The 288,358-nt window shown below is 33.2% G+C and overlaps 17 protein-coding genes, 1 long non-coding RNA gene, 1 other non-coding gene and 5 pseudogenes across 30 annotated transcripts; 14 read left to right on the top strand and 10 right to left on the bottom strand.

The window, feature by feature from the left end:
• The first annotated feature begins 13,057 nt into the window (after positions 1 to 13,057).
• Positions 13,058 to 21,585, top strand: LOC18599476 (disease resistance protein RUN1-like). The gene is made up of 8 exons (XM_018120698.2): positions 13,058 to 13,175; positions 13,355 to 13,887; positions 15,551 to 16,691; positions 16,780 to 17,115; positions 17,204 to 18,076; positions 18,160 to 18,595; positions 20,746 to 20,876; positions 20,963 to 21,585. The coding sequence occupies exons 2-8, from the start codon at positions 13,397 to 13,399 to the stop codon at positions 21,494 to 21,496; spliced, it is 3,942 nt and encodes a 1,313-aa protein (XP_017976187.2). The 5' UTR covers positions 13,058 to 13,175; positions 13,355 to 13,396; the 3' UTR covers positions 21,497 to 21,585.
• A 37,686-nt stretch (positions 21,586 to 59,271) lies between these two features.
• LOC18599472 (uncharacterized) lies at positions 59,272 to 65,490 on the top strand (annotated as a pseudogene). Its single transcript, XR_016026333.1, has 5 exons — positions 59,272 to 59,439; positions 59,617 to 60,158; positions 63,900 to 64,054; positions 64,144 to 64,475; positions 64,561 to 65,490. The product of XR_016026333.1 is annotated as an uncharacterized LOC18599472 (transcript).
• A 19,829-nt stretch (positions 65,491 to 85,319) lies between these two features.
• Positions 85,320 to 92,738, top strand: LOC18599471 (TMV resistance protein N-like). The gene is made up of 8 exons (XM_088806471.1): positions 85,320 to 85,443; positions 85,621 to 86,159; positions 87,400 to 88,540; positions 88,634 to 88,969; positions 89,054 to 89,932; positions 90,016 to 90,457; positions 91,862 to 91,992; positions 92,077 to 92,738. Exons 2-8 carry the CDS (start codon positions 85,660 to 85,662, stop codon positions 92,617 to 92,619), a joined length of 3,972 nt encoding a protein of 1,323 aa, XP_088662597.1. The 5' UTR covers positions 85,320 to 85,443; positions 85,621 to 85,659; the 3' UTR covers positions 92,620 to 92,738.
• A 7,115-nt stretch (positions 92,739 to 99,853) lies between these two features.
• On the top strand, positions 99,854 to 99,927 carry TRNAT-AGU (transfer RNA threonine (anticodon AGU)). The gene has a single exon. It is a non-coding gene; the product is annotated as a tRNA-Thr (tRNA).
• Positions 99,928 to 100,103: 176 nt separating this feature from the next.
• Positions 100,104 to 112,932, top strand: LOC18599470 (uncharacterized). Of its 3 annotated transcripts, none has more exons than XM_088806291.1 (19): positions 100,104 to 100,568; positions 101,328 to 101,386; positions 101,462 to 101,593; positions 102,435 to 102,575; positions 103,540 to 103,596; positions 104,276 to 104,370; positions 104,834 to 104,966; positions 106,047 to 106,220; positions 107,243 to 107,433; positions 107,583 to 107,649; positions 108,140 to 108,273; positions 108,608 to 108,674; positions 109,645 to 109,707; positions 109,796 to 110,040; positions 110,123 to 110,252; positions 110,770 to 110,862; positions 111,161 to 111,181; positions 111,374 to 111,559; positions 112,435 to 112,932. In XM_088806291.1, exons 1-19 carry the CDS (start codon positions 100,250 to 100,252, stop codon positions 112,726 to 112,728), a joined length of 2,601 nt encoding a protein of 866 aa, XP_088662417.1. In that variant the 5' UTR covers positions 100,104 to 100,249; the 3' UTR covers positions 112,729 to 112,932. The 3 variants fall into 3 exon arrangements, with proteins under 3 accessions (XP_088662417.1, XP_017977385.1, XP_088662418.1); XM_088806292.1 differs by having other exon boundaries at positions 100,478 to 100,568; positions 101,458 to 101,593; XM_018121896.2 differs by lacking the exon at positions 111,161 to 111,181 and having other exon boundaries at positions 100,114 to 100,568.
• Positions 112,933 to 113,523: 591 nt separating this feature from the next.
• LOC18599469 (acetylajmalan esterase 1-like) lies at positions 113,524 to 115,503 on the bottom strand. Its single transcript, XM_007029457.3, has 5 exons — positions 115,007 to 115,503; positions 114,550 to 114,762; positions 114,290 to 114,441; positions 113,929 to 114,202; positions 113,524 to 113,841 (listed from the first exon to the last, which is right to left on the bottom strand). The coding sequence occupies exons 1-5, from the start codon at positions 115,281 to 115,283 to the stop codon at positions 113,597 to 113,599; spliced, it is 1,161 nt and encodes a 386-aa protein (XP_007029519.3). The 5' UTR covers positions 115,284 to 115,503; the 3' UTR covers positions 113,524 to 113,596.
• Positions 115,504 to 115,980: 477 nt separating this feature from the next.
• LOC18599468 (beta-amylase-like) lies at positions 115,981 to 120,741 on the bottom strand. Its single transcript, XM_018122071.2, has 7 exons — positions 120,587 to 120,741; positions 120,080 to 120,478; positions 118,383 to 118,547; positions 118,004 to 118,267; positions 117,704 to 117,916; positions 116,532 to 116,765; positions 115,981 to 116,407 (listed from the first exon to the last, which is right to left on the bottom strand). Exons 1-7 carry the CDS (start codon positions 120,659 to 120,661, stop codon positions 116,255 to 116,257), a joined length of 1,503 nt encoding a protein of 500 aa, XP_017977560.2. The 5' UTR covers positions 120,662 to 120,741; the 3' UTR covers positions 115,981 to 116,254.
• Positions 120,742 to 124,916: 4,175 nt separating this feature from the next.
• Positions 124,917 to 131,844, top strand: LOC18599467 (cleavage and polyadenylation specificity factor subunit 1-like; annotated as a pseudogene). Its single transcript, XR_016026375.1, has 14 exons — positions 124,917 to 125,165; positions 125,583 to 125,678; positions 125,809 to 125,859; positions 126,129 to 126,223; positions 126,716 to 126,912; positions 127,087 to 127,839; positions 128,273 to 128,353; positions 128,440 to 128,505; positions 128,602 to 128,679; positions 129,374 to 129,603; positions 129,977 to 130,108; positions 130,223 to 130,371; positions 130,591 to 130,810; positions 131,718 to 131,844. The product of XR_016026375.1 is annotated as a cleavage and polyadenylation specificity factor subunit 1-like (transcript).
• An 8,374-nt stretch (positions 131,845 to 140,218) lies between these two features.
• Positions 140,219 to 145,002, top strand: LOC18599466 (uncharacterized). Its single transcript, XR_016026416.1, has 5 exons — positions 140,219 to 142,308; positions 142,433 to 142,521; positions 142,636 to 142,721; positions 143,854 to 144,335; positions 144,811 to 145,002. It is a non-coding gene; the product is annotated as an uncharacterized LOC18599466 (long non-coding RNA).
• Positions 145,003 to 147,438: 2,436 nt separating this feature from the next.
• LOC18599465 (cytochrome P450 89A2 pseudogene) lies at positions 147,439 to 149,054 on the bottom strand (annotated as a pseudogene).
• Positions 149,055 to 156,393: 7,339 nt separating this feature from the next.
• On the bottom strand, positions 156,394 to 159,746 carry LOC18599464 (cleavage and polyadenylation specificity factor subunit 1-like; annotated as a pseudogene).
• A 7,135-nt stretch (positions 159,747 to 166,881) lies between these two features.
• LOC108662005 (cytochrome P450 89A2 pseudogene) lies at positions 166,882 to 168,313 on the top strand (annotated as a pseudogene).
• A 6,890-nt stretch (positions 168,314 to 175,203) lies between these two features.
• Positions 175,204 to 190,884, top strand: LOC18599463 (protein TOPLESS-RELATED PROTEIN 2-like). 2 transcript variants are annotated; one of them, XM_007029448.3, is made up of 25 exons: positions 175,204 to 176,152; positions 176,627 to 176,806; positions 177,084 to 177,197; positions 177,282 to 177,440; positions 177,761 to 177,941; positions 178,022 to 178,151; positions 178,241 to 178,350; positions 178,547 to 178,685; positions 178,798 to 178,907; positions 179,158 to 179,230; positions 179,341 to 179,414; positions 179,496 to 179,591; positions 179,672 to 179,767; positions 179,924 to 180,051; positions 180,365 to 180,599; positions 180,677 to 180,844; positions 181,647 to 181,748; positions 181,827 to 181,973; positions 184,209 to 184,319; positions 184,408 to 184,590; positions 184,691 to 184,819; positions 185,386 to 185,481; positions 188,759 to 188,944; positions 190,107 to 190,279; positions 190,386 to 190,884. In XM_007029448.3, the coding sequence occupies exons 1-25, from the start codon at positions 176,073 to 176,075 to the stop codon at positions 190,594 to 190,596; spliced, it is 3,411 nt and encodes a 1,136-aa protein (XP_007029510.3). In that variant the 5' UTR covers positions 175,204 to 176,072; the 3' UTR covers positions 190,597 to 190,884. The 2 variants fall into 2 exon arrangements, with proteins under 2 accessions (XP_007029510.3, XP_017977024.2); XM_018121535.2 differs by having other exon boundaries at positions 175,205 to 176,152; positions 190,383 to 190,884.
• Positions 190,885 to 191,309: 425 nt separating this feature from the next.
• LOC18599462 (hexokinase-1 protein) lies at positions 191,310 to 192,911 on the top strand. The gene is made up of 3 exons (XM_018121537.2): positions 191,310 to 191,550; positions 192,263 to 192,342; positions 192,666 to 192,911. The coding sequence occupies exons 1-3, from the start codon at positions 191,437 to 191,439 to the stop codon at positions 192,727 to 192,729; spliced, it is 258 nt and encodes an 85-aa protein (XP_017977026.2). The 5' UTR covers positions 191,310 to 191,436; the 3' UTR covers positions 192,730 to 192,911.
• A 3,470-nt stretch (positions 192,912 to 196,381) lies between these two features.
• Positions 196,382 to 199,700, bottom strand: LOC18599460 (uncharacterized). Its single transcript, XM_007029443.3, has 5 exons — positions 199,501 to 199,700; positions 198,422 to 198,962; positions 198,054 to 198,320; positions 196,832 to 197,925; positions 196,382 to 196,720 (listed from the first exon to the last, which is right to left on the bottom strand). Exons 1-5 carry the CDS (start codon positions 199,612 to 199,614, stop codon positions 196,640 to 196,642), a joined length of 2,097 nt encoding a protein of 698 aa, XP_007029505.3. The 5' UTR covers positions 199,615 to 199,700; the 3' UTR covers positions 196,382 to 196,639.
• Positions 199,701 to 204,343: 4,643 nt separating this feature from the next.
• Positions 204,344 to 210,141, top strand: LOC18599458 (Tudor/PWWP/MBT superfamily protein). Of its 2 annotated transcripts, none has more exons than XM_007029440.3 (4): positions 204,344 to 204,910; positions 206,681 to 207,234; positions 207,410 to 207,712; positions 208,763 to 210,141. In XM_007029440.3, exons 1-4 carry the CDS (start codon positions 204,732 to 204,734, stop codon positions 210,058 to 210,060), a joined length of 2,334 nt encoding a protein of 777 aa, XP_007029502.1. In that variant the 5' UTR covers positions 204,344 to 204,731; the 3' UTR covers positions 210,061 to 210,141. The 2 variants fall into 2 exon arrangements, with proteins under 2 accessions (XP_007029502.1, XP_007029503.3); XM_007029441.3 differs by having other exon boundaries at positions 204,344 to 204,914.
• Positions 210,142 to 211,772: 1,631 nt separating this feature from the next.
• LOC18599456 (replicase polyprotein 1ab protein) lies at positions 211,773 to 214,949 on the bottom strand. The gene is made up of 4 exons (XM_007029438.3): positions 214,521 to 214,949; positions 214,382 to 214,435; positions 213,300 to 213,425; positions 211,773 to 212,367 (listed from the first exon to the last, which is right to left on the bottom strand). The coding sequence occupies exons 1-4, from the start codon at positions 214,887 to 214,889 to the stop codon at positions 212,188 to 212,190; spliced, it is 729 nt and encodes a 242-aa protein (XP_007029500.1). The 5' UTR covers positions 214,890 to 214,949; the 3' UTR covers positions 211,773 to 212,187.
• Positions 214,950 to 215,588: 639 nt separating this feature from the next.
• On the bottom strand, positions 215,589 to 222,434 carry EMB1270 (Pentatricopeptide repeat (PPR) superfamily protein). 2 transcript variants are annotated; one of them, XM_007029437.3, is made up of 4 exons: positions 218,750 to 222,434; positions 218,450 to 218,650; positions 217,503 to 217,593; positions 215,589 to 216,385 (listed from the first exon to the last, which is right to left on the bottom strand). In XM_007029437.3, the coding sequence occupies exons 1-4, from the start codon at positions 222,313 to 222,315 to the stop codon at positions 215,867 to 215,869; spliced, it is 4,377 nt and encodes a 1,458-aa protein (XP_007029499.3). In that variant the 5' UTR covers positions 222,316 to 222,434; the 3' UTR covers positions 215,589 to 215,866. The 2 variants fall into 2 exon arrangements, 1 of the variants encoding a protein (XP_007029499.3); XR_016026293.1 differs by having other exon boundaries at positions 216,327 to 216,385; positions 217,503 to 217,606.
• A 67-nt stretch (positions 222,435 to 222,501) lies between these two features.
• On the top strand, positions 222,502 to 226,809 carry LOC18599454 (Tetratricopeptide repeat (TPR)-like superfamily protein). Of its 4 annotated transcripts, none has more exons than XM_018121675.2 (6): positions 222,503 to 222,682; positions 222,769 to 224,012; positions 224,638 to 224,790; positions 224,938 to 225,012; positions 225,107 to 225,209; positions 225,631 to 226,809. In XM_018121675.2, coding segments are annotated over exons 2-6 (1,545 nt in total). In that variant the 5' UTR covers positions 222,503 to 222,682; positions 222,769 to 222,800; the 3' UTR covers positions 225,633 to 226,809. The 4 variants fall into 4 exon arrangements, with proteins under 4 accessions (XP_007029497.2, XP_017977162.2, XP_017977164.2 ...); XM_007029433.3 differs by having other exon boundaries at positions 222,506 to 222,682; positions 224,938 to 225,009; XM_007029435.3 differs by lacking the exon at positions 224,938 to 225,012 and having other exon boundaries at positions 222,502 to 222,682.
• A 4,426-nt stretch (positions 226,810 to 231,235) lies between these two features.
• LOC18599453 (late embryogenesis abundant protein At5g17165) lies at positions 231,236 to 233,751 on the bottom strand. The gene is made up of 2 exons (XM_018122384.2): positions 233,366 to 233,751; positions 231,236 to 231,749 (listed from the first exon to the last, which is right to left on the bottom strand). Exons 1-2 carry the CDS (start codon positions 233,512 to 233,514, stop codon positions 231,491 to 231,493), a joined length of 408 nt encoding a protein of 135 aa, XP_017977873.1. The 5' UTR covers positions 233,515 to 233,751; the 3' UTR covers positions 231,236 to 231,490.
• A 2,685-nt stretch (positions 233,752 to 236,436) lies between these two features.
• Positions 236,437 to 239,992, bottom strand: RPN12A (regulatory particle non-ATPase 12A). Its single transcript, XM_007029430.3, has 6 exons — positions 239,788 to 239,992; positions 239,354 to 239,432; positions 238,805 to 238,907; positions 237,418 to 237,681; positions 236,943 to 237,054; positions 236,437 to 236,854 (listed from the first exon to the last, which is right to left on the bottom strand). Exons 1-6 carry the CDS (start codon positions 239,890 to 239,892, stop codon positions 236,714 to 236,716), a joined length of 804 nt encoding a protein of 267 aa, XP_007029492.1. The 5' UTR covers positions 239,893 to 239,992; the 3' UTR covers positions 236,437 to 236,713.
• A 2,207-nt stretch (positions 239,993 to 242,199) lies between these two features.
• Positions 242,200 to 245,904, top strand: ENH1 (rubredoxin family protein). Its single transcript, XM_018122320.2, has 6 exons — positions 242,200 to 242,439; positions 242,541 to 242,759; positions 242,876 to 243,042; positions 244,973 to 245,054; positions 245,196 to 245,264; positions 245,590 to 245,904. The coding sequence occupies exons 1-6, from the start codon at positions 242,317 to 242,319 to the stop codon at positions 245,758 to 245,760; spliced, it is 831 nt and encodes a 276-aa protein (XP_017977809.1). The 5' UTR covers positions 242,200 to 242,316; the 3' UTR covers positions 245,761 to 245,904.
• Positions 245,905 to 246,979: 1,075 nt separating this feature from the next.
• LOC18599450 (transmembrane protein, putative (DUF1218)) lies at positions 246,980 to 253,828 on the top strand. Of its 2 annotated transcripts, XM_088806293.1 has the most exons (4): positions 246,980 to 247,116; positions 249,223 to 249,365; positions 250,794 to 250,996; positions 253,227 to 253,828. In XM_088806293.1, the coding sequence occupies exons 2-4, from the start codon at positions 249,270 to 249,272 to the stop codon at positions 253,561 to 253,563; spliced, it is 636 nt and encodes a 211-aa protein (XP_088662419.1). In that variant the 5' UTR covers positions 246,980 to 247,116; positions 249,223 to 249,269; the 3' UTR covers positions 253,564 to 253,828. The 2 variants fall into 2 exon arrangements, with proteins under 2 accessions (XP_088662419.1, XP_007029490.1); XM_007029428.3 differs by lacking the exon at positions 246,980 to 247,116 and having other exon boundaries at positions 249,136 to 249,365.
• Positions 253,829 to 287,546: 33,718 nt separating this feature from the next.
• On the bottom strand, positions 287,547 to 288,288 carry LOC108662123 (major allergen Pru ar 1-like). The gene is made up of 2 exons (XM_018121273.2): positions 288,044 to 288,288; positions 287,547 to 287,842 (listed from the first exon to the last, which is right to left on the bottom strand). The coding sequence occupies exons 1-2, from the start codon at positions 288,225 to 288,227 to the stop codon at positions 287,547 to 287,549; spliced, it is 480 nt and encodes a 159-aa protein (XP_017976762.2). The 5' UTR covers positions 288,228 to 288,288.
• Between the last annotated feature and the right edge of the window lie 70 nt (positions 288,289 to 288,358).

Genomic DNA, 288,358 nt, shown 5'->3' with positions numbered 1-288,358 from the left:
TACAGTGTCAGTGTGGCCCCAAGTCTAGTTAAGTTAAGATAAGTTAAGTTAAGTTAAGTTAGGTTAGGTTGAATAGAACGCGTACATTGACATATAGAAACCTACCTACTCTTGCGATGCAAAATTGATTAAGTAATTACTACTTGATTGCATATAGGTTTTGAGGTGCACTGGTGACATACACACCATGTCTAGAAGAGGCGATAGTCCCGATACCCCTCATAGTGCTAGCGAGGAATCTCTAGATTCTACGGTTAGAAGCAAATGGCGCCCTGATCCAGGTAATTTGGAATGTGTTCCATTCCGAATTCCTAATAATAGAATTCCTCCGAACTTAGTAGAACGGGTTCATAATAAGGAAAGCTTTGAGAATAACGAGAATTTTGCAAGTGAGAGTAGCTCCAATACACTGAAAATTGAACAAGATTTCCTTTCGGAACAACTTAGAGAGCACCATAGAGAATGGACGAGGGAAGAAATTGCAAGGGGATATATTCGTTCTAGGAAGAGCATGACAGTTGTCCGACACTTTCCACCAAGCTGTGGGAGAAATGTAAGAGGACAACCAGAAAAGAATAAGGAGAAAGTAACAGTGGCAAGTAAACCCCTTAGAAAGGTGTCAGGTGTACGACATTTTCCTCCCAGTTGTGAAAGAAATGCTGCACCGATAAGTGATGAGGAACGTAGGAGAATGCAACAAGCCTGGATTGAAGAACAAAGGAGAAAATCTCAAGAGGAAGAGGATCCATTGATGTGCCTGGATCAGGACAATGAGGAACCTAAAGATGTTTAATACTTTAGTTGAAGTTGTATTGTCATAAATCTAGGCAAGTGTCGTTTAAGGGAAAATGTAGTAGTTACCTGTATAAAGAAGTTAGGAGTGGCTTTTATTTTGTATGACTCGAACGGAATGTAAAATAGCTGTTTAAATAATTGGATATATATGGGAATCTTTTAGTATAACAGAGATAAATTGGTGATATAATTGTTAAGGAAGGTTATAGAAGGAAGCAATAAGGTTATAAGTGATATTCGAAATGGGTAACGTGATTAAGTTAATGATTGTAATTTAAGCATGAAGAGGATTACTCAGTGATGCCATGATACTATGAGATAATAATTGGGCACAAATATACCCTAATGAAGTTAAATTATGGAATATGGGGAATATAAAATTTTGATTTAGTAAGGATTGCGAGAATAAAGTAAGGAGGAAGCTGGACTGTTTCCGTAGTTAATTATTTCGAAAGTCAATAAAATTATTGGAGTACAAGACAAGGAAGATAATTAGATAAGGATGACAATAAATTTGAGGAAAGTTGTAGATAGTAAGCAACTTATGTGTGGAGTGGTATATGTATCATGAATTTATTATACTGTATGAAAATGATGTTTTAAGGTGGAATTTTATGAATGTTGATAAAAGTCAAAAGATGACATGAGATGAAAGTATTAACTTGGCTTAATGTGTATGACAAGAAAATAGAAGGTACCTATACTTATGGAACTCATGATATATGTCTAGAAGGGAAACCCACTGGTTGAGAATGATTGATGTGGTGACTTTGAATACAGACAAATAGCTTTGATGAGGAAATTTCTAGTAGTCACAGCGCCGCAGCACTGACTGTCCAGCGCTGTAATGCTCCGAATACCTCACGCCTATGATGCATGAGTAAGATGGGAGTGACACGATAATGAGCTTACAAATTAAATTTTGGTTATTGGTCATTACGTTTTGTTATTTGGGAGTTTTAAATATTCTAGACCCGAATGAATTGAAAAACTTCTTTATTGCCTTGTATATGGGCATATAATTAAAAGAAAAAAAAATTGAAAGATTCTTGAGATGAATATATTGAGATAAGATACTAAATGATAAACGTGTGAATGAAGAATTACGAAACTGGTATAGAAAACCAGCTTATATAGAGTATCATTATGAGAATTTACTAATCTTGTTTTGACCTTGTTGAAAGGAAAGGATTAGTCACAACACAACAAAATTACGGGGTATGATAGAAACTTTTGGAGATAAGTTGAAGAATGCGTAGTTGAGCATGCATGTAGATATTTTGGTGAGCAAGTGCATACCTTTATGGAAATGATATACTTGGAGTATGAAAGAGCAAATAAGTGATTAGGTGTTTCAAGAATATTTAAATACCTTTGAGGAAGAATTATAAATTATACAATATGAGTATAAGATGTGTGATTTTGAAACTTGCTGAGGAGCGAAATGGCTAAGTCACGAGTTAAGTAATCATCTGTTGTGAGACATAAGTTTAAGATAGATATTCCCAAGAAAATACTCAAGAGAAGTTTTGCTCTGGATCTCGTTAAAGCAAGCACTAAGTTATGTGATTATAAAAAGGAAGCTGTAAGCTGAGAGTGATATTAGTGTTAACATAAAAAAAAATACTTGAGGAGAATCTAGTTTTAAGTTTTATAATTTCAAGTACAATTTATAAATTGGTTAAGGAAGAATGATGTTATGTTCATATGAAAGAGTGGAACAAAGGATAATAGAAGTTAACCTTAAAAATTAAGTCAGATAATGAAATTTTCCTAATACATTATGGAAATTGGAATTCGAAAATGCTTGAGGCATACATGGTTCAAATGAGTTTGAGTCTTAAGTGACAAATTAATATCGTCATGCAAGAAAGATACAAGGTAATGTAGAGGTATGAAGGATAATCAAGGAAAAAGGATGACTCTTAGGAATTGTGGTATTGCATGAGATGCAATGATCAAGTTAAGATAAATCTTTGAGGCATCAATAGGATTATAAAGCATACACGCATAATCGATTATAATTCAATGGGGATGACATTGTGATGCAATGATATATAGTACAAGGAAACTTAAGCATATGGTTGGAAAAGATATGAATGATATGAAGTTGTACGCAAGTATAATAAGAAGGTTGACATGCACTATAAGAATTATTATATTGGAACTAGGATTGGGATGTGGATGAATAAAGGGGAATGTAGTCCAAGGCATGTGAACACATGGATCTCTATACATAATGAGAGATGTTGACATTTGAAAATGCACGTACATATGTATATATGAAATTGATAATTTTACTAACTAAAGTGAAGAATGGTTCTCAGTAATTGGGAGATTTTGAAATAGTGTCCAAAGAGGTCAATGAGCTAAAGTGTTAACAGACATGCAATGAACGATTAAAGTTATGAGTGACTTTGAAGGTAAACCTTGGATTGTTTAAGTTCTTAATGGAACTCTATTAAAGGAAAGGTATGGACCAGTATAAGATGAATGAATCAAGGTTGAGAAATTTGGCATGGAGCAAATTAATAAAATGATGATTAGGTATATAAGTAAGTATGATATGTGATCGAAATCGGTATAATTGAGATGAAGTTATGGTTGAAATTTAATAAGGGTGATAAATGTATGCTTGGTGATTCGATATAAGAAATCATGATTGTGAAAGGTAGTACTGATCTGGCTTCAAAGGATGATAATTGCCATAAATAAAGCATTTAATTGAATTGAAGGTGAACGAGGTAAATAAATTGAATGTCCCTATAGAAGGAAAAAGGAATAAGATCATAGAAGGAGATTGAAAAAGCAACATCGACGTGAATTCGAGGACGAATTCTATTTAAGTGGGGGAGATTGAAATGCCCCATACTTTGATATGGTGATAAATAAAGTTGGTCAGATGCGAATTGAGGCATAATAAGGAACTTTGGGAACCAAAGAGACAAGATAAAATTTTTAGAATAAAATAATATTTTATTAATAAAATAATATTAAAATATTAATATTTAGCCGGATGTCAAAATCAAACATGAAGAAGGATCATATGTGTAAAGCCTGACTTTATAAAATACTTATCATGACATACATGTGGTGATAGCATGATTGCATGCTAGGAGAGTCCCGAAAAATTTACAAAAGTAGGTATTGTACCTAAAGATACAACAAAGTTGATTTAAGCCTCGAACTAGATTAAATAGAGAATTTGAGATGAAATTAAGGATATTAAAGTCTCAGAATGGTTTAATATGGTGATTTGGAGTTCGAGGATCAATTTGGAGTCAAACCGGAATTTTCACTATCTAGGGGCAAAATGGTCATTTGCCACTTGGGAACAAAATGGAAATTTTTAGAAAAGATTTTTTTTGCCCCATTTGACTTATTAGAGTATGATTTGAGTATTGGAGTATGATTTGAGGTTAAGAAGTGAAAAAAAAATTATAATTTCGGTATTTTTCAGAGCATAGGGGTAAAATGGTAATTTTACCACTCTAGTGGCAAAATTGTAATTTTATACCACCATGACATTTTTCAAGCTCCAGAATTTTACCTATTATTATTTTATGCTATGGATAAATATTAGAGCATTTGTGGTGGTGAGAAAAGGCTTAAAAATTAAGTTAAAACAAGTGGACCAATAAAAAGGTGACATGTGTCAAAAATTAAATATTTTTATATTGCCATTTAAAAACCAGCCCACACTCTTCCACTCAGCATTTCAAGGCCGGCCAGCACCTGCAAAAAAGAGAAGAAAAGAAAAGAAAAACCCTAGGGAGGAAAAACTAAGGAAAATTATTGAATTTTCAAGAAAATTGGTGACTAAAGGTAAGATTTTTAATCTTAAGCTTGAAATTCATCTTACCCATGCATTCTTTTCCATTTTCCATGAATTAAATTTAAGTTTTCATGAGGGGAAATATGCTGGCCAGATTTAGAGAGAGAAAGTTAGTGATGGATTTAATTGAATTTTAAGGTAACTTAGTGTTTTTAGGGGTTTAGTAACATTTAGTATGAAAATTAAGCAAGAAATCCACATGCCCATTATAGAACCTATCTTGGCTGAATTTTATGGGTAAGGATTGATGATGAATTGGTTGTTTTCATGCCATTTAGATGTATTTGGTGATTAGGAATATTGGAAATCGAAAACGGGTACCGAAAAATTTTACTCCCGTTAGTTGGCAATTTGCACCATAATGAGGGATATTTTGGTAATTGCACTTAGTATAGACTATTAGTGAAGTGTGTGGAATTTTGGAGAGTACTGGAAGTGCAATAAATTAATTGGAATCGAATTAGACGTTTAGACCGATTAAATAGTGTATAGTGCGCGATACGCTGAACACCTCCCATTTCATTGCATGCATTCATATAGAACATAGAATAGTTTTGTGACAATTTAGCATAAGTATATTAAATTTCCTATTGCACATTATGTATAGGTGGTGAGCCCTCGGATAAGGGCAAAGGTATTGCACTCGAGGATCGAGACTAGGAGTGTTGTAAATTCCCGTCAAAGTGAGTAACCACTGTTCATCTTATCTATCTAAAGTATTTTTACAATCATTTTTATGATTTTAAGAATATTGAACCTAAATGAATTTTATGTTCTATGACTAGTAATCGATTTAAGGAATAAGGTTTATGAATTATTTTACAATTCAATAATGTTTTTGAAAATGAGAGTATGTGGAGACCAACCTTTGATGTTGCCTATATATTTAAGTTTACGTACCAATGTTTGGAATTGATGATTTATGAACTGATACGTGATGACATATGTAGCTGGGTTTTTGAGTTGTGAAATATATAAACTGTTGTTTTCCTTTGACAGGCTGGGTAGTATTATGTTAGCCACGTTATGCTGTCAAAATTTTATTGATTGGTGGGTTATTTAATTAGCCACTACAGTAGGCGGGTTTTCGTGGACCAGCCTATTAGAGGGGCACGGTAAACCCCGTTATATTTACCTTAGTATGAGAGGCGCGGATGATATCTCCTAAGGTACGATAGAGTTCACTTCACGTTGAACCACCACTTGAGGATGAACTTTGCCAACGCCAAGGGACGGCTAAATTATGTTTTTATGAGTAGTTGTTAACTTAATAACCTTAGCGGACCCGATTGAATGCCTCGGTCAAGGTATCACCGAGTATGATTTTTGACACGAGCCAAGTTTTTGAGAAAATTATAAGTCGAGATGTGTATTATAATGAAATGTGTTGTTTTATATATATGATTTGAAACAAGTACAAAATGTTGTGAATTATGATATGATGAAAAGTTAACTGTCTCTATTTACTCGGCTTTAGATGTTAATGACAGACTTTGTTTACTCACTGAGTTTATGAAAACTCACCCTTTCTTTTTAACCATTTCAGGTTCAGGATAGTCTATAGACAGTCAATTTCATCAAGGATCTCTTTTGGACTTACTTCCTTGGAAATCGTAGGTCTACGTCCTTGCACACTTTTGGTTATCTCGGGGTCCATATGCCACTGTAGGATAATTTTGAATACTTGGTTTACTGTATCGCTATGTGTATGAATTTATTTTGTTCTCATGCTACAAAAATTATTTATGCATAGTTCTATAAAAATTTTTTTATCAGAAAATGGAATATATTATCGAATATTTTTATTAAGTCTAATTAGCTAATTTTTCACTCCAAATGGATGATTTAGATTACAAAAATTTATTTTTAATCAGAAATGGACATCTTTCTACCATACGTTGTATTTTTATCAGGTTTCAAAATTTTCAAGTAAAAATGACCAAAATACCCCTGTGTGGCGAAAATTTTATTTTGATTGTTTTCGATCTAAAATAGTTTATATTCTCTTAAAACTCGATATTTAGTAACTATTGCTCACAGGGGAAGTGAAAAACTGATGCAAGAGCCTTGCGAGGTTTCGGTTGACATACCGGGTAATGAATGTTTACCAAGACTTCGCGACGGTTGTCACGGGCTCGAAGGGAGTGCCGGGTCGTGACAATATGATTGATCTAAGTAGGGGAAAAGATGTCAAGCCTGACTCTATAAAATATTTGTCATGACATACATGTGATGAATAGCATGTTTGCATGCTAGGAGAGTCCTGAAAAATTTACAAAAGTCGGTATTGTACCTAGAGGTACAACAAAGTTGATTTAAGTCTCGAACTAGATCAAATAGAGAATTTAAGATGAAATTAAGAATATTAAAGTCCCAGAATGGTTCAATATGGTGATTTGGAGTTCGAGAATCAATTTGGAGTCAACTGAAATTTTCACTATTTAGGGACAAAATGGTCATTTACCACCTAGGGACAAAATAAGAATTTTTAGAAAAGATTTTTGGCCCCATTTGACTTATTGGAGTATGATTTGAGTATTGGAGTAGGATTTGAGGTTAAAAAAAGAAAAAAATTTAATATTGGTATTTTTCGGAGCATAGGGGTAAAATGGTAATTTTACCACCCCAAGGGCAAAACAGTAATTTTCCACCACCAGGACATTTGTCCAGCACATGGTCTTCCCTTATCCTCATTTTGACCATTGACTAATTGTGTGGTGGAGATAAAAAGGATTAAAATTTTTAAAGTTTTAAAAATGGACCAATGGAAACATGCCACGTGTCAAGTAAGAATATTTTATTATTTTCCATTAAAATCAGCCCATATTTATCCCATTTTCTCTTCATGTGGCCGGCCATGGTAAGACAAAGAGAGGAAAGGAAAAACAAGAAACCTAGGTGGGAAAATTAAAGGAAAATTGGTGAATTTCAAGGAATCAAGCAATCAAAGGTAAAATTTCTTGATTTTGACTTGTGATCTACCTTTCCCATGCATTTCTCCTTATTTTCCATGGTTAAATTTCATGTTTTCATGGTGAATTCATGGCTGCCCAAATGGGTATGGAGAGAGAATGAAGTTAGATTGATTTGATTTTAAGTTATGTTAGTGTTTTAAGTTAGTTTAACATATTTAGAAACAAAACAACATGAAAAGAATTCATTTTTCCCCATTACCATTATTGGCCAAATTTTGTAGGGAGGATATTGTTGTTGAAATTGATGATATTTCATGATATTTGGGTGATATTTGATGTTTGGTGAGGCTAGAAATTAAATTGGAAATTTTGGTGTGAAAATATGAATTTTTACCTAATGTATAGACATGTGTGATTATTGACTCAGGACTGATAAATTGAATCTCATTCACAGTCACTGAGGTAATTTAGGTATAATTGGAGTGTAGAAAGTGAAAGAAATTGATTTGGAGTTAAATTGGAGGTTTTAGCCAATTACACCGAGAATAGTGCGAATTAGGTCGAATACCGTATTTAAATGGCTATTCGGACATTTTTGCATTCCATATCAAGCATTAGTAGTCTAAATTAGTTTAATTTTAATTTAGTACCAATGTGGTGAATTTCTCAATTTTGCACTGTGTCAAGGTGGTGAGTACTTCGATGAAGGTAAGGGAATTGTACCCGAGGACTAGTAGTCTGAGTATTTCAAAAATCCCCACTCTAGACATTGTGAGTAACCTTACCATCATTTTTATTATCTAAAGTATGTTTTTAATCAGATTTTGTGAAATTTTATGAAAATGAGTTTAAATGGTAAATCTTGAGTTTTACAAACAAAATGTATCTACATGAATAGATTTTATAAAATGTTTTAAAATCTGAATGATGATTTTAAAAAATAGAGTAATTGGAGACCACTTGTTATGAATTAAATTTATGATTTGAATCGAATGGCTTATGACAATATTTACATGAATTGATATTTGTGTTGAAATGTATGAAATATGTATTTAGCCTTGAAAGGCTGTGAATTATAATAATTGCCATATCATGTTATTGAATTTTATTGTATGGTGAGTTTAGCTTGCTGTAGTGGGCGGATTCTGTGGAGCAGCCTATTAGAGGAGCACAGAATCTGGATATATATATGTACCTCAGTCGGAGAGGCGCGTAGGGTATCTTATGAGGTATGGACAGAGTTCACGTCACGCCGAACCACCTCGTGATGATGAACTCCGCTAACGCCAAGGAATGACTGTGTTTTTCAAACTAAAAATATGTTTTACGAGTATACAAAATTTTAATAGCCTTGACGGGTTCGAGTGTACGCCTCTGATCAAGGTGTCATCGAGTACTATTTGATGGCATGAGCCAAATGTTTATGAAAGTCATAAGCCTTAATAAGAAATTAAATGAAATACAACCGTTTGCATGTGTTGGGATGAATTTTCAAATTGTGAAATACTTAAAATGATGAGATATTTTAATTGTCTCTTTTTACTTGGCTTTAGCTGATTTAAATGGTGTTTGTTTACTCACTGGGATTTTATAATCTCACCACCCTCCTTTTCACCCATTTCAAGCTCAGGATAATCGGTAGATAGCTCATTTCATCGAGGATTACAATTGGACTGGCATCCTCAAAATATGTAGGTTTATCTCTCTAGATACTTTTGGTCGTTCGTGGGCTCACGTGTCACTGCAAATTTAATTTTATACCTTGATTATCTGTATTACAATATATATGAATTTATTTTACTTTTACGCTGTAAAAATTATTTATGCAGTGTTCTTAAAATATTGTTTTATGAGAAAAATTGAATATTTTATTCAATATTTTTATTTTATACTAATAGTCATAATTTCATTTTAAACGAATGTTTTAGACATCCAAAATTATTTTTGATTTTGAAATATGTGTTTTTCACTTGCATACTACATTTTTAACTGATTTTGATATTTTTAGGAAAAATGACCAAAATGCCCCTGTGAGACAAAATTTTTATTTTATCAGTTTTAAGTTGGAAATAGCTCAAAATCCTTTAGAACATAATATTTGGCAACGGATACTCACCGGGGAAAAGAGAAACTGATATTAAGCCTTGCGGGGTTCCGGTTGGCATTCCGGGAGATGAGTGCCCATCGAGGCACCGCGGCGGTTGTCACGAGCTCGAGAGGAGTTCCGGGTTGTGACATTAGGCCTGGTGGTAAGGATCTTGGTATACTTGCTAGATGTCCTCGGTTAAGAAAGAAGAGAGTGTCTTGGTAGTGCCAGGTCAACACCGTAACAATCAATTTTGATGGAAGCAATTCTCAAAGAGGAACTAAATTGTTGAATTTTTTTTTGAAACAGAATTGTTGAAATTTTGAATAGAATGATTAAATTGAAAAAAATGCCTAAATACGGAGACTAAGTGGTTACTTTAACCATTTGAATTTGTTTTGTTTGGGGCTTTTTAGTTGGGTTAGGAAAATTCAAAAGAATAGAGTTGTTTTAGTTGGGTTGATTTTGCATGTATTTTATTTGTGCCATTAGTGTTCTTGTTCATTATTATTTCGGTAAAAAATATTTTTATAACTGACTTAAGTGAAATTAATAAATTAATAATTATAAATTTATATAGACAATAATAAAAAGAAGGAGAAAACAATATAATTGATGAGGTAAAAATATTTTATTATTGAATTAATTTAAATCAATAAAAAATTATGAAGTTAATAATCAATAATAAAAGGAAGAAAAATAGAAAATAAATATATCACTATAATAAAAATTATAATGATGATAAGAATGAATTTAATTAATATAATACCAACGGAGAGGCAAAAAATAATTTTAGCTTGGGATTAAAATTGAAACATCAAAATAAAATATTATCAATTTAAGTTAAACAATGATGAAAAGAAGAAAAGACAAAAAATTAGAAAAGTATAGTTTGGTACAATTGGAAAAAGATAAAGAGTGGCACAAGTATGAATTCAAAAAAGTAGGCATGACGAAAAATGATTTTTTCTTAAATTTTCTTCTTCCTACGTATGAATTGGTGTGGTTTGTGGAGTGATTGACCCGCAAGTATATTTGTTGTAGAAATGCATTTGCTTGAATTGACCTTTAACCATAAATTGATTTCCAGAAATGGACAGGCAAAAACTTCAGGATTTCAACTCACTTGCAAGTTGCAAAAGAAGTCAGGAGATTGGACGAATTCAGGCCAAGAAAATGAGAGAAAGCAAATTAAGTCTTGGTCTGAGATTGGACTATTGAGAAAAAAAGGCAAAAATCTTGTTTGAGATTGGATTTTTTTTTTCCTTTGAATTCTTACTTTCGAGTTTTGTTCTTTAAAAATTATTATAAAATAAAAGTAAAGGGTTTAGAACAAAATCATACTAATTTTATATTCAAGTTATTTCACCTTTATTTTGCATTTTTAACACCAAAATTTTGTAATTATAAGATTGAATTTTATATAATATATAAGATGTGTTTGGTGTGCAAGTTGTAAGACGATGAATAAGATAGGTGAACTGTCTTAGAGAATATTATCTTATTGGCCGATGGTGGGGGGAAAAGGAAAGAGTAAAAAGAAAAAGAGGGAGAAAGAAGAAAAAAAGAGAAAAAAATTTCAAGCTAGCTAATCAAATAATGCACTTATCATTTTTAGATATAAGTTTTAAGGGTAAAATGGAACATGTACAGTAAAGCCCTCATCAAACAATTACATGGATTAAAAATAATATCTTATCAAAAGTGACAAATAAAATCATAGAATTAAATGTAATTGTCTCGTATAAAAATAAGATTATGCATGGATTTTTTATTTATAAATTTAAATTCTGAACTTCTTAATCTTTCAAAATTTTTTACTTTGGTTGTGAAATGTACTTTTTAAGTAATAGTAGCAATATAAAAGATCTTTGATGAACTATTGAAATATTTAAAGTCATAGAAACTTAAAATTTTCAATGATTCAATTTTTTAAACATCAAATAAAATATTATCAATTTAAATTAAATAATGATAAGAAGAAGAAAAGAAAAAAAAAGAAAAAATAAATATTAGAAAAGCATAGTTGATATAATTGGAAACGAGTAAAGAGTCACACTCGTATGAATTGACCAAAAGTAGATATGACGAAAAATGATTTTTTTTTCTTCTGTCGTGAGAAAAGGTGCGATCTTTGGAGTGATTGACTCGCAAATATATTTGGATTGGAAATGCATTTGCTTGAATTGACCTTTTTAAGTAATAGTAGCAATAAGAAGGTCTTTGATAAACTATTGAAAAAGTTAAAGTCATAGAAAATTAAAACTTTCAATGATTTAACATTTTAGTGTGTTTGATAACTCATTTTGGAAGCCAATTAAATAAAATATTTTCACTTAAAAATTGAAAAGTTAGTAGTTAAAAGCATTAATGTATCCAATCAAATCTTATTTAAAGAAAAGTTTATCATCTAACTACATTAATTTTATATTCTTTCTTTTTTAACTTTTATTAATGTAAAATACTTAAAATAAATAAATCATTAATTATTCATATTTTAGTAGAATACTAGAAAAGATTTGTTGTAAAAATTTATTACTTAAAAGTTTTAGAAGTATGAATTTGGTACTTAATTTTTCAATGTTGAATGTTTTAGTTTACCAAACATAGTCTTATTTTTTTAGTAAATTACAATTCACCCTCAAATAAGTATATACCACTAAAAACAATTTCTCCGGAAAGAGTGCTGATAGCGAACAAATAAACGAGTTCCATAAGATTTCAATATTAGAAAGTTCCTTAAAACTTTTATGATATTATTTATATATTTATGTATGTTTTTAAAATTTTTATTGATTAATTTTGGTGAAGTGATAACTGTAAGTCTTATTGACATATGTATTCAAAATTATATATCGAAGATATATATGTCAAAGCTCTAGTTAGTACTGACAGTTATTTTTTAGTTAATGTTATTTTTGTACCAAAAAAAAAAACTTTCCTAGTTATAGTTAACGTATATGAAAATTCTTGCATGTCTAGTGTTTTTTTTTGTAGTTAACTTTTCTCGACTCCCTCCTATGTATTTCAAATTAGAATTACTATGACCTTTCATGAAAAATATATATAATATCTCACTTACTTTTCTTAAGGTTATTTTTGTTTAAAAAAAATTCCTAGTTATGGTTAACATATATGAAAATTGTTGGCAATCTGATTGTATTTAAAAAAAAAAAAGAATTCGAACTAAATTTTCTAAATAAGAGATGTATACATTTTTGATTGAGTCATATGTACAAACAATGAACAAATAATGAATCTTGATACTTTGCCTTCAGTTCAACTCTTTTGTTCACAGGTGCGAAAAGTCAGCTCAAAATTACAACCAATAAAAATAAAGATACATCAGAAAGGGCGTTATCATGTCAACTTTTGGTATAAAAAGGGTTGTTGTGCTGGGACTTATCGTCCTTTGTTCATAAGAACACATCCTCTCTAGTATCTATATAAAAAGCAAAAGTTATCTATTTCTTGGTCGTTTCTGGTTTTACAATCCACTTTCTCTTCATAGAGAGTGCAAGTGTAACGAAAAGCTGTTAGCAAGGTTTTGTCTTGTCTAAATTCATTTACCAGCTTAATTATGATTTTTAATCCTGGTTTTTGCTTTAACTTATATAACTACTTATTTTTATTTCTTTGATCTTGGTTATATATAAGGCCTTCATTTTTTTTATTAGATTCTTTCCTTTGATGACATAATTACATTGTTCTACATAATTTTAGGTGCCTCGTCAGCCAATATAAATTCTCTTGTGTTCTTCTTCAATGGCTGTTTCAATAGTCCAAGAGTCCTCGTCGATTTCTCGATGCGGTTATGATGTATTTTTGAGTTTTAGAGGTGTAGATACGCGTAAAAATTTTACGGATCACCTTTACATGACCTTAGTGAATGTAGGGATTCACACATTTAGGGATGATGATGAAATTGAAAGAGGAGAGAAGATAAGAGACGAAATTGAAAGAGCAATATATGAGTCAAAAATATCTATCATTATCTTCTCAAAGAATTATGCTTCGTCAACATGGTGCCTTAATGAACTTGTAAAGATAATGGAACATAGGAAATTCTCCAAACACATTGTTTTGCCAATTTTCTATGACGTGAATCCATCTCAAGTGAAGGAGCAGACAGGGAGTTTTGCAGAAGCGTTTGCTAGACATGAAGAGAGCTTCAAGTCTGAGATGGACGTGGTACAAAGATGGAGGGCTGCTTTAAGAGAAGTTGCGGTTTTGGGAGGCATGTTTCTAGAAGATAGGTAAGCAAGTTTTAAACTATTTCATGACAGTTTTTTAATACTTCTTACAAATTGCAATCTTATATATTCCATAATTTGATGATAGTTTAATTTTTCACTACGTGGTTGAATATTTTTACTGTTTCTTTGACTTGATAAAGGAATATTACTCTCCCAATTGAGGATTAATTTCAAAATATAAATGTTCTCTTCCTCAGCCTCGTACAGATATAGTACAAAACATTGAATTTTAATCTTGATTTTGATTTATAAGGCTATAGGATATAAGTAAAAGCATCAATCTAGAGAAAAATAATTACTCCATCTACCTCATGACTGGCCCATTTTTTTTTAATTTCTCAAATTGTTATTTTCATATCTAAAAGTTCATCGACTTCTAAGTTCACATTCCTACTAGTATATCTCATATATATTACAACAATAAATTTCATAAGAGCAAGAAGTTATACTGACTAGGGATAAAAATGTAATTTACTGAAACCAACACACTTTTCTTAAATTCTGTACTATTAAAATAGAGGCCAAAAAGAAGAAATAGAAAAAAAATTAGAGATGGCGAAAATCGCCGTACTTGACGGCTTTGGTCTTGCCCTGACCCGGTAGGGGTGGTTTTTTGTTTGGAAATTTGGGGCTAAGGCTAGTTGGGTCGGGTTTACAATTTAAAAAAAGGGGTCAAAGTTGGGTCAAGTTTAGAGTTTCCGTCTTGAGGTATATATAGAAAATATTATATTTTATATTTATAGTTATATGTATAGTTTATTAATATATTTATATTTAATATTAATTAGAGATATCAGCATAAAAATATAAAATGTTTAAAAGTAATTAAGATGTAATTTACATTATTATTTAAAAATTTACAGGAACATTAAACTAAAATAATATAAAAAAAGACCAAGGTTGAGGCAGGACCGGTCGAACGTAGGCTATATAGTTTTCTTGGCTCGAGGTTGAATATTAAAATTGATAACCCTATGTCAAGACGAAATGGGTTTAGAATAAGAAAATATAAAGTTGAGTTGGGTTTGAAATGAGAAATTTTCTGCTACGTGTTTTGAGTGGTATCCAAAACATCAGAGAAAGGAAGAAAATACTTATTCAAAGCGGGGAAGAAAAGATGAATTTGGGGAAATTGCTTAATGTATTATTTTAGCTTGTATGCGGCTTGACTAAAATCACATCACATGCTTTGTATTTATAGCTACACGGATAACATCATTCCTTCTAAAATTAATATCTCATCCTACTTCAATGAAATCCTACACATAATTAAGTAAAACACTCTTTTATTGACACTTCACTTTTGACTTAGTCTAATCAAAAAATAAGAAATTAAATGTTGACTCAGTAAACAATAAATATTTAATGTGAAGAAAATTCCAATAAAGAAAGTAACTTTTTCTTAATGTGAAGAAAATAACTTATTAAATGAATTAAATAAAAAATTTATCAGATTTTTTGAAAAAAGTATCTCTTAATATTTAGGAATTAAGATACACTTGAGAATTTTAACACATGTACGATGAGTTAGAGATGAAATTAAAATTAAAATTATGCAAAAGACAGAAAAATATGTTAAAGATTTTTATTTAATTTCCAAGATGTCACTTGGTAAGTTATATTCTGAATATATATTATAATTTATATACTTTAAAATTTGTAGGTATGAGTGGCAGTTCATTCAAGATATTATTAAGCAGGTTCAAAACAAACTCCATCACCCCACTTTATATGTCCCTCCTTGTGTAGTTGGAATAGATTCTCTCGTGACATGCATTAATAGTTGGTTGGGAGATGGATCAAATAAGGTTGGCATAGCAACAATTTGCGGAATTGGAGGGATTGGGAAGACAACCATTGCCAAAGTTGTTTACAATCTTAACATCCAAAGATTTGAAAGGTATAGTTTCCTTGCTGATGTTAGAGAGGTTACTCAAGAACGCAATGGCTTGGTTCGTTTGCAAAGACAACTTATTTCAGATATCTTGAAGGGGAAAGTAAACAAAATTCACAATTCAGATGATGGAATCACTAAGATCAAAGAAGCTATATGCCGTAGACGTGTGCTTCTTGTGCTAGACGATGTGGATGATTCAGAAAAAATAACTGAATTAATTGGAGCACAAATTCCTTTTCATCCAGGAAGTAAAATCATCATAACTAGCAGACATCAATGTTTACTGAGTGATCCTTTTATAATACAGATGTTTGATCTTGAAGCATCATCAAGTTATGGAGACTTATGCAAGGTATTTGAGGTAAAAGAATTAGCTTTCAATGAATCTTTTCAACTTTTTAATTGGTATGCCTTCGGACAGAATGATCCAATTGATAATTATATGAAATACGCAAGGAGTGTAGTGAAACACTGTGGTGGGCTTCCATTAGCTCTTCAAATTTTGGGTTCTTCTTTATCTGGTAAAAGTATAAATGTGTGGAAAAGTGCATTAGAGAAATTGAAAGCAATCCCTGATAGCAAAATTCAGAAGATTCTAAGAATAAGCTATGATTCCCTGCAAGATGATCATGATAAAAATCTATTCCTTGACATAGCTTGTGTATTTATTGGGAAGGATAAAGATTACACAACTACAATACTAGATGGGTGTGATTACTATACAGCAATTGGTATTGAAAATCTCATAAATAGGTCTCTTCTGGTTGTTAATGAAAAAAACAAGCTAATGATGCATCAAATGATTAGAGATATGGGAAGGAACATTATTTGTCAAGAATCTCCTGACCTTGGGAAACGAAGCAGGTTGTGGCATAAGGACGCATTTGATGCATTAAGAGCAAAAATTGTAAGAAATACTTTATTTTCTTATACTTTCTTTTATGCAATTTTCTTATATCGTAGTCTTTATAACGAAGATATTATTTCCCCAACAGGGTACAAAAACAATCAAGTGCCTCACCATTGACCTACAAAGATTATTGAAAGACAAGTATGCTAAGACAGCTACAAATTATTCAAAAAATCCATTTCTTGTGTCAAATGAGGTAGATATAGAAACTGATGCATTTGCGAAGATGCAGAGACTTAAACTACTTCAATTAGATTATGTAAAACTTAAAGGAGACTATAGAGACTTTCCGAGAAGCTTAATATGGTTGTGTTGGCATGGATTTCCTCAAGAATATCTTCCTACAGCTTTAGATATTTCCAAGCTAGTTGTTCTTGAGATGCACAACAGTAGCCTCAAACGTATTTGGAATGATACAAAGGTGTGATACTATTTAATTTCTCTTTACTTTTTGCAAAGCAAAAACAAAATTATATGGCTAAGTGTTTTTTCTTTTTCCTTTGCTACAGCACTTTCTTCCAAATTTGAAGATCCTTAATCTCAGTCACTCCCATGCCCTTCTCAAAATCCTTAACTTATCAGGTCTTTATCGTCTTGAAAGGTTGATGCTGAAAGATTGCATAAAGTTGATTGAGGTTGATCAATCCATTGGTGATATAAAAACTCTTACTGTTTTAAACCTTAAAGGTTGCAAAAGTCTTAAGAAACTTCCAAAGACAATTGGTTCATTAAAATCTTTGGGAGAGCTTATTTTATCTAGTTGCTCAACACTTGGTGATGTGCCTAGGGATTTGCAAAATTTAAAATCACTGAGAGTGCTTAACTTAGATGGAACTGCTATTTGTGAATCGAATTCGTGGTTGTCTTGGTTATCACTGAAAAGAAGCAAAGAGTTGAGTTTCTTTTGGGCATCTTTGCCATGTTCTTTGGTAAAGTTGAGTCTTGAAAGTTGCAGACTATCTGATGATGTTATGCCCACTGATTTGAGTTACTTACCCTCCTTGAAATCGTTAAATTTAAGTAGAAACCCAATTCATAGCCTTCCTGAGAGCATTATCCGCCTAACAAAGCTTGATGAACTTCTGCTAACTTGTTGCAAAGAGCTCCAATGGCTTCCAAAGCTTCCAACGAGTGGCTTGCGCGTGATAATGTCTCAATCGTTGCACAAGATTTCAAGTCTGCCATGCTTATTAAATTTCAAAAGGTGTATTGTTTTTGGTTGTGATAAGCTAAGTGAGGTTGAAGGTGTGTTCAAGTTGGAACCAATTGAAAACTTTGAAGGGGAACATATCAAAAGCCTTTTTAATGTGGACTCGATCGGAAGCAATAAATTGCAAATTTATAACTATCTTACGGACACAAAAATGGTCGCAACCCCTCAGGTTTGTCTCAGTCTACTAAAACTTTTTATGTTCTTATTTTACATTATTCAATACTTTCATAAATAATGGTTTCAATGTCTCAGGTATTTCATGATAGCGGCATAACTAGCTGTTTTGCTTTCGGAAGTGAGGTTCCAATCTTGTTTGAGTATCGCTCTGAAGGGTCTAAAATTTCTTTCTCTTTGTCAAAAAATTCTAGTGAAAAAGTTAGTTGGTTAAACCTATGCATAGTCTATTCTCTTGTTAGCGATGAGATATTTGAATTTCTACCATCTGTCCATCTTGTTAATGAGACCAAGCAGTTGGTGTGGTCTTATTTCTCAAGTTTCATTGGAATTTCTGAAACCAATAGTAACACAATCTTATGGCTAATCCACTGGCCAGTAAAAGATTATCAGTTGGACAATGGCGATTTGGTGAGCTTATCAACTTCCGGTTTCAACGTAAGAGAATTTGGTGTTACTTGCGTATCAGAAACCAAGGTTATGTATGAAGATGACACTCCACAGTACTCCCAAGGTATGATTGCATCTGCTAGCGTTAATAAGAACCTTTTATCTTTTTGGCTTGAATTTATATATCAATAGTTTCTTATATCTTTCTTTATTCATGGAAATGTTTTATATTAATCTATGAATATTTGAGGAAAAAAAAACTAGGTACAAATTTTTTTAACTACCATATATACATTAGAGAATATTTAATCATGATTTCAGGTAATCAAGCAATTTTACTAGTAACCTAGCAAATTTAATTATATTTTCTAATTGATTTGATAATTCAAAATTTTAGGTACAGTTACCCATGTTGTGATTTTTTACACTTGTAAAATATAAAAAAAAATATATTTGATGATTTTGAATTAAAAAATGAAATTAAAGTGCATATATATCCTACCTTTTTAATGATAACTGTTAAGATTCATGTATTATCTCAATAGGTAATTATTGTGTCTACATAAGACTTGCCTATTTTGACTTTGACACTACCTTTATCCATGACCCAAGAAGAAAAGTTAGAAGATAGTTGTCAAGGGCTGAACTTTTCATAAAGGCTCGGTTCAATTGGGATCAGGCTTGGGTTTCAATTTTTAGTAACAAATTCAATTCGAAGAAATTATTTAATAAATTTTTTAAAATATGTTTTTTTATTTAAAATATTAGTATAAAAATATTGGTAAAATGTTAAAAAAATCTTTAAATTATTTAAGAAAATTTAAATAAATCTTTATTCCTTTATTGTGTTCAAATCAACATCTGAAATTTTATTTTGGGTCAAATAAGCTTTTATGACTAATTGTCATTAGTCAAAATATCACTTATCATTTTATATCCACATAACACTAACATGGAGTTGATATGGAAGGTGAAAATGCTATAGGGCCATATTATCATATCATATTAGTATGCCACATCATCATCAATTATGATATGTTAGCATGCCACATCATTATTAATTATAACATGTTAGTATGTCACGTTAGTGCCACATAGTATAGAATGACAAATGACATTTTGACTAAATTAATCTTTAGTTGTAAGGACTTATTTGACTCAAAATAAAAGTATAAGAACTTGATTGAACACAATAAAAGAATAATGGCTCATTTAAAATTTTTTGAATAGTTTAAAAACTTTTTAAAATATTATGTCAAAAATGTTTTTAATATTTAAATAATAAACAAGAAAATAAATAGGTCTTGTTGCCCAAGCTTAAGTTTTTGAATTGTTAATAGGGCTTGGTCTACCTTATAAACACATATAGATGCTGGCTTTAGGTCAATATAATTTATAAATTACTTTAGGTTAAGTATAACCATAAATATAATAAGAACTGATGATGTTAGGATTGTTTGACTGTACCATGTTACAAGGTATTGTTCTTTTTGAGGCCTATCCTGACGATTTTATCATTTTGAAAAAAGGCACCTTGTGAGGGAACATGCCCTTATTTATAAGGTACAATTCAATTTTTGGTTCTTAGAGATGTGGAGCCTAACTTTTCAAAAAAGAAAAAAGATGTGGAATCTTTTCCCCTCAACATTAACCCTCCAATGGCGAGTAGATTGTGTTTTCTTTGAGGGTTAGTATGGGAGTCCTACGAACAAAGCCATTTATTAATGCTAGATTTGTTGGACTACGTCCAATTACAAGATATTATCCATTTTGAGATCTACTATTGCAATTTTGTTCTTTTAAGAAAAGGTACCTTGTAGGGAAAGGGGTGTGCACTTACTTATAAGTCTTATATAATCTAGTCCTTGGTTCTTAGAAGTGTGAGACCTTTCTCCCTTAACAATGACCTCCTCACTTATAATATTGTCCATATTATTATACATATGATCTTAAGCTATATAATGAGATGTAGCACTTTCTCATCTATTCTCATCCTTTTTCCTATGAATTGAACTTGAGTTTACTAATTTAATTGGGTGTCAAATTCTCAATTGTTGGGGCATTCTTTCAATATATTAAAGTTAATTTTAAGTTGGATCCTAATTCTAAAATTTAATCATTTTTTTTCATGCATCATGGTACTATTGTATCTATAAGGGCTTCTCTTATTGTATTTCTAAATTTGATGTATTTATACATGGATACCCATGAAAACATAGTATTTGATTATTAAAATTGTACGATAATGAGATATCTATTTTTTGTATCTTTTAGAAACTGAGGATATTTGGAGAGGGATTGAGTTGAAAGTTAATGAAGAGTTACTCAAGTTGGGCTCCAGTGGAAATATCAAAGTGCAAATTTACAATGAGCTAGAGGAATCAAAAATGATTGCATCCCCTAAGGTTTCTTTGATTTCTTTTCTAATGTTTTCGGTTTATTATAATTTTTTTTCCTTTTACAACTTATAATTAATTCAATATTGTTACAGGTGTTATATGATTGTGGGATAATTAGCATATTTGATACATATGATTGTGGGTACAATCATGCTGTCGGGAACAAGGTTTCATTTGTAGTGGCTCGAAGCTCTGGTCAACATATTAGCTATCTAAACTTGGTGGTCGTTCTTCTTGCTGAAGATGATAAAATATTTGATTTTTTATCTCATATTGAGATTGTCAATGAGACCAAAGATTCTAAGTGGATCCATCATAAGCGTTTCATTGGAATTCCTAAAGCCAGGAACAATATTTATTGGTTTAGTTTATGGAGATTTATGGGTGAATTGGAAGATGGTGATCAAGTGAGCTGTACAGTGTTTTCTGATTTATGTGTAAAAGGATGTACCTTTGATCTCAAACATGAACCATATGACAACCTTCTGCATAAACACCCCTCTGATTATCAACATTTGCGAGATAAAACTATAAGTTCTTATTGGCTTTTTCCATTTTTTTTATATCACTTGTTCAGGTCCCAAAGGACACTTTATAGGATTCAGAGTTTAAACAAATTAGAGTAATTATATGTAAGATCTTGTTGGAGCAAACAGGACATTTCATCTACCTCTTGTTGTAATTAAAAGATTCATGCCCTCATATCAATGCAAGAATTGTCATTGATAGCAAAGTTCTTTTGTTTTTTAAATTTCATATCACCTCCATGCTATTATCTCTCTACCTTTGTCCTCTCTTATGGTCTTACTTATTACCATGTCTTCGAAAACCTAGTCTCATATATGACTTACCCAAATCGACAACCAAAATAAAAAGGATAATCTAAAGCAAATTGTAAATTTTAGTTTCTATTTTTATAAAAAAAATAAAACCAAATCATATTATACTAAAAATCAAATTAAATCAAACTAAAATATAATAATTTGGTTTCTTAATCTATTTTAGGATCTTCAATTAAACCCATAATTTTTTTCACACATTTAATATTTTAAATAAACTAAAATTTAAGAACTCATAATTTAGGTCACCAACTACTATTGAGCATAAAGCATCAGCAACATTACAATATTTGCTGATCTGATATTGTTTTCTTTATATATTCCTTTCTTATATCTTTGTCTTCAATTTTCTTTAAATCATATAATCTCATGCAATAATTCTATCACTTGACACAATATAAGGATACAAATCAAATGTAGCAAAAAAAAAAAAATCAAGCTCTCAATCTTGATCTTGGTGAGTGCCTAGTCATTAAATCTTCTATGCAAACAATTGTCTCCTTCTAGGTTAGGAACCTTAAACCAGGGGCAACTCAATAACTTCAAAGGCCTAAAGCAAAATATTCAAATAAGACTTTTTTTATTGAAATTAAGAAAAAAATTTTATTCTTCTAGCTTTTTTAGATGCAAAATTTCTAATTAAACATTTAAAATCAAGTTCTTCTAATATTTTTTTAATTGATAATATAGCCAATCCATTTAATCTTTTTTAAAACATTGATGATCTATTAATTTTAGTTTTGAAAAATGTCTTTCTCCTGAAATAACACTTAATGGAATTGTTACTATTATTCAAAAAGCAATATGTCCATTTGGAAAAGAATCGAGTCTTTTGATATGATTAAGTGTGTCGATTGAACTGTTATCTTCCATTTGTATAATTTCTATTAAAAAATTTTTAACTCTAAAAATAAATTTAAACCATCAATATCAGAATAGTTGTTATATTTGAAGAAACATTCAAGATTAAAGCAATATTCTTTCAAACTATTATCGTCTAATGACTTCAACTTTTTATTGCTAAATTGAAAATGAAAAATACTTTCATATATCTTAAACTATTCAAACCTACTTTGAAGTAAAAAAATTGCTTGATCTAATATATTTAAGAAGTAATTAATTTTAAATGATTTTTCAGGAGATCTTGTTATTTCATTATCAACATTCTCATCAAATTATTTTGTTCTACGAATAATACGTGTATCACAGAATTTAGGTTCTATGTTCATTTTAGATGCAATTTCTTTAGAAGAAATCATAGTAGATGCAAATCCATATTATCTTTAGTTGATTGGAAATAGGAGAAATAGTTGAAAATAAATAGTATTGTACGAATTAGAAAGTGATAGAAATTGAGATTTATTTGATACATAATTAGAAAAATGGGAGAATTTGTTATTTTATTAATTATCTTTGACATTTACCTATTTTTAATGAAAAATGAGATAAATAGTTGAGAATTAATAAAGATGTCGAAGAGACAATATATATATTTATTAAGGATAAGAGAATAAGTAAATATTATATTAATTATTTTAATTTTTATATATTTTTAATATATTTAATTCTATTATAATTATTATAAAATTATGTGGCCTCTCCAAATTTGGGCCTAAAGCCCTTGCTTGGGTGGCCTTACCCAAGGGCTGGCCTTAAACAAGGGTCGACCTTGCCGCAAACCATAAGTTTGCCAACCTGACTCTTAAGTTGGGTAAAATCCAAAAAGTCCCTTCAAAAGGACACTTTAGTCCTTTTTGTTTTAAAATGATGTTTTTGACCCCTTAACTGTTAACACTGTTAGTCAATAGTTCAAAAGATTGTTCCTAATACTACATAAATATTTAAGAACTCGAATGCCCTTTTTAAAAAAAAATTACTCATGTTTCCTTCCAAAACTTAATAAAATGTAGTTTAATATTTAATAAAATTCAATATTTAACAGAGAAGAAAACAACTTAAAACTTAATAAAATTCTAAAACAAGATTTGTGAATGTGATAGTTTGTCTCACATTAATACTTATTAAAAGTCACTTTGATATTTAATAAAATTCAATATTTAACAAAAAAGAAAAAAACTTAAAACTTAATAAAATTCTAAAATGAGATTTGTTAATGTGGTAGTTTGTCTCACTTTAATACTTAATAAAGTTCAATATTTGACAAAGAAGAAAAAAACTTAAAACTTTTAATATATAGTAATTAAGTTAAAATCTTTCTACTTCACCCTAAACCCTAGTTTCAAATAACAAATTCTAGCAAAAAAATTTTCAACAAAATTAGTAATCACGAGTAAGAAATACCTGACACCATCAAATTTAAAATATCCATCATTGAACAAAAGATTTACTTTTAATACATTCTTTTCAATGTAAAAAAAAAATCTCAAACTATTGAAGAAATAAAGAGTTTGATGAAAGTAGACTTTACCTCAAGAAAAAATATTATGGTTTTTAAGGTAGATACAACTTTAAATTTTCAGGTCTTCAAATAAAATTTTTTTAGGCTTTTTCTTCTTAATTAAGGTTTTGGAGAAAACTATGACTAGATTTTTTAAAAAACAGAATATGTTTAAATGAAAAATAATAATATAAAGGGTATATATATCTTAAACTATTTATGAGTATTAGGTTTATTTTTTTTAATTGTTTAAACTAACGGTGTTAAGATAAATGACTAAAAATATCACTTTTAAATAAGAGGAAACAAAATATTCTTTTGAAATGTTTTGAAGGTGCTTTTTGTATTTTACCCCTTTTAAGTTGGTATTTCATTTTAAGTTTGCTTAGTCAATTAAGTTAAGCATTTCCTATGCTTATATAGGTATATTGTATATTATTAGAATCAAAGAAATGAATAGATATAGATAGGATGTGTTGTAGAAGAATTGGGTGGACTAGGTGACAGTCTTTGTGAATAATCTACCCAAAGGATTGATTGGAGGTGGTAACAAAGAATTTGTGGGAAATATTGGAGGGTTTTGGATGCATTTATTCTTGAGAAGAGATCCATAACGAGATGAATTTTGGGTTTATGAGGTATGGATCTATAGTTAAAGCTAGAACAACTGCTTGGAATGGAGTGTGGCTCTTGTATCATAAAATATGAACAAATATTACTTGCCTAGAAATGCATTACAGAGAAAGAAATTAGATCCAAACAAAGTGTCTTTTAATGGAAAATGGGGAAAATGGGTACAAAGGAAAGACATGTTAGTTTAAACCCTACAAGCCAATCGATTTTGTGCTTGTAAAATACTACATTAATTTGTTATATTTCATATATTATGGATATTTTATATAATGTATTGGGTATTTCTTTATCCATGAGTTTATTTATAAAGAGTTATCAGAAACTTATGTAAATGAAGTCCTTGGAACATAATGGTCTTGCAAAGAAATTATAAAGGTTATAATTATGAGATTCTTATACATCAAAGCCTTGTTCCTAAATATATTCCTGATCATTGTATTGCCAAGAATAAAGACATTGACAATGCTCAAAGGTTGCTACATGCTAAGCCTCTTTACTTTGGAAGTAAGCAATTGATCTCATAGGTTGAAGTATGTGAGATACTTAGTGATAGTACATTGGTGCTTGTTAAGGAACAAGTTCACTGAACATGACCCACTATGAGAGTTTCATTTGGTATTTGACTCAAGTGTCTATGGAAATAAACTCATGTGTTAGTAGTGTAAGTAATCCTTAGACTTGTGATACTAGGTCATCTTGTATGTGAATTGTCATGCTTTGATTTCACCTCTACAAGTCTGGAGACAACCAGATGCCTAAATAGGGAACTTTTGGGTATGGCATGAAGCATGTGAAGATGAATGAGTAGTCCAAAGAACTTAAAAAAATTTTGTGGTTACATTCAAATATCACCATATCTTGTGGTTATGTAATCTTCATGTCTCCTTGGCCCCTTTGTCCTTCATTCTTGGAATTACAAAATTTTCTTCCTAATTTAACCCTATGAATTCTAATTACATATATATGAAGAAATCTCAAGTTACATTTGAGGGGAGTAAGATAAGAAGAGAATTTTTTTAACTCCTAAATAAAATAGAGGAAAGGCAAGGCACACACTCCCTATTAATAAAATAAATATCAAATGCATTCAACCATAACCATCCATAACACATTATAGTGGTTTAAGTTCATAATTATCCTTATACATTCATAATCATATAATGAACATATAAAACTTAAGTTTAATTCAAATTAAAGATCTTATTTGTCATTGGCAATAATAGCACTCAACCTTTGAAGATATTAATCCAAATAATTTGATGTCCTAATTCCATTATATGTCTTGTGCTAATTTAGAAGTCTTAGTCCTACTAGAAATTCAATTGAGCATAGACTTAGTAATCCTAAACCATTTAAAACTATGAATTTAAATCTGACCCTTTTTCCCAATAAGAGTCCTAATCATATTGGAAATTTAATATTCAAAAGGAATCCTAATCCAATTAGGCATTCTAATCTTATTAGAAAATTTAATCCTTGTTGTCCTCAATTTTACAATCCAAGTCCAACTAGAATTAGATCTTTATGGCCAAGAGTCCTATTTCTTTGTCAATTTAATTTTAGAATATGATTTGAGACAACCCTAAACTCTTTAGAATATATTTCACTACAATTAGGAGTCTAAATCCAAGTCATAACCGAATTAGTACAACTCCTAATTATATTAAAAATAAATTGCACAAGCTAGTGCAATTTTTTTGGGTCTGCATCACCTATGCTGTCCCAAATTCTTCAGAGCTCCATCCTCCATTGTTTGCTGTGATTTTGGCACCAATTCAGAGACATCCCATGCCCCAAACATCATGCCAAAAAGATCTCAAAATCTTAGGAAATTTGGAGTACAAACAATTATGATTTTGCAAGAGTCCTTGTCACACAAGAAGACAATTCCTGCAAACTGTTTGTGCAAAAACATCATCAGATCACCACCTAAATGAGGTGATTAAATTCTGTAAATTTTCAAAGGTTGAGATCATCCTCTTAACCTTCTATCCTCCAAAAATTACACATAAACTTCTTCTTTAAGTCCTTTAAAAAAATTTCCAAAATAGATCACGTTATGCTACTAGATTTTTCAAATTTGAATTCTTCTAGTATGTTTAGCTTGGCTTTTTTTTAGCTAAAAAGCCATTATAAAGCTCTTATGAAAAATAATAGTTTTTAAAATTAAGCTAAAACTGTTTGGCAAATTTACTTTTTATAAACTTTTTTTATAGATAAGTTGTTTGACAAAATAACTTATATAAACTCTCATTTTGATTAAAATTAGTATAAAGGATATTTAATAAATCAGGAGAAAAAAATTGAATCAAATAAAAAAAGATGAGTGTGAAAAAAATATAATTTTTCCTATAATATTATGAATTACCAAAGGATAAAAGAAGAATATAAAAAAATATTTACTTTTATTTTTTAAAAATTGGTTTGGAATTTATGACCTTTTAAAGGAAGAGAACCCGAAATGGAAGAAAATAAGCACATTAATAATGGGTCCAACTAGACGCTGATTCCATGCAAGTTTATCAAGGTCTTGATGTCCTCACCAACAAAGTTCCCTTCCATGAACAAAAGGGTTTTAGCTTTTATATTTTTTTCCCATTTTTTAGGCAAATTTGTTGATTTTCTTAATGTGTTATTTATTTTGTCGAGGGGTGCCACATCATCTGTTGGGTACTGTTAGCTCAAATGTGGAATTCATTGTTGAGAAGTTCAGGGACTCTGCAATTCTTGTTGCCAAAAGAATTAAATTCTATTTCAATTTTCTTATAGTGCCATCTATTGTTATACCTAAAAGAAAAAATTCTTCAAAATTGAGTTACCACAAACAAGTACAAATATTAACTTGTCAATTTTCATCTAATTTATCTTAACAACCGTTGAGCTATTTGACTACTTATTTCAATCATAATCAACAAATATTATATCTACAAGAAAAAAGTTAAGAACAAATAAACATCGTATAATTGCCATATCAAATAATAAACTGAAAAATATCAAACAATAAAAAGAGTTTTCAAAGCCTAAAAAAATAGATAGAAAATAAAATGAAAACAAAACAGAAACAAAAAGAAGAAATAATACCTTAATGCAGTTTTGAATTTTAGATCTTTTTGTCCCTTAATTTTGTAAGAACAAAAAAAAACCTAGAAGGATGATTTGCTGAAAATGGGAGAGGAGAGGGAGATCAACAGGGAGAGAGGGAAGGGATATTTTTTGAAGGAGGATCTTTTTGAAAAAAAAAAACTCTCCTAAGAAGCTGGCGTATTTTAAAAAAAAAAAAGAAAGAAGAGAAAGCTCCTATTTGGAGCTTTCTTTTAAGTTCTTTTTATTTAAAAATTTTGTTCTTTAAAAAAAGCAACCTTTTTTAAGAACTTCTTATAAAATACTGTATGACCCAGTTTCTATTTTAAGAAGTAGATAAGCTAAAAATAAGCCAAGCCAAACAGGCATTGAAACAAATCTATAAAATCTTTAAGGATTTATAAAATCTAGATTTTAAATCCATAAATCAAGACTTTAAAGGCCTTTTGAAACATAAATTAGATTTGAAAAATCAATTCAGAATTGTTCTAAAAAATTTTTCTAAACTTTACATCATATCGATATATAAACAAAAACAGTTTTTGTAATATTGAACAACTAAATATAAAACTAAATTAAATCAATTAAAGGAGGTTCTGATACCACTGAAGGAGATTCAAATCATGCTAAGATGATCATACGTAGCGGAATATTATTAAAATTTTAATCTCCTAAGCCATGGATCACTTTAATTGAAACTAATCTAAAAAAACCACAAGAGAAAGATTTCGACATACCTAAAAGTTTGATGTCTGCTTTCTTTGGTGGAGTCCTCTGTGGCTTTTTCTTTTTTAGTGTACCCCAACTAGAGCTTATCAAACCATAGCAACACAATTGTTTTATCTCTAATGGTGATTCACACAGTGATTTGTCGAAATCTCTTCACTAAGAGTATATGAATCCCTAAACCAAAGTTTGTGCTAGCAAACTCTCAACTTTGAGCTCCCTTGTGTTTTTCTCTCTTTGGCTGTGATCCTATCTCAACACATGAGAAAATAAAAACAAAACTCTTTTGTATGTTCAAAAGGCGGCTAAAGGATTTTTTTATAAAGTGAATTGACCTACTTTATATCCAACAAGGATTAGAAAATGTCTTGGGCCAATTGGGCCTTTATTTATTGCTCCATCAATCATATTTGATTTAGCTCAATACTTAATTGGATTGAGTTTCTATAAAATCAATTAGATCAGATCTAATTGAGCTCAAATTAATTTTGACAATTCACCTTATATGTGTGACCCATTAGGGACCAAGCATATTAGTAATAAATATAAATTAATTTAACTAAAAATTTATATTTATATTTGTAGATCAAGAGCGGCACTAGCAATATATTATGACCACCTAAATATTAAGAGACTCAATGTGGTTTTATTAACCCTTCAGTGTAAAGTATTTCAGTGTAATTCAATTCTTTCATCATATATCTTCGATAGATAGAAAGTTGGGCTCGGCATTTACTTTTTAACTAATCCATATTAGTCCTACAACTTTTATATTTACCTATCAAGATTACCTTGGTTAAAAACTTTTAATCAATATAAGCCAGGAGCAAATGAAATATATCCTTTTCAAGACAATGAGAGACCAAAGGGGAGGGCAGATTTGCATTCAAGTGGAAGCAAAAGCATTTATGGAATCAGGTGAAGCAGCAATTTCTTACCACCGATGTTTTAAAATGCTCTGGTCATGTGGAGATAGAAACTCTACACTTGTTGGAGATTAGCGTCGTGGGGGTATGTAGAGAAACTTTACTAGTTCAATTTTCAAAACATTGCTAATTCACTGCGCTCTTTTATCAAATTGGGTGAGAGGAAACAAAGAAAATGCAAACATTTAAAAGAGCTATCCTGCAAATTGTAACATATTGATGTGAGAATGAGTTCAGAGGTGGGGGAGAAATCTTACCAAATCAGGGTAAGGGACTTCCTTTTTTACACTGTTCTTGAATGACTTGACCGTTCAAAGCTGCAGGAATATTTCTCCAATTCTAGTTCAATGTCAGAAACTCATAAACAGGTCAATTCGGGGGGAAAATTACGAAGAGCAAGTTGCAAGTCATGAGGAAGAATTCAACTCTTATGACTGGACGAGGAAAATAGAGACTTCTTATAGAATTCGTTGTTTACTTCAGGATCGGTTGATTATGGAATGGATGTTGGTGAGATGGGCTTTCGTGGATTGAGTGATCGTGGGCTTCATCACGTTCTTATAAAACTTAATCTTTTAGAAGGCATAAATAATTATTGTAATATAAAAATATTAGGATTATATGATTAAAATCCTCATTAATGTATGTTTACATGTTGATAAACGGACATCTTTGTGTTGATAATCAGACACTTGATTTTAGTTTTAAACTTTCAACATATTGGACCTCGACTTGCTTACAAAAATAGATCAAATGCTGGCAAAACAGAGGAGCAGCCGCTCTGTTTTAGATGATTTTTCAAGTAATTATTTTCTCAATCCAATAATTATAATTATGCACTTGCAAACCAAGAATCCTTGGCTTTATTTCGATTAATAAAGCTTCTAATTGGGATGCAAGCAAATGTGAGTATGTGACAAAAAGGCTAAATTCTTGCACAAGAATTATTCAATTTAGTCAAGGCATATGCACAATTCATCCATGATAAATGCTAACACAAATATTTATCATTTTTACTTTTGAATTTTTGAAAATTCTATATGTTTAACCTTTTTCGTTCTTGAGTGGTTTTGTCTCTTTAACTTTTTTAAGAATCTTTTGAATCTTTGTTTTTTAAGTTGAAACACATTCATAAAATTGTTTAGGAGTATAATAAATAATTTAATAAACCAATTACACTTTAAATTTGGAGGTTTGAATATCTACCAAATTTATCAATCAAAATACTAATTGCAAATGTTAAAAGTGCACATATTAAAAATAGAAGACTTGTATCGGTGTACCTTGGCCTCATCCTAGCAGATCTTGTCACCAGTCAACACCCACTAAGTGCCCCAAGAATGGTATCTCATGGAGGGCAAAAGCATAGCTTTCCCTCTTCACAAACAAATGGGGTTAGGTAAATATGAAAAAGGATGAAATTAAGTATAAATATAGTTTTCATGCATCCTATTATTTCTTATAAAATAATCAAGCTACATATAAAGTAAATATTTCAAATGTATTATTTAATCTTTTTTTATTTTATTCAATCAGGTGTTCTGTGATACATTTGCTATTTTTATTTCTTTCTTTTTTGAAATTATAAAAATAACAATATCAAATTAATTTTTAATTAAATTATTATAAACTATTTAAATAAACATATATAAGCATACTATATTTATCATATAAAAAATAAAATAATTACTATTTTAGAAGAAAATACAAAAATTGAAGCTATCATGATTAATTAATATTAATTAGATATTTTTATTGTTTACCGTAATAATATTAATAGTTGATATTATTTTGGCAAGAGATTAAGTTGATCAATATGCTTTTTATTTAAATTTCCATATCTGACTTTATCAATAATATAACAATTAGGTATTTTAAATATGTGATTTAGTTATATATTTATTTTAATTAATTAACTATATTTTATGCCACATTTTTCTTTTCTTCCGCAGCAATAACACATTAAAACAGTTTTTTTTTCTCTTTCATACAAATTCCAAATTTGAAGATAATTAATCTCAATCACTCACATGCCTTATCAAAATCATTACTTTTGAGGACTCCCAAGTCTTGAGAAGTTGATGCTTAAAGATTGTATACGGTTGATTTAAGCTTGATCAATCAATCGGTGAGCTAAAGACACTTACTTTCTTAATCCTCAAAGATCGTGAAAAGCCTAAAGAAACTTTCAAAGAAAATTGGTTTGCTAGGTGTAAATTACACGAATGTCTTACAGGTGAAATAGGAAAAAGCCTCGAAATGTCAAAATGAGCAATCTCAAAAGGGGAATTAGAAATAAAAGTAAAAGAGATCATAGATGCCTATACATATATACATTAACAAAATTAACATACAAAAAAATCGAAATGTGGAATTGGAAATTAACCTCCACCATTGATGTCACAGGAATGAGGTCATACCTGGTTTTCTTATATATATATGTCGTCTTCTCATCAAAGATGTAATTGAAACAAAGAAAGTAGGCATGTCAAAGTGGTTAACAGAAGGTTAGTGGAGAGTAGGTGATATGCAGACCATAACTAAGCATGGGTAACTAACATTACGCTCGTAACTAACATTCTCCCACTTGGTCCATATGTTTTACTTAATGCTACCCAAAATTCACAAATCCTTCTTAAGAAAATAAACAAAATACATTAATCATGGCAACAAGTCCTCTAAGAACAAGAATTGTCTTCCATGCATCACTATGCATTCTATTTCTTTAAGGTTAGCCCATCATAACTTAATGAATAAACCTTATTCTTATTCTAGATCCAATAATGATTGTTATTCTCAAAATAAATGTGTACACAAAGATGAGAAAACACACAAATAAATAAGAGTTTCATTACAAATTATAAAAGTCCATACAACAAAAATCACATGATGGAACCAAGTCCCATTCGTGCTAAATGATCCTTAAATTTCATTGGTGGCATGCCTTTTGTTAAAGGATCAACAATCATCAATTCAATGATAATGTGCTCAATGACCACTTTGTTCTCCTTAACACGTTCTGTTATGACTAAATACTTGATGTCTATGTGTTTACTTCGACTGCCACTTTTGTTGTTTTTAGCCAAGAAAACCGTAGCTGAATTGTCACAATACATCTTCAATGGCTTAGAAATGGAATCCATAATTTTAAGCCCAAATATGAAACTATTCAACCATACACATGTGAGGTAGCCTCAAAACAAAAAACGAACTTAGCTTTCATGGTAGATGAAATACCCCATACTTTGATATGGTGATAAATAAAGTTGATCGAATGCAAATTGAGATCAATTAAAATGTTTAGAAGTGATAAAAGACTAAATGAGTAGTTTAGGATAAAATATTCCGAAAGTGAGAAAATAACAATAAAATAATAATAATTTTATCGAAGGAGAATTTGTGAGATAAAAGGCGATTCGAAAGTCAAGTGAGGCATAATAAGGTATTTTGGGTACCAAGGAGACAAGATAAAATTTTTAGAATAAAATAATATTTTATTAATGAAATAATATTAAAATATTAATATTTAGCCGGATATCGAAATCAGTCATGAAGAAGGATCATATGGTTGATCCAAGTGGGAGAGAAGATGACAAGCCCGACTCTATAAAAATATTTGTCAAGACATACATGTGATGGATAGCATGTTTGCATGCTAAGAGAGTCTCGAAAAATTTACAAAAGTCGGTATTGTACCTAGACGCACAATAAAGTTGATTTAAGCCTCAAACTAGATCAAATAGAGAATTTACGATGAAATTAAGAATTTTAAAGTCCCGGAATGGTTTAATATGGTGATTTGGAGTTCAAGGATCAATTTGGAGACAAACCGAAATTTTCGCTATCTAGGGGTAAAATGGTCATTTGCCACTTAGGGACAAAATGAAAATTTTTAGAAAAGATTTTTTTGGCTCCATTTGACTTATTGGACTATAATTTGACTTACTGGAGTAAGATTTGAGGTTTAGAAGTGAAAAATTTTAATTTCGGTATAATTTGGAGTAAAAGGGCAAAATGGTAATTTTGCCATCCGAAATCGAAAATTTAATTTTTGAAAGGATTTTGATCAAATTTAATTAGTTGGAGTGTGAAATGAGTATGAGGAGGGAAAATTATGCATTATGGCAAATTTTCAATTTTTGGGGCAAAAATGTAATTTTTGAAAAGTTTTGGGGCAAAAGTGTAATTTTGAAAATTTTGCCCCACCAAAACTTTGGAAAAATCTGAAAATTTCACTTAAGACTTGGATAAGTCAAAGGGAATGCATGGTGAAAAAAATAGGACAAGTGGATGGCTAAAAAAAATGAATTAAAAAAATATTCAAAATATGAATAAAATAATATTATTTCATTAAACTAATAAAAAGGCATAAAAAAATCAGCCCATAACCCATTCTTCTTCTTTAACATTCGGCCAAGCAAGAAACAAGAGAGAGAAAGGAGAAAATAAAACCCTAGCCAAGAAATTTAAAGGGAAAATAGGTGGAAATTCAAAAATCAAGTGAAAAAAAGGTAACATTTCTTAAATTTGTCTTGTGCTTTACCTTTCCCATGCATTTTCCATCATTTTTCATGGTTGAATCATGTGATTTGAGGATGAATTTGATTCTGAAAAATGGGTTAGGAGAGAGAAACTTGTTAGATTAATTTGATTTTAAGTTATGTTAGTGTTTTAAGTTAGTTTAGCATATTTAAAAACAAAACAACAAGAAAAGAATTTATTTTCTCCCACAACCATTAATGGCCGAATTTATGGAGAATTGGTTAAGAAATGATGAATTATGAGCCTAGAAAAATAATGAAAATTTTCGGAGCAAAAATATGAATTTTTACCCACTAGGGGTATTTTCGTAATTTGCTACCAAGACTGATCAATTGAATTTCATTCACAGTCACTAAGGTAATTTAAGTATAATTGGAGTGTAGAAAGTGAAAAGAATTGATTTGGAGTTAAATTGGAGATAATAGGTCGAATTAGGTCAGCACCGCATTTAAGCGATAGTCGAATAAGTTGTATATCATATCATGCATATATACCGAGCCTGAATTGATTTTATAATGGTCAAGTATTGATGTGGTGAATTATGTATTATACATTGTGGATAGGTGGTGAGCAAGTACACTGGTAAAAGTACAGAGATTGTGCTTGGAGACTGGGATTAGGAGTACATTGACTCCTAGAACTATGAGTGAACTTATTATCGTCTTAATTATCTAGAGTAGTTTTATACAATTGTGTGATTTTATGAAAAATGGGTTTAAATGGTAAATTGCTATGTTTTAAGAGAAATTGTGATTTTCTAAAATGATTTTATAAACTTTCTAGAAAAATCGAATGCTGATTTTGAAAATAGAGTAATTGGAGACTGCCTGCTTGTGTTGTAAATTTATGGTTTTAAATTGAATGGCTTATGACAATATATGAGCATGAATGGCTAAACTGATTTTCGTGTTAGAATTATTTGTACTGAGTATTCAGCCTTGAGAGGCTAGGTTGCGATAAATTGCCATGTCATGTTAGAATAAATTTTATTAATTGGTGGAGTATATATTAATTATTCACTGCAGAGGGGGTTCCGTGGACCAGCCTATTAGAGGGGCATGGTAAACTCTATTATATTCTTACCTCGAACGGAGAGGCACGTAGGGTATCTCCTGGGGTCAAGCTTAGGGTTCACTTCACGCTAAACCACCACGTGAAGGGGAACTCAACCAACGCCAAGGAACGGCTGTATTTTTCTCAAATTAAAAATATATTTTAAGTGTATACAAAAATTTTAATAGCCTTGGCGGACTCGGTTGGATGCCCTGCGCAAGGTATCACCGAGTATGAGTTTTGACACTAGCTAAAGTTTTAAGAAATTCATAAGCCAAGTTGATTTCTCAATTTATATGGATTGATTTTATTTGGTTGAAATGAGTTGAAAGGTAATGAAATTACAGTATGATGACTTATTTTAATTGTCTTCATTTACTCGACTTTAGATAGTTTAGATGGTATATGTTTACTCACTGGGATTTCATAATCTCACCACCCTCATTTCCTCACATTTCAGGCTCGAAAAAATTCCATAATTAGTTGACTTTGACAAGGACCTTTATTTGGACTAGAATCGGTAAAAGCTGTAGGTTTTCAGCTTCTGATGCATTTTGGATAGATATGGGCCCATGTGTCACTGTAAAGAAATTTTATGCTTTGGTTATTTGCTTTATAGTATATATGAATATACTTAACTTTTACGTTATAAGAATTATGTACCGATAGTTTTACGAAAATTATTTTACAAGAAAATAGTTTATTTTATTGAATATTTTTATTATATTCAAATGGTCAAATTTTTTACTTGAAATGAACGTTTTAGATACTTAATTTGTTTTTAAATTATTAAAAATATATTTTCTGCTTACCTACTACTTTTTTAGCAAGTTTCGAGGTTTTCGATAAAAATGACGAAAATGCCCCTATGAGCCAGAAAATAATATGTTATGTTCTGATTTGGAAATGATTTGTAATCCTTTGAATTTTGATATTTGATAACTATTGCTCACCGGGGAAGTGCGAAAGCTGGTACGAGAGCTTTGCGAGGTTTCGATCGACATTCGGGTGAAGAATGTTTGTCGAGGCCTCGCGGCGGTTGTCACGGGCTCGATGGGGAGTTCCGGGTCGTGACAGTAGAAGTAGCAATGAAGGTCTATTTTGCACTCCTTTGAGACACGTTCTACAAACAAACATAAAAACATATCCAGGTGTTGATTTTTGTGAATCAACACACCTAGTGAAGTCTGAATCCAAGTAACCAACTACCTCTAAGTTGTCAATTCGTCTATACATAAGCATGTAATCTTTAGTCCCTTTAAGGTCCCTCATCACTTTCTTTACACCTTTCCAATGGTCCATACTTGGGTTACTCTGATATCTGCCCAACATTCCAACAACAAATGCAATCTCGAGTCTTGTACAAACCTAAGCATACATTAAGCTTCCAACAGCAGAAGCATACAAATGTTTTGCATTTGTTCCCTTTCAAGCTAGTTTTTTGGGCATTGGTTCAAATTAAACCTATCACCCTTTACAATGGTGTTACACTCGGTGAACAATCCTTTATCCAAAACCTCTCTAAAAACCTTATTGATATAGGTTTTTTAAGATAAACCCAAAATGCTTTTAGATCTGTCCCTATGGATCTTAATGCCAATGACATAAGATGCCTCACCCATATCCTTCATATCAAAATTCTTAATGAGAAATTGTTTCACCTAATGTAGCAACCCCTTATCATTAGTTGCAAGTAGTATATCTTCCACATATAGAATAAGGAAATAGATTTTACTCCTATTAATCTTCTGATATATGCATTGATCCATGATGTTCTCTATAAAACCAAATGAAGAAATGACATCATAGAATTTCAAATACCATTGATGAGAGGCTTGTGTCAATCCATATATGGATTTATTGAGCTTGCACACCAAATGCTCACCATCACTAGAGGAGAATCTTTCTGGTTGTTTCATATAAACTTTTTCCTCTAGGTTCCCATTGAGGAACGCTATTTTCACATCCATTTGATGGAGTTCCAAATTGAAATGAGCAACTAATGCCATAATGACATGAAGAGAATCTATCTTAGATATAGGAGAGAAAGTCTTCATGTAATTGATTCCTTCTTTTTGAGTGAAACCTTTGGCAACAAGTATTGCTTTATATCTCTCAATGTTGCCTAATGAATCCTTTTTTGTTTTAAAAACATATTTACAACCAATAGCCTTTGCACCATTAGGCAACACAATAAGATTCTAGACTTTGTTAGATGCCATAGAATTCATCTCTTCTTTCATGGCATTGTACCACAATTCAGATTCTTTGCAACTCATGGCTTGTGAAAATGTGTTAAGATAATTTTGGCTCCAAAATTATAGTCAGCTTCCTATAGATACGCAACGTAATCACTAAAAATTGATGATTTCTTCATCCTAGTTGATCTTCTTAACGTTGTATTAACATCTTCCTGATGAGCATGTTGCACAACAATATCTAGAAATTGTTGAACAATCGAATCTAAGATCGTCATCAGCAACTTGTGGAACTTCAATAATTGGTTGTACAACACTCGCTTTAATTTGAAGAGTGTTATGTATGACAATCAATCTATCACTTGAAATGGGAGTTTGAATATCACAATGATTCTTCTTAGAAACTAAGTTCTGAGATTGATCACTCTCATTGATCAAGTCATTTCAAGAAACTTTACATTTTTGGACTCCATAATCCTAGTGCTATTAGATGGACAATAAAATTTGTACCCTTTAGACCTTTCAACATATCCAATGAAATACCCACTTATAGTCCTTGGGTCCAATTTCTTTTCTTATGGATTCTAAACTCTCAATTCACACGGGGTATCCTCAAATGCGTATATGTCATAAACTCAGTTTCCAACCTTTCCACAATTCAAATGGCATTTTAGGAACGACCTTGGTTGGAACTCAATTTAATATATACATTGCTAATTTAAGAGCTTCAGTCCACAAGGACTTAGGAGCTTGGAGCTACTAAGCATATTTTGCACCATATCCATCGATGTTCAGTTTCTTCTTTCTACTACACCATTTTGGTTTGGAGATCCAAGCATGGTGTATTTGGCCATTATCCCTTGCTCCTTAAGAAACTTAGCAAATGGACCAAGCGCTTGTCCATCCTTAGTGCATCTACCATAATATTCTCCACCTCTATCTGATCTCACGAATTTAATTTGGTTCCTGCATTGTCTCTCTACTTCAGCTTTAAATAACTTAAAGGCATCTAATGCTTCATTCTTATTCTGAAGCAAGTAAAGATACATGTATCATGAATAATTATCTATGAAAAAGATGAAGTATTTCTGCCCATACGAGTCCATATCTGGACTACAAATATCTATATGTATGATCTCTAATATGTCCGAACTCCTTTAGGCACCTTTTTTTGTCTTGTTAGTCTATTTTTCCTTTATGCAGTCTGCACAAGCACCAAAATCAGTAAAATCCAACGTACTAAGTACTCCATCATTTAGAAATCTTTTAAATATATGTCTCAGTCTTCTGTACCACAAAATAGAGAAATTTCCATTCATAACACATTGTTTGATACCAACATTATCATGAACATGCATTGCATTATAAAGGGCATTGTTTTGCAAATTAATTCAAAAAAGACCATCAAACATTGTACGATTCCCAACGAGATTAGATTTTTAAAATAAATTAAAGGATGTATTTGAAAAGTTTAAGGAATAACCAAATGGTACAAGTCTTGAAACTAAAATCAAATTTCTAGAGAAACTTGGAATATAAAATGTTCTTTCTAAATTTAAAAGAAAACCTGAATCTAAAATCAATCTGTATGGTCCAATTGCCTCCATATGTGAATGCATCTTGTTTCCTGAATAGATGCACTACTCACTACCCATTAGCTTTCTTTGGTTTAGAAAGACTTACAAGGTATTCAAAATATGGATTGTAGAACTAGAATCAATACACCAAGTGTTATGACAAACATCAACCATATTAGATTCATAACAACCAATTAAGGTTGGATTACCTTTCTTCTCAAGCCAAGCCTTAAATTTGACACAATACTTTTTCATGTGCCCTTTTTTTTTTACAAAAGAAACATTTAAATTCCTTATTTACATCAGTTTGGATAAGTATTTTACCTTTTCCCTTTTGTTTGACTTGCCATTTGTTCTTTCCTTGTGTTGCCATATGTGCATATTTGCTCGATTCCACAATCAATCTACTTTCCTCTTGAGCACACATGGTCAAAAGTTCATTAATTGACCATTTATCCTTATGTGTGTTGTAAGAGATTTTAAAAGCTCCTTATTGATGTGGAAAAAAATTTAGAATGAAGTGCTCAAGGAAAGATTCAAACATCTCAACCTTAAGAGATTATAATTGAGTCGCAATGTCCCTCATCTGTATGATGTGCTCACGCACACGTTTAACACTAGTGAGCTTCATAGATGATAACTTTGTCATTAGAGTGCTGGCTAAGGCCTTATTTGAAGACTCAAATTGTTCATGAATAGCTTTCAACAGTTCCTTGACATTATCACGCTTTCTTATTAAACCACGTATACTAGCAAAAATTTTTGTCTTTATGAACATCATACTGAGATGATTGGATCGCTCCTATTATTCATAAAAAGAAATTGCAGCTTAAGTGCTAGAATCAGTAGGTGTAAGTGGTTCATCCTTTTGAATAGTGAAATCAATGTCCATCCACCCTAATTGGAGAAAAATCCTCTCCTTCCATATTTTATAATTATCACCATTTAAATCAAGAATATCACATTTGATTAAAAATTCACAAGTTGTATAATTGCATAATATAAAAATATATACATGCTTATGTCATAGAAATTGAGGGAAATAAATATATGTCATATTTTACCAATGTAAATGTGAGACCCTGTCAAGCTCGATTAAAAGACGGTATTATACCGAGTGGTACAACTAAGTTAAATTGAGTCTTGAACTAATTCAAATAGAAATTCTAAAAGGAAATTGAAAATTTTGAAACCCACAAAATGGCTTAGAATAGTGATTCGGAGTTCAAGGTCCAGTCTGGAGTCCATCCGGAAAATTGACCGATTAGGGACAAAACGATCACTTTACCATTTGATGATAAAATGGAGGTTGTTAGCCAAGATTTGATCACATTTGACCAAGAGTAATTATATGAAATATAATTATGATTATTGGAGTATAAAATGATGTTTAGCAGTGAAAAAATTATGATTCCTAGTATTTTTGGAGCACAAGGGCAAAATGATAATTTTGCCACTAGAGGACTAAACGGAAATTTTTATAAAATGAGTTTTTTGCTCCATTTGGTTAATATTGATCAATGTTAGTGTTATTTGAGGTTGAAAAGTAGAAATAATTTGATTCCAGTACATTTCGGAGTATAGGGGTAAAATCGTAATTTTTTCACCTCGGGGGCAAATCGGTAAATTTTTTGCCCCAGCACTTGTCAAGGTCAAGGGATTTTATTCATCCTGTAAATGGATAAACATGAGAAATGTGTGGTGGAGAGAGATTGCTTAATGGCTAAGTATGACACATGGATCAATGGAATGGTGACATGTGTCAAAATCTCATCCATTCATTATTTTCTTTATAAAAGGCATAAAAATCAGCCCATTTCTCCCATAGTGATCAGCCAAACCAGAAGAGTAGAGAAACCAAGGAAGAACAAGCCCTAGGTGGGAAAAATCAAAGAGAAAGTGTTGGAATTCAAGGAAACAAGCTAGGTAAGTTCAAATTGCTTTAATTCTCCTTGATACCTAGCTTACCCATGCTTTTGTTCTTGATTTCCATGGTTGAATATTAAGTTATCATGATGAATTCAATTCTGAAAAATGGGTATGGAAGAGGAATTGTTGTTGGAATAATTTGATTTCAGACTATGTTAGTGTTTAGGGATAGTTAAGCATGGTTATGAACAAAAACACAAAAGAAATATTCAATTTCTCTAGGGTTCCTTGTTGGTCAAACCATGAGGGCTGAATATCAATGGGGGATTGTTTTTATTTCAAGGAAAATGGCTTGAAAAATGATGAATTAAGGTGAAACGGTTATGTAGAAAAATTTTCGATGCTAGTGTACCAAATGACCGAATTTTTCTATTAGAAACTGTGAGGGTTCTAATGCTGAATTTGGCTTTATTTAAATGGTATGTGGTAAATTAAGGTATTAGAGGAGAAATGGATTAATTTGGAGTGAAATTGAACGCATTGGCCAATTTATCGGATGAAAAATCGACTTAGGCCAATACCGAGTCTAGATGGCTACCCGTGCATTTTTCATTTCATATCATATACATATCGAGCCTGAAATAGCTTATGACTGTTCGACACAATTTAATTGGAATATGTGTCATGGATTATGGCTAGGTGGTGAGCCATTCGATACGGGTAAAGGATTGTACCCGCGGACTGAAAATAAGAGTAATTCTACTCCTAATACTGGTGAGTGGACTTGCATTTCAAACTTGTTTTGGGGAATATGAAAGATTCTATCCAACTTATCTTAGAAAATGTACCTTGGGAACAAACTTTTAGTAAAATGTGTTATACAATGGTTTATGTGTTATCACAATATGATAAAATGCATGATATGCATTGGATGTTTCTTTGCATGTTGATTTGGACCCGGCTATGTGCGAGTAAGAGTGCACATAAGCCGTTGCTGACCCGGCTATGTGTGAGTGGGAGTGCACATAAGCCGTTGCTGACCCGGCTATGTGCGAGTGGGAGTGCACATAAGCCGTTGTTGACCCGACTATATGTGAGTGGGAGTGCACATAAGCCGTTGCTGACCCGGCTATGTGCGAGTAGGAGTGCACATAAGCCGTTGTTGACCCAGCTATGTGCGAGTAGGAGTGCACATAAGTCGTTGCTGACCCGGTTATGTGTGAGTGGGAGTGCACATAAGTCGTTGCTGACCCGGCTATATGCGCATAAGCCGTTGCATATGAGATGATGATGATGGGATGATGTGCATGATGATGATGATGGGATGGTGTGCATGTTGATGATGGGTATATGGTTGTAAATGCAAATATGTAAGCATTTGTTTTATTGAAATTTGGAAGTTTACATGTGTTACATGTTGCTATTGTTATTTTAGCAGGATGACTTGTTTTAAGGGAAAAAGGAGACTTTTTCCTTGATGTTCTAGTTCTCGCTGCAACGAGAATGAAGTTCACTACAACGAGGAACTTTCTGTCCATTTTGCTAACTTGTGGGTTTTTGCCATATTTCCCATTTCTTTGGTACAATAGTTGAGCATGGATTTTTGTAAAGTGATTTACTCATGTGGGGTTTACATGAGGGGTTTAAAGGAGCTAAAACAATTGTATGGTTTTGAGAAAACGAATGCATCATGATTTCGATAAACATTCCTTATGGTATGCTTGTTCCCTTATTGTTCACTCACTGAGTATTGTACTCACGTTTTATAAAAAAATTCATGTTTTCAGATCAGGTGACTGTTGGACCCTAGATCGAAGAGTCCCCGTAGTGCATCTCCTGCGTATGTATCTGGCATTCGATAGTAATCCCTCTTATTGTAAATGTCTCCGCTAGAAGTCATGGGTCCTTTTGTAATGTGAATACAATCTAACAATGTGAATATGTGTATGCAATGTAAATTGCTAAATACATGACTGGTATAGTGCATGTATATTATTATCGATAATGCCATTGTGTTTTGGCTATGTTCACACCCGGGAAAAGGTGTGTGTGTATGCACGATATGATAAATTTGTTAAGCAAAGGTAAATGGATAGGCTTGCTTGGGCTTAGTGAGCTATGCTCATTGAGCTCATGCGCCGATAATGGCCCAGGAAATTAGGTCGTGACAGTAAAACATATAAATCATGCTTAAAAATATGAACCAAATAACAAATAAAAACTACATGTGGGCCAAGTTTTATTTAAACGATTCATATATGAACTTCATGATGACACTATCAAATTATATACCTTTTCTTAATTCTTGTGGGTATATTAAGAAAAATAATTTGTTATTTCATCCTAATTAATCATACAATATAGTATAAAAAATCTTGTGGGATAAAATTTATCATATTTGAGTTTGATTAATCACAATTGATGTCATTTTCTACATGTGAACCAAGTATACTTAATATATAATTTAGCATAATCAAAGATGTTGTAGCTAATCTCTAATTAATTAAAATTATATTGATCACATGACATCCAATTTTATTCATAAAATAATTAACATGCATGTATCCACATATAATAAGTAGACAATAAAAATACATACATTCATCAATTTATGCATAAATCAAGTACCAAAAATCGCCAAGAAAAAAAATCTATTTCAAAATGGCAGATTTTTTTATTGGCCTTTTATGTTTTGGGCTAAGGACTATGTAAGTCCCAAAAGAATGACTACTGGACTTTGTTAGAGTTGGCTAAAGCACTTATGGCCCAGCCTTTTACCAATGTATGGAAGAGGCCCATGCCTAAAACTTATTAAAAGAAAAGAAGCAAGCCCATGCCTAAAACTTATTAAAAGAAAAGAAACAAGCTCATGCCCAAAACTTGTTAAAAGAAAAGAAACAGTTCAATTTTTTTTTGTTCTTTTTTTTATTCATCGTCTTCTACCCCTAGAAGGGTTTACCCAATTCGAAATTGTATATGTTCATAAACTCGGTCATATCTTCATCTCTGGGACTCCATTTTCGATGTTTCAAAAGCCGTTTTGCTCAAAATTCAATTTCTTTTAGCTTTCCAACATCCTTTTATTAAAAATTTGACTAAACAATTTCAATAAAATAAAACTTTTTGCCTTTTTTGCATACAAACACAAAAACTCAAACACATCAAGATAAAGGTTGAAACGGCTATGATACCAACTAAAAGACATCATAGATGCCTATACTTATACACGTTAACAAAATTAACATACAAAAAAATTGAAATGTGGAATTGGATACTAACCTCCAGCTATTCATTCACAAGAGTGAGCTTCTTTGTATAAAGGTACTTCTAAACTCTAACAATCTCACTTAGATGGTGTGTATTTTTACAAGGCTGAGCTTGGGGACCCATATCTAGTTTTCTTCTATATATGTCATCTTTCCATCAAAGACGTAATCAAAACAAAAAAAGTGGGCATGTCAAAGTGGTTAACAGAAAGTTAGTGGAGAATGGGTGATATGCGAACCATAACTAAACAAGGGTAACTAACAAAAAGTGCTAGAGTAAAATCTTGATAAATTAATAATTTTGATTAAATAATATTTTCAATCGGTCTTGACTTGAGACTGACATGGTAAATAATTCAATAAATTTATAAGATAATACATTTTGAAAAAAACACATAAGTCTCACTTGATATATAAATTAATAATCTCCTTATACAACAAAATTATATATATACTTGACTCAATTATGAGGTCTCTATAAAATATGACTCCAATGTTACTTGTTTTTTTTTTAAACTAATGTCTCCTTAAACCTCATCTTTCACTTTTCTTAGTACATTAAAAAGCTCTAGTGTAGTGTTCTAGTATTGTAAGAGAAAATTGACATTAGCTGATAAATACTTTAATGACCTCTTGGTCGTATTTGATATTGTTGCTTGGCTCACTTGCAAGTTAAACCTTTTTGAAACCCATTGCTGCAATTGCTTTTGGGTGCAATTTGGATTTTCTATGTTGTATTCATACAATACTTTATACATTTCATCAATCATTGTTGATTTCTTTACACCTTTGAGATGAGAAGTCATTGTATTTAGTTTACTTTTATGATAATGCATGTTTTTTTTGTAGATTATTTGCTTGACTTAATGCTCATGAGTATATTAATTATATACATTGAATGCAATTTTAGTTTGTTGTAAAAATAGATATATTCAAGACTTCTATTTAAATAACTACTAATTAATTGATGTCAAGTTAAAAAAGTGAGAATGGGAGAAACGAGAAGGGATAGTGGCACCAAAGGCAGTCGAAGGTGGCTTGACAACCTTTATTCGATTTTCACCGACAATCTGAGTAAGAAGTTGGCATGGTTGGTAATCCGAGGGCTTTTGAAGAATATGGCAAAGTCATGAATGTATACATCCCAAAGAAAGCAATCTTAAACAAGAACCGAGGAGCAAATTATCATTCATTACAGGGAGAAGAAAGAAATGGAGAATGCATTAAGGTGGAGAAACCATTTGTGGATTGAAGGAAAATGTATTATAGTCAAATGAGCGGTCCTTTTCCAAAGGCAAATTACCTCTGAATATAAAGGCCTAGAGTTGCAAGTTAGAACTGGAATTGGAAACAGGGACAAATGTTCCTTTAAGGATGTGGTGGTTGGCAATACTAAGTAGTTAGAGAAAGCATTGCCCAAGGAAAGAGATACAATACCTACAGACGGAGAGAAACAAGAAATGGGAACAATGGCCTCAATAAAAGCCAACTTATCTCAAACGGAGATAATAACAAGATGGAATGAAACATAGGGAATGAGGACACGAATGAGAGATAAAATGACTACGATCAAAGCTGTTATTGAAGATGAGGATCAAAATTGGGTGAGATGTAGTGTGGTAGGTAAGCTCTACTCAATTATAATTTACGCTACCATTCAAGATAGTCTCTCCCATAATGGGATTCATGTTTAAATCCAATCCTATGAAGGCCTCTTTTTTATTGTTACTTTGGATAATTGTGATGAGATGATTACCCTTTTGGAAAATTATTGAGAGCTATTTGAGGTCTTCATTGACTATTTAATCTCGTATGATACTGCTGGTTATGATAAGGACAAGACTTTAGGTGGAAATATTGGAGATTCCCTTTTACTCGTGGCATTCTAATACCTTTAAAGCCATCGGTGAATGTTGGAGAGAGGTTTTAGATGTCGACAGAAGTACCTACATCTTGGATAAATTCGACCAAGCACACATTTTAGTCAAAGTTTGAAGCATATTCGATATTCTTAACCATGTGGTGATTGAAACATGTCGAAGAAAGTTTCAAGTCAGCATTAGTATTGTTGGTATTCAAGAACATGGATTGTTAAAGGTTAATTTAAAGAACAAAAAAATCCAATAGGAAATAAACTTGTCAATCTAAATGATGGAAACAAAGGCGGTGGTCTGCATTAACACGACAAAGGCTCGATGGTGGTACAATAGTAGAAGGAGAAGAGGATTGGTGTTAGTGGGCAACGGGACCAACATTCGAGGAAGGAAGTGGTGTCAAATTTTTTTGAATTAAAGCTGCATAGAAGAAGTGGAAGTGGCTCATCTCTAGAGACTATAACAAAGCAAATGGGACTTTGTGATAGTGTGAACCAAGAGTGGAAAGAAACAAGCAAGGAAATCTTTAATGGGGGACAAGGTATAAGTCAAATGATGGAAAAAGCAAATAGCAAAGCAAGATTGAGAGGATTTGATGAAAGCAACAAGTGTCAGCAAATTATAGCCTTGAAACAAAAAAGAAAGTCATGGGGTGGAGAAAATATTGACAAGGGTTTTGTCTTAACGAGTCAACTCAACTTACCAAGAGAGGAATTCAAAAGAGAAACATTGGGCTAAGGGATGAAAAAGGGTTGTCCAACAAAGGCTTAGACAAAACATTTCTTCATCCCTTAGCCCAATGTTTCTCTTTTGAATTCCACGTTGGGCAACTTGGTTAGGGAAGAGGCACAATTTAGTGACAACATGGACATCACTTGACAAAGTAAAGGAAGATATGGGGACCTCACGATAAAAACCAAAGGGAGGCCAATTCGAAACTTGTAGAAAGGAGAAAAAAGGTGTTAATGGTTCCTATTCAAGCAAAAAAATGATAACAGGATGCAACATATTGTGCACGAATGAGGATGAGGACTCATCGTCCTTAGTCCGTAAAAGCAAGAGAGGTAAAGATAACATAAAAAAGTACTTCTTTAAACTAAAATCAGGACAAGAAAGTTCTAAGAAAAAAAAAGTAATAAAAGATCAGGTAAAGGCTCCGTCAAAGTTAGAGTGGAAACTCTAAGAGGAAGGAACTCTAGTGGTAAAAAGAGAGGCTTAAGGCATCAGATAGAGGAAGTAAAGGCTTATTGGACTTTGGGCTTGACTTATAAGACATGGACGTTCTATTTGACTCGAATTTGAGATTAAGAGATTCGACAATTAAAGAAGATGTTATTAAGATTTGGGAATTAGCTAGAAGGCTACTATTGATATTCCAAGAGGAAGAGGAAATTGTTATTCAAAAGTTGATAGATTTAGAAAAAGTAGACCAAAAAGCTAAGAGTGCTTCAAACAAGTAAAGATCATATTCGCCCTTTGCTCCCCATATGTTGTTTTGTGTTTACAATAAAGCTAATTTCTTGAAATATTAGAGGCTTAGGAATCTTGAAAAAAAAAGTTGTGAAACAATTAATGGGGAGGGAAAATTCAGACATGATCCATTTACAAGAAACCAAATTAGAAAGAATTGAGAGTAAAACAATTAGAGTAGTGTGGGGAAGAGGTGAATTTGAATAGAAGGCAGTGTATTCTACTAGAGCCTTTGATGGGCTACTGAGTATGTGGAAGAAGGATTTCTTTAAAGTTGATAAAATGTATGAAGATAGAAATTACATCTTGATGGTGAGAGTGATCAAAAGTCTTAATCTCAAGTACTGTTTAGGTAATGTTTATGCTTCTAATTCCAAGAGTGGATACTAGTCCCTTTAAGACCAGTTAACTAGAGCGATGAACATTAAGACTATTCTGTGGTGCTTATAAGGCGATTTTAATGACATAAAGAATACAAAGCAAAGAGTTGGTAAACAGTGTAACCCAACCCCCATGGTAGCCTTTAGAAAGTTCATTGAGTTGATGGGACTCATTGACCTTCTTTTAGCAAATGGAGCTTTTACTTATAGGAACTATAAATAGGAGGAAGTGTTTAACAAGTTAGACAGATTTTTGATCATAAGGGATTTGTTAAATAGGCTTAAGGAGGTGATACAGAGAGTGTTACCAACCTCAATCTTGGACCACAACCCAGTTATCTTAGTTGAAGTTGATTTGAATTAGGGACTCAAGCCATTCAAATTTTTTAATCACTGGCTCGAGGAGCAATCTTTTGAATCTATTAGCATGGGACAAGTCAGTGAGAGAAAGAGAGAGAAATAAAGGGATTTGGGGAAATTGAGAAAAATCATAGTGATATTTAAGAATGGCAACAAAGAGTTTTGAGAGAGTCTGATAGGAAGATTGTAGAGATCGAGACTAAAAGTTTAGTGGCAAAAGAGGTTTTAGTGAAGGGTAATGAAAGAAAGGAATGGAGGAATTTTTTGAAAGTCAAGAGAGATGAGTAATGGAAAGCACTAAGAATTATGAAGAGAGAGTGGCACTAAAAATCAAAAGTTAAGTGGTTCTTGGAAGGTGATAAAAATACTAGGTTTTTTCACTCCCTAGCATCCTCAAAAAGATGATCCAACACCATTTTTGTGTTAAGAGTAGGAGGACAAGTTATTGAAAAATCTAAGGAAATAAAAGATAAGAGTAGTGGATTACTTTGAGATGGTGTATAGGGAAGAAAGACAGCGAAAGTCAAAGAAGTATGTGGGAGCTTTAAAGTGCTTGGAGAAAGAAAAGCTCTTGTAATTGAAAAAAAGTTCAAGGAAAAGAGGCATGAGAGGCTATTGATAGTTGTGATGGAAACAAGGCACCCGACCTAGATGGTTACAACTTGAATTGTTTAAGAAACAATGGGGGATCATCAAAGGAGAGTTGTTGGGTTTCATCAAAGAATTCTTCAAATCTGGCAATTTGGAAGGGTGTCTTAATGCAGCTTTCATTACCCTCGTTCCTAAGTGTAACTCTCTAAAAAACATCAAGGATTATAGGCCAATTAGTCTAATAAGTAGCATCTATAAGATTATAGCTAAGCTACTAGCTAATAGGTTGAAAGGAGTGATAGAGGATGTGATTGGCAATCAACAATTTGCTTTTATTATGGGTAGAAAATTGGTGGACTATGCTTTTATAGCCAATGAGGTGGTTGACATCATGAAGCAAGACAAGAAAGAGGGGGTGTTCTTTAAGGTGGATTTTGAAAAAGCTTATGACATTGTCAATTGGGAATTCCTCGACTTTGTACTTAATAAGATGGGGTTTAGCGCTAAATGGAAGGGCTGGCTCAAAACATACATTTCAACAGTGAGGATCTTAGTATTGGTAAATAGGGTCCCCACAAGACAGTTTAGGATGAAAAGAGGCTTAAGACAAGGGTGCCTTCTTTCACCATTTCTTTTCAATTGTGTTACAAAAGTCTTTAGTGTAATGATGAGTGAGGCAATGAAACTTGATTTGTGTCATGGAATTGACATAGGAAATAGAGGGCTCATTATCTTTCACCTTCAGTTTGCTGACGACACAGTCATTTTGCGCAGACTCGAATGGAATTTAGTGAAGAGGGTGAAAGGCATTTTGAGATGTTTCCAATTGATCTCAGGGCTGAAAATTAACTTCTAAAAAAGCTGTATGCTTGGAGTAGGAATGGAGGAGGGTTTGATCAGTAACTAGGCCTTAAGGATTGGATGCAAGAGCTTGAAAGAATACAGAGAAAGTCTCTATGGGGAGGACTCTCCAGTGAAAGAAAAGGGCATTATGTGGACTAGAATTTAATATGTAAACCCATGGAGTTAGGGGGATTGAGGTGGGTTAGTCTTCAAATGAAAAATTCTACACTACTTAACAAATGGATTTAGAGGTATGGGAATGAGAGAGATAGTCTATGGAGAAAGGTGTTGGTGGAAAAAAAATGTGGTAATTATGAGGATATAATACCAAGTCCAGATTTAAATAAAAAGCAGTCAGTTTTATGGATAAGTATAACAGGGCCACTGGATCAAGAAAGATAGGTTGGCCACTTAGTGAAAGGGAGTATAGGAGTGCTCTTAGATGACGATGAGAACATTGACTTTTGGTCATAGGAATAGATGGAAGGATGGGTGCTCAAGCAAGTTTTCTCATGAATCTTCGCCTTGGCAAAGAACAAAAAGGCCCAGTAAAAGAATTTGGAAGTTAGGTACATAATTATCAAAAATGGAAGATAGAGCTTAAACGGCCACTCTTAGATTGGGAAATTGACCAATGGAAGACAATCTTAGCTATTGTTGATGATTCGTTAGTGATGGAGGGTTATAAAGATTAGGTTATCTAGAAATAGACTCTGAGTAGTGTCTTTTTAGTTAACTGTTGTCGCAGAATGCTTATACCCAAGGACGGGGTTATGGGTGACTATTAGAGAAGACTTTGGAAAGGAGTGGCACCTCTCAAAATGGAAATATTCTACTAAAGGGTCTTAAGAGGTAAGATTGTAGGGAAAGTGAAACTCGTCTAAGAGGTCTTTTGAGAGCCAACCTAGCTAAGTGCGTTCAGTGTAAAAGGGGAAAGGAAACGATGAATCACCTCTTCTTCAAATGCATGGGGAATTTGTGAATTTGGACAAAAGTAGCTAGGTAATGGGGAGTAGAGTGGTGAGCCCAAACGATAACTATAAAGTTATTCCATGAATGGAACGATCTCATCTAGAATGGGGATGTAAGTATTTGGAGGTTGGCCTTCTTCATTGTCATTTGGACAATATGGCTAATGAGAAATGAGATTATTTCCAAGGGAAGATTTAGGACGTGTAACAATGCTTGGATCTCATCAATGCTAGAATAACATTATGGGCCAAGGTAAAGTGGCCTTACAAGTATGACAGGTTAGATGATGTCATCATGGGATCTTCAATGGCTAAGAGTGGTTTGGTGTTGAAAAGGGATAACCAATGTCCTGAGTGGAAATCGTCGAGTAATGGTTTCCTCAAATTCAATATCGATGAGGTTGTTGGCAAGGACATAGGTAGAGCAGGTATTGGTGGAGTTCTGAGGGACAAAGAACGGGTTATCAGAATAAGGTTCTCAAGAGTGGTAATGGCAGAGGATGCCAACTCGACTGAAGTTATAGCTATTAAAAAAGCTTTTAGGATTTTTACTGGTTCTAGTTAGGTAGGTACTTTAGGCCTAAAGGTGGAAAGCGATTCTGGTAATGCCATTTAGTGGGTTAGTGATCTTGAAAAGCCACCTTGGAAGTTGAGAAAGGAAATCATAAGCCTTGAGAAATGTAAAAGGTTGATCGAGAGATGGATAGCTCCTAAGATTCCTAGAAAGAGTAATGGGAAGGCGGACGAACTCGCCAAGGCAGATGGTAATAAGATTGACAATTTTTTTATGATTTCAAATCAAGGCGTAAAATATGCGGAAAAGGAGCTGTAGCCAGCTTTACTAATCCTAACGAACATCAACAAGCTTAGGGAGGTATATCTAGTTTTTTCCTTTTCTTTACTTCTTTCTTCTTGAAGGATTTTTTATTTTTCTCTTTGTGGCTACTAGAAATGGTCCCTTTCTCTTTACTTTGCATGAGGTTATGAGAGTTTTCGGATGATAAGGTATACTTTGGGGTCTTACGTAGAAAAAAAAAGAAAGGAAAAAAGAAGAAGAGAGATGATAAACAAAAGAAAAAAGAATCGAACCAAAGTAAGAAAAAAAAAAGAGAAAAGGAAAAGAGAATTTTGTGAATATGGGCAAAAGGAATCATGGAAAGAAAAAAGCAAGCCTTTGTCGATTGCTCCTCTCCCATAGGGGTGATATCTGGTTCGAGTTTTTAAAAGTCAATGTCGATATGATTTGAGTCATAGTGGGCTGAGCGAGGGGTTATCTTCCTAGTGGATTAATGGCCAGTTTCTTTCTTTCAGTAGGCTTCTTGATTTTGTTGCTTTTCTTTTGAAGGCTCTGTACAAAAATTATTTTATCTTATTCTTTTTTTAGCTTGTTTAACCCTTAGTTTGCTTTGTTTCTTCAAGAATTCCTTTCAATTGAGTCCTTTGCCTTTGGGGTGTTCTTTGGGATCGAGTGAGGTGGTGGGAGGTTTGCTGATCACTTTTATTGTTTGATGGAGTTTGCTCAACACCTTCTTCACAACTTGCTCTCCTCTAAAGGTGTCTTGTGAAGAGGAATGAAGTTCTGACCTCTCTTATGTTTTAGATGGGTTGTCAGGGTGAAAGAGTTTATTGATCGCTTGTTCTTGCCTTAGGGGTTTTGATATCTCTATTGTTTAAGGGGGGTTTATGTCTCCCCTAGGGTTGAAACGCTTCCTTGTAGTTGTTTTTGAATTTGAAACTTTGATAAAAAAAAAGATAAGATATGCAAAATATATATAATAATAACAATAAATATAAAAAAAAGAATAAAAAAGGGAAAAAAAGAAGAAAAAACAAAAAAGAAGGAAAAAGGTAAAAAACAAAAGGAAAAAATCATGATAGAGGTGGTACAAACTGTTTCTTCCATCTCTCTTTGCTGGAAAATGGCTTTTTCCAATTTTTTCTCTTTATGTTCCTAATTTTCACTTGTTCCTTGGGTTTTCTGTGGATGGTTCACTAAAGTTTTGGTGGTTTCCTTGCTTTAAGGTTTAAAGGGGAGAATGGGGATGTTAAGGGTCTTTTCGTTTTTACATTTTGTAGTGTAGTGTCGACCAAAGTAAAGGGTGGACTGACTAAAGGCAGTTTAGTTCTTTGAAAGGCTATTGGATGTTGGTTGTTGTGATGACTTTAGTTTACGTGTCACTTGATCCTTTTTTCTAGTTCTATTCCTTAGGGTTCTGACTTGGAGTGAATGAAAGAATATGTCTCAATGACACATCACTTTCATGGCAGTCGTGAAGGGAGGGGGGGAAAGGTGATAGGGAAGTGGTGAAACGATTATGCTGGTCTATTCCTTTTGAGGGAAGGAGTCTTTGTTCTCTCAAAAGAAATGATTCTTTGGACTAATGTTTTTTTGTTGGTGGAACGGTGAGACCTTGGGTAGTAAGATTGGTCTCTCCATCGAGGATTACTACTACTATGGGTTCTAAAGCTATGTCTATTGCTTTCTTGCACCACTGGCTCCTGTGATGATTCTGTGGTGACTTCTAGGCAGCCTTGCATGATAGAAGGAACTTTTTGCTTGTCAACTAAGGGCCTTGCAATTCATCCATTAGGTTCATTGTCTAATGCAAGATTTGGCTAGGAGCAATTTTTGTATTCATTTTCTGTTTTTCATCTCTTTGTTAAGGGGCTGTTCTGTGTTCTTGACAGCCAAGGTTTTGGGTTAAAAAGGATAGAGAGCTATCCTTTTGTTTTCTCGCTCAACTAGGGAAAGGGATTGCTGTTATTTTTGTAAACAATTCCCTTATGTAATTGTATATAACCATTTATGTACAAGCAAAAGATCGTATGCTAGCAAAAGTATCTAGCAACATGTTAAAGACTTCTTATGGCATAAAGGCTTTGTGCCAATAAAATCACTTTTCAAAAAAAAAAAGTCAAATTACATTCATGAACTTGTTTTGGTTAAACAAATATATAGAATAATGATAATTCGTAATTGATAATTAGGTAATATTCGTATAATCACAATATACAATACATGTATTAAGTTCAATGTTTTGAAAAAAAATAAAAAATATCTTGATAAATTAATTTTTTATTAATTAATGGATAAATTAATAAATTATTAATTTATTGATTAAAAAATTTCTTGATTAATTAATAATATTCATAATTCCAAAAGTATTAATTTATAGAGATTTTATTGTATTATTAAATGAAAAAACTAGCCATCCTAACAATCCACCAGAAAATAAAGGATGTAGTAATTACTTGATAAAGCATGACCTAGAAAAAGATGCCATTGATACAAAGAAGAACTAAATATAGTGGCAACTGGCACATGTTGCATAAGGAGGTGGAAGAAGACAAGCTCAATCAATCTTTCCACCTTGCGAGTGTCCCAAGAATTTTCCCCATCTGTTGGTCTTGTACTTAAGAACCAAAAGAAAAGAAGAAAATAGTGAAGCCTCAATCATATAATTGACTTATAGAAATAAGATTCAATATTAAAATACACAATAGGTATTTAGAAGATTAAGATTCAGAAACATGTCCAATGTGAGTGATATTCATTTTGTATCATTGACAATATGGATGAAAGGAAAATACAAAGAATATTATAGTGGATAAAATAAAAGGATTAAGAGTGATAAAATTACAACAAGCATAATCAAGAAGTGAAATGAATCACCTAGAGTAAAAGAGAGGGTAGTGTGAAAAGAAGAACTCAAAAAGATAATCTATTTTAGTGAAATCTCAATACCATTTATAGTGAGAGTAATAACGTCCGCAAATGCAGAAGTGACAATGGATGAAGATTCAGAGGTTGAAAAATCTTCCTTAGGTTTAAAGGTACCTTTCTGATTTAGGTGAACACACATGATAGTTCTCAATAATATTCGCAAGCTTATGACATCATAAGGCAATCATAAAAGTTGTGACTTTTATGCGATAATTCTCACAAGGCTTAGCTCATGATTTCTGATTTGATGGTCTGGAAGGTAGCAACAAGAGCAATATTAGTATGGGGAGATTTGTCAAGGCCAAGATGCGTCTTAAAAATGATTCCCAGATTAGTAAGATCTAGATCGAAAGGACTGCAATATAGCATTAAAACTATGATAGTTTCATGTTGTGGAAATTGCCCAAGAATCAACAAAGATAAAATCCAGAGAAAATAAGCAAACAGAAAAACACAAGAATTTATGTGGTTCGGCCCCTTGCCTATGTCCATGGAGTGAAACTGTTCTTCTATTATTGAGAATTTAAAGTACAATAAATTGACCTTTATGGTTCCCCAAAACAACCCAAGATCCCTTGCACACTCTTCCTCAATAACCTCCCAAGAACATTCACTCAAACCACTCTAGCTCCACCTAGAGCAAAAGATAGAGTTACAAGATGTTCCCTCTCTAGAGCTCTCAAAGCACTACTTTCAATTCTAAAACCTAGAAATCTACTTTTATAGTATAAAAGTCCAAAGTAGAATGTGATTAGGATTCGATGTGGAATAAGAAGTTTAAAACCATACAACTACTTAATATTGTATACAAACAAAAATCCTAATCAAATAAGATCTAGAATTCTAGTCAACCTAAAACTCAACAAATCTCCACCTTTGTCTTGAATTCAAACTCTTTAAACCTCTTCCACTAGTCGCACCTAATTGCAACTTCCTAACTCCACCTACTTTTCAACACCTTGAACAACTCTTCAAGCATAAGACTTTCTAAATCATTGGCCTTTATAATTACCACGACTACACATACCGAATCAAGCATGGTCCAACACTTAATTCCACAAAACGGCCAATGCACCTGTGTAGCCGTCAAGTCAATGGCACTAATTGACTTCGGAAAGAGACCTCGACGACCCTTTCAATTCACTACTGGCAAGATTTTTCGTCCTTTCACCATCGTCTACACCATGGGAACCTTTCATCACCTCCTCGGCAAATGAAATCTCACTTTGGTAGCTACCATCCCCTGTGCACTGTTCCCATCCTTTCGAGGCCTCACATTCTAGACGATACAAGCCATTATGCAAATTCCCCCTCATCAGGACCATGTCGCCTTGTGTGACTTTTACTACTCCATCACAAGTAGAATATCCATACCCTTTGGAGTCTAACAGGCTCAATGATATTAGATTCTTACGCATCTTTGGGACATAGGCCACACCACCCAAAGAGCGCACAACCCCATCAAACATTTTGATTTTCACCACTCTAATACTCATGACCTTCACTATTGACTTATTACCCAAAGTCAAATTCCCAGCCACCCCTTCTTGAAGTAAATCAAAACAATCATTTTGATAACATATGTGAGTAGCAGAAGTAGAATCTAAATACCAATCAGAATTTGCATCCATATTTTCTGAAATTGTAAGGACATCACAATCATCACCTTCAGCAACGAAAGCACACTCACATTTTTTCTCGTTACTTTCATCCCCTTTTGTAGGACAATCCCTTTTAATATGCCCATACCCTTTGCATTTAAAGCATTGAACATTGTTGGATCTATACTTGCCACCCTTAAATCCCTTACCAGTTGACTTCCTCCTATTAGCCTCAATTACTAATGCCAAGCCATTTGGATCTCTATCACCTTCTTTACTTTTCTTTCAGGCTTCACGAGACATTAACGTTGCTTGTGCTTGTTCTAACGTTATTGTATCCATCCCACATATAAGAGATTTCACAAATACCTCATAGGAGTTTGGAAGCGAAGCCAGGAACAATAATGCCTTTTCCTCTTCCTCCACCTTGACATCAACCTTCTTCAACTGATCAATGATTCCATCGAATTCATTCACATGCTTCATGAGGTCTCCATTCTCCTCCATCTTTAAGCGATACAACTTTCGCCTAAGCTGCAACTTGTTAAAAAGACTTTTCGCCAAGTAAATTTTCTCTAACTTTGCCCATAATCTTAAAGCAGAATCCTCATCAATAACATGATTAAACACATTATCCCCAATGCAAAGCCGAATAGTGCTCACACACCTTTGTTCCAACTCTGCCCATTCAACATCCTTCATGTCATCTGGTTGCCCTTCCTCCTTTCCTAGCAAGGGGCGCATTAAACATTACTGTACAAGGAGATCTTTCATCCTTCTCTGCCACTGCGTGAAACTAGTCTTCCCATCAAACTTCTCAATTGAAAAATTCGCAGAACTAGTAACTTTCGACATCCTTGTTGAATCTTGAATTTATCGAACCTGAAGCTCTGATACCAGTTTGTTGTGAAAATTGCCCAAGAATCAACAAAGATAAAATTCAGAGAAAATAAGCAAACAGAAAAACACAAGAATTTACGTGGTTCGGCCTCTTGCCTATGTCCACAGAGTGAAACTGTTTTTCTATTATTGAGAATTTAAAGTACAATAAATTGACCTTTATGGTTCCCCAAAACAACCCAAGATCCTTTGCACACTCTTCCTCAATAACCTCCCAAGAACATTCACTCAAACCACTCTACCTCCACCTAGAGCAAAAGATAGAGTTACAAGATGTTCCCTTTCTAGAGCTCTCAAAGCAATACTTTCAATTCTAAAGCCTAGAAATCCACTTTTATAGTATAAAAGTCCAAAGTATAATGTGATTAGGATTCGATGTGGAATAAGAAGTTTAAAACCATACAACTACTTAATATTGTATACAAACAAAAATCCTAATCAAATAAGATCTAGAATTCTCGTCAACCTAAAACTCAACACTTCACATTCTAATCAAAGAGCTAGCAGAACCTTGGTAAGATAAAGATATTCTCTTTGATTTAGTCTGAGTCGGTTGATTCTAAATAGGTTGGACTTGAGTAAAAAAATCACTTAGATTGTGAAGAGTAGTTGATAACTAGTGGAGCAGCTCCATAAGTTTTATGCTTAGTGGACAAAAAATTTGTTGAAGTAGTGCAAGGGGATTTAGGGACTGCCATTTGAGGGAGTTGGTGTTGACCTGAAACAATTTGTTCGAAGGGTGGGGGGAGGAAATTTGGTTTGTTTTGGTTTTTTGGACGAGTTTTTAAATTCGGCATATGGGCTTTTGTTTGGGTGGGTTTTTGGACTTTTATTAAATTTGGATTTAATATGTTTGGGGTTTTTGGTTGCGTAAAAAAAATTCCTAAGTGTAGAGTTATTTTAGTTGGTTTTTTTTTTTTATGGAGTGATTTAGTTGGGTTGATTTTGGATATATTTTACATGTGCCATTAGTTATTTTGTTCGTTATTATTGAAGGAAAAATATTATTATTATTAAATTAATAAATTATAAATTATAAATTTATATAAGACAATAATAAAAAGGAAAGAAAAATATAATTGTTAGGTAAAAATATAGTTTATTATTGAATTAATCTCAATCAATAGAAAATTATAAATTTAATAAACAATAATAAAAAGAAGGAAAGAAAAAAGAATTATTGAAAATAAATAAATCACTATAATAAAAACTATAATGATGATAAGCATGAATTTAACTAATATATACAAGGAGGATGAAAGAAAGAAAGAGAACGGAGGGGCAGAAAAAATAATTTTAGCATGGGATCAATTGAAACATCAAATAAAATATTAGCAATTTAAGTTAATTAAATAATAATAAAAAGAAGAAAAAACAAAAAAATTAAAAAAATAGAAAACTGTAGTTGGTATAATTGGAAAAGATAAAGAGTGGCACTAGTATGAATTGGAAAAAGTAGGCACGACGACAAATGAACTCTTTCTTTGAATTTTTTTCTTCCGACGTATGAATTATTGTGGTCTATGGAGTGATTGACCCGCAAATGTATTTGGAGTAGAAATGCATTTGCTTGAATTGACCGTTTACCATAAATTTCTTGAAAGACTATCAGGAGATTGGACTAATAGTGTTTCCAGTCATGTTTAGGCCAAGAAAATGAGAGAGAGAGCAAATTAAGTCTTGGTCTGAATTGGACTATTGAGACATAAAAAACGAAAAAAATCTTGTCTGAGATTGGATATGATAGGCTGACTAATTTCTTTAATGAATTACAATTAACCCTCAAATAAGTTATAGTAATTAAAAACAATTTCTCTTGAAATAGTGCAAATAAGGAACAAATTAATGAGTTCCACAATATTTTAATTTTAGAAAGTCCCGTGAAACTATTATGATATTATTTGTATATTCTCTAACTTGTTGTCTCATATATGTTTTTTAAATTTTTTATTAATAAATATTAAGTTTAATAAAGTGATAATTATAAGTATATATGTATTCAAAGTTATATATCCAAGATATATACATCAAAGCTCTACTTACTTAGTGATTGTTATTTTTTACTTAATGTTATTTCTTAAAAAGGAAAGGTTTAGTAGTTATGATTAACCTAAATGAAAATTGTTGCCAATCTAGTTTTTTTTTTTTTTTTCTAGTTAACTTTTCTCTTCTTAACTCCTTCATATGTATTCTAAATTATATATCCAAAATATATATGTCCGTTACAATTACAATGATCACTTCATTAAAAAATTAATATCCTACTCAACTTTTCTAAGGTTATTCTTTTACAAAAAATTTTCTTAAATATAATTAACATATATGAAAATCATTGACAACCTATTTTTTTATTTAAAGAAAAGAGAAATTTGAAATAAAATTTTCAAATAAAAAATATATACGTTTTTCATCGTGTGAAATGTTTTAGTCTTGAATAAATAATGATTTATGATATTTTCCTTAAGTTCAACTCCTTTAGTCAATGGTGTGAACAGTCAGGTGAAAATTACAACGCATAAAAACAAAGATACATTAGGAACGGCTTTATCATGTGAACTTGAAGTATAAAAAGGGTTGCAGTGCTGGTACTTGATTATAGTGTTCCTAGTTCATAAGAGCCCATACTGTCTAATATTTATATAACAAGCAAAAGTTATCTATTTCTTGATCATTATTCTGGTTTTACAATCCACTTTCTCTCCGTTGAGAGTACAAGTGCATGAGTGCAACGAAAGGCTGTTAGCAAGGTGCTGTCTTGTCTAAATTCATTTACCAGCTTAATTATTATCTTTACTATTCCTAGATCTAGCTTTAACTTATATAGCTATTTATTTTTTATTCTTTGATCTTGGTCTAAGGCCTTCAATTTTTTTTATTAAATTGTTTCTTTGATGACATAACTAAGTTGTTTTACGTTATTTTAGGTGCCTCATCAGCCAATCCAGATTCTCTTGTGTTCTTTTTCAATGGCTGTTTCAATGGTCCACCACCAGGAGTCCTCCTTACTAATTTCTTGATGCACTTATGATGTATTTTTGAGTTTTAGAGGTGTAGATACACGCAAGAATTTTGCAGATAACCTTTACATGACCTTAGTGCACGTAGGGATTCACACATTTAGAGATGATGATGAAATTGAAAGAGGAGAGAAGAGAAGAGATGAAATTGAAAGAGCAATATATGAGTCAAAAATATCTATTATTATCTTCTTAAAAAATTATACTTCATCAACATGGTCCCTTAATGAACTTGTAAAGATAATGGAACATAGGAAATTCTCCAAACACATTGTTTTGCCAATTTTCTACGACGTGAATCCATCTCAAGTGAAGGAGCAGACAGGGAGTTTTGCAGAAGCGTTTGCTAGACATGAAGAGAGCTTCAAGTCTGAGATGGACACGGTACAAAGATGGAGGGCTGCTTTAAGAGAAGTTGCGGATTTGGGAGGCATGCTTCTAGAAGATAGGTACGCAAGTTTTAAACTATTTGATCTCTTCTTAAAAATTGCAAACTTATATACGCTCATTATTTCATGATACTAGTTCTATGTATTTTAAATATGTGAGTGAACAACCTATTTTACTACTTCTACTTCAAATCGAATGTCCACTTTCAGTTATTTTTTATCATATAAAATTGACTTTGATTATTCTTTATCATATTCTCATGTGTAATTAAAATTTCCAAAAACAATTTTTGAAAAATTTTAAAATAAAAATTTTCGATTTTTTTAAGTTTTAATTCCGCAAGGTATTGCTTTAAAAATAAAGAATAAATAAACTTATGAAAAGAATAAATAAAATAATAAAAACACATATAAAAATAAAGATATATATTCTTTTTTTTTTGGTATATCTTATTAGTATATCCTATATTGCACAATAAATTTCACAAAACCAAAAAGTTATAATGGCATGTAATTTCATTGAGACCAACTTTTCTTTTTTTTCTTTATTTTTTTTGAAAGTCATTAAAAGAGATTTCATTCAAACCAGTGGATGAAACCAACTTTTCTTAAACTCGGTACCATTAAAATAGCGACCAACCAAAAGATTTAGAAAAAATTAACGATGGCAAAATAACACATAACGGGTTTTGTGTTGCCTGACCCAATAGGGGTGGGTTTTTTTGGGTTTGAAATTGAGGTAGATGTTGGTTGTGTCGGTTTTGACAATTAAAAAATATCAAAGTACCTATAGGTTCTTATATTATGTTGAGTTTTCGTCAATTTAATTCCTCTACCTCAAAACTGATTAGTTTAGTCTCTATATCTATATTTTGAAATTTTGTATAATCAAGTTTCTCCCCTAAAGCGGTTCAAACTAACCATTAATATTGCAAACGAAAGCCACCTAGATACATACAATATAGACAGACCCATAGCAAAAAGCCGTTACTTCAACAAACTCAACCATGACCCTTACTCGAACAAACTCAAGCAAGGCAGCAAACATAGATTTTCAAATCATATATATATAAGCAGAACAATGAGTGGCCAATTGATATACAGATCTAAGACCCACAAAAGGTTTAGGTTTAGTTTGTTGCCATGTCAATCAGTTCTACTTTTATTTATGATCTGGTTGACATGTCATGGCTGACATGGCTTGGCAAACTAAACCCTATATCCTTTATAAAATAAAAATTTGAGTTTGTGGGCCTTTAGTCTATATATCAATTGGATAATAATTACTTTATTTTTATTTATGATCTAGAAATCATAGTTTGTTGTCATGGTTGAATTTGTTGGAGTAAGGCTTTTTTTTGTTGTGGTTTTGTTTATATTGTGTATATCTGGATGCCTATCTTTTGTAAAAATGGATATTGTACATGGCTTATACTTTTACTTGATTTTTGTTTTGGTAGAAGTTACAAGCCTCTTGAAAGGATTAAGTGACGTATATTATGTTTTTTTTGTTATGCTAGGGTGATGTACTTTCTATTTTTTTTGGTATGCTAGTGGCTATGGTAGAACCACAAGGTCTTTTGGTTAAACTGGGGTTTTTTTATTGAAAGTACTTGGATTACTCCACTGAAATGAGAATTTTCTAGTGATTTAGGAACATTTATTAGCTCTTCAAAAAGAAAGTAGTGTAATTAGTTTGTATAATTTTGTTTGTACAAATGGAAAGTTAATGGTTTTTAATTAGTAAAGAATAACCCTTGATGTGTAAAAGTAAAATTTTAGTACAAACGTAATGCTAAACAAAAACTGGTAAAAGTACTCAATTTAGTCCCTATATGATAAATCTTTGTTTAATTTAGACCATGTATTCTATAATTTTATTTAATTTAACCTCTATAACATAGCACCAAAACAATGACGTGAGAAAAATTTCAAAAAAAAATATGCATCAAAAATTTTTTTGGGCATGCTACGTCATTGTTGCCATATCAACATGTCAATGTCACGTCAACATAGTCAGCCATGTTAACGTCACATCAGCTCTATTAACAATTAATTTGGACAATGGTAGGGAGAAGGACTCGATTGCACAAAATCTAAAAGTAAATGGACTAAATTGACCAATTTTAGGATAAGGGGACTAAATTGACGAAAACTCCATATTACAAGGACTTATTGGGTACTTTGACCCGTTAAAAAAGTCGGATCAAGGTTTCTAGTACCCTCTTTGAGGTATATAGAAACTATTATATTTTATATTATATTAATTATTAGATTTACAGATATATGTATAGTATACGAATAAATTTATTATTTATTATTGATTAGAGGTATTAACTTAATAATATAACATATTTAAAAGTAATTAAGATGTAATTTAAATTAAAAAATAAAAATTTGCTTGAAAATTAAACTAAAATAATTTAAAAGAAAAACAATTTAGAGGTAGGACAAGTCCAACGTAGGTTATATAGGTTTTTGGCTTCAAGGTTGGGTATTGAAGTTGATAATCTAGTGTCAAAATGGAGCGGGTTGCCTCCCTACTATTGAGTGTTACCTTTGAAAATACCAATAAAAGAAGTAAGCTTTTTTTAAAAAAAAGAAAGTAACCTATTAAATGAACTAAATAAAATAGTTTATCAGATTTTCTAAAAAGTCATACACTTGAGAATTTTAAGGACAAGTAAGATGAGTTAAGATGAATTTAAAATCAAATTTATGAAAGAAATAGAGAAATATGTTAAAGAATTTTTATCTAATTTCCAAGATGTCACTTGTTAAGTTATATTTTGAATATCTATTTTAAAATTTGTAGGTATGAGTCGCATTTCATTCAAGATATTATTAAATAATTCAAAATAAACTCCATCGCGCCACTTTATATGTCCCTCCCTATTTAGTTGGAATAGATTTTCTGGTGACATGCATTAATTGGTGGTTCGAAGATGGATCAAATTAGGTTGGCATAGCAACAATTTGCGGAATTGGAGGGATTGGGAAGACAACCATTGCCAAAGTTGTTTACAATCTTAACATCCAAAATTTTGAAAGTTTTAGTTTCCTTGATGATGTTCGAGAGACTACTCAAGAACGCAATGGCGTGGTTCGTTTGCAAAGACAACTTATTTCAGATATCTTGAAGGGGAAAGCAAACAAAATACACAATTCAAATGATGGAATCACTAAAATCAAAGAAGTTATACGTTGTAGACGTATGCTTATTGTCTTAGACGATGTGGATGATTCGAAAAAAATAACTAAAATATTTGGAGCGCAAATTCCTTTTCATCCAGGAAGTAAAATCATCATAACTAGCAGGCATCGATGTCTGCTAAGTGATCTTTTTATTAGGCACATGTTTGATTTTGAAGCATCATCAAGTTATGGAGACTTATGCAAAGTATTTGAGGTAAAAGAATTAGCTTTCAGTGAATCCTTTCAACTTTTTAATTGGTATGCCATCAGACAGAATGATCCAATTGATAGTTATATGGAATACGCAAGGAGTGTAGTGAAACATTGTGGTGGGCTTCCATTAGCTCTTCAAGTTTTGGGTTCTTCTTTGTCTGGTAAAAGTATAAATATGTGGAGAAGTGCAATAGAGAAATTGAAAGCAATCCCTGATAACAAAATTCAAAAGATTTTAAGAATAAGCTATGATTCCTTGCAAGATGATCATGACAAAAATCTATTCCTTGACATAACTTGTGTATTCGTCAAGAAAAATAGAGATTACACAACTATAGTTCTAAATGGTTGTAATTACTATACAGCAGTTGGTATTGAAAATCTCATAAATAGGTTTCTTCTGGTTGTGAATGAAAAAAACAAGCTAATAATGCATCAAATTATTAGAGATATGGGAAGGAACATTACCCGTCAAGAATCTCCTGATCTTGCAAAACGAAGTAGGTTGTGGCAAAAGGATGCCTTTGATGCATTGAGAGAGAAAATTGTAAGAAAGACTTCATTTTCTTCTTTTTTTTGTGCTATATATTTTCTTATGTCATACTTTTTTTAACTAAATTATTCTTTCTCCAACAAGGTACAAAAATAATCAAGTGCCTTACCATTGACCTACAAAGATTGCTGAAAGAGAAGTATGGAAAGACAATTGCAAATCAAAAAAATCCACTTCTCATGTCAAATGAGGTAGATATAGAAATTGATGCATTTGCAAATATGCAAAGGCTTAAACTAGTTCAACTGGACTATGTAAAACTTAAAAGAGACTACAAAGACTTTCCAAAAAGCTTAATATGGTTGAGTTGGTATGGTTTTGCTCAAGAATATCTTCCTACAAATTTAGATATTTCCAAGCTAGTTGTTCTTGAGATGTGCAATAGTAGCCTCAAACGTGTCTGGAATGATTCAAAGGTGTGATACTATCTAATTTCTCTTTACTTTTTTTGAAGCAAAAACAAAATTATATGACTAAGTGTTTTTTTCCTTTTTTATATAGTGCTTTCTTCCAAATTTGAAGATCTTTAATCTCAGTCACTCCCATGGCCTTCTCAAAATCCTTAACTTATCAGGTCTTCATAGTCTTGAAAGGTTGATGCTGAAACATTGCATAAAGTTGATTGAGGTTGATCAATCCATTGGTGAGATAAAGCCTCTTATTGCTTTAAACCTTAAAGGTTGCAAAAGTCTTAAGAAACTTCCAAGGACAATTAGTTTGTTAGAATCTTTGGAATAGCTTATTTTATCAGGTTGCTCAACATTTGATGATGTGCCTGGGGATTTGCAAAATATGAAATCATTGAAGGTGCTTAGCTTAGATGAAACTGCTATATATGAATCCAATTCGTGGTTGTCTTGGCTATCATTAAAAAGAAGCAAAGAGTTAGGTTTCTTTTGGGCATCTTTGCCATGTTCTTTAGTAAAGTTGAGTCTTGAAAGTTGCAGACTATCTGATGATGTTATGCCAGTTGATTTGAGCTACTTACCTTCTTCGAAATCATTAAATTTAAGTAGAAACCCAATTCATAGCCTTCCTAAGAGCATTATTCACCTCACAAAGCTCGACGGACTTCTACTGACTTGTTGCAAAGAGCTTCAATGGCTTCCAAAACTTCCAACGAGTGGCTTGCATGTGATAATGTCTCAATCGTTGCACAGAATTTCAAGTCTTCCATGCTTATTAAATTTAAAAAAGTGTATTGTCTTTGGTTGTGAAAAGCTAACTGAGGTTGAAGATGTGTTCAAGTTGGAACCAATTGAAAACTTTGAAGTGGAACAGATTGAAAGCTTATTCAATATGGACTCCATTGGAAGCATTGAATTGCAAATTTATAACTATCTTACGGACACAAAAATGGTCACTACCCCCCAAGTCTTTTCTCAATCTACTAAAACTTTTTAGTTTCTTATTTTACATTATTTAGTACTTTCATAAATAATAGTTTAAATGTTTCAGGTATTTCATGAGGGTCGCATAACTAGCTATTTTGTTTTCGAAAGTGGGGTTCCAATCTCGTTTGAGCATCGTTGTAAGGGATCTAAAATTTATTTTTCATTAGCACAAAATCCTTGTGAAAAAGTTAGTTGGTTGAACTTATGCATCGAATATTCTTTCATAAGCGATGATATATTTGAATTTCCACCATCAGTGTACATTATTAATGAGACCAAGGAGTTGATGTGGGCTTATGTATCAAATTTCATTAGAATTCCATAAACCAACAATAACACAATCTTATGGCTAATCCACTGGCCAATAAAAGACTATCAGATAGAAAATGGCAACTTGGTGAGCTGCAAGTTATTGTCTTCTGGTTTGGACATAAGAGAATTTGGTGTTACATATGTATCAGAGAAAAAGGCTATATATGAAGATGACTCCCAACTATACTATCAAGGTACGATTGCAAGTAATAGTATTTATAAGAGCCCTTTTTTACTTTACTTTATATATCAATAGTTTTATTTATAACTTGTTATCTTCATGGAAACTTTTTATATTAATCTATTAATATTTGAAAACAAAAAACTAATTTTTATATACACCGGATTATATCTAATCATGAACTTTTTATGTAATCAAGCAATTTAACTAGTAACCCAGCAAAGTTAATTATATTTTGTAATTAATTTGATAATTCAAAATTTTAGGACATAGGTACTTATGTGTGTGATTTTTTACACTTGTAAAATACATAAAAAGAATATATAAAAAAGTATATTTGATGATTTTAAATTAAAGAAAAATGAAATGAAAGTGCACCACCTTCGCTCATGACCCAAGAAGAAAAGTTAGAAGATAGTCGTCATGCTTGACGTTGCTAGTAAAATACATTCAAGCGCCAAACTTTCCATCTAGGCTTGAATGCTCTGCTCAATCAGACTGGGGCTCAAGCTCAAGCTTCAATTTTTAGGGTCAAATTCAATTCGAAGATACTATTTTAATAAAAACATATATTTATATAGTTTCTATTTTTATTTTTAAATTTATTTAAAATATTAATATAAAAATATTTTAATATTTAAAATAAAAAACAGTAAAATAAATAGGCCTTGTTGCCCAAGCTTAAGGTTTTGAATTGTTAATTAGACTTGGTCTATCCTATAACAACTATAGATGCTTGCTTTAGGTCAATATAATTTACAAATCACTTCAGGCTAAGTATAGCCATAAATATGATAAGAACGGACGATGTTAGGATTGTTGGACTACACAATATTATAAGGTATTGTTCTTTTTAGGGCCTACACTAACGATATTATCATTTTGAAAATGGCACCTTGTGAGGGAACATGCCCTTATTTATAAAGCAAAATCCAATCTTTGGCTCTTAAAGATGTGGATCCTAGCTTTTTGAAAAAAAAAAAAAAGCTGTGAAATCTGTTCCCCTCAACGCTAACCCCCAATCGAGAGTAGATTATGTTTTCTTTGAGGGGCAAAGTATGGGAGTCTCACAAACAAAGCCATTTGTTAGTGTTGGAGTTGTTGGATTGCGTTCGATTATGAGATATTATCCATTTTGAGATCCACTATTGTGATTTTGTTCTTTTAAGAAAAAACACCTCATAGGGCCCTTCCTTATAAGTCTGCCATAATCTAATCCTTGGTTCTTAAAATTATGAGATCTCTCCTCTTTAAGAATGACCTTTTCACTTATAATATTGTCCATATTCTTATACATATGATCTTAAGTTACATAAATGAGATGTAGCACTTTCTCATCTACTCTCAGCCCTTTTCCTATGATTTGAACTTGAGTCTTCTAAATTAATTAATATTAATTTTACGTTGGATGTTAATTATAAAATTTAACCATTGTTTTATGCACCGTTGTATTGTATCTATAAGGGCTTGATTTATTGTATTTCTAAATTCAATTTATTTATACAGGAATTCTCATGAAAACATAATATTTGATGATTATAATTATATAATAACGGCATATCAATTTCTCACATCTTTTAGAAAATGAAGATATTTGGAGAGAGATTGAGTTGAAAGTAAATGAAGAGTTACTCAAATTGGGCTCTAGCGGAAATATAAAAGTGCAAATTGACAATTATTTAGAGGAATCAAAAATGATTGCTTCCCCTCAGGTTTCCTTGATCTCCTTTCTAACGCTTCTGCTTATTATTCTTTTCTTTCTTTTTTAACTTATAATTAATTTAATATTGCTACAGGTGTTATATGATTGTGGGATAATTAGCATCTATGATAAATACAGCTCCCCGGAGGATAGGTGCGGCGGTAGCCATCATGTTGTCGCCATCATGTTGTCGGGAACAAGGTTTCATTTGTAGTGGCCCGAAGCTCTGGTCAACATATTGGCTATCTAAACTTGGTGGCCATTCTCTTTGCTGAAGACGATAAAATATTTGATTTTTTATCACGTATTGATATAGTCAACAAGACCAAAGATACTAAGTGGATCCATCATAAACGTTTCATCGGAATTTCTAAAGCCAAGAACAATATTTATTGGTTTAATTTATGGATATTTTTGGATGAATTTGAAGATAGTGATCAAGTTGTACAATATTTTCTGATTTATGTGTAAAAAGTTGTGGCATTAATCTCAAATATGAGCCGGATGATGACCTTCTGCATAAACGTAACTTTAGTTATCAACAATTGCCAGGTAAAACTATAAGTTCTTATCGGCTTTTTTCACTTTTTTTATATCACTTGTTCATGACCCAAAAAACTTTTTCTAAGTTAAGAGTTTAGACAAATTAGAGTAATTATATGTAGCATCTTGTGAGAGCAAACAGGACAATTCATCTACCTTTTGTTGTAATTAAAGATTCATGCCCTCATATCAATGCAAGAATTGTCATTAATAGCAACGTTCTTTTAAAAAAAAATTTCATTTCACCTCCATGTTATTATTTCTCTTTCTCTTCTCTTACCGTCTTTGAAAAATTAGTCTTATATATGACTTACACAAATCAACAAGTCAAAATAAAAAGGATAATCTAAACCAAGTCGTAAATTTTGATTTCTATTTTAAAAAAGAAAATCAAACCAAATCATATTATAGTGAAAATCAAATTAAATCAGGCTAAAATATAATAATTTAGTTTGGTTAATTTGGTTTCTTATTTTATTTTAGAATCTTACAACTAAGCCAATAATTTTTTTTACAATTTTGATATTTAAAAAAATTAAAATTTAAAAACTCATAATTTAAGTCAGCAACTACTATTGAGCATAAAGCATCAGCAACATGGCAATATTTGCTGATCTGATCTTGTTTTCTTTATCTATCTTTTCTTATATCTTTGTCTTCAATTTTTTTTTAAATCATATAATCTGGTGTAATAATTTTATCACTTTAGACAATGTGAATATGCAAATCAAGTGTTGCAAAAAATTATATATACAAATCAAGCTCTTAATCTTGATCTGGGAGGTGGCTATAAAGAATTTGTGGGAAATATTGGAGGGTTCTTGATGCAATTATCCTTAAGAAGAGATCCATAAGGGGGAAGAATTTTGGGTTTGTGAGGCATGGATCGATAGTTAAAGCTAGAACAACCACTTGGAGTGGAGTGTGGCTCTTGGATCATGAAATACGAACAAATATTATGAAATCAGGGCAAGAGAATGAGTTTAGAGGTGGGGGAGAAATCAACGAAATCAGGGTAAGAGAATGCCCTTTTTACAATGTTTTTGAATGTCTTAACGGTTCAAAGGTGCAGGAATATTTCTCCAATTCTAGTTCAATGTCAGAAACTCATAAAGAGGTCAATTCGGGGGAAAAAATACGAAGAGAAAGTTTCAAGTCATGAGGAAGAATTCAACTCTTATGACTGGACGAGGAAAATAGAGACTTCTTAGGAAGTAGAGAATTTACTTAAAATGGCTGCAATGAGGAAGAAGACAGTAGGGTGCAGAAGGAAGAAACAGAAAGCTCATGGGCCACCGTTTTGTGGGCTATCGTGCGACAATGTGAGCCTATAGGGGACCATAAGCGGAGCCCAAGTATAGACTTCATTGCTTACTTATGGGTCCGTTGATTATGGATTGGATGTTGGTGAGATGGGCTTTCGAGTAATCGTTGACTTCATCACATTAAATAAATATTAATCTTTTAAAAGTTTTTTTTTTAATTGGAAGAGAGAAGATTCGAATCCTATTCTTTAGGCAGAAAGATTATATACCAACCAATAAGACAAATATCCGAGAATAGATTTTAAAGTAGTTGCTCAGCACTAATTTCTTCTTTTTGTTTTATGAATAGGTGTGGATTATAGAGTGATAGACTTGTAAATAAATTGGAAATATGTTTACCCTTTTGTACATACGCGTAGATTGTGAAGTAACAGATGGGAAAAAATACTTGGATCCAAGCCAACCAGTCAAATCCGTTTAATTATGAATGGTCTATTTGGTCCAATAATATCATTTGAATTAAGTGAACATCGTACTCTTTTAATTAATGATCATATCAGTAAACAAAATAATGTTTTTTGTAAGTATTTACTTTATTTAATATCAAAATCATATTATAAATTATCACATTGCTCTTTAATTTGATTGATTAATTGAACCGATTATACTAGTTGAATCAAGAATCGAGAATTTTGCCGATTTAATCTCCAATCAGATTTTTAAACATTAGAAAAAGAACCTAATGATAGCCATAAGATTTGAGTTTGGTAACTCCCTGAAGAACTTTGCGTTTGATCATTATTAATATGATTTCTAGTTTTCTTACAGAGAAAAAAAAGGGAAAAAGTACATAGGTTTTACATTGGAATTTTTGTTTGATTTCTTGCTTTTGAGTTTTGTTTCCTTAAAATTATTTATTATAAAATAACAGTAAAGAGTTAAATACAAAAACATACTAATTATTATATGCTCAAGTTATTTTACATATATTGTGCATTTTTCACCAAAAATTATGTACTTCTATACAACATTTAGTTTGTAAAAATGAATTTTATAAGATCATGCATTTTTTTTATTTTTAAAGTCAAAATGTTAGCTTTTTAATTCTTTAGAGATATTCTTAATTTGATAGTGAATTGTGCTTTTTATTTGAATTTACTTTTTTAAAAAAGTATTATTAGCAATCAGACAAAGTTTTAATTTTTATTTTAAGTGTTAAAAATACTATAATGTCTTTTTGATCAAGGAACTAAAAAGGTGAAGAATATTGATATTCCATTGCATTGTTCATTTGAAATATTTTGATAGTACGAAAGAACTAATTAAGTTTTGACTATGTTGACATACTTAATATTAATTTAGGATAACTCAAATTTTTGTTATAAAAAATAAATTCAATTAGAAAAAGAATAATCATCAATAAATATTAAAAAATATTGAAAATCTTTTACAAATGAAACAAAAGAAGTTTCCAAAATTTAGAATGAACAAACTCAAAGGGGACAAGTAGACAAAAATGAAGGATGGAATTTTTGGTTGTCCTAACAACTCACAGGAAAATGAAGGATGGAATTTACCGGTTGTCTACACAAAAATGCCATTGATACAAAGAAGAACTAGACACCATGGCAGCTAACACATGTAGGTGGGAGAAGACAAGCTCGAACAATCTTTCCACCCTGTGGCGCGTCCAATGATCTTCTCCATCCGTGGATCTTATACCTGACAACCAAAAGAAGAGAAGAAAATAGAGAGGCCTCAAGCATATTATTGAGCCATAGAAATAAGATTTAATCCTAAAGTACACTATAGGTATTAGGAGATTAATTGAGATGTGAGTCAGAAATATGTTCAATATGAGTGATAGTCATTTTTGTATCATTGACAGTATGGATAAAAAGAAAAGACAAATAAGACATTTTAGTGGATAAGATAAAAGGGTTAAGAAGGTTAAGAGTCATATGTAGGGATGTCAACGGGTAGAATACTTATGAATTTTGAGGTACCCGAACCTGGACTTGATTTGTAAAAGAGATACCCAAACTCTATAATTACCCAAATATCTTTTAAATTTACTACCCGATAATTACCCGAACCCATTAAGAAACTCGATTACGTAAAAAAAATATTAAAATGCCCTTCATGAGTACTTAATTACCCGAACCCAAATTCGTACCCGTACTTATATACAATAATATTTTCATACATATTCTATATAATTCACTAATAATTAAATTTGTAAAAGCACACAAACGATAAAATTTAAATTTAAATAATCAAAAATAAATATCTCAAATATCAACTTAAATAATTAAAACCAAACATCCAAACAATAACTTAAACAACATTACAAGTTTAATTAATTATATGGGTTTGTTATTAATTACATGAAATTTAAAAAAAATAGTCAGGTTCTAAAACTATTTTAATCTCACAACTTCTTTTTAAGTATATATTTTATAAGTTTATATAAATAAAGGTACATATATTATAATTAATAGTTTTATAAGTTATAATTTTTGTAACGTTAATCCAAAATAGTAAGTAAATATGTTTATATATTTAAAGTGAGATATATATCAAACAAAAATCTAGAATATGAGATGTTTTCAAAAAATTAATTCGATCAAAAGTGGGGGAAATCAAAAGGAGTTTTGGTGAAATTTTAGGGATTTTTCGACACCGACAAGGGGTGACTGGCGATGATCGATGGCGAAGATGGCCAACAACTATTGGTGGCAATGGTGGTCGTTTTTCTTTTAGGGAGAAGGAGAGAGCTACAAATGTAGAAAGAGAAAGTAGAGAGAAAATGAGAAGAAAGAGAAAAAATAGTTTAAATAGTTAGGGTTTAAGAGAAAGAGTGTCAAAATGGTACCATCTTAAGGTGTTTTAAACAACAGAAAAATAAAGAACAAGAAAGATTTGGTGTAGTGGTGAGGGCTTTAGTGGCTTGTTGTGAAGTTTAGGGTTTAAACCCTAGAAAGTGTACTTCATTTTTGGAAAAGAAAGAAAAGAGGAGAAGGGAGAAAGTGGGCACACAACCTTTAAGGAAGAAAAGAGGAGAAAAGAGGAAGTGGGCACATAGCCCATTGAAGGAAACCCAAGGAAAGATGAGGCATGGCCCAAGAAAGATGTGGCCTAAAGAAAAAAGAAAAAAAAAAGGAGAAGAAGAGAAGCCCAGCAATGGAGAAAAAGGAAAAAAGAGATGGGAGCGTGTTAAGGCCCACGATCTGAACATAGTGAAAGCTCTATATTTGGTATTTTGCTTAGGAATTTTTTTAGCACGATTAATAGACTTATTATTTTTAAAAAATATAGTTCATGAAAGTGATGAAATCGATGCTCAATAAAATATTAAAAAATCTTATAAATTATGTTATTAAATAATGAAATAAGATGGTAATAAAATAATTAGAAATTAGAATCAATATATAGTACTTAAATTAAGTCAATGATGAAATTTTTATTTGGGATGTGAAGAGTCACAATTTTGAATTAACTTTTTAAGTGGGTAATTTAGTTAGGCTTTTCACCAAAGTGTTAGGAAAATCCTTAATTTTATATTTCAAAACTCTATTAATTCAAATAATCATTTTAAAATCCAACAAGAATAGAAGGTATTCAATTAAAGTAAAATATTAATTATATAATCACAAAGTTATAAATCAAATATTACGTTTATTAATTCATTCATTTTGCATCATCCACAATTTCGCATTGCATGTAAGTTAATTATTTTGCAAATGGGTAGAAAACCCCCGAAAATGGGACATTTTCGAAACACTTGTAAAGACAAGTTTCCTCGAAAAATTCCCTAAGTGAGGAAAAATTCTCAGATTTCACCAGAGTGTTGGGAGAATCTTGGAATACTTTTCCAATACAAGGTTTTTCTCCCATAATTTTAAAATGTAAAAATCACTTGATTCATAAATGAAAATCCCCAAAGATGGGACCTTTTCAAGAGACTTGTAGAGTCAATCTTTCTCGTGAAATTCCTTAGTTGAGAAGAAATTGCTAGACTTCACTAGAGCCTTGGGGTAGTCTAGGAAGATTTTTTTGATATTATGCATCGACAAATAAAAATAAAATAATAATAATAATAAAAAATAATAATAATAAGTACAAAATGTATAAAACTCAAGATCAAGAATCACTCTTGACAAATACCTAGCAAACTCGATGACAGAGCCTCTTTAAGGGGACAAATGTGCCCTCTCAAATACTTTTGAGGTGAAGAGGATTTTGTAAACCCCCACCAGAATGTTGGAAGGGTCTAAGAAAAATCTCCAATACCAAACAAAATAAAAAATGAAATATAATAAATAAATAATAATTAAGGAAAATGGAAATTAAATTAAGAATCAAGAATTAAGGCTAACATAAGGATAACAAATGATTAATTGGTATTGTTCCTTTAATGGGGGTTGTGGGTTGCTAATACATTCCCTGCACGTAACCTTACTCCCAAACCCAAAAACTGTTTAGGTAGATTGGAGCCTATTTTTTTTTAAATGAACTTAGGTTAAGCTTAAGGTACCATTTTAAAGGAATAGACTCAAATAAGTAACGACTCTTTAAATTTCCATGTCAAGGCATACAAGTTCCTAGACTCATACATAGCTACAGTTTGGACAAAATTACCCCACACAATTATTTTCATATTCAAAGATATTTGAATCTTGGAATAGAAATGTATCAATTCTACACTTCTTTGTTTGAACGGTGAAATATCCAAGTTTTAAACAACTCGTGATATTTGAATCCCTTGAAAATCATTTATTACTATTTGAAATGACCTTTGGTGGGTCAAATCACAATTTGATCTTTTCGAATAGATTGAAAGTTTCAATACATAAGGTCTTAGGTAACAAAAAGGTTTCACCATTCGATGGGAAAATGAGGAATCGGTGTTTCTTCCTCTAAGATCACAAATATAACACTTTTCTAAAACTTGTATTCTTTGAAAATCAAACTTTTAACAAAAAGATTCATTTCGAATCATAATCAATTTTTACACTTTTAGTCTCATTATATGTGGCATTTTGATGGATGTCAAGGCCAACTATTAGAGACTAGAGATTTTGTTAAAGTATTTTGAAAGGGAAAGGTTCAAAGTCCAATATTGATTTTTCTAGCATGTCTTAAATAATGTTGAATGGTGTTCGACATTCTTGGACATTTTGAGAGTCTTCAATGCACTCTAGCTGCTTTCAAATGACTGCTATAATGTACTTTCTCATTGCAACCTTGGTCAAAATAATGAGTGGCTTTATAAGTTCTCATCTCTGCTCTAGATTGCCTTTTCGGGTTTTCACCCTAAAGCTCCATTTTTTTCCTTTTTTTTTCTAATTTCATTTATTGTTCCATCATGCACTTGAAAAAAATTCAAACTCTACCCAAAATGGATCGATGGATTCAAATGTATAATCTTGGAAAAGAAGAGAGGCCGAGGCCTTATGGATTTTATGATGAATTTTTCTTAGAAGAAAGCTCTTTAATTTCAGCATCTACATTTGATCAAAATGGACTTTTTAAAGCACATAATATAGGTTAAGGTTAGAGATTCTGAAAGAATGGATAAAAAGGCCCAAAACATGTGTTTAAGGGTAATCAAGCCAAAGATAATTTATGATCATGTGAATATCTTTTGAGACATTCATCTTTTCGATTTTTAAAAGCATGCCCTTTCATCATTTTTCTCTTTTTCTAATTTTTCATCACTTTTTTTATCATCTTTTCTTTTCACATTTTTCATTTTGATGAGTTGAATTCAAGAAACCTTTAGAACTCAAACTATTTCGCATCTACCCTCTTAATATAGGGTGTTCATTTTCCTATCAAAATGAGACTTCCATTATTCATGCTTTTGGAAAAAATTCTCCTACATATTAATTTGCCCCTCAATATGGGAGGTGATCCTTGGTTAAGGTGCATTTTTTGAAAAAGGTTCAAGAGGCTCAAATGGGTAGCAGACAAATAATTTCTCATTTGTAAAAGAAAAATGAAACATGGTCATTTCTCATCTCAAGTATAAATGATTTTATTGAAAAGCAATTCCTAAAATAGAAAGATTTTGGAGCGCAGGTTGATTTTTCTTTGTTTTTTTTCTTTGTTGTTTTGTTTGTTTGTTTTTTTGTTTTTGGCATCATTTGAATCTCTCAAGTGCATGATGTCACTCTCAACTTTCCTCACCATTCTCTTATTTTTTTTCTTTATTTATTTTTTTTTTTTTTGGTTTCATGTCTTCACAACTTAAGCTTGAATCAAACTTTCCAATATGAAGAATTTATTAGGAATGCCCCATCTAAATCAATCACTCAAATGAAGACTTATGTAACAATTTTGAGCAACAATGCCTCATTCGAAGCATTCAAAGATCTCACTTTAAAACCTTTTATCATCAATCAATTTTTCTTAGTGTGAATTGCTCATGTTATCTTTTCCAAATGAGAGAGGAAAAAAAAGTACCTTAGGAGCCAAAGAATCTTGGAGGAATTAGGTAATCTTTTTTTTTTTTTTTTAGTCATCTTACCTTTAACTATGAGTGAAGGGTAGCTTTAGACAATGGATTGAAAGGTTCAAATTTGGTACCCAACTAAAAGAATTCGAGTGGCTATGGCATATTTGAAGCTTTAAAGCTTAGCTTAGTCTTAACACTTATCAAATTCAGCTTCTTTATAAGAGTGTTTGATTGCTTGATTTTCAAATAATACAGAAGAAAGAGTTTTGCAAATCAACTAGTTATAATATCGATCATCCCTTAGACAAAGATCATCGTTCTTTGACATCACAGATAAGGTTGATGAAAGTTTAGAACTTTTGCTTCCTTTCTAATCCAGGCTCTTGAGTGGCCTCTACTCAAGTGGTTTAGACATTGAATTCTTTTAAGATCAATTCCACAATTTATTTTAAGAAACCTTCGTGACGTTCTCTTCTTTTGTTGTATAATTTTGGAAATAAGTTATGTGGGGCCTTATTCTCAAATAATTGTTTCAAAAAAATTCAAAAATATATTTTTTACATTTCAATAAAATCAATAAAGCTTGCATTACAAATCTTGAAGTTTGTATATCTTAACAAAATCCCAAACATGTCATGCACATGTGCACAAAATAAAAGTTCAAAAACTATGATCGTTTCTTCTGGAGAAGTTGTTTGATACTTGGGGTTTTCCTTCATTACCAAAAGAGTTCAATCTATGCCAAAGTTAATTTTCACTGTTCCATAAGCTCAAGAGTAAAGTGCCATCCTTGATGAGATTTTCAATTTTCTCTCACAACTACATACACTTTTCAGTTGAGTGCCCAATTACCCCAACGTGATAGTCACATTTAGCATTTGGGTTATAATTCCTTGCCGATGGGTTTGGGATTATCTTTAGTGGCACAACACTAAGATACCGATTTTCAATTAGTAAAGGCAAATGATCATGGATTGGTCTTGACATTTGGTGAGTCTTGGATCTTGGAGATGACCGAGGTACAATTGGAGTTGTGGATACTATTGGATGAAAAGTCAGCTGCGTAACTGGTTGATAGGTATATAAGTTATGAGTAAGAGGGTTGGTGAGTGGGATAAAGAAAGTATGGGATGAAGCCCCATGGTTGTTGCCCCTTGCACATAATAGTTTGTGCCTATTTTTTTCTTTTCTTTGATACACTACCTTTTGCCTCACTAGTAACACTATCCCCTTCAATTTTGCCTTACTTAATTTCATTTTCAATTATCTTTCCTGAAATCACTAGGTTGGCAAAGTTTTTTGTGGCATTACCAATCAGCCTTTCATAGTATGGTGCTTGCAAAGTACTGAAAAACAAAACTATTGTTTTTTCTTTTTAATAAGAGATGGCTTGACTTGTGTAGCAATATCTCTTTTTCTTTAAGCGTATTTCTTAAAACTCTCAGTATCCCTTTTCTCCATGTTTTGCAAAGAGATGTTATTCATAGCCATACTTGTGATGAGCTATGAATGCTCTCGCAAGATCTTTCAATGAACAAATATGATTCCTATCCAATTGAACATACCACTTCAATATAGACCCTGTTAGGCTATCTTGGAAGCAATGAACCAAGAGTTTATCATCATTTGTATATGCAGCCATCTTTCAATGATACATAGTGATATGGGCCATCGAGCATTTGGTTCCATCAAAATCTGAGATCCTAAATTTGTATGGGATAACTACATCAAGGACCAAACACAATTCCATTGCATCAATGGAACCATAGACATCCATCCTTTCAATGGATTTAAAGCATTCATCTAAAAGATCACACTTTTACTGCATTCTCAATTCTTCTTTTGACCCTACCGAGTCCACTTTCAATTTCCCTTGCTCTTTGGGGTCACCCAAATTAGGTGTAGGAATTGGTTCAAAAAGGCCTACCACTAAAATTGGCATAGCTTGCCCTTCTTTTGTTGATTGGCTCAAACTTTACGGACTTACAAATCCTTCGATAGTCCCTTTCCCTTTATAAGCAATCATCATTGTCACTAGTTTTGCCAATTGTTCCCTTATCTCTTTTTGAGTTCTCTCCATCTTATCCATTTGATTATATTGTTCGCCTCCCATGATTCTGACTCGAGCTCGCATTTTGCACACACTATGAGTAGGTTTCCTTGGGCTTTTTTTTTATTTCACAAGATGGAAGCAAATTAGATTGAGAGACAAATTATATCCTAACAAAAATCTTTCTAGCTTCCTCATTAAACTTTCAAAAGATATCTTTTATTGTCTAGAATCAACGATACTCTTGCCTACTCCTTCCAAGAATGTAGTAAGTCAACAGATGATTAACAAAAAATGTGAATGAATGATGAATGCATGTGTATCAAATTGACAGATGAATTGGTGGATGAATGTATGATGGGATAATTAAATGTATGTATAAACGAATGAATCACTTGAAACACACAAAAAAATCATGAATAAACAATGAAACTGGGAGTATAATGAAAACAAAATTATTAACAAGTGCACAATATGATCAAATGTTAAAAAGACAAAGAGATTTTATTTATTTCCAATTTTTGTGGTTTGTTTTTTTTTTTTTGTTATTTTTTTAGTTAAAAACAAATTCTAGACTATTCAACATAATTAACTCTTAGACCAATCAAAATTTAGAAGAATTTGAACAAACCTCAAAATTTGTACGTTGAGGAAATGCATTCAAATGCATACATAATATATGCACGGATGCAAAAATGCAATGATGCTTTCATGAATGAATGAAGTGATGTAAAATGACTACTCCTAAAGTTTAAAAGAAAGTAAAACTTTATACACGTTATGTGAGTGCATTAATAAAAATCATAAAAAGCGAGATGTAGATATTTACTCGAAATTAAAATCCTTTCTCTCTTTTTATTTAGATAAAATGAACTAAAACAAAAGATTTTGCTTTTTTCTTGCTCTTTTTTCTTTATTTTTTGAAAGAACCTCTCTTTTTGTTTCTAACCTCTTTATATTTCTTGTTTTTTCTGACGAAAAAAGGAAAAGAATCCTCTTCTTTTTTTTCATATTTCCTTATTTTTTCATTTTTAAGGAAAAAAGAGAAAAAACTATTTTTTTTGAAATTTTTAAAGAAAAAGTAAAATGAAAAATCTTCTAAAACCATGGATAAATAAAATAATGAATTTTGAAACTCTTGTTCCTCTTTTTTAATAAGACAAAAAAAGAAAAGAAAATACTTTTTGTTTTTTTTAAAGGTCACTTCAACACATGTTATTTTTGTTTTATCAAAAAAGAGGTTGCTAGGATAAAATTGATCGTTTATGTGTCCTAAATTAAGGTGTACTCTTCATGGCAAGTTTAGTATGACTTTACTTATGGGATGGCTCCTCACGGCTTTCTGTATGCTGAGTTCAATTTCCCTCAAAGCTAAAAGTTCTCAAATTATTCCTCATTATTGTTCACATGGACTAGCAAGGTACCCCAATCCTCACTCATTATAGGTTTCAAATGAACTAGGTTCAATCTGAGTGGGAGTGTTTCACTAGCCAATGGGAGAGTTATCACCTCACGAGAGCGTACCTACTTAACCCTCTCTTAATGAGGACAGAGCCCAAGTAGAAGGCCCATGCATGAATGCAATGTGTCATGTGTGTGAAGGAGCATACCAAGCTTTAACCTCTTAGTACACACCCCAATTCAAAATGCCCCACAATTATTAAAAGCAATAAATAAATGATAATAAGCAAATGTAACCAAAACATAAATAATAAAATAAATAAAATAATACTATTTACTATTGTCAGTTAAAATTCGACTACGCAAGTATACATATCAATAGATAGTATATAAGCAAGCAGAGTATCGATCTAACAGAAAATTGATCTAAAATTTTACTAAGTACTAAAATTAGAATAATGTAATCTTATCCATACAATCAAAATTAATTGATAAACTAATACCAATTAACCAAAATTTAAACTAAAAAGAAAAATCAAAGTAATAATAACTTGAGTAAATAGCAAAGCAAAAAAGCCTAGGATTACAATATCCCTCACACTTCATCTAAATCTTACATCTCTTCCTTAACTTATTTCAATGGGTTGAATTGCTAACCTAGAGTCCTAAATTATTTATAAGGGTCTCCCGACTCATCTTATTAAAATATTCCTATGTGAATTGAAATTAAAACAGACTCATTAAGTTCATGCTCTAATCTAGCTACATATGACGTATAGGTATATCCCTATCCTATACACAAATCAATTAATATGATCATATGCTATTCCAATTTTAGTCTACACTAAACTCCCTTTTCCAAGTTTGTTTAGGTTCCTAAATCAATTTAATTAGTGTCCAAGCAATTAAAAACATTAAGAACAAATTGGAATAAACAATTGCAATCCTTCTGTTGGAATAAACAAATTGGAATAAATTAGAAAAAGATTAAAAATTCAAATTACATGTGAGTTCAATTGTAATCCTTGAAATATAATTTAATTCATAATATCTAATAAAAACTTCATCCAAAGAAAAGTAGCCAGTAATCAAAGTCAAAGAAAATAATGATTCTCCCTCCAATTCTCTTACTTTCTTGCTTTGTTTTTGGCTCTTTTTCTCTAGAGAAATTTCTTGTTTTCTCCTCCCAAAAACCTTTGAAAAAGACCCCTTAAATAGCCTTCAAAAGCCCTAGCTTCCAAAATCCCGTAAGCTTGTTATTTTTGGAAAATACAGTGAAGGTCGCGGCTCTCAAAGTTCTGCTCAATTTTGTTCTTCTGGTGCAATACTTTCACTTCGATAAAGATTTTGACCACCTTCTGTTCAGAATTGGCAAAGTAGTAAATACCAAAGTTTTAGCCCTGCCTCTTAGCTTTCTAATGGTTCAAATATCATGTCATTTGGACTTTTGTAGTGGGAGATATACTTGAAAAACTGAAACATATGCAAACAGAGCACCAATCCATTATGCACCTTTTTTCACCAATTGAAATTATTTTTGATCCTACTCTTACAAAAATATAAAAATAAATATAAATAACATAAAACTAACATTGTTAACTTAAAATAAACATTTAAACATAAATTAAACTAAACTAATAAAATAAATAAAAATAATTAAATCCGATCCTAATTCTAATTTAAGACTAATTAGGTATTTATCTTCCGTTAAATATATATATTTGATGCAGTCATCAACTATTAAGGGAAAGTGATTGAAATATTAATTATTTAAGGTTTAAGATAACTTATGATTAATTATTGGCTCGACCCTCGAAGTCTCTAGTAGAGTCGTCAAACTGTCACTATGCATGGGTTTGGGAAACCATTGGCCTCAACATGAAAATTTGGAAGTCGCCACCTATATTTTTTTATAAGGTGTGATTGGTCACCTATTTAAGTCTATTTCTTTAAAATGCTACTTTAAAAAAATAGGCTTCGGTTTACAGAATAGTTTTCGAGTTCAAGAGTACTGTTACGCACAAGGATGGTATTAGTACCCCGTGACTCCCGTTCAAGGAACGGTGCTAATTAATTATTTTTTATCCTTATGTTCGCCTTAATTCTTGATTCTTAATTTAATTCTCATTTTCTCTTAATTATTATTTACTTGTTATATTCCATTTCTTATTTTGTTTTGTATTGCAGATTTATCTTAGACCCCTCCAACACTCTGGTAGAGGTTTTCAAAATCCTCCTCACCTTGAGTATTCGAGAAGACAAGTTTATCCCCTTGAAAAGGCTCTATCATCGAGTTTATTAGGTATTTGTCAAGTGTGATTCTTGATCTTGAATTTTTTACATTTTTGTACTTATTATTATTTATTATTATTATTATTTTATTTTTGTTTGTCAATGCATAAATGAAATCTTTATATCAGAAAAATCTTCCTAGACTTAATAACGGGGTTAGAAATTTGTTAGGGTGACTAGATTTGATATAGTTGGCAAATTTTAGTGGTCTTTTTAGGATAAATAAGTTCAATGACCAAAATGAGAATTTTGTAAAACTCAATGATAATTTGTGTAATTTACTCAGTTTAGTAGTATCTCTTATAAAGCTTATTTTATCTGGTTAATTTAGATGAAACTACTATATATCAATTATTCTGTTGTTGCCTTGCTATCAACTATCATTGAAAAAGAAGCAAGGAATTGTGAACATGTTTACCACATTCTTTGCTAAAGCTAAGTCTTGAAAGTTAATATTCAAAATTTTATTTTATTAGAATTCTTGTTTGTGTACAACATTGAGTAATTATACAGTTTTAAATTTTTTGTTTCATGTTGAGTCCTATCGTATTCTACTTTGAACTTTTGTATTATAAAAATGGATCTTTAGACTTTAGAAGAGTGACTAGTGCTTTTGGGAACCCTAGAAAAGAAGCACCTTGCAATTTGTCTACGTGGAGCTAGAGTGAGTTTGGGTGAGTCTTCCTAGTGAGGCTATTGAGAAAGGGTGTACAATGAATCTTTGAGTTGATTTGAAAAACTATTAAGAGAAATTTTATAATACTTTAATTTCTCAATAGTAGATGAATTATTTTACTTCATGGACTAGGTAAGAGACTGAATTATGTAAATTTATATATTTTCCTATTTACTTGATTTCTCTTAATTTTATCTTTGTTATTTCTTGAGCTATTTTTGTAATAGAACATATGGTACTCTTTGAAATGAAGCAGTTGCACATCCAAAGCTTATTCACTATAAACTCCATTGGACGCAATAAAGTTTTTATAACTATCTTACACACACAAACATGGTTGCTACCATGTTTTTGCTCAGTCTTAAGGTTTTATATTTTTTTTTTCTCCTTATTCTATAGTAATCTAAACATTCATAACTAACTAACGATTTCAATGGCTTAGGTATTTGATGAATGTAGCATAAGTCGAACATTTTTTTTGAGAAGCGAGGTTAGAAGATCGTATGAGCGTCGGTTTAAGGGGTCTTAGATTACTTTTTCTTTGCCATCATATCTTTATGAGCAGATCAATTGTTTTAATCTGCACATGCATTTGCAAACAGGAATTTAGAATTGCGAAGGGGTAGACCTGATTGAACGTTTTGTGACTTTTGTCCACATGAGTTGGTTATTTAATTTGACTTTGAACACCTCCTTGACGCAAAATAGAGTCATCTCCATGCTCGGCTTTGTTTCAGTCTAATTATTCATATGACGCGGTATATAGGGTTTTGTTTGGACTTTTCTTACATTTGGTTTTTACGTGTTTGGGGCTGTTTGGTTGTCTTAGAAAAATTCAAAGATTTGAGTCATTATAGTTTGGTTGATTTTGGATGTATCTTATAGGTGACATAGGTTTTCTTCTCCATTTTTAATTATTGAAGTAATAATATTTTAATTTTTATTGTTAACTATTGAGGTAAAAAAATAATTTTACCATGTGGGATCAAAATTTAAACATCAAGTAAAATATTATCAATTTAAGTTAAACAATGATAAAGAGAAAAAAAAAAGACAAAAGAATTAGAAAAATTAAATAATAGAAAAATATAGTTGGTTTAATTGGGAAAGGAAAAAGAGTCGCCCTAGTATGAATGGGGAAAAAAGGTAGAAATCAAAAAAATTAGACACGACAAAAAATGAATATTTCTTCAACTTTCTTCATCCGAAGTATGAATTGAAAAAAGTAGAGATGATGGAAAATGAATTTTTCTTGAATTTTCTTCTTTCCGTCGTATGAGCTGGTGTGGTCTTTGGAGTGAATGACTCGTAAATATATTTGGATTGGAAATGCAATTGCTTGAATTGACCATTTCGCATAAATTGATTTCCCGAAATGGCCGGTAAAAATCTTTGGATCTTCACTCACTTGCAACTTGCAAAAGACTCAGGAGATTGGCAAATTATGTGGTCAGAGATTAAAGGCAAAACTTATTGGATCTCAACTCACTCGGATGAGTCGGCAGATTGGACTGACAGCGGGTCAGTTCTGTTCAATATTGGACTATTGAGAAAAACAAAAAAAAAAGACAAAAATCTTGGGTGAGATTGGATTGTTTTTTTCTTTGATTTCACACTTGTGAGTTTTGTTCCTTAAAGATTATTATGAGATAAAAGTACGGATTTGAAAACAAAATCATACTAATTATACTAATTTTTTCAAAAAGGAAAAAAATAATTTTATCCAAATATTTTTACTCTGTTTTCAATGATTTAATTTTTTGATGTGTTTGATAACTCACTTTGCAAACCACTTGAATAAAATATTTTCAATGAAAATGTGTTGAAAACCTTAGTAGTCAAAAGCATTAATGTATCCAATCAAACCTTATTTAAAGAAAATTTTATCATTTAATTACATTAACTTTATATTCTTTCTTTTTTTAACTTTTATTAATGTAAAATAATTAAAATAAATAAATCATTTTTTATTTTTTTGGTAGAATACTAAACAATTTTTATTGTAAAAATTCATTACTTAAATGCTTTGCAACTATAAATTTGGTAATTAATTTTTCAATGTTTTTTTTTTAGTTTATCAAACATAGTCTTATTTTTTTAATAAAGTACTATTAACCCTCAAATAAGTATATACTAATTATAAACAATTTCTTTTGAATGAGTGACCACAAGAAATAAATTAATAAGTTCCACAAGATTTCAATTTCAAATTGTCTCTTGAAACTTTTATGATATTATTTATATATGTTTTTAAATATTTTTATTGATAAATATTAATGTTGTTGAAGTGATAATTGTAATACGTGATATATATATATATAATTATATATTCAAAATATATATGCGTCAAAGCTCTGCCTATGTACTTACCATTATTTTTTACTTAATGTAATTTTCTAACAAAAAAGAATTTCCTAGTTATGAATAACGTAAATGAAAATTTTTGCCAATCTAATTTTTTTTCTTATAGTTAACTTTTCTCTTTTTAGTTCCTTCATATGTATTCCAAATTATATATGCAAAAGATATATGACAGTCACGAATTTAATTACTATAGTCACTTAATAAAAAAACTAATATTGTACTTAACTTTTTTTATGGTTATTCTTTTACAAAAAAAAAACCTAATTATGATTAACATATATGAAAATTGTTGACTGTCTAGGTTTATTTTATTTTTTAAGAGAAGAAGAATTTGAAACAAATTTTTTAAATAAGAGCTATATACACTTTTCATTGAGTGAAATGTTGGAAATTTCAATTCAGCAATCTTAGTTTTGAATAAATAACGAGTCATGATAGTTTGCCTTGAGGTCAATTCCTTTGTTCAATGGTTCAATTCCTTTGTCCAATGGTGTGAAGAGTCAGCTGAAAATGACAACACATAAGAATAAGATACAACAGGAAGGCCTTCGGCATGTGAACTTGAAGTATAAAAAGGGGTTGTAGTGCTGGTTCTTTATCATAGTATTCCCAGTTCTTAACAACCAATCCGTTCTAATATCTATATAACAAGCAAAAGTTATCTATTTCTTCATCATTATTCTGGTTTTGCAATCCACTTTCTCTTTATAGAGAATACAAGCGCAACGAAAAGCTGTTAGTAAGGTGCTGTCTGGTCTAAATTCATTTACCAGCTTCGTTATCATCTTTAATATTCCTAGCTCTAGCTTTAACTTATGTAACTACTTATTTTTAATTCTTTGATCTTGGTATAAGGCCTTCATTTTTTTTATTAAATTCTTTCTTTTGATGAGATAATTAAGTTGTTCGACATTATTTTAGGTGCCTCATCAGCCAATCCAGATTCTCTTGTGTTTTTCGATGGCTGTTTCAATGGTCCACCATCAAGAGTCCTCCTCCTTAATTTCTCGATACACTTATCATGTATTCTTGAGTTTTAGAGGTACAGATACGCGTAAGAACTTTACGGATCACCTTTACATGGCTTTGGTGCAAGCAGGAATTCACACATTTAGAGATGATGATGAAATTGAGAGAGGAGAGAACATAAGAGACAAGATTGAAAGAGCAATGCAAGAGTCAAAAATATTTATCATTGTCTTCTCAAAGAATTATGCTTCATCAACATGGTGCCTTAATGAACTTGTAAAGATACTGGAACATAGGAAATTCTCCAAACACATTGTTTTGCCAATTTTCTATGACGTGAATCCATCTCAAGTGAAGAAGCAGACAGAGAGTTTTGCAGAAGCGTTTGCTAGACATGAAGAGAGCTTCAAGTCTGAGATGGACGTGGTACAAAGATGGAGGGCAGCTTTAAGAGAAGTTGCGGATTTGGGAGGCATGCTTCTAGAAGATAGGTAAGCAAGTTTTAAACAATTCGATCCCTTCTTAGAAATTGCAATCTTATATATGCCCATAATTTCATGATAGTCTTTTCACCACGTGATTGAATATTTTAATGTTTCTTTGACTCATTGTGCTACATATGACAACTCAGACTTGATAAAGGATTATTATTCTCCCAATTGAGGTTTAAGTTCAAAGTATAAATGTTATCTTCCTTAGCCTCGTACGGACGTAGTACAAAACAATAAATTTTATTATTGATTTTGATTTATAGGGCTATCGGATATAAATAAAAGCATCAATCTTGTGACAAATAATTACTCCATCTACCTCATGGGGTCATGAAATGATATTTTTTTTAATTTCTCAAATTGTTATTTTCATATCTAAAAGTCCATTGACTTCAAAGTTGACATTCCTGTTATTATATTCTATATTACACAATAAATTTCACATGATTAAAAAGTTATAATGACTAGAGATAAAGATATAATTTTATTTTATTGAAACCAACGCACTTTTCTTGAATTCTATATTATTAAAATGGGAACCAACAAAAAGAAGTAGAAAATAATAGGGATGGCAAAATAACCCATACTTGATGTGTTTCGTCTTGCCCCAACCCGGTAGGGCCGGGTTTTTTTTTGGTTTGAAAATCGAGAGCCAAGGCTCGTTGGGTCGGGTTTTACAATTAAAAAAAAGTCCGATTGAGTTTGACATTAGGTTTAGCATGCCCGCTTCAAGGTATATTTAGAATATTTTATATTATATCTAATTTTATATGTATAGATATATATGAAGTATATTAATAAATTTATGATTTAGTATTAATTAGAGATATTAGCATAAAAATATAATATATATAAAAGTAATTAAGATGTAATTTACATTAAAAATATAAAAATTTACAAGAAAATTTAATTAAAATAATATAAAAAAACTAATTTGAGACAAGACTAGTGGAACTTATAAAGTTTTTTTGGTTTGAGGTTGGGTATTAAGTTGATAACCCCATGTCTAAGCGAAATAGTTTAGAATGTGAAAATATAGAGTTGGGTCGAGTTTGGAACAAGCAATTCTGTTGTCATCCCTAATATAGAGTGGTCCCTTTCAAAATACAAATAAAGTTTAAACAAACAAACAGGTAAAAAAATTTTACTCAATTTTTAAGATGTCACCTGCTCAATTATATTTTGTATATATGTATATTTATTTATTTATGTTATAACTTATATATTTTAAAATTTGTAGGCATGAGTCACAGTTCATTCAAGATATTATTAAACAAGTTCAAAATAAACTCCATCGGACCACTTTATATGTCCCTCCGTATTTAGTTGGAATAGATTTTCTTGTGACACGCATTAATTGGTGGTTAGGAGATGGATCAAATAAGGTTGGCATAGCAACAATTTGCGGAATTGGAGGGATTGGGAAGACAACCATTGCCAAAGTTGTTTATAATCTTAACATCCAAAGATTTGAAAGTTTTAGTTTCCTTGCTGATGTTAGAGAAACTACTCAAGAACGCAATGGCCTGGTTCATTTGCAAAGACAACTTATTTCAGATATCTTGAAGGGGAAAGCAAACAAAATATACAATTCAGATGATGGAATCATTAAGATTAAAGAAGCTATACATCGTACACGTGTGCTTCTTGTCTTGGACGATGTGGATGATTCGGAAAAAATAACTGAAATAATTGGAGCAAAAATTCCTTTTCATCCAGGAAGTAAAATCATTATAACTAGCAGGCATCGATGTCTACTAAGTGATCCTTTTATTAGGCAGATGTTTGATCTTGAAGCATCATCAAGTTATGGAGACTTATGCAAGGTATTTGAGGTAAAAGAATTAGCTTTCAATGAATCACTTCAACTTTTTGATTGGTATGCCTTTGGACAGAATGATCCAATTGACAGTTATATGGAATACGCAAAGAGTATAGTGAAACACTGTGATGGGCTTCCATTAGCTCTTCAAGTTTTAGGTTCTTCTCTAGCTGGTAAAAGTATAAATGTGTGGAAAAGTGCATTAGAGAAATTGAAAGCAATCCCTGATAGCAAAATTCAAAAGATTTTGAGAATAAGTTATGATTCCCTACAAGATGATCATGATAAAAATTTATTCCTTGACATAGCTTGTGTATTCGCTGGGAAGGACAAAGATTACACAACTACAATTCTTGATGGTTGTGATTACTATACAGCAATTGGTATTGAAAATCTCATAAATAAGTCTCTTCTATTTGTTAATGAAAAAAACAAGCTGGTGATGCATCAAATGATCAGAGATATAGGAAGGAGCATTATTCGTCAAGAATCTCCTAACCTTGGGAAACGAAGTAGGCTATGGCATAAAGACGCATTTGATGCATTGAATGAAAAAATTGTAAGAAAGATTTCATTTTCTTCTAATTTCTTTTATGCAATATATTTTCTTATGTCATACTTTTTTTTAATTAAAAAATTATTTCTCCAATAGGGTACAAAAACAATCAAGTGCCTCACCATTGACCTACAAAGATTGCTGGAAGATAAGTATGGAAAGATAGTAGCAAATCATTCAAAAAATCCATTTCTCATGTCAAATGAGGTAGATATTGAAACCAATGCATTTGCAAAGATGCAGAGACTTAAACTACTTCAGCTAGATTATGTAAAACTTAAAGGAGACTATAGAGACTTCCCAAGAAGCTTAATATGGTTGAGTTGGCATGGATTTCCACAAGAATATCTTCCTACAAATTTAGATATTTCCAAGCTAGTTGTTCTTGAGATGCGCAACAGTAGCCTCAAACGTGTTTGGAATGATACAAAGGTGCGATACTATTTAATTTCTCTTTGCTTTTTGTGAAGCAAAAACAAAATTATATGGCTAAGTGTTTTTTTTCCTTTTCTACAGTACTTTCTTCCAAATTTGAAGATCCTTAATCTCAGTCACTCCCATGACCTTCTCAAAATCCTTAACTTATCATGTCTTCATAGTCTTGAGAGGTTGATGTTGAAAGATTGCACAAAGTTGATTGAGGTCGATCAATCCATTGGTGAGATAACGACTCTTACTGTTTTAAATCTTAAAGGTTGCAAAAGTCTTAGGAAACTTCCAAAGACAATTGGTTCATTAGAATCTTTGGAAGAGCTTATTTTATCTGGTTGCTCAACACTTGATGATGTGCCTAAGAATTTGCAGAATATGAAATCATTGAGGGTGCTTAACTTAGATGGAACTGCTATTTGTGAATCAAATTCGTGGTTGTCTTGGCTATCACTAAAAAGAAGCAAAGAGTTGGGTTTCTTTTGGGCATCTTTGCCATGTTCTTTGGTAAAGTTGAGTCTTGAAAGTTGCAGACTATCTGATGATGTTATGCCCGCTGATTTGAGTTACTTACCTTCTTTGAAATCCTTAAATTTAAGTAGAAACCCAATCCGTAGCCTTCCTAAGAGTATTAGCCGGCTTGGAAAGCTTGATGAACTTTTGCTAACTTGTTGCAAAGATCTCCAATGGCTTCCAAAGCTTCCAATAAGTTTGAATGGCTTGCGCATGAAAATGTATCAATCGATGTACAGCTATGCAAGTCTATCACTCTTATTGTCTTTGAAAAGGTTTATTCTTTTTGGTTGTGAAAAGCTAACTAAGATTGAAGGTGTGTTCAAGTTTGAACCATTTGAAAACTTTGAAATGGAGGAAATCAAATGCTTATTCAATATGGACTCAATCAACAGCATTCAATTGCAAGTTTATAACTATCTTACGGACACAAAAATGATCACTACCCCACAGGTATTTTCTCAATCTAATATTAGTTTTTATTTTCTTATTTTATTTTATTTCATTGTTTCATAAATAATGTTTCAATGACTCAGGTATTTCATGAGGGTGGCATAACTAGCTGTTTTGTTTCCGAAAGTAAGGTTCCAATCTCATTTAAGCATCGCTGTAAAGGGCCTAAAATTTCTTTTTCATTGCCACAAAATCCTAGCGAAAAAGTTAGTTGGTTGAATCTATGCATCGAATATTCTCTTGTAAGTGATGAGATATTTGAATTTCTACCATCCGTGTATATTGTTAATGAGACCAAGGAGTTAGTGTGGGCTTATTTCTCAAGTTTCATTGGAATTCCTAAAACCAAAAGTGACACTGTCCTGTGGGTAATCCATTGGCCAGTAAAGGAATATCAATTGGAAAATGGCGATTTGGTGAGCTGCAAATTAATATCTTCTGGTTTAAAGATAAGAGAATTTGGTGTTACATATGTAGCAAAAAGGAAGGATATACATGAAAATGACACCCGACTTTACTATCAAGGTACGATTGCAAGTGGTAGTATTTATAACAACTTTTATTTTTTTGCTTTACTTTATATATCAATAGTTTTATTTATAACTTGTTTTCTTTATGGAAATCTTTAATATTAATCTACGAATGTTTGAGAAAAAAAAAACCTAATTCTATCTTAAATTCTCAACTAGTAACCTAGCAAATTTAATTATATTTTCTAATTGATTTGATAATTCAAAATTTTGGGTCATAGTTTCTTCTGGTGTATTTTTTATATCAATATATTACTCATAGACATGGATTGATTTTTGTTTAGCCCAAACTACTGACATAATATTATTATGTTCAAACAAGACTTGCCTATGTTGACTTTGACACATTGGTCCATGAAAAATCAAAAGATAATCCTAGTGGTCCACACAAGGCTTGCCTATTAAGCCCAAAATATTATGTACAAGGACCCTACTATCCATCTAGGCTCGAAGGCTAGGCTTGATTGGGGTTAAGCAAGGGCCTCAATTTTTAAACTCAAGCTCCATTTGAAGCTATTATTGTTTTCAAAAATAACATATATTTTGTTTGATTTTAATTTTTAATATATTTAAAATATTAATATAGAAATTTTTTTAATATTATAATAATAAATAATAAAATAAATAGCTAGGCTTGGTCACTTTAGGTTAACTATGGCCATAAATATATTATTAATGCCAGGATTGTTGAACTGCACTTGATTATAAGGTACTGTCCGTTTTGGATTTGCCCTCATGGTTTTAAAGTTCTAAGAAAAGGCACATCATAAGGGAAAAGGCTTGCCCTTACTTTTATGTAACAGTCCAATATTGCTTGGCTCTTAATGATGTTTTATCTTCCCTCTTCAACACTCAGGGGTGTACTGTGCCTTTTTTTAGACAAAGTTGTGTTTTCTCTAAGGGCCAATATAAGATCCCCATATACAGTGCCAACAATTGATGCTTAGATTCTTGAATTACGCTTGGTTATGAGTTATTGTTTGCTTTGGGATCTATCCTCATGATTTTTTTCTTTTCGAGGAAAATGATCTCATAGGAAAAGGGGCGTGCCCTTACTTATAAGCCACCTTCCGATACTTGGCTCTTAAAAATGTGGGATCTTTCCCTCTCAACAAAGACCTCTTCACTCATTCGTTCTCATCTTTTTCCCTATAATTTGAACATGAGACTTCCAACTTAATTGGGGTCTAAAATTCTTAACCATTTAGATATTCTCTTACGCCGAATGCTAATTTTAAAATTTACCAATTTTTTTCACTAATCACTGTGTTGTATGTATAAGGGCCTATTTTATTGTATTTCTAAATTTTATTTACTTATACACATATTCTCATGGAAACATAGTATTCGATGATTAAAACTATATAATAATGGCATATCTATTTCCAACATCTTTCAGGAAATGAAGATATTTGGAGAAAGATTAAGGTGAAAGTAAATGAAGAGTTACTCAATTTGGGCTCTAGTGGAAATGTTAAAGTGCAAATTTACAACTATTTAGAGGAACCAATAATAGTTGCTTCCCCTCAGGTTTCCTTAATCTACTATCTAACCTTTTTGGTTTATTATTTTTCTCTGTTTTTATAACTTATAATTAATTCAATATTGTTACAGGTGCTATACGATTGTGGGATAATTAGCATGTTTGTTCCATACGACTTTGCATGTTGGGGTAGGTACAGCCATCATGTTATCGGGAATAAGGTTTCATTTACAGTGGCTCGAAGCTCTAGTCAACAAATTTGTTGGCTAAACTTTATGGTCGCTCTTGTTGCTGAAGACGATCAAATATTTGATTTTTTATCACGTATTGAGATTGTCAATGAGACCAAATCTATTACATGGACTTATTGTAGACGTTTCATTGGAATTCCTAAAGCCAAAAATACCCTTTATTGGTTAAGTTCTTGGAGATTTATGGGTGAAGATGGTGATCGAGTGAGCTTTACAGTGTTTTCTGATTTATACGTAAAAGAATGTGTCATTGATCTCATATATGAACCAGATGACAACCTTCTGCATAAATGCAACTCTACTTATCAACATTCGCCAGGTACAAGTGCAATTTTTAGATGGCTTTTTCCAGTTTTTGTATACCTTTTGTTTATGTCTCAAAGGACTCTTTATAGGATTCGATGTTTAGACAAATGTGAGTAATTATATATAGGATTTAGTTGGAGCAAATAGGAAAATTCATCTGCCTCTTGTTTAATTAAAAGATTCATCTCCCTATATGGTTTTTGACGGATCAATGCAAGAATAGCCATTGATAACAATGTTTTTTTTTTTTTTGAAATTTTATATCACCTCCATGCTATAATTTCTCTATCTTCCTCTTATAGTCTTACCTATTATAATACCATGAAAACCTAGTCTTATATATATATATATATATATATATATGGCCTACCTAAATTGACAAGCGAAAATAAAAAAATGCGAGCATATTTTGGTTATGGTCAGTTTCAATGGTAAATCTAAACCAAATCAAAGATTTTGGTTTTTATATATTTTTTTAAATCAAACCAAATCATATTATAATGAAAATCAAATTAAATTATGGTTTCTTTCTATTTCAAGATCTTACAACTAAGCCCATTTTTTCAAAATTTAATATTTCAAATAAATTAGAAAGTAAGAACCCGTTATTTAAGTCATCAACTATTGTTGAGCATAACACCTTAGCAACATGACAATATTTCTTTATTTGATCTTGTTTTCTTTCCTATCCCTTATTATATCTTTGTCTTCAATTTTATTTTTAAATCATTTAATCTCGTGTAACAATTTTATCAATTTACGCAATATAAATATACATATCAAGCTCTCAAATTAATACCTGAAAACATCCCCATTCATTACATGTTTTATCTTGAAATATACCATTTTGACCAATTTCCTTAAAAATGTCCTCATCTTCTTCCACATCCACAACTACAACCACTTGTATCTCACTCATTGCATCTTTATCAAGTGTTCCTTTTTCCTCAAACTTCAATCATCCATTCCATATCAAGCTTTTACATGACAATCTATCTTCTTTGGAGGTCCCAAATGACTTTTATCTTGTGAAGACAAGATCTTCAAGGCTATGTCAATGGAAAAATCCCTTTCTCACCTTATTTTCACAATCAATCAAGACTAACTTGACCTCCCGTTAATAACAGAATTGTGGATGCGATAGGAGGTAGGGGTATGTATAAAAGGGTATGGGTGGAGCCTAATGGAGCATCAGGGGATCTTTTATCTTTATGGCAGGAGGATTTTATGGAGGTTGAATGTCGGGTCATTAATAGGAACTTAATATTGCTTATTGGTTCTATGAGGAAAAGAAACTAGAAAATTGGCATTGGTAATGTGCATGTACCACCTATTGAAAGGCTTAAGAGTGAATTCTGAAAAGCACTTGTGGAGAAAATGAGAGAGTTTGAGGTCCCTTAGTGTTTAAGAGGGGACTTTGATACAGTTCTTAGGCTGAATGAGAGATTGAGGGCTAATTCAGATTACAGGGCGATGGAACTTTTCCAAAATTTTGTTAATATAATGGAATTGGTGGATTTTTCTACGTGTGGCAATAAGTTCACTTGGGCTAATAGTCGGGAAAAGGTGGTTTTTAGTAGGCTCGACCATTTCCTTGTAGATGAATCTGTGTTAAAGAGGTTTGAGTTGTTGAGATAATAATGATTACCATCTTCACTTTTGGATTATAACCCGGTGGTTTTAAGAGAGAAAAATGTTCAATGGGGACCAAAACCTTTTTGATTCTTTAACCATTGGTTAAAGGACAATAGTTTCCAAGAAATGTTCTTTAAAGAATGGGAAAATAGCGGCAATAGAGTAGGAAGGGAAAGAAACATATGGCAAAGGTTAAGCCTCACCAAACTGGCTATTAAAGCTTGGCAAACGGCCAAATGGGATAGCTCATAGAAAAATAATGTTGTTCTTAAGAAGGGAATACAGAAAAAGTTGGTAGAGTGGTAAAATCGATCAGGGGATGATTCTTTTAAAGAGGACATAAAGATGATGAAATCTAAATTGTGGCTCTCTATAGAGAAAATGAGTGTTCCTGACAACTGAAATCGAGGGTGAGATGGTTTTTGGAGGGGATGGGAATACTAACTTCTTCCATGCATTAGCTTCGGTAAGGAGTAGAAGGAATTTGATTGATAGTTTAAAGGTTAATGATTATATTATTGAAAATTCTCAAGGAATAAGGGAGAAAGTGGTAAGGTTTTTTAAGAATCTCTATGGTAACCGAAAGGTTATTGAGCTCAGGGATTGAGATATGGAGGTTTTGACACCAGTTGATAGCTCCTCTATAAGTCTTTAGAGACCTTTTTAAAAAGAGGTTAAAGAGGCTATTTTCAGTGATGATAGGAATAAAGCATCGAGTTTGAATGGCTTTAACTTTAGCTTTTTGAGAGCTCAGAGGTCAACAATCAAGGATGAAGTCATGTCTTTTCTGCAAAATTTCTATGACACAGAGGTCTTCGATGAATGGATTAATGCTTTATTGTTAACCTTTATCTCGAAAAACCATAATCCAATAACTTTGAATGAGTATAGACTGATCAGTCTTATTGGTTATGTCTACAAAGTGGTTACTAAGGTTTTGGCTAATAGACTTCGAATGTTAATCGAGGAAGTGGTGGGGTCAAATCAATTTGCATTTATTAAAGGAAGATAAATTGTTGATTGTGCCCTCATTGCAAACAAGCTAGTGGACTATATACAAAAGAGTGAAGAATGAGGCATTTTCTTCAAAGTGGACTTTGAGAAGGTGTATAACAATATTAACTAGGATTTTTTGCAGTTTGTGATGAGAAAAAAATGGGTTCTCCACAATTACCAAAAATCATAAAACCAAAGTAAAAACATATCTTAGGCAAAAACACAAACATTTCATAGAGCAGCCTAGCAAAAAATTACCAAACAGAAGAAAATTTTAATTAACTACTGACTAACCTTTTCACGGAGAACAGACATTGTTGCTGTAATGTCGTTAACTTTGCTCAAAATGAAGTCAAACACTCTACTCCTTTTGGGAATGATGAATGAATCAAACTCTCTCTCTTCACATAGCCATTTACGAATGCTAAAAATAAAATAAAATGTGATGGTGTTTTAAACACCTCAACCGTTAATATGCATGCCGTGGAATTTCAAACGGTTTCCTTATTTTTTGTATTTTTTTATTTAAATTTATGTCATGTCACATATTCAAGCTATGGAATGTTAGATATTCCATCCATGGCGTGTCACATATTTCATCCATTTCGTGTCGCATATTCTCACCATGTCGTGTCACATATTCTCACCATGTTGTGTCACACTTTCCCACCATGGCGTATCATAAACTCTAAAACCTACCGTGTCACAGCGGTGTCACATATTCTCACCATGCCATCTCGCATATTCTCACCTATTCTCATCGTGGTGTGTCACATTCTCACCCTGACGTGTCACATATTCTCACCATGTCGTCTCACATATTCACTCCATAACGTGTCACATATTCTCACCCTAGCATGTCACATATTCTCACCATGCCATGTCACATATTCTCGCCATGCCGTGTCACATATTCTCACAATGCTATGTCACACATTCCCACTATGGCGTGTCACACATTCCCACCATGTCGTGTTACATATTCTCACCATGTTGTGTCACACATTCTCACTATGGCATGTCACAAACTCTAAATCCTACCGTGTCACATATTCTCACCATGCCATCTCACATATTCTCACTATGGCATGTCACATTTTCCCACCATGGCTTGTCACATTTTCACCCCGGCATGTCACATATTCCTTCCGTGGCGTGTCACATATTCCCTCCATGTTGTCTCACATATTCTCAACATGCCGTGTCACATATTCCGTCCATGTCGTCTCACATATTCTCACCATGTCGTTTCAAATATAGTTCTTAGATGCCATGCATAACAAATGACAGATGGCCTGCTATAGCACAATTAATTCATGCTTTGGTTTCACTTCCTCCTTCTTTTGATTCACCATCGTATCAGGGATTTCTAGTTTTACATAATTCTCGATACTTTGGATTCATCACAACCAGTTCCTCGTTTGGTTTAATATCAACCTTCTCTTACTATCTAAAACTTATTTTTAACAAAATACAGTAATGCACATTTAACAACAAAACACTAAACCGCATTCTCAATCAATATGGCATTCAAATCACTAAACGCACAAAAAAAATTGACATTCACTCACTAACTTACCATGTAATAATTATAAACTTGTTCAAACACTTTCTTATCCCTGACCTTGAATCAAAAGATCGTTCAATAAGCCCACCATGTAATATGCACAGCGTTTTTGTTTACGGCAATGTCCAAAATATCAGAGAAACCATCTGTTGCAACATGATTTTGGTTTGCACAAGCTTCTCAAAAAAAAAAAAATAGATGTTTTGCATAAAATTAGAGAGCACAAATTTTCTGTAGATTTATTTACGCCAATATGCGGGTGAATGAAAGTGCACGTCAATGAAAAGGTCTCATTAAAGGCATTTTTGTCTCAAAATCTGATGTCTTTACTAAAAACAATTAAAATTATCTAAAGGGCTATAGCCAAAAATACTTTATATTTCAAGGCTTAAAAAAAAAATTTTCTCTAATTCGAAGGACTTCTCGCCCAACATCAACTCAACTAGCTTTTCGATTGGCTCATTTTGTAGGTTGCTATTAGCAGCATATACATTGGCTATAGTTCCTACGATTTCCCAATCTCCTCAATATACACCGGCTCCCTCCAACAATTAGCTATGTTTTGGAATGTTTCGTAGCACCATAAGTGGGCTGGCAGTCCTCTTATTGCCACCTATTTATGGCCCAGTTCCGTGCTGAAATTCTCTGTCCAATCTTGTACTGACAGAAACCGCTTATTAAGCACTCTCATTCCTTCTGTTTAATCTCCTTGAACTGCTCGTTACTATCAAATGTGATTAAAGAATGGTATGATGCTATGTTGCTTACTGTCACCCTTTTTCCCCTTCATCTCTTAATTATTTTTCCAACATTTCCGGTTTCATCTTACATTCGGCTTTTGCAATGGCACTGCTTTGAAGTTTTTCCAATGGATTCCTGATCAATAAACCCCTTACACTTCTTCTTTTCTTTTTTCTCTTCCCCTACATCTCTTTTGCCTACACCATCACTCTTCCCTTCTTTTCTAGTTTTCCATTCATCCAAGTTTTCACTTCTTTCTTTTCCTTCTTTTTGTTCCCCAGTTTCCGTCTCCCTTCCATAGAGGTTTTCTTTCACTCTTCTGTTAGATTCCTTGCTGCTGTATTTTGCGAAGTTGGCTTCAAGCCTTCAGTCCAACAGCCACACCGCACCTAATCCGTATATACTTGATTTGGCTCCCAGCTTTCAATCTCCTTCCATATCTCCACTCTGCTCCTCTCCAATCTCTACCCCACATGATCGAAACTAGCTTCTCGTTAAGAGGAAGATGTCGCGGCCTATACCGTCCTTAGATGCTAATTGCTAAGGCTTCTTCTCTGTTTTTATATCCGTTTTTCTATTACTTTGGATATAACATTAATCATCAATATACAACACAATATATAATGTTATGTAAACGTCCAATCAATTAATCTTCGAGCAAGTGGAATAATCGAATAATAATTTGCTGATGAGATCCACTAGTTACAGAGAATTACAATAAATAATCAACAACTGCACTCAAACACTCTACTCACAAATATGAACACTCTAGCTCGTTCTCATCAAACACAAGCACTCACAGAAACATTCTTATAAATCCATATCCAAACACGAACACACACATAAGCACATTTACTCAGTCTCAACAAACCCTTAAAAATTATCAAAGATCTACACACATGAGCAGTACTCTCCCTTACCCTCGTGGGGTGTCGTCCACGTCCAATCTTGTAAACCTTACAACCCTACGTACATCCTTCTCCCATACTTCACCCTATTGATCAGACTACCCTATATTTATAATAATTAACTTGTCCACCAAGAATCCCTTTTCTCTTAGAATTATTGCCTAACAAGTCATTTTGTCCATCATGAAAACTTAGCTACCAAGTAAACTTGATTACCGAGCAATACATTTAAATCAATTAAAAAATTTATTCTAAATCATATGAGATTTACGTGATAAATTCTAACATATATATATATATATATATATACCTTCATAATTAACAAAAATTACAATGACTCGGGTATTCCATGAATTTAACATAACTAGCACTTTTGTTCTTGGAAGTGAGGTTCCAGTCTCGTTTATCACATCTTTACAAGAAGATCGATTGTTTTAACCTGTGCATTGTGATGTGATAGAATATTTGAGCTTCTAGCATTTGTTGAAATCAATAATGAGCCCAAGGAGACCAACTGGGCCTACGGATCAAATTTCACTGGAATTCTTGAAACCAATGGTAACAGGATATTGTGGTTAATCCATTGGCGAGTGATTCCTCGTCAATCGGAAGGTGGCGATCGTGTGAGCTGCCTGGCACTGCCTTCAAACCATTTGGAAATAAGAGAATATGGCATTGCATGTGGTTTTCGCAAATGATATTATTAATCAAGAAATATCTAACTTATATATCAATAGATTTCTTTCACTTACATGATAATTATGTCATGTCTACATATTTATCACATCCTTTTAGGAAATGAAGATAATGCGAGAAACATTGTGTTGGAACTGAGGGAAGGCTTGCTCAATTTGGGCCCCAGTGGAAATGTTAGAGTGCAAATTAAATTACAATGATTTAGCGGACTCAAATAGGGTTGCTTCCCCACAGATTTCCTTTCAACTTTTTAATTCTCGTCGGAATTCCTTAAGGAAAGAGCAGATTAATAGTGTGGTTAAATTCCTGGAAATTTACGGGCAAAATAGAAGGTGGTGATAATGTGAGTCTTACATCACTTCCAAATTTACGTGTACTTGAATTGGTATTGATCGATCTCGTTTATGAACCAGATCGACGACGATCTTCCGTATGATTCAACTTTTGTTTTTGGGACTTTTCTATCTGTCTTTTGTTTAACTCCCAAAGAAGCTTGTATCGGATGCAGAGTTTAGGCAGACAGTAATTACTGGTAGGATTTAATTGGAGCAAACAAAATAGCTGGGGTGCCTCTTGTTCTAATACATCCATGGCTATCGTATCTCTAAAAAACGAAACATAATATGTTTTGAGATGTCCATAATAATTTTAAAAATAGATTGTGAAGTTCTTTGGAGCTTTACTTTTCTTTGTATTGGTACATATGAATATGGTCTATTCTGTAAGTGAACTCTCCATCTCTTGAAAACAAACAAAACAAAGTATTCTCATTCGTTGTCAGATAGTAACTGAAGATGCGGATTGGCCAGCTCTCGTAGCTCAGTTGGTTAGAGCACCCGTTTAGTAAGCGGGAGGTCTTGAGTTCAACTCTCAACGAGAGCAATGGTTATTGTTTTCGATTAATTCCTTTCTGTTCATATCTATAACATACCCAAAAAAGGCTTCCTCTTTTAACCACGTGCGGGAGTTAAGAAAAAAGAGAAAAAAAAAAAACTAGAAAGAGGCCCGTGTGTAGTAACTGTAAAAACTAACTTCTAACAAAAATCACACAACCATGACTACTGACCCACTTCTCCCACCATGTCATAGGTCCCAGCCACACAAATAAAAAACAACATTAACAATCTCAAACCTACTCTCCAACGACAACAAGCAACCAACAGAATCATGTGTAACATTGTGATTTTTTTGTTTTAACTGTAACATGCCCTTTCTTTCTTCTTCTCCATGCCAATCCCAAACCCTTTCCAACAAAATGTTTCTTGCCCAGAAAACCTCCCCTCTTTTCCTCCACAAATTCTATCCCAAAACTGCTACTAAGTTCCGGTGTATTCCCAAGAAATTCACTGTTTCTGCTTCCCTTAACGCCATAGCTGCTGCTGCCTCGGGCTCTGGTGCCACTGTCCATGGGGCTGTCACTTCTGCCATCACCCAAGTGGCTGTTACTGCCTTTGCTATTGCCTCTGGGGCTTGTCTCTCCACCAAGGTGGACTTTTTATGGCCCAAAGTGGAGGAGCAGCCAGGTACCCTTTTCTTTTTGTGGGGATTTATGATTGGAATTTGTTTGCAAGTTTTTGGATTTGGAAATTTTTCTTCATTTAGTGCTTTTTGAAATTGTGGGCAATCCTCTAGAAAGGTATTTTGCTAGTGCTAGATTAGGGAAATTCTAGAGGCCTACTTTGCTCAAATTTGGAATTTAAGGAGCTTCTTATAATCTCAAGATATTTTATATTCTAGAGGCCTGGTATAGTTTTTTGGATATCCATTTCAGTCTGCAGCCACTAGTTTTCAGTTTTCTAATTCTGACATTTGTGTATACACATCAAAATCATTTATTATGTGCTTTCTTATGTTCGCTACTCCATAACTTCTCTGTGATTCAATTATTTGGTTGTTGCTTATCTCGGTCCAAATGTTGAGTGCCTTTCTTAGTAGAAGCACGCTCTCTATCAGACACGCGTATTCACATAGTTTGAGCCTAGACGGTGTTGCTTTTGCTGCCTTCCCAAAATTATGGGATAATACCTATGAATAAAGGATGTACTAGTTTTTATTGGGGAAAAACCTTGTGTTCCTGCTAATTGCGTCATTTATAAATTCTTGATGTTAGCTTCATTAGCAAGAGCATGACTGAACCATGTACTCTTAATAATGGCAACCTCGTGCTTGCTTTCTTTTTGTTACTAAATGTCTAATCATTTGATGTCTGCTCATTGAGTCATTTTTTTTTTTTGTTTTCTTCTCTCAATTATTCATATTAACAGTGTCAATCAATAGTGCAGGTTCTTTTACAGTGGAAGGAATCGATGTGACTGGCTATCCTATATTTAATGAGGCAAAGGTTTGCCATCTCTAGTTGCCTCATGACTTCCATATAGTCCTCTTCTGCCACTAAACACTGAATTTGTGAAGGCAGGTGCAAAAGGCTATTGCATTTGCGAAAAGAGCTCACAATGGGCAGTTTCGGAAAACAGGAGACCCTTATCTATCACATTGCATTCACACAGGAAGAATATTAGCCATGTTGGTTCCATCAAGTGGCCTACGGGTATGAAACTGTATAACCAAATACTATTAAGTTTATGACAATTGTTCTGTGCATTTCTACTTCCTTGTTCTTGCGAAAAACTTTCATCAGTATGCTTTTCCCTTTTCTTTGCTGTGTAAGTGCAAGAATTCTCTCTCTCTCTCTCTCTCTCTCTCTCCCTCTCTCTATATATATATATATTCCTAATCTGTTTATCTGTCTGTCGCTCTTTAAAAACAGCATGTATAATAACCAGTGGCAGCTGCTGTTTAAATTAATGTATGAAAGATCAGTTATGCATCACTCTTGTCATATGTAGTAACAAGAGATCAAAATATTACCACTTTCAATGAATCCTGTCAAGAGAAAACTGCATGTATGGTAAATTATTTTATTCCTTCAGCTATATCATGCTTTTTGACTCCTATGTCAGCCTAGTGTACAACTTTGTTGCTCTATCTCTATAGTTGTAGACCAATATGTTACGACTATTATTCTCTTTTAGGGTCCACTTTGATTGCACGCAGGTACAAGCTTCACTCTTATGTTGTAGGGGGGAAAACATCATAGAGTGAAAAAATTACCATTTTAATGTTTTAGATGGTAACTATAGCCATTTTGATTGTTTAATGTTAATGATTCACTGTTAGCTTGTTTGATAACAATAATTACAACGGTAAACAGATAATTGAACTCAATTCTTGATGTTCTAAACTTGATTCATTTTTTCATATCCTGATAATATTAAGTTAATTGTATTATTTTTTCTCATTAAAAAAACTAGTCTTTTGAAAGTGCCAGGTTGCTCAAAACACACTTTAAACAGTTGACTCCTTAACTAAGATCATAAAGTTTGCTGCAGGCTGTTGATACTGTTGTGGCTGGGATACTACATGATGTTGTTGATGATACACGTGAAAGTTTGCTCAGCATAGAAGCAGAGTTTGGTGATGATGTGGCAAGGTTGGTAGCTGGTGTGTCTAGACTAAGCTACATAAATCAGGTAAAGGCATCATTTTGATTGGTTGTGTCTGTATAGTTATTATCATTTATCTGTTTTTGTTTTTGTTTTCATCAAAATCTATAAGCAGAAAAGCTTACCAGCTTTTTTACACAGTCATTATCTCATCCCTTTAATAAGAATGTTTTATTGTTCAACCTTTTCCTATGGTGGTAGGTGCTGGCTCACGGGAAGAGCTGACCCCAGATCAGTAGTCCATTATTGTTTGGGCATGTTTTGAAAATTAAAAGAATAAACTACAGTAAAGAAGTAAAGAATAATAAGTCGCAGATTGATGGTAGTATTCTGTCATATCTTTTGTTAAATAATATGTTCTACTGACATGGAAAGTTCCAGTAACTTTGCAGTTATAGGTCATTTTGCTTTGAAGAGTGAATTGTGGAAAAATATTTTCATGTCTGGAGTTTGAGATAATATTGATGAGAACTTCCAAGGATGTGTAATTCAGCTCTTTCAACCTTAATCAAAGCCCAAAAAGAACAAATAATAAAATAAAAAGCATCATATAGCCATGTTTATCTTCCTCCAGGTTTTTGTGTTTTCAATTTGAAAATTCTGAGAAATTATCAAGAACTTATTTATGACATAGCTTTTTAAAGCTATTTCTCCATTTATTTCATTTATCCTATTACAGAAAGCAGGAAGTGGTTTACTTCCAACATCTATTTTGGTGTGTTAAGTATTAATGCAAGCATATGTCTCACTAAGTGCTGCAATGATAGGAAGCTGTAACGGTGTTGCTGCTCAAAGAAAAAGTTGAAATTACAAATTGTTGTCCTCTCTTCTAATGGTTTCTCCTGCTGACTTAGTGTCGTTCTTGACATCATTGGTGTTGTTCCCTGTGTTACCACTGCCACAATGCCCATGTATCACAATATTTTCTTAAATTTTATCCCCCCTATATATATTTGTTCTCATGTTATTTAATTAGTATACTGTTGTGCAGCTTCTACGGAGACATCGCAGGATAAATGTGAACCAGGGTACCCTTGGTCATGAAGAGGTAGAATATTACAGACTTGTTAATACAACAAATAATGAAACATGAATGATTGAATTTAGAAAATGAATTGTAAGCTTGAACCATAGGTGAAACTTCATATTTACATGATTACAAATTTCAATAAACTAAATACCAATTCAGTGTTTCCTTCTACTATAATTAAATTGTATATCTAATCTATGAGGTAATTGTTTTTCCTTGTTAGTGCTTGTTGTTGGGAGGTTGGTTTTATAAATTTTGAGTGCATTCTGTGACATGCTGTGGAGTTTCAAATCATTACTGTTTTCACAAGTAGAAATGGATTTGTCAAGAACTAATTTTAATACATAAGGGTAATAGAAAGGAAATTGTAGAGAACGGATATTGCAGGGATCCTAGTCATAGTAGGTACAACTAACTGTGATATGATATAAGGGTCTTAGTAGCAATTGCATGGATCTCTTTCCCTAAGGTAGTGTCAAGTTCAGTAGTTCAAAGCACTCTACTTGTTCTTGGGGTTATCATCAATGATTTATCTCAATGCATATGGGTGGTGAGGATGGCATCTGCTGAAAGGACTAGCTAGGTAGAAAACCTAAATGTTGGGTGATAGCTGATAGATAAGTAAAAACTAAGCATGTGAGCACTAGTTTTGAAGCTATTGATTCCCATACTCATACTCTCTTCTTCATCTTCTAAGGCAAATAATCTGCGAGTTATGCTCTTGGGAATGGTTGATGATCCACGCGTGGTACTCATCAAGCTGGCAGACCGTCTTCACAATATGAGAACCATGTAATACCTCATAACTTTTATCCATTATACAATTATCCTGAAAACAGTTTTTTTTTCTTTGAACTAATTCATTGAACAAACAGCGTGGTCTTCCCCTACTAGTTGTTACCCCTTCTTAGGAGGGTTAAGGTCAAAGTCTGAATCCCCCATCCCCTGTTGACTTCCTTATATGTATTAAAAAAGCTAATTCACTAACAGGAAAAAAATGTTTAATTCATTTCATGAATCTTTTGAATTTCAAAATTCTAAACCCTTTAGAGTCTTGCATTGTGAAAAATTGTATTTTCTTTGTCTTGAATATTTATGAAGAGAGATTGCTCCACAGTATGTGCAGGTTTTGAGAAATTCATAGATGAAATCTGTGTTGATGTAATTCTTGAAATTTATGGTTGACTTAGCTGAAGGTTGATTATTATAGTATTGTTGTATGAATTGTTCTCATAGGTGTCAGTATTCTGTACAGTTATGCCCTACCACTAGCAAAGGCTCAAGCTGTCGCTCAAGAAACCTTACATATTTGGTGTTCCCTAGCTTCCAGATTAGGTCTGTGGGCACTGAAAGCAGAGCTGGAAGATCTATGTTTTGCTGTTCTTCAGGTAAGGGAGCTCATTTTGAGTCTATGGAAGATGAAAATAACATATTATCATAATATCATTTGTAATATTAGTCGTACTTGATGATTTTATGTAGCAGATATGGTCTTTTTCTTGTACTCTATTCATGATGTTGTTTGAGCATTATTATCTCTTTTTTAGTGAGACATATATTTCATCTAGGCACTTTTCATCCATTGAGTTTGCTAATGTTATTGCTATGTGAACTATTTTATAATGGTACAGTTTAGGGTTTATTTTGGCCATTCAAGTTAGGCCTCTCCACCTAATGCCAGCATTATTTGAGATGCTTAACATGGTATTAAAGCATCTCTTGGTATGTTATCTATAATCGCCAAACCATAGCTTTCTTTTTCTTAAAAAAATGAAATCTACTGTTCTGTAAAGCAAATAATTTATCAGAAATTGGGAGACATACCATGTACATGCCCTGTTAAATTGGGACATCAATCATGAACTTTCACTTGATTTTTCAATTACAAATATATTTCTCTTTTTCAAAGTGTAGCAAAATAAAAAGGAAAAAGAACTTGTTCAGTGAATACAGATTATATGTTTTAGGCAGTTAGAGTACAGTTTGATGGATTATATGTTTATAATTGGACAGAGTATTATGGAACTGTGGCTATAAGTTTTTTGGCAGCCATCGGTCAAATAGGCTCTTTATTGCCTTTTAGATTCATGCAGGAACAGCAATATTTTTGCATTCTTCCAATTCCTATTGCTTGAAACTAGCATTCTACAAGGTGCTGGACTCCATAGCTTTGACTTTTAGGTGCATGCTGTATGCACATCTTGGATGAATGGGTCATGATCAAGATCAACTATATGGATGTTGCCTACAGCATAATGAAGATGGTCAATGATAAAGAATCAGAAAGAAAATAGCAAGTTTTGATCTGCAGGAACCTGTAGACAATAGTCTTCTGATAATTAATGTCTTGACTTAAATTCTTATCTGGCAGATATTATAGCTTCCAAACTCCTAATCTGAAGCCTTTCTGCTGCATATCAAGTTGAAGTAACCACATTTGTTTCAATTTTGTGGACACTGTGCTGCAGCCTCAAATTTTTAGGAAGCTGCGGGCTGATCTGGCTTCAATGTGGAGCACCAGCAACAAAGGAGCATATCCTAGAAGAATATCTGCAAAAGCCAGTTGGTCCTCTTTGGAGGAAAATGACTCAGCTCACGATGATGAAGCTTTCATGAATGATGAAGATATCACTAGCATAAAGGTAAAAGCATATAATATAGAACTGTGCTGCATCTATATGCGCCATATATTCTCTGTGGCTGGTTGAAAGCTTGCTTTGGTGTATTATAATTTTGCCACCTTCAACAACTACCTTCCAATAGTGAAAATTTTTAGTTACATAATGTCGAGAAATACTATCTTTCTTTCAGAAAATTGAAGAAAAAATGAAAATTTTGAGGTACAGAGGTTGTTTGGCTCTTCCTTTGATAGACTAAGTACAACCTGTTTTCCTTAAAGTGAACGTTTGAAACAAGTCAAAAAACACTTAGTATGCCTAATAATTGAGCACCTTTTACACATGGTCTTGAAAGATGTTGGAGTTACCTTCTAATTCTATATGAGTGCATACTGAGCACTCAACAGCAGAGTTGGCTTCAATTCTTTAGTAAAAGACATTTAGTTGATGAATCCATTGGAGGAGCTTTCTGCTGTTGACATGAATTGCTGTCCAAACTTGGCATGTCAAATGCAATGTAATGGTTATAATATGTAGTAACTTTCTTCTTTTTTTTTTTTGTTGCCAGATTGCTTTGTTTGTTGTTTTCTGGATATTTTGGAAGAGATCCATGCTCTTGCTCGACTATATTATTCACTTTCTTGCTTTTTCCATCATGACATTTATATAACAACCAATGAAAGAAATCCGAAGTTAAAAAGGTGGTTACAGAGGAGGAAACCTTTTATAATTGTAGCTTGGTCAGAATTTTCTTTTAAAAACAAGTACAGACAGTCTTTTTTTCCTAAGATCGGATGCTATACTTCCCATGATTGGATGCATTCATCAGCTTTATGTATGTTGTGGCTTTCTCAACGTACGTGACAATAGTTCTGGCAAAATGTGTGCACATGTATGTGAATGTCTGAATATCTGTATGCTGAAGAGAAAAAAGGTTTGGCTGTTATTGTTTGGTGGGAAGACAGTTAAAATAACAAGTCTTAGAAGTAATATAAAACAGCAAGCTTATTTTTAAGTAATTAGTTCCATTTGCTTTGTGTATGCAGGATCTTTTGGAAGCAGTGGTGCCTTTTGACATCTTATTGGATAGAAGAAAACAGACTAACTTTCTTAATAATCTTGGAAAAAGTTCAGAGGATGAGCCAAAACCGAAGGTTGTGCAGGATGCAGGAATTGCTTTGGCATCTCTTGTAGTTTGTGAGGAGGCACTTGAGAGGGAGTTGTTTATATCAATTTCGTATGCTTTTCTCTTCTTATAATCAGTTACTACTGTGTGTTTCTAATAAAAACATTTGGGTTTTATTTGTTCTGTGTGTAAGAGCAACTATTGTCAATTTGGTCATTTCTTGTGGGTGCTTTCTTATACTCTCCTCTTCTGCCTTGCAGTTATGTTCCAGGGATGGAGGTTACTTTATCCAGCCGGTTAAAAAGTTTGTATAGTATCTACAGCAAGGTATTGATAACAATCAATGTATCTTTATCAACTTTTGGATGCTTTGCTTCTGAACTGTAAATAGAATAAGTCTCTGTGTTGTTAGAGCCTAATGCAGTCAAAGCCCTTACTTTACTGCAGTTCCAAAGTCATTTTGGTCTCCAATTCCCTACATAATTATTAATATTCTTGAAGTTGTACAGCTGTGATAATTTGTAGATGTGGGTGGCAGCTACAGGTTTTATTGATGTCATAGTAGAGTTAATTTAACTAAAGGTTTGAAGAGACATCTGAGAATATACCATCAACTAAAATTTAGGTGCTATTTAACAGATATCAACATGTAGCGTTTCACTTGGCCTTTGAAAAGAAAGTATTGCCAGTCAAGCTAGAATTAATGTGATTCTAAAATTTTCGAGTCAGAAATGAGCTAGCAATCTGACACTAACTTTGGTTTGGAAGCATTTCAATCTTCTGTAGATTTGTGAAGTTCATGTTTTTCTTGCTGTAGATGAAAAGAAAAGATGTTGGCATCAATAAGATATATGATGCACGAGCATTGAGGGTTGTCGTCGGAGACAAGAATGGAACCCTACACGGACCTGCAGTTCAATGTTGCTACAGTCTTCTCAACATTGTACACAGGTATTTCAAAGTATTTCTTCTGTTTTATTTAATAGAATGTCTTTTCAATTAATAACAGTTTGTTTGGAATTACTTTTAGTTGTCTGTGTTGTATCATCTTTTTTAAGAAAAAAGCATATATAGCGCAGGAAACAAAATAGGATTTTTTTTCTTTCCTTAATGTTTTATGTATGTGGATGATTTCTTAGGCTGTGTGCCTGTGTTAGCTATAAGTAATAGCTACTTGTAATTTCTATGTTTTGCCAAAATACATAAGCTGCACTTCTCAACAGTGCAGTATTTTTTTTTTTCAGATAAAACTTTACTGAGTCACTTCTTCCTTCTTTCTCTGCAGGCTTTGGACTCCCATTGATGGTGAATTTGATGATTACATTGTTAATCCGAAGGCCAGTGGCTATCAGGTAACATTTTGCAATTCATTGATCATTGCAAAATAAATATCTCAACAGTAGTCCTTATATAGACATTAGGTCATACATGCATATGACATCCTGCATACATGATGCCCAAATAATATATGTAATAAATTTCTTGCTTTGTATCTTCCCCTCTAGTGACAACTAACCCAATTTTATTGACTAAATCTCTTAAAATGCAGCTGGTCGACTAACATAAATTTGGTACCACTAATCCAATGCACAAGTTTAACACAGATTCATAGACTGTACTATGCTGTAGTTTTTTCTGAATTTTAAGTCATGTATGAGTGTGCATTATGATACATGAAGGCTAGATTGGGCAGACACTGACTGCCATAAGGGTAAGGCTGGGGTTGGGAAGTTGAATACGAAATGTCCTTGAGCTTGATTATTGGTCCAAGGTCAATGTAAAAGTACTTCCTAAGCCTAGAACCATTAAAGTCAGGTAATCTAATATTCAACATTGATGTGCTATGTAAGTTGGAGAAATATTGCGCAAGTATCTGAGAAGGATGTTAAGATAATTACATTGATCTTCAAGACATCCTTTTAATTTTTTTTTTTTTTGAAAATTCCTTTTAAATCAAATTAAAACAGTATAAAAGTGACAATACTGCGCATGACTTTACATGTAAAGACCACAAAGTTAGATAGCTAAAAAAATTAATTTGTATTCTCATTTTCTGGTTAAGAACTTTTCAGCTGATTTATCATGCACGTTAGCAAGGAATGACTATTAAGTTCCTCTATTTATGCTTCATTAGACTGACTAGCTAACCTTTTTAAATCAATAATCATACTCTAAAGCAAAGTTACAAATACAGCTTGCTGAATATCTGTAATCAATAACTACAACCAAGTGATTTCCAAATGATCAAAGCATGAAGCAACATATATTTCCTGCTTATGTTTCGGGTCACATTTCAGACATGAACTTTCCTTTGGCTTGCAGTCTTTGCACACTGCAGTACAGGTTCCTGATGCCTCACCTTTGGAAGTTCAGATTAGAACACAGGTTCCAAGCTTCTTCCATGTTTATTTGATGCCACAATTGACTTAGGGTGAGACTAATTTAGCTACAGTACTGGTAATAATTTTCTCAGAGAATGCATGAATATGCTGAACATGGGCTTGCTGCCCACTGGCTTTATAAAGAAACTGGTAATGAATTACCCTCAGTGAGCAGCTTGGATGAATCTGAAATAGAAGAATCGTCCTATCTCCCCAAAGATCTGGATGATCAAAATTCCATGGACGATGATTTGTTTCTGAAGTATAGATCCCTGAAAGTGGGACATCCAGTCCTTCGAGTGGAAGGAAGTAACCTACTTGCTGCAGTTATAATCAAGTATGTTGTAACTCTATGCCTAATTTCATACTCTACCTGATAATGTTCATATTCACAACTGCTGCAAAAAATGCTGTTTCAGAGTAGATAAGGAGGGGACAGAGTTGCTTGTTGCTGTGAGCTTTGGATTGGCAGCTTCTGAAGCAGTAGCTGACAGAAGGTCTTCTTTCCAAATAAAGAGATGGGAAGCTTATGCAAGGTTATTCAAAAAGGTGCTTTGCTTCTGCTTCATATCTTGCTTATTGAGTCGAGTATGTCCAATGGATAGTGCTATAAGCACTACCTATAGTTACTCCCTAATCACCAGCTATATGTCACTGGATGGGCCCCATGTATCACTGTGTGGGTTCAAATGATGGATGGCTGGAGATTAATTACAAGTAAAAGGAAGTAACTTTTTGGAGTTCTTAAAGAATTATTCAATGTTATTTTTATACCCTGGAAGGCAAGGATTACTTGTGTTGAATCTAACTTTGCCATTTGCTGCCTTTGTTTAATAGAAAAACTTAAAGGTAGTTGCTTTTTGCAAAATGATGTGGGATTGAATGATAAAGCTACATTTCAGACTAAATACAAATCATCGCACTCTAGGACTCTAAATCTTCAACATGCCTGGAGCTTTAATAGGCTTACTTGTTGTGAAAGTATTACAATAATAACTGAGGTGAATTTGTTCTGTTAGCTTTAAAACTACTAACTTGCTTTGCTGATATCAACTCGGCTTTCCAGGTTTCAGATGAGTGGTGGTGTGAACCAGGACATGGGGATTGGTGTACTTGTTTGGAGAAATATACACTTTGTAGAGATGGTATATACCACAAGGTATATTGAGCATGAACTTATTGTGGAATTTAAATGTATTCAACTTTTCGGTGATACTTAGGGTGTGTTTAGATGAGGTATTTGAAAAATTCTTAGACGTTGAAATGAGGATAATTAGAAATGGAGCAATTTAGAATCCAAGAATGTAGAGATTCTGTTGATTGGGTAACCATTTAAGAAATTGAAGTACTATCATCTATTGCTCCAGAAAACAAGTCATTTTTTATTATTTGATTTCATTCTCTTATCTTCTTCTCACCCAATTCTGCTTTGCTGCCAAATTTGAACGTGTATAAAGATCAATGCAGATCCATATCTTGTGAGTATTTCGGTCTTTTAAAAAATACGCATATTTAGTAAGCTATTCAAGACTTCTGCACATCAGTGAGCTTTTGCTACTTCCAGCATTTCCCCTCTTAGCTGTTGACCCTTAAGTAATCATAATAGTTGGTAACTGTGAGAAAACTTCTTCTTTACCTCTTCTTTACCTCATTAAATTATTTCCATGCAGCAAGACCAATTCGAACGCCTTCTGCCAACTTTCATCCAAGTGATCGATTTGACAGAGCAAGAAGAATCTGAATATTGGGCTGTTATGTCTGCTGTTTTTGAAGGCAAACCAGTTGAATCTGTTGCATCTAGGCCCGACCTAAAATATGTTGCTTCAAATTCATTTGAAGCTAGCATCAACCGCAAGGTCTGGTTGCAATTATCTTATCATACCTAATGTCATTGTTAAAGTAGGCTGCATTAGTTGGGCTTGTTAGAAGTATTTTATTTTACTTGATCTTGTTAGAAGTATTTCGTTCTTCCTTCGATTCATATTTTCATTCAAACATTGCATGTTAGTACTTCCTTTTAGCTAGCACATGGCATGAGTCAAATTATTAAAATTTGTTGATTATTTAGATCGCTTCCTGTTTGTTGATGGGAAAAAGTATTTAAATTAACTAAAAAAATTTCATAAAACTATAGGAAATATGAGGTGTCCATTCTTGCTACTTGTATTATGCATGAAAGATTTGGTCATCTGAGTATAACTTTCCTAACATGCAACATGCAGAAAGCTGCTTTTCCTTGTTTCTTAAATCTATGAAACTTTGCTTTCAACTATTATTAAATTTATATTTAATCAATTCAATAAACCTGTTGCTTTGATCAAATATTCATTTCTCTATTTTGGTTAACCTTTTCCTTTACAGCATCAATAATATGGAATTGATATTGTAGATTTGTACGTGGTGTTGACAACAGTTCCTAGTTTTTTCTTTTAATTTAATTTGTGAGCTATAGGACCAAGAACGCTGTATTTTTTGGGACTTGAACCTAAGACTATTCATCTAGGTGACCTGTATTCAACTATGCATACATGTTTATTCGTTTACTACTTCAGTGTTTCCAAGGTCCTCTCTTGATTTGTATTTGCTCCCTTTTGATCCACAGAATACCTCATGTTCATTTGAATGTACATTCCTGCTTTTCACAAGAGTAGTGATTTTTTTTTTTCTTGGAACAGTTCACCTCTAATTACAATGAGATGTACTGACTGAGTTCTAACTTTAAATTACGCAGGTGCGTTTGTTGAGGACAATGCTTCAGTGGGAAGAGCAACTACGTTTGGAATCAAGTTTTGGAAGACAAGAGGGTGGTGCAAAATCTAGTGTTAACCCTGATTCTGTTGTCCTTGGGGAGGTTGTCATTATATGTTGGCCCCATGGTGACATAATGCGATTGAGAACTGGCAGCACTGCTGCAGATGCTGCAAGAAGAGCAGGACTTGAGGGAAAGCTAGTTCTAGTTAATGATCAACTAGTATTGCCTAGCACAGAGCTCAAAGATGGTGACGTCGTAGAAGTAAGATTGTAAATATACAGAACATAACTGATTTGTATATACCATAGGGTAAAATAGAATTCATTGCAATTTAATTTGTCAAATCTGAATGATCATGTGGGTGAGTGGGGTTGAAGTATGCAGGGCATGATGGTCTGTGATTGGATTCCATAGACATTCAATGTAAATACTGACAATTGTAGAGCATGAATGAATGAGAAATTTTCTCTCCTTTTATCCCCTTCTGTTAACAGTTTGGTGACATTCATGGCATCTACTTCTTTCATTGTCCACCCCTCTTCCCCCTTGTTGGTTTGAAAGTAGCCTTGCAAGGAAAACAGAGACAGCAAGACCTTTTCAACTTTGCCTTCTAAAAACCTAAACTCCATTGCTCTCTATGATGTCTTCATCATTCGAAACACATTATTTTTGTTGTATTTATAATTAAAGAAGCCAGATAGTTTTTTTTTTTTTTTTCTCTGGTTTCCGATTTGCTCTTCTCTGTAATGGAATTAAAAGTGGATCTGGATCAAATAGACAGCAATGAACTTGAATGAAACACCATGAGATGAGGAAAATTCAGTTCATGTTGCTTGAAATTTTCGAAACATCTGAACAAATGACAGATGATTCCAATGAACATAGAAATTAAAGGAAAAAAGACTGGCGTTATTACCTTCTTGGATTTAGATTAGAATTTTGAAAGCCTATAGCTTTCTGTGGTGAAGATCGATACATGAAAAAACTCAAGTCTATAGGTTTTGTACCGCATTGTAAAAAGTAATCCTAACAGGATTAGAGAAGTGAAGCAGAAAATCAAATCTTGACTGACCAAAAGAAGAATGTTTCAATAACAAAGAGTTTGAAGAATAGACTACACACCACAAGTTCTTGTCTGAAACTAGACAGCAGAACTGTACAAAACAGTGTGTTCGCATTGCAGTTTCGGATAGATGTCGCGGATGAGCCAAGCTGCCATTAATTCGTAGGCCCTTTGTGTCAAATGAACTCCATCCCAACTCAGTCGTTCATCAGGGTTTAAACAGACTGTTACTTCAGGATATTTTGCACACCATCTTGATGGGTCAAAGTTGTATATACCTCCAATCCCACAACAAGCTTTTTGTACCGACGTCGGATCAAAACCTGATGAAATTCCACAAACTCAAAACATGACTAGAACAATTCATGGTACAATCTCAAACTTATGAATGCAAAAGAAATTAGACTTACCAAGCAGATTAGCCTTGCTCAAAAGCCACTGGAATGCAGTGTAATAGTTACCATAGACAATGATCACATTGGGATGTTCTTCTTTTAGCTCCTCGATGGCTTGTTGGAGAAGATCGTTATGATAAATTGAAATATTATTCAAATACTTTAGACAATGAAGGTCATCATAAGCAGTAGTATCATTTGTTTGAAATTTAGTGAGATACACAGGAAAGCAGCCAATGGGGAAGTTTCCAGGGACAACTAGCCGAGTAGCACCATATCCTATAACTCTCTGCACAGTGAGAATTGAAACGATGAGAAACCAAGGTCACAATGAGAGAAGTGATAGGAGTCAAATGTTTCTTAAAAGGAAGCTTACTTTGACAGCATATTTTATGGCTTGAACTACCTCGGGCACCATGGCCTCAACCTCCTCTAAGGTTAAATTTCCTATCTGAAAGGCATAATTATAATCATTTCCTCCTATCTCCCCAACCATGAAAAGAGCTCTTCCATTTTTGATGAAACAATCTATCAAACATAACACACATATAAACCACTACCCAAGTGGGTGTCAATTCCATTTTTGATCAAAATATATATAATTGCTTGAATGTTGTTGTAAGGGGAGATGCTAACCTTTGTCATAGCGACAAGTTCTATTGAAATAGCTAAACATCCAATCAAGTTGATTACTCAGAGATTTGTTGGTAGGCACAGAGGAAATATTTCTCTTGGATAGAACTTCCACAGACAAGGCAGTAGCTCCGGCAACCGCGAAGTTAACTCCATGATCAAATAACCCATCTTTGTTTAAGTAGGCGTCAAGAAAAGGAATTTCAGCAGATAGTGCTGTTCGAATGTACAAAACATAGGTCAGCTTATATGGAAATAATAACACACTGGTAAAATTTAACCAAATCCGAAAAAATAATGGGATATAATCATTCATCTTCATGTTAATAATTAAGCAAATTATGAATTTCACAGCTCATAATAATGAATTCTAGTGTTATATGGCTCACTGGTGATGCCAGATAATCAATCATTGAGCACAAGAAAAAGAATAATAAGCATAGCAAAAACATCTTTTTACCTAGATAATCAATCATTAACAAGCCATTGGAGCATCTACCAGTTGCCTTCTTGAAGAAGGTTTCGCCATAGGGTAGCCTGGCATATACAGATGAAGGGTTCTCTTGAAAATAATTACCGGTATCTGAAATCGAATCCCCAACCTGATGTATGGCATCAAACTTGCAAGTGCTAAGAATATATGCATAATTGCATCGAATAACATCCAAGACAAGAACTATAGCGAAAAGATATCTTGGTGGTAGCCATTTCTTGAGAGAAAGATCCCCAGAAACCATATATGCAGAAAATTACTGGTTATTTAGCAAAATTTTTAGGGAAAAACTTTGTAACAAAATTTGGTTAATTCTTATCATTAGTACTGAGTAACAAACGGCCAGATAAATGGACCAAAGCAACAGCCAACAAGTAGAGGCAATCCAGTAAAGAAACATTTTGCAATAAAAATTAACATTAAATATTCAATACATCCAAATGGGACATCTATGTATTTATTACTTTTTAATAGGGGATGACAAAAGTTTTGTTTGTTAAAGACGACCAAGTTTCAGTAATTAACTTATAAGAGATTAGTTTCAATAAGTCATCATCTGTAACCTACCTAGCAGATGAATAAGTCATCATCCGTAACCTACTTAGCGGAAGATAAAAGAAAAAGTCAGTGTCCATGACCTAAAAAACAAAGGAAAATCGAGTCACCATCAGACTTAAAGAACTGAATTTAAAAGACAGGCTTTCTCCAATGCAATCAATTAGAAATTCGCCGAATCTATAGTCGTCATAAAGAAAAATATAGGTAAAAATTAGTAGTATTTAATTTTATTCATAATTCTTATTTTATATTAAATTATTATTAATTTGGAGCTAAATTCGTTAAAGGACTCTTTGTCATCGTCGTCGATCTAGCTAGCATGGCTCCTTGATTCATGATCATTGGCTGACAATTTTAAATGTGAAGGAGAAGAAGCCACGGGATAAGAAATAGCAACACAGAGTAGCCATTGCCTTATTAATTGCTCTCATATATAACATAGGTCCAGGACCAGGTTACATTTTCAGGATTTACAGCCAGTGCCACCATGGGTGATTAAGCTGATTACTATTATTTTATTGAAAGATACATTTGCTCCAGAAATGGCAAATGCAGATTCTTTTATTTAGATGAAAAGCTTTTTCCGAAATTTATTATTATTATTATTATTATTATTATTCAAACCACTTGAAATTTCTGGAAAACAAACTTTGTTCATCAGCCATCAACTTTCATGTCTGTTTCTTCATCCCAAGGGAAGGGCTCCAGTCGCTCGGTTGCATCAAGGAGATCATCAATCGGAATCTTTGGCTTCGAGCGTTGCAGTGGACCTAATTCCTGACCATACATTTTGGGGTCTGAACAGTACTCCTGTAATGGAAGAAATTTTGATTTGAAAGGTTATATTTTTGGGGAAAAAGGAAAACCATAATTCAGGTGCTAATGGATTTTAATTCTTATCCATAAGAATTATGTAAAATGATTGTATACTTACTTGATCAGCATGCATTTTCTTCACAAATATCTTGAATAGCTCGAAATTCTCTTCTTCAAACAAATCATCATATGAACGGAGATATGTCACCGTATGCATCTGTGGCCGTCCCTCTTCAGTCACACCATTGGGTCTGGCATTTAGTAGCATTTGATTGTAAGCATCGCTGTCGTACCTTGATAAGGCATTCTCACCTGCAACTTCAATGTGCTCTCTCCACCCTCCACTCAAAACCTGCCAACCACACATCATTATGCAAATGGATCAATGACTCTTCCATTCTGACATAATAGTGTTTGTGAAAATATTTGCTTGCAATTGCATTTTACCATTTTAATTTTTTTTTTTGTGAGATTGTACGTTTGATTTGAGTAGATTTGACATTCCATGGGTTATAGCCAAGAAGATATATGTATATATAATTGGACAAGCATAATGGAGTGCTTCCATGTTTATTTAAGGTGTCATTGTACTTCAGCGCAGACCGAGCTCAAACTTATCCACCTATAGCTCATCAAGAAATGTGACCACCTTAATACATAAATAAAATTAATTTATTATAAATGTCTAGATAATAGACAAATCCCTGTTATAAGAGTTTAATATTTTTCCCCATAAAACTATATAGTAATTATGATATTAATTTAACGTAATAATTTATATATCGTTCATATATATCTCCATTCATATACGATTTTTTTTAGTACAAGTGAAAGTATTCAGACTATTTTTTTGTCTCCTGAATCATCAAGAATTTCATTAAAGGAAGAGAGAATGCAACTCCATGGTCTTACAAAAAATAATGAATCATGGGCTATAATGAAGAATATTCTCATTAACAGGATATTCTCTCCATGGGCTGTAATGAACAGTATTCAGACTCATAACTGTGATCTCTATCCAACACCACCTAATCCTACCACTAAAGCCGTCCAAGTGGCATTTTTTGGGTGGGGGGAAGAGGATATTCTCTCTTGTTTCTGATGATCAATAATATCCGACAATTTTTGGGGTGAGAGGAACATGCTGCTTGTTATCGATTTGCAGATAGTGCAATTTACTATTATGTTCCATCTTTTTGCTGCACCGACAACTTTTTTGGATTGTGTAGCAATTAATGCAGATATATATATAAGATAACTTGTTATCGATCTTATGGCTGAATTATTCACCTGTTGAACAAGTTCCTGAGGCCCACTTTTGGCAGCTGCATCTTGCTCTGAGTCCCTCATCTCGAGACATGTGAAATTCAGAATAGCACGATCATGCCTTGAAAGCATCCTTGCAATGGGCCGATACCCATCTCTATCATTCAGATTGTAATATCCAGCAGTCAGCTCTGCAGCATGGCTATCAGACTTGTACCACCAGTGAATTCCAGAAACCTTGCATGACATTGAAACGGTCATTATTAAACTGATAACTATCAGTACTATTAAGTAGCTGAGATCTTTCTAGTTTGTGAGACATACTTTTGCCGCTAACTTGAGCTCACAGCCTAAGAAAGCTTTGTTAGCCTCATCAAGGGTATCATCCCCATGACATAGTAACATGTTGGAATACCATGTCAAGAAAAACTTCCCTTTCACAGTAAGGTATGTCCCATTTGGTCCAAAAAACTCTGTTGATTCAGGTGTGTCATTGTATTCCCCTGCATTATCTGGCAATTCCCATTCAGGATGGCCAGCTTTTGTGGCTGCCTCTTTGAAAGCTGCTTTGAGGTACTTGTCGTAGCACTGCAATAATTTTTATGAAATGTGTTACTGAACCGAAAGCCGAGCTTATTGCCAAGATCTTATATATGTTTGAAGGGATCATAGAATTAATGAAAAAGTCTAGGAGCACTGCCACCTGAAATTCTCCGATGCCTGGGAAAACCCATCCTTGGCTTTGTGGATAAGAGGGGTATCTAAGCTCCCCTGCAGCACCAAGCCCTACTTCAATATCTATAATCACTCCAGCTTCAATAAGATCTGACATTACCTCCCTGAAGCTCTTCATGTAGTCGCTATAAATCTAGATTAAATCAACAATCTTTCTTAATTAGTAGGAAAAGTAAAAGAAACGATAATCATGGAATAGTGGAACTCAAAGTCAATGGTACAAAATTTTAAATTTTTTATTTTTTTTCTCAAAAACATTAAATCAGTGACTCACAGCTTACAAACAAAGATAATAAAATTTTAAGTTCTACAATAAATAATAAGTCAAAACTAAACTGATTTTAAGGTTTTCGAAATTGTTAAATTGTCGAGTTTATCTTCAAAAAATGATGAGTCACTTAATTGGTCAAATTAGAGTGAAAACTGAAACCCATCATTTTTATGTGGATTTTTTATATATTATTTATCAATAATAATGATAATAAAATTAGATAATGGTGATTGCCTATAGCCGTTGGATTATGGTTCGAATCAGAAAAACATATTAGGGTACAAATATATAGATATGATTCTCCAAATACGTTAAACTGATTGAACTTGCAACTGATATTTGGTAAAAGTTTGCAAAGTGCTGTGGAGGTTAAATTAATTATGAGAAATGTCTTGTACATTTCAGGCAAGCAAGAGAATCAAAATTATTGAATATCAAAGACAACGATACCTACCCAGCCATCATCCTACCTGCAACCATGTGAGATTGAATAATAATGACTTAATCCAGATAAGAAAACGACCTTCTTTAAATTATTTGACTTAGCTACTCAACTTTGTCCATTTTAGTTTGGCACTATAGTCTTGAGTTGCATATACATGTTGCTATCGAGAATAATTGTCCTTGAGTTTGGTCTAGTTTTTTTAATGTGTCTGGATATTATAATTATGTGATTCAAATAAATTTTTGCAATCGAAAATTCATTTCTATTCAACTTAAATCCGTCTTATTCTTTCTATACCTTTCAAGAATGCTACAGTAATATCTATGAGTAGGGATGTACAAATGTAAATTGAACCGAAAGATCAAATCGAATAGAAGTGAGTTTGGTTTTTTTCGTTTTTCGGGTAATTAGGTTATTAGAGTTAATTCAATTCGGTTTTAGTTAGAAATTTTCTTAAATCCTAAACCCTAAACGAACAAATCAAACTTGAATAAAAGTATAATGAGGTTTTCACATGAGAAAGAAATCATAAATTATTTATTATTATTTTTATTTATATTTTTTAATTATTTATTATTTGTATGAGTATCCATCTTATTTATTCTAATTATTTATCATCATTTTAACATTTTTATAATATTGATTTATAAAAAAGTACAATATAAATAAATATATACAAACAAAAAAAATTTCTCAATTTTGATTTTCGAAAACTGAGTCAAACTATTGAATTAATTCGATTTCGATTAATTCAGTTATTTATGAAATTCAATTCGATTTTTGATCATTTTTAAATATTAGTTCAATTATTAAATATCTAAAATCGAATTAATCGAAATAACTGTTTGCTCTACCTAATATATAAGTGACATTAAATCACACTTAGACATGAACCTTCGGAAAAAGGGTTACCGGTAAAAGCATGCAATATGTAGCACATGAAACTAACCTGGATAGCAGTTCTTCCATTGAAAATAGCCTGGTGATCCACTCCAAGGGTGAGGTACTCCTTGTTTCGGTTACCAGCCCTGTTGGTGTAGAAGATATCAGGGTCTGTTTCTCCAATGTCAAGAACCCACTGCGGAATCGGGATATAGACTTCATCTCCCACATTGCCACCACATTGATGGAATGACATTATCGCTTGCAGTTTCAGTCCACATTCTTTAACTAGCTCGACCAAGCTCCTGTAAGCACTCCAATCATACTGCTTGGGACCCGGGGATTCTACAATTCCCCACCAAACATCTGACATCACCCCATCAATACCTGCCTCTTTCAGCTTCAAGAGCTGCTTTTTCAGGCCGTCCTTGTCTAAAAGAACATTGTCATTTGAAACGATTCCCAACTGATACAGTGCAAAAAAGCAATAAGACTAGTTAGTATAGGATCATAAGCATAAATATTATGCTATTTATATTGCTTACACTAAGACCGAAGATTTTCTGAGACTTACCGGGAGCATTACATAGATTGGCACATAGTTTGCTAACATTTTTTTCTTGTCTGTAACAGCGGATTGAGCCTCCATGTTTTTCTAAGCAAAGGGAATCCTAGAGTTAAAGTAAAATGGAGATTGCACTGATTAGCATTGAAATCACACCTCTTTTATAGGCAAAACGAAGCAAGAAAAATCAATAATGCATTAACTATTGGCCGGGTCCAGTCTTCTGCAGATCTTATCTTTGTGTTAAAATGCATCAAAATCTCATCAGGATTCTTGAGGGACCTGTGTTGTCGTTTTCTAAAATCAAAAAATGTGTACCTTGTGCTAGAAGTTGCAAGGTGTCAGGCTCACATTCCAACGGTTAATTAGGCCTCAGAGTTATGAATCATGCCCCTGCGCCTTTTGCAAAAGTTGGAGTAAAATCATATCGCATCATAATTCTTTAATTCAAAAAGATCATAATTCATAAAGTCGGCAACATCATTGAGAATGTGCCAGGCTAGCCAACTCACACTGCTTACTAAGCTTTCTTTCCGACAGCTGTTGAAACACTTCCGATTCCAAAACTTCCATGTATAATATTTTTATTTATCATAAAAAGAGATGGGTCGGTTGTAAATAGATTAACCACAACAAATAGCTATATCTGTTGTTAGTAAGTGAGGGTAATTATCTAATACGGTCGATCGTGTTGACATTTGCATGCTCCTAGTTCATATCTCGCAACACAGGCACTTGCATTACTATTAACAAATTAAGATAAAGAAATACAACAACCCACACTACTTGCCTGACTAGCAGAAAGCAGCAGCAACGGTGGACAAAGGTTTAAAAGAATCCCTTGAACCCCCCACCCCGCCCAAGTCCTACAAATATGGTTCTAGTATTAGAAGAAGAATAAATCTCGTACGATTATCATCATTGCTTAGACCAAAGAAAACAAGGCATGTAAAGAGTTCACAAGTGAATTCATTGTATTTTTGTTTGACGTCTTGTTTATAAATAAAAAAATGTTAATATTGAAATGAGAAATCTATTCTATATATAAAAGTACAAATTTTAAAAGCACAAATAATAAACGATATATATTTTTCATAATTTATTAAATTAACTTTTTTTCCTAAATTGATGAATTTTTTTTTAAAGTAAAACATTGACTAATAAGTGATTCTAGCAATGGATAATAGAAGTGTAGTACAAGCTATTCAAATGGAGAATAATGAATCAAAAAGTCAATTCTGATTGGATCTCAATTATTCAAAATCTTTTGGAAAAAGAATGGCAAGTGAAAATCATGCATACATATTGAGACTTCAACTGTTTAACAGATTTTCTTACAAATTTAGCCTTTCAATATTCTATAGGCACGATGCTTCTCAAATATCCTCCCATCTACTGTTCTATTTAGTGTGAAAGTTTCATTTCCATGCGCTATTTTATTTTAATTTGATTATTTTACTTCCTTTATTTTAAAAAAATAAAACAAATAATTTAACTAATTAGTTATGTTTCTTTCTTATATCAAATCTTTATCATCTACTAAACTCTTTGTTGCTTTAGAGACACAAGAATTTATCAAAATTATTAAAAGATTCTACTAACTAATTCATTCGAACAAAAACTGCTATAATTGTTATAAAGATCTCATTAAAAAGAATGTTCCTATACAATTTTCCAGATCATTCATATGTTTCCAGCAATCTAATATATTTTAAGAAACATTTCTAACAAAATTTTCATCAAATAATTGGTACTCATCAATTTTTATACGATAAAGAATTGAATAAACAATAATTGAGAGAGAGTTCAAAACATACAAATCAGAAAAAAAAAAACAAATTAATAAATCTGTGAAAGAAAATGAAATCATGAAAGCAAGGAAAACTAGAGTCAAGTAGTATTGAGGATTTCCACTGTTCCATAAATTGTCTCGTCGGCAATAAATGCAATAATAACTGAGGCGTTTGCGTCGACTCGAAAATGTATAGCAAATGTGAAGACTTTCCATCAACCAATCAAATTCAAGACATCTGCAAGGATCGAAAGCGACTGCAAATTTGTACCATACACACATTTATCAGTCTGACATGTAAGGTAGTTGTGCATTAATTTTCAGTACGCAATTTTCCGACTTTCAACAATGGAGCGAAGGTTTTCTTCTTTGTTTTCTTTTTGTAGTCTAGCTTGAGTTTGATTTAAAGCATGAAAGTTCTAAGCATCGTGCCCGATCCATTCCCCACATTCCCCATAATACAAACAAAGTGCGAAGGGGAGCAGGGATTTAATTAAATCTTAAATCATAATCTTAGATAAGTTAACAACTAATATTAGCCTAAATCTATATTGTTGGGCAAGTGATCATTTTTTGAATCACTAGAGTTGCCGAAAACTGACTCGGCCCAGAAAGCTCCATACAACTTGTTATAAACCCATGAGATTTGATGTATAAAACGTTATTCATTCAAATCTGAACATCTCAAGTCCAAAGATCAAAATGCGAACCTAAATAAATTTGTAATCAAATCTTTTTTTTTTATTAGACTTGGAAATCAAATCTAAATTAATCCAAACATGAAATGTTTGAAATTTAGTCTCCTCCTAAATTTTCATTTTAATAAAATCCACAGGATTTGACCCAATAGGTTATATCTTCTCATGTATCTAAGAAAATATAAAAAATTTTAAAAATGGGTTAAAGGATCCAAATAACTACCATTTTTTCGGGATTTTTTTTTCTACTATTGATGTTTTCTTATTCATGTATTCGTATACCAACCTAATATTTATTAAATGAAACCGCCATTGACATAGTTAAAGTTTTTTGTTATTTTCTCTTTCACTTGATTTTTTTTAACCTTAATTTCTTATTGTAAACACCAAATTAATTGTTTTGATGAACAGATTACATGCTATGATTTTGCTGACTTTTGCTGTCTCTATAATATGAATTGGATATATTTTGGAAAAATTATTATCCTCAAAAGAAAATGAGAGGTAAAAAAAATTAATAACTATGATCAACAAATAATAACCAAACAAGGAGTTCTAATTTTTTTTGCCTTACATAAGGTTTTAGACTATACACTAAGTGATAATCATCTCCCATCCTTTATGGTATATTGATTTTTAGTTTCTTTTTTGTGCCCTTTTTATCAGTACTTTAAATCAATTTAAACAGATTGTCACACTATTATTTTATTATTCTTACTATTAATTTATATATTATTATTGTTTACTATCCAAAAATACAATTGTTAGATTATGTCAATTAATTTTAATTCATAAAATCATTTAATCCATATCAAAGAAAAAAGAATCATATGATTTTTGGAATTTGTCTGTAGTTATATTATTATTAATTATTTGGAATTAAATGCTGCAATCATTAGAGATGATAACTATTCCTAATGTGTAACCCATTATTAAATTAAAATTACCCAAAATAGAAAAAGAAAAGCATTGAGCATATAATACTAATACACTTTTGGAGGTTAAAGTCATTTACGTACAGTATTAAACGTTCAAGAAAAAAATTATCCCTGGGACTGTTGAACTGTACCTTTTATCTAAGTTATTACTTCTTCTTTCTCAATTCGATTCTTTTTGTTTAATTTTTTTTTGTTTAACTAACACAATTTTAACAATTTTTTATGTGGATTTAAATTTTTTAAAAATATTTAATTTTAGTATTTTATATTAAAATTTAGAAAACATTTTGTAATATTGATGCTCAGTAGATTTTAATACCGAAAAGCAAGTAAACAATAATATTATTTAATCAAAAAATGAAAAAGATAAAAAAAAAAGGGGGGGACGGAGATATTGCTGTAAAATTTAGCGATAGACTTATATTATTGGACTCTTGTACAAATATAAATCTATTCAATGTAAATAATTCTTCCTATAGTTAACTCACAAAAAAATCAATAAAATATCCTTTTGAGGTTAATCTCATATAATAATATCCTTTAGAAGTTCATATCGGAGAAGAGCAAATTTAATAAGGATTTGCATTTTAAAAAAACAAATCTAACAAGGATTTAAAAACTTAATAAAATCTTCAGAATGAAAACATTAATGAGATACGATTATGTTTTTTCCAATTTTTCTTTGAGACAATTTCTTTTTCAGTTGGTAAAATACAAAAAAAAAAACCTCATGCATTGTAAGGGTTTTTTATTTTTTAATTTTTTTAATAAATATGAAAACTTTGTCATTTTCAATTTTCAAAAGCACGTGAAATAGCCGTTAATTGAGTATTGAGCGTTACTAGATGCTCAGGTGAAATTCAAAACCGCATCCCTACATAATTTTCCTTCAAAACCCAAGTCTCAGAACACAAAGCCAGAGTCAGAGCCATGGCTATCTCTCAAGCCCCACGCTTCCCATCTGTCTCTTGCGCGTCGCTAAGCCGAACGCTATCCTTCTCAAGGCTCCACCGCCGTTGAGCCCCCGCCGCTGCTTCAGTCGAACAACCGCCTCTGCGGTGAACACTTCTTCAATTCAACAAAATTCCTCGACAAACGCCAGCGACGAGCCGCAGAAAGCTTCTGTTCTCACATTTCAACAATCTATTCACAGACTCCAGGTTCCATGAACTACTACTGCTGCTTGCATTTCATTTTTTTTCTTTTTTTAAAAGAGGACCTACATTTCTTTTTGACTAATTTTTTACATTGTTATTGTTACTATTACACTTTATTTATTTATTTTTGCTCAGTTTGGGCTCATTAATCTTTGGTCGTCTTGTTCTCCTTTCATTGTATCTTTGGTTGATTATACGATCTCTTTTGTCTAAGTGAAATCCAATTTTTTCCAGGGAAAAAAAAAAAGAAAGGCAAAAGAGAATAAGTGAATTTAACAGTATTTTCTCTACACAACAGCTATGAAAATTTATTGGATTGACATAAATAGCGATCTCAAATAATTTTATACAAACCTGCAATTCTGCCATTGAAGAGCGAACGCTCTTATTCATAACAACATTCTTGGTCCTGTCCTGCAGTCCCTGACTCACTATATCTAAAGGGCTTCGCTGCATGAGAATTCCCATCTTCAACAAATTTGATCCTGATCTGTCGTTTGTAAACATCTCATTAAGGTGCTGCTTCTTTCAACCTATAGTTTCACAACACTTGTTTTGCTTTTGTAAGCATCATTCAACTATTACACTATTGTTTTAAATTATTTATTGGCAACGAAAATCAGTTTAATTGTTGCTAAATTTGTAGGAATATTGGGTGTCGGTTGGACGTGCAGTGATGCAATGCAGCAACACAGAGGTAATTGTTTTTACGATGTAGATTCTTTTACTTTTCTTTCTGGCAAAAATTCGCCTCTGATTTTTAGATTCTCATCAATTTCCACTTTGTTTCATTAAGGTTTTGTTTGCCATGACAGGTAGGAGCCGGGACTATGAATCCATTGACTTACTTAACAGTACTTGGTCCAGAACCCTGGAATGTTGCGTAACTTATTGAAGCAAGTTTCTGTAACTTAAAATAATTTCTTATACATTTTAGTAGACTGAAAGTGTACATAGGATGAACAGGTGCTTGAAACAGCTGATCTTTTGACAGAAGTGACTGAAAGTGTAGACTATTATGTTCAAGGAAGAATAATTGCTGCAGGAAATTTGTTCGGAAGGTGAGACCAGTTACATGGTCTGTATTTACAGGAAATTAGTTTATTGCCTTGGTTTGTTGTCAAATTTTCTAGAATAATGATGCTGTACATTTAGGTTTTTTCTTTTGGTTGATATTGTGCTTTTACTTGATTTATAGTTTATAAGGGGTGCTAGTAAATGCTGTCTGCTTTTATCCTTTCTATACCATTCTCACATTAAGTACTTTTGCATGCCCACTAAACATTTTATGGTCTAAATTAATTTTATGTTCAAACGTATAGTCTTGAGAGTTTTTAGTAACGTCAAGTGAGTTGGCATTGTTGTCTAATTTGGCTAATTACTGAATATTACCATTATTCAGTAGAGAGTTTTCTTGCTTGATAGGTTTGAACTCTGTGCTGGAACATTGCAGTCTTTCCCCTTTCTATTTCCATTTAGCCATGTAATATATTAGATATTATGCATCAAACACTACTTTTAACTTGTACTTGTCTGATTATGTTCACTTATAGGCGTCAAGTTATCCAGGTCTTCAAATGTGGTGCTTGAATTCTGGGTGGTTCTTTTATGACTCAAGAACTGAGTATTCCATTGCCAAACTCTGAATCTCGCCCCGGTTCTGAGAGTTCTACAGTGATATCTGTTTTTATTGCTGATCCTTATGTATTGCTAAGAATGACTGATGGAAGCATTCTGCTCCTTGTTGGAGGTATGTTTCATCATAGATGATTTTGAATGTGGGCGTAACTTGTAAATCTGTTTACTTGCCATGGCCTATACCCTTCATAACTTCTTGTCTTTACTGTATTACAAAGCTGTACAGCATCCTACTGCTTCCATTCTTGGATTTCTTGTTGATTTTATGCTTAACCTTGAGTTTCAGATCTTGCTACTTGCACTGTTTCTATAAACACTCCAACTACATTTGAAGGCTCAAAGAAAATGGTATCTGCCTGTACATTGTATCATGATAAAGGTCCAGAGCCATGGCTCTGCAAAGCAAGTACCAATGCATGGCTTTCCACTAGCATCAGGGAGTCCATTGACGGTGCTGATGGCAGGCCACATGATCAAGGGGATATATATTGTGTCATTTGTTATGAGAGTGATGCTCTTGAAATATTAGATGTGCCAAATTTCAATTGTGTTTTCTCTGTGGAAAAGTTTGCATCTGGAAGAACCCACCTTGTCGATGCCTATACACTGGAATCTTCTAGGGATTCTGAGAAAGTGATTAATAAAAGTTCTGAAGAATTGACTGGCCAAGGCAGAAAAAAAAATGTTCAGAACCTGAAGGTTGTTGAGTTGGCCATGCAGAGATGGTCTGTAAATCACAGTTATCATGCTTACCTATTTGAAACTTCAGAAAATGGTTCTAAAGTTGAGGATTCAGTTTTTGCACAAAATTCTGTTGGCTTAAGCAATTTTAATGCTTCTAGGCTTAGGAATTTGAGATTTATTCATGTCCCCTTTGGATGCTTACATGAGGGAGGAGATGTCAAATGGAACCTTATCACAAAGGATTACAAGTTTTAAGAATATTAGTGGTTCTCAAGGGTTCTTCCTCTCTGGTTCAAGACCAGGTTGGTTTATTGTAGTCAGAGAATGGCTTTGAGTTCATCCACAGGGCAGAAATGTAGTTTTTCATACAATGAGATATAAATAATTTAATGGTCTAAAGATAGATTCATTTTTTTCATAAAATTTTGCATAATTTTGAAATGTGATTCTTTAAATAGACTCAAATTGACTGTGGATTAAATACTTGGTAAAATTAGAATGAGTGACTTTTGGCCTGTCTGAGAATTGATGATTTTTTTTTTTTTTGCTACCTTGTCTTAATCTTCTTTCGCAAATTCATTTTTTATTAATAAAATAATAATTTAAATGCCCTTTAATATTTTGCCTAGTTTAGAAAGATGTTTGCTAGATTTTTTATCTAGGACCCTATGAATCGAATCAATATTAAAACACTGCCAACTTGTTGACAAAGTCACATCCTTAATTGTTGCTTAATGTTATGTGAGCAAGTGTGCTTCTCTCATTTACTTTGTTTTCTTTTTTTGCAGCTATGTGATGGATCTATTGTTGCTTCCACTGTTCTTCATAATGTCAGCTGTAATCATGGGTTCATAAATGTTACATCGCAGGTTAGGTACTTTCATATTTTGAAGCAACAGGCTTTTGCATACTGGCTAAAAGCGCTAACTCTTTTTTGCATTTTTTATTTTTCTAGGGTATTCTAAAGATTTTCCAAATGCCATCTGCATCAAACTATGACAACTATTGGCCAGTGCAAAAAGTGATCCCTAACCCACCTTACAAGAATAAGAAATTCACTTTTTTTCGTAAATTATTTCTGTCATTGTACTTACTAGAAACTTTATCTCTTGGTTAGATTCCACTGAGGGGCACTCCACATCAACTGACTTACTTTGCTGAGAGGAATCTTTACCCAATTATAGTTTCAGTTCCTGTAAGTGTATACACTCTTCCTCTTCTTTATTTCTTTTTGGTATGATACTACTATCTACAGTGCTTGTTATTTAAACCTTTACAAGCTAATATAGTCTACATATGGATAGAACTGGCATGCTGATTGTGTCTTTTCTGGCCTCCAACGATTTGAAAATGAACTTCCATTGTTGACAACTATTCATTCTATCAAACTTTGTGCTTTTGGAATTCTGCAACCATGCATGCATGCTATTAGCAACACGCTGTTGATTTCATAATTCCTACTCAGAATAATTGGTTAGATTTATTATACTTTTTAGCACGTATCATGACTAAAGAATGAACAGGTCATGGTTTCTCATTTTCTTCTTAAAGTTTTAGCTGCCAGTGATTGGGCATTTTATCAGAGGCTATACATGTATTTCAATTGAATTTTAACTAGGGAGTAAAATTTGCCTAAGCTTGTGCACTGTACTTCAATGAACTTTTAATTATGAAGTTGTCTTTATATTCTTTTATCAAACTTGATGCCTTTCAATGCCAGGTTGCCTCTTTTGTATAAGTGATAAAAGTAGGACAGATTTAGTGCCTCTATATATTTACTTTTTGGGTTTTCGAGAGCTCTTCATCTTTAATCCCTTTTTTTTTAAAAAAAAAGCGGGGGAGAGAGGCATTGTTTCCTGAAGTATCATGCTAATCACTGATAATTGCAGGTTCATAAGCCAGTTAATCAAATGCTGTTGTCACTGGTTCATTAAGAAGTTGGCCATCAGATGGACAATCATAACTTGAGTTCTGATGAGTTGCACTGAACATATACAGTGGATGAGTTCGAGGTTTGGATTTTGGAACCTAAAAATCTGGTGGTCCTTGGGAAAGTAAGGCAACTATACCAATGCAGAGTTCTGAAAATGCTGTAACTGTGAGAGTGGTCACTCTGTTTGTAAGTTTGGTTCTTTCCATTGTTCTGGTTGTTTTAGTCTTGGCTTTATGTGCTTCATGCTGCTGGAGGAGGGGGAGTTTAGATGAATGATGAAATGCACAATGTTGTGTTAGTCTTACAGCAAGCATCTTTTCTATCAAAGTTAGCATTTAAAAGAGACTATAATGAATGTATCACACTTCATAGCTTAATTTATTCTTCATTCTCAAAAAGATGGAACAAATTTATAAGTATTGGCTTGAAGGGCAATAGAAGAAATAGGATGAATCTGGCATGGATATTTTCTAATTGTAATTAGCAAGTCCTTTTTGGGATATCTCATTTCCCTTTTGCAGTTCAAAAGGATCTCTATTTATGCAATGCTTTATTGCAGAATACCACCACAAAAGATAATGAATCCCTTTTGGCTGTTGGGATTGCTTACATTCAAGAAGAGGATGTTGCAGCGAGAGGACATGTGATTTTGTTTTCAATTGCAAGCAACACTGATAATCCTCAGAATTTGGTACTTTTGGATTATCTGATACCTCAACTTATTTAATCCAAATCTATTCTACTTTTTGCTTTATGAAGTTTGTCATCTCCATTGAAGTTATAAATTGAATTTTAGCTTCTCTAGGTGTCAGAGGTTTATTCAAAGGAACTAAAAGGTGCTATATCTGCTTTAGCCTCCCTTCAAGGTCATCTATTGATAGCTTCTGGTCCTAAAATTATTCTGCATAATTATTTTATGATGCTCCACCATTATACGTTGAGAGCTTAAATATAGTAAGTGCTACTTAACTTCAGTATCTTTATGACATGCTCTAGGTGAAAAGCCTGGATACCAATCTGACTTTATTTGTGTCCATCTTATTTATTTTATTTTAATTTTTATAGATGCAGTTTTAAACTCTTTGCAGACTGAAAATGGTTCCTGGTAGCCTTTTGCCTTTTTTCGCTTCATTTTAATGCATTCTTTAGTTAATACGTATAAATCAACTGCAGGTCAAGAATTTTATCCTTCTTGGTGATGTTCACAACAGCTTATACTTTCTTAGTAGGAATGAACAGGGTGCTCAACTTAGCTTATTGGCCAAGGATTTGGCTCCCATGATTGTTTTCCAACAGAATTTTTAATTGACGGAGGTACATTAAGTCTCATGGTTTCAGATGAAAAAAAGAATATTCAGGTTAGTACTACCATCTTTTTTGCAATTTTTTTGTTGTAAATTTATGTGTATATTGTAGTAATTATTTTCGATATAATGAGCTTTTTACCTTGTTCAAACCCTCCCTCCCTGCCCCTTTATCTAATGCTGTTTGGCTTAGGTGTAGCTAGTGATTGGGTACAAAGAATTACAAAGAAATCATGGATGATACAACATCAGAATATGTTGTTATTCAATTAGTTTAGTGTTAAAATTCTAGGCATCTTTTAGACACTATGATTGTTGACTACCATTTCTATAGTTGAAAGGTCTTAACTTCATCTAGCTGAGGTTTACTCTGTAATTTGTCATTAGGCTTCACACTGTTTGAGGTATTTATTGAACCATTAATATGTTCATTCCTTTTTTATTCTGCTAGTTTTTTCTTTTTTTTTTTGAAAATTAAGCATTTCATTCATCAGCAAGGAATAAACAATTCCCTGTAAGAAAACAAGATCAGCTCTAGATTTTAAGTTACTATCTTAACCCATATCAACTTAAAGTCTAGGCTTTGCAAAAATAACACAAAACAAAAGTATCCCAACCTTTCCCTATACAAAAAACCCTTTCCACAAAAAAAAAAATAAGGGTTCATGACAAATCCTATACATCAGTTCAACCTACAATCAAAGATCGTGTCGCATCAATACCAAATATGATTCAATCAATATCAAAAGTGCAAACTTCAACTCATTTCAGCTGCAGCCATGAAGCTTACTCTTCAACACAAAAATTAGCCAAATCAAATATCCAATTCCAGTGAATCCCAAACCAAACCATAAACATACTTGTAGTGGAGAACCAGCACCTTGCAAAACTCACTAGGTCTCCAACACTCAAGTACATCCTGTTGGAATTCCTTGAATGATGGCAACGTCAAACACTCGTCCAAAAGAGGCTTTGGAATAATCTCAACAAAAAAAGACAAAGTTTGAAGGGACAGAAGCTTCTTTCAAGGGCTGAATTACATGTTGGTGCCCATGTGACTAAGTTCTTGCGATTCCAGATGCTTTCTACTTCATTTGAGGATAAGTTCTTGCAACCCATGTGACTAAAGAATGAATAGGTGGCATTCCTATTATACATTAAGGTATAATGGTGTCGATATGTGAATTTGAGGTGTGGGCATTATAGAAATAATAAAACTTTTAAGGTGTGGGCATATGGCATTCCTATTATACAATAAGGTATAATGGTGCCTATATGGTGTACTTTGTGCAAATTAGATATTTAAAATACTTGACATGGCATTCCTATTGTGTAATAATGGCACAATGGTGCTTATAGAAAGAAAAAACTTTTAAGTGTGTGGGCATTGGGCATTCCTATTATACACTCAGGTATAATGGTGTCAATGTGTGAATTTGAAATCTTAGTATATGGTACATTTCTATTATACGATTGAAGTTATAATAGTGCAAATTATACATTTAAACTACTTGATATGGCTTACAAATTGTGCAATTATGGTACAACGGTGCTTATAGACATAAAGAACGTTAAGGTGTGGGTATGTGGCATTCCTATTATACATTACGGTATAATGGTGCCAATATATGAATTTCAAATTTGAGCATATAGTGCATTCCTATTATTTAATCGAAGGTATAATGGTGCAAATTAGATATTTAAAATACATGACATAGCGTTCCTATTGTGTAAAAATGGCACAATGGTGCTTTTGAAAATAATAACACCCTAAAGTGTGGGCATGTGTAGCATTCCTATCCTACATTAAAGTATAATGGTGCCTATATGTGAATATGAAATCTTTACATATGGTGCATTTCTATTAATTGATCAAAGGTGCAATGATGCAAATTAGATGATTAAAGTACTAGATGTGGCATTCCTATTGTGTAATAATCGCACAATGGTGATGATAAAAATAATAAACCTTAAGACGTGTGCATGTGGCATTCCTATTATACATTAAGATATAATGGTGCTTATATGTGAGTATGAAATCTTAGTATATGATGCATTCCTACTATTTGATTGAAGGAGTAAAGGTGCAAATTAGATATATAGAGTGCTCGACGAGGCATTCCTATTGTGTAATAACGGCACAATGGTGCTTACACACTCAAAAACACTTTAAGTGTGCAAGTATATGGCATTCCTATTATACATTTAGGTATAATGGTGCCTATATTTGAATATGAAATCTTAGTATATGATGCATTCCCTATTATTTGATTGAAGGAGTGAAGGTGCAAATTAGATATTTAAAGTGCTTGAGGTGGCATTCCTATTGTGTAATAACGGCACAATGGTGCTTACAGAAACAAAAAAACTTTAAGCGTGTGAGCATGTGGCATTCTTATTATACATTAAGGTATTATGGTGCCAATTCGTGAATTTTAAATCTTAGTATATGGTGCATTTCTATTATTTGATCGAAGGTATAATGATGCAAATTTGATATTTAAAGTACTTGGCGTGGCATTCCTATTGTGCTCACAGACATAAAGGAACTTTAAGGTTTGGGTATGTGGCATTCCTATTATACATTACGGTATAATGATGTCAATATATGAATTTGAAATCTGAGCATATGGTGCGTTTCTATTACTTGATCAAAGATAAAATGGTGCAAATTAGATATTTAAAGTACTTGACCTAGCGTTCCCATTGTGCAATAATGGCACAATAGTGCTTATAGAAATAGAAAAACCTTTAAGGTGCAGGAATGTGGCGTTCCTATTATACATTAAGGTATAATGGTGCCAATATGTGAATTCGAAGTCTTACTATATGGTGCGTTCCCCTTACTTTCTATGGTGAATTTGAAGCATATATAAAAAAAATATGTAATGTTTTCTAAATTTTCTTATTTATAAAAAGATATTTTTTTGCCTTGCTTTGTTAATGTAGGTCATGTCCGGATTATGTCCTTCCATTTTTTGTTTGTTGGAATTATGAGTTAATTGTTATCATGTGTTGCCCCCATAAATTTTTTAGTCACAGCTAATCGTTACTTTCTACTTGCCATTTTCATTTTTGATATGTAGTGGAAACTTATCTTACGTTCTCCATTATACTTCAGTAGCTACTGTTGTGGTAAGTATGCAAACTTGTTTATTGTTTCTTCTAGCCTTTTCTCATTTTTTTTATGAAGTATTGGCTGATTAATTTAATTGTTGTGGCATCTATTAAATATTTTGACGAAATTAAGAAATCAGTTAGTCTTCTTCCCTATTGATTATTTGATCTAACTGATTTTGGTTTTCTGTGGTTTACAAATGCCATTAATTTGCCATAAAGCCCATAACTTAGCAATGATTCCATTTGAAGTGCTTATGGAAAACTGAAAATGCTTTGCTTTCATCCTTGGTAAGATTTTTTTTTTGTTTAGAATGCCATTTTCTTTAGATTCTTTGATTGATTATAGAGATATTGCACTAGCTAATTTTGGAATGTCTTCTCATGGTTTTTTGATTTAATCTTATTAGGTAGATGATGCTGCATCAGAAACAAATGAAGAGAGAGCTTTATGGAACACTTTCTTGGTTGTTAAGAACAAAATTCACTCCGATATATTCTCAGTTTGTTACTAGTCTCCTAGTGCTGTTGAATAAAATGATGCTTTTGTTTAAATTGTTTGATTTGCACTTTCTTAAATAACCATGAAATCTAACTTTTTTGATTATATAGGTATTGAGGTTGATGATTTCATTGAACTATCATCAGAGCTAGTACAACCTTTTGAGGATTTTTATGATGGAAGTTTATGTGATGGTGGTATGTTGTCTCCGTGTCTTACTCGATTTTTAATAATTTATGGTTCCTTAGTATGATTAATTAATTTATTAATTATCTTGTTTGACATAGTTTTATGAACTTGTTTATAAGCTTGCTTAACGAGACAAAAAGTTGAAAGAACTTTTTTTAATGACAAGCCAAAATATTGTATTAATAATTGGGGGGTTATCAAACAATAGTTAACCGAGCAACAGGGAAGAACAAATCGAAGCAATCAAAAATCAAACCACTCCGTACAATAACAACACTCAAAACCCACAAAATTTTATAAAACACCGAAATGGAAAGAACAAGTCGCTCTCACACCATTCCATTTCAACCCACAATCACCTTGACATCCAAAATGCATACCACAACTATCTAGAACACAAAAAACATCTCTCACATCAACAGAAAAACTGATAAGCTGACACAACCAAGCAAAACCTAAGTCCAACTCAGACATATCATGAGACAAATCATATTCAAATAAACCCACACTTGTGAATTTGCAATCTTAGTATATGGTGCATTCTTGTTATTTGATCAAAAGTATAATGGTGAAAATTAGATATTTCAAGTACATGACATAACATATCCATTGTTTAATAATGGCACAATAATTGTTTATAGAAATAAAATACTTTATGGTGTGTGCATTTGCCATTCCTATTATACATTAAGGTATAATGGTGCTGATATGTGAATTTGAAATTTTAGCGTACGGTGCATTCCTATTTAAGGTACTTGACATGGCATTCCTATCGTGTAATAATGCACGATGGTGCTTATAGAAATAATAAAACTTTAACGTGTGGAAATGTGGCATTCTTATTATACATTAAGATATAACGGTGCCTAAATGTGAATATGAAATCTTAGCATATGGTGTATTCTTATTAATCGATCGAAGGTGTGGTGATGCAAATTAGATATTTAAAATACTTGACGTGACATTCCTATTGTGTAATAATGGCACAATGGTGCTTATAAAAATAAAACCTTAAGGTGCGGGCATGTGGCATTCTTGTTAGATATTAAGGTATAATGGTGCCTATATGTGAGTATGAAATCTTAATATATGATGCATTCCTATTATTTGATCGAAGAAGTAAAGGTGCAAATTAGATATTTAAAGTACTTGACGTAACATTCCTATTGTGTAATAACGGCACAATGGTGCTTACAAAAACAAAAAAAATCAAGTGTGTGAGCATGTGGCATTCCTATTATACATTAAGGTATAATGGTGCCAATTCGTGAATTTTAAATCTTAGTATATGGTGCATTTCTATTATTTGATCGAAGGTATAATGGTGCAAATTTGATCTTTAAAGTGCTTGATGTGGCATTCCTATTGTGTAATTATGGCACAATGGTGCTCACAAACATAAAGAAACTTTAAGGTTTGGGTATGTGGCATTCCTATTATACATTACGGTATAATGATGTCAATATTTAAATTTGAAATCTGAGCATATGGTGCATTCCTATTACTTGATCGAAGGTAAAATGGTGCAAATTAAATATTTAAAGTACTTGACCTGGCATTTCTATTGTGCAATAATGGCACAATGGTGCTTATGGAAATAATAAACCTTTAAGGTGCGGGAATGTGGTATTACTATTATATATTAAGGTATAATAATGCCAATAAGTGAATTCGAAGTCTTACTCTATGATGCGTTCTCATTGCTCTCTATGGTGAATTGGACGCACATATAAAAGAATATGCAATGTTTTCTACATTTTCTTATTTATAAAAAGATATTCTTTTCCCCCTGCTTTGTTAATGTAGGTCATGTCCGGATTATGTCCCTCAATTCCTTTTTTGTTTGTTGAGATTATGAGGTAATAGTTGTTATGTGTTGCCCCCCTATATTTTTTAGTCACAGCTAATCGTTACTTTTTACTTGCTATTTTCATTTTCGATACGTAGTGGAAACTTATCTTACATTCTCCGTTATACTTCAGTAGCTACTGTTGTAGTAAGTATGCAAACTTGTTTATTGTTTCCTCTTACCTCTTCTTACTTTTTATGAAGTATTGGATGATTAATTTAATTATTGTGGCATCTATTTAGTATTTTGACAAAAATTATGAAATGAGTTAGTCTTCTTCCCTAATGATTATTTGATCTAATTGATTTCTTCCCTAATGATTATTTGATCTAATTGATTTTGGTTTTCTGTGGCTTACAAATGCCATTAATTTGCCATACCTAAGCAATGATTCCTTTTGAAGTGCTTATGGAAAACTGAAAATGCTGTGCTTTCATTCTTGGTAAGATTTTTTTTTCTTTGTTTCGAATGCCATTTTCTTTAGATTCTTTGATAGACTATAGAGATATTGCACTCGTTAATTCTGGAATGTCTTCTCATGGTTTTTTGATTTAATCTTATTAGGTGGATGATGTTGCATCAGAAACAAAGAAGAGAGCTTTATGGAACACTTTCTTGTTTGTTAAAAACAAAATTCACTACGGTATATTCTTAGTTTGTTACTAGTCTCCTAGTGTTGTTGAATAAAATGATGCTTTTATTTAGATTGTTTGATTAGCACTTTCTTAAATAACCCTGAAAAGAAACAAAGAAGAGAGAGCTTTATGGAACACTTTCTTGTTTGTTAAAAACAAAATTCACTCCGGTATATTCTTAGTTTGTTACTAGTCTCCTAGTGCTGTTGAATAAAATGATGCTTTTATTTAGATTGTTTGATTAGCACTTTCTTAAATAACCTTGAAATCTAACTTTTGTGATTATACAGGCATTGAGGTTGATGATTTCATTAAACTATCATCAGAGCTAATACAACCTCTTGAGGATTTTTATGATGAAGTATATATGTGATGGTGGTATGTTCTCTTCGTGTCCTACTCGTATCGTTAATAATTTATGGTTTCTTACTATGATTAATTAATTTATTAATCAGCTTGTTTGACATAGTTCCGTGAACTTGTTTATAAGCTTGCTTAACGGGACGAAAAGTTGAAAGAACTTTTTTTAATGATAAGCCAAAATATTGTATTAATAATTGGGGGGTTATCAAACAATCACTAACCCAGCAACAGGGAAGAACAAATCAAAGCAATCGAAAATCAAACCACTTCGTACAATAACAACACTTAAAACGCACCAAAAGCTATAAAACATTGAGATGGAAAGAACAAGCGGCTTTCACACCGCTCCATTTCAACCCACAATCACCTTGACATCCAAAATGCATACCATAACTATCTAGAACACAAAAACATCCTTCACATCAACAGAAAAACTGATAAGCTGACACAACCAAGCAAAATCTAAGTCCAACTCAGACAGATCATGAGACACATCATATTCAAATAAACCCACACTTGTGAATTTGCAATCTTAGTATATGGTGTATTCTTATTATTTGATCAAAAGTGTAATGGTGAAAATTAGATATTTAAAGTACATGGCATAACATATCCATTGTTTAATAATGGCACAATAGTTGTTTATAGAAATAAAATACTTTATGGTGTGTGCATTTGCCATTCCTATTATACATTAAGGTATAATGGTGCCGATATGTGAATTTGAAATTTTAGCGTACGGTGCATTCCTATTTAAGGTACTTGACATGGCATTCCTATCATGTAATATTGGCACAATGGTGCTTATAGAAATAATGAAACTTTAACGTGTGGAAATGTGGCATTCTTATTATACATTAAGGTATAATGGTGCCTAAATGTGAATATGAAATCTTAGCATATGGTGTATTCTTATTAATCGATTGAAGGTGTGGTGATGCAAATTAGATATTTAAAATACTTGACGTGGCATTCCTATTATATAATAATGGCACAATGGTGTTTATAAAACTAATAAAACCTTAAGGTGCGGGCATGTGGCATTCTTATTATACATTAAGGTATAACGGTGCCTATATGTGAATATGAAATCTTAGTATATGATGCATTCCTATTATTTGATCGAAGGCGTGAAGGTGCAAATTAGATATTTAAAGTACTTGACGTAGCATTCCTATTGTGTAATAACGGCACAATGGTGCTTACAAAAACAAAAAAACATTAAGTGTGTGAGCATGTGGCATTCCTATTATACATTAAGGTATAATGGTACCAATCCGTGAATTTTAAATCTTAGTATATGGTGTATTTCTATTATTTGATCAAAGGTATAATGGTGCAAATTTGATATTTAAAGTGCTTGACGTGGCATTCCTATTGTGTAATTATGGCACAATGGTGCTCACAGACATAAAGAAACTTTAAGGTTTGGGTATGTGGCATTCCTATTATACATTATGGTATAATGGTGTCAATATTTGAATTTGAAATCTAAGCATATGGTGCGTTCCTATTACTTGATCGAAGGGAAAATGGTGCAAATTAGATATTTAAAGTACTTGACCTGACATTCCTATTGTGCAATAATGGCACAATGGTGCTTATGGAAATAATAAACCTTTAAGGTGCGGGAATGTGGCATTACTATTATATATTAAGTATAATGATGCCAATATGTGAATTCGAAGTCTTACTCTATGGTGCGTTCTCCTTGTTCTCTATGGTGAATTGGAAGCACATATAAAAGAATATGCAATGTTTTCTACATTTTCTTATTTATAAAAAGATATTCTTTTCCCCCTACTTTGTTAATGTAGGTCATGTCCGGATGATGTCCCTCCATTCCTTTTTTGTTTGTTGGGATTATGAGGTAATAGTTGTTATGTGTTGCCCCCCTATATTTTTTAGTCACAACTAATCGTTACTTTCTACTTGCTATTTTCATTTTCGATATGTAGTGGAAACTTATCTTACGTTCTCCGTTATTCTTCAATAGCTACTGTTGTGGTAAGTATGCAAACTTGTCTATTGTTTCCTCTTGCCTCTTCTTACTTTTTATGAAGTATTGGATGATTAATTTAACTATTGTGACATTTATTTAGTATTTTGACAGATTATGAAATGAGTTAGTTTTCTTCCCTAATGATTATTTGATCTAACTGATTTTGGTTTTCTGTGGCTTACAAATGGCATTAATTTGCCATAACTAAGCAATGATTCCCTTTGAAGTGCTTATGGAAAACTGAAAATGCTGTGCTTTCATTCTTGGTAAGATTTTTTTTTCTTTGTTTAGAATGTTATTTTCTTTAGATTATTTGATAGATTATAGAAATATTGCACTTGTTAATTTTGGAATGTCTTCTCATGGTTTTTTGATTTAATCTTATTAGGTGGATGAAGCTGCATCAGAAACAAAGAAGAGAGAGATTTATGGAACACTTTCTTGTTTGTTAAAAACAAAATTCACTCCGGTACATTCTTAGTTTGTTACTAGTCTCCTAGTGCTGTTGAATAAAATGATGCTTTTATTTAAATTGTTTGATTAGCACTTTCTTAAATAACCCTGAAATCTAACTTTTGCGATTATACAGACATTGAGGTTGATGATTTCATTGAACTATCATCAGAGCTAGTACAACCTTTTAAGGATTTTTATGATGAAGTATATATGTGATGGTGGTATGTTCTCTTCGTGTCCTACTCGTATCGTTAATAATTTATGGTTCTTTAGTATGATTAATTAATTTAGTAATCAGCTTGTTTGACATAGTTCCATGAACTTGTTTATAAGCTTGCTTTACGGGACAAAAAGTTGAAAGAACTTTTTTTAATGATAAGCCAAAATATTGTATTAATAATTGGGGGGTTATCAAACAATCGCTAACCCAGCAATAGGGAAGAACAAATCGAAGCAATCGAAAATCAAACCACTCCGTACAATAACAACACTCAAAACGCACAAAATGCTATAAAACACCGAAATGGAAAGAACAAGCGGCTCTCACACTGTTCCATTTCAACCCACAATCACCTTGACATCCAAAATGCATACCACAACTATCTAGAACACAAAAAACATCCCTCACATCAACAGAAAAACTGATAAGCTGACACAACCAAGCAAAATCTAAGTCCAACTCAGACAGATCATGAGACACATCATATTCAAATAAACCCACACTTGTGAATTTGCAATCTTAGTATATGGTGCATTCCTATTATTTGATCAAAAGTGTAATGGTGAAAATTAGATATTTAAAGTACATGGCATAACATATCCATTGTTTAATAATGGCACAATAGTTGTTTATAGAAATAAAATACTTTATGGTGTGTGCATTTGCCATTCCTATTACACATTAAGGTATAATGGTGCCGATATGTGAATTTGAAATTTTAGCGTGCGGTGCATTCCTATTTAAGGTACTTGACATGGCATTCCTATCATGTAGTATTGGAATGATGGTGCTTATAGAAATAATGAAACTTTAACGTGTGGAAATGTGGCATTCTTATAATACATTAAGGTAAAATGGTGCCTAGATGTGAATATGAAATCTTAGCATATGGTGCATTCTTATTAATCGATCGAAGGTGTGGTGATGCAAATTAGATATTTAAAATACTTGACGTGGCATTCCTATTGTGTAATAATGGCACAATGGTGCTTATAAAAATAATAAAACCTTAAGGTGCGGGCATGTGGCATTCTTATTATACATTAAGGTATAATGGTGCCTAAATGTGAATATGAAATCTTAGTATATGATGCATTCTTATTATTTGATCGAAGAAGTGAAGGTGCAAATTAGATATTTAAAGTACTTGACGTAGCATTTCTATTGTGTAATAACGGCATAATGGTGCTTAAAAAAATAAAAAAACATCAAGTGTGTGAGCATGTGGCATTCCTATTATACATTAAGGTATAATGGTGCCAATCCGTGAATTTTAAATCTTAGTATATGGTGCATTTCTATTATTTGATCGAAGGTATAATGATTCAAATTCGATATTTAAAGTGCTTGATGTGGCATTCCTATTGTGTAATTATGGCACAATGGTGCTCACAGACATAAAAAAACTTTAAGGTTTTGATATGTGGCATTCCTATTATACATTACGGTATAATGGTGTCAATATTTGAATTTGAAATCTGAGCATATGTTGCGTTCCTATTATTTGATTGAAGGTAAAATGGTGCAAATTAAATGTTTAAAGTACTTGACCTGGCATTCCTATTATGCAATAATGGCACAATGGTACTTATGGAAATAATAAACTTTTAAGGTACGGGAATGTGGCATTCCTATTATACATTAGGGTATAATGGTGCCAATATGTGAATTCGAAATCTTACTATATGGTGCGTTCCCCTTGCTTTCTATGGTGAATTTGAAGCATATATAAAAAAATATGCAATGTTTTCTACATTTTGTTATTTATAAAAGGATATTCTTTTCCCCCTGCTTTGTTAATGTAGGTCATGTCCGGATTATGTCCCTCCATTCCTTTTTTGTTTGTTGGGATTATAAGGTAATTGTTATTATGTGTTGCCTCCCTATTTTTTAAGTCACAGCTAATCGTTATTCTACATGCTATTTTCATTTTTGATATGTAGTGGAAACTTATCTTACGTTCTTCGTTATACTTCAGTGGCTACTGTTATGGTATGTATGCATACTTATTTATTGTTTCCTCCAGCCTCTTCTCATTTTTTATGAAGTATTGGAAGATGAATTTAATTATTATGGTATCTATTAAGTATTTTGACAAAATTATGAAATCAGTCAGTTTTCTTCCCTATTGATTATTTGATCTAACTAATTTTGATTTTTTGTGGTTTACAAATGCCATTAATTTGCCATAACTAAGTAGTGATTCCTTTTGAAGTGCTCATGAAAAACTAAAAATGCTGAACTTTCATTCTCGGTAAGATTTTTTTTTTTTTTGGTTTAGAATGTTATTTTCTTTAGATTCTTTGATTGATTATAGAGATATTGCACACGCAAATTTTGGAATCTCTTCTGATGGTATTTTGATTTAATCTTATTAGGTGGATAAAGCTGCATCAGAAACAAATGAAGAGATGGCTTTATGGAACACTTTCTTGTTTGTTAAAAACAAAATTCACCCCGGCATATTGTTAGTTTATTACTAGACTCCTGGTGCTGTTCAATAAAATGACATTTTTATTTAAATTGTTTGATTAACAGTTTTCTTAAATAACCTTGAAACCTAACTTTTTTTATTATGCAGGTATTGAGGTTGATGATTTCATTGAAATATAATCAGAGCTTGTACAACCTCTTGAGGATTTTTATGATGAAGTATTTGTGATGGTGGTATGTTGTCCTCGTATCCTACTCGTATCGTTAATAATTTATGGTTCATTAGTATGATTAACTAATTTATTAATTAGCTTGTTTAACATAGTTCCATGAACTTGTTTATAAGCTTGTTTAATGGGACGAAAAGATGAAAGAACTTTTTTTAATGATAAGTCAAAATATTGTATTAATAATTGGGGGGTATCAAACAATCGCTAACCCAGCAACAGGGAAGAACAAATCGAAGCAATCGAAAATCAAACCACTCCGCACAATAACAAAACCCAAAACCCACAAAATGTTCACAGAATTTGGATCTCCCTTCTAGTTTACGCACCATTATATGATCCCAAAAATGTTCTCTCTTAATTAAGGGCTTGATAATGTTTATTATCGTTTAAATGAGATCCTAATAGGTCGGACATCACATAAAGACCTTAATCTAACTTATTCTTGGAATTTAATCTTGACTTCTCTTGACATTTTTGTTTTTTATGTCGCCTCAAGGTTGCAGCCATTCAGTAATCTTTGAAATAATGGTGAATATGGTAGGGTGTGATAAGTCATGAATATGGTAGAGCATGTCCAAGGTGTCTTGTCAGCATTACTTAATTCCTGTGAGAAAGGTGGAGGATTGCATTTTCTGGTGTGTCAAATTAGTGCCTTAGGCTGTACTCATTCATGTGTGAGCATGCTTGTCACTGGATTATATATGCCTCTCTGATGAATTTTGGGAAAGAGCTGTTTGACACGTGCGTATGCTTCAGCAGTTGCTTGTTGTGTTGACAACAATGACTGATCACTACATTGATTGAATAATTACCTCACATTTTCTTTATCGTGGTGGTCTATTTTCTTAAAGTATTTATTGAGACAATGGTTAAATGTGTTAGCATCTAATATTCTCGATCTCCGATGCCTTGGAGAGATGGAAATATTTCCATCTTCTTTTGTAACTATTATATAAAGTAATTGTCTCTCTTCGTTGCAATTTAATCTAGAGGACTTAGTTGTGGTTGTAATATGTCTATATGTTGATGAATCAGGTCCTAAAAATTTGCTTTTTATTCGCTTTAGCTTCTTTTGAAGTCCCCATTTGCTTTTGACCTCTCACGCTGATTTTAATTTTTTTTTTTTTTCATTTTAGTCAAGACCTTTCGAGATCAAATTTCCGCATAGAACTTGATGCTGCTAATGCAACTTGGTTACTAAATGATGTAACCTTGCTATCAACAAAGACTGGAGAACTGTTACTGTTGACCCTTCTTTATGATGGGCAGTAAGTGTTTTCATTTGGTTGTCATTTGGATTTTCACTAGTATTTTGTTGTATTTTAGTTTCCTTTTAAGCTGAAGAATAATATCTCCGTCTTTTTTGGGTTTGATATCACAATTAATTGAATTGGTAGACAATCTTTGTTTTACATGGCAGAGTTGGTCATGGTGCTTTGTAAAGAAAACACAAATTAACAAGGGTTATAGGTTTTTGTGTTGGTTGGAGATGTTGAAGGTGATGTCCCTCTGGAAAAGCGATTGCGAAGGTCATCTTCTGATGCTTTGCAAACTATGGTTGGCAATGAAGAGCTTTCTTTGTATGGTTCGGCCCCCCAATAACACTGAGTCAGCAAAGGTGGTGTACCATTCTATAAGTAATACAGGGCCTTTGGGTGATTTCTTTAAGCTTTATCCTGGGGAATAGAACAATCAAATGACTAAATCTATCTAACAATTGAGCATCTAAATTAGTATTAAAGATTCTATCTTTGCAGTCAAAGTAAAAAACTGGACAATTGCTTCATTCCTGTGGATTTTAGCTGCTGTTCTCATGATTTCTCATCTTGAGAGTTCATCTGTTAAAATTGTAGTTGTTCTGAAGTTTGTTTGTGTAATAGGTTCGAGAAATTAGTTATTGGGTTCATGATGTCTCAATATAATTTAGACTGCAGTTACCATCAAGAGATAAATGCTATTTTTGTTATTTATTACACTTGTTCAACATATCATATGCTGCATGGTTCATCATAATTATGGTTATTACTTTTTAGTCTTTTACCCTACAAATGTTTCCCTCCCTCTATGTGTGCTGAAGACTTTCTTGCTTGCAGTGAGGGACTCATTAATTAATGTTGGCCCTTTGAAGGACTTCTCATATGGCTTAAGGATTAATGCTGATGCGAATGCAACTGGCATTGCCAAACAAAGTAATTATGAGCTGGTTATTTTGTGGGTTAAAATGCTTTTCTTCAATCCTCAGTGATTAATGGACATGGAAGTGGTTCATGGAAAATGAAAAAAAAAAAAAATTGGTGTTATTGCAATTGACTGGATGTGGCTACTATCAAGCTTAGACATTGCCTTCAAGCTCTTTGTATTTGTATATTGTGCATTTTTATAGCATTTATTTCGTATTCTTCTTTGGAATTTTTTACCCCAAATGATTTGTGGGTTTATTGTGCCTGAAGTCAAGTCTTGGCTAATGTTTCGGGTGTGCTGTTCTGGCCATGGAAAGACTGGTGCCCTCTGTGTTCTAGGACAGTCAATTCGTCCAGAAATGATTACCGAGGTCTACCCATGCTCCAGCTCTGACTGAATTTTTCCTGATTAAGATTTTAATTGTTGATATCATTGATGTAAATATTTTTCTAGTTGCCATTGTTAATCTAACTAATCATTTTCAGTGGTACACGGATCACATCTTAGTGCTGGAAAACCTCATCTGTGCTTGCATCATTGCATGCACAATTTTGTCATCTGCAGGTTGAACCAACGGGTTGTAAAGGAATTTGGACTGTCTACCACAAGAGCACACGCAGTCACAGTGCTGATTTGTCTGAAGTGACTGATGATGAATATCATGCATATTTGATTATAAGTCTGGAGGCAAGGACTATGGTAGTCCCATTTTCTAACCTTCACTTTAATTCTTTACCGAAGTCAATTTAATTTTCCATTGTTTGATCAGTTAACATTTTTTTAAAAAAGCTTGAAGAGATTTTATCAGTTTGAAATCCGACTTTCTGGATTCAAATTAATGCCTTGTCATTTTACTAACAAATTAAAAAAAAAAAATTTCACTTCTCAACTTGCAATTGACATCACAGATTTGACTTTCTGGATTAACCACTTCTAGTTCCCTATGATGAACAGGTGCTTGAAGCAGCTCATCTTTTGACAGAAGTGACTGAAAGTATAGACTACTATGTTCAAGGAAGAACAATTGCTGCAGGAAATTTGTTGGAAGATGGGACCAGTTACATGGTCTGTATTTACATGGAGGTGCTTTCCACGAGGTTGGAGATAATTTTCATTCTCCAAGTAGCACTACTACTGTTGTTGGCTCATAAGATGACATTTTTGGAATCACTTTCGTCAATAAGAGGGCATGATCGAACGTATCTCTTTTACAACGCCTAAATGATCTTGTAGGACACCACCTACAACTGCCGAGCTTGGCTTCCCTGTGGCCAACCCATCCATACATTAAAGCTTCATAACTCCTTGAGGTGAGCTTGGATCCTCCAACGGTCAGTGATGAGGGGTGGTTTCCAAGACGTGCGTGAGCCATGGGTAAATTTGTAGGTCGTGTCCAAGTGTTGGGCTTGGGGAGGAGTGTGGATTAAATTTGTTGCTTTATTTAGTTTGTCACTGATTTCCTATTGAAAATAACATTTATGACATTTATGTTGAGTAATGCGTTGTTGTATTAATGAAATTTCTACTTGTATATAGAATCTCAAAAAAAAAAAAAAAGAGTTTTTATTTGTAATTTTGTTAAATGTTAATGTATTTCATTTATATAATTATGCAGAATATTTATATAATATAATATTTTAAAATATTTTTATTAACCCAATATTAATGCGAATGACTGCATTGACCCGAGATGGAGCCTTGAATGGATTATTGTCGGATCCGATTATGATAACTACGCTATCAAATGGGTGGGTATGAATATTTTTTTCCCTTTTTATCTTTTTTTACTTATGAATGTTAAATGAAAAAAAAAAAGCTAAAGAAGAAAGAAAGAAAATTAAAATCTAGAGGGGTCCTTAAACCCAAGCCATGCGTTGGCACCTAAAAGTCTTACGCTGAGGCTTTGGCTCAGCTTGTCTATTTAAACCTTCTTAAGCTATTTTTATTATTAAAATGTTAAAAAATATATATATATTCTTTTAATAAAATTTTAAAACAAAAATTAAATGAAAATATAATGATTATTAATATTATAATAATCTTGCTTTTCAAAAAAAATATTATAATAATCTTGAGCCAGGCCAGACCTGAGTCCAGAAAATCTTGCCCAAATCTCGGGCCAAACCTAGTTGAGCCAGTGGACCTATTGGGTCACTTGATCCATGTACAAATCTACTAAAATTCAAATATTTTTTTGCATGAAAAAAATTTATATAAGTTACTCCTTAAGCTTAAGGTAATGATTACCCATTAGATATATACCCATGAGCACGTATTTATTATGATTATTTTTTGTAATCAAGCATTCATTTACTACCCTTTTTTAAAAAAAGAAAAAAGAAGCTCCTACCATTTATGACCTTGTTTAAAATATTAAATAAAACTATAGATGGGTGTGCCAATCCAACTTGAGTTAATTAATGGGTGCAATTTGGGGGATAAATATTAAAAGTGTAACAGATGTGAATGAATTAGAACTTTAAAATTCAACCATTTCAAAGAGGAATAATAACCAAAACTTAAAGTCTGGAATTTGTGACATGATTTTCTTATTTATTAGCAATGGATATACAACTCTTCATATGTAGAGTAAACCACAAGGAGGAATAAACAAGACTAATTAGTTCACATGCAATCTAGGAGTAATGTGCACCTGCAGTGAATTTTGCATTACACTAGTAAATTCATGTTTTTCAGTCAAGTCCACATCATGTCCTTTCAAATTAGACCACTTGAAATGCCAAACCAAGTTTGCCACAAAGTACTCAAGGTGAAGCATTGCCAAATTATATGCTGGGCACATCCTCCTCCCTACACCAAATGGCATCATCTTGATCTCTTTTCTTCCAGTAAAATCAAAAGCTTCTCCATCATCACCGTTTAAGAATCTCTCAGGCTTGAATTCCATTGGATTTTCCCATACCTTTGGATCCCTTCCCATTTCTCCCACCGTGAGAGTTACAACACTATCCTTTGGCACCAAAAAACCATGCAACAAGACATCTTTTGTCACAGAATGTGGGACTAGAAAAAGGCTCGGGGGATGACGCCTTAAGCCTTCCAAAATAACAGCTCTAAGATATGGCATCTTTCGCAGATCATCTTCCTTTATCTCTACTTCTCCATCTCCTATAACCCCTTTAATCTCCTCGAACAACTTGTCTTGGATATGTTGGTACTTCACTAAATTTGCCATGATCCATTGCAAAGATGTGGCCGTAGTATCGGTACCCCCAGTAAAGAACTCAGAGCACAATGTCACAATTTCCTTTTCTTCAAGCTTTCTCTTCTGCTCCGGAAGGTTTAAATCAAACAATGTATCAACGTAAGGAAGGAAAGACTCCTGGAAAATATTTTTGTCTTTTAATGCCCTTCTCGCTCTTATTAAAGGAACCAGTGTTTCTTCCTGGTCTTTTCGAAGCGTGAGGAGCTCCTTCCAACTCTGATGAAAGAAAATTTTCCCAAACCTTGGAAAGAGATTTATCATTTTGGATCTGTTGAAACTTAGCAGTACACGACGCTGTACGTCCCTAATGTCTTTGATTTGCTTTCGCTCAAGCTTTTGACCAAAGCACATGTAAACTAACAAACAAAAAATGGCATGTTGGATTGGTTCCATTACTTGAATACCATTATCGACGAAATCTGACTGGGACTTTAGGTCGTCGATTAAGATTTGGATTGCCCATTTACGAGCACACGCGTAGGATTTTATTTTCGAAGAATGGAGAATATTAGAAACAAGATTACGGCGGAAGAGGAGCCATGTAGGGCCATGAAATGCCGAGGTGATATTATGCTGATCACAGCTAAATAATTTTTCACTGGCAGGTGCTGGAGGGCGGTCAGAAAAGACGGCACCCTGAACAATCAAGGCTTGATGGGCAAGGGAGTGGCTGCCAATAATGATGATTGGTTTGGAACCTACTCTGAGAGTGTAAATTGGACCATATTTTGAATGCAGGGTGGGAGCCAGGGCCATGATTTGGGGAAAAGGCTTATGTAGCCAAAACAGGTTGCCAATGAATGGAATTGCAAAGGGCCCTGGAGGAAGTTGGTGAGTTGTTTTCTTGGTAAGAAGGCTTAAGAGAGATTTAAGAAGGACGGAGATGAAGAAGGCGATCATGAGACCGATGATGATGAAACAGGTTCCCATTTCTGAAAAATAAAAATAAAAAAAAAATTGTGTCATTGGCAGTTGATCATTGGATTCAGATTTATATGTGATCGGAAGAGATGATGAAGCTTTATAGTATAATTATTTGTGTTCACGTAAACTGGTAAACACTGACAGGCAGCGCATGCTTGGGACGACAAGATAATTTCTTTATTACTTTGTACTCAAATAATCTTGTGCTGCATGCTCAAGTCACTTAAGAGGAACTTAAAAGTTTGAGCAGCTGTTAACACATTTATCCTCGTATTTTTGCTTTTGTAAAAATATTACTTGGTCATATAATTTAGATCTTTTTGCCTCTAAATCATTTAATTTAGCCCAGGAAAACGTTGGAATTGGATTAAGATTTTTTTCACCTCTATTACCTTGATATTTTATAATGTTTTAAAAGATTTGCTATGTATGTTGCCAAAAACTCGGTGTGCCAATGCTAAAGTTTATTTTGAAGGCAAGGAACCTTGCACGTGCATGGCTATTGTTTACGGTAATTGTGAAGTAGCGTCTTAAAGCAAATTTAGATTACGATGAATATTCTCGTTTCCAACTATATTTGAAATATAAAAAGAATAAACTTAAAGAACAGGGACTTGAAAGGAAAACTATATCTTAATTTTCAAATCCTTAACAAGATTTGAAAGGAAGATGTGAAACCAGTTTTCAAAGCAAGATGCCTGATGGAAGGATGATAGTTGATAGGATTACAAGGGTTGGGTTGGACTTGTAGCTGAATTTTGGGGGGCGGGGGTGTGATTCATGCCAAGGAAGGCTTCAAGTGGGAAAAACCCGAGAATGGAAGGGTAAAAGTGGATGTTGATGGAGCTTTTAGCTGCAATTAGGGTTGTGGCAAGAAATCGTCAAAGATAAAATGATAATAGGGTTTGGGAAAAAGGTCAAAGCTTTTTCAAGTCTTGCAGGTGAATATGAAGCAACGAATGAGAAACTTTTCTAAAATATGTTATGGAAACTGATTCAAAGGTCATGTGTAATAGTTTTCTTATGATTTAAAAAAAAAAAAGGAGTATTTTAAAAATAATCGTTATAGATAAGATGTTTTCAAAAATAACCTTCTTTATAATTTTAATTATTTTTAATTAAGTTGGATAAAATTATCCTTAATAAAATTACAAGTCATGATGTTACACACCATATATAAAAACATGTTACACGCCATGGTTAGATTGTTACGCGCCATGTACAAAAATATGTGACACGTCATGGTTAGGTTGTTACATGTCGTGTAAAAAAATATGTTCCACGTCATGTTTAGGTTGTTACACACCATGTACAAAAACATGTGACATGTATATGCATTACTTATTTAACCCTTTTTTGATTACTTTTCATAAATGGAGAGACCTCTATGTTATTTGTATTTTATTTATTTATTTTATTTTACATCTTTTATGTTCATTTTATTATTATTTAAGTTAAGTCCAAAGGTCAAGGTTTTGAGAACCCCAAGTTTTACATTACTGACCAATCAGGTCTAATTAAGGTGAAGTGAACTTAAAGTCAGGCCCAAGTTTGAATCAAATACTAAAACAGACCCAATGTAATTAAAACTGAGCTAAAACGGATCAAACAAGGTTAACACTAATAAACCAAGATCAGGACTAACTAAATTCAAGAACCTTCTGGAAAGAAAAATAAAAAATAAAAAATAAATGAAAAATGATGAAAAAATGGTACGGCTGGCAAGCACCACTCTCTCTGCCAGACGCGAAAAACTCGCGTCTGGCAAAGTAGTGGGAAGAGGGCATCCGGCTAGAATAGTACTCGGTTGAAAGACCGAGTATAAAAGGGGGCACTTAAGCACAGAGAGAAAGATCGACAATCAAAATCCTAGAAAATCCTAGCCACCTGCAGACCAAAAACCCTAACTTTCTAGCAGCCAAAAACCCACAATCCACAAATCAAAAAATATACCAAAAAAATACCCAAAAAAATCAAGCAAAAAATACACAATGGAAAGAGGAGAGTAGCTGTGTTTGGGGGATTTTTTGTTAAGATAGATTTTGATTTTTGGGGTTTTTGTTGTCGTCGGATAGGAAAGCTTTAGGGTGGAGCTTTTGCGCCGTCGTTGGTGGGTAGCTAGCGGTCTTGGCTGCCGCCGGTGAAGGAGGAAGGGCACAAAGGGAGAGATAGAGAAAAACCCGATTGGCTGGCACAAAGGAAGAGAGAGAGAGAAAAACCCGATCAATTGGCACAAAGGGAGAGAGAGAGAGAGAAGGCTGGTCATTTGGGATAGCTGACAAAGAGGAAGACATGGTCGGTAACGGTGAGTGGTGAGAGAGTGAAAAGGAGAGGAGATAGAGAGGAAAGGAAGTAGCCGGCCATTAAAGAGAAAAGGAAGAAAAAGTGAAGAAGCAGAAATGAGGTTCAAAGAGTCATAAAACGGCACCGTTTTGATTTTGCCAAGCCTCCCTTTCCATCGCCAAACGACGTCGTTTTTGCTGTCTAGGAGTTGTAACACCAAACCCCAAATAGTCCCACTCCGAGGTGGGTCAGGTCCGGCAATAGTTTGGGCTAACCAAGCCCGATCAGGTAAAAAGCCTTATTCTTTTTCTTGATTGGTGATGGATTGGTTGTCATGTGGGCTAGCCCACTTCTTTTTTGATTAAGCTTTATATTTAATAAATGTAAATGGCTTAAGTATGATATTTAGAATCCTTTTGACAATATTTTAGAGGATTTAAATTAACAAAAAATGTGAAACAATAATAGTAGAAGGTAATAAAAAGTTTAATTATTATTATTTTTTTAAACACCACAATAAATCCTTTGTTTTGTGACAAATATTAATAGTTTTAATAATATATTAGTTGAACCTTAAGGTACCATACTATTGACCATGGAAAGAATACAAAATCATACCGATGATGGGATGATTGGTCGGGACGCGAGGAGTAGCAATCCCGGGCTAATTTTTTCTAGGTTCGAAATTCGAATTAAGGCTCCACCAGTACGATGAGAAGGCCTCGATTTTGAGATTTCGAAATTTTTATTTTAAAGAAAATTTTACTACATAAGAATTAGTTAAAAAATAAATAATAATAATTAGTTAAAATAATAAAAACAAAATAAATAATAAAAAACAAAATAAAAATAAACTTCACAAACATAACATATATTTCTATTGCATCATGCATATCATTGCATATAGATATTTTTGCTCACGAGTTAAGTCCCGATGATGGGATTTTTCGAAGATCTTGCGGAGGTGAGTTTCACTCAAAAAGCTCCCTAAGTGAAAGGATGTCCTCGGGTCCCACCAGTATGATGGGAGGGCTCAAAAAACGTCTTTAATAAAAAGGCTTTTGCTCATAATAGGTTCATATTCACAAAAATATTATTTTTAAAGAAAAACGTACGATAACCCCAATGATGAGATTTATTCGTCGAATTTGCGAATGCGAATTTCTCGGATAATTTCCTAAGTGAGAGAACACCCCCGATCCCACTAGTATGATGGGCAGATCTGGGAGAACGTCCTCGATAAAAGGTTATTCGTCCGACATTTTTTATCTCACGCCATGCATTTCATCTTGCCTCACACTTGCATTTCATTTTATAATCAAATAAAATAATTTAATAAAATTGGAGATACAATAAGCAAGTTATAGCTAAGGAAATATGATGAACTTAAAGATTAAAGCCCAATAGGATAATCTAAAAATGGTACCGTTCATGGAACGAGCATCCCGGGGTGCTAATCCTTCCCCGGGCATAACCGTACTCCCGAACCTAGATCTAGAAAAATATAGATCAATTTAAGATTCTTTCGACGGGCTTAAAATTAATTTAAGATTTCGTCGATTAGAATCGAGTCAATAGGTGACCAATCACACCTAGAAAAAAAGATTGGTGGCGACTCCTAGTGTTTTTTCATCACGTCTATCTGTCGGGTTCTCAGACCCGCACGTTATGACAACATGCCATGATTAGGTTGGTTAGATTGTTATACGCCATGTACAAAAATATGTTACACGCTATATACAAAAACATGTGACACGCCATGGTTAGATTGTTACATACCATGTACAAAAACATGTGACATGCCATGATTAAGTTGGTTAGGTTGTTACACGCCATGTACAAAAATATGTGACATATCATGGTTAGGTTGTTACATACCATATAGAAAAAAAATATTATTATTACACGCCATATTGAAAAAATATTGTTGTTACACGCCATATTCAAAAACATTTTATTACACTTTAATACCTAAAATGTTGTTGTTACTTACGAACTAAAATTTCAAATCTTCTAAACTCTCTTCCTTTCTTTTTGTTTTTTTTGACAATTTGACTTTGATTAAAGTGTTTCTAACATATTTTCATAAATCAAAACACAAATTCTCTTATGTAAAACCCCTATTTCGACTAAAAATAAAAAAAAAATTTCTTTGAAAACTTAGATTTATAAATTTCAAAATTTTGAGTTTATTGGTGTCTAGGTCCCGAATGGATCTAATTAAAAGCTATTTTAAACATCTGTGATCATTTCTACCATTTTAGTTTTATCCAAAATACCTAAAAATCAAATTTTCCAAATGGCCATCCACCCAAGCACGTCAAAACCATCGCTTGGTGTCTTGAAAGCACAAGAAGGAGAAATCTTAAAACGCGGGAGAGAGAAACAGGGAGCATAGCAGACGAATACTGAAGAGATAAATCGATAAAATTAGAAATAGTGGGATGGTGAGAGAGAGAAATTAGAAGTATAAATGTGGAGAAATTGTGATAAATGATTTAATTTATTTAAAATAGTTTCAAATGTATTTTTATTAAGTCATGGCTAAATATAGTTAAAAACAGTTAAATTTATTTTGATGGTTATTTTTAAAATACCCTTATCAAGAAAGATTATTTTTCATAATTTTCTCTTTAAAAAAATATATTTTATTTTTACATTATTAACAATGTCATGACAAGTCTTAAGCTTGATTGACAAAAAATTTTAAAGACATAAGAAACCTGATAAGGACAAAACCTCTATGTAATTACCAAAGATCCAATGCACAAAAAGCCATTGACAGCTAAGAATCCTAACAATTCTAATGCCTATGAACCTATGAACAACAGGTCCATCAAATAAAAATAAACTCAGATTCAGCTTCAAAAGAATCCAGACATTAAAGCTTTGCTCAGAAGTTTGATTATGTAAAAGTGCAATATGTGAATAGAAAAAGCCAAATTGGCTGTTGATTGGGTTGCTACTCCATCAAACAAGGGATGTGTAGGTCTAAATTCTGTGGTTTTGTTTTCCTTTTCCATCAAATAATATCTATTGTTGTCTATTAAAATACACATAAAAATAATAATAAAAAAAGAAATCCCAAAAAATATTTTTAATTTTGGGTTTGTACTATTTTTTTCTTTTTGTGGGAATGAGCAAAAATTTTTATTTTTGAGAATATCTATTAAACTATTTATAATATATATAAAAGCAATGGATGTTGGGAAAACTTTCAATTAATGAAAATAAAACTATTTGTTTATTATATTTTTAAATTTTCATTTTAAATATTTTTATTTATAAATATAAATAAAAATTCTAATTGTATTAAATGACTTCATGAAAAAATAATTTTGTTAATTTTAATAGGATTAAATAATTTGTAGATTAATATTACCAAATTTCAATTATTTATATTTTAAATTTTATACTTTATAAACATTTGTATTTATATAATTATTATCAAAAATAAAAAAATTTACGTGTAACGCACGTAACAATAAATCTTAATTTTTTAAAAAGGAATTTGACTCTCTCAGTTTTCCTTTTTCATTTTTCAATATTACTGCTTTTTTTTTAATAAAATCCTAACTCAATAATTCCATACTTCCTTCTTTTTCTTACAATTTTATATTAAATCCATGTATTTCATATGAATTTATTTTAGTTACATATCTATAATATATATATATATATATATATATTTAAAATGTCATTGCCATTTTAAATAATTTTTAATGATATTGATAATTGTTTGATTGGGGATGTAGGTCCAGAGCCAGTTATAGTTTCTTGGTTTTATTACCAGGCTCTGATCATGAATAAATTGATTTTGATTGAGAAAAAAATTAATTTTTAATAATAATATAAATAATATTTACAGTTGTATGTAATATCACACAAGGATTGAAATTCAATTTTTATTATAAATAGATATAATATTTATCTAATTTATAAATAAGAATTGTGATTGCATCAATTGAATGAGTTTCATTAAAAAATATTTTTCTTAATTTAAATAGTATGGAATAACTTATCAATTAATATTAAAAAATGTCAATTATATATAATTTGAAACATGAATTGTTTTTTTATATATAATCCTCTGTACCTTATAATTGTTTTTTTAATTATAGACAAATTAACTTTTCTTATTAAAATATTTTCATTTTTTATAATTATTATTTAAAAATAATTAAATAAACAACAAGTATTCGAGTACAATAAATACTAATAATTTTCTTTTTTAAAAAAATGAAAAAACAAGACAACTTAGTGGACCATATATATGATGAAGGTGATGAGGAGAATAATGAAACAAGTTTCCATTGCTCAAGAGAATATGAGATTGGATAAGAAAGATGTGGTGATTCAGATTCACCATGCTTCATTCATTTACTCTGTTATCTAGCTTGATGCCTATCGCTAAATATATACTGCACGAAAATTGAAAGTTTAAGCTGCCAATCTATAACAAATTACTTCATCTTTTGCAATCTTTTTCTTAATATATAATTTTTGTTTTAATTACTTGTCCTATTTGATGTATCAATATTAACCAGATAAATTTAATATCATATCAATACATGGATAAGTCAAAAGTTTCGTAGATAAGACATTTTGTTTTCAAAGGTAATAAAATATTAATTTAATGAATAAATTATTGTCACAGGTATCAAGCTGGACAAATAGTTACGACAAAAGTATTAATAGGCAACGATATTTTATTTTTGCTTATTCTTTTTAACAACAACACGTAGTAGAATTAGATTTTCTTTTTTAGAGTTAGAAAAGGGAAAAGGATGAAGGAAAAACACTTTTGATACATGTATAGCCTCTGATAAAATGCCCAATCACTGGCAGCTATAACTTTAAGAAGAAAATGAGAAACCATGACCTATTCATTCTTTAGTCATGATACCTGCTAAAAAGTTTAATAAATCTAACCAATTATTGTGAGTAGGAATTATGAAATCAACAGCCTGGTGCTAATAGCATGCATTCATGGTTGCAGAATTCCAAAAGCACAGAGTTCGATAGAATGAATAGTTGTCAACAATGGAAGTTCATTTTCAAATCACTGGAGGCCAGAAAAGACACAATCAGCATGCCAGTTCTATTCATATGTAGGCTATATTAGCTTGCAAAGGTTTAAATAACAAGCACTGTAGATAGTAGTATCGTACCAAAAAGAAAAAAAGAAGAGGAAGAGAGCATATATTTACAGGAACTGAAACTATAATTGGGTAAAGATTCCTCTCAGCAAAGTAAGTCACTTGATGTGGAGTGCCCCTCAGTGGAATCTAACCAAGAGATAAAGTTTCTAGTAAGTACAATGACAGAAATAATTTATGAAAAAAAGTGAATTTCTTTTTCTTGTAAGGTGCGTTAGGGATCACTTTTTGCACTGGCCAATAATTGTCATCGTTTGATGCAGGTGGCATTTGGCAAATCTTTAGAATGCCCTAGAAAAATAAAAAATGCAAAAAGTTGTTAGCGCTTTTAGCCAGTATGCAAAAGCCCGTTGCTTCAAAATATGAAAGTACCTAATCTGCAATGTAACATTTATGAACCCATGATTACAGCTAGCATTATGAAGAACAGTGGAAGCAACAATAGATCCATCACATAGCTGCAAAAAAAGAAAACAGAGTAAATGAGAGAAGCACACTTGCTCACATAACATTAAGCAACAATTAAGGATGTGACTTTGTCAACAAGTAGGCAGTGTTTTAATATTGATTCCATACACAGGGTCCTAGATAAAAAATCTAGCAAACATCTTTCTAAACTAGGCAAAATATTAAATGGCATTTAAATTATTATTTTATTAATGAAAAAATGAATTTGTGAAAGAAGATTAAGACAAGATAGCAAAAAAAAATCATCAATTCTCAGACAGGCCAAAAGTCACTCGATCTAATTTTACCAAGTATTTAATCCAAAGTCCATTTGAGTCTATTTGAAGAATCACATTTCAAAATTATGCAAAATTTTATGAAAAAAATGAATCTACCTTTAGACCATTAAATTATTTATATCTTACTGTATGAAAAACTACATTTCTGACCTGTGGATGAACTCGAAGCCGTTCTCTGAATACAATAAACCAACCTGGTCTTGACTCAGAGAGGAAGAACCCTTGAGAACCACTACTATTCTTAAAAATTGTAATCCTTTGGGATAAGGTTCAATTTGACATCTCCTCCCTCATGTATGCATCCACGGGACACGAATAAATCTCAAATTCCTAAGCCTAGAAGCATTAATATTGCTTAAGCCGACAAAATTTTGTGCCAAAAACAGAATCCTCAACTTTAGAACCATTTTCTGAACCTTCAAATAGGTAGGCATTATAACAAAGAATTGTTCCATCCGTCAAGATTCCAAAAAGAAATGGACGACTGTGATATACAGACCATCTCTGCATGGCCAACTCAACAACCTTCAGGTTCTGAACATTTTCTTTCCTGCCTTGGCCAGTCAATTCTTCAGAACTTTTATTAATCACTTTCTCAGAATCTTTATTAATCACTTTCTCAGAATCCTTAGAAGATTCCAGTGTATAGGCATCGACAAGGTGTGTTCTTCCAGGTGCAAACTTTTCCACAGAGAAAACACAATTGAAATTTGGCACATCTAATATTTCAAGAGCACCACTCTCATAACAAATGTCACAATATATATCCCCTTGATCATATGGCCCGCCATCAGCACCGTCAATGGACTCCCCGATGCCAGTGGAAAGCCATGCATCGGTTCTTGCTTTGCAGAGCCATGGCTCTGGACCTTTATCATGATACAATGTACAGGCAGGTACCATTTTCTTTGAGCTTTCAAATGCAGTTGGAGTGTTTATAGACACAGTGCAAGTAGCGAGATCTGAAACTCAAGGTTAAGCATAAAATCAGCAAGAAATCCAAGAATGGAAGCAATAGGATGCTGTACAGTTTTGTAATATAGTAAAGACAAGAAGTTATGAAGGGTATAGGCCATGGCAAGTAAACAGATTGACAAGTTAAGCCCACATTTAAAATCATCTATGATGAAACATACCTCCAACAAGTAGTAGAATGCCTCCATCATTATTCTTAGCAATACAAAAGGATCAGCAATAGAAACAGATATCACTGTAGAACTCTCAGAACCAGGGCGGGATTCAGAGTTTGGCAATGGAATACTCAGTTCTTGAGTCATAAAAAAACCACCCAGAATTCAAGCACCACGTTCGAAGACCTGGATAACTCGATGCCTATAAGCGAACATAATGAGACAAGTACAAGTTAAAAGTAGTGTTTGAAGCATAATATCTAATATATTACATGGCTAAATGGAAATAGAAAGGGAAAACACTGCAATGTTCCAGCACAGAGCGCAAACCTATCAAGCAAGAAAACTCTCTAATGAATGGTAATATTCAGTAATTAGCCAAATTAGACAACCATGCCAATTCACTTGAAGTTACTAAAAACTCTCAAGACTATACATTTGAACATAAAATTAATTTAGACCATAAAATGTGTAGTGGGCATGCAAAATTACTTAATGTAAGAGTGGTATGGAAAGGATAAAAGCAGACAGCATCTACTAGCACCCCTTATAAACAATAAATCAAGTAAGAACACAATGTCAACCAAAAGAAAAAACTAAATGTACAGCATCATTATTCTAGAAAATTTGACAACAAACCATGGCAATAAACTAATTTCATGTAAATACAGATCATGTAACTGGTCTCACCTTCCAAACAAATTTCCTGCAGCAATTGTTCTTCCTTGAACATAATAGTCTACACTTTCAGTCATTTCTGTCAAAAGATCAGCTGTTTCAAGCACCTGTTCATCCTATGTACACTTTCAGTCTACTAAAATGTATAAGAAATTATTTTAACTTATCGAAACTTGCTTCAATAAGTTACGCAACATTCCACGATTCTGGACCAAGTACTCTTAAGTATGTCAATGGATTCACAGTCCCAGCTCCTACCTGTCATGGCAAACAAAACCTTACTCAAATATCAATTATATGTGGTAAAGTTTCAAGATAGCGAATTATGTCTTGACACTAAAATAGACTGCTCAAATTATTCTCTTAGCTCCTGTAATTCTAAAACTCTCAACTTTAGTCATTTGCAAAATTGTAAGTAACGGAATGAGTAGACCTCAACTCAACAGTTATAGCTACACATACTCTACTAGATCAAGCATTATGTTGAATATATCATATTAATCATTCAAGAGTATTTCATTAAATCAAGCTTTAAAAATGGTCAAATTCATTATATTCAAAGTAAATAATTTCATAAGTTCATACATTATTGATCATCAAATTTCATTCTTGAAAAATCATTCAAGCAAATCATAAATTCAAGCTTTCAAAATTATAAAGTTCATTATCTTTAGCTACGATCACTACTATAACCCGTGACATGACTGTATCAATAAATCATTCTTATAATCATTACTAACTATTATAACCCATTAGTAAAGCCTTATACTAACTACTGTAGCTCATTAACGGGTCGTATGCTAACTACTATAACTTGTTAATAGAGTCGTGTGCTAACTACTATAACCTATCAGTAAAGCCATAGAATTAGTTCTGATGTCGATTATTTCACTTCTTAAGGATCATTTTGTAGCTCTTAAAACATTCTTTAAAGATGATCAAAGATTTCATTCATTCATAAATTTCATTTCATTCATAAATCGACACTTGTCAATAAACCAAAACATTCATAAAACAATGTTTATCATATGAATAAATCAAATTATTCATAAATCAATGTTCATCATAGAAAAATTAATTGGTGTTACCATTGCCGAGTTAGTTGCTATTCCAAAGATAGACAAAATGATTCTTGAAGCTCCTTTTAAGGCAGTATAAACATTGAAAGAACATTAAGGGTAGGAAACAAATTGAGAAAGAGGAAGTAATAACTTAGATAGAAGGTACAGTTCAATCAATCCCTGGGATAATTTTTTTCTTGAACGTTTAGTACTGTATGGAAATGACTTTGACCTCCAAAAGTGTATTAGTTTTATATGCTTAATGCTTTTCCTTTTCTGTTTTGGGTAATTTTAATTTAATAATGGGTTACACATTATGGATAGTTATCATCTCTAGTGATTGCAGCATTTAATTCCAAATAATTAATAATAATATAATTACAATTAAATTCCAAAAAATCATATGATTCTTTTTTTTATATGGATCAAATGATTTTATGAATTAAAATTAATTGGCATAATCTAGCAATTGTATTTTTGAATATTAAACAATAATAATATATAAATCAATATACCATAAGGACGGGAGATGATTATCACTTATTGTGTAGTCTAAAACCTTACGGAAGGAAAAAAAAATTAGAACCCCTTGTTTGGTTATTACTTGTGTATCATAGTTATTAATTTTTTTTGCCTCTCATTTTCCTTTGAGGATAATAATTTTCCCAAAATATATCCCATTCATATTATAGAGACAGCAAAGTCAGAATATATAATTTGTTTAGCAAAACAATTAATTTGGTTAAAAAAACAAGAAGATATATATATAGGTTAAAAAAATCAAGTGGAAATAGAAAGTACCTGAGTATTTGACTTATTGATTGGTGCATGACCCCGTACCTTAAAGAGTAGGATTCGAGTCTTCCGTTCTCTAATTATAAAAAAAAAATCAAGTAAAAGAAAAAGTAATAGAAAAAGTTTAACCACGTCAATAATTAGAAAAAAAAATCCCCATAGAAGTGGCAGCTATTTGGATCCTTTAACCCCTTTTTTTAATTTTTTATACTATTTTTTTTATATACATGAGAAGACATAGTTTGTTGGATTAAACACTGTATTTTATTAAAATGAAAATTTGAGAGGAAACGTAAATTTCAAAACATTTAAAATGTTTACTAGGTCCGCCCCTGTCCGAGACCATTATGGACTTTCAGTGCCACTTGCAGTTAAGTATTTGACAACTTTAAAATACTCAATTTGTTTCCAAGTTAAGGGAAAATCTTGTTTTACAATCGTTGGGAGAAGCTTCGTTAGCTTCGACGGAATCAAGAAAATGAATTGCTGCCTTTCATAAGAGCACGGAAATATAAAAAGGACCAAAATAATGGCAATGAGCCATTCCTTCCCTACGTTGACACATTGTTTGATTGATTTACAACTTCCAGAGGAGAAAAGAAGGCTTGAAGAACCGAAAATCGTGACATTGTGCTCTGAGTTCTTTGCTGCAGGCACTGATACTTCATCCGTAGCTCTGCAATGGATCCTACCAAATTTGGTGAAGTATCCTTGTGTTCAAGAGAAGTTGTTCATGGAGATCAGGAGGGTCATAGCAGATGGAGAGCTAGAGATTAAAGAAGATGATTTGTCAAAAGTTCCATACCTAAAAATAAAGCCTTTTAGTTCTGATCCAACGACGGAACTAGCCAGGGGATATACCCCCAACTTCCCAGGGGTCCTTTACTCTATTATAACTTGGCTTTATACATGCTAAAGATTATAATTTGTCCCTCCAGAGTCAAATGCAAGCTTTGATTTTTTTTTTCTACCATTTTGTATATACTTTTAACAAAATTGATATCATCATTAGTTTCAAATGTAAATAACGGACTTGATTGATCAAGACTAATGGTAGGATAATTGAATTAATCACCGAAAAACTCAAAAGTTATAAAAAGTTTTATCTTAATGGATTTGGGTATAAAATCAGTCAATGTTTTTTTTTTTTACGATTTCTTGAAATGTTGGATTCTAATTTGAAAAATTCATAAGTGATATTTTTATTTCGCATCTTCTTTATAAATAATAAAAATTAAGATTTTTCTAAAAAATAATAATAACAATTAAGATTGAATTGTAAACACTAAAAAAAACACACGTAATAAAAGGTAAAGCAGCCTGTATTGATCACCACATGCTTCACACGTACTGAAAAGAATAACCATGCAAATGACACACCAATATTAATTTAGTTATTTGTCTCAAGATTTGATCGTAAGCGTCATTGCCTTCAAACAAATTGACCTTGAGAAGCTTTTCCTCTTTAGGTTTTCTGGCTATATAATGTTTTACACGGGGAATGTGTGTGTGGAAAATATTTAGTTATTTTTACAATCAAATAATCAATTGATGGGAATTTGTTAATATTGAAAGTATCATATCTAAACCTTGACAAATGTTAATGAAATTTGTATGATATGAGGGGGGTTATATGCAGATCAAAATCTAATTTCCAATTTCTAAATCTTGGTTTCATTTTTTAATTTTTTGAAAGATAAAGATGGATATTTATAAAAACCAAAAGAAGCTATTTTGGAATTGTACCAAATGGATAAAATTGTGATAAAAAAAAAATTCTCTTCTTTGGTTTCCATGTTTCCTCCAAACAAGGAGGACTTTTAATTTTCTATTTCATTTTCTTTTCCCCTAAAATTTCCTTAACCACGTTCATTTATCTCACACTTTCCACGAACCAAACATGTTGACCTAATTCGGCAATGTAATTATGACTGGCATTGCACTGGAAAGTATCCCAACAAAGAAATTTCTAAAGTCTAGGGGTATTTCTTTCGATCAGGAAAATTTAAAGTGTATTTGGTTTGGTGTTGTGGAGGAAGAATGCAATCACAAATTACTACAATGCAAGTTTATATTTTTCTTGGGAAGTATGGTCTTGTGTTTTCGATTGGTGGGGGTTTTAATGGGTGATTACCGTGGCAATCTCATCAATGATCATGTTATGTGAAGATCTTGTAGCCAAAGGTCTTTTACATAGGAGATGGATGTTTGTGGCAGGGGCCACATTTTTGTCTCTGTACAAGAAATGATCTTAACCTTCAACTCTTAAGAAAACGGGGGGAGGAGGAAGTTGCCTTCATGTTCAAAATACGGTCTAAATTGTGGATTAACGCCGTTGAGAATTGGTAGGAGGAGTAGAAGAGATTGGTTGGTGGTCTATGCCTAAAATGTTAACAAGGCCACAAGTTATCAAGTAGCCTAAGAGACAGGTGGCATATATCCCCCCTAATGATGATGAGCTAAAATTTAATATTGATAATTTAGCAAAAGGGAAACCATGACCAGCAGATTGTGGAGGAGTTCTTAGGGAAAGAAAGAGTAACGTAGTTGGTCTTTTCTTTGCTCTCTTAGGTGTGCTTGAGTTCAATCATGCTGAAGTTCTTGAAATTAAAAATACCCTTCATTTTTTTTTATTCCTCTTTATGCAATGGTGTAAAATCTTTAGTAATAGAATTAGATTTTTGAGTTGCTTTTTCATGGATATCAAAACCGGGCTCTGTGAAAGGTATTTTTTGAAATTGACAGATTACCGAAGTTGATTAAAGACGTGACTTATAGACAGATATAGAAGGGAGCTAACTTCTTTGCAGACTCCCTTGCAAATATGGGAGTGGATCAACCAAGCATATTCAATGCCTGCTGGTGAAAGGCAACCCATTATGTTTGCTGGACTAGAGGAATGGCTGCTTTTGTTTTCATCTCTACGAGAGTGTTGCCACTTCTTTTCTATCTTATCTCTGTTATTCTTCTTGTGCACTAAATTGTCCATGCTTGTGTATTCTTATCTGGGAAGCCTCTGCTATTTTTTGTTAGAGAGATACGTGATTATGAAACCCCATCCACATGAAAAAAATTGTTTTTTAGTTGTATTTCTTTTAACTGTCACAATAAAAAGGATTAAAAAAACCTTTCATGAAAATATTATAAGATTTAAAATGTTGGTTCTGTAAAGAAACTAAAAAAAAAAAATTGAAAAGATAGAAATTTGGTGTGCAAATTAGCCCTTGATAGTGACAAAGGAAATACAAATTAAAAGGATAATAAATTTACAACCCGCTCATCCGCCCGTTTAACACGCATAGACAGAGCACTTGTTGGTTTTTCCATTTTCAATAATTAATGAATTCAGTTGAATGCTATGGAGGTAAAATATTGATATGTCGTGCCATGCCATCCATTACAATTGAGTTGGTCTTTGTTCAAAGGAAACTGCAATTTCAATGGAGTTTCCCAGGGGCCTCCTTTAACTTGAGTGCAAAAGGGGGAAGCTGACCACAACGGGATTTAATGAATTGACTATATAGACCAAAATCAAAGGACTTGGTCAAGGGATTAATTATGGCAAAATCAAAGGGATCGGTTCTACAGTCAAAAGAGATTTAGTCACTTGGAATTTAGTCAAATATCTCTGGTTTTTAGTTGTAAGTTTGTTATCTCAATTGTCTATACCAAGATCTTTCGACTGCCAAAACAGTAACTATGCACTTAACACCCCTATTTGCCATTTCATTGGCATAAATTGATATGGGCAGACTTTTTTGTGTTTATTAATTTTGTATAAATGGCCAATTACACCTTTCTATTGCTAGCATTTGGTATAGTCTAACACGATCAATCACCAAAACATTATGTAGAGGTTCACATAAAAACATTATGTATACTTCTTATTGTTACAATTCAAATTTTTTAATTTATGACATAACATCAATACAATTTATAAATACTAACTTTTTTGCTATTTTATACTTACAAGAAATCATTATTATTGATTTTTCTTACTTTTGCCCCCTTTCTTCCCCATCATTTAAGTGTTGTTATTACTTCATTCACTAAATTATACCTACCAATTAGCCCATAAAATCATGACTACCCTGAAAATGGCAAGTGAGTAGAAAGAGGCAAAGAGCATAGTAACATCATATTGTAGTTTAGTGAATCTAGAGTTTAGAAAGTATGCACAAAGATTCATGGTCAAAGGTAAGATGTGCTTCCAGCTATTGTTTTCCATGAGTAAAACATGACAGAAGTTAACACATTGTTTTAATTGTGTTAATATCTTATATTAAAGGTTTTGGATTGAAACAATCTTAGCGAAGATTTTTTACTTTTGTGAAATTATTTTATGCGTACTTTTGGTGTTTTTTACGTAAATTACCCAATTATTGATTGTATTATTTAACCAAAAAAAGAAAGAAAGAAATTGCACATTGGTCGATTTGGGGCCCGAACAGGTTTTGTAGTTCGTATTGGGACAATACAGGAACTTTACCATGAATTGTTATTTCCTCATCAGAAAATAATGCACAAACTCAAGAAAATGTTTTTCAACAAAAAAAAAATCAAGGGCAATCCTCATCAGAAAATAATGCACAAACCCATGAAAATGTTTTTCAACAAAAAAAAAATCAAGGGCAATCCTCAGGAAAAAATTTTAAGAAAATGCTATACCTAACTAAAAACTAATTTCATAATTTTTTTCTCGGCCAAAGAAAATATACACTAATTCATTAATGAAATAAGGATGCAGAGAGAAAATTCGACCAAAAACCTCAAACACCATAACAAGTAATTACACAACACAATCAAAATTTCCAAAAAGGAAAAATACCATGATGTTATATATATTTAAAGCTAAACAGCAAGAAAGGATATGCAGGACTTCTGAATTTTTGTTTCTTCCTAGCTATTGATTTTTTCTCTGTACAGCACAAGTCTTAGGATAAAGGTAGAGAGCTTACTTTTGTTTCTTGCTCAGCTCAGGGAAGAAATTGCTCCCATTTTCGTCAGGCAGTTCTGTTGCCTTTTTGTACTTCTTTTATGCACAAGCCTCTTTATTATGCCAACAAAAGTCTTTAGCAAAGTGTTGAAGACTTAGGATTGCATGAAGAGTTGATGCTAATAAAACCACTTTTCAAAAACAAATGTTGTCTATTACCAAAATCTGTCTTTATGATTCCCTTAAGATTGACTGAGTATGACCGAGATTTATTGGATTAACATATCATTCCCTTGGGATTGATTATGATTTATGATAGGATCTTTTTGCTAGAACCCCAAGGGAAGGGAGTGAACAGTCTGACACGGGCTACAAAGTTATTCTTCATCATATGAATCAAGCACTCCTTTAATACCTTCCTTGGTTACGAATGCAAGGACTCAGCCTTAAAGGGTGGTTTAATTAAGCTCAATGATGTGAAATGAGACCACAGGCAAGATCATCTTGATGGTACTAAATATGCTAGTCCTATCACTCGAGAGCTTTATCAGCCTTACTCATTAGCAATGTATGACCAACACACCTGACCTCCTAAAGGACCAGAGACCTTGGCTGCCGAGGAAGTAAAGTAGTGATTGGAAGCTGTTTTTCTTTTTTTCAATTCTGTAACTGAGAATCTAAATACTGTTTTAAGTTTCAGTTGACTAATGTGAACATGGACACGTGACTTGTTGAATAAGGCTGTTTGTCAATGTTTTCTAGTTTACGTGAAAACAATTAGTTTTTTACACATTTACTTATCCTAAACCTCAAGATCATCACCATATTATATATATATAAATACATGAAATCCAATCCACTCCAACCACACAATTTTTCGCTTTCTGTCATATAATTCTCGTGAGAGATGTGAATTACATGTTTCACAGTTCTCAAGATCTCCCTCGTCATCTCCACCCTTCTAAAATCTCTCCACAACCACCTAACCAAAAAAGCAAAGCACCAACTCCCTCTAGGGCCCCCTAAAATTCCTTTCAGTGGCAACTTACTATGGCTCCTTAAGTCTTTTCCCCAAATCAAGGCCCTTGTTCCAACTCTCCGTCCAAAATGTGGTCCCATTTACACCCTGCATGTGGGCTCCAAACCATTTATCTTTATTGCAAGTAACTCCCTTGCTCATCAAGCCTTTATTGTTAAGGGTGCCATCTTCGCTAACCATCCTCCAGCAATTACCACAGACAAATTCCTTACTTCTGATCAACACAACATCCATTGGGCATTTTATGGCCCTACATGGCTCCTTCTCCCCCGTAACCTCACGCCTAATATCCTCCAGTCTTCTAGGATAAAATCCTATGCATGTGCACGAAAATGGGTCCTGGATATCCTCATCAACCGCCTTAAGTCTCATTCACTTTCTAATGATCACATTGAAGTGATAGAGCACATCCAACTTGCATTCTTTTGTTTGTTAGCTTTCATGTGCTTTGGGGACAAGCTTCAGGAAAAGCAAATCCAAGTCATTAAGGACGTTCAACGTCGCCTGCAATTGAGTTTTAACCATTTTAAAATACTCAATTTGTTTCCAAGTTTAGGGAAAATTTTCTTTCACAAAAGTTGCGAGAAGCTTCGTCAGCTTCGAAGGGACTAAGAAAATGTAATGGTTCCTCTCATAAGTACACGGAAGGCAATGAAAGAAGAGAAATATAAAAAAAAATCAAAGTAATTGCAATGAGCCATTCCTTCCTTACGTTGATACATTGTTGGAATTACAATTTCCAGAGGAGAAAAGTAAGCTTGAAGAAACCGAAATCGTAACATTGTGCTCTGAGTTCTTAAGTGCAGGCAGCGATATTACATCCACGGCTTTGCAATGGATCCTGGGATATTTGGTGAAGCATCCCCATATTCAAGAGAAGTTAATCATGGAGATCAAAGGGGTCGTAGGAGAAGGAAAGCTAGAGATAAAAGAAGATGACTTGCAAAACATGCCCTATCTGAAAGCCATGGTTTTGGAAGGCTTAAGGCGACATCCCCCCAGCCATTTTCTAGTCCCATATGCTGTGACGAAGGCTGCTGAGTTGGATGGCTTTTTGGTTCCAAAGAATAGCATTGTAAGTTTAAAAGTGGCCGAAATAGGAAGAGATCCAAAGGTATGGGAAAATCCAACAGAATTCAAGCCAGAGAGATTCTTAAACGGCAAAAATGGAGAAACTTTTGATATTACTGGAAGTAGAGGGATTAAGATGATGCCACTTGGAGTAGGGAGAAGAATGTGTCCAGGGTATAGTTTGGCATTGCTTCATTTGGAGTACTTCGTGGAGAACATGGTTTGGAAGTTCAAGTGGGCTGCTCGTTCGAAGGGAAACTATGTGGACTTGACTGAAAAACATGAATTCACCACAGTGATGGAAACTTCATTGAAGGTCCGAATCGTTTCTAGTAAACGTATTAGCCAAAGAAGAATGTTTTCATAATGAATCTAGTGTTGTAACAGTCATCATCCTTAAACAATTATGTAATCTATTGTAAACTAAATAAGCCATTAGTTATTATATCCAAGGACAGATCAAGAGGGCATGTGTGGCCCTCGCCCCGCCCAAAGTTCCCCCGAGGTCCTTTATTAATTTGTTATTACTTGATTTTATGTATACGTATCAAAGATATATCATAAGCTAGCTCCTGAAGTGAAATCCAAGTTTTTTTAAATATTTTAATATTTTTTACTACTTTTTATTATGTTAGAAAAGTTAAAATCACTTAAGTTTTAATTATTTTATGTGTAAACTATTTTTAACAACTTTCAACGGCATGTAGAATTAATTTATTCTCTTTAAGTAATTTTATAATGAGTTTGAACAGTTAATCTAATTTACTTGAGTAACAAAAATTAACATATTAAATTTACAAATACAAAAAAAAATTATAGGATTTATGGATACACAATTCTCTTATAAGCCTGATTGGAAAACATTTTTTTTCTAATCTAGTTACTAAAATGATAGAATTTTCAAAATTAAGAGTAAATTTCACAATTTTTTTGCTAGAAATTTCACTAATTATGATCGAAAAAACTTCTATGTCTCAATATTCATATAATGTTACTGAACCATAACTTTGCACCAATTAAGTCATCATAATTATAGGTAATGTAAATTAACCATAAAAACATTTATCCACACATTATTTATAAAAATACTTTTATATTAAATGTAGTATTTCTATTATAAAAATGTATTTAAATATTCTTTTGGCCAAAAAAGAATAAATATATTATTTTTAATAATAATCTTTACAATTATCTAAGGACACTTTTAAAAAATTCAAGAATATTTTTTAGAAAAGTATTATCGATTTGATATATGTTAAAATGATATTTTAAAAAAAGAAAAATTGAAAAGCTGATAAGTACTGCTGCAAGACATAAACAAAAACTGATAAGTACTTTACCAAGAGAAAGAAAAAATGATAACTCCAACGTACTTATCAACCACATACTTGCACAGCTATCGCACGCTACACTGACTGATTGGCAGTCTGATTGCTGGTACATACATTGTTACAATATTTAATTAATGAACAAATTTTGAAATTTGTATCAATAAACAATTATATTTTTATTTTATTTGTTGAAAAACGTGCTGGAAAATCGGGTACGAATAATTGTGACGTGGCAAAATGAGAATCAATTTTTTTATCCTACCTTAAAATAATTTTTTTCGACTTCCTGCACTGTCTTTTGCCGATTAATTTTAAATGACATTAATACCCTACCAACGGTCAACACCTACATCTACATTCTACCATCTACGATCTACAAGGTGACATTTGTTAATTCAATTACAAGGCAACATATGTGATTTTGACTTTTTACCATTACGGGGCAACTTTAATTAGATTATTTAGGACCTTGTATTATTAAAAACCAATTCATGCCTTATAATTTCTTTTAGAATAATGAACTCTTATTTCATAAATTATTTATTTAGTAAAAATTAGAATTACTTTTTCATTTTATACAGAACCAAACATAGTAATTTAAAATTATTAGTGACCAAATCATTTTCGAGATTTTATTGCTATAGTGATTAAATCACCATGATGATCATAAAAAATAAAAAAATAAAAGAAACTAATAAAAGTGAGTAAGACCCTTTCTTACAAATAAAAAAAATTCTCTTGACTAAATTGAGATATCAAATTATAGATTTATCTTTTTTCGATTACTTATTTGCTAATTACTTTTTAATATAACAATAATAATAATTATTATTATATGCACAGTAGGACCATAACTATAAATAATAGCTGAGCCTAATATATTAATGGTGATTATTAGTGTATTAAAAAAAAGCATTGAAAAGTAATGAAAAAGATATCAATCCATGAAAATTATGGTTAAAAAAGGTAAAAGTAGTAATGTTGTCCCCTCTCTTAAGGACATTTATTTATATGTTTATACGTCCATTCATGGGGTGTACTGTTCAATTGAGATTTGAAGTGCTAGTAAATTGAAGAATTATTATTTTAAACATCTAGAGACTTTAAACTTCATGCGCTAGATTAGAGTATCATCGTACGTCTATTCAATAATTATATTAATTGTTTAATTTTTAATATATAATTTAATAACAGTGATAACCATTTAATTCTGTTTATGAAATTTAAAAACTCCATCAACAATACACAAGATAATAATTCATGAATAAAATCAATTTACAAATTTTGTATCTATTTTAAATTATATATGTCATCTAGTGTCAATATAAAGGGGTAATGTAAGAACAAAATTTTCACTTGGTCTAAATGTGCAATTTAGTATTTTTTTTATATATTTTAGACAGAAAGATTCAAATTTTTTTTTTTAAAGAAAAATAATGTACCAACCAATAAGTTAAGTAATCGAGTGTAAATGTATAATTTAACATTTTAAATATAATAAATTTCTACTTTAATACTATTAGAGTTATGTAGTAATTGTTTATTCAAATTATGGGTCCAAATCCAATTTAATCTACTAAAAAACACAAAATATAAGACACAAGACAAAACCATTCACCGTTATTTTAATAAAAAACATTACCTCTTCTCTCTCTTCTGGGCCTAATATGGCCTTTTGAATACACAAGCCCCAAATTACTGAATGGAACTTGAATTTCCAATAAACTACTGTACTTGTACAGTATTTTTTTTTTTGACAATCAAAATATATTTCATGCACATGGCATAAGCAGGACAATAATTTTGGATTTTAATTATATTACTTTAGGCAATATATTTTTTATGTAATTAAAATATTTAAAAATTTAATTATTTAAACTTTTAGTTACATTTTTTATATTTAATAGCAATATCAAAAGTGTAGTATTTACTAGTATATAAAATCTCTATAGTTACAGTTTATTCAATATTGCTAAAATTTGTATAGTGCAGTCAAATCTCGAAAAATACTGTAAAAAATAAAAAAATATTATTAAAAATATTTTTAATTGCATATTTTATAAATGTGTAGTCCTAAATCAAATTTATTTTAGTATAGATAAGATTTAAATAAGATTCTTTAATTCAAGCTTATAATATATCTTGTTATATGGATTAAGTGTATGAAATTTGAAAATATTGTAATAAGTTTTGATAATTTATTTTAAATTATATAAATACTCATTTTAGAATCTAACATTTGTAAAAAAATTTATTTTAGGATTCAATCTGATTTTTTTTTTCAAATTAGGATGTAACCTTTTTAATTTTTTCCATTTAAGAAAAAATTATGATTAAAATTACTAAATTACCATAATAGAATTAAGGGATTCAAATTATAGTAGGTAAAAATTACTTTTACCTTGCAACCATTAGTCCTATTAACTTTATTTGTTAACTTTTGTCATCGATTTTCCGTAAATGGATAAAACCCAAAAACTTATATATCTTAATTTAAAATAAATATTAGATTAAATTTTTTAATGAAAAATTTAACAAACTTTAAATCATAAAATGAGCATTTAACTGTATTTTATATAGACATTTTTATTAAAATCAATATAAAATTTTCATATTAACAAAATTTGTGTTTAGATTTTTTAAAATTAAATTTTGCATATGCTTAACCTTTTTATTAAAATTTATATCAATTTATGATTTTTTATTTTTAGATTTAGTTTTTATTTAAACGGTTTCAATAAAAAATCACAAATTTGACTTAAAATTTTTTTTTCTATCCATTGAACGCATTTGGCCCAATCATAAAGTGCATTTGTCCCTATTTAGATAATTAAATTCAAATATCTTCTCTCTCAATATTCAAATCTCATCAAATATTATATATAATATTTTTTATTTAAGAAATAGGAGATTTAAACGCTACTCTTTGAACATTGAATCATACACCAATCATTAAGTTAAATATTCGAATATATATTGATATATTATTGACCATATTCTTACAATTCAAGTTCCCTAAACTTTTATATTAGTATATACGATATTGAACTACACAATATAAGGGATAGTTATTTCATCTCATTAAACTCACTCCCATTGTTTCAAAATTCCAATAAGAAATCTCTAAATTAAAATATCAAATTTTAATGGTTGGTTGTCATTCAACAAACTAACTTCATAGTCATAATAATAATACTCCATATTTCATCAATTTTGTTTTTGTTTCATCAACTTTATTATACCATTCTAAATGCAAATACAATATTGATTTAGTTAATTGATTTTAACTCACCCAGGAGTCCAAAATCAACGAGGTTGTTTTCTAAGGTCCTAGATATATGTATTTAAAACTGCCATTTAACTCCTATGTATTCATTTATTTTTACCTTAAAATTTAAGAAATAAAAGCAATAATATAAGAAATTCTTATATTTTTAATTTTCATGCTTAAAGTATATTCACCTATCCTATGTCTTTGTTTGTTTTTTTTTTTATTAATCTAATGGGATAAAACAAACAACAAATTTTACATATTTATGACTTTGGGGTATGCGATTGAGGGTGTGAAAAGGTCCACTCAAGTCTACAAATAAGTTACTTGATTTATTGAAAATTTGATTAAAATTTAACTATACTTATTTTATATAAATTCAGATTTATCGAGAGTGAAGTCATGCAATGATACATATTATATATATATATATATATATAAGATCATTTTCATGCTTAGATCTCAAACAAAAGTGGAAAAGAAATGACCTTTGATGGTTTAGCTGTTGAGATTAATTTGTCATTTCATTAGAACAAATATTGAAAAGACATGGTTTTTTCCTTGAAAAGAAAAATCTTTTCATCCTTATTATATAAGTACCCAGGACCAACTATTGCCATTTATAGTAAGGAAATTCAAGTATCTTTAACTCAGTCAACTGTCTAAGAACAACAAATTTCTTAATCAGTACCTGGCCCCATATAGTTAGGCACTTGCCCCTTATACAAGATTCATTTGGCTTAGCGGAAGAAAAAGCAAAAGACCAAACAAAAAAACAAGGGAAAATTATATATTATGATTTTTCAAGTCTGCATGACTAAAATTCCTTTAAAAGTAAGAAAATTATGATCTATGCGACGACGAGGCTTTAAAATTTTTATAGCAATCTTATAAAGCAGTCACGTGTTTATTAAATTTAAAATAAATATATGCTTAAATCTATTTAAAGAATTTATAAAACTCCGTCTTCATAATAATAGGAAATAAAAAAACCACAAGATATTATTAAATTAATTTCAATTTTTTATATTTTATTAATTAATGATTTGAAAATAAAACTTTTTAAAAAAAGATAATCAATTTCATTTGAAAAAACTTTTCATATTGCATTAATTATTGAATTTTATCTAAAATAGTAGAAAAAAATGAAAAATCTTTTATAATATATTAAAATATTACATTGAATTGAACATGTAAGTCTAGAATCTAGAGTCAGCTCAAGCCATTTTCACACTAGAAAAGGGGATGAGGACTACACTAGTACTAGCTGAATTAATCATGAATTAATAAGATAATATACATATGTTTAAGTTTTGAAGTAGTAGTACTACTAATTAATAATTACGAATTATGTGGGTTGAAATTATTTTCATGGTAAAAAGAGGGGTAGAATTGCAAAAAGAAAAAAAAATGGTCCAGCCTTCAGACGGTACTGACTGAACTGACTGCCGACCTAAAGAGACTTTTTCGTACGAGCGACTCTCTCTATTTTCCACCGTCATCTCTGCCCAATTCAGAGTTGCTCTCCTGTGATCGACCTCATGGTGAAGGGGTATTTTGGTCCTTCCATAAACTATATTAATCTTACGCGTTTCCTATTTAGGTCCAAATCTATGTTTTTAAAGAAATCTATTAGTAATTTAATAAAAGACAAATTTAGATTTTGCATCTGGAAAATAAAATATTCAATTAGGTCCTCTAATTTTTAATTTTGTTAAACAAATTGTATTTTCATTAACTTGTTGGACGTATACAAAACACCCAATCAGAATGTGTCATATGCTCACTTAGTCACGTTATTTTTTTTTAAAATTTTGGTTAATTGTTTTGTTTTTATTCTATTTTTTAAATTTTATTTTTCATAGTTTTATTTTTTTAATCCAAAAAATATTTTTTAAAAAATTATATAAAAAAATCAGGTGACTTATTTAGACATGTGACACATGCTTATTGACTATATTTCGTTCTGTCGAATCTTCCTCCTCTAATCATAAAAAAAATCATAATATATATAATTTTGTTCGACTTCAATGTAAAATATGATTTAATGTTTGTTTGAAATTTAAATATATACCAAAAAAAACTTTTGATTAGGATATTTTTGGGTTTTAAAATATATTTTCTATTTTAATTCTCCAATTTGACATTGAAGAACCTAAGCTGTTCTAACTCTTAATTCCATTTTGTTATTTTTCAAATTCTATTATTTAACTTGGCTTAAAATTTTGTCTTTGGAGTTTATTTTTCACTTAATCTTTAATATTATTAAAATTATTTTATGGTTTCAGTAAAAATATAAAATAAATACACTTGTTATTGTTATGATAAATAAATATACAGTTGCCAAGAAAGACTTAGACCTCAAACTTCCAATTTAAAAAGTAGAATACAATAAAAATAGTAATAAAAAAAGAAAAAAAGTAGAGAGAGAGAGAGAGAGAGAGGGAAAAAGTGAGAGTCACTTGAGGAAGGGACAGCCACACCATATCCTTTTCACCATTTGAAGTCTAGATCCTAGGATGGTATTATTTGAAAGAGCATCCAACTATCATACAACCCAAAATGGAGAAAATCAGGTAGAGAGAGAAATTGTTTTTATATTTACACTCCAAAGAGAGATGTAAAAAAAAGGAAGAAATGGAAAGTGAAAGCTTAAACTTCTTTAGAGAGAGAGAGAGAGAGAGAGAGAGAGAGAGAGAGTTTTTGTATTTAAGTGAGTGAGAGACAGAAACAGAAAAAAAATAAAGTCCAACAAACACGAAACAGCAACAAAACCTTTGTCCTAATCTTAGAAAAAAAAAGAACATAAAGATACAGAGAGAGAAAAAGGGAATCAAAGTTGAGGTTTTTTTTTTTTCCTCTCAGACAAAAGTTAAGGTTGTTGCAGAAGAAAAGCAAGGAGAAAAAAAAACCCTAACCCTAGAAAATGTTTTTAGTTTTTTACTCTGCTGCTCTTTGATGGTGATACAGTAAAGGCCAACACTTTACACTTTTTCTGTCTTTCTCTTTAGCTCAGAGGATTCACAAGTAAGCTTAAAGTTTCAGACTTTTTGTTGTAGGTGAAAATCAAGCTTTAGTTAACTCTCACATTTTGTTGCTTCATTTTGTTGGATCTCTTCTTTAAGGTGAAGGGAAATTAGGGTTTATGTGAAGGTGGGGTTTGCTTGAAAAAGAGGTTTTTTTGTAGGTTGTTTTGGTTTGTTATGGTTTTTTAAGAATCAGGGTTTTCGTTATTTTCGCCAAAAGAGGCTTGGTGTACTGATTCGGAGCTTTGAATGGTTTCAAGGTTGTTAGTGGAAAATGAAAGTAGAGTGTTTAATGGCTGATTTTGAAGGTTAATGTAATTGCAGAAGGGAATTGAAGGACAAACATTTTCTGGGTATTTTTTTAGAGTTTATACGAATTGTTGGGTTTTGTTGGTGTGGTGAGGTTTTTGGGAGGAAGATTTTTGGGTTAGTGGAAAAGTTAATTTCTTGGTTTAACATTTGATCTTTGCGCTGGAGCGACTAGGAGTACCCGGGACAATGTCTTCCTTAAGTAGGGAGCTGGTGTTTTTGATCTTACAGTTCCTGGATGAGGAAAAGTTCAAGGAAACTGTTCATAAGTAAGTTAATTTAACTTATTTTGTTGTACTGGCTCATATTAAGGTTCTTTTTGGCTGCTGAGTAAGCTTAGAAGGATGATGGCACAAGAGTTTTTAAGCCTATGGCTGAAAGAGGAAAAACTTATTTTAACTATGTTATGTTATCTAATAAGACCTGATAGTTAATGCTTTTCAGGTTGGAAATGATGAGCAATGACTAACGTTTTGGTTAGCATTTTAGAAATGTGCTTTATTAGTACGTCCCAGAGCTAAAATTGGATGAGTTTTACCTCTGGAAAGCAAGAAAATAACCTTTCAATGCTTTTATATAGCACATTTGTACCTTTGCTGCTTTCTGTTTTTTCTTAGCCACTTTGGCAGGCTTAAGTTAATTGACTTTGAATAGATTGGTAATCCTGCCTTTGCATGTGTTTCTCATAGCTTTCTAACGTTTGCTTTTGCATGTGGCTCTCCTATGGCTTGTGCAAATTTAAGGTTAGAGCAAGAGTCTGGCTTTTTCTTCAATATGAAACATTTTGAGGATCAAGTCCAGGCTGGTGAATGGGATGAAGTTGAGCGTTATCTATGTGGGTTCACTAAGGTTGAGGATAACCGCTACTCGATGAAGATTTTCTTTGAAATTAGGAAGCAGAAGTATTTGGAAGCCCTTGACAGGTGAGTTCTTGATGCTGTTATACTCTTGCTTGTAAATACCTAGGATTTGCGAACTATGTTCATTTTGCCTTTGTTGAGCTTAAATCCTACGTGAATGATGTCAAGAGAACACCTTATAGAATAATGGAGTTGGATTTAGCTATTCTTGATCTCATGAAGATGTTTCTGTCTGAGGCAGATTAGGCTTTCATTACTTGGTTTCTGTCATGGTGCTTTCTTAAAGTTGAATTAATCTATGCATGTCTGTTATATTTTATGCTCTGTTATCTTCTACCAGGCAGGATCGAGCAAAGGCTGTTGAAATTCTTGTCAAGGATCTGAAGGTTTTTGCATCTTTTAATGAAGAACTTTTCAAGGAGATTACCCAGTTGCTCACTCTTGATAACTTTAGGTGTGTACTCTTGCTTTCTTATTGTTCTTTTTCAGCTACATGATTGATTTACACTAAATTTTGCTGGTTGCATTCTGTCATCAGGCAAAATGAGCAGCTTTCAAAATATGGAGACACGAAATCTGCTCGAAATATCATGCTTGTAGAACTTAAGAAGCTCATTGAAGCAAATCCTTTATTTCGTGATAAGCTTACATTCCCTGCCTTTAAAAGTTCACGGCTAAGGACCTTAATAAACCAGAGGTTATTCATACTTATCCTATAATTAGTTTACTAATTTTGTCAGTATTCATTGGTTGAATCTTTTCTTCTTCTATACTATGTGAAAACAAAGGCTGGGTTTGCCAATGTCTTTCTGTTAATAACTGCATTTGGATAAGTAATAAATGGATACTTATATAAGGTGCATATAAGACAATTGCCTCAATCAAATTTAGATTGGTAGCTGAACTTAATTCCTTATAATGATATTATATATGTGTATATATATATATATATATATATATATATATATATATATATATTTATATTCTGTTAGCTCATTTCTCTGTTGAATTTTTCAGTCTAAATTGGCAGCATCAGCTTTGCAAGAATCCTCGTCCAAACCCTGACATTAAAACTCTCTTTACGGATCATTCTTGTTCTCCCAGTACTAATGGGGCTCGTCCTCCTCCTCCTACTAATAGTCCCCTTGTGGGCCCAATTCCCAAGGCTGGGGCATTCCCTCCTATTGGCGCCCATGGTGTAAGTATTTTGCATTAATCTAGCCGCTAAACAATGTATGCAGCATTCTCAAATAATTCTTGGATGGCTATGATGTGCAGCCATTTCAGCCTGTTGTTTCCCCATCTTCTGGTGCCATTGCGGGGTGGATGTCAAGTGGTAATCCTTCTTTACCTCATGCAGCAGCTGTGGCAGCTGGGCCTCCTGGTCTTGTCCAGCCTTCTAGTGCAGGTTGGTACAATGTCACTGGCATTTGGTGTCTGTTGGCATGATGTTTCAGTAAACTCACTTAATTTCACTTTTTCTTCCCGATGGTTCAGCTGCATTCCTGAAGCACCCAAGGACGCCATCAGGTATGCCGGGGATGGATTATCAGTCGGCTGATTCAGAGCAGTTGATGAAGCGTATTCGCACTGGCCAATCTGATGAGGTGCAGATAAATAGGACTACTTGTTTGTTATCTTGATTTCGCTCAGTTATTTTCTTTGCACAAGATTAGTTCTTGAACTTTGTATCTGGGACATGCTCTGCATCTTCTTGTATTGGGTCTAGGTGGTTCTGATTAATTTTTTGGATTTTTTTCTTCATGAAATGAAAGAGAAGATGCTCAGATATGGTTTCTGCAGGTATCCTTTGCTGGTATAGCACATACTCCCAATGTCGACTCACAAGATGACCTTCCAAAAACTGTCGTGCGGGCCCTTAATCAAGGAACTAATGTCATGAGCATGGACTTTCATCCTCAACATCAAACTATTCTCCTAGGTTGATATGGTTTTTTTTTTTTCCTTAATATCAATTTTCTATGAAATTTCTAGCAAAAGTTTAGCACACATTTATTGCTTAGTTATTGAAGTTTCTCATTTCTTGTTTTTAGTTGGCACGAATGTCGGTGACATCAGCCTTTGGGAAGTAGGATCTCGGGAAAGATTGGCTGATAAACCTTTCAAGGTTTGGGATATCTCGACTGCTTCTATGCCATTGCAGGTAATGTATCAACTTCCTGTAGGCATCAGCAATTCATCTTTCTTGTTGACCTTTACCAATTTGTCGTTTGTGGATGAGATAATATCTGGTTGAGAGTAATATCTCTTGCCATCATTTAAATCATGGGTAGCAATTGGCTTGGAAATTGAGTGTAAATATCCTCCTCTTGCCTATTTATACAGCACCCAAACACATAAAAATCTCTTTGGTTGAGTACTGATCTTTCTTTCTTTCTTTATTCTACTACCAGACAGCACTAGTGAATGATGCAGGGATATCAGTAAATCGATGTGTATGGTCGCCCTCTGACGGACATATGCTTGGTATGCATGTCCATATTTGTTACTCTAAACTTTAATACAGTTTGATCTCCCTGTCTTTCTCCTCCTTGAAGATGCATTATTTGTTCTTTAATTAAATTTTGCTTCTATAGGTGTTGCATTTTCAAAGCATATAGTCCAGATATATCTATACAATCCAACTGGAGAATTAAGGCAGCATTTGGAGGTAAACCAACTCACAACATATCAAATATTCTGTTAAAAATCACGATGTTGTGGGTAATTGATAACCTATTATATTTTGTAGATTGATGCCCATGTTGGAGGTGTTAATGACATAGCGTTTGCTCAACCGAACAAGCAATTATGTATTGTTACATGTGGTGATGATAAGATGATTAAGGTATAAACTTTTGGCTTGATTTTGTTTCTGTAAATTGAAGAAGGCTTGGGTTGTCTATATTGAAATTTCCTGTTTGGCAGGTATGGGACACAGTAGCTGGACGTAGGCATTATATGTTTGAAAGCCATGAAGCTCCTGTGTATTCTGTTTGCCCTCATTATAAAGAAAATATTCAGGTAAAACTCAATTAGAAATTGTTTATTAGCTTTCTATTCTGTATTCTGCTTCTAGGTGTTGAGTCATGGTTGGGATGTGGAACTTTGGTTTTTTTTCCTTTGAAAATTTTCATTTCCATTCTCATATTAATTGTCACACTCTGCCTATATGAACAGTTTATCTTTTCCACTGCCATTGATGGGAAGATAAAAGCTTGGTTATATGATTGCTTGGGATCTAGAGTGGACTATGATGCTCCTGGACAGTGGTGCACCACAATGGCATACAGTACTGATGGAACTAGGTAAAAATGCTTTTTTGGAGAGATGGCAGTTTGATTGAATATATTTTGGAACTCTTGGCATGTTTCCGCATATCATATTTACATGATTATGCATTGAAATGCTGGCATTTTAGATGCATCAAAACTCTTTTAATTAAGAAAATTGTAGATTATTTTCCCATGGTTCATGTCACCCTCAGAAATAGTCTAATTTAGATGGTCTCTGGTTTTCTTTTAAGGTTAAATTCGATGGTATTTATGTGGAAGCATGATATATACATATCTATAAGAATTCTGTACATGTATACATAAAAAGTTGGATTTATTCTGGCAGGCTTTTTTCTTGTGGAACAAGTAAAGAAGGTGAATCCCATTTAGTTGAGTGGAATGAGAGTGAAGGAGCTATCAAAAGAAGATATGCTGGTTTTAGGAAGCGTTCTTTAGGAGTTGTCCAATTTGATACAACAAGGAACAGGTTCTTAGCAGCTGGTGATGAATTCCAGATTAAGTTTTGGGACATGGATAATACTACCATGTTGACGGCTGTTGATGCAGATGGTGGTTTGCCTGTTAGTATTCCTATATTTTCTTTTCATTAGTACTTAAGTTGCAGATGTTGCAATTATCCATTCTAATCCTTTTACAGGCTAGTCCCAGACTTAGATTCAACAAGGAAGGGTCATTATTGGCAGTTACAACTAGCGATAATGGTATCAAAATCTTGGCCAACAGTGATGGTTCACGCTTGATAAGGATGTTGGAGAGCAGGGCTGTCGATAAAATTCGAGGTCCTTCTGAACCTGTCAACTCTAAGGTAGTTTTGTGCTTTGATTCTAATTATGCCTTAAGTTTGGCAGTTGGCATATCATAATAATGCCATGTAAGTTCATACCCTTGTAAGTAAACTATCGCCAGAACTGCATGCCCTGTTTGCTTGGTAATTAACTTGCTAGGAGACATTGCTTTAGAAGGGAAAAAAAGAAAAACTAGTGGGGAATGACCATAAAGGCGAATGTCAGAATATCAGTGTAGGCTGTTTTTTGAACGACTAAATGTTTGTTATGTGCTTTTGGTGGATCTGTTGTTTGCTTATTTATCAAATTTGTATAGAAAATATTCATGTTGCATTATTTTTGTGGTTTGAGTTTTGGCTTCTTGTGATCCATGCATACCTCTTTTATGCTATGATGACCTTAAACAAGGACTGTTTTCCATTCATCATTTTTAAAATGCTTTAAAATGGAGCCAATATATCCTAAATTTCAGGATGCATTATTTAATGTTACCGCTATGCTGTAGTGTATTCATGAGGAGTAACATATTGTCTTTGTTTGATTGTGCAAGACTCAGGAGTATAGCAAAATTTACTCATTGCTACCATTGTTACAGCTTCAAGGAAGGAATTCTCGATTGTTTAGATACAAATGGATATAGATTTTTCTGTAATTTTATCTTTGCAGAACCATTCAGTGTCACATTAGACAGCTGTTCCTGGATGGTTTATTTTTATTTCTCCTATCTTTTATGGCTTTCTCCGCATATCATTTATTGCATATCCTTTCTATGTTGCTAATGATGTTCTGTATTTCACTTCTTCTGGACAATCTTTTCTGCAGCCGTTGATTGTCAATGCTCTAGGTCCCATGGGGAATGCTGCCATTGCTCCAGCCCTTGAACGCCCAGACAGAGGCCCCCCTGTTGTATCTATAACCAGTCTTGTAAGTTCAGCTTTTCCAGTTTCATGTTATTTTTAGCGCTAGAGGGGCTCGTAATTTCATATTGGATGTCCATTGCAGAGTACGATGGATAGCAGCAGGCTTGTTGATGTTAAACCACGAATTTCAGATGATGCAGACAAGATTAAGGGCTGGAGAATACCTGACATTATGGATCCATCTCACCTGAAAGCCTTGCGATTACCTGATGCCATAACAGCAGGAAAGGTAGGTACTTGAAGAATGTTATTTGTTGCCTGGTTTTTGTGCATGATTGCTTTGGAAAGAAATGTTATTGCATGATAGCAATGTTGTCCTTCTTCCTTAGTGATTTAATTTCAAATTTATTTGTGGTTGATTATCCTTTTGAGTCTGGCTTGGATGAGATATTTTGCAGCAGTTGAACTTTGTACCTAATGCATTATATTAGTAATTTTTTTTCCGGTAAGCTAACTTTATTCGCTAACGTGGAATATGTATAGCACTTGCTTATTATGTGTGATCTGTGGTATAATGTTGATATTCATGCATGGTGATATAATTTTAATGAATTATAGACTACCAAAATATGTGTACACACTACCTTGGACCATAAAGCTAAATTTAGGCATCCCCAATGTTTTCACAAACTGTGCACTCCACAACTTTAATCATCACTTGAAATGCAATCACTTATTGATGATAAATTGGAAAAAAGTAATAAGCTTTAATTATCACTTGAATGCAATCACTGATTGATGATAAAGTGGAAAAAAGGAACAAAAAGTAAATGAATATATTTGCAATGGTAAAAGGGTGATCATGGGTCAAAGGATTATGTAAAGAAAAAATTGAATCATTTTCTTGGAGAAGACTTATACTACAGTGGGAGTTGTAATTAAATGTGTTTACAGAGCCGGTTTCCCTGCTTCGTGAAGGTGATTGGACAGGGTTTTGCTTGTCCTCTCTGTCGATCTTTATTGATAATAGCACCCTCATTCAGGAAATAGCCAAAAAATAAATCTTACCAAAGATCTCAAGAAAATATTATATGTTCCTGAAACAAGTGTGGCAGGTGGGGATGGAGTTGCTGGATATAATTAATATAAGGGTAAAATACCCCACACCTCTAAGTTTTAATTGAAATTCCAGGCTGGTTCATTAGTTTTCGAAATGAACATTTCGCCTCAAAAAGTGTAAATACTGTTAATGTAGATTATGTAATATAGGTTATGAAAAGACTAAAATATTTTTTTTATTAATTTAAAAAATTATTATCATTATTTTTTTAAAATAAAAAAAAGAAGCACTGATCGGTGCTCCCCAGCTCCCCAAGAATGGGGTGCACCGGTCGGTGCTCCCCAAGAGAGGGGAGGGGAGCACTGATCAGGGAGCACCAGATGACGTACTGACTATTTTTTTTTTTAAATTTATAAAAATTATATAATAGTAATTTTTAAAATTAATGAAGGGTAAAATTGTCATTTCAATATTGTCATGTCATTAAACTAACAGAAACACTAACAGTTGATTAATGGCTGAACCTATGTGTTTAGCGAAAGAATTTTTTTTGGGGTGAAATGTCCATTTTGAAAACTAATGGACCTGCTGGGAATTTCGATTAAAACTTAGGGAGGTGGGAATATTTTACCCTTAATATAATTGTCCTGATGATTGGTTTCACTTTATTTTTAGTGCAAATAGTGCAGCAAACATTTTAATATGTTCTGCTACATTTTTAATATGTATTAGCCCATCTATTGCAAAAACCAGCAAGAATTTTTTGCTTGCTTGAGAGAGCAAGGTTTTTCTACCTGATGCATGCAAAGGATCAGATTTTTTATACTAGTATTTAATAGGGAACATGTATGGATGTTAGCTATTAGTTGAAACTGTAAAACAGATGGCATGAGCAAATTTGTAAAGCATAAGAATTTCTATATCATTTTTGGAACTTGAGAAAAAATGTAAGTGATAGGAATTATAAGTTGTACTTTAGGCTGTATTTTTAGACTAGAATTATTTTTTTCTTTTCTAGATATTGAATTCTTATGAAAGGGCCTGAGGTAGGAACTTTCTCTTGTGGGAGCATAAGTAACTACTGAACATATAGATAATTTTAAAAGAAACTAGTAAATTCAATATGGCAGGAATAATGGAGTACTGCCTCATCTATTCATGGACTTTTACAAAAACACAGATGCATATGGATTGCGACATACGTATTGTAAAATTCTTTTTTATTTTTAATTTGTTTTGATATATGCATTATTTTGTGTTATACTCTGCTTAACTCAGTATTGAGAAATTAAGTCAAATTGTTATGTAGCTATCTAAGATGTGTACAATCATATTTTTGTGTGCTAGTCATAAGTTTTACATATGCATAAACTTGGTGCATGCAGAGATCTAGTTGTATATTTTTTGTTCAATTTTAAGACTTTTCTATGGCCATAATTGAGGGTTAGCAATCTCTAATTGCAGGTTGTGAGGCTGCTGTATACCAACTCTGGTCTTGCTCTTTTGGCCCTTGCTTCAAATGCTGTTCACAAGCTTTGGAAATGGCAACGTAGTGACAGGAATCCATCCGGCAAGGTTAGTCTTGTGTCTTTAAGTGAGAAAATTTGTATCACTTAATTACTAAATTATATTTTCTAATAGTTCTACATCTCTAATCCTTCAGGCTACTGCAAATGTTGCACCACAATTATGGCAGCCACCTAGTGGTACTCTTATGACAAATGATATAAATGACACTAAACCTGCTGAAGAGTCAGCTACATGCATTGCATTATCTAAAAATGATTCTTATGTTATGTCCGCATCGGGCGGGAAGGTGTCTTTGTTCAACATGATGACATTCAAGGTCTACAATTGCAATTTTCACTTGTTTCTTGAACTGTTCTCTGTTTTATTTGTGTTCTTTGTAGTTATTCACATTACTCACATGGGTAAATTCTTCACAGGTGATGACCACATTTATGTCCCCCCCTCCTGCAGCCACGTATTTGGCATTTCATCCCCAAGATAATAATATTATTGCTATTGGCATGGAAGATTCCACTATTCAAATTTACAATGTCAGAGTTGATGAGGTAAAGCATATTTTTAGCTTCAACTTTTAGTATTTAGAAACTAGTTTGTTTATATATGTGGTCAGTTAGGACTACTTTGTTGAAGTAGGAGAATGTTGATTTCTTACGTTTGTTGAACCAATTATTGTCTTAGAATTTTATTACTAAATTTCAAACCCTATTTTATTATTCTATGGCTAACTTGGTCTAAGCTTATCACCATTCGACCTTATTAAGTGTATCCATAATTTTTTACATGCATCCTGATGACCAGAATTGTGAGTGAAGTTGGAATGCTGGAATCAGTATGGCACATGTAACATAGTTGGTGGCTTCTTGTTACCTCCTTCATTGCCTATGCGAAGAAAACAAGAAAGAAAATAAAAAAAAGAGGTTTGATGAAAGGGATTTCAATCACTTGATCATTAAGCGGACAAGGGAAAGTCTTATAGTTTCCTTTTCTGGAATGAAAAGGATAACGTTGTCCATAAGAAGCTAAAACTCATTCTAGAATGCAAACCTGAAGTTTTATGCCTTTGGCATGAAATTTGGCTCTAGAAGCATACTTAGGCTTTTGTTTTTGCCAGGTGAAAACCAAACTCAAGGGCCACCAGAATCGGATAACAGGACTTGCCTTCTCCCAAACTTTGAATTCTCTGGTGTCTTCAGGGGCTGATGCACAGGTTAGTGATTGATTGAATGCATATCCTATGATGCACTTTTTGTAGATATAGTAGTAATTTTTATGTTATCCATGTATTAAATGTCTTTAACTGTTTCACTGAATCAATACAATTTTAACATAAAAAACAGTATTCTGATAGAAATACCATAAATATTGGATTGACCTGGAAATTTTGCATGCTTGACTGTATAATTAGACTATTAAAGAAGCAGTCAATTTGGTTAATAATGAACTGTACAAAAAAAATTATGGAATGCTGTGAAACTCATTAATCTTAAACTGGTGTAACTTAATCCTATATGTATGTATGTATGTAGAACTTGATCCCTTCCTATACTTTCATGCAATCACATACTGATGTGTCTTATGCTGTTTTTTTCTTGGAGATTATGTCTTATGCTGTTGACCTTGTTTCTTTGACTGAGAGCATAGTTAAATATGTAATGAAGTAGCTTAAAAAATATATCTTGACAATCAAAATTAATTATGTTTAAAAAGGGTTTAGGGTTACAGATTCTTCTATCTCTAAGTGCTCCATCTACCTACTTGACTCATTTAAGGTCATAATATGTACATAAATGCAATCCCTAATTTTTTAAAAGAAAAAGGAGTCCCGCTAATTTGAGATATCGCCAAGTTTTGTCTTTGGAAAATGCTTGTCATTGGTATTATTATCAAGCTCTTTTATGCCCTTATATGTTGGTCTGTTAGATTTGTCAAATGTACTATCTTGGGTAAATATTCACATATCTTGAAAATTACTGAAGTGGTTCCTTGATTCTTTTGTAAGTATATCATATTTTCCCATTTATGGAGCTTGCCCTTGATAAGCACAAACAGAAGATCTAATAGTTAAATAATTGGACTTGCTGTTAAATTAGTTAGACTAGGACCAGGGTCAGGGCCGATGTATATGTTTGATCCCAAATCTTTCAATATAGTAGACTAATTAATAAAATCTAAATTTTTTGCGTAAAAGTGGGGTACTTATTTCAAGTTTGGGCTTGTTCTTCCTTAAATATGGAAATGTTGCCCTAGTCTCCCCCTCCTCCCTTATCTCTTTTCTTTCTCTCCCATCTTTCTCTTCACTTAATTGCTTTCTGCTTTTGTTCGATGTGATTGTTCACCAGAAAAAGTGTTTTCTCTTTCTTTCTTTCTTTCCCTATGCCCTCTCCCTCTCTTTTCCCCTTACTGATTCCACTTCTCTCCTTCTCCATTGATTCTCAAAGCCCTGATCTCTGCACAGTTTCATTTTTCTCTCCTCTGTTTATTATCTCCTTCTGCAGTGTATCATAAAAAGTCACTGGTTTCAAACTTGGAATTGAGTTGGTATTGAGGAGCCAGGGAAAAATTTTCAGGTGTGTCAGATGCATATTCCACATCATTGCCCATGTTGCTTAATATAGATGAGTATTCTGCCTAAACCACTGAATCAGTGTAACACAGGCTACCTATTTTATCATCTGTTTTTGGTTCTGCCAATTGGAGATAACTGTTGGGAATCTATGGTTATGAACACTTGTCATGTAGGGCTTTTCTCAATTAAAAGAGAAAAAGAAAGTAGCATAACTTCTGCTATTGTTTTCTCTCTCTACTCTCTGGGGCATAACTTGTGGTTTCACTACTTCAAAAAGGATTCATTATGTTGATTTAGGTTGGTTCAATTAGTTTATTGGTGCATTTTATTGAGGGCTGTTCTCTAAGAGTAGGAATATTCCAAGGTACAAAACCAAAATTATTGTCATGAACTAATAAAGCAAAGGAGAAAGCCCCAAAGGAGGTGAAAAGTGAAAGTTGCATTTTAAATAGGATAGATTTTTCAAATGTAGGAGGATGTTTTCTGAAATCTGCTTCTCTTGATTAAGAAGATAACATTAGGCTGTCCAGTACAGCTACACTTTGGATTAAGGTGATACTCAATTTAGACCAAAGAAAATTGGCTTGGAGATGATAGAGAGTATCCTATAGTGATAATTTGAAGGTACTTTTATTTGTTTTAGTAATATTTTGGAGTATTCATCTTCAATAATTTTAATTACAATATTAATTGGGTTTCCTATAGGAATATTTTCTGTTTATATCATGTTATCATATTAGGGAAGTACCTACTTTGATATTTCTCAGGCTAAATCATATGAAATAAAGCTATAGATATTCTGAAGTTGTCTACCAGGGTTGGAACTTGGAAGGCTATATCTCTGCTAGTAAATTGAGTCATATAATTTATGCGAGCAAATGGAAAGTGGAGCTATCAATAGGAGGGTTCATCTTCTTATTTATTCCAAATATTAAGGTTGACTTTGTTGTCTATAAGCCAGTACTTCATTGTGCATTTTCTCTATAACCTGTAATCATTCTTTTTAAACCTAGTTTCATGGTTTTTTTTTCTCACCAACTTTAATACTTAAAATAGATGTTCTTTCATTGCAAACCTCGGGATTGTATCTGAAGACCCTTCATGGCTTTCTCTGATTCTATAAGCAATATCTTAAGAGGCAGTAATTTTACCACTAGTTTTGAAGTTCTAAAACTGTTGTTTGCATTGGCTCTGATTGCTTTTCAATGATTTTGAATATCTTTGTGCCTCTGGCTTAGCATACTAGTTTTAAATAGAATGCCCTCTTGAACTTGTTACCATATCGCTAAACCTCTTATTCTTGTTTCCCTAGATGCCTGCCACTTTTAGTTAAGCTTCCGAAATGAGTTTCCATAAATCAATATGTGGGTCAAAAGAGCTATCCTACTAAAGTAAAAGTTGTCCTTGAAAATTCCTGCATTATATTCTGATGATAATTGAAATTATTTCATCGTCAGAGAGCTATGCTATTCCTTTTTTTTTTTCATCCTCATAGATTTGAGTTCCACTATGGGACCTTGTGAATGTTTATATAGGTTGCCAAGAAATAAAGAAGCAAAATGATTATTGATCCCTAAGTTTTGGGTTGTGAAGAACTGTTACAGCAGATTCAAGACTGAATAATAGCACTAGATTCTGATAGTGTTCTTGATTTTGAAAGCTTATTATGTTATATTTTCACTTAAAGATTAAAAACTTATACAGTATAAATTCAGCCAATTCTTTCTGCTATAGTGGGATACATGCATTTCAAACATAACGAATGTTTTTTTTTTTTTTAATTTTTTTTATGAACACAAGGCATGGTTTAAGATGCGAGGCATGTTAACAAATGACAGAACTGGCATCTCTCATAATGTTCTGTATACATAATTTAACCACAAAATGTGTTGTTCTCTATGATATTTTTCTGTTGCAGTTATGTGTTTGGAGCATCGATGGTTGGGAGAAAAAGAAATCAAGGTTCATACAGGCACCATCTGGTCGTCAATCTCCACTATCAGGAGAAACCAAAGTCCAGTTTCACAATGATCAAACTCATCTATTGGTTGTCCATGAAAGCCAAATAGCCATCTATGATAGCAAGCTTGAATGTTTGTGCTCTGTAAGTTGTCTACCTTGCATCATTTTTCTTGTATTGTAGTTTCTCATTTTTTTTGGGAACACTTTTATGAGACACGGCTAATGTGGGAATACAGTTAAGGCAAGCAGCGGATATTATTTACTACTTTTGGAGACTATCTGGCCTGAAATTCCCAACTTGATTTGTGAAATATTGGCTATATTATATAAGCCTCTCATAGTCATGCTCGCTTTTGAGAAAGTAGGTTATTATCATCATAAAATAATTTTCTGCCTCAACAGACAATGGTTCATAATGTGATCGCTATTACTTCAGGTACCATTGACAAACAGGACCTAGTATAATTTTTCAGGAGACTTATGTCTATCTATTTTAAAATGAATATATAATAATTCGATGGCATTAGCTTAGCCAATATTGAATTTGAAAATATGCTGTTATCATAAAATTGTAGCCTGATTTTTATATGATGCAACAGATGAAGTTTTTGAACTAGGCAGCTCTGATAGTGTTAAGTGGTGTTGACCCACATCATTTAAGTAGTATTTGTAGTGTCCTTTTATTTAGGTTGGGCCTCTTTACCAACTGTTGCTCGGTTTTGGGTTGGATGCTTAGCATATAGGCTCCTTACATTATAGTTTTCTCAGTTAATTTCCTAGTATAAATGTTGTTAAGTGCTAACTACATTAACTAATTAAACATTAGTTTTATTGATATAAACTTTTCTTCAGTATCAAATTCGTTCTTGAGTTGTTGGTAGAGGATTTCTTTTGTGGTGGTGAGCTATATAAGGGTTTGGAACAATAGATAAGAAATTCCCCAATCTGAGTTAAACTTGGCCAGAGCATGACCTATTTCTCTCCTAACTTGGCTGACAGCATCGGCTATTGCTCTGTGGAAAAATCATCCTGGCATTTCGGCACATTTGCCAAGCAAATGGTTATTTGCTAGAGGAATTTTTAGTTAAATGAAGATTCTGCAGAACCTTAAAGAGATTTTGACTAAAACACCAGTGGTTACTAGATTTTAGCATTGACCATGCACTTCAAATTATTATACTTGTGTTGTGTTTAGTTTCTTTTTCTTTTGGCCGGATTGATTTTATTTTATTGAATTTCTATTCTTAAGAGTTGTTCCAATGGTATGATTTTATAATCAGTTTTGCTGATCCTCGTTCTTGCAGTGGTCTCCAAAGGATTCACTCAGTGCTCCCATTTCAAGTGCTATATATTCCTGTGATGGCTCACTGATTTATGCTGGTTTTTGTGATGGTGCTGTTGGAGTTTTTGATTCAGATAACTTGAGGCTCAGATGTCGAATAGCACCTTCTGCTTACATACCTTCTTTCTCTGTCAGGTGAGAGCATGGACATTTGATAAATGTTATCCAAAGAAGTTTGATTATTTCTAATGGTTAACTGCGGTATAACTTTAAAATCAATGACCAAAACTTTATGCAGCAGCAACAGCGCGTATGCTGTGGTGATAGCTGCTCATCCATCTGAGCCTAACCAGATCGCGCTTGGCATGAGTGATGGAGCAGTACATGTAGTGGAACCCTCTGATGTAGAACTGAAATGGGGTACAGCACCCTCTCAAGATAATGGGCCCCTTCCTTCTAGTTCATCAAATCCTTCCTTAAGCGGTCAACCAACAGAGCTACCTTCTAGGTGATAGCTGTGTAGATAAGTAGATGTTACCACAAAGTATAGAGAGAGACACTAAGCTGCTCATTTATGAGTTGTAGTGATAGGAATTATCCTCTTTTTACTTTGTAATCAATTGCATGTTATTTAACATTCATTGTAAATCATTTTCCCACTAATTTTGGCTGTTTTGCTTTATTGCCTTGTTATTTTACGTTTGCTCATTGCTAGCAACCTTGCAAGACATCTGCAGCCAAAATTAGCACTCCCCTCCCCCTGCACTCTACCCTTTGCAATTACACCTTCTCATTTGATACCTTGGTGAATGATGAGTAATCTATTTTATTATTGAATGAGGAAGCTGCATTACTTACCCGATTAAGTGAAACCTCAACATGTCAAAATGATTTATAACCCTTTTTTTTGTCTCTAACAAATTTGTGTGTTTGCTCTATTTAATTTGGATTTTTTCAATGGTGACATCCAAACATGTGGGTGGCAATCTGCATTCCAATGGCAATGAAGATATTAATACGGAAATGAATATGTTGAAAATCAAAAGTTTATCGACAAATCAAGGAAGCAATGCAAGAAAAAAAAAATTGAGTATGCTATGAACTTATTGAAAATAATGGGTTTGGGTTTGACTCATCACAATTGATGAAATTGATCAATGTTTTCTTTGATTCTTGATGTCAAACAACGTAAATACATAGGCCAGCAGAGCCCAACCCAAACCCAGTGCGAAGTGTGCTAGAATGGAAAAGGATACCTTTCCTTTGGGTTTTGGGTGGGAGAGACTGGGTCTGGGACAGAGCTGAAAACGAAAAAACAACGAGAGTTGCAGAGAGAAGAAGGAAGAAGGAAGATGAGTGAGACAAGGCCAGTTCCTAGGAGAGAGAGTCCATGGGGATTGCCAGAAGGAGAGCATCGACAGCCCAAGGCTCATCGTTGCAACGATCGAGCTGAAGATGTTATCCAAGTAAGTTTCTCACTCTTTAACTTTTCCTCCTCCTCCTGGCTCTGTGGTTGCTCTTAATTTTTTTCAATTAGAATGAGATAGTTTTCATTTTCAGCTATGTGGAAAAATGGGAAAAACTCTTGTATATTTCGTAGGTAAAGTATTTTGTGGTCGAAATGTTTACATATAGAGGGGAACTAGTAAGTTTTGACTTCTGAAGCTGTAAAGTCGGATCTGATTGAGCAAAAAAAAAATAAAAAAATCGAAAGATCTTTACCAAATTTTTTGAATGAAATTGGGTTTTTGCCAATCTTCAATTTTTGAAGAGAAAGGAAGGAACTTTTTCTATGGCTATTCTTTATTTCATTTTATTTTAATAGGCTAGAGCCATGAAGATAATGTTGTCATTATGAAGCATATTATGGAATTACATTTTTTCAAGTCCTGCAAAATTCCATGAAGTGAACAGCTTATATTTATAGACATCGAGACACTCTTTAAAAGGTTTTTTCATGGCACTTGTGTAATAACATTATGCTGACATTTTTAAGGCTCGTTTAGTTGATGCTTTTACAATTTGCTATTTGGTTTTGGTTTTCTATTCTTCTTCCTTTCTATTCCTTTTTTGTGAAAAAAGCAAAAAGCAAAGCGCATCAATCAAATGGAGCTTAACTCTGACTAGTTAGATTGGTGGATCAGAATTCTTGTTTCAATTTACTTTTGTTTGGTGCAGGCTTGTTTTGAGGGAAACCCATTTAAGACAGTTCCAGGACCTTTTAAGCTCTTTTGGCAATGCATGCGCTCTAAACCTGGGTGAGTTTGCATGAGTGAATATATCGGAATGAATTAAAAAGGTTTATGATTGTTGATTTAAATCACAGGTTAGTTTATTTTATAGATACAACTATACAAGTTATGCAATTGACTGAATGGTAGTTCTCTAAGTTGTTCTATTTGCCAAAGTCTTCAACTCTCAAGATGTTGAAAACTGGATCCTAGCTCAGTCACACCTTGCTAGCTTTTCAATTTGACACTAAATGAAGTATTTCTCATATATATTTTTGTAGGAATGCACTGCTTCCATTATGAAAATTTGTTCTTTCTGCAGCATCTGATTAATGCTTGCTGCTGTGCAGGGAGGAACCAACAGAACCATACATGTATTTGCAGCTGGATCCACCAAAGAGAGGTGACGCTTGAGTGAAGTGCCATTTAATGCATTTTCTCTCGGATTTGGATCCCTGTCTCCATAACAAATGTATAATTCTGAATGCTACTGATATAAGGTTCTTTTCTGTTTAGCAATAAGCATGACCAAGAATTTTTGGCAGTACTGTTGTGTAGACCATCGTTTATTATTTTAACGTGTTGGTTTTCTATCATGTGCATTGCACGGTTCTTTATTCTTTATTTAATGGTATTCATTTTACTACTGGAAAGCTGTACTGTTTGCTTATCATGATTTTCTGCTTGGACTTATGGTGGGGAGACACCTGCTAATTCCAAGCCCCAAAGTGAGTTGGTTATGCATGTATTATTAAATCAATCATCACGGGAGGCTCCTTGTTTGATGTTTGGAGATACTGGGCAATATTAACACCTGCTTTCTGATGATCCATTACTTATTATACCTGTTTGTAGACCATATTCAATTAAAGACTATTGAAATATACTTTTTTCTTTTTCTATGTCTACTCTTTTTTTTTTTTTTTTTCATAGTTGAATGAGTATTCAATGAGAGATTATGATAGTGAAAAGATGGCCTTGTAAAGTGTGCTAATTGGAAGGCTTCAAGTCTTTGTAGTGTTTTTCATAATATAAATTGGAGGCAAGGTCCATTTCACAAAATGTAAAACTAGCTTTTCTTATGTTGTTCAATAACTTTTTGGAGATCAATCTTTCATAAAACCTACTTATCATACTACATGACAGGTTAACTTTAATTATCTCATTTGTGTGCAATTTTAATCCATTATTCCAACTTAGGGACTTGTATTGATGGATTGTTTATATAAATCTAGTAAACTTGAATTTACCATGCTTTGATTGATAACAGAAGCCTGCAGTCAGGGTCCTGTAAATATGGCAAGTGTTATGTGTAGTGTAGGTTCAACCTGCCTTTATAAATGGAGGTAACTAGCTTGTCTAGAGGCTGTTTTGGTACTGCAAATAGTGATGTAGGGTTAGGATTGAAACTAAGCAGTTGCTTTGGTGTAGATTTAGTTAGGTTTTTGAGAGATGACTCCTCTAGGGTTTAAAGAGAATGATCAAGGACTGCTTGTAAATCTAAAACAGTGCAGAGAAGTAGAGAATAAGAAGAGGAACATAAAGACTTCACCTAGAATTCCTCGAGAGTCACACCTAAGGTTGATTGCACAAGACAACAGCCATAATTCGGGAAATTCTCTCATAATAATTCTGGAAATTCTTTTTCTCTCATATTGGCTTCTAGAATTTATAGTGGGGTATTCACTAATGAAAACCCTATGTTCTATGGTTTAGCTTTTCTACTAAGACCATTTGCTCTAGGCAGGAAAGGAAGACTTTTAATACTTCCTTATATTTGAGTTAAAGATGTAGGCTTGATCTACTCCTATCTTTGTTGATATAAGTTTTTTTATGGTATACCCTTGACAATAACCTTATTGTTCCTTGCATGGCTGCACCCATAAGTTAGATTAATTGCAAAAAGAAATCATTTGGATGAATCTGAAATGGCCATTGATCAATGCTGGGAGAGGGACGTAGTGCATAAAAAATTCAGATGAAACATTTATGGGATGGTTGGATTGAGCTCTGCAGAAGGAAAAGGCAAGGCAAAGTTGGCCTGGTAAAGGCCCTTAAATGCCCTCAGATTATGACTATAGAGTGTGAAGAGAAAAGTGTCTCTCAAATAGTGGTGGTATATTTGTAGGTTAGGCAGCTTAGTGACATTCATATATTTCTTCTTCATACTTTGGTAATGTTTGATTTACCAAACTTGTTGGCTAACATCATTAGATTCCTCATGCAGACTCATAATTTCTTCTTTCAGGATGACATCCTGTATGATACAATTTTGATGTTTTTCCTTCACCTTTGCCTTTTGAGGCACTAATTCATCAACAGAGGCTTTTTCATTAATTACCATATAATCATGCATCTTGGGCCAAGCAAGTTTTTCCCTCATTGTTCATGGAAAATCCTTCGGCATCAGCTACACACACCAATTACTTGCATGCTTTGTTGTTCATATCTGCAATTGGTAACTTCATCAGGTGTCAATGTTGTTGCTCTTACCAAATCATAATTTTTTCTATTTCCTAGCTAGCAAGCAAGCAAGCAATATTTTTTTGAACATCTTTTTAAGAAACACTAACAAAATTCTTCCTCTTTTATATTTCAAGAGAGTAATGATTTTATAGTGTAATTTTTGCTTAATTAGTCACATAAAATATATAATAGCATAATCTAATTGGCTGTAATTTATTAAATTCATTCTTTTTCTTCCATCTATATAACGTTCTTATACAAAGCAGTATCTTCAACCGCCAAACTTTAAAAACATTTGGCTTTATATCAAATAATATTATCGAAATATAAATTTCTTTGAAATTTTTGGCCTCCCAAACTGCATTAAGCTTAATTATGGTAATTGATATTTGTTAGTTAGGTAAGAATATAATGGCATGATTCATAGTTGTTTTCAATAAATTAATAATAGCCAATCATACAACTAAACTTTTATGGTAAATGGCACATTCTTCTTTGAGAAAGGCCGAATTTTAAAAGAAATTATTTGAGTTTTTAAACGAAATTATCAAAGCTTTTTCAAAAAAAATTTAGAAACCCGATTCATTAGAAACTCATCAAATTTTAAAACTGGTTCATTAAATCTTAAAATCGATTCATCAAATCCTAAACCCAACAAATCCTAAAATGAATTTACTAAACCCTGAACCAGTTCACTAAACTCTAAACTCAATTTAGAAAACCCTGAAATTAATTTATTAAATCCTAAAATCAATTCACCAAACCCTAAACCCAATTTAAAACATCTTAAAATCAATTCACAATCTAAATCGATTCACCAAACCGATTCAAAAAATCTTAACCCTAAAACTAATTTACTAAACCCTTAAAACGATTCATTAAATCTTAAACCCGATTCAAGAAACCTTAAAATCGATGCACGAAATCCTAAACCACTTCATTAAACCTCAAATCGACTCACAAACCCGAAAACCCAATTTAAAAAGCCCTAAAACCCAATTCACAACCTGAATTGATTTGTTAAACCGATTCAAGAAACCCTAAATCAATTCACCAAACTCTAGACCGATTCAAAAAATCTTAAACTTGATTCACCAAATCCTAAGTCCAATTCAAGAAACCTTAAAATCGATGCATGAAATCCTAAACCAAATTCATCAAACCCTAAAACCGATTCAAAAAATCCTAAAACACAATTGAGTTTTTTTAAAGAAACTATTTATTTAATGAGATTTTTTTTTACATTATAAAAATTATATTTTTTTCACTTTCATTTTTATTTGGTCTAATTTTTTTTCCTCTTGATTTCATTTTTCTATTTCTAATTTATTTTATTTATTTCTTTTAATTTAAAACTTATGAAATTAATGAAGTTAAATAATTTTTTTTATTTATTAAAAATAAACGAAAATATTATCAATTAATTTGTATATATCCTAATCTTAACTTCTTTTTATTATATTTCTTACAAAAGTTTCAACCGAGCCAAACAAACCCTTAATATACCATCAAATTAGATTCCTTTCCTACACATCTATCAAAATTAGACGTCTGCATACTGTACTTCCTTAATATTCCTTAATGCCTGTAGTCATTCATGTATGAACAAAACATATAATTGGGATTAAGATAATTGAAAACATTTGTCACAACTAATATGCAAAATTGGTCTATCTCACATCTTACACTCATTATTAGCAAAATAATGGACCCAAAAAAACATTATTGTAAAATCCAAACATAGCCATCAAAGTAATCTCTGGTTGCTGGGCTAGAAAAAACCAGCAAGGGAGGCAACGAACCGAGGTTTGAATCCTTTTATCAATGTAGTGTCTCATGCTTCTCTTCTATACTTGTTTCAGTTTTCCTCCTCTGCTTCTCCAGCAGGTATACAATTCTGTGACAGTATTTGCAAGGCCGGTCTGGTCTTCCCAAATGACTGCTCATAGATCAATGAGAATTTAAGTTACTAACCACTGAAGCAACGGAAAGCATTACTATTTATAATGACTTTGCAAGCAAAGATAAGGAGTAAAAAAATGGACCTCACCTTACTGTCATTCTTGTCTTCTTTGTTCTTCTTATGGTCAGCGATCTTTAGTTTGTCAAACTTCTTTGTTAGCTTCTTTAGAGTCCTTAGACTCATATCCTCCAATTTCTGCATAGTTTCCTCATCAATGATGTTCTTGTTTTTCTTCACCTTTGCCAGGCTAGGCTCCACTTCCTTCTCGCTGTTATTGTCAATGTTCTCCTTATTGTTATCTGAAACTTGCGTCATCTTTGGAATTGTTGTCTGTTTCTTGCTTGAAGATTTCCTTGGTGTGAAACGAGTTGGCTGAGAAAATTGAGCTGTCAATGGTGACAATGGTATAGAGCTTGTTATTGCACTGTTGAAGACAAGAGAAGCACAAGGACTCATTAGCTTTGCAGCCGTGGGACTTTTCTCCAGTGGAGGGACTTCCTGGGTGGTCTCTGCAAATTCCTCTGCTGCCTTTACGCAGACATCAACCAATGCTTCTGCATCACCATAATCCAGAATCTGGTCAACTGAGATATCAACCGCAACTGATTGGGGAGCATTGTAGATTGAAGTTTCTCCCACATGGATTATTTCAGCTTCAGCTACATTTACATCAATCAATGCTTCTTCATTCACCATACTACTCATTGGATCGTCAGAGCAGTAGGCGGCTGTTTCACATGGAACTTCCTCTTGTTCATCAACTAAAGTATTGTTGTCAGAACCTGAGTTATCATCAATGTCTGAATCAACAATATTTGACACAGCAACAATTTGATCTGGATCATCCTCAGATTCTTCATTTCCCAACTTTTCCAAGGAATCCATAAAGCCTTCAGGGATAGCTGAAGCATTTTGAGATGCTTTGGCATCATCATACTCTTCAGCTTCCGGAAGTTTGGCTAGATCATCATTAACTACATTAATGTCACAATCTTTGCCAACTAACTTCTGGCATTCTTCTCCAATCACAGCTTCTTTTGGCTCCACATATTCTGCAGATGAAGCATGATCCAAGACCTCAGTGTTCTCATCAGCATGAGAGCCGCCATTGTTTTCAGCTACCAATTCCTCACTTGAGTTGTCAATCTCATATGAGTCTTCAGGGACAGCATCATCATATCCTGCAATGCGACAACCATCATTTACTGAGGGAAAACATAAATGGATAGATAAACCTTTTTTAACAAATTGAACAAGGAGGTTGGCGTATTGAGACAATTCCAAAGAGGGAATAAAAGAGCTATCATACCCTTTGGATCTATGGTTCCATCAGACATATCTGCCAGCTTGTCAGCACCTTCAGCCAAATAGGCATCTGACTCATCGGTCTTCTCATCAGGGGATGCATCTTTTGTATCTAAGGCTAAGAGACAGTCCAAATTATCAGGTTTTGGAGAACCAGCCTCAGATATCACTGTGCAATCATTTTCTGCATTGTGAACATCATCTTTCAAGTCCCTTTCACCTTCAAGGGACACACTTAAATTTCGAGCCAAATTTTCGTCTGATGTAGCTCCTGTATATTCATGATCAGACTCATCAATCCTACTTCAGTAATGAGATAGTGCGTAAAAAATCTGAAAATTGAAATCTCAAATTCATTAAAACAACGAATACCAGATTGACGATTCTTGTTCTCTTCAATTTCATCCTCCACCATTTTGTCAATCTTCACAGGCTCCATTCTTCCACTTTCCTTCAAACTCAACCCTTCCATGCACTTCTCCAACAACCTTACTGACCGCCTCGTACCATAGCCCTGCTGAACTGACCCTTCGTCTTTCTGAGCCTCCACTTTCCTCCTAGTAGATCCCACTCCAGCCCTTCTCCTGTTACTCTGCAAAGCTGGAGTTTCAAGCAGATCACTCTTCTTCTGCTCCTCAACTTCAGGCTCAGTTCTTTGAGCCCTTCTCCTGGTAGTAGTAGCCACGACGGGAGTCTCAGGCACATTCACATTCTTGTTTTCTTCGTCCAATTCCATAGTTCTTCTTGTTATTCTGCGGGTTCGGGTCGTTGTTTGGCTGCTTTGTGGTTCTTCCTTGGTAGGTTTTCTCCGTGTCGACGTCCTAGTCACAGTAGAGGGGATTTCTTGGGATGATTTGTTCATGGTTTTTTCTGGGGATTGAGATTGATTCATGAACTCATCAAGTCCCTCAACCTGAAATAATGATTTTCAAAGAATGTTACTATCAGGGAATCGAGTTCTTCTACAAAATTGGGGCTTTCAAGAAAATAAGCCTTCTGTTTTCCTATGAATGTTAAAATGAATGAACTTGGTCCTTAGCAAACTGGGCTCTTGTTTTTCGCTTCAAGAAAATGAGTCTTTTCCTCTGAATATTTTATCAGGTAAATGGATTCTTAAGAAACATGGTTTTTTATTCAACAAAATTATTCTTTTTCCCCATGTTTCCTTGGCAACCAAACAGAACCATTTCAACAATTAAAAAATCTAGCAATGGGTATTGTAAATTCACTGAAAATTAAATACTTTTGAAACTTCAAAAACATAAAAGTCCAGAAATTGATTGACAGAAGAGATATTTTATATTGTCAATCACATAAATGAAACAGTTCAGACATGAACATCAACGGCAGCCAAATTTTTTGCCTTTACTTTCCTAGCAACCAATCAAAATATAAAGAGACATAAAAACTGGGTATTTAAGGATTGCAAAAAAGAGAAAAATAAAGCTTACAATCTCAAGAGCTTTGAGTGCATCAGCCATAGCAACATTGGTAATATTAGCCGGGATCTTGTTCTTCTTGCAAAGAGTCTGGAGCTCTTTCCTTGGAAGGCAATGGAAATCCATTGTTTTTTTCGATGGTCAACAAAAGAAAAGAAACGGAGAGAGTTTGCTTTTCCTGTTTGGTTACTGAGAAAGGTTTTTCTTTGTTTTGATGTAGCAGAGGCGAGGGAAGAAATGCGGCATTTAAATGAGTAAAGGAAGAAAGAGACGTTGGGGAAAACCCTAGACAATATGACCGTTGGAGCGGCTGCATTTGAAATTTGAATTTACGGTATTGTGGGTTTTTTTTATTACTATTACTATTACTATTTTTGGTCACATGACTGCCAAAATAATTCCATGTATAAAATTAAATACAAATTATTGGTTTGCCATTTTGCATAAAAAAATTCCAACAATTAGAAATTTTAATTTCATTCCTTATTATATATCTTTTTTTTCTTTTTCCAATTAAAGAAATATGTTTGATGGTATATTGCAATGATCCAAAGTCCAAACTTGGGCCAGGCTTTTATTGGGTCAATGCAGATGTCCCTTCTAAGAACACAATATATTCACACCAAAGAAAAAGTTTCTAGGTTCTATCGAGATCCAAGTATAGGTAAAAATGCACTATAACTCTATTGGACTTTCACTTTTTGTATCCTTACCCCTCTATTGTTTTATTTTATTTTTTTTGAAGAAAGATGAATATTTCATTGCTTCATCAATATCAATACACTGTGAGCGACTTTACATAATATATTATAATTACTACTCACAATATTGCATAATGCATGAAAGATGAGCCTCGTTAAAAACCTTATTATTAAAAAACTTGGTAGAATATAAATCATAGTAAAGAAAAATGAGTACCCAAGTTAATCATGCAATACAACTAACCAAATCCAAGCCCACCACACACCCTTTAATTAATTGATCAACAAGACATCTTTAATCACAAAATCTCTAAACAGATTGGTATGAGAGAAGCATCCTTCCATATAGATTGATTTATTGGCATATCCTTAGCAAACTTTGCTACCAAATGAGCCACCATGTTGCTTTTCCTAAGCACATGCTTCACAATTTGAGTTGCCATCCCTTCCAATAAAACAACACAATCCTTTAGTAATAAACACGAAGCCCCTTTGAAATTTTTACTTGAAATCCATCCAGCCATTAAGAGGTTGTTGACTTCTATCTCATCAAGCATAATATTACTTTCTAGACACATCATCACCGCCCATGTAACAGCCCTCAATTCCACCTCATAAACGCATGAGTTGTGTAACATCCTTTTTGCATCCATGAGTACCACGCCACTAGTAAAGTTTCCAACCACAAAACTCGCAACCATCATGGCTTCACCATCCCTTACGAATAAAGCAACATTTGAGTTAAACTTTAGACCATGCAGCATACTCCAAGGTCTCTCTATTGTTTTATTTGAGTCCTTGTTTTTTTTATAAGTAAATTTATTAATATAAATAAGGAATAATCCCTTTCAGCATGAAACTTACGATTATAAAACTAAAACCGTATACTTCAATCAAATATTGCATTACAAAAAATAAACACAACCTCATTAAAAAAAACTCTACCAAAGAAATTTTTAAATTTCCTTCATGTCTAGAAAAAACACCATCATCAAGATTCTTATAGGGATGACAATGGTTGCCCTATAATAGGATACTTGTGAGTACTCAACCCAATCATATAAGATTAAAGTACCCTATATTCGGGTTTGGGACATGTTAATTTCGTAATTTTACAACTAGTATCGAATCTAGGTAGGGGTCAAGTAGCACCTCTTAGTTCCCGATACTCGAACCCAATTATATATTATATCTTATATAATAGATAATTAAATATGTAAAATTTTATTGATGTTAGAAATGGAATTTTTCATTTATAGTATATTATTGTTAATCAAATTATTAATGATACGTTATTAATATATTTAAATAATAAAACTATTAAATTATTAATTATGTTTAAATAATATCACATTACAAGGAATATAATTACTATTATATATATTTTAAAATACTGATTAAATATAACAATTAGTTATACTTGTATTAAATATAATAAGTATTTACATTTCAAATTTAGAACATAAATAATATGATTACGTGTTAAAGTCATGGAATATGTAATTATAAGTTTTTAAATAGATATAAGTTATATGTTAATATTAATATATCATTAATAAATATTACACCTATAGTATATAGTATTGTGTTGCTTATGTAAACCTATATCCTACATATAAATAGGTTATGTTAATAGGTTATAAATATTAATATATTTATTTATATATAAACATTACTATCTACTATATATTTATTAACATATTAAATAGATTATATTTAATAATAATTACTATGCCTATATCCTACGTATTAATAAGTTATACGAATGAATTATAATATTAATATATTTAATTTATACATAAATATTATTATATACTTATTATGATAAAATAATTTGTTAGTTATCATTATTATATAAAAGAACTTGTTATTTACAAAAATTATAACTTGTAATGTTATTAGTGTTACATTTATGCTTATATCAATAGAATATATTAAAGTATTGCTATTAAGTGATAATAACTATTAAAAACCTTTTATTTATATGTACAAATAAGAACATAATAGAAATAATAATTAGAGCTTATAAGTTGTTTGAGATATGTGTTTTTGATTATTCAAGTTGTTGTTTGAGATATTAGTTTTTGGTTGTTTAAATTTAAATTTTATTGTTTATTTGCTTTTATAAATTTAATTATTAGTGAATTGTATGGATGTAAAATGTAATTTATTATTATATACGGATTCGGGTTTGAGTAATTGGTTAGCATAAAAAGTATAATAATTTTTTTTTACATAATTGAGTTTTTAAACAAGTTTGAATAATTACCAGATAGTGAGATGGTAATAAGTTCAAGTTTGGATAGTAAATTTTAAAAATATTTGGATAGTTGTAGAGTTCGGGTACCTTACTAATCAAATTCGAATTTGAATAGTATTTAAATATTTGTTTCATTAGTTGGCATGATCTTCCTATTTAAAGAGCAAGATTTAAATCACATTCTTTCAATTTCAAAAAAAATATTCAGATTTTAATCTTACTAGTCGAATCCTCCCTTTCTCAATTAAAAAAAAAAATTTAAATTTGAGTACTTCAAAATTAACAGGTATCTTACCGTTGACATCTCTAAAAAAATAACATCCCTAATTAAGAAGCTAACCCGCATTTAAAAGAAAACTCACAATCATCTATCACCAAAGCATAATCTCGGAAAAAACACCAGCACAAGATACAAATAAGTACTCCATCTTTTGCCAGTTGATCCAGAATCCCATTGACACTTCGCAAGGTGTGAATAATCTTTAAATTCATCCTTTTTTTTTTAAGTGCTTGATTTTGATTATCTAATTCCTATATTTCCAAGGTGCACATATATTTAAATAAATCTTATAAAAAATATTTGTTACAACATAAATATATATATTTAAATAAATTTAATAAAATAAATTAATCAAGTTATCTCAAAAAATCTTAATTCTTTGCATAAGCATTTTCTGTCCATTTTAATGAAAGTTTTTAATTAAAAGATTAAAATCGTAACAATTTAAAAAAGTTTAAAAATTTTTATAAAAAATTAAAATTAGATGTCAAATTATAATTTTATTAATGAGACAAGGACCGCCGATGCATATTACCTGTCCAAGTATCATCGGTCGATAAAGAAAAAGACTCCCGAAACATAGACTGAATTATTAAAACTTAAAATTTCAAAAAAATTCAAATTCAAATTTATCTATGAATTAAATAAAAATTTTAATTAAATAATCCAAAATCATATATTTACGATGATTGGGTCCATAGGATCAATGGATATTGATTTACGGATTTGAGTGTTTATGAGTTTTGGATTTTACATTTTTGTTAGTTTAAATTTTTTTTTTCTTATTCTTTATTTTTGGTTACTTCTATGGTTGCTCCAATGGAGAGAGAGAAGGTGAAGGTCTGAGAAAGAAGGAATGGAAGAAAGAAAGATGGGCAGGGTTTCTTAGATTTGGGGGCAATACCACAAAAATTAATATTAGAGGTGGAAATACCACAAAAAAAAAAAAATAGTTTTTGTATTAAAATAAACAAAATCACAAAATTTAACAATATTAGTAAAAAAAAAAACAATGGAATTAAGATCAAATTTGTCATTATATAAGTCAATATTAAATTTTGTTACTATACTTCAATTTAGTCGATTTTTGTCGCTATTATTCTTAATTTTTATTAATTTTTAAACATAAAATAATAAAATTGATGAAAATTTATCATTTATATTAACAAAATATTTTGTAAAATATTTTAATTTTACTATTTTGTATTCAAAAACTAATGAACTAAAAAGTAGAGTAACAAAATTAACAAAATTTGTTTGCATTAACAAAATATGTATTATGTAAAATATTGCAATTCTGTTATTAGTTTTATTTGAAAATCAATTAAAATGAAAAATATAATGATAAAATTGATCAAGTTTGAAGTACAAACACAATAAATAAAATTGAATATTGGGTCAAAATAATAATTAAAAAATTTATTTTAATTTCAAAAAAGAAATTAGGGTGGATTAAAAAAAGAAAATTACGCTTACAAAAACGGTGGTTTGTAGTTTGTTGTAGGTAGACTTGTAACCGGTTGGAGTGCCCCAACGTGTTCTCGTCTGGCTCTGGCCAAATCCTACACACGATTAGCACGCTTTTAGAATAAAAAATATTCATCAACGGAAAATTAAAAGAAACTTCTAGACACACAGAAGGGAAAAAGAGAGAGAGTCCTTTCCAAATTTCAACTGACAATTTTTTTTAAAAAAATATTTAGAAATGAACAAAAATCCCCAAATCTAATTTCTGAATGGAAACCCTAACCCTAACCCTCACCCTCACCCGAATCCCCCTTTTCGGATCCCTCGCTTTATCCCGCTTTCGGATCCTCCGTTTCTCCCTCTTCTTCGCCGGAGGCTGAAACCCCTTAATTTAATTAAATTTTTATTTTTTTTTGTTGGTTTTCCTTTCGTTTCTGTTTCTTTTTATAGGTATAGATGGGAAATCGTTAATTGTACCGAAATTAGAGAAATAGAGATAAAGATAGAGAGAGTAAGAGAGTTTAGAGAGGTAGAGATGGAGAGTGGGGCAGGATCAGATGGAGGGGGTGTCGGGTCGATCGTGTGGGTACGCAGGAGGAACGGTTCATGGTGGCCGGGAAAGATACTGGGGCCCGACGAGTTGCCGGCGTCTCATCTTACGTCTCCGAGGACCGGGACTCCGGTCAAACTTCTTGGCAGAGAGGATGCCAGCGTGTAGGTCTCTTATAATTGGCTTTCTGTTTTTTTTTTTAATAATTTGTGAATTTTATTGGCTTAATTTGTTTTAGCATGCAAAATAAAAAAAAAAAGGAGATAAATTTGGAGTTTTTATCATTAGAAGCCTAGGCTAGTAGGGATTTAGGATAGAGTTGAACTAGTGGAAGAATAGATATTTAACGTGATTTATGTCAATGTTAGGAGAGTTTAGGGCAAATTAGTTAGGATGTTCTGAGTCTTATGTACTTAATGTACGAATATGTTAAGATTTAACTGATCTTGAAGAGAAAAATCTACAAATATAAGAGGTGAAGGACAAATGAAGCATTTTAATGATTTGTTATGATATGGAACTGGGTTTGATTCGTTAATGGTTTTCTTAGAATGTTGTGATAATCAAATGATTTACTCCAGAGTCTAGTCCTTTGTACCCTGCAAAAAGTTTTGTGCAGATCTAAGTATAGGTAGTTCTAGCTCCATCTTGCATGGTTTCTAGGGCTAGAATATATATATATATATTTGTATTTCTTTATGACTTCCGATTAAAGAGAGGGAGAAGAAGAGGGAGGAAAACTTATCAGAACATTCCATTCAAACCTTTTATTCATCTATCGTTTGGACGTTGGACCTGTGAAGAAAAACTGAAAGTTATTTGTAAACCGCCGCACCACCACACACACATTTTATTTTCTTGATGGCACATTATATGCTATCTTATTCAATGAAAGGCTAACGTAATGTTTTGACATCATTAATGTCCCTAGAATGATGTTTAGACTGTTATGTAAGTCAAGGAAGGCCACAAAGGATATGATTTTCTCCCTTATGTAACATACTTCTACTTGTTGAAATTTTTTTTCCTTTTAACCATATTCTGAACAATGGAACCTAGAAATATTTGTTATTTTATTTAATTGCTTCTTTACTATCCATGTTAGGCAGGATATGCTAGATTAATATGTCATACATTTCTGTTAAAGATACAAATTAAACCTGATTTTTAGAAGTTGGGAGAAATGGTATTTATGTTGCCATTAGAAGCATATTCTACGTAATAAAAAGTTAGCAGGTGCTCTTTCCAAGTTTTAGGCCATCAAAACCAACTTTGCTTTCCACTAGCATTTAAGTTTATAAGAAGGTAGTATAGCATATAGGCTGCACCTTTGACCTCTAGTATACTAATTTGATTGTCAATTTATTTAGAATCTATTGACTGCCACTCATTTGTTTCATTAAAGTTTTCTATACTTTGTTGCAATCTTAGACTGTTTGTGATCTTAGAATAGATGCTGTTTGGTTTAGTAAATCAATGCCCTTCACTTTTTCCTGGAAAATCCTTCTGTTGTACGGAAATACTGTTAACTATTTTTCCCCTGTTCTCTTTTATACGTATACCTTCCCTATCCAGTCAAGTACTCTCCCCATTAGTCTGCAAATTTTTTAAAGTTATCTTATTCTGGTAAACTGATGTGGAAAATGTGCAAATGATTTGTAGGCTGATAACTTTATCAACTTGCATTGTTTCCATTGGTTTGCAACTATTTTTCTGTGGTAATTCTATTTATGAGAATTCATGTGACTTCCTTTTGCTTTATTGCCTCCATTTTGTGCATATTTTTTAAAGATATAGTCTTTATGATGTCATGGCTGAATTTTGGTTCAAAAGCCATTTTTTATTAGAATTTTCTTTTATTAAGTATAATCTACTGTTCCTTTTTCAATTTATTTATTCTTGTAAGAATGTTTTCATTTTTTTGGTCTTCTCAGTGATTGGTACAATTTAGAAAAGTCTAAGCGTGTGAAGGCATTTCGATGTGGGGAGTTTGATGATTGCATTGAAAGGGCAGAATCCTCACAAGGTATGCCACCCAAGAAAAGAGAGAAATATGCTCGACGGGAAGATGCTATCCTTCATGCACTTGAACTTGAAAAGGAATTGTTGAGAAAGCAAGGAAAATTGGATAGACCTTCTGATGCAAGAAGTAAATCATCTGGCTCTGCTAAAAAGGATTCTGGAGGTTCAGATATTAGTAATGGAAAACCTGGGAACTCAAAATCCAATCAATCCAGGAGTCAAGATACTTCCATCAAGGGTGAAATAGTGAGCAGCCCCAGACATTTGAAAAAAGACCAAGTTGGAAATCCTATTTGGGAAAATGATCATTCTGAAAACATACCCCGGATGAGAGGATTGCAGGACTTGGGGCTCAAGACTGCATGCGCAAAACAAAAGCCTACATCTTTTGGTGCTTTGGATGTTGACTGTACTCTATCTCCTTCCAGCAGAGTTTCTAGCATGGGAAGAACCACTCACATTAATGGTAAATCTTTTTTAGATGAAAGGAAAAGGTTACATGAGGGATTTGCCGAGGAGTTTTTGGTCAAGAGATGTGATGGGAGGCAGCCTTTTTGTTTAAGTATTGCAGATTAGGGCAAAATTAGGATTCCCTTACTTTTTGCAACCTGACTTTGCTGCTGTTTCTACTTCTATTTCAGGAGGAGAGCAGATGGGAGGTGCTTCCCGAGCAAAAAGGAGCAGATGCATGTACTTGCCAGCTGAGTCTTTTGATGCTCTAGATTATAAAGAAGTTCCTGCAAACCAGATTGAGATGTCACCTTCCCGTTTTGTGGAATGTGATTCTTATCCTTTTCCTAGTCACTTGATTGAAGATAATACTAGAGAGTTCTTGGAAGACATTGAATCTGGTTCTTCTGAATCAGCTTCCTCTGAATCTGAGTCAGAGTCTGATTCTTCTGAGACTGAACCAGATATGGATGAGGATATCACTTCACTCTCAGGTTTACTTTTTTTAGTCTTAACTCTAGTTTCATGCATTGTGTTGGAAAGATTATCTTGCATCCTGGCTAAATGTTTTGTTACCTTTAGAATAGAGCATATCCTGCAGCCATGCAATCCAGCTTTTGCTGTCTTTCGACTTATCTTGAAAAGCTTATGTTCACATGCTGTTCTCTGTACACCATTAATGGTATTTAGTTCTAAACATACTTGCCTTAACTTTGATTTCCCCCTCTCTGAAATTATTGATTCTGCGACAACTTTGGACTTGTTTGCAGTACTACAGCTATGTTCTTTGAGTCGTAGGTTGTGGTTGGGGGAAGGGAATTTATATGTTCTTAAATAAACAACCTGGATTAGGGATGCACTGTGATTCTGTTTTCTGGTCAATTACTTTGAAGGTGTATATGAGTTCTTGTTTACTTTGACATGTTTATGTTATCTGCTTCAGGAAGTAAGTTCGTAATATCAGGGTGACTTTGGGAAGGGTTCTACTAGCTTAGTGCCACCCACACATGTGGGTGGAAAAAGAATGACAAAAAGCTGAATAAACTAATGAAAGTGGGAAAGACAGAAAAGAGAGATAACGGAGAGAAACTAGGTACTGGTAATCGTTGATTGTTAAGAACTATTTGAAATTCTCTTTTATATTAATAATTTACTTACTATTACAACATTTGCTCAAGGGGTTATGGTGTAAAGTAGTCAAATTTCATAGTTGAAAACTAATGTGAGACTTAAGTAATAGCGGAGAACTAGAATGAATTTTGAATGTTGGTTTATTGGCTATATATGGAATGATAATCTCTCCTTTCTCTTTAGGATTTTAAATATCCTTTTGCAGTGGTTGAGCTAAGGTTAATTAAGTGGGGGGCTAATATAATAATATGAATGAAAATAATATAAACCGAGTATTTTAAGAGAAGATAACAATTTTGGGGGGCTAATATAATAATATGATGTTTAGTCAGGAAAGCATCATGACCTGTTGAACAATTGGTGGTAATGGATTTATCATTTTTTCTTATTATTTTCTGATTCTCTCTATTCAGGTGCTACTGTACGAATGGATACTCGATTGGGTGCCTTTCAAAGACCTGATACATTAGGCAGTGGAAGTGTGGGCCTGGAGGAGTCTGATGAGTCATCTCTTTCTGGTGAGATGCCTCACTTTTATTCTCACGATCATCTTTCTGTGCACGAAGCTGTGTCCAAGTGGCAGCTAAAAGGGAAAAGGAACATACGGAATCTGGCAAAAAGATCCATGGATGCAGCAGAGATAAGAGGTTATGATGGACCTGCCCATGGGATATATCACGAAGAAAGGGGAACTTTCAGACAAAGGTTGTTAGGTCAGAGTTCTCGTAGAAATCATGACTTCGATGATGATGTTGATGTTGCTGGTCTGAGTGCAAAAGATTTCGGGACCCAAATGGTTGGCTTTGATGGGAGAGGATATTCTCGTACAGCAAGGGATTCATCCAGAAGTAGAAATAGTTTTAACCGTAACGTCATTGATTGGGAAGGCATGCCTTGGGAGAACCATGCTGCTGTGAAAAGAGAGTGGGAGGACAAAGTGTGGCACTTTGATCCTGTATTTGCTGGCCATCGTAATTTTGGTGGGAGGAAAAGATCTATGTTGATAGATGTAGATTTGAAAGTCCAAGCAGGGTATCAAAAAGAACCTGTTCCTATTGTTTCATTGATGAGCAAGTTGGATGGGAAGGCAATTATAGGGCATCCCATTCAAATTGAAGCCCTACAGGACAGTTCAACTGAGACCCTTCTCCCCACTAATGGTTATTTCAGTAATGGAATAATTAACCATGATGGAAATACTTCACTTCCACCAGCATGGAGGACCGCCAAGAGGACCAATTTTAGGGTTCCACGTCCTCACCCACCATTTGCATTGGGTAGTTATGAAGCAGCTGAATACCATTCCTTGGATCATGAAGGAAAACCATCTTTCAAGAAATACAATGTAGGAAGTTCAGAGTATAAGGCAGGCCTGGTTAAAAAGAGCATCTCTCATGTTCCCCGCTCTCCTACCGACAGGAAGTTTCAAAGAAAGTTCCCGAAGAAAGTAAGCTTATCTTCTAGCCAGAAAACAAGAACTCTGTCATCAATTGGTATAGAGCAAAATCTCAGTTCTAAGACTACACATGATAGCGGTAACTGTCAAATGGATGGATTAATCAAACCAGAGTCATCTGGGCCCACAACAGTGGCTTGCATACCTGTCAAACTAGTATTCAGTAGGTTACTTGAAAAGATCAATAGGCCGCCATCAAAAGCGGCTAGTAAAGCGATTCTCTCCACTAGTGATGTAGTAAGAGATCCATCATAGATTACATTGTACATTGATACAACGAAACATTAAATATTGTCAGCAAAATAAGCATTGCTAATTTCATCTTTTTGACAAAAAGCATTCCCACCAACATTACATTGTCAGCATTGTCAAGGTGAGTAGGTTGCATTCTTTCCAATAATTTAGATCAATCAGGTAATCAGCATATTCATTGCTTGTAGCTTTTAAGGTTTTCACGTTTACAGGACCCTGTTTCTGAGTATTCGATTGAAGAAAAGTATTTTCAGGTCGCAAACAGGTAATGAGAAATTATACCAGAAGTAGGCAGTTGGGAATTTGCATAGATATGTATATCAGGCCAACCTATTCCATTATCTGAAAAACTACACTAAAGTTTTGGACTTTGTACTCTTGTAGGAGTTAGGAAATGGATGTCTAGTTTTATGAATGTAATTAGATTTTCGGTATAAGAGTGGACATTTTATGGGCCTTACCTATTACAGGACAGACACCCTAGAGCTGTTGGGAATATGCTATTTACTTGTGTGCTTCTTTTCACTTGTATCTGTCGTGTGCACACATGTTATCTGTATGGGAGTAGATTTCTCACAATGTGGCTTTCTGTGTCAATGTCGAAGATAAGATGGCAATGCTATACATTAAAGCAGAGATGACCCAAGATCCAATCGCAAGGTTTTGATAATTGTTTAATCCCTTCCTTTCCCTATATTTGGGTTAAAGCAGATATGTACTTTTATTGGCTTGGAACTAGGATCAGAGCTAATTAAAGATACATATTTAAAGATAAATTTATATGGTCAATGAAAGAACAGGTGTTAAGAGATAATTATTCTGGAGATGATAAATTAATGATAATCACCTTTTATCTTCAAACAAAATATACATAATCAACGTCAAATATTTGGTAACAGACTTGTTGTTAGATAAATATTGTATATACCTGGAACGTACAGAGATTAGATTAGATACCCTTTGATAAGCTAAGCTAGGATAAACCCAACTATCCAAGCCACCGGACCTAAGCTAACTAATAGTCTACTTCTTGAGCTTGGTAAAGTGCATTCTATCTCACTGAGCCACCTCTTCTTCTTCCCTAAAATCTCGGAAACCATTTTTGTTCCTTTCTTCTTCAGGACACGAAGCTGATCTTCCATCTCCCTCCATAACCCCATTTCTTTGCTGAATCTACACATTAAACAAATTTGAATGCATACATCATATTTCAGGAAATCAAGGCAATAATAAGAAAATAAGTGCATAATTATGAATCTTTTACCCCTGATTCTGGAGGCTGGCTGTTTCCTGCGGCTCCTTCACTCAGGGAACATTGGAGAACAAAAGTTGACGATGATTTTGGGTGATGCTGAAACTGATTGACATTAATATAAAGCAAAGATGGAATGAAACTTTTGATGCTGTTGGAGTTGATAATTGGATTCGGAGGCACTTCTCCACCTAGACAGAGACTTCGGCTTGGGTAGCATTTGTCTCTGTTTTGGGTTCTTCTTGTACTTCCTTCCCTTCTTCAGTGTAACAGGAAGAGTTCTGTTCTGAAAGGGGAAATGATACTGGAATGTATCTTTAAGAACAATGGTATACACACTTACAATGGAGTTTATAAACTCCAATTTAACAGTGTTTTATTATTACTGTTCATGAAAATAAAAAAAAATTATAATAATTTAATAAACACACGAGAACATTTATTCTCATAAGACAAAAAAATATGATAAAAAATTTCAATTGAAGTTAATTCAGGCATTAAGTGCTTCTGTCACTGATAGACCATTCCTCCTTATTCTCGCCACTTTCAAGCAATATAAGCAAAAATTCTTACACAAATATAAAGCATTTGTCAACATCGGTGACCTCAACGGCTTCAGACATCAAAGTTCAAACTACAAGCTAGACCCTCTGAAATGAAACAGTTTCTATGAACAAAAGATTAGCATTTTCTTTCTCTAAGTTTCCTTGTACATAAGTGACTACAACTCAGAATGATACTATACAGTACAGACACAAATGGCAACAGGAGAGTTTCAAAGAAACTAAATACCAGAAGAAATGAGCAAAAATGCCTTTTCAGTCTCGTTTGACTCCATAGAAAGTGAAATATCACTTGTATATTTTGACGACATCTTGTCATTTCTCCTCAAACTCAACATCGATAATTTCAGGTTCTGACTTTCTTGAATTCGTGCCCCTACTATCTCTACGGAAGAAGTCCCCTTCTGGTTGCCATACAATGTTTCCACAGCTTGCACAGCGTATTATTTGGTTCTTGTAACCAACAAACTGTCTCTTACAAGCTGGACAAGCACCCTGACCAATTTTAACATAGAAAGGCATAAGCCATTTTCACAACGTTTTACCACTAAAACAAAAACTGATAGAAGCTGATACATGGATTTCTGAACATAAGCCCTCAAAGTACATTGAAATACACCAAGCCACAAGCACAATGAAGAAGTTTTAAAATATATTTGGAATGAAGTTGTGAATAAATGGACCCTAGTTTGCTTCTGCAACCATATTTTTTAATCCCTTCTCAAACCATATACAAGGTCAAAAGAGGTACTCAGAAACAATTTTATGCCCCAAAAGCTCCACTTTCTACTTAAATCAATCTGATCACTGACAAACTCACCAGCATAACTTTCAAGAACTTGTCAATCTAATCCACCGACAAGAAATGAGAATGATAAAGAAAGGATGACAGGAAACAAAGTTTTATGAAGAAAACCTGATTAATAAAAGGTTTTTCTAATTGAAATCAAGCACAAATGTATGGCTAATTCTAGTTTCTACATTTTATTTTCATTTTACTCCTTACAGTGAAACCAGGTTAATAATATAAGTTATTAGAAGGACAATCTTCCTACATACTCAATGTCGTAAAGATGGTAACAGCAAGAAGGAAAAGAGATGTTAGAAGTTATGAACATTTATTGTCACCATTCTGCACCTAAACAACCATGTAAAGGCAACTTAAACTGTGGTCATCAGAAAGGAAAGTACTATTTGTTCAGATACTAATAAAGTAGAACTAAAGAATCACATGCATGACTAGACTTTGATTTTTTTCCTGTGGTTCCATATATTATGGACAGAACTTACCTAGTGTCACCTTTTACAGGGAAAAAAAAGGAACAAAAATTAAACAAAATGTTATGAAGAAAGATAAACACGTAAGTTGTGCATGTCATCACTTTTTCCGTGCATTATATGTGCCATGTTAGAGCTATAAGTTATACCTTAATAACAAGATTATTGGCAACAGCCCCAATGAGAAGAGGTCCCGCAAATGGCAGTATCCATGTGGCCAATATTAAAAATCGAAACAGCCATCCAGATAATGCAAACCAAAGGAAGAAAATTGTCTGCAAAGAGATAAAAGAAATTCTTTAAGGACACAATGTATGGATAAGAAATCTTTGAAGAAAGCTTCTGGATCCTAGCACTTCCAAAAGAAATTCATGGACTCATTTACTCTGCATTGAAGAAAAACCTTGAAAAAACTAAATTTCTAGGCCAAAGATATTGAAGAATGAGAGTCATAAGCATCCAACCTGTAACCAACTAATAATAAGTTAAGTGACCCAACTTGAATATAAGGCCGCTAAACAAACCCTTATACAACTGACATGACAAGTAAGACCACTTAATACTCTCCCTTACATGTAGGCCTAATAGACCAATTGAGAATAATAGTCCTATCACATGGACTCCCAAAATGAAGGCAACAAACAATTGGTTATCTGAAGTATTCAACCTAAAGCCACTTGGCAATAGGTGTTAAAGGTCAACTTGTAGACAAGGCAATTATAAACCCCAAAAACAACACGCTACTGAACAGAGTAAGCAGCTCATCCTCTTTAATTAGTTATAGACAACGAAAACATGATTTCAGATATTGAAAATTAAGTATAGGTCACAAGAGTTTTAATTTTAAGGAGTTTTGGACTTGACCAATCACTTAACAACCCCTACCCTGCAACAACCCACGTTCCCACCCGGTAACATCCCATGTTCACAATTTCCTTCTTTGACATGAAATCATTAAAAAAAAGAGAGAGAGAGAAGGGGGAGATGCATGCTCTATCTAATTGGTTACAAAATTAAAAATTTAAAAACATAGATACTAAAATGCATAAGTTTACTTTCAAATGAAACAACCTTTGAATTACTGTTGCATCTTATCTCAATTACGCATTTTTAATCAAACATAGTTTTGCACTTTCATTTGCTTTATGACAATATTTCCTTTTTAAAAGCAAAGCCTATAAAATTATGAAAGATAGGAAGTAAAGTTGATACTAAGCATGATGTTACTTACAGCAAAACTTCTTCCTAATGGAGTATCCAAGAAATCATTTAGCTGCTTCCTGTACTGCAACCATATCAATAAAACCCAATAACTTAAATAGTTAGTATAAAAATGAAAACTGGAGTAAGAAATGAAACACAAGACGAACCGTAGGCCAATTTCTACTAAAATCCATAGTAAAAGTCCGCCAACGGAGTCCAATCTCGAGCTCCCGATCGATCTCACGAGCACGGTCAGTGGCGGATCGGACGACGGAGGAGACTCGGCGGGAAACGGAGTACCGACGGTCTAAGCGTTCGGCGGTCTTTTTAGCTTCGAAGACAAATTGCTCGAAGCCGTCGTTGGCTGTTCGCCAGGCGTCCTTCCAGGCCTCACCGGAAGCCATGCGGCGAGCAAAGGTGTCGAAGTCGCTCCGCCTAAAGGACTGGATTAATAAGGGACGCCGCCGCAGAGGAAGCGGAGACTGCGGCTGAAGCTTTATTGTATGCCATGCCGTTGATGGCAGAGCCGTGGCCATAACCCAGAATCCCAAATGATGATATTTCTTTTGTTTTACGCACCTTCCCTCTTTATTTTCTTTTTTCCCCTTTTAACACTTGCCGTTTGCCGCTAAGCTAACCGTCTCCAATTATTTATTTATTTATTTATTATTATTATTATTAATTAGTATTATTAGAAAAAAATTTTAAAAGTTTTTTTTTGGCAAAAAATGTTAAAACAATATTAATTTTATGTTTTAAAATAAATAAGACATATAATATTTTTATTGAATGTTGGAAAGTATTTATGAAATATTATGCAATGTTTTTTTTTTTTATAAAGATATGATGTAAAACTTAAATACATCTATAAAAAATAAATTAAAAGGCAAATATATTATGGCTAGGTTAATTATTAATATTTTATTGATTATGATATCTTTTTGTATGATTGTGATTGTAATATTTATTAAATTAAAAATAAAAAATAAATGAGGCATTGCAAGAATTTCAAATTAAATTAAACAAAATTAGATTAATAAACCTCAAAATTAAAAATTATTATGATTCAATGAATAACATGAACATCTTATTTAATAAATTCATCTAGCTTACTAACATAATGCAACCTTTGAAAAAACAAATTAGCTATAAATATTAACATTTCATTTCATTGATATTTTTACTCTATGCTTTTTTTTTATTCATTTTCAATTTTTTTTAAGGGAAATAACAAGAGCAACATAAATGTACATAATTCTAATTAGTGATTTTAGAGTGAATTAATAAAAAAGAGTGACAGACAAATGGCTAGGTGGGTAGGTAAGGGCTTTGGATTTGTGCAGGCAGCAATGAATGACATGGAAGTGGCTGAAACATGATGTATTATGTTGATTGAGTAAGCCCCATACTAGAGGAGAGGTAACATTTGCTAACATACACTATGGTTATGCCATCTTATGTACAAGGAAGCTCCAATTCACGACAGGTTTTCTTCTCCATTCTCTTATGGATCTCACAAGGGTCTCCGTATAAATTTTCTCTTTCTTAGTTTCTTGATGTTCCTGGCCCCTTTGTACCCAACTTTTGTCTTCAACTTTTCCAACTTTTCTTTACCTCCCTGTATATCAGCCTGAATTGCTTTCTCTCTTCTGTCATCAGATAGCAATGCCAGTCTTGCAAATTTCTTTGGCCTCACCAATCCAAGTCTCTCCGTTATGTCCTTGAATGCAGGAACAAGACCACGTCTCATGAAACATCCTTCAACTAGTTGCATTGAGTTTAGTTCTGGGAGAGACGGCGCATCCTTCAGTTCAAGGTCCAAGCAGAACGGTGAGTCCTTCAACCACATCCTAAGGGAGTGAGCCTTGGCAACGAGGAGGCCACTCCGTGTCTTGCAAGGAAGAAAAGGAGAGCCCATCTCCCAAAGGCATCCCTTCAATGTGTAGTTAAGCGAAACCATGTTGTACTCTGCGGTCCCAGTTATCAGAACAACTGACTTTGGCGATTCTGGATACCCTTGCAGCGCAGCATCCTTTGAAATGAAAAGCATTGCTACGTTAGAGATAAAATAATCATAACCAAAAAGCTTTGTTAAGAACAGGGATGCATATTACAAGTGGGATCAAGAAAGTGCCAAGCTTGGATCCTTATCCCCCAAAACACCACACTCAAACCAAATATGAATTATAAGAAACATTTTTGAAAGGCAATCATAAGAAACTAAACAATACAAAATGCATTAAAACATGGCTCTTCTTCTTTAATTTCCAGCTTTGTTTCACATTGAGATGTCAGTCCTAAATCAATCTCCTTAAAGCCTAAACATGCCATCTATCTTCTAAAAACTCGCACCAGAACAAACCTCAAGTTTCAAACTTAGCACTAAATTTCTGTTCACTGGTACTGTTCAGAAACATAGACCAGCTCATAAATCAATCAACAAACTCTTGATTTTCTTATCCCCATTTGATACCATACTAGATGCAATTATAAAGCCTTATTTTCTCATGATTCTCCATTCCATTTGCTCTAAAAAAGGTCAAATATAATCTTCAAACCCTAATTACTTGCCTCTGTAGTCTGTACAATAGCTTCTGATTTTCCATTAATTTTGGGGGCAACCCAGTCTGCCTCCTTTCATACATGTATATCTATCTACCCAATGAGTTATAAGTACTACCTGAGTTAACAGGCTATATATAAACCAGGGTTACAGTAGCTGGTAACAGAGATAGAACTGGTAATTGGAACTTGATGGAGAATAAAGACCAAAATTCAGGTGCAAATACAAAGTAAAAGGTTTACAGAAATTAAAAGTCACAATAAAAAAAACAGTACGGTACATAAAGGCCTTCAATTTCAGCATTCAATAAAATTTTCAAGTACACAGAAATTGTGAAATATTAACAAATATTTGTGATACCCAGAAGTTAGAAAATCATATATTTACAACAGATACATTCGCATCAGTCAGACCACCACTGGAAGCAGCAATAAAATTGTGACACAAGGAAGAACAAGTTAGTTATTACATTTTATTTTATTTTATTTTGTAAATGGGTATGGTTTATATTTTATTAAGATTACACCTTGCCATTTCCAACATCAGAACAATTCAAAAGAAACAAAAGAGGGTAAAGAGAACTTGCCTGCATACGATCAAGCCACAAAGTAAGAGCAACAAGAGCAGAACCAGCTGATAACTTTCTAAAATCAGCACCCCAATCTTTATCAGCTACCCTGAATCAGAGATCTACCAGGTATAAGGGAAAGAAATACAGTATAAAAATAATCATAGTCTGATTTGCATTCAGTTCCTATCTATGATTATGCATGCATAAAACAATCTTCTTTAAAGTAATAAAAAACTGCAGAGTTCTACACATGCATCAAAGTTCCTTGCAGTTTCAGTCTTTCCTATGGCTGGTATTGCTTTGATGCACAAAGGCAACTTTTGCTTGATGCACGATCTTTCAGATCAGCACTAACGTTGAGATAAATTGGAGATTTTGAATTTTCAAGATTGAATTATGCTCACAATCTATATTGGTAAACACAAAATACAGAGTATAGGGGTATTTGGGTGCTGGAATCAAAGAAGCACTATTGTAGTATAGAGCAGCCTCAAAATCACATATAGGGTTTCCCAAGCAACTCAACTCCTAAGGAGAGGGCAATCACAGCTTAACTGCGAGCAAAATTTAATGCTAGCTGCAAGCATACCCTAACACGTAAAAGAATAGATCTCCTAATTAGGCAAGAAAGAGAACTTCATTTGACTAAAACAGCTGGAAACAAATTAAAACTACATGTTATAACATAAGAAAAATTTTGATACTACATCACATTTCCAGCTTAATCTGAAATCATCAAGCTACGCTTGAGTAAAGAAACTTAGGAAAACCTATATAAAATAAATAGCAGCAAGGTGACATAGTAACATGAAAATAGGCTCAAAACTAAAACCCTGAATTGTTCACAAAACCTTCTTTTACTTGGACTAGTTTTAAGAACTTCCTTGACATGGGAACAGAGTTCCAAAACAGTTCGGTAAAGAGGTGATGAGAAATTCAACCTACCACTACTCAGAACCTACCTGAAAACATGATGGTGATAAATGGTCTTCTTGACTGCCAATTGGAAAACCCATGAGGCGGTGGCTCGAAGTTCAAATGCCCACAACAGATCCTCCAAGGCATTGACAAAGTTGAAGGCTGCATCATCCCCTATTGGTTCAAGTTTCTCAAGACAACTTTCTACCTCTGAAAGTAGTAACTCAGATTTTTCTGTCATAAGCCTAGATGACAACAACAATTATCAATAATTATATGGATGGAAAAACTAAGAAAATTTGTCTTCAAGACCACGGTCTCACTCCTAAAGTGAAAAAAATTACCTGATAGGAAGATCAAATCCAGCATCTCGAAGTGCATTTAAGAGGATAATGGCTTCACTTGTGTGATTGGACAAACTTGCGGCCCTGATGAAGCATGTCCATATTCTGTGGTCTACTGCCAAACCCTCTTTCTTCATCTCCATGAGCTTTTGAATTCCAACATTATAATCTCCATTCCTAAGATAAGCGTTAATGACTGAACTATATGGTAGTGTAGTAAGATTTAATCCTGTTTCTTTCAAACTAGTAAGGACTTTTTCTGCTTCCTGTGGCTGTCCAGAGCTTCCATAAGAAACCATAAGCAAGTGCATGGTAGCAATAGTGGGTTCCACTCCAGCTTCTTTCATCATGCTTAACAGACTTTCAGCTTTGGAATGGTTTCCAGCATTTCTAAATATTTTCATCATTGTATGATAGAAAGAGCGGTCCAGTTTATAGCATTTTGAATGCAACTCGTTGAATAATTCCTCAGCCTGTTCCAAGAGCTGCTGCTTGCCAAATGCTGAAATCAGGCTTTTATAGGTGTCCAATTTCGGTTCTAAACCCACTTTCCTCATTTCATACATCAGAGATAACCCCTCTTCAGGTCTACGATCTCTGCAGTACATTATTATCAAAGTGTTGTAAGTGTCCTCATCTGGTTCAAGTCCGGCTTCTTTAATCTGCTGATATATTTGAGCCGTCTTTTTATAATCCTCAATTCCAGAGTATAACTTTAGCATAGAATTCCATATTGAAAGATCAGGCTTAAATCCTGCTTCTTCCATTTCAGAGACCATTGCTTCAGCATCCCTCACTCGTTTTCCCTTGCAGAACAGCCTAGTCATAATCCTGTAAAGATGCATTGTAGGATAATACCCTGCAGCTTTCATTCCACTGTATATCTTCTTCACCTCAAAGATGTTTCCAGCTTGTGCAAATGCATCAAGCATCAGAAGAATAGAACTCTTGCTCATTTTAAAACCCATATCTTGCAACTCCTGAATTACCACATAAAGCTCATTCAATCTTCCATCAACAATCAGTGCTTCCAAGAGACCATTAATGGAATCTACTGTTGGTGAAGGACCATCTCTCATCATAGTATTAAAAACAGCTCTTGCTCGTTCATAGCAACCACTTGCAGCATAAGCTTGTATTAAGGCATTCCAGACCTTCCGATCCACAGTCACATATTTTTGTCTAACATTGCCAACCACACTTTCAGCTTTCTGCCATAGCTTCAGTTTCCCATATGCTTCAATAACATCAACATAAATAAAGGAATTTTCAAGCAGAATATCTTTCATTTCAGCCTGATTAATCAAACAATGTGCCGTCTCAGGGAAGCCCATTTTGCAATATACCTTTACCATACCTTTGAAGATACATTCAGAAGGTTCAACACCAAAGAATCTCATGTCAGAAAATATCTGAGAAGCCTCAGTTAGAAGTTCATTTTCTTCACAGCACTGAATAAGGGATGCAAACATGGTAGAACTGCTAAAAAAAACAGAATCTTTAGCATTACTGTACTCTTTCAAGGCAGCATCTACCTGGCAAGCCTCACAAAGCATGACAACTAGAGCTTCCGTAATCAGTTGATTGTATCCTTCAGCATGTTCTTTCAGGAACTCAAGCAATTCACATGCTTCTTTGTGCCTGCCAGATGAACTGTATGAACTCAAAACAGACAACAAATTCTCGCCATCTAGTTCATCGCCATTACTGATGCCCAATCTCAGCATCTGTGCAGCAAGATCATAGCATTCACCCTTGACAAGAAAAGAAGAAATAGCTTGGGGATTCATACCACATAGTTCTTCCATGTCTCTAACCATCTTTTCAATATCTTCCAATTTGTTTTCCTTTCGTAGGGCCTGAAGCATTACCTCATAGAGGGTATGATCTGGTGTGAAGCCATCACGGACCATTTCCCGATACAACAACAATGCCTTTGTTGTCTTATTACATCTCAAAAGGATATCTAACATGACAGAGTATGCCAGGAAATCCAGTCTAATCCCAGACCTCCGCATGCAATTGAATGTCTCTTCAGCCTCCACTGCCATTCCAGCCTTGGCATACCCACAAATCAAAGCACTATAAGTCCGCACAGTAGGTTTAACACCTACGTCCAACATCTCTGACATCACATTAGAAGCCTCTTTTATCTTATTCGCTTTCCCCAGGGAATCAATCAAGACAGTATATGTAACCACATCCGGATTCCGCCCTGACAATTTCATGTCCCTGTAAAGCTGCAATGCCAAATCATGCTGGCCCTGCTTCCCATACATGTGTATGATTGTATTATAGGTCATCTCATCTTTACCCAACCCTATTTCAACCATTTCTTCACAAATCTCTTTTACCTTGTCCACATTTCCTTCTCTTGCAAAAGCATACAACAATGAATTATAGGTGACTGCATCTGGGAAAAATCCTTTAGACTCCAAATCTCTAAAAAGTTGCTCAGCTTTATATGCCATCCCACATCTCCCATAAACGGAAATCATAGCATTATACGTCCATATATCTGGTTGACAATTATGACCGTCCATATCATCAAAAACCTTCATTGCCTCCTCCAAATTCGATTCCCTAGAACAAGCACTGATAAGAGTATTATATGTTATTATATCTGGCCTAAGACCAGACCTCCTCACCTCATTCAAAAGCTCAACCCCTAAATCAGGCAACATAGCTCCTGCTTTCAATTTAGCATTTATTAAGGTATTGAAACTCACGAGGTCAGGCTCACACCCTCTCTCGCGCATTAAGTCAAGCAGTTCCTGCACCTTTTGAAACCTCCCATTTCGCGCATAAACACCCATCATAGCATTATAAACCTGGACTGTATTCCCGACAGCAGGCTCAGCCCTGGTAAAGATTTCAACAGCTAAAACCCCCTGATTGGCCTTCCCCAACACAGCCAAGATAGTAGCTAGCATCCTGGCATTAGGAGAATACCAATGTCTCAAATTTAACCACTCATAAACTTCCAGGGCACGTTGCCAGTTCTCCTGACCCACCAATTTCACTACAAAGCAAAAATCAGTTGGTGTCATCTGAACTTTCCTATCATCCAAAACATCAGCAACAAACTGGTCTTGTTCCAAACCCAAAATCCTGTCGGTCAAAAACTTCACTCTTTCTCTCCAATCTTTGGCCCTTTTCAAGGCCAGTTTAGTCATTTTCTTAACTCTAGTCTTACTAACTCTCCCCAACTTTTCCTGGGTCTCATCATTCACTTCCAAAGATTCAGACGTTGAGGATTCTAAAGACAATTCAACTTCTTTAACTGCATGAGTCAGTTGAGGTGGGGTAGCTGAAAAATGGGTTTGGCTTAAAGGGTAAGTTTCAGCTAGTTGAAGTTGAAGGTGAGGCCATCTCTCAGATGGGGAGGCTCTACCATAGCTAAATTTGTTGTTAGAACTGCTGTTATTAATATTACTATCATTTGCTTGTTCAGTTGGTAAAGGAGTTGAGTGACGGGAAGAAGAGCAAGAGACAGAGGTGTTTTTGCAAACCTTTGAAGAGGGAGATGCAAAGGGTACAAGTCCTCCAGTGCAGGACGTGGCCATAGCCGATGTCTTCTTGTCTTCTAAACATTTAAGTGGAACACTGGGGAAGAATAAGATAACAGATACTTCTCCATTGGTTTTGGCGGGGTGTGGACTGTGGGTGTGTACTGACTTGTTTATCAACAAGTTTTCGGTCTCTTTCTTTCTTTCTTTCTTTTTTTTAAGTAGGGTGGGAAATGGGTTTAAGTTTGGTTTTGGGTTCAGTGGCCCATCAAGAGTTTATTTGACTTCCGACCCGGGTAAATTCCATCACAACCCACATAAAAAGGAAATAGGAGGAAAACAAAAAACAAGAAGTACGACAACTTCTGGTTCTGCTTACTTCTCTTAACTAACATAAGAAAGAACAAGGAATGGTAAACTTAAGGTAAGACCTTTAACTTAATTTGATTTTCTTTTCTTCTTGTTTATTTCTTCAACTATTCCTTATCCTTTTTTCCTTTTTATTTTCAGTTACATAGTTTGAACGTGGCAGTTGAAGACATATGAAGTTTACATGGCAATGTAAGATGCATCTTACTTCATCAGTTCCTCTTTTAACTCACGGTAGCTGTTTCAGACTTGGTCTAAACCACAGCCACTTAAAATTTATATGTTGTTCCAGAATGGACAATTATAAAAGACTCAAGCAAGGTGCTTTAACAGAATTCAACAAGAAAAACCCCATTTTTAAGTACCCATTTGGGTCTAATAGTGGTGAAGAGCTTACCTCTGAGTTACACAACCAAGCAATTCAAGGGTATTGCAAAATAGGGGATGTAGATAATGCTATGAAACTCGTCGCTCATATGGAGGCTATGGGTTTTCATCCAAATTCTATTTCTTATGGTTTTCTGATTGAGAGTTTGGGAAGTGTTGGTAGGACATTGGAAGCTGATGCTTTGTTTCAAGAAATGATATGTCTTGGACTTAAGCCAAGGATAAGGTTGTTTAATGTTTTGCTTAAAGGGTTTTTGAGGAAAGGGTTGTTGAGGTTAGCAGTTAAGGTTCTGGTGGTAATGGATGAAAGGGGGGTTTGTAAAAATCAGGAAACGTATGAGATTCTTTTAGATTATTATGTTAATGCCGGACGGTTGGAAGATACATGGATGGTAGTTAATGAAATGAAGGAAAAAGGGATTCATCTGAATTCGTTTGTGTATAGTAAGATTATTTGTCTTTATAGAGACAATGGGATGTGGAGGAAGGCAATAGGCATTGTGGAGGAGATTAGGGAGAAAGGTATATCTTTAGACAGGCAGATCTATAACAGCATTATTGATACTTTTGGAAAATATGGAGAGTTAAGTGAAGCTTTAGAAGTCTTTGAGAAAATGAAACAAGAAAGTATAAGGCCTGACATTACATCATGGAATTCTTTGATTCAGTGGCACTGTAAGGCTGGAGATCTCACCAAGGCTCTTGAGTTGTTTACTGAGATGCAGGAACAAGGATTATATCCTGACCCAAAGATCTTCATGAGTCTTATTAGTAGATTGGGAGAGCTGGGGAAGTGGGATATAATAAAGAAGAACTTTGAGAACATGAAATCTAGGGGACATCAAGATGTTGGTGCCATTTATGCGATCTTAGTTGATATTTATGGACAATATGGGAGATTTCAAGATGCCGAGGTTTGCATATCTGCTCTAAAATCAGAAGGTCTCCTGCCTTCCGCTAGCATGTTTTGTGTCTTGGCTAACGCTTATGCACAGCAGGTCCACTGTCCCCTTTCTGTCTTTTCAGAATTTTCAATCTTTTAATCTTTATTTATTTGCATTTTTTTTCATGCTGTTGGCTTTGTCTTTTATGTTCATACACTTTTGCAAGAGATGATGCTTTATTGCTTTTGTATTTTAAATTCTTCACCGTACATGATCTTGAATTATATGCAACAGTTCTTACACTGAACCTGTAAAACATTTCTGTTTAACAACAAATTTAATTTTCCCCGTGACATTTACCTGCTTCAACACCTCCCAAAACAATATTCTGCTTTCATGTGAAGCCTACAATCAGAATATAGCTCTTTTTCTATAGTTGCTGATGAGGATTAACTGTAATTTTAGATAAAAAATGAACCTTGAGAGACTTTACTGGCTGTACAGTTGTCCTAATCTTAAGAGGATTTTTGGCTTCAGAGGCTAACAGAACTAGCCTTCCATTTCTTTATTTTCATTGCTAAATAAAAACTGATGATATCTTTCTGATGAAATAATATACATAGGATGGCATCTTTGTCAGTCATCACTTTCAAGTTTAAGTTGGTGAATGAAAATTTATTTGACAAAAGGATGAAATTTTGTTTTCCGTGAATGGTCTATAAACTTTTTCGTTTTGCAGGGGTTTTGTGAACAGACAGTTAAAGTTCTTCAAATCATGGAGGCAGAAGGCATTGAACCCAACATTGTGATGCTGAATGTGTTGATCAATGCCTTTGGTATTGCTGGGAGACATGAGGAGGCATTATCTATTTACCACCATATAAGAGACAGTGTGAGCCCTTTATGTTATGCATGGATATGGGTGAATTTGATAAATTTTGTCTGTGTTTTTTTAGGGTAGGCATAATAATTAGTAGTGCAGGACTCTTAATTTCCTCCATTAATTAATCTTTATTCTGATTTTCTTATTGTTTTGAAGGGTATTAGTCCCGATGTGATTACTTATAGTACACTCATGAAAGCTTTTATTCGAGCGAAGAAATTTGATAGGGTGGTAACTGTAATTGAATTCTCTTAAGTTACTTAATTAGCTGCAAATATATCACATCTGACATTTTGCTAATGCATGCTTGCCTTTTGCTGGCTAGGTTCCTGAAATATATCGGGAAATGGAATCCTCTGGATGCACTCCTGATAGAAAGGCTAGGCAAATGTTACAAACTGCCTTGATGGTACTTGAACAGAGGCATTGTAAGTATTAAACTGATCTTAGTATATAAATGATTTTGAAGTTGGTAATAGCTAACAACTAATAACCCAGATCAGCACCCGATAGTTCTCTAAACTTTTTATTGTTGTAGTATTCTAGCTTGGTGTTTGGTGACTCTGCTTGATGTTAAAAATGTAATGTCTGCTCATGTTATGTTCATTTCCCATTGCTGCGGCTTTAGCTAAGCTGCACTTGTCCTTTCATAATATTTCAGAACAAAGATGCCTAATTAGGTAAACTATATAGATTTGTCTCTGGGAATTGGAACAGCTTGCTCGAACATGGACTTAAAATGTATTAACTTTCGGAAATTGATTAAGTAGGTAACGATGCATTGGGAAGTAGGCATCCTTAGTTGGAGTGGTCTTTTTTTTCTTCTAACAGTATGTTCATAACCTGCAGGAGTTACTGCCTGACAACGAAAATTAAGGTTCTGAAAGCTATTTCCTGAATGCCCCATTGATTGCCATGTCTTCAAGGTTGAGATTTCATCAAAATTAATCCTAGCACAAACTAAGATGGTATTCTTGACGAAAAGTTGGAAACTGTGACAGAAAGAAGATGAAATGGACAAACATGGGCAAAAGATTGTTTAATGGCAGACTTTATAAACTCCTGAAGAAAATTTTGGTTGGAAGCAGGTAGAAATGTGACATGAAGGTGTTCAGTAGGATAATATATTCACTTACATAGGATACAAAATTAAATGTAAATAGTGAAGAGTTGATCCACTGTTTGGTCCCTAGTTTTTTATTGCAGATGAGTAGAGAAAACCTATACTAATATAACTACTGTCATGTAATGCCACTGGGCTTTACTAATTTTATCAGTGAGTTTCACCCGATTTAAATGAAAAGAAAGCTTTGGTTGAAACAATCTAGCTTATTGGAGAAGTGTGGGCATTTTTACACGTCGTCCTTGTAAGAGCAATTGTTGAGATTGATTTCTTCTTCTTCAATAGAAATCTGGAGTTCTCTGACAATTATATTGGATTCAGCATCTGAAACATCAGGGGGTTACCTTGTGAATCTGTAATGAGGCGGCTATCCTTTGTTAGTTGAGATCACTCTCTGTTGCTTGTTGGACAGAGAGGGATATACGAGTTCAGGCTGTGTGGAAAACCTTTTTTGGTCTGGTTAATGGTTATTGGCGCATGCTGTACTTTAGAGTGTATGATGAATAAATGGCTTTCAAAATTACTTTGGTTGGTAGAGGATCATAGTAGGAATGAAAAAATAGATTAGCCCATCTTTGTTGGTGTTGAAGGTATCGTAAAATGACTTGAAGAAATTTTGAAGAATGCTGAACTAATTTTTGTACTAGAGCCAAAGTCTACTTGGTATGTGGAGACAAGAACTGGGCCATTGCTTTAAGGTCACTATGGGAAATTATCCCATCCTGGATTGTAGCAAATGTTCTTAATTCAACTCCTTTCGCTCAAATATTATCACAGAGTAATAAGGCAGCAGAATGGAAAGACCTATGGTGTTGCTTAACTGCTCCCTTCTTTTTTCTTAATTTTTGTTTAACATCCTTGTTTTCATCACTTAATTTCTTATATCTTCACTCTTAATAGTTCAATTTTGTTTTCTCACCAGGGTGTGGGGATAATATTAAAAAGAATCTTTATATTGGGAGATGCTATGAGCAGTGAAGCCTCCTTAGGCTACCTGTCAATGTCAGCCAATGTAACTCCTCAAGACTTGCTTCACTTCACCAAAGGTGCTAGGTTGATGGTACTTGTTGCACTTGGCACTCTGGTAAAATTATAAATGGTATAGTATTAATTTTGTTATTATTAAATCGATTAATTTGTATGATAATCAGCATTTAGTGTGAAGATTGCCACAGATTGTACTACAATAGAAACAACTCCAGATTGAAAATTAAATGATGTTTTGTCGAAGAATATGATCTTTGAGAGTTGTGTTTATAGTTGATAAGACATTTCAACTGTCCAACTACTGCTGATATTTAAACCTGAGAAGTGAGTTTTAGAAGTTATGCTTCAGCTGCTACTGATGTTGCTCCTGATAATGACAGTACTGTTGACATGCTTTTTTGCACTTCTGTTCAGATGATACTTATAAGATAAGGCAGTACCTGGATTTATATGTTGATCATTCATGGCCTGTCATCTGTCAATTCATGCAGGTCCGATGCCATGTCTTATTTCATGGACGGTTAAATTTTCATAATTATAAAATAGTAATTGTATCAAACATGGTCCCTCATCACAAGTGTTATGCCAACTTGGATGGTCGATCTTATCTTACATTTACCAGGGATAGCAACGTCCAGCATATCTTCTTAGTTTTTGTCGAAGTCTTTCCTAATTGAAGGATGTCTTCAAGGATGGTTTATTTCTATATCTGGCATAAGTCATATTTCTACCCAAATTGAAGGGCTGTCTGTCTTCCAGAAGGGTTGAAAAGTGACTTCTACCCAACAAAGGAAGGCAGAGGGGGCCAGATGTTAGCATGTTGCTTGTATTGCTGATTGTCTAAACCTTCCACAGCCAAATGGGCTCCCATTTCTTCCTTACGTGGTTGGGTCGAAGCAGGACCACAGACCCTAGCAGTAGCAGGCAATACGCAAAATGGCTAAACCCTGATGTCAATTTTGTTTTACCTCTTTGTCAATTTCCTCCAACAATTTTCCTAGGTATGAGATATTTAGGCAACATGCCCCGTTAATCCCTAACCACAGATATTCCTTTCTGATGATAAGGCCGTCAGCTAGGCTGATTTCTTGTCTTAGGAAAAGAAAATAAATTTTTAATTAAAAGATAGTATTAATTTTAATTTTGTATTTGGTTGTGACATTATCCTCTTATTTGGTACTTGAAAATCTATAAATAATTTCAGGTGACGTTATCTTCCTTAAATGAATAATAGAATCCAGCAAATTGTATCCCCATAGTTTACCCAACTACTACAAAAGCATCATAGCATTTCTCCCTGAGATGGGTGTTAAAGGCTGAATAGTGTCCATTATCTGCACAGGTTGAATGCAATTACGTGATCTAATTAAAGCATCGAAATTAATTAGAGAAAGCAATCACAAAAGTTTGGTCCGACGCGTCTTTCCCATGCTATTCAAAAATCACATATTTGTCCATAGACTCGCTCCAAGGATGAGTAAATGGATAAAATAGGTGGTTTGGTCCATCATATTTAAAAACCAAATAGATCAAATTTTTAAAAAAAATCGATCAAAATTGATCAAATATAAAAGAAAATCAAACCAACTAAATATAGAATTGGTTTGATCGGTTTAGTTTTGGACTAATAAATCAAAATTTTATCACTTTTTGTACAAATTATAATATTAAAACTTATAAACTTCATCCATAATTATAAAACATATATTCAAATTATATATAAATTAAATATATATATATATGTATATATATATATATATATATAATATTACTGTATTATTATATATGTGAAATTAATGACACAACTTATATGTTCTAATGTTTTATATCAAAGTTTGTATAAATAATAATTAATTATAAATAATATGTTATAAAAACTTGAGTAATAATTAAGAAGGTTATTAAGTGTAATCATATAAATAAATATTATAAATTATAGTAATGCTTATGTATAAATTATGTATATATATAATATTTATACAATTATATATATTCATAACATTATATATTAAGAAACATTACTAAGGTGTAATAACTCTAACATATTGATATATAGGGTAAAATACCCTCACTTCTTAAGTTTTAGTTAAAATTCCAAGCAGATTTATTATTTTTCAAAATAAATACTCTGCTTCAAAAATACAAACACTATTAACAGAGATTAAGAAAAAATTAAAATGTAATTTTTTTATTAATTTTAAAAATTATTATTATATTTTTATAAAAAATTAAAAAAAGGCACCGATCGTGCTCCCAAACTCCTTAAGAAAGAGGAGCACCGACCAGTGCTCCCCAAGGGAGGGGAGCACCAATGCTCCTCTTGGGGAGCCCGATGCTCCCTTAGATTTGGTGCTCCCCAAAGAGTCTCGATTGGGCTCCTCCACTAGTGCTCTTTTAGGGAGCTTGATTATGGCTCCCCAAAAGAGCTTTGTGCTCTTTAGGGATTTTTTTTTAATTAATAAAAAAAAATAAAATTATATAATAATAATTTTATAAATTAATTAAGAGTAAAATTATCTTTTCACTTTTGTCATGTTATCAAATTGACGAAAACACTAATAATTGACTAACGGCTGGATCTGAATGTCTAGCGAAAATTTTTTTTTTTGACGGAGTATCTATTTTGAAAACTAATGAATTTAAATATAATTTCGATCAAAACTTAAAAAGTAAGGGTATTTTACCTTAATATATATGATATTTACTATCATATATTATAATATTAATATATAAGGTATATCATTTAAAACATATAACTTGTAATTTCATATTAACATAGATTTATAATTAAATATATATATATATAATTAAATTGCTATGATTATTATTTGTATAAATACATATAATAAACTAATATATTTTAAGTATATTATTAATTAAGTTTACTATTAATTCTTCTTAATATATATAAAAATATTATATATATAAATATATATAAAAAATTAGTTTGATTTTTTGGGTAAATTTGTTTAAAAATTTTAAAATAAAAAACCGATCAAAAAACCAATTGCATTAAATATTTTGGACCAATTGATCCAATGAACCAACTAGATCGAATTATTTTACTAAAATTGCATTTGATTTAGATAAATAATTAATTTGGTTTAATTTTGCTTGCCCTAAAGGCAGAGGGGAGGGGGCATTAGTGGCCCCCCCCAACAATTTCAAAGTTTTTCTAATTTACTTTTATTTTTTAAAATTTAATAATTTCTCTTTACAAAAATTTTAAAATTTTTTTAATATATTTTGATTTTTTTATAATTTTATAATTTTATCCATACAATAATTTTTTATTTAGTGAGATGTCCCATAACAATTAGTTAACAACAAATTTATAATAGGATTAAAATAAAAACTTATTACAATAGAATTATTTCTAAACTCTACTTCTCTAAAACCTCACAAAGACCCTCTATTGTTATTTTTTCCTTTTACCAAATACTATAGAAACAAAAAAAAAATTTTACACCTTTTTACTTGCTAGTATTCTCTGTAAAGAAAACCTTTAGTTAATAACTTAATTTTTATGTCATGATAATTGGTAAGTTTGATTTATTTACTTATTTTATTTTTAATATTTTCAACTTTAAATTTTTTTCTTTATTTAATAATCTTTACTTGGTGATTTTGATTTAAGATTTACCATCTTAATTAAGTACTTAATGTTAGTTATTACTTATTTATCTAGGAATTATTTGATTGCTTTCCTACAAGTTATTTGTTTTTTTTATTTGTTTATATTATTGTGAACAATTAAGTTTTTTATTCTGGATTACTTTTTCATTGTATTGTTTATTGATATTGTTTTTAATTTTAAAAAATTGTTTCCTATTGAATTATATATGGATAACCCTGAATTTTTTTTAATGAATTACTTTCCATTAAGATTTTTGTTATTATATTTGTTAATTTTTATTTGTTGTTAATTTTATTTAAAAATTAAGATTATTATTGTTATTAAATTATTTATGATTATACTAATTAATTCTTTTAAATAAATTATTAAAATTAATTTTTTGAATACTTTTTAAAATTTATTTTTATATTTTTATATAAATTTTTTTACCTAAATTATTTTATATTATCTTCAACAACCCGTCCTCCAAACACAAAATTCTGACTTCGTCGCTAACTCGCTCCTACCCCAGTTGGGTCCGACACCACTCCTTTTTAAAGACAATTTGCACATGCTATGTCTGATGGCATTTGTTCCAATAGGAACAGCAAAGCCATAACATTGCCAGGTCTGACCATCCGCATCGCCCAGTTGACCACCATTTTTCTGGTTGGCTGGCAATTCAACTGCTAAGGCAACAAAGTCGTAGCAATTAACAGCTGACACCATTCACATCATAACCAAACCTTTTATTGTAGTAAGATACCAAGCTAAAGGCATTACAAACACAGGTTCGTTTGTTACAAAGTTGATAGTAACTAGATATGCAAATTCCCATATATAACAACAATATAAAGCTAGATACCCCAACTATATAGGTATATATATGTTCCTACCAGCCAAACCATAAAAACATTAAACCAGGGTTTTTCAACTGCACTTTATTAGATTGGAAGCAAGACTGCTAAAAGCACGCCTTTTCTTTATGTATGGTGTGGCTTCTCCAAGTCCTCAATACTTGTGGGGCGGAACCAGGCCTTCTCCTCCAGGACCGAGTCCACGGCAACGTTGGCACGCTCCCCGCCGGCAGATGCTTTGAGCTCGGTAGCAGGGCCAAACACCCCAGTCTGCGGGTGTGGAGCCCAGTACTTGTCTGATTGAGGCTTAATCACATCATCAGGAACCACAGTTGGACGGACCTGATCATCCAGGTTCTTGTCATATGCCGATGCGTGTGCACCCCTGCACATAGGATAATCATCATTTGCATGAACATGGGCAACCAGACAAGCTAACTAGCCTTTTACATTAACTTGAACACTAAGTTTAAGTCATTGACAAATACAATTTGACTAAATTATACAGGTAGAAAAGAATGTGAGGGTAGGTGTGGATGTATCACGTGGAAAGGGTACGTAAAAGCATCCAGAGTCAAGAGAGTGAAGATAATACCATTCCATTCCAACACCCCAAAAATGGAGTTTGATAAGACACGTGACGCGCTTATGACTCCCATCAGATAACAACCTCCAACCGACAAATCCTTTTTCTTTTTTTTTTTTCCTCGCTCCTTCTTTTTCTTGCATTAATTTTTATTATTTACAAAACATTTCTCATTCAAGCTGACGCCTTGAAAATCTTTAATATTATTATAAATAATTACAATGATCGGCTGTGGCCAGTCCAGGTCTGGTTTTATAAAAGATCCACCCGACGTAATTTGGACGCCTACCACACAAGATGTCAATATTTCTTAAATTTTATTTATCATTAATTAAAATTAACACGTAACATAGAAGAATTAATAACCGTAATAAAGAGCGAATGAAATTCATTTTCAGAAAACTCAATGTGTTAAACATAAAACTTATATAGCCAAAGATAATTAATGTGATAATTCATATACAAATTCTCGATTATAGCCAATATTGACTATAGAATATGCTTGATATTACGCAGTACTATTTAATTTTATATAATTATTATCTTCCTCAAAAAATAATAAATATGAATTCAGTGACATAAAGTTCCCAAGAACTTAAATAATAATTTTATTTGTCAAAAAGAGAAGGAAAAAAGAAACGTAATTTTCACTAAAGTCCAAAAGGAAAAAAAAAAGGTTTAGTGCCCCGGTAAAGGACAGGTGTCCAATAGGAGACAAAAGAGCCGTGTGTCCTTATCCGGTTATCCCTTCCTTAGGCCCACCCCCACCAAGTACGGCATTTTCCCACCCTGTACGAGTTTATCGATTATTGCAATAACCAGTCCATCGCTATGATTTTAATTAAGCACCCTTTTATTTTTTTTTCCTATTTTTCTTTTTCTGGAAAAAAATGTTATACTATACACACTAACAGAATTAAAAATTAACAAATTTCGATTAAGTTAATAATAGGTGTTAAAAGCGGAAAAAATCAAAATTAATTAAATAATTAGTATAACTTAGATTAATTAAGAATTAAGTAATTCTAAAATGATGGGACAAAATAATCAAAGGAGATCCATCAAATTTAGTAATTCACCTAACCAAACCAAAATGATACTCGATTTGAATGCAATCTTCATTACAAATACATACAAGAAAATCATATAAAAAAAATCATTGGGAGCAATTTTCCCAAAAGAAAAAATACTACAAAAAACATGGTACAGAGGAAAAACAGTTTTTTTTAACAATTTTCTTAAAAAAATATACAGAAAAAAACATAGTAGAAGCAAGAAAAATGAGGGGAAAGAAGTAGTGTGTCAGGAATTCAGCAAGCACAGGCAAATCAAACCAAAACCATAGCCTTATCGAGAAAAACATTGAAAAAAAGTGTTAAGGAAATGAAGGAAGAAAAGGGCAAGCAAGATAGAACCTGATAGCAACAGCAACAGCAGCAGCAGCAGCAGGCTGAGAGGGAGTGGTGGTGGCGTTGAAGTGAGTTGGGTGGCGAGTGGAGCTGCGGTCAAGAAGTCGCTTCCCCAAGCTGGCGATCCCTCCACCACTCTTCCAATTGGCTGCCATATACCAAAAGAACAAACAACTACAAAAACGCAGAGAAAATATATAAAGAGAGGAGAAACGAAAGGAACGAAACAACGGTGATGATGGATAGATTTATTTCCCCTCGATTAGTGGTATTTATATAACAAGAGAAAAAGAGTTAAGTAGAAGCATCATGCCGATGCGAGACTCACTGCATTCTCTCCCTCTCTTTCCCTCTTTGCCCGCCTAACACCGCACCTAACCGCTAACACCCCCTACACCAACGAACCGTTTTCTTTTTCGCAACCGTTATGACGGAACTCTAGTGCTGACTTTTGGTTTTTTGTTTTTTTCTAGAAAATTTTATGTTATAAATCGAGCCTAAAATGTTTTACAAGATTATGGATCAGTTATGTCAACATTATAATTTCCTTAGCTATAATTATATTTCCGGTTGAATATGGCATATATTTAAATTTATTTATAAAATTTAAAAATTTTATTTTCAATTAATGAATAATAATTTTTAAAATAATTTGAGAATTTTCACTTTTTGAATTTTGATAATAACTTGAAACTTGTGCGCTTCATCTGAATATAATTATATCGATTTATTATTATTTTTCATTTATAACTAAATGTAAAGGAACATAGGGGAGGTATATCTACGATGTCATTGGTCGGAGTTTAAATGCTTTTTTAGTTTTAATAATTATCCTTTTTATGCGGATTTAGGATGGAATATTCTGGTGGACCGTTAGTTGTGGGGTAACGTGGTGTTAATTGACGGTGTTAGTCATTGGTTGAAGCCAAATAGTTGTTATTAAGTGACGGTTTTGTCCTTAGTGGGGTGAGAATTTTTTGTACTTGGACGGGTACGGTTTCTACGATTTGGAGGCCCAAACTGGAAATTGGGCGTCGTTGGAATATTCGTGAAAATATCGTGAAAGCAAAGGACCGATTCCGTAGAGACTTGGACAAAGGAATTTCCATCTTCCATCTACCTTCACTTTTTGGGCTTTAAGTTCTAACTATAAAGCTGCGGTAATTATTTTTCTTTTTTTTTTTTTTCATAAAAAAAGATTTATCTTAAATTAAATATTCAAAATTTAATTTAATAATAAGATGATTACATATTAATATTATAATATTTTTAAAATTATAAAAAAATAAATATTTAAAATACAAAACAAAAAAACGTAAGAGTTACCAGTGATAAAAAAAAAGGGAAAAATAAAAATATTATGTATGAGGTAGTTCATTTAAACAATATTCTATTTTTTTTTTATTTTATAAAGATGTAATAAAGCCAATACCTTACATGAGAATGAAGTCTCGTCGGTTATGAAATAAAAAAAAAATAAAGGTGGAGCAAAGAAGCATGCTTCAATCCCTTTCGATATTAGGAAAAGAAAGAAAGCACGGTCGACTGAAAAAGATGTAAAGAAAAAAAAAAAAGGGTGAATGGAATGGAATATAGAGATTTAAAAGGTAGGAGTAATAGGAATATTAGGTTAGAGCCTTTGAAAAAAACAATGTTTCTCGAAATGGGTTGTTTATTATTATTATTATTATTATTATTCCTATTTCGGGGTTTAGGAAGAATGAGAAACGCGTTCCAACCGCGTTGGCCTTGGATATCCTAACAATTTATTCATCTCGCCTTTGTCCACCACTTAAACGCAGTTGACTTGTTATATTCATGAATTTTTATATATTTTTAACCTCCTCCTTGTTCAACTATCCGAACCAAGTTCCCATTCACGTACATTTGGAAAACAATTACTTTGTTTTACATGATTATCACGAATTATATTTTGACCATTTTCTTAAAAAAATATATTATTAACAAAATTTAACATAACATTTAAATTGTGTTTACGTTCAATAAACTTGCAACTTAAAACATCAAAAAACTTGACTTCTCTGATATTAATATAGTGATAAAAGGTAAGCACTGAATTAGGGACAAAGTTGGGACTTACACGCATTTACACTCCTGTGTAGGGTGGTGTTCCTTTGTTAATTTTTCAGTACCCTTTACATCCCTACAAGGCCTAGCACATCTTTCTCACTTTCCATATAGTTGAGACTTTTTCATTGATTTGTCTAAAATTAGCCTTGAGAATTTTTTTTGCTTTACTTGTTAAATTATTCTAATTTGTCTTCAAATCCAAATACTTCGCTCTACTCTAGACTGCCACATATTGTTTTTCTTTTTTGGGGTGCAATGGTATATCCTCCTCCACTTGCTACCAAATGTATTGCAACGTACACGCAAGCTTAATGATACAACCCATAGCTTCACAAATCATGATTGATAAGATCCTAGCCTAGCCTAGCCTAGGTGTTACTAATATATAGTTTGCTAATGTTTTCATTGTTTCATACCTTAGAGAGGGATAAGGCCATTGGACAATGTTTTCGACAGAGAAGAAGAAGAAGATTGTGTCAATCTGTGGAATTGCTATTCTTAGTACTCATTATCAAGAAGCTAATAACCAATTATCTGAGGAGGAACAATAACATCTCATGATCAAACCCAACAATCACTTAACCATGCCCCTCTTTTTTCCAAATTACAATAGATTACTCAAATCTTCACACTCCCTTTCAATACTGATAATAATTCATAATTACACCCATTGGGAGTGGGTCACCTTTCAATAAACTGCTCCCACTTAGATAATAGTTAACCACCAAACCTTTTCAAAAACATAATCACGTAAGTCATGGACACTAATGTCCATTACATTATGCTTGACTCCAATACCAAAGGATCAATCGCCATCAAGTGCTTTGCAAAACACATATATCATTATCAAATGCACACACACACGTTAAGCACATGATTAGAATTTCCATATACTGACTGATCACTGACATCTAATGGCCACTGTGTTTTCCCTCTTCACCTATTGAAATTGACTGATTCATTATTTCTTCCCTAGGCTTGATTCATTTTAACATATCAATCATCAGACTGCTCTTTAAATCACAAGATGATTAAAAAGTTTACACAAAACAACCTGCCAGAAAGGAAAACAAAAGGGGAGGTCCATTCCCTGGTGTAATCCTAGCAATTTGGTGCCACTAATGTAAAGAATTTGAAAAAGGAAATCTCAACAACTTTAAGTTTCATAATGGATGTAGAAAGTAAAATCCACAATCACAGAACTAATGTCAAGTGATATGAGTGCCATAAGCAGGAGGGAAAGCAATCATTACAGCAACTTCCCTAGACAATCCGCTCCAACTCCCTTGCATAACTAAGAGTCTGGTTGATCAGTTGCAGGGATGGAATCTCCTTGCATGGCGCAGATTCTTTGGCCTTCTGGAGAAAGACAAATCCATTCTTCACTTCCCACTCAGGATGCTCCTGCAATTTAAGGGGACACGTCCAACTAAGCTTGTATGCCAAAGCCTTTGACAATATTTTTTTAATTACTCTTTACACAAATGCTTACCTCTTTGATGTATTCCAAAAGTTCTTGATCAAATGAGAACAGCAACATCTGTCGGGCATCATCAATTGAAAGATAATCATATGCCTTCTCACTGCATCCAGCTATTTCATCTCTGAAAATGACAAATTATGAATAGTTATTCTAACAAGTATTAAGCAATGCACAAGAAGAAAATGTAGAGAAGACTCTATTACTTAAAAGCAGCATATGAACATGGAAGTGCCACCAGCAAGAAACTCTCAGGTGGTCAAAACAGGCAGTACCATCAGCACTGATGTTATAAAGTCGTTAAATGAACTTAGGTTCAAAATAATTGTGGATACAACCACTATTCAAAAAAAAGAAAAAAGAATTGTGAATACAACCAAAATTTAAATAAAGTTTTGTCACGTTTCAATTTTCTTGTCCCCCTTTGTCATGTTTCAACTTTCTTGTCCCCCAAAACTATCACCATACATCAAAGATATTTGCTTACCTCACTGTTTTTGCCAAGAGATCCATGAAATAAACATAAGTTTCATGTGGTGCAGTCTGTCTGGCACTCAACACACGGTTGTAAGCCCCTTCCATAAACGATTGCTCCAGCTCCACAGCATGCTTGATGCAAGGATTTTCTAAAGCAGTGGCTGAAAGCAGTTCAAGTTCAGTATGGAACTCAGCAATCCTATTCTGGACAAGAAGTCTCAAGAGATTAAGACCTAAAATTGGGTACTCTTGAGGGGATGGTGGAAGGCGGCTACTGCTCAATCAAAAGAAAAGCATAATAATTAGCATCACTTCCATAAACTAAAGGATAGAGTCTTCGAGATAAAAAAGTAATAAGCACATACGAGAACGCACATTGTAAGAAGTGGAAGTGTACTTAATACCTTGATTATATAATATATAAATACAGAAAATTTGTCTAAATGGGACAAGTTTAACAAATCTAATGTACCAACATAATCATACAACAACCTATTTAATTTCTTCAACCATTAAAATTCTTACAAAACTGAAAAAAGGAGATATAACTAATTATATAGAGAAGTGGCACAAGATAAAACAAAAGAAGGAAATATAACAACCAAGAAATGTTTAGGAGTGGGAACAAAATGGAATTCCTCTACAGCACATCCTAGATGATCTGAAGTGTAGAAAGACATCTTTTACATATGTTTCCCCATACTTTAATAAATGTGCAAGAGTTGGAAGCATAGAATTTGGCAAGAGGACAGCAAACTTAATCAGGGTCACGCAGACGAGTTCAGAAAATAGAGGATAAGTTACACTATTATTCTTCATGACACTTGGCAGCTTTTGCCAAGCAGATTCATTGACCACCAAAATGGCCATGCTCATGGTAGTCAATGTAGATCTGATCCAGAGATACTACCTTAACATTAACATTTTAATCTACAGATTCTTATTTCTATTAAAGAAGATGCCAGCCATTAGCAATATCTTTGATAATATATACACTTTTAGGCCATTATGATAAATTTCACTCAAAAAGCATTGAACATACATATGGAAAATAATTTTCCAATATTTTTTGTCATCAACATCATCCCACAATTTAGACCTACAAGTCCTTTTGAATTATTAAACCTTCTAACTCGATGTTTCTACTGAGACAAATTGTTATCCATCTTTTATAAATCGTTATGCAGGGCTTTAGAGAATGTAATCTCTTATATATTCATCTATCCTACACACCTAGAGAGAAAGGGGAGGAAATTACATCAACAACAAGAAGAAGAAAACTAAGCATAAATAGAAAATTATACATACAGGACAATAGCTACACTAAGGTGACAAGACAAAATTCCCAAAATAGGGAGCTAAACTTTCATCATAGCTCTGAAAGGCAAGCAACTAACCCAGCATCAGTATAATAGGGCTTCAACTGGAAGAAATCCCTTTCAAAGGCATCTTGATCCTCAATCTTCACACTAAGGACAACAGCATGCTCATAAATTTCCCCTGAAAATGTCAGGGAAAAAGAAAGGAGTAAACAATTGATAAATTTATAATCTTCAAACAAGTAGAGACTTAAATTCTCATGCCTACTCAAATTCGTTAAAACCACTTTCATGTAGCAGCTGAAAGAAACTTTACTTTCCACATCTATACTCCAAAAAGGAGGCTTAACGCTCCCATAAAATAAACAAATAAACTTGCATGTTCCACATCATATCTGAGATTTAGTAAAGGTTTCATGCTAGTCATCAGCACTCACAAAGTTCTCCAGTGCCCTTTTTGTAAAACCATGTTACATTTAGTTTTTGTGCATGAAGCTTCCACTAACAAGTTATGATATATATAGCATCCTTTGAAATATGTGAAAGCTAGTGCTTCAATTAAAGATGAACCAACATACAAAATTAAAAAAAAAAAAAAAAACCCATTCAGTTAGTCAAAAGAATTACTTGCTAACAGCAATTCATTAATCGCGTTAGGTGTATTTTCGAACAACGGAGGAAGGCTCCTAAACTTTGTCAGCAACACCTGCAATAAAAAACCCAAATCACTCTGAGCAGCACTTCAATGTCAAAACTTTTACGAATTAACGAAAAATACTACCAAGCAAAAAACCAAAGAAACAATGTTTTTTTATTTACTTCCTCTAGTTGCAACGCAATCACTTTCATCGATCCCATTTTCAAGCTCAAAGATAGCTAATTCACAATTGAAACATCCAACGTAAAACCCTAAATTCCTAAACCCTAAAATAATCAAACCTCCAAAGAAACTGAAGATTTACAACACAGGCTCGATCTTTTCGAAAGGAAAGAAAGAGGAAAACCTATAATTTTTCTAAAAAAACCAACAGAGATATTAGGTTCTGAACAAGTTAAAATACCTTAAGTTGAGAAAGGAGATTGGCGCAGGAATCGTAATCATTTCTGATAAATGCCGCTTTGAATCGCTCGAATAGCTGCGACACTTCGGTTAACTGTGGATCCATTTCTCTTTTCTCTTTCTTCCCCAAGCTTTCGTGTTGCCGAAACAATGGAAATTCTCTTTCTAATTTTTCTACTTCTACTTACAGCCTACAGCTCTCTTTCTCTATATATATGTTATACACACACGTATAAAAGGAATAAGCTCTTAATTGATTATTACCAAATATGTTTTTTTTCTTAAAAAAATAAAGTAGTTTAGGAGTAATTTGATAAATTATTAAAATGAAAATATGTTGACAATTTTATTATTTAACTGCATTACTCTAAGATACTTAAAACCATTTATTTTATTATTTTTAAATTTTTATCAAATGTAAAATCTATATAAATTATGTCTATTTTTCACATAAAAAATCTAATAAATTAACTTTTATTCAATTTTCAATTTTTAATAAAATACCAAATTCTTTTTATACCCAAATTTACTATATAGTACCGATTATTCAACACTTAAATTACTATTTAATATTGAATTTTCCGTTTATCAAAATGACTCTTGATAACATTTTATTAATAAAAAAATAAAATTTTTTATATTAATATATTAATATTTTAAATATATTTTAAAATTATACTTAAATAAATATATCTTTTATTAATAAAATAATTTAAAATTTTCAGATCGAGACTGATTCGAATCAAGCCAAACCCATAGAGCTGAGCAAATAATTTGAACCCTTGCAAACCTCTAATATGATAAATTGATAATGGTCCACTAGGAATAAAGAATCAGAATTTTGTTTTGCTCAAGAAGTGCTTCTTAAACTTTGATAAATTTTCATCGAAGAATGTTAAAAAAAAGAACAAAAAAGTTCATTTAGGTCATAACTAAAATGTGTTAAAGGGTCGAGTTACTCGATTAAATTCATAAGCTATATTCGATTTGGATCAAATTTGAATATATATTTTCAAGTTTTAGCTCAACTTGACCCGATTTGGGTTGATTAAATTATTTTTTATTAATAAATATTTTATTTTTAATTTTAAAATATTTATACAATATAATATATTATTATTTTGATATCAAAATAATAAAGACACAAATAATAAAATGATAACCACTCAATAAAAGTGAGGATAAGATTGAACCGAACCAAAGTAGGATAATAAAATTGAACAATATATATTAAGCCAAAACACAATGAACATTTACCTTTGAGAAATAATAATATATCTAGAAGTAAGAAAGTAGATTAAAGAGCTTATTACAATAATGTGAGTCTGGTGTCCATGGCAAAACCCCTTCTAACATTGCATGGTGATGTTGGTTTAATCATATTAAAGGCTGGAAAAAATGTAGTCAAGAATGTTAAAATTGGAAAAGGGACATGCCCATGTGCGTTGCTTAGCAACATCTAGTGTCCATAAACATTGGGTGCATTATATCTTCAAGGTTGAAGTAGGCACCAACTGGTTTGTAAAAGTGTGTTGCATATTGCTATGAAGTGATCATTCACAGTATAGCAGTATATACCAAATTGATGACTTGGTCTAAAGTATTAAAGTGGTTGCCTTTCTAAGTAACTGTATGATTAGAGTGTGATTGTGAACCTCCTTTCGTCGGAGCTGAAAGTGTTGAGGATGAAGCGAGCGGATAATTGATTGTATAAAATTAGATGAAAAATTTATGAAACAAAAAAAGTATCGGAGGATCTTGGATGAATCCCTATTTGAATGTCAAGTGAGTCTGGAGTGTAAAGAAAGAAGAGAATGAGAGAGAGGTTCCTTATATCTCGTGTTCCTCCCTTTTGTACTGGGAGCGTCCCCCATGGCAGGTCATCATGGAAGAACCTTCCATGCATTCTGTTCCTCATTTGTAAAACCAGATGGGTGTTTAGGCATTGAGCTGCCAGGTCTGTGATGGCCCTCTTGGATCTAGAATGAGTGGGCCTTAAGCCTAAAGACAAAAACAGAAGGAACACTTGTCCGTTACGATAAGTAACACTATCCAATCTGGATTCACCATGTATCCATATTCGATTGTGAATAGTTATTAGATTATTGAAGTTTTTGTTAGTTTTTGTTGTTAGTGTATAGCGTTGAATCTCTTCAAGAGAGATTTCTGAAACCTCTTTTTATAGAAAAGAAGATCAAAGAACCTTGGAGTCTGGTCTTGACCCACACAAATTAACATACTTCTTTAAGGAAAAAAGATAAAAAGAAAACAACGTAGCTGATTAATTTGTGGAATTGAGGCAGCCAGGCAGTAGCCTGGCGGGGGCGTGTGCCTCTCAACGTGTACCTGGCTTCTACTGCCACTAAAAGGTTATCTGGTCATGCATTCCTATCCACACAACTTGAACAACCCCGAGGAAGCCACGCCACCTCACTCAACTCAACCGTGACGGACTGAAACCTATGAACTCCTTCCCTTTTATTTCACACTCTTTCTTTCCCTGCCACTTGTTCTTATACCAAGTTCAACCATGTCATCAGCTGTGGTTGCAGGTGCCTCTTCTTCTTGCTCTGCAGCCCTCACCAGCAGGAACAACTCCATCAAAGCTAACCCAACCCCATCTCCCAAGGCATTCACGCCTTATACTTCTCAGGTATGAATGAAATACGTGTCAGAATCAGATCCTCTCAAAATGCTTTCATTTCAAGACCCCAATTAACAGAAACCCCTCTCTTTTCGTTCATGCATGTATAGAAAACCGCATGGCAAGGCCTGTCTCTTCTAGAGGCCAAAAAGGGTGTCTCAGGCTTCTTCCTAGCTGAGAGAAAGAGCAGCTTCAGTTCCAGTCATGCAAGAAGAGGGCTTGAGATCACTGCAAGAACTGCTGGTGCTTCAAGAACTATAGAGGTTGAGGTTGACAAGCCCCTTGGCCTGACATTGGGTCAAAAACAAGGAGGTGGTGTAGTTATCACTGTAAGTTTCGATTCTCCTTCTATCATCGATGTGAGAATGTATCGGAGATTTATTTGTCAATTCACTTTGCTGATAGATATTGATTCACGGTAATTTTTGAAATGGAATTGTTATAGGCTGTAGATGGGGGTGGGAATGCAGCAAAAGCAGGGCTTAAGGCAGGGGACCAGGTACTTTACACCAGTAGTTTCTTTGGAGATGAACTTTGGCCTGCGGATAAGCTTGGATTCACTAAAACTGCCGTCCAAGCAAAGCCAGATTCTGTCTATTTTGTTGTTAACAGGTTTGCCTTCTGATCTAAATCTAATTTCCTTGCTTTTATTTTTCACTTTCTTTTTATTGTATTAGTTGCAAAATTTTGATGATTAGTATAGTGGAGGAAAAAAAGTTGTTGATCCTCTCTATAAATTCATGGTGTAGCAAGCAAACTGCAAGATTTCTTCTTTCTTGTGGGTTAAAGGACCAAAAACAAAAGCTCATATTTGTAGACAAGGAGTTTAGAGTGCTCCCCCTTCCGAACCAGTTATTTCAAATGCCAACTGGAGGAACATAGCTGGAGAATTAGCTTATTGTGGCACTTTGAGTTTTGGACCATTCAATTAATTCCTTAATAATCAAGAAAAAGAGGGGAGCTTGTCAAAGGGCTAAGACAAACAACCTTTTCTTCTGTTTCTTCTTTCCTTTCCACAGTGGCAATATTACTGCTAAACCTGCTCTGTCATTGTTTTTCCTTGAAGAATATGAATGTTTGGCAACTAGAAGATAAACAATGACCAGTCATTTGCCTATCAAAGGAAACAAATTTGAAGTTTTGTGCTTTTTTCCTTCTTCATGTTAGAGTGATAGAACGTGTTTCTCCTTTCCAGATAGACATGTCTCATTGCTCATTTTCATTACATTTTGGCTTATCAGTAACCTGTGCTTATTTTTGAAGTTTGACCCTTATATTTCAAACATTATTTTATTATAAAAGAAGAACTTCAGTAACGATTTGCCAACAAACATGCCATCTGGTTGTATCTAGTTACTGGAACACAAGATATAATGTATTAGCGTTAGCATTGGCAATGGCTTCAGCTTGATAGCACTGATGTCTTTTTGGTGGATTTCATGACTGCCTCAGATGAACATTATATAAATATTGCATACTTAAATTTGTATGTAGTGATCCTCCATGACTCTACTATGGCCATCCACCCTTTGAAAATATGTTTTATAAACAGCTTGTATTGCCCAAACTGTTGCAGAACATTAAAAGTAATAAATTTATGTTAACAGTGTAACATAACAAGTTTAGGCAGTGAACATGATGTTTCTGCTGTTCTATCAAAAAGTTAATAGAACACCCTAAATTATTTTAAAACAATTCGAGAACTATGGATCTATTGCAATGCAATAGTTTTCATAACATATTCTATTATGATGCTTGTCAAGCATGCATTAAGAATTAGCATCAAAGATTCACTATTTTGCTTAATGTTCTCTTCCATAAGTGTACCATTTGAAAGCCGCTTAGCCTCTGTTTCTGTTCTATGTATTTTTGAACTGTAAATATTTTAGTAAAATGTATGTGCATAATTATATATACAAATCTATCTAGTTATGCTTACATGCCAAACTGCATGTGCTACCCCTGTGAATGAGGTTATGGTTTCACTAAATTAAGCTGCAAGTCTGCAACTTCTTCTATCTGTTTTTTGATCATTGTTGCTTCTGCTATGTTTTGAGATACAAAATACTATCTCATTTCAAAGATGTACTATAAAAAAATAAATAAAACTAAAAAGTTTTGCAGATATGATGTAGAAAAACATAGATCTTTTTGTTAAGGCCAGCAAGAAAAAATGTAGGTGTTTTTCAGCATCTTCTCATATTTATCTTTTGAAATTTATGTCATCTTCTGACAGAAGCTCCAGTGTGCTACCCTTGGTCTTTTCTGCTTAAAAATTTTATAGACTAACTATAAAATGAGGAAAGATCAAGAGGGGAGTGAATTTGAAATGGAAAAGTATCATGCATCAGTTAATATGAGTTAATGCAGTTGCCATTTAGTTCAAGGTCCCATTTTCACATTAATTTATCAATAATCAAACTCCTTTTCTTAATGTGTTTACTATTTTTCTTTACTAGCATGAAAGTATGAAAAAAAAAAATTCAGCCAATTCACTTTCTTCTGATCTGTATCTGATAGCTCTCCCATCCATTTGATGCAGAGGTGCAGAAGTAGATGTTAAACGATTAACAAAGCGACCAGCACCACCTCGCTTTGGAAGGAAATTGACTGAGGCTCAAAAGGTAAACATAACTTTGGCCTTTGGCCAACTAAGATTCTACTTCACTTTTTGATAAAGAAATACATGCTCAGATGCAATTGCATGTGTATTGAATGAGATCACTTTGCATAGGCAAAAACTAATGGTATACAGGATTTTGCAGGCAAGAGCTAGTCATATTTGTCTTGATTGTGGATACATATACACTGCACAGAAACCTTTTGATGAGCAGGCAAGTCTCTATCCAGTTTCTCGGCAATAATTAAACATCTTATCTGGTTAAGTTATCTGAATTCATATGCAATAAGCAATCTTTCAATCATGCCTTGTATGTTTATGTCCAAAGTATTTGATGAAACCATTGCACTTGATGAAACCAATTATATAAGCAATGGGTTATGGATGCTTTTCAGCTCATATCATCCACATATATTAATGTCCAAAGAATTGGGTAATGTATATTGTGCCTAAAACTGCTCTAGGAGATTAATCATCCTCTCATGATCCATTTTGTGAATAAGAGATTTTTAAATTTTGACTTCTTTAATTTGCTGCAGCCTGATACTTATGCATGCCCTCAATGTCGAGCACCAAAGAAGAGATTTGCAAAATATGATGTGAATACTGGCAAAGCTATTGGTGGAGGGTTACCCCCAATTGGTGTCATTATTGGGCTGATAGCTGGTGTTGGAGCTGTTGGAGCTTTACTTGTTTATGGCCTTCAATGAAATCCTGTATTCACAGAACTGGTGGTACAAGCATGGGTTTGTGACTCATATTTGGTTTCAATATCAAATGTAAGGAGTTGATAAGTGAAATCTGCCTAAAGCTGCTTCATTAAAAACAATACACTGACCATTGCAATTTTCACATGTCTATTTTCTTCTTCTTTTGCAGCCTGCATATTTTAAGTTAAATCATTTTGTTGCATCGGTTTTCTAAGTAGCTATTGCCTCGTAAGTAGTGATCAATCTGAACAGCCCTAAGCAGAAGAAAAGGATATAAGGATGTCCAGGAACAAGGTTATTATCTGCAAAATGCATGTAAAGTGGTTTGCCATAGGGGTGATCCTCTCTCAAATTCTTAATTCATAATTGGGAGAGGATCACTCCCATGACTTAGGAAACACATAAATCAACTAAGAACAGGATAAATTGGATACATATATGTAGTGATGTTTTGTCCTTGTCAATCTCAAATTGAAACCTTTCTTGTTCAATCCAAAGAGGAAAATCCCATTCAAAATCATCAGTGATCCGGTCTTTCAACCCTGGGTTTCAGCTCCCCTTCTGGGAAGATAGCATTTCATGGAGCATATTCCTTTAGGGCCCTTGATCCTTCAACACTGCTTCCCATTCCTTTTGGCTCCATGTATAATTTTTGATCCTGTTACAGCTTTCTAATTAGTACTAAAAGCAAAACTAACATGGAAGAGCGTGAGATTAAAACGGGAAATTCCGTTGATTGATTCTTAATAGAACGTGCATACCTTAAATCAGTCAACTGAAATAGTCCTATAAAATATCAGAAAGCTTCTAGTTAATGTTCCTGTTGGTGAAGAAACCAATTGAATATAGTTGTTGTCCATCAATTTGGGCTCATTTTTAGAAGTCAGCTCTATCATATCATCAAAAGGAGAACATGTTCACAGACGTTGTTCAACATCCCTCCTTTTCTTTCATAACCAACAGAGTTATCAAATGCAGGGTTGAGTGTTGACCTTAGCTGTATACAGTTGCATACATATATGTATGTACCTAAATTGCTACTGCTATAGATTAGCTGCATATGTGTTGACTTGAAGCAACTCTATTGTTTCAGTTTAAGGTTGACTCTCTTTCGCAGGCGAAAAACATGGTAATACCTGAGTATCTTTTCATGAAAATGATTCCCTCTGGATGAAGCTTGCTCTGCATACAAGCTGGAGTATGTTGGCTATGTTTTTTAGTTTTGATATCAACAAGGTTTCAAATGTTGCTAAACAAGATAGAGATATTCCTCTTCATCACAAGGTTTTAGCGTCATTGTCAGAATATTGGCAGGCGGTCGAAGCCTCCACGGCTGAAATTCTACTTGTTGAAAAGGTTGGTGAGAAATGACAGTTGACTACTCGCTTTTGCTTTTATTTAATGCAAAAATTAGTATGTTTAAGTAAATATTTTTAAAATATATAAATAATTTATATTTAATAAAGAGAAAATTAACAAGATCTACCCAAGTGCTGTTATTAATAAACTCTGTTAATTTAACAAAATATATGTTCGTTGAACTACCAGAGAGAATTAAAACCATGTTGCATGAGTAGATTGCCAAGGCTGAAATGTTAATTTCTTTTAAATTTAATTATGGAAAAATATTTTAAAACACTTAGCTCTAATTCATGGAGAAAAATAAAGTGATTTTATTTTAACATGTACATATATTGGTGTTACTTATTTATTTATTTATTATTGTCATTATTACAGCTTTAATAAATTGACCTTACATAAAATTTGCATGATTGACCTAGTAACAAGGGTTTATGTCTTTTTAATAATGTCTCTATCAATGAAACAATGCTTAAATTGCTTAATCTAATTATACTGAAAATGAATTATCAATTGATTAGTCCATTCCTAATCCAATGATTGAGACAAGAGAAAGAGAGAAAGATGAAAAAAAAATCTTAAATTTAATGATTGATTATCATAACCACATTCCTATTTAATAATTAAATGTTTGCATTAATTTTTTTTTCATTTTCACGGTTAATTAAACGTTACAAAATATCAAAAATTATAATGTTATCTTCTTAATATTTACATTTTCAATAATCACCTTACGTGTATAAGATAACTAATGTTACTTTGAGATTTAAATTTTCAGTATCTTTATTTTTTAAGGAAAATACCTAGTCTTAGAGTTTTTTTCTCTCTTTCATTATTAAATCATAATTTAATTTGTTGAAAGTTTAAAATAAACAAGACGAGTTCACCGTGTTGACAATATTGAATAAAGAAAAGTGATTCTTTTATTTAGGAATATTTAAATAAAGTTTAAAAATTAACGTAATGTACTGGTAATACTATTATTAATAATGTTACTTTGACTGTGCATAATACAATACTAGGGGTTTAGAAAAAAATAATAATAATAGTAGAGCTGCCACTAATCACAATTTCAGGGTCAACATAACATAAAGTTAATTATAATGTAACATTTCTTAGGTGGTTATCCTATAAATATTTCCTTTTTTTTTTTTACTTTTAAAAGTTCATTGTGTAATTATCTTATAAATTTTTACTTTTTAATCAAAATTTGAACTTGAGATTTTCAAATTAAAATTTTCAACTTTGAATTATTAGTGAGTTGTCTTTAAGATTTTGGATTGTATTAAATAATTGAAAATCCAAAAAGAAAAAGAAAACAGGAAAATAAATATGACAATGCGTAAATAATATAAATTTTAAAGAAAAAAATTATTTATTTTATTATTTAATATAATTGTTTCTTTTTTCATATTTTTATAATTTTCCTTGATTTAATAAGTTAAGAAATTACTAAAGAGTTTTTATTAAAAAAATAGAAAATAGTAGAAAGAGAAAACATATTCCTTCACTAAGAAAAATGTAATGGTCAAAATTCTCGTTATATCTCCATATTCATGCATTTTGTTTAATTTAATTCATATATTCAAAATCAAGAAAATTTTATTTTTTAATTTTAAAAATTATTTTAATTTATTTTTTTTTCTAACGACATTCAATTTAATCGTTAAAAATAATAATGTGGTAGTGTCACTTCACTCATTACATGTTGACATAATAGTGCCATGACAGCAATATGCACCTAAATTACCATATCAACAATTTGAGTCCTTTTTACTTATCACATTAGCATTGTGTGCCATGTTCATGCTATGTTAATGCTGATATCATCATCTTTAATGATTACAATGAATGTTATTAGGAAGAGGTTAAATTGGAATAATTTTTAAAATTAAAGATTAATTTATTTTAATTTTGAGTATATGAATTAAATTGAATAAAATGTGTGATACAGACTTGATAGTTATTTTGATCAAAATATATTTATAAACATATAAAAGACCTCCCCAAGACACAGACAAGAGAACATCAACACTGATACCAACTTTACGTTTTCCCCTTGAAACAAAAGGCTTCCATAAGCCTAAGTAACTTCTCTATCAGTCTCAGTTTCGAAAGCAAAGAGAAAAAGAAGAGTAAGAGAGGAAGAGATGGAGAGGAAGGCTATAGTTTTATGCAATGTTGTGGGTTTTTTGGGGATATTATCGGCCGTAACTGGCTTTGCTGCTGAAGCTACTAGGATTCAGGTAAAAATAATATTATGGGCTTTTAATTAGATCTTCTGTTCTGGGTTTCTTTTAAATTCTTGTCTTTTTTGCTTTTTTTTTTCCCTATTAGTTTCTTGCTTTGCTTCACACCTACCCTGTGTTTTGGGTGATTAAAAAACTGTTACCTTGAATTTCTTTTCCTATTGCTGTTGTTGGTTTTATTTATTAAGTGTATGTAGTAGGGTCGAAAAATGGAAATTTAAGCTCAAGAAAGATAGGTTTAGTTGGTTTAATCGTCTTTTTGAAGTAGAAAAGCTTAATTCTTTTGGATAGAATTTAGTTGTAAGTTCTTATGCCAAGTTCCTTAACTTTGTTATTCTTGTTTTGTTCTATGTATTTTTTGTGGAAACTGAAAAAAATAATGATTTTACTGCTTTAAAACCCCAAAGGAAGCAGGGGCTTCAATTTAATTGATTCCAACTTATACAACATTTTGTTGGGCTCTAAGTGTATTTTTGCTACTGTTTTTCCACTAGAATTCTTCTGGAGGGATGAAGGTATAAGAAAAGAACCAAAAAAAAAAAAAAAACTCAGTCTTAACCACTATAAAGTAGAAATGCAATGTATTTAAGCGTTAGTTATTATTAAAAAGTATTGTGGGAGAGACAAATTATTTTAGACCAGAGTGGCATATGGAATATTTGGTGCCTCATTGGTTGGGCTACTAGTGTGATTTGATGTCTAGAATGTGAAGTCATCGGACTCATCAATTAATGGGAGATTTTCCAACAATGTTCTGCCAGATTTCTCTTTCTTTTTTCATCAATTTTAGTAATTCCGGCTAATAGAATGAGTATCGGTTCAAATCACTTTCATATAATACTGGTGTAAGTTTGGTTTTGTGCTTGCTTTTAAGTTGATTTTGCAACAAGTGTTCATTTGATTAGTTGACTTTGGTCCTTTTTGTTGCACCTGAGAATCAATTTATTTGACTCCATTGGCACTGACTTGCTGCGTTCCGCCATTTTCATTGGGATCACAATTTATTCACATAAATGCCTGTTGCACCAAAATTTTTGCACTGCTTCTTACTCTCACGCTTTCATGCTATTTTTAAGAGCTGAGTTAAACTGTTAAAAGCCTGACATGCAAGGTGTTGATGCCATTATGCTACTAAAGATAAGTACAGATTGAAGAATTTGGATTTTTAAATGCAGGATTTAATTTTTTCAGAGAAGTATAAATAGTGAATATATAGTTGATTTATCTATTTAATCCAAAATGCCTGCTATGATAAATTGTCTTAAATCAGTTTCCAATTGGAGCATTGAAACTGAAAATGTGAATGGCATGCTAATACTTATTTTGATATGTTGTCAATACTGTTCTGTGCATTGGGTAAGCTTACTTGAATATGGTTTTTTGAAATTCTTGAGACTTCCAACTGTTCTTTTTTCTCTCTTATAGGCTTCGCAAGTTAAGTTTATTTCCCCTACACAATGTCAATACCCCCGGAGTCCTGCACTTGGCCTTGGCTTAACTGCAGCAGTGGCGCTTCTGATAGCTCAAATAATTATAAATAGTGCAACAGGGTGTATTTGTTGCAAAAGAACCCGTCAAACTTGGAACTCTAACTGGACAAAAGCTCTTGTCTTCTATGTTGTTTCTTGGTAATTCTCGAACACAACTTGTAGCAAAACTTTATTCCTGATTTTTTGTTTCATATTTTTTTTCCTTTTTTTTTTCTGGTAGGGACTAGAATATGGACCCAGGATCTTGCCCTTCCTTCCTAGGATATTTACCCTTTATCACTGCACTAGACTGCAATGGCCTTTTTTGTTCAGTTTGATTTTTTTATTATTATTTTAGATAAGAGGACACACCATGACTCAATCACCCATATGATGTCAGTTAAACCAAAGTGGCTCAGTTTGATGTTTTTGGTTTTTTCCTCTGAGAGAAAAGAATAAATCAGGATTTGATGATAGACAGGTCTACTTTTCTAAATCAAAAGAAGCTTCCTCCACTTGCCTGTTGCTGGCCTGGAATCAGGCATATTTGTAATAATCATTATTAAAATCACAATAGCACATGAACCAAAAATTTGAATGGCATGAGTTTTAAACTTTTGTATTTCTATGCTATCCTAGGTTACCATATGTGGTATATATATATATTCAAATTGCTAAATGCATGCACATGTGCACGTACATAAAGATAGAGTTGGATAGCAGTTAATATTGATTTATATGAAAAAATCACTTTTGGATTTGAATGGATTTCATTGCTTTTACAAATGCGTTCATATTTCCTATGATTTCAAGATGTACCCATATATACACGTCATACTTTTGGGCATATATTAGCTGACTTTGTTAGTTTGAAATTCAGACACATTTGTCCTGGCCACTTATAATGTAGACAACGTTTACTAGGTCTAATAATCTACTTGATAAGGTATTGGGAAGAAATTAATAGATGAAATGCTGGGCATTTTCATATGCGTGATGGGCTGTGGCATTTTTGCTTTACCTCAACACTTATCCGCAGAAAATTGAACCAAAATTCCATATATAGCTATAGATGCATATCTATCAAGACACCATGTCAAATGGTGCTTTCACAGTAGATGGGTTAGGAGTTTATTGTGACCTTAAACTCTGGTTGGGCTTCTCCATCCATTGCCAATTGGTTATAGGTGCTTAACATGATATCAACGCCTGAGTTATATGTTTCCTTGCATGTTCTTTCTTGCTCTATCTTTGTAGTCTGCATGTTAGGCCCATTACTTTCAGTCGGAATTTGGTCTACATGTTAGGAGTCTTGTTAAGTGGTATATTCAGACGAGTTTGGTTTTAGTTTTGTTGTGTCCTTGGATTCAAATTGGGTTTTGGCATCTATTGCCTATTGGTTTTACGATGGATGCTTAACGAGCTACCAGTGTATGCTTCAGTTGGTTGTTGAATGCAGCAGTGAAAGAGGAGGATTTAGTTTGAGAAGCATAGGACTAAAAAACTGAAGTTGTAGGGGTATTTTGGTTGCTTTTCAGCCCAGCATGTTTCATACTGCTAGCAGTTGCTTGGGTGAAGGTTCATATGTTGAGAATGAGCGGCTTTTGAGCTGTCAATCTGCCTGGAGAAAGAACTTTGAATTGGAGGGGTATGTAGGTATATAGATTGCACTTCTTGAAGTAGTTTATTGAAGTGTGATATTGTGACTTATGTTCAGGAGTCTTTTTCTTGTTATAGCAAACTGAGAATCCATTGAGAAATAAACTTCAAGGACTGAATTGGTATAATCTTCTCGAGATCCAAAATTATGACTTTCTTAATTTTCTTTTGATTGATAGTTCATTATGGACTATCTACAGGGATATGGTGTGAGGATGGATATGGTATATCAAGACTGTTATAAAAGCTTTAGGTTATTTTAGTTAGAGAATGGTTAGTGCCTAACTTGAGGGGAAAGAGTTTTTACCTGTTGTTGCTTAAATTGGCCTCTGAAGCTATGATCTATAGCTTATGATTGAAAAGAAATGCCTGAATGTTCATGTGAACATAAAAGAGAGCAAATCGTTTAACTTTATGATACCATGTTAGTAGTCCAATGTAGGGTTAGTGGTGAAAGAGTAGAGAATACTTTGTACAATTGCATTTCTGTTTTTTCTTGTGTTATTCCTTGTTTTACGCTCAATAGTGATGTAGGCTTTGCTTCTATTTTGTTTATAGATTGGTTGTTGCTTGCAGTGTGCCAACTTTCTCTTTTAAAAATTAATTCAAATGCTTGTTCATCCAGGAGTAAAAAACTTGTTTCTTGGCATAAAATTTCTTTTCTAGATTTCTTAATATTTACATATTTATATTGGTCAATGGTGTATGTATTGATTCCTTATTCATGCAGGTTCACTTTTGTTATAGCTTTCCTTCTCTTACTAACTGGTTCCGCACTCAATGATCAACATGGTGAAGAGAGTGTGTACTTTGGCAACTACTATTGCTATGTTGTGAAACCTGGAGTCTTTGCTGGGGGTGCTGTCTTAGCTCTTGCAAGTGTCACTCTTGGAATCTTCTATTATCTAACCGTAAACATGGCAAAGGACAGTACTGGTCCTTGGGGCAATGCACCTGTTCCTAATCAAGGTGGCATAGCCATGGGACAACCTCAGTTCCCACCCCAGAGCTCTCAAGATCCTGTTTTTGTTCATGAAGATACTTATATCAGGCGGCAATTTACTTGATCAAAACGCTAGACGTATTTTTCTCCAGGTGTCATTGGCATTTTGGCTCCTGCTAGTCTTGAAATCAGTTTCGTTGTTGTATTATGGGGGCATCAAAAGGGAGCTAGATAGTATTTATATGGGTCCAGTATCAAGCTACATAGAATTCTGAAAGTTCTTTTCTTTCTTTATATTTTTCTTGTATATTTTATATGAGATAGGTTTTTGGCCGCATGAATTGCTTGTAATCAATTTTCTCTTAAGATTTCCCGTTTCAGCTGTCTTAGATGCCTTGTGTGATTTATGCTGGCTATAGGAGTTACCAGAAAGACAAGGAGGATAAAGTGTTTTGCCAGGCAGAGGCTTTAGCATTGCGTTTGGATTAAGGGCTATTAAAAGCTTGTTCTGGAAAATGTTCTTCATACAGCCCAAGCTTTTCAACCTTAGCCTATAACCAAAATGAGCCTTCTTATATTTTATAACCCATCCCTCTTCCAAGGTTTAATTTTAAAACCTTAAGATAAAAGATCTGAAAATTAAACAACATTACTGTCCCATAGGAAAATTGCTCCATTGCTGTTAATAAGTAAATTTCTTATTGGAGTATTCTGTAAATAAGTAAATTTCTTATTGGAGTCTCCGAATACAGTATGCCAAAACGGATTGGGTTCTGACATCTAAAACCCAGCGACTAAATGAAAGAAACCTAGTGAGGTTATTGTACAAACTTGAATAGGATGCACGTTCAGATCTCCAATCTCATCAAACTTGTTTAAAAGTGGCAGCTTGAAGTGATACACTGGCAAAACTCGACTTCAAGGTTAACCAGTCAAAGAAGTAATTAACCTCAAGCATATTCTACATTGTTGATGAAATTTTATCAAGCTGGTTTTTTCTTTCTTTGATTTTCTCATGATCAAATATTTTGTCCTCAAATGTGAAGAATTAATAAGCGATTTAATATAATAACAGATAAACAACAAAAAATTAATCCTCATAATAACAAATAGGGGATTTTTTTTTTTAGTCCTTATAAATAACGTGTTTTTGTAAATAACTCTCGAGATAATTTTAACTGTTTTTAGCCATCAGAAAAGATTTTGGGATAAAAATGCCCTTAATGAGCCATCTTCGTCAGCATGCAGTCTCAAACAGGCGAAAAATGGGAGAAAAAAAAAATGCAAAGATTGGTTGTGCAAAATACCCATTTTTTTTTCGAATGTTGTGCAAAACAAAAAAATGTTGCATGAGATGGGTTTTCAAAGATTTGGGACATGGCATTCAGATAATAGGAGAAGAGAGATATTAAATCGAACGAGGAATCGGTCGTCATGAATGGAAAGCTTGACTAATGATGTGAAACTAGAAATCTTTAATACGGTGGTGAATTGAAAGGAGAAAGATGTGAATCCAAAGCAAGAAATGGTCTTGCTATAGCAGGCCATATGTTAGATGACTGTTTTTAGAGTTTGTGAAACGTCATGTTGGGAATGTGTGACACGACACCGTTCAGAGTTGGTGAGACGCAATAGAGGGAACTTGTGAGACTCTAGAGTTAAGAGTTGGTGACACGCCATGGTGCGAATATGTGACACGGTAGCGTTCAGAGTTGGTGAGACGCCATGGAGAGAATCTGTGACACGCTAGAGTTAAGAGTTAGTGACATGGCATGGAGGGAATCTATGATACGCCGACGTTCAGAGTTGGTGAGACGCTATGGATGGAATCTGTGACACGCCAGAGTTAAGAGTTGGTGACACGTCAGCGTTAAGAGTTGGGACACGCCATGGAGGGAATTTGTGACACGCCAGCGTTCAGAGTTCGTGAGATGTCATGGAGGAAATCTGTGACACGCCAGAGTTCAGAGTTGGTGACACGCCATGGTCATAAGCTGTGACACGCCAGAGTTCATAGTTGGTGACACGCCATGGTCATGTTTAGAGTGTGTGACACGGTATTGCTTGAAAAGTTGATACGCCATGGTCATGGTTAAAGTGTGTGACACGACAGTGCTTGAGCAGCTGACACGTCATGGTTTGAAATAGAGAGAGGAAAAAAAAACGAGCAGTTAACGTGGTAATCGTTTGGACTTCCACTGAATTAATTCCCCTTTTTCAGAATAAATAAGAATATTAGCAAGCCATTTTTCATTTTAAACAGTTATTATTCAGAATTCATAACGTCTGTGTGATTCATTTTTCATTCTCGCCGGTATCGGAGTGTTCGAGAAGGCTCTTTGCAAGCGGAACGACACCACAGCACCAGCAAAAATTTCGGCCATGAATGAAGAGGTCAGTGAGTCTCAAATTAAAACATTCTTGTGTTCATTAATTTTTTGGTTTTTTCCTGGGTTTGTTTGATATGTTCGGGTTTTTTTTGTTTTATTTTGCAAATGTTTAGACTATATTTTCTTGTTGGTTTAATGGTTGTTGGGGTTAAGTCGTAGTGGTTTTAGGGGTTTTGGGTATTTACCGTGTGACGCCATTATTATTATAGTTGGTTATTGGCGTGTGACAGTATTTTACTTGATATGCATAGCGTGTGACAACATTTTACTTGATATGCATGACGTGTCACAGCATTTTACTTGTTATGCATGGTGTGTGACAACATTTTACTTGTTATGCATGGCGTGTCACAACATTTTGATTGCAATGCATGACGTGTCACAACATTTATTCCTTATTTATGTCTTTAGTGTACCTTGTTGCACATGACGGCTTAACTCACTGGTGCATGTGTGCCATGTTTTGTAGATCCATCGCAGACAGTATGAGGAACTTGACAGTTTGCTGATTGTGCCAAGGGAGAAGTGGGCGTTCAACGTTGCAATTAACACCCACTGTAAGTGGTCGCAGCTGCATTACATCACAAAGACTCTCCAACAGAAGGGGGAGTACGATCCAGTTAAGCGTACCTGCTTTAGAATGCTCCTGGACGTCTATCCACAGGGGTACTTTTACGTCGGTCTCTTGCACAGCATCATGATTCACCGGATCATTGAGAGCCAGTCAATGGACCATGAGCTATGGTTTGCCATTGGCAAGAGCAAGGCGCGGCTATCAAAGCAAGAGTTCTGCCTCATCACCGGGCTGAAGTTTAGTCCAATGCCCGATGTGTTCAGACGACCATACGAGGTTGCTGCGGAGGGAATTTGTCACGACTCAAATTTCGGGCCATGACCGGTGCATGGATCCAATGGACGTAATCCACTAAACCCAAGCAAGCCTATTATTTATCTTACTTATAATTCCATCTATTATCACTAAGTCATATTTCATAACTTTGAATCAAAATAGTGATATACATTGCCAACTCGTACTGGCATTACTCATTTAAAATTTACATTAAGTTCATCTATACATAACAAAATAATACTCGACTTCCAGCGGAGGGACTCGGATGAATATACAGCTACCGAATGTCGAGACACCTACCAAAAGATGGACACAGGTCTACAAGGACACCTCGTCTTAATTACCGCTACCTCGTGATCTGAAAACATGGATTTGAAAATGGTGAGTATAAACCCAGTGAGTGAACAAGGAAGGGAACAAGCAACAATTAGGGAGAATTTAAAATCATGATGCACTTATTTCAAAACAATGCAATTTAGTTCATTCCTATTTAAAACCCCTCCAAACTCGAGAATTTCTCGCTGCAGCTCGCTGCAGCGAAAACAGAGCAACAAGAGAAAAATTTTTCCTCATTCAACAAAAAGCCATCCTGCTAAACTAATAAAATCAACATAAAATTCATGAAAATTCTCAAAGTACAATGTGTCAAATTTCACGTACATTACAACCATAAATCATTGTCCATCAATTTGCTATAATACACATATTTACATATGTATGTATATATATATATATATATATACGTATATACCCAGCATCATCATCTCACCAACCCATCATCATCATCGCCAGCTCATGCGCACTCCCTACTCGCACATGGCTGGGTCATCACCGGGTTATGCGCACTCCCTACTCGAACGTAATCGGGTCATCACCGGGTTATGCGCACTCCCTACTCACACATAACCGAGTCATCCTCGGCTTATGCGCACTCCCTACTTGCACATAGCCGAGTCAACATAATTACACAACATTATATTCAAGCATATATGTATATCAACATAATGCAGCCACATAGAAATCCATAATAACCACATTTCATAACATAAACCTTTTTTTTTTTTCAAAAGCTTGTTCCCAAGGCATTCATTTTCATGAAGAATTACATAAAATCATTCAAACACTTTGTTCAAAACAGTCATATTCCTAAAATAATTTTGATAGGCAGTCCACTCACAAGTGTCAAAAATATGAATTCTGGGTGCACTCGGACTAATAGTCCTCAGGCGCAATTCTTTTGCCTTTTCTGGACGTCTCACTACCTTGACAATAACAAAGTCGAGGAATTTACTATATTGTCCCTAAATTGATATAAACTAATTTAAATTACTAATGCTTGATATGTAAATGCAAAAATACGTTCGATTACCGCTTAATCGCGGTATCGATTAAATTCGATCGATCACCCGATTAATTGGTGATTGTGTCCAAATCACCTCTAAATTAATTCATTTCTCCTCTAATACCTTAATTTACCACATACCATTTAAATAAAGCCAAATTCAGCATTAGAACCCTCACAGTTCCTTATAGAAAAATTCGGTCATTTGGTGCACTAGCATCGAAATTTTTTTCTACATAGCCGTTTCACCTTAATTCATCATTTTTCAAGCCATTTTCCTTGAAATAAAAACAATCCCCCATTGATATTCAGCCCTCATGGTTCGACCAACAAGGAACCCTAGAGAAATTGAATATTTCTTTTGTGTTTTTGTTCATAACCATGCTTAACTATCCCTAAACACTAACATAGTCTAAAATCAAATTATTCCAACAACAATTCCTCTTCCATACCCATTTTTCAGAATTGAATTCATCATGATAACTCAATACTCAACCATGGAAATCAAGAACAAAAGCATGGGTAAGCTAGGTATCAAGGAGAATTAAAGAAATTTTAACTTACCTAGCTTGTTTCCTTGATTTCTTCACTTTTTCTTTGAATTTCCACCTAGGTTTTCTTGTTTTTCCCTTTGTTCTTCCTTTTTTCTTGTTGCTGGTTGCCTAGGCCGAATATGGTGAGAGAATTGGGGATTTAATGGGCTGATTTCTATAGAAAATAATAAAATAATCAAGCATGCCACATGTCACATGCTTATTGGCCCAATTTTAACTTTTTGACTTTTTCTTCTTAATTTTCCACCACAAATATTCTGGTATTTATCCAATCCTACCACATTTAAAATCCCTTGGTCTTGACAAGTGTTGGGGTGAAAAATTTACTGATTTGCCCCCGGGGTGAAAAAATTACGATTTTACCCCTATACTTCGAAATGTACCGGAATCACATTATTTCTACTTTTCAACCTCAAATAACACTAATATTGATCAATATTAACCAAATGGGGCAAAAATAATTTTATAAAAATTCTCGTTTAGCCTTCTAGTGGTAAAATTACCATTTTACCTTTATGCTCCAAAAATACCGAGAATCATAATTTTTCACTGCTAAACATCATTTTATACTCTAATAATCATAATTATATTTCATATAATTATTCTTGGTCAAATGTGATCAAATATTGGCTAGAAATCTCCATTTAATCATCAAATGGTGAAATGACCGTTTTGTCCCTAATCGGTCAATTTTCCTGATGGACTCCAAACTGGACCTTGAACTTCGAATCACTATTCTAAGCCATTTTGTGGATTTTAGGATTTTCAAATTCCTCTTAGAATTTCTATTTGAACTAGTTCAAGGCTCGATTTAACTTAATTGTACCGCTCGGTACAATACTGTCTTTTAATCGAGCTTGACAGGGTCTCACATAATTCATACCAGATATTGGAATGGGCAGGAGAACGTTAAGTTGCAGGCTTTGCTTGATACGTTCACCGGGGGCAACTTCCAGCAACCAAGAGATGCGACCAAGATGGCACTCGTCTTGATCGCGAATAACATTTTATTTGGTCAAGACTACCGTAGAAGGGTGACGCCTTGATTGCTGTCATTGGTGGAGGACATCGATGCTTGGAATGTCTTCCCATGGGGGCACTATATTTGGAAGCTGACCTTGGACTACCTTTTGAAGGGGTTCGAAGTGCTTGACTCAAGCGTGACAAAGGAAACTTGGTTACGCTACAACATTTACGGATTCGCATGGGTGATACAGGTACTATCAAGTAACATTTTTCAGTTTTCTTTTGAAAAAAAAATTTATGGGTGCACTCGTTTATGATTTACGGTCTGATAATGGTTACATTTGACATGCAGTTCTGGGCAATGGAGGTAATTTCGACTTTTCAAAAAATAGTTGCCCTTTCTGGTTCGAAGGATAACGTCTACCCACGAATGTGCAGATGGGATTGCAATCAGAAGCCAAAAGACTTCTACAAGGCAATTCAGAAGTTAAAGTCATCCGACTATATGAGTGAACAACTGCTAATTTTTGCGTTATATTTGTATAATAATTTTCCCTATTCGATAATGACAACATTTTAGTTGTTTATTTGCAGTTGTGGGTACTAGAGACGTTAGAACCCACCACGGATGAGGCCTTCTGGGAGTATTTTGTGAACCTTGATGTCTCATTATCGGAGGACCATGAGTACGTGCCAATAGGGCACATGGAAGATTGGTCAGATTGGGGCTTAGGTGCGAGGCAAGAAAGGAGAAGCTTGAAGGAGAAAAGAACCTCTGGTGGCATGAAGAGGATGTGCATTGCTGCTGCTTTAGTTGATGAGTTGATGGACGAAGGGGACGACCATGGTCAAGGCAGTGAACAACAGTAAGGACAATTGTAACGGTTTTGTGTTCTCCAATTCCATATGTGATTATCGAATAACATTTTTGTGTTTGCAGTTGTACCATGTGCCGGCAGCTCTAGAACCACCCACCGGTCTTCCTCAAACGCAGAGTGGAAATGACCCGTCTGTAAGATCGGTTCAAACAGTTTGTGTTCTACATTCCCACATATGTTTATCGAGTAACACAGTAATTTCTGTAATTGCAGTTTACGAAAGCGACGATAGGTCCTCAAGCACCGATCGGTTTGACTCAATCACAGACAGCTAACGAGCCGACGGTAAGGATATTAAAGTTGTAACGGTTAATGTTCAACAATTCCATATATGATTATTGAATAACACAGTTATATATGTAATTACAGTTTGGGAAAGTGACGACAAGTCCTCAAGCACCGATCGGTTTGGCTCCACCGCAGAATGCTAACGAGTCGCTGGTTAGGATATTAAAGTTGTAATGGTTAATGTTCAACAATTTCATATATGATTATTGAATAACACAGTTATATATGTTATTGTAGTTGACTTAGTCGAGAATAGTTAATGACGGAGCAGTCATTACCAGCCAGGTCCGACGGATCATGCGCAAGCATGAAAAAAAGATGTTAGAGCTGAAGGCTTCAATTCAGTCATTGAGTGTAGCAATGCAGACGTTTGAGGACCGTATCGTTGGTTGGATTCTTGACGGCCTTAAATCACAAGTACGTTATTCTATCTTTGCTTGTATTTTGATGGTTTACGTTTAGCAACTGTTTAAACTATGTTTTCTTGTTGGTTTGATGGTTTTTGGGGTTAAGTGGTAGTGGTTTAATTGGTTTTTGGTCATTAGCGGGTTAGGACATTTGTATTATAGTTAGTTATTGCCGTGTTAGCCTTAGCGTGTCACAACATTTTACTTGTTATTCATGGTGTGTCACAACGTTTGATTTGATATGCATGGCATGTCACAACATTTTGCTTGTTATCCTTGGCGTGTGACAACAATTTGCTTGTTATGGATGGCATGTCACAACGTTTAACTTGTTATGCATGGCGTGTCACAACATTTTACTTGTTATGCATGGCGTGTCACAAAGTTTATCTTGTTATGCATGGCGTGCCACAACATTTTTCTTATTTTGCATGGCGTGTGACAACATTTTACTTGATATGCATGGCGTGTCATAATATTTTACTATTTATGGTTTGTGGTATTTTATGAGCTAACTAATGGTTTTTCCAATTTTGTAGGGCGATCTATCTCACAGTGCTGGTCTGGAGCACGATGATGCTGATGATGGACAACATCATGAACCTGGTGTTGACATTGACGATGACGTTCTTGGTGCCGACGGAGAGCACGTAACTCATGTTGATGATATCGTTGATGAAGCTGTGGCAGTGGATGTCACCCTTCAATCAGATGATGCTGAAAGAGAGCATGTTCCTCTACCCCGAGTCCATTATCGATGCATCTGCTGGAGGGGATGGGGAGCCTGACTCAGTCGTGGCTGAAGGAAAGCATCTTCCTCCGACCGATGCATTCAACACAATAGTAGGAGCTATCTTTCTTTATCGTGGGAGCACTCCTGATGCAGTTGAGATACGATCGTAATCACCAGAGTCATCTGTTGTCCATCATGGTGCAGCAGAAATTTTAAACCCAACTAAGCGGGCACGGTTGAAAATGGCGAGCAAATACATGGCAAGCCCATTCGTCAACCTCTTAGTGACCCGTCGAGATGTGAGAGATAAAATCGTAAAAGACTATGAAGCTTTCAAGAAAAAGGAGTCCGCGAGGTAAGCTCGTAAATAAAATTGCAAATATTGTTTTTTAATGAAACAATAATCCACCAAGACTTATGAAATTCATTATGTTACATATGCAGGCGTAATGTCGGCATCTTAGGGGATTAAGGGGCTGACTTTTTCATAACCTTAGAGGATCCTAATGGGGAAATGAGAAGTGAACATATCGATGCATGCCTCAGCCTACTCTGCAAGCAAATGACAGGGCCGAAGTCGAAGCTATACACTACCCGTGCATGCGTGGTTGACATGATATTCTTCGTAAGTTTATTTGAAAATTGTTCAATTCTATAAATACTAAGTTTTTTATTGCATGAAGTATAAGCTAATGTTTACATGTTTCACAGGACACCATCCGTATGCTACACACCGAATTTCGAACAGAAGATGCTCGGGCCATAATGCAAATTCCATATGAGTTGCGGGGGTATGTGGAGGGTGAAAGGCCTACATACGTCAAAAAATGAGAAGATGTGGATTTCATCCTCGCGCCTTGCAACGTTGGTGGGCATTGGGTGGTTGCGAAGATCGACTTGGTGAGGTGGACGATCAAGGTGGTGGACTCAGCAAGAACTTCGGATGCTAAGGATAACGGAGTTCGTGCGGGTCAGGTGACACCCTTGACAACAATGATGCCATTCATCTGCCACCAAGCCGGTTATTTCAACAACATATGTCGGAAGAGACGAGATTTGATGCCGATGGCATTGGATATTCATTTGCCAAAAGCTAAAGTGTATCGACAGAATGATAGTGTCAGCTGCGGTATGTTCATGATAGGGTACATGGAGCATATTTTGTAATCAGAAAAGATCGAAATTAAGTAGAATATGATTACAAAAATGCGTCGACAATATGCTCTAGAAATTTTTTCCAACAGTTATGAGAGCGAACCCTGAACATATCGGCCTTTGTCTGTACAATTTTTTTGGTATACCGAATTTTTTTATACAATTAATTTTATACACATTTTTTGTATACATAATTTATTTTATACAGTTCATTGTAAACAAAATTAATTCTTTCTGTATACACAATATACTTTGTATAATTATTTTATACACAATTAAATTTTTCGCCTATACACAATTAATTTGATACCAAGAATTTTTTTCCTTTTCTATATACAATATATTTAATTTCATACACAGTCGCAAGAAGTCAACGTGTGACGCCATAAATATGATACCACTCAACGTGTCCCCACATACATTTGCTTGCACTCAGCATGTCACCCCATAAATTTGCAAGAGGTCAGTGTGTGACACCGTAAATCCACTAACACTTAGCGTGTCAGCCGATAAATTTGCTTCCACTTAGCGTGTCAGCCCATAAATCTACTTCCACTCAACGTGTCAGAACAATTGGGCTGTGCCGTGTCACGCCATAAATCTCCATATACTCAGTGTGTGACGCCATTAATCTGCTTCCACTCGGCGTGTCATAAGAATTGGGCCGTCGCGTGTGACCCCACTATACTGCATCAAGTCTGCCGTGTCACACCATAAATCTGCTTGCACTTAGTGAGTCACGATTGTGAAATAGCAGGGTTAAGAATTTATGACACGCCACAGTTAGAATATGTGACAAGACTGTGACACGCCATGGTAACCGTTTCGAATTCCACTGAAGTTTAAAAAAAAAATTGTTTTGACTTCAACTGAATTAATTCCTAAACCCTAAATGACTAAATGGGAATATGCTAAGGCTTTTTTTCATTTAAAACACGTATTATATATTGTAAAAACCATAAACAGAGGCACCAGGATCATTTTAGGCGAATCCGATTCTGACGGCGACATATATAATTCCCATTGATCAGAATTGGCAACTTGTAATTATCCCCCGCTCACTCCGGTGGTCTCTGCACTCAACCTAGTTTGGCATTAATTAATTTTCAGGTTCGTCGTCTTTCTCTTCCAAGCACGCTGGCTACACCAGCCTAACATTACATTGATTAACATTGAATATATAGATTTTTCCATCCATCTAATTGCTTCCTGCATGAAATTGTTCTGTATCCATCCTCTCTTATTTTTTCAATTGTTTCCAGGCCAAAATCCTATCCTGCCATTATAAAATAGTACGTATAAAATTACACACCAGAACTTGTCATGCATGGCGGGTCAGAACAATTTAATTGTTATGCATGGCGTGTCACAACGTTTAACTTGTTATGCATGGCGTGTCAGCATAATTTACTTGTTATGCATGGCGGGTTAGAACAATTTAATTGTTATGCATGGCGTGTCACAACGTTTAACTTGTTATGCATGGCGTGTCAGCATAATTTACTTGTTATGCATGGCGAGTTAGAACAATTTAATTGTTATGCATGGCGTGTCACAACGTTTAACTTGTTATGCATGGCGTGTCACAATAATTTAATTGTTATGCATGACGTGTCACAACGTTTAACTTCTTATGCATGGCGTGTCATAAAATTTTGCTTGTTATGCATGGAGTGTCATAATATTTTACTTGATATGCATGGCGTGTCACAACATTTTACTTGTTTTGCATGGCGTGTCTCACATTTATTCTTTATTTATTTCTTTTGTATACCTTGTTGCACATTATGGCTTAACTCATTGGTGCATCTGTGCCATGTTTTGTAAATCCAACGCATACAATATGAGGATCTTGACATTTTGCCTCTCCAAGAGACGAAAGAGTTCATGCAGTGAAGCGTACGTTTTCAGGATGCTCATTGAGGTCAATCAACAAGCTTGGTCTATCAAACATCCAGGAGTATCCCGAAACACGTAGCTTTCAATGCATTGTACTCCCCTATCTCTTCGAGAGTCTTTGTAATGTAATGCAGCTACCACCACTTACAGTGGGTTTTAATATTGAGTATGGATAAGCATATGAGAGCCGAAAACCCCCAAATTAAAATATCAGGTTAGTCTGCATGAGATGCCAAGTCTGCATGCACTCAATGTGTCACCACAAGACTTGTAGTAAGAACATAAACAGTTAAATCAAATGAAATATAAAGGAATTAAATCAAATCATTAATTATTTGATATAAGTGGTAATAAAATGTGACAAATGGGGTAACAGTATAGGGACTTTGTCTCTTAATATTGGTAGCCATTCCATGCTTGTTGTTCCTTCATAAGATTTGTGTAGCCACTTGTACTTAAAGTGTTTGAAAATGGTAGTTGATTTCGTTTTGCTTTACGGATTTGTTTGCTCGGTCATTCTATGAGCCACTTTTAGTTACGGACTTTGTTGGCAAACATTTCAGGCAGATAAGTTTGTCAAGGCTCTTGTTTGATGGAGATTGTAATCGGAAACATTTTTATAAACAATGTAAGAATGTACTTTAATACGATCTTGATCAGACAGAGGCCTTGACAGGCTTATCTGCCTTAAAGTTTGGTAATAAAGCCGTAACTAAAAGTGGCTCATAGAATGACCAAGCAGACAAATCCGTAAAGCAAAACGAAATCAACTACAATTTTTATACACATTTAGTTAGGCGGACAAGCTGTCTTCATTCACAACACACCCTACATTTTCAGTCATTGTCCTTCGTATTGGACAATAGTTGCGCGTGTGATTGGTTTATCTGCAACTTGAACATGCTTTGGGTCGGCGCAGTAGTGGAGGCGCCGATTGACTTAGAGATGGTGTCGAATTTGTGGATGAAATTGTAAATGGGGATGGGCAGTTCTGTTTGTTATGCCCGTACCTCTTGCATTGAGAACATCTTCGTGCTCGACCGCTTTCACCAGCTGATGGAATCCTTCTCTTCCTAGGTCTTCTTGCTTGGCCTCTCCAAGATGGGGGCAAGACGATAATTTGTTTCACATGAAGGGGGATGTCCCACTCACTAGGATGCCCTACTGGCCTAATGGATCTTGAATAACCCTCCACGAAAACAGTTGTCTTATAGTAGTCAGCGCAGAATTCAATGGCTTCACGATTGCATTTACTGAAAAACACAATAAACTCAATCTTCAAGCACAATGTAAATGCTATGTCAATTACGGTTCAAATAAGAAATAAAGATATTCTGACCTTATTGCTGCAATGGCATAGCTGCATGGCAGTAAATCTGTTTGGAACTCACAACATGAACACGTCTTCTTGGATAGGTTTACAAGTTCGTCCATCTTCCCGTCTTTAACTTCGAACTCCACTCGATTGATAGGCTTAACTAGAAAGCGATGTGCATCATTGAACCTTTTGCTCAACTGCCTGGCAACCGAAGGGCTAAGGGGCGTGGTCACCTTGATGGCCTCATCGTACTGTTCATGGAACCAATGCTGGAACATGTCTCTGATGAATTTGATCAAAACAGTGATCGGCATTTGTCTTGCATGCTTCAAGCATGAGTTAACACATTCCGCAATGTTAGATGTCATCATTTGGTATCACCTTGCTAGTGAACATGCACGTGCCCATTTCTCAAGCCCTATTCTCAAAAGGTCAGCGTGGGCTCCCAGGTGAATCTACTGTATCTAGTTCATATGTCTGTTGAAATCGACCACTTTATAGCAATCTCGAGCAAGGGTGAAAAACATACAAACATCGTCGCGCTTGAACTTGTTTTTAAAGTTTTTTTTCAAGTGGTAACCGCATAAATCATGGTGCGCTTCTGGGTATGCATTTTGGATTGCTTTCTTAATGTCGATATGCTGATCAGAAATGAACATAGTGTTTTCAGGACAATCAACTGCATCATGCAGCTTCCTAAGAAACCACGAGTCTTCGTCCTCAACATGACCGATGCCAAACGTAACTAGATATACGCACTCGTTCGTATCTTTGCATACAACGACAAATAGAACACCCTTGAACCTGCCTTTCAGATGTGTCGCATTAATTGCAACCGTAGGACGTATTACATCCCTAAACCTCCGAATACAAGCCTCGTATGACCAGAAACAATATTTGAATCTTTCTTCGTCATAAGTAGCCACTGTAGTCATTGTGCCAAGATTTTCTTGTTCCAACATATAAAAATACAATGGTAGTAATTGAAATGACTCCTCCGGTGGATCCAAAACAAGCCTCTCTGCATACTCCTTCGCTTGCCAAGCCTTACCATATAAGCATTTCAATCCCCACTGAACCCTCATCTCACAAATTATGTCCTTAGGTCTCAATGCTACTCCATTAGCCTGAATCTTGTGACACATAAGTTCACCAATCATCTTCACACTCGTAGTTGGAAACCGCCCTTGCAAACCATCAACGATACAGGTGTTACTTTGTGGCATGTCCGAACTTGCCAATATTCTCCTCTATCAGGTAACTTCATTGCACGAACACTGAACTTGCATGCCTTGTCCTTGCAACCAACCTCATAACGAGCTTTACATGACCTTTTTACTTTTATCGCAAACTTCTCTTTTATAACTAACATGTTCAAAGCTCGTTTCAACTCGGCCTTCGACGAAAACATTCTTCCTTTGTATAAACGATCTTCGGCACATGTCGACTCCTCAGTGGTAATTATTTGGAATGAGAACCTTTTTGCACCTGCAATTACCCACGTACGAGATATCCTTGCATTTCTCCTTTCTTGATCACTGTCATCGAGCAATGTATGAAGGGAACGAATCTCGTTCTCACCAGCAATGGGGTTATTGTATATGGGGTCATCACACTGAACATCTCTTACATCAACACCTCCAACAGGTTCCGTTTCACCTTCAACATTATTGCAAATTGGAATGTCACTGTCATAAAGGCAGTCATCGTCTGAACTGTCATCTTACTATTGTTCAAGCCCATCATCTGAAGTGTCATCAAATCTATTTTCACCGGTAGCGAACAAATCCTCATTTCCCTCATCAAATGCAATATTATCCTCCAGCGTCACAATGTCACCCTCCAACCTCACATTGTTGTCCTTAACTGTCGTATTCTCATTTGACAATGGCATTACACACTCTACAGTTTCACCCGATTGTTGCATTTGTTCAAGAGAAGCAAGAAATTGGTTTGATGCACATCCTGATCGAAATTGTGCAGCCAACTGTTTTGTGAATGTCGTTGTCTACTGGGCTGCACAAACTCTTGTGCATACCTCAATTGCCATTGTTGTGGGTTATGGACCGAATGTTGTGGTATATGTGAAACATTGTAAATCTCATTTTGATTGAGCTGATTACCATGTTGTCCAACTTCTTCATGTGACATAACATTTGTTTGGCGTCCCTTAATGCTGACATACACAGTCGAAACATTCCTTTGTTCTAGCAAAATTAATGCAACATCCTTATCATCCTTGATAATTGGCTGTGATAGCTCTTCGGGTGTACTGATCAATGCATGTAACTCAATCTCGTCAATTTCTGAGTTTACCCCAACAACATCTTCAACCAGCTTCATCAAGCCCATAAACGACAAATCACTCCTAACCCCCAGCATTCGTGACTCACCACCCTTATAAATGCCATCCACCAACTGGCCACCGTGTCTTATCATAAGTCGCACAATTGGAACCCCACTAAAATTTTGAAAAAAAAATTATTGTCAATCATTTTACACAATACATGCCGTGATAAAAAATTTATCAGTCGTGTTGTTAGACGCCATGCATATAACGTAAAATGTTGTAACACACTATGCATATCAAGTCAAATGTTGTGACACGCCATGCATCAGTATCGTTACACGCCATGCATCACTGTCGTGACACGCCATGCTGTATCACTATGGTGACACGCCATGCATCACTGTCGTGACACGCCATGCTGCATCACTACGGTGACACGCCATGCATCACTGTCGTGACACGTCAATCACTGTAATTACTGACTTGTTACACCAACAGCCGTGACACGCCAAAAACCCATAAATTCAGTTAACCCACGACACCTCAGGAACAGTCGTGACACGCTAACAACCTAAAAAACTAGTTAACCCACAACACGCCAGGAACAGCCGTGACACGCTAAAATAACTCTAACACATGTTATAGATGCATGGCGTGTAACAATTCTGAGTAATGTTTCTATCTATCTTCTCATTTACACCAAATGTTTTAGAAATTTAAGTGTGTTGCAAAAATAAACCCAATAACAGGTACCTTGATGTCATCTTTGCTATAGGGTTTGTTAATCTTCAACAATGTGGCCAAATGCCGAGAGATAGATCACAACCTAATGACAATGGTGCTCAACAGAGAATTGACAAAGCTCATACAGTTTAGAGATCTGAGAGAGTTGACAACGATGGTGCTCAACAGAGACTTGCCAAAGTTGAGACAGTCTAGAGAGTTGAGAGAGAAATATGACTGAGACTAAACAGCTGCACGCATTTATTTTTATTTTTTTCTATTTTCTCTCTGGCGGGAGGCAGATAGCTCAAACAACTGAGCATTTATTTGAAATGATGTTTTTAAAGGCATTTTTGGTCTACTCATGGTTATTTTTGGCTAGAAACAGATAACTTTATATGGGTGATTATTTCTGAAATCACCTTATCACGAGGTCCTTTTCTCATAATTTCCTCTAACAAATATATATATATATATATATATATATATATATATATATATTACTTTTAAATATGGAAGGTAATGGCTTTAATTCTAATGATAGAGGTTATACAGTCAAATCCTTAATCTTTAAAACATGGGTTGTGTTGGTCATTTGCAAGAGAGAAAGTGCCCCAAAGATAATACGAACCAAGATATTCAGTATTACAGATTTCAAAGTAGCATAAAACACTTAAGCTGTCGATATGAGTTACATTGTGGTGTCTTACAGCTGCTCAACCACAGCTACCTCTGAAAATGGAGACTTCTAACACAATATTTGTTTTCTTGATCATCTCAAAGACACAAAAATCTCCAAGCTACAGATTGTTTTCTGATGTAAATGCCCTGCCAACCAGCAATAAATTTTGCTGCTCTGTGTAAACAAAAGTAGACAACCTCACAAACCTTGATTTATCCTTAATTTGAAGTGTCACATGCATCTGGTTAAATGCACTTAATGTGTTCCTTGCGAAAGCTTACTAGGACAGTCTGCGTAAGGTTAATGTATAATTGACAAAACAACTTGATTATATTTTCGGGGCCTTGTGTCCAAGTTAAGCTTCAACATCTATTGCCAAGTGGATTTTAGATTGAATACTTCAGATGTCCATGCTGTTTGCTGCCTGTATTTTAGGAGTTAATGTGATAGGCCTATTATCTCAATTGTTCTATAGGGCCTACATGCAAGGGAGAGTGTTAAATGGTCTTACATGTTAACTTGTTGTACATGGGTTTGTATAGCGGCCTTTGATTTGCATTACCTGGATGGCTGCTTCCACTCTAAATATTTGCCACATGGATATTTCCATCTGCAAGACCTATTCTCATTGGAACTGTTGCCAATAAAACCGGCCATAGGAAACAATGTTTAAAAACAAAGTTTCAAGAATAAGAGGCCATGAACAGAAATCAAACAAAAGAAGAACGTGAGATTCGAAACTATAATAATTACACGAAAGGATGCAGATGATAAACATTAAACTCACTTCTTAATAGCCATAAGTTTATCAATCAATAATTGATTAGAACATTGAGGTTGAAGGGCAAGACCAAGCTGTTTACCTAATTCTCAAGTTGATTCCGCCTCATGAACTTAAGCACTAGGAGAAGATAAATTTGATTTTCAGGCAAGCTTCTTAATGCTTTTTTTCCTCAATTTCTTCGTATTTTCAACATCCTTGTTACTACCACTTAATAGTTCAAGAAAGTCTTCCATTGAAAAAGGAGTTTATCTCATCATTTGGTTTTAAATTTATTTCTAGCTCATGCGAAGAAGAATCTTGGTTAGATGTTTGTTATATGGCTAGTAAGTTGGAGGTCGACTAAGCAGTTGTTTGAATGGGAGGTGTAGATGGAGCAAAGGCTAGATTTAAGCGAGGGTGGGCCAATTGGCTCAGGTTGTAATCCAAGTCAACAGCTAATCTTAGGCTTGGAAGATCAAATAAAAAATGTGGTTAAAGAGTTTCAGGCTATCATTGGTTCACAGTGATTTACAGTAGGGAGTGAGGAGTTAGCTTCAGAAGATAGGTCCATTACTTGGGTGGGCTATAGTTGAGTTTTCGGTGTAGATAGGTTTGCATTGGCTTCAGGATTTTCAGGTCCAACAAGTCTAAGAGAATTAGACTCATCAGACCCATTAATGGTAACTCTAATTTCAGGGCTGTCATGATCATTGGGCTGATTAGAATGCATAAGTGGACTTTCCAATGGTGTTGGGTTGTTGCGGTTTAGATTTGTGGAGGGTGAGCTTATAGCATTTTTCGATGATGGGTCATCATGATTTCTGTTTCCACCAACAGTGTCACCATCACTACAAACATCAACTTTATCATTAACTTTTGAATTATAATTGTCTGCATTATCCTCATATTTCCATAGGGTGGGTATTGAACAATATAATAGAGAATCCGATAAAAATTCACAAATATAAATTGAGTAAATTTAATTACCAACAACAAGGTGAATAAACTCATCAATTTTAGTCGTAGAAATAAACAAAGTTGCCATTTTCAAAATTCAGCAGAGAACGAGGTCTCATCACCAATGTACATAAACGAGCCATAAATATTAGCATTCTTGAAAAAAGTGGTACGATTCCAAGCATGAAGGGAATTCCTGATACTAATAACCAACATCTCTGTAAGTCCTTACCGATATTTGGAGACTATTCTTCCAAATCCAACAAACCATTTAGAAAGCCATTTCTAACCATTTGCTTTAGCCTTATCGAAAAGTTTTCCATCATCAAAAGAGAAAAAAAATTGATAACTTGATAGACGTTTAACGGATAGAATCCTGCGCCCACTTTTCTTGATTTTTTTCAAAATAGTTTTAGGTTCTTGTTGAAATTTGTTGATGCCCACTACATAACTTTCGAATCAGTGCAACATTTCATTTTCAGCATGCTTAAGGCAAAGTTTGAATGGATCCTCCAAGGGTGGGGGAAGGGGCTAATTTGCATGAAAGGTATCGGTTTGGCACCCTATAAGTGCCCTTAAATAAAATCTATTTGCTTGGGTATGTAGACAGGAGGTTGTGTATGAATCAGAGGTTGATTCTGCATAGGTGGTTAGAACCCAATATTATGTGTTTGCTAGATAGAGTGATTAAGGATTTATGGATTTTGGAGGTTACGGGTTGGATTATGCTAATTTTAAATTGGCCTCCTTCTTGTGCGATTGGAATAATTTCTTTCACACAAAAGCCTTCCTCATCCCAATTCGCAAAAGCCCTCCTCATCCTGCTTTGGGTATTGAGTGACAAGGTTACGGTTAGATTTCACACAATTGAAATTCAATGCTTGAGAAGTGGAAGAGTCACCATGCAAATTGGGATTTTGGTTTGCTAAGTCAACTTTGAGCTTTTGATTAAAAACCAAACCCCATCAAGACCTCTGATTGTTTTATAAACTCACCTATAGAGTTAAATTGCACAAAACCATATCTCTTACCTTTAGTCGGCTTATTAGAAGGAATATAGGAGCTAATTACTTGACCATAGTGCCTTCATTTGGTATTGAGACATTGATTTGTGGTTTGCGGTGGTAGATTGCCAAGGTAAATGATAGCCTTATGTTGTTGGGAATTTGGTTTATCATAGCATTAGGTCCAAGCAGCAAGTGAAAATAAATTAAATATTAGAAAGTTAAAAGCAAGCATGAAAGGGATTCAATTGTAGTAATACTTCTAGGTGCTAAAGCAATTTCCTATAATTTGGAGCATGGGATAGTGAAAAGGTTGCGGTGTTCAAACATAGACAAATACCGACATGATGATGCCAAATGTCATGCCTTCCAATACTTTGAGCTTGAGAGTGTTGCTTCTCCTCTAGTCTTATCTTGGTAATTAAGTTATCCATACTCTTATTACCATGTGTAGATCTTAGAAAATCATGCCTCCTAGGAGGTGGTTGGACAACCTTCACTTAGACTTCGTGGATAATCGTAGCAAGAGATTATTATGGGTAGCGATCAAAGGTGCGTTCAAGGAGTATGGTTGAGTGGTGGATGTGTTTATACCAAGGAAATGAACACAAGATGAAGGAAGAGCGACAAACTTTGCTTTCATCAAGTATAGGGATAGGGTGGAAATGGAGAAAGCACTCAAATGAGGGAATCATCAATGGATTGATGGGAAAAGAATCATGGTAAAGAAAACTGAACCAATAGATAGAAAAGGAGCATCTTGTGAAGATGGCTGAGGTAAGAGAAAAAGCTAACAACAAGGATTGGAAAATGGAAAGAAGAACCTTCAAAAAGGTAGTCAAAAGAGAGATCGAGACTCATAAAAAACAAGAGCAAAAGGATAAACAAGTGGCAACGGATATTAGAGTGAGAAAAAAAGGAAGAAAGGACATAAGTGAGGACAAGCTGCAAAAGACGAACCTTGGAGATAGGATATCAAACCTCGTAGAAAAGCAAGAGATAGGAGACAAGAAGAAGCTAGTGAAGATGTTCATACCAACGGAGGATATGGAATGGTTAAAGTGTAGTGCGGTGGGGTGACTCAGAGCAAGGGTGGCATGCAAGAGTATAGAGTCTGGTTTGTTCAGAAAGGGCATCATCGCTCAAGTATGAGTTGTGGAAGGCCAAAGTGTTGTGACTTTCGGTGAGCAAGAAGAGATGGAAACACTTTTAGAATTCTATTGGGATCTATTTGTAACTTGGTTTGAAGAGATGACACCTTGTGATAAGGCTTCTAGAGCAAGGGAGGTGGTGCTGTGGATTAGGGTGTTATCTTGGGATGAAACATGTAATCCAGAAGGTTGAACATGATCATTATGAAACAATTCATCAAGTAAATGATCAAGAAAAGAAGAATCTGTAGGAATAATATGATTTTCATTCGGCATCTAGTAGAACATGTCCTTAGTGCAAGTTTATGTGGCAAGTAGAGTTAAATCTTTGCCCTCTAAACACTGAATTTGCAAATTTGATGTGAAAATATATTTCTTGAGTTGTTGAGCACATGCAGTGGAACATGTCCGTCACGTGGTGAGTAGAGTTAATTCTTTGTCCCTTTGTTTTAATAGATTTTCGATAGGAGCAATCTTGTTCCAAAATCTAATCATGAAACTATATTAACTTTATTGAAAATGTGACGAGTGGTAAAGGGAAAGCTACATGCTATAACATCATATTTACCTATTACTCTCCTGTTGTCATTAGAGCATTGATATGTTTTTCTATTGGTTTCTTTCATCTCTTGGTAAAACATTTTTATATAAGACAATGTGGAGATCTTGAATTTTAGCACAATTCAAACAAGATCATAGCAACATTTTGCCAACGTGAAATTGGACACAAGTTTGTTGGTGAATGATAAGATCCCTAATCAATCAATTCTTTATTAACGTGCCGTACTAGTTGATTCCAGTTGGCTTTCAAGACCAACTTAGGTTTTTAGGCATTTTTTCAAGGGGTTTAAGATGGGTTTAGGGTTAGGACAATGGCTTTAGGGTGGGTTAGGGTTTCCTGTAAATGTGAAAGTACAAGCAATGAATATGTTCATCATATATAATCTATTTTCTATATTGATTACCTGGTTGATCTAATTATTGGAAATAAAGCAGGCACCTCACTTTGAAATGTTAACAATGTAGTGTTGGTGGGAATGGGTTTTGTCAAAAGAGGAAATTAGCAATGCTTATTTTGTTGATAGTGTTTAATGTTTCATTATATCAATGTACAATGTAATTTATGATGGATCTTTTACTACATCACTAATGGAGAGAATCATTTTATTTTTTGCTTTTGATGGTGGCTTATTGATCTTTTCAAATAACCTACTGAATATTAGCTTGACTAGGGTTGGTAATGGATATCCTTTAACCAAATACTCATAGGTACTTAATCCAATTATATAAGATTCAGACACCTTATTTTCAGATTTTGGACTAACCGAGTTCGGGTAGTAATTTTACTACTCGTCTCAGGTACCCGATGGTGGCCTATTGATCTTTTCAAATTACCTACTGAATATTAGTTTGACTAGGGTTGCTAATGGGTATCCTTTAATCGAATACCCGCAGGTATCCAACCCGATTATAAAAGATTCGACAATCTGATTATATAAGGTTCGGGTACCCTATATTCATATTTTAGATGGATTCGGGTAGTAATTTTACTACTCATCTTTGGTTTTGGTAGGGTACAAGGATCATCCTTTGGATTCCTAAACTTATTTATAAATAAATATGTAAAAAATATAAGATTGGTAACGGGTACCCTTTAATGGGTATCCACAAGTATCCAACCTGATTATTCGGGTACTCTATATTTGGATTTTAGATGAGTTCAAGTAGTAATTTTACTGCCCATTTTGTATAGGTATCATCCTTTGGATACCTGATATCGAAACCCATTACAAATAAATATGTAAAAAATATATTGTATGCTTTTAAAAGGGTTTTAACTTTAACTATAATCTTTGGAGAACCAATAGTCTTGTGATACTATATGAAAAAGAATTATATTTATTTTTTCCCACTTAATTAAAGATATATATTATCTTGTTTGTCTCTAACCTTAAACGAGTATCTAACGATAGTGTAAGGATCTTAGAGTACGGATTCCGATGATATTTTTAAATTTTATTTGAGTAATTATGGGGTTTGAATATATTATAATTTAATAAGATTCAAGTTTTTTTTTTTATGTTGAAAATTTATGCAAGGCCTAGCTACCTTGCTAAATGTTATTAATTACGAATAAAAGGTACAAAGGAGGGGGACCTAAACCGTACCTCCAAGTTACATGATCATGATAAAGTTTCGAAGAAGCACCTAGAGTAAAGAAAATCATTTTATGTGCATAACTTTTGATGCTACAGTAAAACAGATATTTCTTACTATTACATTGAAACAATAAACTATAATAAAATTTAAAACATAAAATATAAATAAGAAAAACACCTAAAATAGAGTGTTTCATTTTATGACCATATTTTTTACTATCGTCATAAAATTGAAACACTTCCATATTACAAAAATCTATGTGAATAATAAAATAAAAAAAGTAAAATAGGAGTACTATTTTTTTACATTCATTTAAAATGAATATAAGGTAAACTAACTTTATCTAATCAAAGAGTACCTCTAAGCTGATAATAAGATTCAAGTTTGAGTACTTAAAAATTAACAGATGACATCTTAAGTTTGACAGGTACGAAAGCCACTGTTGTGGGCCCAGATGAGTCTGGTTTGATTAATCCATGCATTTGACAGTTACCCCTATCACGTGTAGTCTTAGAACTGAGATTTTGTTCTATACCAATTGATGAAAGAATTCTTGTTTTCTGGCTAGAAAATAAGCCTACTTTCTTCGGGAACTCTCTTTGAAACTTCCTGTCTGTAGGAGAGCGGGGAACATGAGAGATGCTCTTTTTAACCAGGCCTGCCTTATGCTCTGAACTTCCTACCTTGTATTTCTTGAAAGGTGGTTTTCCCTCACGATCCAAGGAATGATATTCAGCTGCTTCATAACTACCCAATGCTGATGGTGGGCGAGGACGTGGGACCCTAAAATTGGTCCTCTTGGTGGTCCTCCTTGCCGGTGGAAGTGAAGTATATCCATCATGGTTAACTAATCCATTGCTGAGATAACCATTAGTGGAAAGAAGGGTCTCAGTTGACCTGTCCTCTAGGGCGTCAATTTGAATGGGATGCCCTATAATTGCCTTCCCATCCAACTTGCACATCAATGAAACTATAGGTACAGGTTCCTTTTGATAGCCAGCTTGGACTTTCAAATCCGCATCTATCAACATCGATCTTTTCCTCCCACCAAAATGACGATGGCCAGCAAGTACAGGATCAAAGTGCCACACTTTGTCCTCCCACTCTCTTTTCACAGCAGCATGGTTCTCCCATCCCAAGGCATGCCTTCCCAATCAATGATGTTACGGTTGAAACTATTTCTACTTCTGGATGAACCCCTTGCTGTAGGAGAATAATCTCTATAATCAAACCCAACCATTGGGGTCTAAAATCGTTTGCACTCAAACCAGCAACATCACCATCATCATTGAAGTCAGGATTTCTACAAGAACTCTGACCTAGCAACTTTCTGATCAATATTAGGGTTTTGTTTTTTGTTTAAACACACGTAGTTCTCTATCTTTTTTCTATTTCAGTTCTTGATTATGTATCCACGGTTCTTGGTTACATACCAGCAACGTTATTGCATGTAGTCTTTCAACCTGTTTGAAGGATCTGCATTGGTTGTGTGGTAAAAGAGCAGGAGTTTAGTACTGCTTCAAGTGTCATCGCCAAAAACAAAAATTTAGATTGCTAGGCTTCACTGCTTTGCTGTAGGCTTTCGTTGCAGATTTGTGCTGGTAAATTTAAAACCTTACAGAACTTAAAGATTCATCAAGGTATCTTTTAAATTTTGAATGTCTTTTTGTTTGCTAGGTGATTGATGTTTAACTTCAGTTTCAAGATATCCTTTGGATAAGAATCTTTTCGTAGTATGATCTGAGCATTGTATAAAGTAAAATTAGAATATCTGAACTAGCTAAATATGATTTTCGAGCAAGCGTGAATCGCCAAGCAAGAGTCATAACTTGCTCCTTAAGTTGTGAAAGGGAAGCCAAAATGTGTATATGCTGCACTTGGTAAAAGTTTGGACCTTCTTCTGGCAACATTCTTCTCACAAATTCTCTTGGCACGCCATGGAATTGCAATTTACTAGGCTTTTCAAATGATAGATGCCAGAAGGGACCTCTTCTAGTTTTGGAATAGGGCCGATTGACAATGATTCCAATAGAGGCAAACCTTCTTTGTCAATGATCAATCTGTCCACTTCCTTCATTTTAACAAATGCTAATTAATCTCTTCAGCTTCTGAAACTGTCCTTCAAAATGCATTTGATAGACTGGAAAATTAGGTAGAACTCTGCGGATTTCGAGAGTATCATCTATTAATCTTGATCAATACAGACGAATTTCGACAAGATTCTTCATTTTAGGGATCCAATCAGGTGACTTCTCCAATCTCCCTCGAGACAGAAATTGTAGCTGAAGATATTCACCTTCATTCACTGAGGCAATATGGAGTAACTGAACTTGGTGCATCTGCTCTATATATAGCTATGCACAAAGCCATCCCATTTTCTGATTTTAGTCTATGGATCCTTAGTTATAATTTCATATATCTCCAATGCAACAGCTTCCCTATTTCTTCAGGTATGTCACTCAGTGGACTCCCTCCAAAATCTAGTTTCTCCAAATTAAGGTCTAAAATTTGTAGACAGTATACTAAACAAAAGACTCGGGCAATTCATATATCTTGAAATATTGGAAAATCTTACTATATCTCATTTATTGCCAACAAAGGCTTTATTATTTTACCATGTTTTGTTGTATGCTTCCTGTTTAGTGCATTGAAACAACAAAAATATGGTGTGGAGCTTTCCTTCAAAAAAAAAAAAAATTCAACTTTATAATAAAAATAATATAATTCACGTTATTGATTTGCATCAAAATTCATATACGAGATTACATATAAAAATATAAATCACATCATTTATATATATGTTAAGCATTACTTAACATTCATGACGTAATTATAATATTTTAAAAAATTTAAATAAATAAACTAAACAAAGACGAAAATTGCACATGGTAAGATTTTAAATATAAGATCTAAAACTTTCAATATTTCCTTCTTGCCATAGACAGTTCAAAACTTCATTAGAGATTTGCAATAGAACATTAAACATGATCAACATCATGTCAACATAATTAACGGACATGACCAACGGTATTAACGGTGGTCCTTAATCGATCTCAAATGCGAAAGTATAAAGATTAATTAAATGACAAGGACTAGATTACACTTTTTGCCATTGAAGATGGACCTCCGAGGTGCTCAGGAATTGGATATTTCTCAGGCTCTTCATATCCTGGTGGCACCTGAAAAGATTGCAGTTCCAATATACAATTAATAGACTCTAAAACAAATAATAGAAAAAATAAAATTAACTAATTATTTAAATCAAATTAGCTTTACCTGCGGATTTTCTTCTTTGCCTTGGGTTGCATTTGGCTGTCTCTTTGGATAAGCCTCATGCAGTATAAAGCTGATAACTTCAGCAACTGATCTAAATTTTCCTTTGGACTTCTCATGTTCAAAGAACTGCAAAAAAGTCATCATTATTATAAAGTCAAAATAAGAACAAAATTGCATGGAATTTTGAATATTGAAACAATTGCATTTTAATTATTAAGAAATGGTGTGTATTAAAGTAAAGTACTATGTCAAAAGTTGTCCCGTTGGGCCTCCTCTTCCGATCAATGCGCCAGCCTTCCAATCTCTCATAGAGAGAATATTGACACGCCTTTTGGTTTTGGTTTTGGTGTTGGGAGTTTCGGAGTTTCTCCTATGATATTGAAAACAATTATATGTGAAAAGTCATGTCGTATATTAATATTGAACTAAAGTTTTCTGACAATTAGAGAAATAATTACCTCCTCATATTTCATGGCCTGAGCAATGATGTCGTCGGAGAGCTTGAAAGAAGTGTTGTATCTTCCCACCAACGTTGCCTTTGCTCGTTTTTCTTCCTTCTTTTCTTGTGGTACGGATGGGTCAAACTGCGACACCAAGTATACTGAACTGTTAAACAATTGATCCCCACGATGGCTGCATATATACAGCCTTTCAGTGCAATTTTGTTCATAGAATTGGAAAAAAATAAAAATAAAAAACAGCATCAAGTTAAAGTCTAATTTCACTCATGAAAGTATTATGTTGATCGAATATAATCACCTGCGGGTTCAATGGAATGCTGTAATTATAATCGATCGGTATATGATATGATATCGGAGCAGGGTCGAGAATTTCATTTTCTTTTTCCTTCACCATTTTTGACTCTTGCTGTTGCAAAAAACATGTACATGTAAGGCCATCTATGAGTCAAACAATGGCAAGCATGCGGCAAAATCCTTCATTTTTTTTTTCAATATAAATTCAAAATTGATAAATTATTCAATCTGTCAGACGAAAATTTTACATTTGAAATTAGCACTAACAAAGGGTGATCAATAAAATTGAAACTTAAATTATTTTTTACTATCTAGGCAGATAAAATATTAATAACTGAGACAAGAGATAAAGAAATCAAGTTTACCTTGATTACTTGTTTCAATTTCGTAGTCAAGAGCCGAAGTTGCTCACCACTGTGGACATCTTGACGTTCTTTAATCCCCCACATGGCGTAATCAATAGGGGATTCGGAAGTCTCCATTGGGTTTTTCGACATCAACCTTGCCTTCGAAAGAAAGATGAATTGCTTAATTTCTGTGAGTGAGAAAGGCTAGAAAGCAGTAGAGCTCTATATATATATGCCGACTTCATGTACATTCACCTATTCAAGGTTATTATACAGTCAACAAATCATCATGGATTGGAGCGTTCCAATTAAAGAAAGTGAAAGCACCTATTCTAGTTATAGAATAAAATGCTGTCACATTTACCACTGAATCCCATGTTTGATATGCTGTGCTTAGTTTCCATATCTGATTACGATATTTTACTAAAGTTTTCTTCCTTTTTAGGCTATACATTAAAGTTTTCCATGTTAACTAAATTAGGTGATAAATGATTAACCACAAATTTACAAATGGTGAGCTATAGATTTTACATTAGCCACCTAACATCTTAAAAATCCATCTTTCTAACTATACATACTAGTGAATTTTTAACATTCAATATTTCGCATAAATTAACCTTATAGTTTTATTACGTTCAATCAAGTCTTTTTACTTTTATTTTGGGCCAAATAATCCTTTATATTTTTATTTTTAAGTTAAATAAACTCTTATTATTAATGATTAACTTTGTCAAAATGTCATTTGTTATTTTATACCACATGATATGCTAACATGTCATAATTGATAATGATGTGATATATTGACAAATCATAATTGATGATGATGTGACATGCTAATGTCGCATGATAATATGATCAGATGACAATTTTTATCCTCCACATTAGAACCATGTCAATATTATATGAATATAAAATGAAAAGTGACATTTTTGACTAATGGTAACTAGTCAACTATTAGTCATTAGGGCTTATTTGACTCAAAATAAAAATATAGGAGCTTGATTGAACATAATAAAAGAATTAGGGCTCATTTGAATTTTTTTGAATAATTTAAGGATCTTTTTGAGCATTACGCCAAGATAAAAGTAGGATAGGATCTAAATGGGTACAATTAAGGGTGAGAAAAAATTGGATAAAATTGACTAACAAAAATTCGTTAATTCAGTTAAAATGATTAATTTAGGTAAGTGAATAGTTTAAGTTGGATCAAGTTGGTTAAAAAATTTAAAATCGATTAACCGAATTAAGTGTCTTCATTTTATTATTTTTTTTAAAAAGCGAAGTTTGTTTCTTCATTGCCAGCAATGCCCTGGTAAGTCTTTAACCTGTTTGACTAAAATCTTTAGTGGTATAAGAAACCTAGTATAGGCAAAAGTCAACAGAATATTAAAGTTGATTAACTTATTCGCCAACTAACTAATTATTACAGTAAATGAACAGTAAAAAGTAAAAACAAATTAAATATAAAGCATGTGTTCAATTTCCGGCCTTGCTTTAAGAATTCATGTGATTTGCACGTGCTTTTCTTTCAACTTGACTTTCATTGATCATCAATCAATCTTTTCATCTGTAAACAAGAGCTTATTTTTGACTTGACACTCCCCCTCACGATAAATGTTCACGGCAGAGCATGAATGTCATGAACACTCATTTTGCTTCGTAGCTTATGATATTGCTTTGACTATAATCTTTTGGTTAATATATTTGCAATTTGCCACTTTGTAGGAACATATATAAGACTGATTATACCTACAAGAACCTTCTCCATGATAAAGTGTCAATTCATTTTTATATGCTTTGCGATCACAATACATTTACAAAAATAATCATTGCACAATACGACATTGGCAGCCTCGGATCTTAACTAAGCTAATACTAAACCTGTAAATCAATCTAAAAATAGCTCAAAAAGAAAACCTATGATCAATCAGGGCCATAAAAAATAAACCTGCTCTAGAGACAATCAAATAAACCCGTATATTGGTTTAGTTGGAAAGCAAAATAAGACGAACGACTAGAAGCTTCATCCAAAAAATAATTCCCAGTAGTACAAAAGATTTATAGAAAAGCTTATGTCCCTAGCGTCCAAATTTCGAAAACTTCAACATCCTCATTTGAATAATCGGACACTAGACATCACCATAATCGGCATTCAAAAACCTTTCTATACCCTTGAACTTATTGTGGAGTCTGATCCAGTGGGCGTCTTGCCTCTGTATCTACAACTTCGAGTTCCACTAGCCTTTGAATCACCTCATCTTTCTCTTCGATGAAATTTAGTCTTAACTTCTTGTTAAGTTCCTAGATTTCCTCCGCTTCTCTTACTTTATTTACTATCTTTGTAAGGCGAGTCTTGAATGTATCTCACTCACACAAATTTTTCATACTCATGTATGAATGGGGATGTCAATGGGTAGAATATCCGTTAACTTTGAGATACTCGAATCCAGTGATAGAGTCAGAATTTTATGTTTGAGAGGGCGAAAATAAGAAATTCAATGTTTGTAGAGGTGAAATTATACATTTTTTTAAAAAAATAGGAAGTAAAACTATAAAATTTGAAAAAAATAAAGAAAAATTATTAAATTTAAAAATTTTAAGGGGGGTAGGGGCCCTTACTAGCCCTCTTCCCTCTGCCTCTGCCCAAACCTGATTAAGTTATAGAGTACTCGAACCTAATAACTACTCGGATATTTTTAAAATTTACTACTCTAACCTGAACTCTAATGCATACTTACTATTCGATAATTATTTGAATCAGTTTAAAAACCTGATTATGTTAAAAAAATTTTATTTAACTTTTTATGGGTACCCAATTACTCGAATCCAAATCCAAACCCGTATCAATATACAATTAAATTATATTTTACAATTCACATCCATATTCTATACCATTCACTAATAATTAAATTTATAAAAACAAATAAATAATAAAATTACAAGTTTACAACAATCATTGTTTAATTTAAATTTATAAAAGCAAACAAACAATAATTATATTCTAATCTCACAACCTCTCCTTAGGTATATATATTATAAATTTATGTAAATAAACGTATGTATTTATAATTAATAATTTTATAAGTTATAATTTTTGTAATGTTAATCCAAAATAAAAAGTAAATATGTTTATTTACAAAGTATATATATAATAGTAATTATATTCCTTATAAATTAACACAATATATAAAGTATATACATTAAAAGACATTACAAGGTGATCAATAATCATACTTTCATGAATTAATTTAATTAACTCTATAGGTTTGTCCTTAATTACATGAAATTAATAAATTGCAAAACTATTTTAATCTCATAGTCTCTTTTTAGGTATATATATTATTATAAGTTTACATAAACAAAGGTATATACATTATAACTAATAATTTTATAAGTTATAATTTTTGTAAAATATAAAATACAAAGCAAATATGTTTATATTAAAAGTATATAATATATATAATAGTAATTATATTTCATGTAATATGATAAGACATATTATTTAAACAAAACTAATAATCTTATAGTTTTTAAATTAAAATATATTAATGACATCACATTAATAATTTGACTAATAATTATATGTTATTAACTAATCTATCAATTTCTATCAAATGAATTATTCATAAATTGGTAAAAATGTGGAGTATTTCTCATCCTTACACAAGTTAAAATCCAAGCACCAACAAAATTTTACATATTTACTTTAATTATCTATTGTATGTTATATAAATATTAATAAAATATTATATAAATGGGTTTAAAGTTTAGGTTCATGGCGGATATCTGCCTAAACTCAAATATCAACATAATCGAGCTAGGGTAACAGATACCTAAGGGGTGGTACCCAAGCCCTATTTGAACCCCGATACGAGTAGTAAAATTACTAACCAAAACCATCTCAAACCTGATTATATGGTACCTTAACCCTATATAGTCGGGTTAGGTACCTATGAATTAACTTGTAATAAAGTACCCATTGACATCCCTACATGTGAATTAAAGGATCATATTGCATTAAACAAATAATAAACAACAAATAATCTTATTAGCATTTTTATTTTTGTTGATTCCAAATTTCATTTATTATTTTTGTGTATATAATTATAAAATCCATGCCAATATTCAGCTTCATAATGCAACCAAAAAAATCAATTGGCAAGAGAGCATGGTTCTCGGCATGGTGGTGACTCTCTTGTGTGACGTATTGCCTTAATGATGCTGATTGTAACTGCCTTATTATGATGTTTTGTTGTATTGACAGCTCTTTAAATGTCTTATGTTCAGTTGGATAATTAAGATGCAGAACCAAATTGATTTTATAGTAAAGCTTGTAGGCATGGATGTGAGGTGTATATACTATATACTGACAATCATGTAGGCATCATTTTTGTAAGGACTATGCTGAGTTTGGTAGATCCATCTTGAGTTTGCTCTCATCACGCTGGTTCCCACTAGCTTTTCCCCAAATAGGGATGAATAATAAAACTTTATTTTGACTGAGTACAAACAAAAAACCTAAAGTAAACATGCTTGTGGTAACTGCATCCAATTGCTTAAGTAGTTCTATTATTGTTGGACATTTTCAATAATAATAATGGAAGAATTAAAAGAAGAAAGTCCTTTGAACAATATGATTGTTCAGAACTTATGTTTGTTCAAACAATTAAGTTTATTCAAATAATTATGTTGGAAAACAAACAATCATGTCTATTGGAAAACCAATAGTTATAGCTGTTGGAAACAAATAATTGTGTTCATTTGAAATAGACACAATTGTGTCTATTAGGAATAGTCACTTAGGCTTATAATAGACTTTCTTTGAGACAAAAGAAAACACCGAATATAGAAAACAACAATCTCTCTTTCATTTCTCAATATTCTCTAGATTTCTTCTATATCATTTTGCTACAGAGAAATCTTATAGAAGTTAGGTAATCTTGTCATACACTAGTGGATGCTCAATAGATTGATTTTGTTAATGAAAATATAGTCAATTATTGGGCTTCATTGTATCTTTGAGGCTTATATATTGGAAACTTTTTTGCACACTATAAGTGGGGCCAAATTAAACTTTAAGGACACTAGCATTGTTACATACCTTAAAGCCATTTTGATATTTTCATTTTGGTATTCTAACAATCTTAAGGTTTTATTTTGTTTCAATAATGGTTGCTGCAAGTGGAATATTAAGGGAATTGGCTTTTTATTTTTATGAAATTGGACCGAGTTGATGTTGACAAGGAAAATGGCAAAATGATTCATCATCAGATTACAAGATAAGTTTTCTTTCGTTACTCGATATGCATGATATTGTATGTGATATGCATGAAAAACATATATTGGTTGGAAAGAAGAATTTTGTTATATTCATGTATGATCTTGATAGGGATAAGGTTATTTTTGTGTCTTTTATAATGGACAAACTTACCCCCTCATGGAGAGACATTAAGAAATTACTAAAATATGAGGAAGAGTAGATGCCTTTTGAGAATCTAGGTAATCATCTTCAAATAGAAGAAGATTGTTGCAACCAATATGAAGTCACAAACAAGATGAGAAGGATAAAGATTTTAAAGTAAAGCATTTTAAGTTAGAAAAGGTCCATGTGATAGAAGACAAACCATCAAGGTCTATGTGATAGGTGGGCATGTGGCATTCCTATTATATATGAAATAATGGTGCCAATATTTAAAATCTAATATCTTGGTATATCGTGCATTATGATGCAAAATAGATATTCAATATCTTTGACATGACATTCTTATTGGGCAATAAAAGCACAATGATGCTTATGTGAACATATACCTTGATATGTTATTTGACATTTTGATTATATATTAAGGTACAATATTGTCAACTGAGAAAGAAAGGAATATGTGTAAGTTTGTAAAGTCCTTGTATGGATCAAAACAAGCCCTTAAACAATGATATAAAAAATTTGATGAGATTGTGTTAGCTAATGGCTACAAGATAAATGAATCTAATAAGTGTGTTTATAATAAGTTCCATAATGGTAGAGGTGTCATCATTTACTTATATGTGGATTACATGATAATATTTGGTATCGATTTGGAAGAAATGGAAGACATTAAAAGGTTATTGTCAAAGAAGTTTGACATGAAAGATACAAGTGTGGCAGATGTTATTCTTAGTATAAGAATAATAAGAGATAATGATAATATAACATTTTCTTAATCTAATTACATTCAAAAGATTGTAATAAAGTATGGTAAGTCAGATTGTACGCCAATGTTTACACCTTATGATTCTAATCTAAGACTGCTACCCAACAAAGACAAGCCAATAGCATGAGTAGAATATGCAAAGGTAATTGAATGCCTAATGTATGCAATGACGTGTACAAAGCTAGATATAGCATTTTTTGTTGGGAAATTAAATCAATACACAAGTAATCCTAGTAACTTACATTGGCAACCAATAAATAGAGTACTTAGGTACTTAAAGAAAACAATCAATTATGGTTTTGTTATAATGGATATCCATCAATGCTAAAAGGATATTTAGATGCTAGTTGGATTACAAATTTGGAAGATGATGCTTCTACGAGTTAATGGATTTTCATTCTTGGTGGGGATGCCATTTCTTGGGGGTCCAAGAAACAAATGTGTATAAATGATTCCATCATGGTAACTGAATTCATTGCCTTGGTTGTTATCACCAAATAAGTCGAATGGTTAAAAAGTTTACTTTTTGATGTACCTTTGTGACCAAAACCAATTTTTTTAATTTTTATCTCTTGTGAAAAGTGAAGTAACTTTAGCAAAAGCATATAGCCAAGTATATAATGAAAAGTATAGATATATTGGATAAAGCATAGCTATGTCCAACAATTACTTTCAAATAGAGTGATCACTATAACTTTTGTGAGGTTAAATGATAACTTGACGGATCCTTTAAGTAAAAGTCTTGTTAGAGATCTTGTAAATAAAGACCTTAAAAGGGATGAGAATCAAACTCACAAATTAAAAGTCACCTATGATGAAAATTCGACTCAACACTTAATATAACGTCAAGTCTTAAATTTAATGAGACAAAATACACCATTTGTAAATCCCACCTTGATGCTCTTTTATTTAGTACAAGCTTCTCGGTGGTCGTGACACTGTGACTACTTATTGCAAAGTTAAAAGGCAAAACAAAGAAAATTCATTTCCATAATGTGATTATGACCATTGAAGTATTAATGTTGGGGTTTTCAATAGGCGTCAGGATTTGCCAGGAGGTAAGCTTCAACGGCCTTGAATATTCCCAGGGCCTTTTCTTTGCCGGCCTTGATACCCTCTTCCTTAATCTCAAAGTCACCGATGGTGTAATATTTACTAGTGGTTTTGCATATGGATCCCCCAGCTGGAGATGGCTCCAATTGGGTCTCGTAAGTGATTTTCTCAAGTGTGTTCATCAAAGCATCACCTTCGATCACACTGTAGCTGTACACAAAATTATCTTTGTCGAGTGCCTCTACCTTCTCTATCATGTAATTGAATTGGCTTCCTGCAAGTGCAGACATTAAGGGAAATAAAGACTATAGTTATTACTTCTTTGGACAACAACCATTTTTTTTTTCACAAATAAAAGGATATCCTTAGTAATGATTCAAAGTATTTAATTTCTAAAAGGATACTTCAGCGGTTTAGAACTTGAAATCTTATATTTTGAAAATCCTGGTTTCCAATGTTGAGATAAATCACTAACCTTCTCCAAAAGTAACCTTCTTGATGCTTCCAGGCTCACCATTGCCTTCAATGTAGTCAACATTCTTAAAAGCCTGAGGAACAATCTTTGGGATAAGCTTGTCACCATCAAGGATACAAGCCTTAAACATCTTGGCTGGTGGGATTGCGGTAACAACCTCAGATTCATAAGTGAAAAAACCCATGATTACTGACAGTAGAGGAAATGATCAAATGAAGAGTGAGAATTGATTGATTTAGTTAGCAAAGGAGACTTTTGATTTGTGTAGATTTGAAACTAAAAGTGCAGTATTTATAGAGTCGGTTTGAAAGATTA

The sequence above is a fragment of the Theobroma cacao genome, chromosome 5, assembly GCF_053813885.1.
Source record: "Theobroma cacao isolate CCN51 chromosome 5, ASM5381388v1, whole genome shotgun sequence".
Classification (NCBI taxonomy): domain Eukaryota; kingdom Viridiplantae; phylum Streptophyta; class Magnoliopsida; order Malvales; family Malvaceae; genus Theobroma; species Theobroma cacao.
Note: the sequence above shows the minus strand (reverse complement) of the source record. Positions and strands in the feature narration are given on the sequence as shown.

Coding starts and splice junctions, on each gene's coding strand:
- LOC18599469 (XM_007029457.3), bottom strand. CDS start 115,283: ATGGTTTCTGGGGATCTTTCTCTCAAGAAATGGCTACCACCAAGATAT. Junction 114,442..114,549: donor AACTTGTCGCTATGACAAAG/GTTAGCATCTCC, acceptor TATGTTTGATAG/ATTGTTTCATCAAAAATGGA. Junction 114,203..114,289: donor CCATAAAATATGCTGTCAAA/GTAAGCTTCCTT, acceptor CTCACTGTGCAG/AGAGTTATAGGATATGGTGC.
- LOC18599470 (XM_088806291.1), top strand. CDS start 100,250: ATGCCCTTTCTTTCTTCTTCTCCATGCCAATCCCAAACCCTTTCCAAC. Junction 110,253..110,769: donor ATGCAAGGTTATTCAAAAAG/GTGCTTTGCTTC, acceptor TCGGCTTTCCAG/GTTTCAGATGAGTGGTGGTG. Junction 111,560..112,434: donor AAGCTAGCATCAACCGCAAG/GTCTGGTTGCAA, acceptor TAAATTACGCAG/GTGCGTTTGTTGAGGACAAT.
- LOC18599463 (XM_018121535.2), top strand. CDS start 176,073: ATGTCTTCCTTAAGTAGGGAGCTGGTGTTTTTGATCTTACAGTTCCTG. Junction 178,351..178,546: donor GCACTGGCCAATCTGATGAG/GTGCAGATAAAT, acceptor TGGTTTCTGCAG/GTATCCTTTGCTGGTATAGC. Junction 184,591..184,690: donor TCAACATGATGACATTCAAG/GTCTACAATTGC, acceptor AATTCTTCACAG/GTGATGACCACATTTATGTC.
- LOC18599458 (XM_007029440.3), top strand. CDS start 204,732: ATGGAGAGTGGGGCAGGATCAGATGGAGGGGGTGTCGGGTCGATCGTG. Junction 204,911..206,680: donor GGCAGAGAGGATGCCAGCGT/GTAGGTCTCTTA, acceptor TGGTCTTCTCAG/TGATTGGTACAATTTAGAAA. Junction 207,713..208,762: donor GGATATCACTTCACTCTCAG/GTTTACTTTTTT, acceptor CTCTCTATTCAG/GTGCTACTGTACGAATGGAT.
- LOC18599462 (XM_018121537.2), top strand. CDS start 191,437: ATGAGTGAGACAAGGCCAGTTCCTAGGAGAGAGAGTCCATGGGGATTG. Junction 191,551..192,262: donor GAGCTGAAGATGTTATCCAA/GTAAGTTTCTCA, acceptor TGTTTGGTGCAG/GCTTGTTTTGAGGGAAACCC. Junction 192,343..192,665: donor TGCATGCGCTCTAAACCTGG/GTGAGTTTGCAT, acceptor GCTGCTGTGCAG/GGAGGAACCAACAGAACCAT.
- LOC18599460 (XM_007029443.3), bottom strand. CDS start 199,614: ATGGATTTCCATTGCCTTCCAAGGAAAGAGCTCCAGACTCTTTGCAAG. Junction 198,963..199,500: donor CACTCAAAGCTCTTGAGATT/GTAAGCTTTATT, acceptor TCATTATTTCAG/GTTGAGGGACTTGATGAGTT. Junction 196,721..196,831: donor AAGACAAGAATGACAGTAAG/GTGAGGTCCATT, acceptor ATCTATGAGCAG/TCATTTGGGAAGACCAGACC.
- RPN12A (XM_007029430.3), bottom strand. CDS start 239,892: ATGGATCCACAGTTAACCGAAGTGTCGCAGCTATTCGAGCGATTCAAA. Junction 237,682..238,804: donor CCCTATTATACTGATGCTGG/GTTAGTTGCTTG, acceptor TTGATTGAGCAG/TAGCCGCCTTCCACCATCCC. Junction 237,055..237,417: donor CTCTTGGCAAAAACAGTGAG/GTAAGCAAATAT, acceptor TGTCATTTTCAG/AGATGAAATAGCTGGATGCA.
- LOC18599450 (XM_088806293.1), top strand. CDS start 249,270: ATGGAGAGGAAGGCTATAGTTTTATGCAATGTTGTGGGTTTTTTGGGG. Junction 249,366..250,793: donor CTGAAGCTACTAGGATTCAG/GTAAAAATAATA, acceptor TCTCTCTTATAG/GCTTCGCAAGTTAAGTTTAT. Junction 250,997..253,226: donor GTCTTCTATGTTGTTTCTTG/GTAATTCTCGAA, acceptor TTATTCATGCAG/GTTCACTTTTGTTATAGCTT.
- LOC108662123 (XM_018121273.2), bottom strand. CDS start 288,227: ATGGGTTTTTTCACTTATGAATCTGAGGTTGTTACCGCAATCCCACCA. Junction 287,843..288,043: donor GAAGGTTACTTTTGGAGAAG/GTTAGTGATTTA, acceptor CTGCACTTGCAG/GAAGCCAATTCAATTACATG.
- LOC18599453 (XM_018122384.2), bottom strand. CDS start 233,514: ATGGCAGCCAATTGGAAGAGTGGTGGAGGGATCGCCAGCTTGGGGAAG. Junction 231,750..233,365: donor GCTGTTGCTGTTGCTATCAG/GTTCTATCTTGC, acceptor TCCTATGTGCAG/GGGTGCACACGCATCGGCAT.
- LOC18599471 (XM_088806471.1), top strand. CDS start 85,660: ATGGCTGTTTCAATGGTCCACCATCAAGAGTCCTCCTCCTTAATTTCT. Junction 89,933..90,015: donor AAATGATCACTACCCCACAG/GTATTTTCTCAA, acceptor TCAATGACTCAG/GTATTTCATGAGGGTGGCAT. Junction 91,993..92,076: donor TAATAGTTGCTTCCCCTCAG/GTTTCCTTAATC, acceptor ATATTGTTACAG/GTGCTATACGATTGTGGGAT.
- LOC18599468 (XM_018122071.2), bottom strand. CDS start 120,661: ATGGAGGCTCAATCCGCTGTTACAGACAAGAAAAAAATGTTAGCAAAC. Junction 120,479..120,586: donor CAATCTATGTAATGCTCCCG/GTAAGTCTCAGA, acceptor GCACTGTATCAG/TTGGGAATCGTTTCAAATGA. Junction 116,766..117,703: donor CTCAGGAACTTGTTCAACAG/GTGAATAATTCA, acceptor TGTGGTTGGCAG/GTTTTGAGTGGAGGGTGGAG.
- LOC18599454 (XM_018121673.2), top strand. CDS start 222,801: ATGAAGTTTACATGGCAATGTAAGATGCATCTTACTTCATCAGTTCCT. Junction 224,791..224,937: donor ACCACCATATAAGAGACAGT/GTGAGCCCTTTA, acceptor ATTGTTTTGAAG/GGTATTAGTCCCGATGTGAT. Junction 225,010..225,106: donor GAGCGAAGAAATTTGATAGG/GTGGTAACTGTA, acceptor TTTGCTGGCTAG/GTTCCTGAAATATATCGGGA.
- ENH1 (XM_018122320.2), top strand. CDS start 242,317: ATGTCATCAGCTGTGGTTGCAGGTGCCTCTTCTTCTTGCTCTGCAGCC. Junction 242,760..242,875: donor GAGGTGGTGTAGTTATCACT/GTAAGTTTCGAT, acceptor GAATTGTTATAG/GCTGTAGATGGGGGTGGGAA. Junction 243,043..244,972: donor GTCTATTTTGTTGTTAACAG/GTTTGCCTTCTG, acceptor CATTTGATGCAG/AGGTGCAGAAGTAGATGTTA.
- LOC18599476 (XM_018120698.2), top strand. CDS start 13,397: ATGGCTGTTTCAATAGTCCAAGAGTCCTCGTCGATTTCTCGATGCGGT. Junction 13,888..15,550: donor GGCATGTTTCTAGAAGATAG/GTAAGCAAGTTT, acceptor TAAAATTTGTAG/GTATGAGTGGCAGTTCATTC. Junction 16,692..16,779: donor ATGCATTAAGAGCAAAAATT/GTAAGAAATACT, acceptor TTTCCCCAACAG/GGTACAAAAACAATCAAGTG.
- EMB1270 (XM_007029437.3), bottom strand. CDS start 222,315: ATGGCCACGTCCTGCACTGGAGGACTTGTACCCTTTGCATCTCCCTCT. Junction 218,651..218,749: donor GGATTTGATCTTCCTATCAG/GTAATTTTTTTC, acceptor GTTGTCATCTAG/GCTTATGACAGAAAAATCTG. Junction 217,594..218,449: donor TATCACCATCATGTTTTCAG/GTAGGTTCTGAG, acceptor TCTCTGATTCAG/GGTAGCTGATAAAGATTGGG.
- LOC18599456 (XM_007029438.3), bottom strand. CDS start 214,889: ATGGCCACGGCTCTGCCATCAACGGCATGGCATACAATAAAGCTTCAG. Junction 214,436..214,520: donor TTAGTAGAAATTGGCCTACG/GTTCGTCTTGTG, acceptor ATATGGTTGCAG/TACAGGAAGCAGCTAAATGA. Junction 212,368..213,299: donor CCAATAATCTTGTTATTAAG/GTATAACTTATA, acceptor AAAATTGGTCAG/GGTGCTTGTCCAGCTTGTAA.